This window comes from Chroicocephalus ridibundus, chromosome 2 (genome assembly GCF_963924245.1).
Source record: "Chroicocephalus ridibundus chromosome 2, bChrRid1.1, whole genome shotgun sequence".
Classification (NCBI taxonomy): Eukaryota; Metazoa; Chordata; class Aves; order Charadriiformes; family Laridae; genus Chroicocephalus; species Chroicocephalus ridibundus.
The window spans coordinates 63268278-63525782 of NC_086285.1; the positions used below are offsets into that span (position 1 = coordinate 63268278).

General features: G+C 40.5%; 2 protein-coding genes across 6 annotated transcripts; both read left to right on the plus strand.

The window, feature by feature from the left end:
• Nucleotides 1-24507: 24507 nt before the first annotated feature.
• Nucleotides 24508-177128, plus strand: COL15A1 (collagen type XV alpha 1 chain). Of its 3 annotated transcripts, XM_063325714.1 has the most exons (42): nucleotides 24508-24860; nucleotides 24985-25067; nucleotides 71616-72163; nucleotides 75454-75528; nucleotides 75972-76067; nucleotides 85441-85567; nucleotides 87330-87448; nucleotides 91368-91496; nucleotides 92123-92149; nucleotides 94776-94838; nucleotides 98532-98609; nucleotides 100679-100741; nucleotides 103928-104053; nucleotides 109655-109717; nucleotides 112752-112787; nucleotides 113318-113470; nucleotides 117090-117158; nucleotides 122536-122571; nucleotides 126666-126728; nucleotides 127532-127567; nucleotides 127661-127744; nucleotides 134530-134595; nucleotides 136460-136495; nucleotides 138050-138112; nucleotides 140147-140224; nucleotides 140344-140379; nucleotides 144209-144262; nucleotides 144343-144402; nucleotides 146429-146497; nucleotides 146869-146910; nucleotides 149265-149310; nucleotides 154634-154723; nucleotides 158549-158598; nucleotides 160389-160499; nucleotides 161915-162059; nucleotides 167137-167201; nucleotides 168919-169047; nucleotides 169215-169274; nucleotides 170626-170685; nucleotides 171644-171829; nucleotides 173019-173134; nucleotides 173460-177127. In XM_063325714.1, exons 1-42 carry the CDS (start codon nucleotides 24850-24852, stop codon nucleotides 173674-173676), a joined length of 3864 nt encoding a protein of 1287 aa, XP_063181784.1. In that variant the 5' UTR covers nucleotides 24508-24849; the 3' UTR covers nucleotides 173677-177127. The 3 variants fall into 3 exon arrangements, with proteins under 3 accessions (XP_063181784.1, XP_063181785.1, XP_063181786.1); XM_063325715.1 differs by lacking the exon at nucleotides 122536-122571 and having other exon boundaries at nucleotides 173460-177128; XM_063325716.1 differs by lacking the exons at nucleotides 122536-122571; nucleotides 126666-126728 and having other exon boundaries at nucleotides 173460-177128.
• An 18437-nt stretch (nucleotides 177129-195565) lies between these two features.
• On the plus strand, nucleotides 195566-229792 carry TGFBR1 (transforming growth factor beta receptor 1). 3 transcript variants are annotated; one of them, XM_063325718.1, is made up of 11 exons: nucleotides 195605-195735; nucleotides 196433-196545; nucleotides 197519-197629; nucleotides 202864-203115; nucleotides 203511-203753; nucleotides 209942-210172; nucleotides 214955-215122; nucleotides 215854-216010; nucleotides 222218-222342; nucleotides 222844-222974; nucleotides 225357-229792. In XM_063325718.1, the coding sequence occupies exons 3-11, from the start codon at nucleotides 197623-197625 to the stop codon at nucleotides 225480-225482; spliced, it is 1440 nt and encodes a 479-aa protein (XP_063181788.1). In that variant the 5' UTR covers nucleotides 195605-195735; nucleotides 196433-196545; nucleotides 197519-197622; the 3' UTR covers nucleotides 225483-229792. The 3 variants fall into 3 exon arrangements, with proteins under 3 accessions (XP_063181787.1, XP_063181788.1, XP_063181789.1); XM_063325719.1 differs by lacking the exon at nucleotides 197519-197629; XM_063325717.1 differs by lacking the exons at nucleotides 196433-196545; nucleotides 197519-197629 and having other exon boundaries at nucleotides 195566-195735.
• Nucleotides 229793-257505: the final 27713 nt, after the last annotated feature.

The window sequence follows — 257505 nt, forward strand, 5'->3', positions numbered from 1 at the left end:
TAGCCCACATGCCTGTGATTTTATCACTACATTTCTTGACTGAAAGACTGATTCATAGGCCTAGATTTTTCTGGTTGCAAACACCTGTATGAACGAATCACAGAATCACAGAATGGCAGGGGTTGGAAGGGACCTTCGTCAATCATCTAGTCCAACCCCTCTGCCAGAGCACGTTCACCTGAAGCAGGCTGCATAGGAGCACATCCAGGCGGGTTTTGAATATCTCCAGAGAAGGAGACTCCACAGCTTCTCTGGGCAGCCTGTTCCAGTGCTCTGGCACCCTCAAAGTAAAAAAGTTTTTCCTCATATTGAGTTTCCTCATGTGTCCTCATGAGTTTGTGTCCGTTGCCCCTTGTCCGGTCACTGGGCACCACTGAAAAGAGTCTGGCCCCATCCTCTTGACACCCGCGCTTTAGACATTTATAAGCATTGATGAGATCCCCCCTCAGTCTTCTCTTCTCCAGGCTAAACAGACCCAGGTCTCTCAGCCTTTCCTCACAAGAGAGGTGCTCCATTTCCTTGATCATCTTTGTAGACCTCAGCTGGACTCTATCCATGATTTCCCTGTCTTTCTTGAACAGGGGAGCCCAGAACTGGACACACTACTTCAGATGTGGCCTCATCGGGGCAGAGTAAAGGGACCTCCCTTGACCTGCTGGCCATGCTCTTTTTAATGCACCCCAGGAGACCATTGGCCTTCTTGGCCACAAGAACACATTGCTGGATCATGGTTGACTTGCTGTCCACCAGGACTCCCAGGTCTCTCTCTGCAGAGCTGCTCTGCAGCAGGTCAGCCCCTAACCTGTACTGGTGCATGTGGTTATTCTTCCCTAGGTGCAGGACCCTACACTTGCCCTTGTTGAACTTCATTAGGTTCTTCTCCACCCAACAATCTAGCCTGTCCAGGTCTCTCTGTATGTCAGCTCAGCCTTTGGTGTGTCAGCCACTCCTCCCAGTTTTATGACATTGTAAAAGTTGCTGAGGGTACACTCTGTCCCCTCATCCAGGTCATTGACGAATATGTTGAATAAGACTGGACCCAGTACTGACCCCTGGGGAACACCGCTAGTTACAGGCCTTCAACTAGACTTTATGCCACTGATCACAACCCTCTGAGCTCTGCCATTCAGCCAGTTCTCAATCCACCTCACCATCCACTCACCTAAACCACATTTCCTAAGCTTACCTATGAGGATGTTATGGGAGACAGTGTAAAAAGCCTTGCTGAAGTTGAGGTAGATAACATCCACTGCTCTCCCCTCATCCACCCATCCAGTCATGCCATCATAGAAAGCTATCAGATTGGTCAAGCATGATTTCCCCTTAGTGCATCCATGTTGACTACTCCTGATAACATCCTTTTCCTCTACATGCTTAGAGATGACAACCAGGATGAGCTGTTCCATTGCCTTTCCAGGGATGGAGGTGAGGCTGACTGGCCTGTAGTTTCCCAGGTCCTCCTTCTTGCCCTTTTTGAAGACTGGAGTGACATTGGCTTTCCTCCAATCCTCAGGCACCTCTCTTGTTCTCCAGGACCTTTCAAAGAGGATGGAGAGCAGCTTCACAATAATATCTGCCAGCTCCCTCAGCACTCGTGGGTGCATCCCATCAGGGCCCATGGATTTGTGGGTGTCAAGTTTGCCCAAATGATCTCTAACCCAGTCCTCCTTGATCTCAGGCTTCCCTGTTACCTCCAGGGTCTGGGATGCCTGAGGGCTGGCCTTAGCAGTAAAGACTGAGGCAAAAAGGCATTCAGTAACTCTGCCTTCTCTGCATCTTCCGTCACTAGGGCACCTACCTCATTCAGCAGTGGGCCCACATTTTCCCTAGTCTTCCTTTTACTACTGATATACTTGAAGAAGCCGTTCTTATTGTCCTTGACGTCCCATGCCATGTTTAATTCCAAGTGGGCCCTAGCCTTCCTCATTGCATCCCTGCATACTCTGACAACATTCCTATACTCTTCCCAAGTGGCCAGTCCCTTTTTCCACATTCTGTAAACTTCCTTCTTCCATCTGAGTTTTTCCAGAAGCTCCTTGCTCATCCATGCAGGTTTCCTGCCTCCTTTGCCTGATTTCTTACTCACAGGGATTAATCTGTAATTAATATGAAGTATACACAGGTGTGAGTGCAGGTGTATAATTATTTAATATGATGAGCTTATCTTAATTATTACTTACATAATATCATATAATATATTATTATTGTAATAAATTATGCATTATATTATATATAGGTATGTTGACTCTATGTAATTTATACATGGGTAAAACGTTGTACTGAGCAAGAAGATAAAAGTGCTCTACTCAGTGCACTGTTTCCATATTTAGTACAGTTGCACATGTGGTGTTTATGCAAAGGAGCCAGTACTTACATCTGCACTATGGTAAGTAAATTCCTATACTCTTAACATTCATGTCAAGGAAACGTGAGGCATTATCTCTAGTGAAAGAAACCTTCTGTTGATCTGCAGGCAAGCAACTCTCACATGCTTTGCTCCTGTGCCTTCGTATGAGCTTGGGGAGAATTGCCTTTAATAGAAGCACATCCATCTGCTGTAACCTTTTTCATTTCTTAGAGATCTCTCCTCTTTCTGTCATAGACTACACTCTGTGATAGTGAGCTGTGAAGGTGTAACCTGTCAAATTAATCTCTTTCAAAATCAGCAAAGCACGTTAGGTGGGAAAACTTGTAACTCAGACTAAAACGAAGTGGGATTTATACCACGTTTAGAAGGTAAAAAGAGCTGAGGAAAACTGACAATTTTCTTAACCATTCAGCCTGAATGGGAGCGCGCATTACCTTTTTGAGAAGAAGGCCTGTTTTCTGGGGAGGTGATGTTTGACCTTTAGAAAACTTCCTCAGGCTTCCCACGTCTTCTGTCCTCTGTGCAGATAGACACCTTCCTAGCATCAGATACAAACGTAAAAAACAAATATTCATCCAAATTTAGTATTCTGGAGAGAACAGTAAGAATTCCCCAGGTGAGAGTGAATATAGATTTTGATTCCAACAATTAATTACTTGTACATTTTCTACATTACGATTAAAATGACTAATTTGTTTGCAGGTTCAGTATTTGGAATGTGACATGATATGGGATTTGGGGAGAGCAGAGTTTTTATTTTAAATACGATAAGATATTCCAAGTTTTTCCTGTCACCCTTTGCTTTCCAATACATGGTCTCAGACACAGTAAATTTTCAAGATCTAAAATTTCACCTACAGGGATGGCTTTCTAGATGCTGTGGCACAAGAGTTTCACAAAATCTAAGGAATTGCTTAGGTATATGAATTCTTCATAAGTGCAGAAGCAAAAAAAAAGAAAGAAAGTAAGTACTGACAGTATTTCTATATGCTGGAGAGCATCATACATCCCTCTTTGGTCCTGTTAGTGTTAAAGGCCAAAGAATGTAGGAACATATAGATAGTAGAATGATAAATGAGTCTTACTCTACACAAACATTCACATTAGTTCCATACAAGATGTTTGTAGAAAATATTTTTACTAAAATGCTAAACTTCATTATGTAGGCACTTCTAAACCTGTTTAAGTCTGGTTTATATTCAACAGCGGAATGGGCTTGCAACTGAGACAGCCACAACCACTCTCAAATATTTTCCTTTGAGTGACTGCAGGCATTGCTTATATTACATTCAAACTATGTGGCGGTGGCATGAATCCTGGATCAGACATTGTCTGCAAAGAAAGCTGTATTTCTAGCATAACCATGTAATGCCATGCACTGTCAGCCTTTTGACCTTTGTCTCCTGCTCCACAGGCACTACTCTACCATATTCTGCAAAGTATTTTTCCACTCCACCTGTTTTCCTGCTTCATGCAGATATGTCAGATAGGAATTACTGTGTTGAAACAGCCTAATTTTAATAAAGTCAGTGAAAATCAGTGAGGTTTCAAATGGCAGACAGAGGAATCAGGCCTATAGGAGTGCAAAAAATAGAGGGAGCTAATTGATGCAGCAACCTATGAAGCAGTTTTCTCACTCTGCTTGTAGATGCCCTAGATCTTATGGGAACATGTGGGATCTTCAGAGAACTTCTAGGAGCTCTTCCTCTTCAGGGATGCCTGCTAAAGTCTAGAGATATTTGCTGGTAACAAACTCCCTCCATTTCTAATCACTTCTGTCAACCATTCCTTATGAAATATGCTTTGATCTGACTGCAAGATCTAGAGGGCAGCTCCCAGAAGCAGTAGTTTCTGCAGTAGTTTGTGCTGAAGAGGGCTGTCCAATGAAGACAGTGGATAACTGTTCAACAATGGTGGTGATGTGCCACAGGGCACAGTACCCAGCAACAAATGAAGCTTGTGTCCAGGTTTGAGTCCTGGTACATCAGTAGCCTCAAACCAGACAGAACTCCAGAGAAAGGATGCAAACCTGCCAGATCTGAGGCTGCAGGGCATGTGCGTGTGGCTTTTATTGGGAGCCGGGGCAGGCAGAGTCAGTGTGCTTCCCTGCAGGAAGTGTGTGTTCATTGAGAAGACATGAAACAAGTTAAGTAGTTGCAGGAGGACGTTCGCAGACTATAGAAACATACAATCACAGAATTATTTTGGTTGGAAGAGACCTTCAAGTCCAACCATTAACCTGGCACTGCACTGCCAAGTTCCCAGTAAACCATGTCCCTCAGCACTACATCTACACATCTTTTAAACACCTCCAGGGATGGTGACTCAACCACTTCCCTGGGCAGCCTGTTCCAATGCTTGGAACCCTTTCTGTGAAGACATTTTTCCTAATATCCAGTCTAAAACTCCCTTGGCGCAACTTGAGGCCATTTCCTTTTGTCCTAGCTCCTGTGACCTGGGAGAAGAGACTGACCCCCACTTTGCTACAGCCTCTTTTCAGGCAGTTGTAGAGAGTGATAAAGTCTCCCCTCAGCCTCCTTTTCTCCAGGCTAAACAACCCCAATTCCCTCATAAGACTAGTCCTCTAGATCCTTCACCAGCTTTCTTGCCTTTCTCTGAACATGCTCCAGAACTTGAATGTTGCTCCTCTAGTGAGGGGCCTAAGACTGAACACAGTACTGGAGGTGTGACCTCACAAGTGCTGAGTACAGTCATTTGTACCTCATCAAGTACAATCACTGTCCGAGTTCTGCTGGCCACACTATTTCCAATACAAGCCAGGATGCTACTGGCCTTGGCCACCTGGGCACTCTGCTGGCTCATATTCATCTGGCTTTGTGCCCAGCTGCCAACCAGATTGTGCTGCATCAGAGAAGACAAAAAGGAGATTGACTCCTTTTTGATTATGCAGTTGATTGATTGCAAAGAGTGCAGGGTGAGAGACAGAAGAGACATCTTGAGATGGACCCCCTTCCACTCTGTTTTCTTGTTCTCAAGTGTCTATACACAAATACCTGGAGTATTGCGTCCAACTCTGGGGCCCTTAGCACAAGAAGGACATGGACCTGTTGGAGCGAGTCCAGAGGATGGCCACGAAGATGATCAGAGGGCTGGAACACCTCTCCTATGAAGACAGGCTGAGAGAGTTGGAGTCGTTCAGCCTGGAGAAGAGAAGGCTCCGGGGAGACTTTATAGTGGCCTTCCAGTACCTAAAGGCGGGTAATTTAACCTCACCGACACCTGCTGGAACATGATGGGAGGTGAAGAGTGAAGATTTCTTGAGGGTGCCAGTGATAATTTCTTGACGAGGAATGAGCCAACAGGAACATCATGAAACTCAACAAGGACAAATACAAAGTCTTGCACCTGGGAAGGAAGAACCTTTTGCAATGGTGGTGACAGGCTGGCTGGGGGCAGCTCTGCTGAGAAGAACCTAGGGGTCCTGGTGGACTGCAAGGTGAACATGAGCCAGCAACGTGCCCTAGCAGCAAAGGACAGTGGTACCCCGGACTGTTCCTGTATTAACAGAAACACTGGCTACAGGCTACAAGGTCTAGGGAAGTGATTATCCCCTTTTATTCAGAACTTGTTAGACCAGATCTAGAATACTGCATCCAGTTTTGTGCCCTATGTTACAAGAAAGATACCAATAAATTGTAGTGAATTCATCACATATCCAACAGGACAGACAAGTGCTGGAGCGCTTGCCCTACAAGGAGAGGCTGAGAGAATTGGTCATCTTAAGCCTGGAGAAGAGAAAACTTCTGGGAGATCTAATAGCAGTCTCCCAATACCTAGACAGTGATCATCAAGAATATGGAGCTAGGCTCTTCATAGTGGTTGTAAAATGAGTGACAATGGGCATTAAATTGAAACAAAAGAGGTTTCCCCTGGATATAAGGAGAAACTTTTCCACCATGAGGACAGTCAAGCATTAGAACAGGTTGCACAGGGAGGCTATGCGTTCTCCATCCATGGCCGTTTCATGACCAAAATGAATAAAGCCCTGAATAATGTGGTCTAGACAATGCTTCTTTAAGCAGGAAGTTGGATTAGACGATCCCCTGAGGTCCCTTCCAACCTGAATTATCCTGTGATCCTATGACTCAGAGGGATATGGGAGTTCTTTCCCCTCAGCAGTCCAAGTTTCCTCGTAGCAATCTGTTTTCTCTGTGTCCACTACCAGTGGTTAACATCAGTGCTCTTGGTCCTGTCTCCAGGAGAGTGGTCTATTATTGCTCTTCTGGGCCACCACTCCAAGTAGCCTCAGGAACTTCTGAATTCTTTCAGAAAGCTATTGGTGACATACACGTGGAAAAAAAGCAGGATGAAATGTAAATAGCTTTTACCTGAAAAGAGCGTATGTCCCTTATCTCAAAAATATTAATGAAACTGTAGTTCCTGAGAAGTGTTACATCTGTGGTTGTTTCATCAGACTTGCTTGGCAGACTAATATTAAAATCAAGATACTTAATATCGTTATCCAACATTAAATAAGCCTTTTGAGAAAGTGATGTAGAACATTCTATTAGTTATTGGTGTTTATGTGCATTTATGATTTCATAATCTGTTTGGAAAGCAATGGCTAATAAAAATAGAGTCTGTTTACACGAAAAAAAATGACCTTTCCCTCCCTCATGAATTTTACCAGGCACTGCTAACACTAACTGTTCAGGAATTATTTCATATCCCATCATATAATTTCTGCCATCCTCTGTCGTGGTTTCTTCCTCACTAAATTTGTAGATGATGGCAAGCAAAATATCTCTTAGCAATTTTTCCATCTTTAAGCAGCATGACATTTTCAACAGAAATGTTGACAGTTTGAATTACAAATATGTCACACTTCTGCAGAGTGTTTCAGGGTTTTTACAATGGCACACTACCTGAGTCTCCTGAAATAACCAAAAAGATCCATTTCTAAGATACTTCAGTCCTCATAGGTGAGTCAACATTGATTCTTCATTTTGTTACTCATTCAAAAAAAAGGAAATTATTTGAATCAATAAATTTAAAATTCAGACACTAATTTCTTCTGCAAATCCATTTGAATAATCCAGGTATTTCAGGTGATCAACTGACAGGGACTGTTTTTTGAGAAAAGGGCTCTTCTGGTGCATTTCATAGTTTTCAAATGTTTTTTTGTGCTTGTAATAAGCATAGGTCTGGACACTTACATGTCCCATCACCCTTTAAGAAACAGCTCCAGTTACATTTTATATACTTTCAGTCAATGGCTTTTAGCTCGGTGACACATGCTGACATCAAATATGTGAAAGGTAACCAAGAAAAAAACAAAGTCTTTTGTGGAAAAATATTATGGCTCAGATCTTTTAAAGAAACAATGCATTTTATAGGCATAAAGATAAATTCTCCATATATATCTCTTAAGAAGTCTATAAAAAAACCTCCAGAATTTGCAGTATGAGTGCACCAAATATGCTAGTCACATTTGACTTCTTCGATGATCCCAGGTGAGTCGAGATATCTCTAAGTAAGGAATGTGGAGTGGAAAGGTATCTTATTCTCCAAGAACAAAGAAAACTTTCTTTTTGCAAGCTGCTGTCTAAGTCTGTGACTCTCAGACCCATGATCCCTGCATACGGGGTGAGACTTCTGTCATTGTTTGCTTTTGTGTTAGTTTGTATCGCTAACTACAATTTGCAGTTCTTGCAATCCTTACACTATTTATACATGTATTTCTTTATGTCACGGTTCCTGAAGTCATCCGATTTTTAAAATAGTAATTTACAATATTTTGTGAGAAAAGCTTTAAGAAAAAGTCTAATTTCTCATTTCAGACTCATTTGAGGAGCAAAAAAGCAGAAGAAAAATAAAAACTATTCCTAATTTAAAAAAAAATAAAAATCTCATGTGTTTAGGTTTGGGTTATGATACCACCAGTATTGGTAATTTTTTTGAAAGTTATGTGACCAATATTTAGCTGTCTGTGTTTTATCTATAGTCAGACTAGAATGTTCCAGTTCCTTTTGCCTTAGTGTTCCTGCAAAGATCCTTTCTTTCCAGAACTGAGGAGAAGAGGGAAACATCAGCACTTATGACAATGAAAGAATCCAGTCCCACAAAGGAACCAGAAACTACCTTTCATTTCCTACCCAGATGAAGCTTTTTTTTTTCTCTTTTTGCTTCTAGCCGTTATCAGGAAAATATCATCTATTCTAGCTGCTGCACATAAAATAGAATAATAACTGAGCTTCAGAATTGTCTTTATGGCTTGTTTGCATATGATCCTGAAACCTGCATGGGGATAAACTAATCCGGAGCTAACCCCTTTGACTTCTCAGAGACATAATGATAGTGCAGAGTGGAGAAAATAATTGTCACCTAAATTTTGCTCAGGATACTTCAGACTGCTGGAACTCAGCTTCTCTGTGAAGTAGGTTAGCTGGCCATGTGTCTGACACAACAGCAGACACGAAACTGGGGACAAAATGGCCTTCAAATCATTCTCTTCTGTCCAAATGCTTCAAGGAAGGAAGCTGATGCTCAGTGAGTCATGTTGGGAAGATGGAACTTGGTAAGAGGAGAACCGTCAAAAGTCAGATTTCTCATATAGATAACATATGTGGGGAAGAAATAGATTGAGATATGGTGAAAAGAGGGGGAAAATGTCACTCAAGACAGGGAGTTTAAGAATAAATGTGTGTCTTAATTATTGAAGAATCAAGGTGAAACACTGCCCAATGCCTTTACAGAGACAATGGCAACCACTCATGGAGTCATTAAAAAATTCAATGTTTCTTTTGCTTATCTCTACTTTGGTAGCTCTGGTATCAGAAGTCCCGGCAACTGTAACAGCTACTGCAGTGGCATAATCAAAACCCCTGAGAATGTGAAGACAGTCTACGAATACAGGTGTGCTGGGCCATGGTCTTGCATTTCAGATAGTCATGTTTGTTAATTATATGATACTGAGGAATGGCTAAATAAATCCTGGTTTCTCTTTCTTTCTGTTCTCCTCCTGATCTTTCAAAGACACAGAACACTCTATTCTAGCAGAGCAGCAAGGAGCCAAATGTGTTGCTGGTTGTTATTTGGTGAAATAATGTTGCAATTAAGATTTTTTTTTTTAAATTGGGATCAAATCCTTTAATACATTCCAAATATATCCCAGAACCTCCAAAGGAAATGTGGCTTATGCAATCCTCCTGCCTTTGTCTGTGTGTCGTGTTATGTGTGTCTCCACATCCGCACATTTTCTGTACTTTTTAGCTAGTTTGTTGGCTTGGTACAAGTAGGGCCTCAAGCAGATTAATTTCCTACACTTTTCCCAGACAGGCAGCGAGAGATAAAAGACCTGATTTATTTAATGGCAAGTGGCTAGGAGGGAGCAGTGTGGGTCCCCGCAGTCTTGGTTTTCCTTTACTTTTGGTCACTGTATCGCTCAGACAAATCCTTCTTACTGCTGTTCTGTCCTTGCCTGTGTCCCAGGCACTAATTCTTAGCTGCACTCACTGGACACTTACCCTGCACCCCCAGACTGATGTCTCCCTCTCAGTTTGTCAGCTGCTGGCTAATAATTCTACACACGGATCTGAAGTAGATGGATTCCTTGTGCTCTTAACCATTTCTTTCTAAAAAGATGGAGCTTATACATTGCACTTTCTCTTTGCCCAACTATCTGATTTTTCTCTTCTCCAATCCACGCCTTCCTTCTATCTTCTGATAGAAGAAATATTCCTTCTATCCACACCTTTTCTTCTATCCATGTGCCAATGAATTATTACTTAGGCAATTTCATCCAAGCTTAATGGAGGTGAGAATTGAATGTAAGAATCCCAAATTCATGTCTACATCTAGGAAAAGGCAGGGAGAACTTCCACCCTTCAGGCAATCCAACACGCAGAGATCATCTGGGCAAATAACACGTGCTGGTATATGAGCATGCCTGTAGCTCAGAACCAAGGCTAGCACAAGTGATCACCTCCACAAGAAAATGACCGGGGAAGGCAAAAGTGACCTGGGAGGTAAGCTAGAGAACTGAGTCCTGACAGGCAGAACTCCAACAACCAAGTCGGGGAACCGAGCACCTTGAACACAGCTACTCCCACGGCATCACAGGATCACACCATCGGGACATGAAGCCCATCAACATGGGCTCATGAGTGTCATTGAGACTCATTGACATGAGTCAATGAGGGAGGCTCTCCAGACTACCTGACAGACAGAGGAAGAGGTGAGACTGAATTAATAATTCCTAACTGTATCTTTCTCCAACAGAATATCATCAAAATAGACATTTTCCAAAAATATCCTAAAACAGCTGCATTTTTTTCGTAACACTGATGCATTTTCAGCTAGCACTAATGGAGAACTGTGGTGCAATAGCACAGGCTTTTCAGAATCCATGTCACCGAGCAGCTAGGACTGACTGCTCTGTAAGGGAAGTTGAGCCAGGAGCTGGAAGTGATTACAACTCAGGTGGAGACCTTGTGCAGATCAGGGCAGTGTCCCACAGCATCTGTGCTGGGCAAGCTAGAAACAAGGTCTGTTGGCAGTCCCAGACAAGGCAAAGCAATCACTCAGATCCAGGGTCTATTGAGGGAATCCAGTCAGAAACAAATGGAGTCAGGGCTGGAGATAAGGCTACAGTGCAGGTCCTGAGTCCATCCAGGAGACAAGCTAACTGCAACGTAGGTCGAAAGCCCACCCAGGAGGTGGTACCGGAGGCAGGACCGCAGACAGGCGCACGTATGACATACCTCAGAGACTGAAACCCCAGGCCTGATCTTTGATAGAGTTCCTGGCACAACGGGCAGACAGAGTGAGTGAAGGTCCCTGATGAGGCCACTTAGAGCAATTAATGTCCTGACAGTCCACTGACAGTCTGCTACTTTTTTTGCATCAAACTGAAGGGAAGGTTTTAAATTAAAAGAACTCGAATGCTAAAGAACTTGGCAGTCCTGGCTTCTCTTCCATATTCATATTACAGGAATCTGCTTCTTAGCAATAGGTCAGGCTTCAATCTTGCACAGGAGATGTAGGGATGAACAGACCCTAATCATCCTTATTTGTCTAGACATAGTCACGTTGTAAAGTAAAAATCATTTATCCGAGAGCGTAATGCATTAAGCTTTTTTAAAAAAAAAATTCTGATAAGGCACATTTGTATAAATTTATTACTAAATGTAAACCTTGTCCATGCCATTACTACTGCTCCATCTCTGTTATTTTCCTATATAACTATTCCGTTTGTTTTGACTTAATAAATAAGAGCCATTACCAATATCAGAAATGATGAAACAAAAGCAGAGATCGTTGTTTGTACTTTAATCACCCAAATACTGTTTTTACATACATTTACATGGTATTACTATTATCTTACATTTAGCTTGATTTCTCAACATTTTGGGTTTTCACTGTCACATGAAAGGAATGAGCAAGTTAAGGGCAGACTAACAAAGGGATAATAAATCCCTGAGAAAATGTTACTGAGGAGAGGAAGTTCATTTAACACAGCTGCCAAGAATGAGGCAAATGAACATCTGCATTGGATTATAATGCTGCAGGAAAGCTAAAATGAGTCTGTGCTAAAAGAACCTTCTGTTAATCTTACTTGTTTTTTCCATTTCTCCTTTGTTTACTCTTTCTTGGAGCCAAGGAAACACCAGTTTCTTTACTAGTACAACTACCATCCAGATGTGCAAACAAGTGCTTGTAAAATCCTATTTTTATATATGCGAGGATCAGGGCTAGTAAAAGCAGCAAAACAGAAGGCAAAACTTCAGGTATTTTATGTCACCTCTGCAAACACAAACATTAATGGAAACATCCCTGTGCTCTGCAGCAGCAGCTACTATAGCCAGGAATTGACGGGTGCCTTCTCTCCTGCTGTTGGTAGCACTTATAAAAAGAAAGAGAAAATTCCTGAGTAACAGAGCTGAGGCTCTGTGCTCAGCATACAGCCTTCATCTGTGGAAGGACTTCATACATCTGCATAGGCTCTCTATCAATTCCATATTGGTCACACCTTACTAAATGCACTCAGCTTTAAATTGAAAACGCAGCTTTTTTCTGCTTTTTTGCAAGTTCACCTGCGTGCCAAAAATCCAACCAAGGTTTTTTATTTTGATGCTGTATTACCAGCTATCGAAATTGTTTTAAAGTAAATCCTTAACTACTCTTGTGAGATCCCACGTCCAGTCTGGGCATCTCCCACGCTGCTACCATTGCCATTGCAGGTGTAACTAGTTGATATGTACTGCTCAATTTTTTTGGCAATACTCAAGAGAACGTAGAAGCTGGGCATGTAGGACTGAGAAGGATAAAAGTCTGGAAAAATAGCATTTGTTGTTCTAGTTAGCAAATGTGATTGTTAAGTAAGTGTTCTGAGTTTTGTTTGGTTTGTCCAAGAAGCAGAACTATTCCAGGCAGTCTGAGTCAAAAACACAGAAAGGATGAAAGGAACTACAAATAACCGCCGTGGTTTATTTTTGGAAAATCCAAAGTCTAAGAGCTGCTGCTTCTCCTTTCTCTTAAAACTAACATTCAGAAACTTAGCTTAGCTTTTCTTGAAAATATATCCTGCTGGTTTTGTTTGATTGTTACATAGAACACTTCAAATTGCTGTTTAATTTTTAAAGAGGTTGAGATTTCCTTCAGTCGTGGAAGACAGAAAGAGAAATAGCTCTTCTCTCTTGCACTATTGCTCTACAGTGCCTGTCTCTCATGCATGATCCTGACTGATGTAAAAGTAACGTGTAAAAATAGATTTTTCCCTCTTTGACTTCCTCTTTGCAAAGCATATTATTTGAACGTTTTTCCCTTTTCGTTTCGTTGGTCTTTTTGTGTAACCAGTATGTCAAAGAAGTGGGTTTTACACAATTATTGTGGAAGATCTGAGGTTTGTGGCTGCTCCAGCTGAGCAAGGCAGTTAGACGAAAACCCTGAAACCCAAGGAAAAGGTCCATATATATGCTTCAGGGGTGGTAAAAATAGAAGTGCTGTCAGCTGGTTTGACTAGGCAACAATATGAAAAGGTTAACTTTTCTTGAAATATGATATAGGTAAGGAATTGTTTGATGTCTTGAGGAGTGACTGACAGTGTTAATATAGTAGTACCCAATTTATACCACAGTAGCAGGTATCACAGAGGGTGCCACACTAGCAGGTGTAACTCTATCTTTATTTAGGCTTATTTATTTCAGGTGTTCTATTAACTCAAACCTATCATGTAAACACAAGCGGAAACTTGAAGCATGTGAATTTAAAACTGATAAAAAGAAAACACTGGAAGTGAATGACAATGGATGTTTTTTTTTTCCAGCTGAGAGATGACTGGATTTCTAGAAGGCTTTAGGGATGCGCGGTGTGTGTGCCGAAGAGAACTGCTTATTGAAGCACTCAGCATTTGCAGTATTGGCTCATGCCATTAAATAATTTATATTTTGCCAAGCTTTGACTAATTAGCTACTACAGTTTCCTACCCAGGTTGTCTGCCTTAGGTTGTGTTACATGGAAAGCTTCAAACAATTCAACAATGTCTGATAAAAAAAATCAGAAAAATCTTAGGAAGCTATGCAAGCTTTAAGCCGTTATAAACTAACATTTGCACATCCCTAGTGAAACTGAATGGCTGAAATATTGAAAGTGTCTGTCTGTTCTTGCGTCATTACTCCAAGCAGACTTCAGGATTGCCTCAGAACTGAGAGCAGAAGCACCAGACTTCTGATATGATTTACTCTCCTGAGGCCTCACTGCATAGAGAGGGAGTCATCTGTTTTCAATGATCAGAGAGCAAGAGATGAGTCTCTGAGGCAGCGGGACTGGATACATAGCGGAGGAAATAGTTGAAAGGCATGAAATGGGGCAGAAACTGGGTTTACAGTCTGTGAGAGCATGGAGAGACAGGCAGGGACTGGGAGCTGGGAAAAGCCCATGCTTGTAATCAGGTGACACGGTGATGGAGTGGGTAACAGGAGTGGGACTCAGGACCACAGGAGATTAGTACATGCTTCTCTTCACAGTTGAGCTGGTTTCTGAAGCAATGAAATATGAAGACAGAATAGAGTCTGATTAGTGTTCAGGTAATAACAAGACTGTACGTCAGGCAGGATGAAACAGATACTGAGTGAGCACTGAGTGAGTTAGCACTGCCTGATTTGTGTATTGAGTAAGGAAGAAAATAATGATGAAGAGTTTTGTAGACGAAGGATAGCATAAATAGACCTAAAAAGCCAGACGGAGGACTTTGGCATGGCATTAATTAATTTACTATTTCTAAGTAATTTTTTAGAGTGTATTTTTTAGGAAGCAAGCAATGCATCTGGCAGAAAGAATCTGTAGCATCAAAATGTAAGCTAAGCTTTTACAGGTTTTTGTTTTTAACCCGTGAACAAGGTGAAGCTCATTGCATCTCAGCAGCAAAGGGAGAAAAAAGAGAATGAACACTTAAGCTGATGTACTAACAATCACCACAGCAACTGTAGGTAGTGGGAGTCTTGATGGACAGGCAAGACAATTCAGATTCTTTCTGCTAGTGTCAACCAAAAGGGACAGAGTAGAGCTGTAAAAGATCCTATACTTCCTATCTCTATAGCTGTTCTCATGGCCTATGTAGGAACGAGATTCTCCCTCCTCCTAGGCTCCTACTGATACGAAGGCAACAGAACTGAACTCCTCGTCTGTTCTGAATGTGCATGGGTCCATCAGTGTTCGTGTATTGCTCGGAGCAGCTGCTGCGGCACAGCAGGGCAGGCAGAAGGTGTGGCGGGAAGCAGCAACGGCAAGATATGAGTGAGTTTTTCAGTTAGAGGAGGACATAGGATGGAAATCTTCAGGAAATCAGGAAAAATACTCTGCATCTATCTGAAGACAGTAAGAGAAATAGATGCACTTTTATTTATCTAAATGTGTACTCAAGGACTACATAATTTACCTGGCTAAAGCACAGAACTATTTTGGCCACTGGTGATTTCTTGTTTTCAACCAAACCTTTGGACGATGAAATTTGTTGTTTCAAAATCTAGCAGATGAAGATAACCTTTTAATTTTATGTTTGATAATGACAACTTACAGTCTGTTTTGACAGAGACCCTTAGCAGTGACCCATATGAAGCTCTGCACCTGGATGTAGTCAGGCTTCTCTGCTTCCTGTTCGCTTTCTGCTGCCCTTCCTGGCCCTGTGGTTATCAGTGCATTGCTGGTGTAGCAACACCGTAATAGAATGCAGCAACACATTCTGCACAGGGCTGTGTGGGGCAGTTACAGGGTAGATCTGATGCGGGTGAGTCAGGCTTATGCAAATGCTAGAGGGAACTATCCCTGATCACAGAATCACAGATTCACAGAATGGTAAAGGTTGGAAGGGACCTCTGGAGATCATCTAGTCCAACCCCCCTGCCAGAGCAGGGTCACATAGAGCAGGTTGCACAGGAACGCGTCCAGGTGGGTTTTGAGTGTCTCCAGAGAAGGAGACTCCACCACCTCCCTGGGCAGCCTCTTCCAGTGCTCTGACACCCTCAAAGTAAAGAAGTTCTTCCTCATGTTTACATGGAACTTCCTGTGTTCAAGTTTGTGCCTGTTACCTCTTGTCCTGTCCCCGGGCACCACTGAAAAGAGCCTGGCCCCATCCTCCTGACACCTACCCTTTAAGTATTTGTAAGTGTTGATAAGATGCCCCCTCAGCCGTCTTTTTTCCAGACTGAAGAGACCCAAAGAGGCTCCTACTGGCCAGCAGTGTGGAATGAGCATTCTGGACTTTGACATTTCAACTGAGGATGGCCTAAGGAGCATTGGTGTGGTTATTGGGGTTTGAAAAAAGAAAAAACCTTGAGCGGTCTAGGTAACTGGCAGGGTTGTAGCCATAGCAGTCCCAGGTCCAAGGCCTCATGTTCTGTAGGTAGATGTGGTACATTCCTGGAGACAGTCTAGCTGGTGATAGGGGAGATTTGGGGCATATAAATGACACGTCTACTTCTTTTTTTTTCTTCTGGAAATACAAATTCATTTAATAAGAATCACCTCTATTTTTAAGCCTTGTCTTGATCTGTGTGAATTCTTATATCGGTGTGGAACAATTCTCCCTGGTGTGTCAGAAAGCATGTATTTGTTTAAGTTGTGGAGCAGAGGGAGGGATATATTTTTTGTTTTGAACAAGTTTTTGTAAAGCATTGTTGGGTGTGTTTGTAAGCTGAACAACTCTTCCTAAAATAAAAACAATGAAAAAAAAAGTCAGACTTCCAACCTGTGAATCATGTTGTTGCTCGAAGCTTATTTTGCCCACATCTTATTTTCAAGATGCATAACCAACTGTATTTTAAATTTTGGAAAAGGAGTCAGGCACATGGGTAATGTGTTTATTTCTGTCTCATAACTGTGGGTGGTATCTATCCTGTAATAGTCACAGGCAACATAAATCTGTTTGAGAGATCTTTGTGGCACTGCTGCTCTGTGTTGGCAAATAAAGCTGCTTCCCTGTAACATGGGTTTTTGTCACTTTGGAAGTGAAGTTTGGTGTTTATCAGAAATATATTTTCTACAGCACAAATATGATTAGATCAGCCTGCCAGCAAATGTAGCCATCACACTGGCATCATCATACACAGCGGCCTTGCTTGGGTGACATTTTTCCACTGACAGCTGGGGAGAACGGTGCCTGTTAAACTTCATGAGATCAGGAACTTCTGTTCTTCGTTCTCTATTTTTTTGACATTTCAGCTTAGTATGTGATAGCTTTTTTTCTGAACAGATCTTAGTGTTATTTTATATCTTCCTTTAATTTTTTCATCCTGGATTTTATTTAAAATTTTTTAAAAGCTCTAAATTCAAAGTAAATATGTCTTAGGGGAGAGGAAGAAGTAACAATCAGCATTAATGTAGTATTCCTCCCAGTAAAGGACTCCAGATGCTGACAACTTGCTGTAAGACCTTGTCTCCATGGCCAACACCAGAGTGAAACCACCACCAACATTAGGACCCAGAGGAGCAGTGGAAGGGTGAGCATAACACCAGAAAAGGGGTAGAAGCTAAGAAATGTGTGTGTTAAATTTTTATTATTGCTATTATTGCATCTTTTGCTGTATATAAGTGCCCTAGCTACTTTATTGTTCATTCCTTTTCTACAATAATTAGATGAAGGCTAATTGTGATCCTTGAATTAGACTGTTAAAAATTACATTATACTAACAATCTCAGAGTCACAGGTGGTTGAGGTGGGAAGAGACGCCTGGAGGTCATCTGGTCCAACCGTCCTGCTCAGGCAGGAGTAGGCTGGAGTAGGCTGCCCAGGACTGTGTCTGTCTGGATGGCTTTTGAATATCTCCAAGGATGGAGTCTCAACAACCTCCTTGACCAACCTGTGACAGTGCTGAGTCACCTCACAATGTTTCCTGATGTTCAGAGTGAACCTCCTGTGTTTCAGTATATGCCCATTGCCTCTGGTCCTGTTACTGGGCGCCACTGGAAAGAGTCTTCATCCTCTTTGCACCCTCCCTTCAGGTAGTTACATACATTGATAAGATCCACCCCTGAGCCTTCTCTTTTCCAGGCTGGACATTGGAAGCCCTCTCATTGGAAGGTGCTCCAATCCCTTAATCATCTTTGTGGCTTTTCATTGGACTTTCTCCAGTATGTCCATGTGTCTGTGGGGAGCCCAGAACCTGGTACTTCAGGTGTGGCCTCACCAGTGCTGAGCAGAGGGGAAGGATCACCTCCCTCAACCTGCTGGCAACAGGAATGACCCGGAAGGCATCCCACTGTGTCTCCATAATCCCAACAAGATCATAGCCCTGCAGCTGCACACAGATCACTAACTCATCGTGTTTATTCCCCATGCTATGTACATTAGTGTACGTTCACTTCAGAGAGGCACCTCAGAATCCCGTTTCGCCGGCAAGGGTCTGGGTTTTTACACTAATGTTGCCTTGCTTACATGCAAATGCTGGAGCATTGTTTTCCTGATTTTGTATTTCCTTTCTGACACATCACCCCATGCTCTTTGCTCATCAACCCTATCCATCTCTCCCACAGAGGGCTGCTAGTAACTCTGTCCCTCCGCTGTCATTCCTAGTTTAAATTCCTTCTTCCCAGGTCAGCCATCCTGGTGGCAAAGACACCTTTGCTCTGCTGATTGTGCTGAATCCCATCTCTCCCAAAATTCTTGGGTTGATTTATTACAATTTAAGAGGTGTGCTGCCTCTTTGCCCAGAAACAAGATTCTGAGTGTAACAACAACTAGATCTGTAAAAAAAAATGTTGCTGTGTTCTTTGCTGTCATGCACATGGTATAAATACCAGGTCTCATCCTGATCATTATCTTGACCTAAGTGTATATTTAGGGCAAGTATGTTGGGTAAAATCCTCACACTGTAGGCATCTGAAAACCTTTTTCAGTGAGGCCAGATTTTTAACCTTTATCTAAGCAAAGTACTTGTATTAATTTTACCCGTGAAGGTGGATAATCAGTTCTGTCCATGTCATCATGTTGATTTACAAAGTTGAAATTTGAGACAATAATCTAATGGTGATTAAAGATTTGGCATTTGCATCCCCTTGTGATTGGCGTACAAAGCAGGATTTTACTTTTCTGAAAACCCCTACTTCATATAAACCAGTGGGACAAGAGATTCGTTCCAGTATAGGAGAGCATGCTTTTTACAAGTTTATCTCAAGGCAGTTGTCCTAGTTCCAGTGAGAGAAGTTTAATTTTCCCCATGCTGTGGCAGGGACACAGGTACTCCGTCCTGCGTGGTTCTTTGCTTCTGGCTGGAGCTAATCCAGGATAGCAGTGTAAAAAGTAGTCAGTGAGGTTACTCCTCGGGTCAAGCTCTATAAATATTTTTTAAAAGGGAAATATTTGAGTTGAGTTACCTTGCACAGAATGCGGAGAGGGATTCAGGTGAAGCTTTTTACTTTCTATACCCATGTGTGTGTAGGAGAAAATGTTCCTTCAGCTCAGCTGGACACGGAGACAGGCAGCGAAAGTGCTGCATGTAATTCCTTCTGGGTTTATTCATATAAAAGGAATGTATGACATTTAGTCTGAATGGAGCCTTTCAGTGCAATGCATGTACTTAATATAGTTAAGACTTATTTTTTAAATGTGCTTTAAAACTATGTACACTTCTGCCAATGATAAATTAAATTGATATAGCAATAGGATCAGTGTTAACATGCAAGTGAGTTTGAATTACAAGCAGAACATCTACTTATGCTTGGGTTTACAGTTGTTCCACATGCTGTATTGAATAATATCAGTTGCTTGTCAGTTTCTGAGCACCGACCGTTTTTGAATTCTGACTTTGTGTCTCATGTCAATACCATAAACTTCATCATAAGCAGTTCAGCCATTTCTGTAAACAATAATTTTTGCAACCCTTATTTGACCCTCTCTCAAATAAGTGGTCAATACTCTAATGTTTTTGCATTTTAAAACACAAACTTAAAAATTGATAGGGGCATACTGTCACTTGCATGTGCCATCAGAAGTACTGAAATATCTTGATTCGCAGCAGATACCACTTGAACTATTAAGACCATTGCACAAGACACGCTTTGCTAGTAGGTTTCGTGGATGCTTGCTTATAACAGAAGTATCAGAGCATTTTTCCTCTTCTTGTCATGCTGCCTAGCAAAAGACCGAGTCAGTTTGTAGAGGGGAAATACGCAAGTCTAAACACTTACTCGTGGTTTCCTTGCCGCCTGGTGTCAGGTAACATATCCAGACTTCCCTTTACTTCTGCTTCCTAACTGGCTTTCAGTGTTCTTCTTAGCTTTGTACTTACCTCTTCCCAACTTCCTTTCCCAGGCTTTTCGCTCAGTCTGATTCTGCTTTTTGCACACTTTTCTCTGTAGTATTCATCCATCCTCCCCACTAGTCTGATTCCCCTCATACCCATCTGTGTTCCCAACAGACCAGTCTCTTCCCTTTTAAAAATAATTTTCCAATGTAAGTATTGATGGGAGATTTCCCTTTTTACTAGGGTTTCCATTGCAAGCTTCAGGTCCCTGATTCCTCTTTGCCTTCTTTGCCATCCAGCCCTAGCTATGAGAAAGATTTGACATTTTTTTTCCAAGGATTTTTATAATACTGTGAGGGAGGGGTAGGGGGAGGCAGAAACATTCAAGTTATGTGAAATGAAGCACTAAAGAGCTAGAAAATGCCATAATTCTTTGCCTCTGTGACCTTAATTTGTACCCTACTGTAGGGTATGGTACAGACCTGTCTTCAGGGACATAAATGTACATTCTTATTCCTTCATAAGCATATATTAAAACCAGCGTTTATAGACTTTTAATTTTTTTTTTCATAGGTGCCTTGTTTAAAGGAGGAAAAAGCAGAAAAACAGAGTATTGAAACATTTTTATGTTAGTGAAAGTGTATTATCAAACCACTGTGAAAGTAGCTGTTTAACAACAGTTAGCTGATGATATTCAAGGCCAAAACGTCATTCAGGGTTTCTGGATGAACTGATCTGTCCTGGAGCAATCCGTTGCTTAAGTGATGCTCTCAGAATGATTGACAATAGCTTTTCAGGAAGGCAAAGCACAAGAAGCGAGGTCTGTGCACGAACAATTGGTTAAGAGAGAGGCAAAAAGGTGAGGAAGATACAGCCAGCCCTTGTAGGAGACAAAGGCCACTGCAGTAATTCTACAGAAATTTGCACCGCCTGCCTCATCCAGTGAGGGCAAGCAGTTACGTGACTGCTGTGTAGTTAAGTTTGCTGACGATATGAGGGTTGGGGTTTTTTTTGATAAGGACAGGGGCAGATTGTAAATAATTACAAACAGGTCTTCTAAAAGAGTGAATGACTGGAGAATAAAATGGTAGATGAAACTCATTTCTACCATTTGTTATAAATTCATTGGGAGAGGGAGGAGAATTCCTAATTACACATAAAATTACCACTTGGGTGCAAATTATTGATCTTACGAGAGTTCCATGAAAACGTCATCTTTCTGTGGCCAAGAAAGTACACCAGTTGTGTTCCTCAACAGAAAAAATACAGAGAACATTGCTATGTCACTAGAGAAATCTTGGGGTTATTTGCATCATGTGTAGTTATGATTCGCCTGACTCCAACAAATATCGGAAGTGATTACCAGAACACAGAGAAAAGTTAAAAAGATAACTGGAGGTGTGGAATGACCAAGTTCACACTTAGTATGGAAAGCAGACAAGTGGAAGTGGTATATAAAAAAGAGGCTTCGGAAGTCAGAAAGAGCACGGAGAAAACAGGATGGTCATTGAATAGGTGATCCCTATTCAGTTCACGAACTTGGAGGCATCAAAAAACATCAGCAGGTCCCAAGTCAAAAACAAAGCAGCAGAAACTTCTTTATGAAAGGCTTATCTGAGCAATGGATGTCCTTGCCAGAGGATATTGTGAATGCCAAACACTTACACAAGCTCAGGAGAAGCCTAAGCAAAAGAGAAATCTTTTATTCTTTTCTAACACGGTTCTTAACTCACTCAGGCCGTGGTGCATACTGTTTATCTAATGCTAATCTTGCTCAAGAATATTTTTACGATTCTTATATCCTATGATTATAAAGACTAGAAATGTTCAGCTAAGAAATTTGTGTTGCAGTCAGGAGGGAAAAAAATAAACTTCTTAGCACAGAGATGAGCAGAAGTACAAGAACGCCCAGCCGGACTAACTCAGTAAGTAAGAACTGCAACAGCAGAATCGTAGTCTGCCATTTCAAATCTTAAGGAATGCTATCAGTTGAAAGAGCTGAGGAAAGTAAACAAAACTGCCTGGAAAATTGTGATTTTTAACCAGCAGGAAAACTTCAGCTTAGTTGAAGACAGCTGGAGACAGAACTGAAGGAAAGCACTTAGGTCCTAATTCAAAGGAGTCCTGCTGTGTTTGAAAAGGAAGAGACAAATAGCAAGGTTAAAACTCAGTGGATGTGTACAAATGTCACTGTCTTTGGGGGAAGAAAGATAGATATATATAGATATAGCAGATATAGTGAGCCTGTTAATATTCTGTAATTCTTAGGACTACAAATGAACACTAGAAACTCAAGGCCCTACAGAAGTGGGAGTAATAAACTGTTTGTATTTAGAGATTCCTCCACTGCTGTCCATTTAAACCTAATGGAATGCAGAGGTCAAGAACGTTCTTTGCCTTGTTTCCCTTTATCCAGTAGCACTAAAAATATTCAACATTGGACAAACACGCATATTAAAATATCCAGCAGAAACTAAAGACTGTCTCAGCAACATTTCACGTAGAGCATCTGCATGAACAGTGTATTGAGGAGAGGTGTTAACTTCCTTTTTTGCTATGGATTTTCGGAGGAAAAATCCATCAAACTGTAAACAGTAGAAGAAATGTCATTTTTTAGTGAAATCTTTGTAGCTTGTACTGTAAGAAATCCTAATAAACAGTAATTTAAATTTTATAAATCTGGAGCCTGATCATGCATTTGTCTCTTAAATATGTTATTCTACTGTAAGGCATCAAAGCAGACATATGTTTTGGCCATATGTACCAGACAAAAACTATACAGGAGGCATTATGTAGGTATGTCTCTGACATTTTATGTACACAGGGATAGAAGAATTACCATTGAAAGAAGGAACTGAGTTAAAAAATAGTTTGACAGGACTAATAATGGCTCCTGGTAGCTGTTGCTAAAGATTACCTGAAAAAAATGGAAAAGTGACCCAGGCTTGTAAACACAATCATTTTACAGGAACACTTAAAAAATCAGTATTTTCTCCTGGGATAACATATGTCTAGTGTCCTAGGTAAAGGCATGAAATAAATGCTTTTGGTATATGATTTGCACAAACGTTGCGAACGCTGTTCCTATAAGCAGCACTGCTGGTGGTGATAACAATGGAGAACTTCGGGGAGAGAGAAAGGAAAGAGCTGACAGCCTCATGTAGAACAGGTGAATGATGAAATTTTTTTCAGTCCTAATACAGTACTACAGAACAGGTAAAGGGGAGTACTTGGTCCTCTGACGAAGATAAGACGGTGTGCGTTTATAATAAGAAAGTTGATTAAAAGATACTTTGATCTCTTTCTTCCTTATTATTAAGCAGAAAGTGGATAGTGAATAATGCTGGTCCGTGGCGCAGCAAAAAATATACCTGAAGAGGGCTGACCTGTTGTGGTTTCTAACCTAAAAGGGGAATCTGGGGCAGAATCAAGACTCTAGCTTTTAAAGCCCTGACCTCTGTATTTCCTTATTTAATTAAAAAAAAAAAAAAAAAAAAACAAAAAAAAAACCCAAACCAAACCAAAAACAAAACCCAAACCAAAAAAAACATCAAAACCAGAAAACAGACAACAAAACCAAACCAAACCAAACCGAAAAAAAACCCACAAAAATATCCATGGTGCAATGAAATTCTTCTTATTTCTGTTTATCGCTTGTGATTGTCATTTCATTACTGCAAAAAACTCTACTCCCGTCTGTCCCCTGCACCCCATCCTAGGTGAATCCATTTTTAGTTTTTGAAGCTCATAGGGCGATCTTCAGCACCTTCCAGCACCTTCTAGCCAAGAGGCCACTGATCTCTTTCCACATGCAATGCTTTCCAGGCTCCCTCCTGTCCCAGTCAAAAAAGTAACAATTGCAGTCTGTTAAAAATCTCGTGACTTAAAAATTGTCTAATTAATCTCAAGTTCATTCTTCCAAAAATTCTTCCTTCAGCGAGGATTGGCTTTGAAGGACTACGTGTGGAAAAAAGGCTTTTCATGAGGCTAGGAGGGAGGGGTGAAATAGCACTTTTAATGGAAACTATTAGAAATGCTTAGTTACAGGATCTCTATAGCAGACACATATATGTACAGCTACTGGGGTAGATACACACTCTTAATCTGCATGGAGGGTGTAAATCTTTGCAAACAGGAGTATTAGAGAATGTGTCAGAGGAAAGGGTGTGGTTCAAATTGTCTCTGTAGGTGACAGAAAATCTGTAAGACACTACAGCTCCTAGGTATATGTTGCAGTTTAACTGTGACTGCTCTATCCTGCTCATATCTTAAAACTTGCTTCCGTTGAAGTTTGGTTAAAATGGCCATAGAAATCTCCTATTCGTATAAGAATTCATATCATTGGCTGTATAATGATGGATGGAAGGATGTCGGAGGTCATGTTTTATTGGATAAGTAAGCGGAGGTTATGAGTGGCTGAGGCGGGGGGGGAAGCTGGAGAAGCTATGCTACTATCTGTCAGGGTACCCAGTGGTTAAAGTGGATAATGACAACATTGGGGTGATGTACAGCAGTAAGGGGTGTCCATCAATACATAGAGTAGGAAGTTTTCGGCAGTGGTCTGACAGGAAAGTCTACACGGAGTCAGATTTCAGAGCTGGAGCACTGAATTGCAGTGAGTCACACAGAGAGCCTGAGAGCTGCCTTTGTTCCACTTGCGTCTGAATGTTGGAGGAGAAACAGCAGGCTCCAGTTTTTATTAACTTCTTATTTTCTTAAGCATAAAACTCATGTGCACTGAACTTTTTCCTCACTCGAGGTCTTTCAACTGACTTTCAAAAAATGCTCTCATGGTAAGAACTCTCACTTCTAAATTTTACTTTTTCTTTTTTTTTTCACCTTGTACTTCTGTATTACACTCTTTGGTCTCATTCTTTCCTACCCCCCGACCCCCTTTTTTTGGCACACCTGCTCCAGGCATGCCTGGTGGACCTGGGACTTGCTGCTACTGCTCTTTGGCTTGTCAATCGATGCTGGTTCAGCAGCTCAGATCATAGAAGGTAAGACTTCTACAAACCATGTCTATAAATTGAAAGTAAGGGTTAATTTTAAGATATGCTTTCCTAATATGGAAAGAGACTACATTTTGGATCTCCATTTTCTCTGCTGCTTACTGTTCTTCAATTTATATAGGGAAGCTGCTGCAAGTTAAGAGCTTAAATTGTCATTCATTCTGGAAAAGGGAAAATACGTTGGTTACACAGCTGTAAGGTAGCCTGTCATGCCTCTTCTCTCAATAGTTCTTCAGAGTGTAATAACGGAAAGTAATTCACAGAAATGGAGAATACTGATTTTTTTTTTTTTTTTTTGGGGGGTGGGGTGTGTATCACATCAAAAAAAGGTAGCAGAAAGCAATTAAGGTAGATGTATGTGTCAGTCTGGAGTGACACATCAGGAACGTGCCAGGCATGGTGTGAGAGTGCAAAGACACAGATGTGAGGCTTGTTCAAGTGCATAGAGATTTCTCCTGGTAAGTGCCTGAGCAAACTGTCATTTTCAGATCTCGTGAGTTCAGTGTGTAGTTTTATGTTAGTTAAATGTTTAGTTTTATGTTAGTTAAATGTTTAGTTTTACCAGCCTAGCCTTTATGGACTTTCTGTGAAAAGCCTGTAATTGCAGATCATATATTCTTATAACAGAGCCAAATCCCTCAGCATCTCTGGAAGACATAGCCTCAAATTTAACTTAAGAGAGAGAACATTGATTTAAACGTTTACATGTAATTTTGGGAAAAGTGAAAAAGCTTCATATATTTCATACTTTTCCGTTATGGGCAATGATACTTATGTCAAAAGGAGTTTTTTTACTCTCTTATCAAAAATAGTCTGAATTTGTTATGTAAATGACCCCTAGACAACTTTTTGATAGGAGCATTAGAAATTATTGAAGGGAAGTAAGTATTGCACGTGAAGATTTTAATATTACTCAGACTGGCTTTTTTTTCCTTTTTAACTGACACTGCCATAGAATAGATGGTGCATCTGAGAGACAAAGCTCTAGGTAGTTGTTTCAGTAGGAGGAAAAGCCACAGATTAGTTACCCCTAACAAATGCTGTAAGTGCAGATGAGAAATATGTAACACTGCATTAAGGAAACAAACTGGAACCAGTTATTAGGAGGAGGAAAGTGTTAATGTGTGTCTGAATAGTAACAGAAATACAATACATTGCATATACATTGGAGATAGATCTGCTGCGTCGGGTGAAAATGTTTTTCTTGAGCTGATGAATGACAGTGCAGTGAATGAGATCCAGACAGGAGAGAACCAAATTTTGGCACATAAAAGTTAGTAAGCAGAAGCTCATTAAAACTACATGCACAGTGATAAAAAGAACCAATATTTATTTGCCACACAATTTCTTTTTTCATGGATCTATGCTAGTTTCTATTACCTGAAGCTTTGGTTCTTTAAATATCCTACTCCCTGAAAGTCAGATGAGAAATCAGAAGTCAGAAAGATAATACCCACTGATATGGGACAGTTTCTTCCTGTGCAGAATCTTATTACTGCTGCTTACCATGTATGCAAATCTCCTTAGACCACTGGAGTCTTGGAGACTTCTGGGAACGTGTTCCTGCATGATTGTCCTAGCCTAATATTCTTCCCTACTCATTTGTCTGTTAATACAGAAGTTCCCATTCCCAGATTTTACTAAATTTCTTTTACATCTTTTGAAGCACCTGACAGAATAGGGATCTCATGCTTTCTCTTCCGCAACATCAGACTGTGTTGTATGGAATATTTTCCTTATGTTTGGTTTAAATGGTTTCATCTCCTGAAATCAGGTGTTGAGTGCTAGAAATAGGAATTATCTTTCTCTATTTTTGGTGCTGCAAGTACACAAATTATAGATATAAATTCTCATTGTAGCTACTGAAGAGAGAAGAGGTATATACTACAAATCTTTTAGTCTAACTATTGCAGAAATAACCTCTTTTTCCTTTCCCACAGGTCCTTTTAGTGATAGAGTGCACAGAAATGAATTGTGTATTTAAGATGAAAATATTTGGAGTCGCAGCGAGATGAATTGAACCTCTGGTATTCAGGCCTTTTGCTGCTAAGCTCATGCTTTATCCAGTGTCCATTTTGTCACTGTCTCCCTTTAAGATTACTGCTTTCCAGGATTCTCCAGCCCATTGAATATTGCTGATCTGCTTTTCTGATGGCTGACCTTTCCTCTGTCTCCCCATACCACATATTTATATCTCTAAATAACTTTTTATGTTGGAGGAACTGGGAATGAGTAAATGTGGTTTTAGAGGAACAGTGCAGGTGCCTTCTGCTGTACCATCGTACAGGCTATATACAAAAGGGAAAAAAATACCTTGAGATGTTCTTCCGTTGGTTAAGTAATGTCAAGAATATGGCTCATGGATTTAAATTATTCACTGAGGGATGGGAAAGCAGTAACTTATTTTTTACAAATCGGCAGACAAAGCAGTGACCCTTGGAGAGTTTTGAGGGGAAAGGCTTGTCATCTTTGGCTTCACCAATCAGACAGCCTCTTCGATGAGGTCTATAGTAAATTTGCTTACCAGTATGCGATTAGTCAGCTATAGCCTTGTCTGCCCCAGGGGAGCACCGAATTATGAAGAGGGGTGGAGGGTGCAGATGAAAACAAAAGCCTCAGCAGCCCTCCAGCAGAGGGCTTGAGCTCTACCACACCTCTGTAAGAGATATTAGAAAGATTAGTTAGAAAATTTTGACCTGTTTCCTATCAGGAAAAGTGTTTTGACCAGGTCATGTTCTTCTTGAGGAAATTGTATAATTATGGGCAGTTCCTACAGAGAAGGAGGAAGCAAATGGAAAAGATGGTGGAAATGTGTAGGGGGAAAATCCAGATGGCAGTCTTTGAAATTGTTTGAGAACTTCTGGGTTTTGGTTTAACTTTTCAGGGAACTTGAGTGATGTTGGGATGTTTGTTTCAGTAGAGGTATTGGTTTCATTTCCAAGTCCTAGAATGTCTGACTACTGCTTTCATTGTAAAATGGGACAGACAATAAAAGGAAGTATTTAAAACCTATATTTAAAATCATGGGTTACTAATTAGTACATAGTACAAGCTGAAACCCTTCTTGATCACAACATCTATTTAGCATGTTAAAATTAAGTTTGATATCTGTTATGTAATTTGTAGATCAAGCTCTGTGTTGTGACAGAAAGTAAAAAAAAAATCAAAATATTCCATTCAGAATTTTAAAATTCTATTGCATGTTCTGCAAATTGATGGGATTTGATCTCTTTCACCAAAACTCTTAAGAAATACTTGGATCTTGCTTTAGAGTGAAACTGAACAGGGGTTCTGAAATCTCAGCAGTTCCTGTGAATTAGAATTCTGAATTTTTACTAACTCTGTTGGAAGATTTTAATCCCTTTCACTACAGCTAGGACTGCACATGTGCAAAAAGGTAAGGAATAATATGCTTTCTTCCTCTTCACCCAAATACTATGTCATTTGAACTATGGAGCGCTTTTGCAGTTTTTCTCCCGTGTTCATGAAAGTTGCACAAATACAGTACCCTATTCTTCTTGGGTTTGTGTGGGAGCGTTAAAGATATGTTATGTTGGTGTCTTAATAAATTACTTCATCACTTCTCCTTTGTTCAAATGACAATTAAGCATGTATCTATCCATACATAAAAGTGTAGTCTAGCCTTGTGGTATTGCCTTGTGGTACACGTATTTGGCCTTTAATTACACCTGATAATGTATCTTGATTTACATTAATTACCTTGGCTGCTTTTTCCATGTTGGTTTGCATCTTCAACCACAAATTAAGTTAGTGAATAGAAGGTGCTCAGAACACAATCCTAAACGTCCTGGTACCCAGGTTGTGGACAGAACTAGAGTTATAACATCTGAATGCTAACCCTGATGAAGTTTGAATAATAGAGTCCTCCCTATGACTTGCTGTATTCTCTTGCAGAATATTTATTCTTTCAGGCTGTCTAGGCAGTTACCAGTGTTTTTCAGTTCTTGGCATTCAAATCAATTCATGCCTTTAAAAAAAATATAGAAAAAATGTTTAAATGTATGTGGTTCTGTAATTTGTACTATGTTTATGTGCTCTAAAAGAAGCTTTACAAACTTCTCATTGACATCTGGGTTTTATTATTAGCCAAGCTGAACAGTGCTTTCTTGCCCTAAGTAACATGCTCAGCAATAGTTTACATAAAGTAAATATTTGTCTCTTTCCTTGGCTCTCTGCACACAGAATGGCTATCATTACGCTGTTGACATAAACTTTGCACTCATGACCTGCTGAGTTTAATGGAGAAATCCTGTATTATTGACTTTCATTAGCTGTTGATCAGTTGGTGTGATTCATACAAGCAGCTAGCCTGCACTTCCCTTCACAATGAACCAACATAAAGACTGTAAATAAATATGTATATACATTTAAAAACTTGTTTCTACCAAGTAATTACTGTATGCGCTTTGAGTGCTAAATGTGTACAATCACACTGACTTACATGGTGGTAGGGATGGCTCTTACCTAAGACAGAACACAATTACAGAAGTGCAGGTCTGTAAGGAGTGCAGTATTTCGTAAAGATAACTGAGATGGTACTATATCCTCTTGTACCAGGCTGAGTATTTGGACATCGTCAAACTGTACTTAAGTCTAAATTGAGCAAGCCACTGTATATCTTTCAGAGGCATCTTCAGAGGCTGTTAGCAGCTGTTGTGCATGTTTTTAATGTGGAGCTGAGCCTGATTTCATAGTTGATAAAATGCCTTTCCATGCAAAACATAGTTAATTTACTACAGAAAATCAGTTGGGTTCAGTCGGGGTTATCTGTATGAGTAGCTGGAGAGATTGATAACACCAGTAGAACAAACCTGATTTAGGAAATTTGTTCCATTTTCTCACTTTTCTAAATGGATTAGTTTTCTGTGTAATACCATCTACATGCTAATTCTCTTGGCCAATAAACTACATGTTTGCTAAGCTACTCTACTAGGCAACAGAAGATAATTTTTTTTTGGACTTTTTTGAGGCCACAGAAGGGGAAACCAGCTGGGGTGAATATAACATTATAATGTCTGTCTTCATTTCCTCTCTGAAGGCATCCTGGTCACACTGGAAGCCTGCAGTAAGCAGTTGTTTCCATGATCTGAATAGAACTTAAAATCTCAATTGTGCTTGCGTTTGCCACTAAATGGTGTTTGAAGGACCTGCTATGCTGAGAAAGGCCATACTGAAATATTTCCTTTCTGTGTTGTTCTGGCTCAGCTATAGATAATTTCTTGTAAGCACAAGAAATTTCTTGAAAGAAGTCCTAGTGGTCTCCTGAGTGTTTAATTGCATAATCATCTGTTTGGGCACTGCCATGCCTACTCACAGATTTCACACAGCATTGTACTATAGCTCTGTTATTCAACTTGTGTCCTATGCAGCAGCTGCTGTGTGAAAACTGCTAGTTCCAGGTACTCCAGGTGCTCAAGCATCAATTTAATTAACGTGTTTCAACTGCGATTTCTTTCTCATATGTTAAGGACAATGCCTGATCCTGATAATCTAGTGATAGGTACTGAACTACTGCTCCTTGTTACAGAAGTGAATGGATGACTGAAGAGAATGAGAAATACTGCTTTAAGCATCTAGAAGTAGTTAGCAGAATACAGTGATTTACACTGTGTGCATAAGAATAGCCTTGGCTTGTTTGGTTCAAGCAGATGAACACGGACACAAATATGTATTTCAGTAAATGAGCAGCAGAAAGGAAGATTTGATTGCACTATTTATGTTTGGAGTATTCAAAGGGTTCAAAGGAACTTATTTCTTATTCTGACTTGTTAATTTCCAAACCAGAGATTTGTTTTGGATGATGCCTGTCCCTTTGGCTGTGATTTCTTCCCCCTTTCCTTTGCTGTGTGAGCTGTGGATCGGTTTGTTTTTTCTCATAGTGGCGTCTCACATTTGACCAAAATTGTGCAGTATGCCTTGACTAGAAAGATAGTGAATTGTGCAGTTCAGTGAAATCTGGTTGCTTCATTCCAGATGTCACTAATGTTATCTATTTAAGAGAGGATATCTATTTACCACCACCATTTCTAGGTCACCAAACAATCTTTTCACTCTTGGCCAACCCTCACAATGACAGCAGGTTTAAAAACCAACAAAATTAGCCAGCAATTTGGACAGTGGTGAATTCTATCCATGTAATTTTCCATCTTTAGTAACTCCGGCTCCCAAACACGGGAAGTCACAGACATTGCAGAGAGTGGAGTCCAGGTAGAATTCTCCCAAAGAATGAGTAAAATGGGCAAACCCTAATTTTCATGTATTTGCATATGAGGAGTGTGAAACAACAGATGTATTCAGGATACCTTCTGGTGCGAAAGCCTCGGAAAAAACAATAGGCAGGGCTGAATGTGCCCTGCCAAAGAATTGCAGTATTTTAAATGAATATCTGTCTTAAGCCCCATCTGAGAAGAACCAGGGTCAGAATCAAGTTTTTTTCAGGGGTTCTGAGAGGAGCCAGGGTTTCTGGAGGCACTCATTTGTGTTTCGTTACAAACACCTAATTGACGAAGGTCTGAAACTCATAATAGTGATTCAGTGATGAGATTTTAATTTGAACAGCACTGTCATTCACGGTCTTTGCTTCATGTTCAGTACAGAAGATAGAATATTAACAAGAATGGGCTTTGGCCAGTTCATTCGATGCTTGGGAACCTCCAGTGTTTTATGACTCCAGGTCTACCTTCACTGCTGCCACTGAATTCACTTTTTGCTGTGATCAGTTCCTACCATGGTAAATTATAACTGCTCAGGTAGCATTAACTTCCAGTCCTATTTGTGGCGTACCTTTCTCTGAACTGTGAAATCACAGGTCCATACATAGGCAGGATGTCTGACTCTGCTTCTTTGGAAAGCTGACTATAGCTTTTGACTTTCTCTGTGCTTTTTTGGTAGTCAGTGACTAAGAAGTCACTGACTGACTATATGCACTGACTATATTGCATGGTCCTTGCTCATTGCATTTTATATCCACTTCCCTTCTTACAGCGATACACATTACCTAACTCAAGGAGAACAGAACCCACCTAGAAATAATTTTAATTTTGGGCTCCCTGCTAAAGAGTAAGTTGATGACTCTTGAGAAAAAAGAATATTGCTCCAAGACGTGCTTCAAAGTTTCCTATAAGCGCTAGCTATGTTGTGTGGATATTCTGAGTAGCCCATAACTGGGGTTTACTGCAAAACAGTTTCAGCACATAAATCAGTGGGGCATCCAAGCTCTGATTCAGCTCTGGTGATATTTCATATGACTAAACTCAAGCAGTAAAAGGAAGCATACAAGAGATGGAAACAGGCTCAGGTGACATGGCAAAAATATAGAGACACTGTCTGAGAGTACAGTAATGGCATCAGGAAAGCCAAAGCCCATGTGGAATTAAATCTAGCAAGGGATGCGAAAAGCAACAAGAAGGGCTTCTGCAAGTATACCGGCAGCAAAAAGACTAAAGAAAATGTGGACCTGCTGCTGAATGGGGCAAGAAACCTGGTGACAGGAGCATGGAGACAGCCAAGATACTTAATGCGTTCTTTCTTTGCCTTGCTTTTTACTGGTAGGATTTCCCTTCAGGAAACACAGAGCCCCTGAGCCCACTGGGAAAGTCTGGAGCAATGAAGATTTACCCTCCATTGAGGAGGACTCAGTGAGAGAACATTGAAACCAGTTGGACATACGCAAGTCCACAGGACCTGATGAGATGCATCCATGAGGGCTCATCAAGCTGGCTGATGCCACTGAGCTAGGACTGTTGATTATCTTTGGAAGATCCTGGTGATCAGGAGAGGTTCCTGAGGATGGGAAGGAAGCCGATGTCACTCCTAATATCAAGAAGGGCAAGGAGCAGAATCTGGGGAACTACAGACTGATTAACTCACCTCAGTCCACGGGAAGGTGTGGGAGCACATAATCATGGAAGCCATTTCCAGATCCAGTAAGAATAAGGTGATTAGGAGTAGTCAGCACATATTCGTGAAGGGGAAAATCATGCCTTCTGCAATGGAATGACAAGCTCAGTGGGTGAGGGAAAGACGGTTGATATTTGTGGTCTTGACTTGTGCAAGACTTTCATCGTTGCCTCCTGTAACATCCACATTGATAAACCCATGAAGTATGGACCAGATTAAGTGGACAGTGAGGTGAATTGACAACTGTCTGAACTACATGTGCTTGAAGGGGTGTAATCAGTGGTACGAAGTCCAGCTGGATGCCAGTTACTACTAGTATACCCTGTGGTGCACACTGAGACCAACACTTTTTAACAGCATCATTAACAATGCATGATGTGATAGATTGCACCCTCAGCAAATTTGCAGATGACACAAAACTGGGAGGAGCAGCTGAAACATGGGATGGTTGTGCTGCCGTTCAGAGAGACAGGCTGGAAAAGCATATTGACAGAAATCTACTGTCGCTCAGCAAAGGAAAATGCCAAGTCCTGCACCTGGTGAGAATTACCCTAGTACAAGCTGGGGTAGGACTGGCTGGAAAGTAGCCTTGCTGAAAAGGACTTGGAGGTTTTTGTGGACAAGGTGATCATGAGCCAGTAATGTATGCTACGACAAAGAAGGCCAAGAGTACCCTGGGCTATGTTTGGAAAAGCATGGGCAGCAGGATGAGGGAAGTGATCCTTCCTCTCAGTGGTGAGGCCATGTCTGGAGTACCGTGTCCAGCTCTGGGCTTCACAGTTTAGGAGAGACATGGACATACTGGGCAAGTCCAGTAAGGGGAAAATGAAATAACTAAAGGACTGGAGTGTCTGCCTTAGAGCAGCAGTGTGCTGAATCTGCTCCAGTTTATCAATGCCTTTCTTTTACTGGGTGACCAAAACCAGATGTAGTGTTCTCCACGTGGTTTAATGAGTGTCAAGTAAAGGGGAATAATCTTTTCCCTCCTGCTACTGGCTGTGCTCCTGTCATTACTGCCAACAGTGCTGTTGGCAGCCTTTGCTGCTTGGCATACTGCTGGCTTATGTTGAGTGTGCTGCCTACCAGGACCGGACCCCCATGTCCTTGTCCCCGGAGCTGTTGCTTAGCCTGTATTCTTGGCAAAGACTTCTTCCATGACTGTTGCAGAATTTTACATTTTTCCTTGTTGAATTTTCTAAGATTCCTGTTTTCCCATTGCTTCAGCCTTTCTAGATCACTCTAGATGGCAGCCCTGACCCTGAGCATTTCAATTGCCTCCTCCCCCCTTCCTCCACTTTGATGTCACCTGCAAATTTCATGAGAGTCCACTGCATTGCCTCCTCAAGTCACTGGTAAAGATGTTAAACAGGGTACATCTCAGAGTAGACACCTGTGGTCTGCTTGTAACCTCAAGGTAGAGAATGACCCATTAAGCACTGCTCTCTGAGCCCAGTCATCCAACCAGTTATTTAGCTGCGTGGCTGCCTGCCTGTTGTGAGTTACACTTCCTAACCTAGGTAGAAGAACATGGTGTCAATGCTTGCAGAAGGGTTAGAATGGCTGAGTGGTCTAAGGCATTCTGGTTTTAATGGGTTATTTATCTGGTTAATTACCAAGTTATTTATGTAAATAAGAGTTACCAAGACTGGCCCTTCTGTGCCATTCAGAACAAAGGACCAAGGTGGACTTCGGTATTTCTGTGTACATACCTATCCATATTATTGTAGGTACCTGGAGCTTACATGGTGGTGTAAAAACCTGAACTTCACCTGCATTATTTTCTTGCAAACATGGGCTTCTACAAGTTGCAACTGGTCACTACATGCATAAGACGATAGACTTTATTTTCAGAGCTTTGTTTTCTTTCTTTCTTTCAGTGACCAAATGTCACATTTCTGCAGTGACAGAGAACTGAATCTTCTAAAAGAGAGAAAACTGTAAGTGGGATCTAAGACAAAATACTCAGAGAGCTAAGATACCCAGATTTAGATCTCAACAAATGCAATCAAAACTGACAGAGCACAGACATTTCTGAGCCCAGACTGAAACGTACGTATGGGTAGTGCTCTCCTAGTGCATAAGGTAGAGCTCCCAATAACTTTATGTGTAGATCTCAGAATCAAAGTTCCTAAAAGTGCTTTGCCTGAGAAAGTTGAAGCTTAGAGTAAGCCATTTGGATTACATTATTTTGCAAGTGACCCTGGAATATGTGCAATATGGGCAGGCAGAAATAGCACTGATAGCTGAGAGAAGTCCATCAGTTCTGTAGCAAGAATCCTACAGAAGACCAGAAGACTGCCAGTCTGACAATAGGATCTTCAGTTATGTATACAAACATGTACGTATAGAACAAATAAATACATGAAAAAGAAGTGCTTACCACTTCCCCCAAGGAAAGAAGATGGTGGAGGACAATTTGCTCCAAGTATTTTACACTTGGTTTTTCAATAAGGTATCATGGAAACTTATGTGCATATCTGTTATGTTCATTCAGTTTCTGTTTAGGAAGTACTGTTTTCTCAGACTGTTATTATACAGTGTTCTACTTAGGTACGCTGTTTAGAATAGAGCAGTAGAATAGCGTTTTACTTAGGTAAGAAAACACTGCCTGATTTTTATGGGCTATGAAGCAAGAGATGTCAGTTTTGTCCTGCGGAAGAAGAGTGGAAGACGACCAACAGAAGTTCAAAATTGCCTTGGAGGAAGCCAGAATTACCTCACTAAAGCTTAACAAACCAAACTGAAAATGCCTTTTAATGGAAATAACTGCCTGACAGCAAACTTACCTGAACATCTCAGGTAGAATGTGGTCCCATAATCAAAAGTGATCCCTACAAAAATTTTTCCCCCTATGCTCATGGGAAAAAACAGGCACCTAGAAAGAGCAGATCTGTTTGGGGTGGGAGAGGAACAATGTAGCTTTTCTAGATGTATTATACTCTCTTCCCTGATGGTGCCAAAGAAGCTGAACAGATGACAGAAGACCAGTCCTTTTTTGCCCACCATTATATGTATATACTGCTTCATAATATGTTTGATGTCTTAACTTGATAACTGACCGCCATCGTACTTAAGCATACATTGCAGTGTACATTGTTTCTTGAAGTACGTTAGTTTAGAGTTGTTGCCATTTGTCCCTGTGTTTCTTTCTGTCCCACAGAAAACTTCTGGCTCTGTACTCTTATGTTTCCTTAGAGGGTATATCTTCAAGAGGCAAAGGGCTGTTGTAGACAACTAAAACAAATGTAATGGTAGCTTATTTAATTATTATGCAGCAATGTATATATGGTGGTCTGACAAGCAACATATGTAGTGGTGAAGAAAATGAGGGGAAAATTATGCATAATCTAAGGTTTTTCTAGGAATCCTCTCATATTTGGAATTCCTAACCTCAAAGTGTCCGTTGATCAGGCTCAATAATCCCCCTTGCTAGTCCATTGGCTGCATCACAGAGGTGTGTGGGAACAGTGTCTCTCTACAGTGTGGATCTTTATTTCTGGCATCCCACTTTGGTTAACTACATACTAACTCAATACACTGCATCTCTTCTGTGAATATGATGGGTTGTATTCTCAGAGGGACAAACTGTTAGCTTTTCTTAGCCTTCAGCTTTTCACAAGCTGTGCCAGTTCCAACTGTTGCAACACTTTGCCAAACCAACACAGCTCTTGACTTGGTAGGAGGAACCACTCCGCTACAATGAATGCTCCACGGTAGTTCTGCCTTTTTGGCAGTCCTTGTGGGTGTGCGTATGTATGAACCTAACCCTCCTGCTGTTCACTGTAAAAAACAAGCAAACATTTCATCCTTTTCAGACTAGCTGTGAACGTGGTTTAACACACATGGTTTGCTTTTTCTTTTTCTGTCTTTAGTTCTCTTTCAGATGCAATTACAGGAAAGGTATATGACACATGCAAGTTTTCTCAGCTGAAAATATCTGTCTGTTGATCAAAATAGGCTATCAGTTATTGCAGTGAAAGGGTATTAATGTAAAAACACCTGAAAGTTTTAGATTTTTAATTAGAGTTCTATAATATGTGATATATTAGTGAATAATACTGCTAAGGTGGCATTTTATTATAATCAAGGCCTTGATTCTATATGTATATTTCTTGCTGTTTTTTTCGTTGGTGTTTTTTTTTTCCTGATCCACTTATAGTGAAACATGTATCTATCATGAGACACAAATCTGACAAATAAGTACCACATGGCAATTTCCTGATGAATATGATGAATGGGGGGGTGGGAGGGGTGTTCAGTATAAAACTGAACATACTTAAAGTTTTAAGGATGCATTCTTAGTGGAAAAATAAACGAATCACTGATGACCTGAAGTACTGTAGCTCCTTTTTACACTTCTCTTACAGAATTTCAAAAGAGAACAGAATTGTGGCAACCCCGTAACTGCTTTGCCAACACCAGCTTTGAATTGTCCAGCAAGGAGGTTTTCATCATTTCTCTTGAAATATTACCTTTCAGAAAACTAATTTTTTCTGTGCTGATCAAAGTCACTTTTCAGTGACCCCATCGTCACTACATGGGTGGTTATAGAGATGACGAAGTCAGACTTCTCAGAGGATAAAACAAAGCAAAAGAACAAGTAACAGTCAAAAGCTGCAACAAAGGAAATTTTCATTGGACAAGGAGAAAAAAATTATTCACTATGACAGTGATTAAGTTCTGAAAGAGGTTGCTGAGAGAGATTGTGAGATCTCTATCCTTGCGAGTATCCCAAGCTTGACTAGACGAGGCTCTAAGTAACCTGCTTCTTCTGGTTAGCCTTGTATTGAGCAGCAGATTGGACTAGATGACCTTTAGAGGGCCCTTCTAAACTATTTTTTTCTGTAATTTTAAATAGGGAACATAAAGTTGGACTTTACGTACTTAATTCCTTTGTGAATACGGTTCTCCGTGACTTGCTCACGATCACAGAAAAGGGCAGTTAAAGACCAGGAGAGTGAGTATAGGTAATAATATAAGACCTGGATCATGCCTGGCTGTCTTAATACACTGCTATTCCTGAAGCTTGTTAGAACAAGTTAGAGAGCTGACAGGCTGTTAACACTAATTCAAACATCAGTTACATTGAACCCAATATTTGCACTTTACGTATTTGTCTAAAGATGGGTCAAAAAATGCGCTCCTTTCCCATTTCTCTTTTCCCTCTTCCTCCTACCTTTCCATTTCCACTTCCCTTTCTAATTTTGTTTTGTTTTGTTTTGTTTTGAAGTTCTGTAAAATCCTTCTGGCAAAAAAAAATTAGAGCAGAACACACTCTAACCCTATGACTTTTCATCTTTCCTCATGGTCCTGCTGATCATGAGGCTGAGTAAACAATGCTCTTGTCCTCCTTTCCTAGGGGGTGGAGGTGAAGGATTTTTGAAACGTTAAGTGCTTTCTTGTTCTCTGTCCATTCAGGGACTCGTGATCAAGCATACTATGCTGACCACAAACTCTGTGGTCCAATCTTCTCTGCAGCTGTTACACCCTGCCTCAGAAAGACCCTGTGGCAGTGACTATAGTAGTATTAAACGACTCACAGGAAGGGAGGCTTTTGGGCATGTGCTTATTATAGTATCTGACCAATCAGCTCAGATTTCTGACCAAGAGCAGGCTCTTTTCAAAAGAATAAGCCTCAAATTACAACTTAATTGGAAAGTGAAATCCAGCATAGGAATCATGGGGCCATGAGGGACCACAGCGTACCCCATAAGCAGTTGACATATGCGCTAGCACCCATAGAAGTCCATGAAAGTCTTCCCAGTGACTTAAATAGGCTTTGCATTACATAGGTGTTGTAGCTGAATTCCTAATCATTCAATGAAAATTCCATAAAATAACAACTTTAGCTGTTTGGGACAGAGGCTGAATGTACCTCTGCATTAATACAAGCAAACCTGTTACTACAGTGACTATAATGACATTAGCTCCTGGATTGTTGTCCTTCTACTACTGCACAACAGTCCTACATGGGCCAATCTCCTAAAATTTAATTTTTGGTGACTTTGTGAGCTAATTTATGATTTATTGTTCTGATTCTGTGTTATTCCTGCTATATACATATCCATATGTCACAGAAAATAGACAACACTCTAATTTAGGATAATCACTTAATACCATGAAAGGTTCCCATCCTGCAATATTTATGTGCATTTTAAACTTAAAGCAGGCAAGAAGTCCTTGCTGAAACTGGGACTTATTAAGCTGCTAAAAGTTAATCGCATACGTAAGTGACTGTTGGATAAGGGCTTGAATAAACAAAGAAGAGTATGTGGAAAGATTAAGAAAATAAACACATATTTCTTCCCTTAGTTTACCACAAATTCAAAAAATGCAATCAAATCTACCACAGGTGTACACTCATTGTCTGTACTACTTTCTCCTAATTTTAACTCAGAAGCCAATTCGTGTGCATTGCTCAAACTGGAAATCAATCACTGCTGGAAAAAACTTGTGCCTGTCTCAGTTGTGATATAAATCACTAATAAATTCTTATGTGTGTTCCTCATTATGTAAATATTTACAGCTATATGACCTGATAAAGAGTTTCTTGGCAGAATTCTGTCTTTGAAGACTAAGAACCACTTGCCTTACAAATTTCTTCGTGGCATTATATTAATCTGACAACGCATTTCATGTTTCTCTAGATACAAGAAAAATTTGACTTTAATAATTTTTTTTTCATCCATAGTTTTTCATCACTTAGAAGCCATTTAATTAATGTGTTCTAAGTATATATTCAGCAAGATGTTACTGTAATTCTTATTTTCTTGATAGCAGGTATAGACCGCCGGTGAGCATCAAAGGTATGCTGCTCTGTTGAGATCAGGGAGCTGGAAGCCAACCATGCTAACAAGTGACCTTGCACGGTTCCACAGTAGCAAAGCAAAATGATCAGAGTACGTTTGTTGATGGTAACCAAGTTCAGCCAAGGGTCCAAATCATTGCACGAGCCCAAGTGATGAGGCAGGTCCAATGTCAAGCCAGGAATTCAAGTCTCTGGGTAAAGGTCTGGGTCTAGATCAGAAGGATACATGGCTAGATTATGGACATTGCTGCAAGGCGAGAGCCTCAGTTTAAAGGCAACTGCGAAAAGCAGTGTAAGGAGACCCTGCTGTGGCTTCTTAGCGCTGCTTTTGCAGGGGGTGTTAAATGCATAAGACCTACAACTGGCATAGAACAATAATATCTTTGTCCCTGCTCTGGAAATTACCCTCTTTGTAACTGAGGTGTCTTCGGATTTTAATGTACAGTAAGAGAGCACTGTCTTGGTTATCTGCCTGGCTGCAGAATAGTGAGTCGCTCCTCTTGGCTTTTACTACAGCTGAAGTGGTTATATCACTGATGATGTGGTTAGCCTTTTCTCACAGAGAATCATAGTTATGTTGCATTGATCTTTCGATCCAGGCTTTCACTTCAAGGATGTAGCCTTATTATTCACCTGTGCATCTTATGTGACTTTGTGGCACAGAAGCAATGGTGCAACCACTGATGTGCCAGCAGCAGTTCTTTTCAGATATAAGATGGCAGAATGGTAGGAATCTAAGCGCTGATGGATGGCCCTGCTGTGATATCCCTGGTGCAATTGTGCCGTTTGAACTTCATCCCACCTAGGGTATAGAGGAAGGTTTGCAAGGCTTTGTGGTACAGAGCAGAGCCCCATGGTAGTGCGGGCATTGTATGATTTGGAGATGGAAAAGCTTATAGATGTCACTCTGCAAATCTCCCTCTTTTTTTCAGCTTGTATTGCAAATACACCAGAAGTTATTCTGTCACTGATGATGCTGAATTCTTTCTGGATCCTGTGATTCCCTGCTCCATCATGTTTTTATTAGTCTATTTAGTCTAGTCTACTACTAGTCTACTAGACTATCTACTAGTCTTACAGTGTGTAAGTGTATTACACACTGAGGAAAAATATGCCCATTTCCCAAAACTGAGAACCAGATATTCTCTGGATTTTCAATGCCATTTTAACTGTTGACATCAACATGAGTAATTGATGTGACAACTAATATAATGACTACCAATAAGAAAACCTAGTGAGAGTCGTGTGGGGCACATAACGATTTTGGGACTTATGCTTAGATGCCTGAGGTTTTGACCAGATAAAACCATGTTTTCTTCCTATTAGCAATAATTTGGTTTTAGATTTGCTGCCTCATGTCTGTTATTTTAATATGGCCAACAGAAGAAGTTTGAGAGATGGAATGGCAAGTGCTTCTTGAGAATCTCTTTCCTTGACACAAAAAAAAAAAAAGGAGGTTGAAGTTTTCTTTACTGTCTGACAAAACCCAGCAGCCTTGTAACTGCAAAACCTGAAGTAATTCAGATCTCAGTTTTGTCTGTGTTCGTGGTGTCTTTATTTCATGCCAAGGGGCTGACAAAGTCCATTTTAATGGCAATTTATTAAACTGTAGGTTAGGAATTGCATACAGGAATGTCCAGATTGTTCAGAGAGAAATTGTTATTTATAGCACTGCTTCCAGCCTGCCCTTTCTCTACATTAAAGCATTTTATGCTACAGACAGCTGTTCAAACATATAGTTCTGCATATGTAGAACATTGACACTTTACTTTGAAGTCCAGATCATTTCAAAAAAACCTACCCTCCACTTTCTGAACTCGGTATTGGCTTCCCCTCTCTCCCCTACCCATCCCCCACTCCCCGCCCCCCCGCTTATTTTGAATTCCAACCAGCTAAATGCAGTTTTTCATTACTTGAATGTAACTCTTCTCAGGAAAAGTTAATTGCAATGCATTGTTTAGAGACAGTAATTTATTTTCTTAGACATTTCTGTAACACCTCTGACCCCTGGATGTGAACCAGCACATTCGTGAGGGGATGTGCTTTGTGTAGGTGAAGACATGTAAGTGTGATGCAGAGAGCAGCAGTTGATCTACAGACATTAATGAAGGAAAACTGCTTTTGGATACTTGTAAACTTTTAATAATTTTTGGTTGTAGCAGATGATTTCCAGTTGCTACTATAGGAAATGAACTTTTTTGTAATGGTGGCTTAGTTCTTCCACTCTCCTACATCAACGTTCATTCAGATGAACTGAATACTAAAATGAATCCAAGAGCTAGGAAGGACTTCTTTTGAAATTCTGGAAGGAATACAGCTCTTGTCTCAAAAATAATGATAGCAATAATTTGGGTTTTTTAAAATGTAAAGTCAAACTTTGACATTTTCTCAACATTCCCTCACTTTCCTCAGTAAATTCTGAAATGTTACTGAGCCTTGGAAACCTATTCTAACATCTCCTAGTTCATCTGTGGTTCCTGAGAGTCAAACTCCCAACTCTGTGTCAGTCACAAGATGCAGAGAGCTCAGACGAGCTACCAGCCGTGATGTGAGATGCTCATAGCATTTAATTCAGGTCTTCTAGGAATGCTGGCTCAAAGGTGCGGAAGGCAGAAAGACTTCTTGAGATTTTCATGCTCCCTGCTTTGAAGTCAAGGCTAGTACGGGTTCTACTGGTCCAAGTGATGGGTCTTCCCAGCTCCCAGCTTACTTTCAGGGCTTCTTTGCTTGTTGTGGAGCTGAAAGCAGAACTCTGGAAGCCGTGAAGTCCTGTCTCTGGGGAGCTCTGTATTATGGGACTGTCATGAAGCCATGAACTCTAGACGTCCAGGTGAATTGAAAGAATCATTTATAGTTTTATATTTAGTATCCAATTTTACATAGCATGTTGGTTCTATCAAAAGGATGCTTGTGTTTTGGCAGAAGTTCATTGGCAGAAGTTCATTGACGTTAACATGCTTTCTAAAAATCTTTAATCAGTGGGGTTTTTTGAAAATTCACTTCATGAGAAATTTCCTTCTCACATCAATCTGGAAAACAAAAAATCAGAGCAATGTACCTGAGTAACAGGAGTAGCTGTATGTCGTATTTACTGCTAGAAAAGAAAATTCAGGCAAGTTGAATGCTAAAATGAATACAAAACGATGGAAAAGCGGGACCAGAGGGATTGAAATCTTTACTGTTTTCCTAAACCATGCAGTGTGGTAAGGCCATAGTAGCATCATGAAGACCCAGAACAGCCTTGCAAATGGAAACTGCACATAGAAAAGAGTAAGGGCAAATGGAATGTACTGAATCTTCTCAACATTCTTTTCAACATTAGTGGCTGGGATATGACCAAACTGTTGCAGTACATGACTAATGAGTGGTTCAGTCATTCTGGGCTTGAGTTGGAAATGTTCAGTAGACAATGGTGTGCAGTCAACACATTTAGATCAAGACACTGAAAGATGGCTTCACTGTACAAAAATTAGAGGTTGTCCAGCATAATTCTGAATGCTTCATAAAAATCGCTATGAGTTCCACAGATTAATATGGATTTCCTGGTATGCTGAACACATACAAATTTTTGAATCACCTCCCATGTGAGGACAGGCTGAGAGAATTGGGGTTGTTTAACCTGGAAAAGAACGTCTTCCCTGGGCAGCCTGTTCCAATGCTTGGTAACCCTTTCTGTGAAGAAATTTTTCTTAATATCCAATGTAAACCTCCCTTGGTGCAACTTGAGGCCATTTCCTTTTGTCCTAGCTCCTGTGACCTGGGAGAAGAGACTGACCCCCACTTTGCTACAGCCTCTTTTCAGGCAGTTGTAGAGAGTGATAAAGTCTCTCCTCAGCCTCCTTTTCTCCAGGCTAAACAACCCCAATTCCCTCAGCCACTCCTCATAAGACTTGTCCTCTAGACCCTTCACCAGCTTTCTTGCCCTTCTCTGAACATGCTCCAGAACCTGAATGTTGCTCCTCTAGTGAGGGGCCTAAGACTGAACACAGTACTGGAGGTGTGACCTCACAAGTGCTGAGTACAGTCATTTGTACCTCATCAAGTACAATCACTGTCCGAGTTCTGCTGGCCACACTATTTCCAATACAAGCCAGGATGCTACTGGCCTTGGCCACCTGGGCACTCTGCTGGCTCATATTCATCTGGCTTTGTGCCCAGCTGCCAACCAGATTGTGCTGCATTAGGGAAGACAGAAAGGAGATTGACTTCTTTTGATTATGCAGTTGATTGATTGCAAAGAGTGCAGGGTGAGAGACAGAAGAGACATCTTGAGATGGACCCCCTTCCACTCTGTTTTCTTGTTCTCAAGTGTCTATACACAAATACCTGGAGTATTGCGTCCAACTCTGGGGCCCTTAGCACAAGAAGGACATGGACCTGTTGGAGCGAGTCCAGAGGATGGCCACGAAGATGATCAGAGGGCTGGAGCACCTCTCCTATGAAGACAGGCTGAGAGAGTTGGAGTCGTTCAGCCTGGAGAAGAGAAGGCTCCAGGGAGACCTTATAGCATCCTTCCAGTACTTAGAGGGGGCCTACACGAAAGGTGGAGAAGGACTCTTTGTCAGGGAGCATAGCAATAGAATGAGGGGTAATGGTTTTAAACTGAAAAAGGGTAGATTTAGATTAGATATTAGGAATAAATTCTTCACCCGGAGGGTGGTGAGGCACTGGAACAGGTTGCCCAGAGAAGTTGTGGATGACCCATCACTTGAAGTACTGAAGGCCAGGTTGGATGGGGCTTTGAGTAACCTGGTCTAGTGGGAGGTGTCCCTGCCCATGGCAGGGGGGTTGGAACTAGGTGATCTTTAAGGTCACTTCCAACCCAAATGATTCTATGATTCTATGATATACTGCCACTGAGCAGTATAAAAATAAATAAATAAAAAGTGATACCGCAGTCAGACGTCAATCCCCATCTCACAGAGCCGCTGTCTCTCCCTTGAAATATGGTAGGTGCCATAGTAAATCCTAGTGCCTCAGGGATGTGTGCTGACATGCAGTCAGGTTTATCTCAAGAAGGTAAACTGTTGCTAAGTAGTTTTGCAGTACATTTGCTAGGCTCACTGCTTGCTTTTTAAAAACAACATACGCTTAAAATACAAAAGTAGTCTGAGTATTATAATACCAAGACTTGCTTGGGATTATACTTTGCAATGTTTTCAGCAAGATTCTGCAGGACTTCTGGGAGTTGGTAGTTTAAGGACATGTATTATAAAATTTCTTTCTGTAACATTTACTTCATTTATCTTTTTTTCTTCCTCCACATTCTCCCCATGCTGCCTTCAACACCGTTGCAAGGTCTTAAACTTTTTGAGTTCTTGGGAACCTTTTTCAAAGTATTTGCTTTGTCACGTACTCATTTTTATGTTCGCTGTTCCAGGTGACAGGGGAATATATATTCTGAGACTTTTGAGATTGTATTTCTCCAAGATTATTTCTCGTATATCTTGTATATCAGCAAAAAGACCCATATCATTTAGTAAAGTTAACATAGGAGAGTTTATTGTTAGAAATGTTGCAGATAACAAGATAAAGGAAAAATTTTACTCCACAGTCCTTCTAGAATAATGCTATTTGTGAAAGGAAGACTAACATAAATGCTATTAGTGTGTGTCATGATTTTCTTCTGCAAAGTGTTCTGGACTATATCACTTAGAGTGCTGTTAGTATTTACAGCCATATCAAGCACGTTAATTATCAACAAAACCTCCCTGCTGCATGGAAAATATTTTTCATTATATCATCCATTCCGTAGCATATATGATCAGTGATAATGTAAAAGTCTGATTTCCTACCGACCGTAGTCAGGTCAAAGAATATACGAGGACCTGATAAATCAGTTCTGTAAGAAACACAACAACAGGTAGCTCTGCTATTACCCTGTGTCACAGACCTGGACAAACCTGTCTGTGTCTAAGAAACATCTGTTTTAGTAACTCTTCACAAAAATGTGCTTTGTCCTTCCCTTTTAAATAAATCATCCTTTAGTCATTAGCTTTACTTTTGGGGGATTTAATGCTACCTATCAGTAGGACTTACGTGAGCTTTTTACTGTAATGATATTGTGTAGGATTCTTTTGCTAAAGCTATGTGAAGTTTCAATGAGATGTGAATTCAACATAAATCCAGCCAGAAAATAAAAATGTCTGCTGGCAAGAACAATGAGGATATCACCATGTAACAGAGGAAAGCTTTATCATTTTCTTAAAAGGACCAAGATGTTCAGCCTTTTAACCACACCATTTTGATTATCAGGGATGTGTTTTGGAAATTTCACATTACTTTGCTAATAACGAGATGATTATGAATAAGAAGATAGCACAGCCTCAATTCAGGAGAGTATTTCAGCATGTCCCTGCTTTTAGAAACACGAGTACTCACATCAGTGGGGTGACACATCCCAAAAGGCACATGTATAAGTGCCATTCTGAACCAGAGTCTAAAAAAACACCATCCTACAGCCTACTGATATTTTGAGAAGAGGCTTCAAAAGGTCCGGTATCTCCTGAAACTGACGGAAGCAGAACGTGGGAAGCAGTTCTTCCAAACTTCCCAGGATTGTGCCCATAAAAGTTAGTAGGATGGAAAATGCCTGGCAAGCAAAGCTGTATGAATGTTTTGGTGTTTGTAGTATTGATATTTACCATAAAATTAATGGCAGGGATTTTCATAGAAGCCCAGTACCCTGAGACGTCTTCCATATTTCTTTATTACTGTAATTTCTACTCACCCTGTTTTCCTGTAGACCTTTTTTTTTAAAGTATCTTCTTTAAAAGAAATGCTGTCTACCACTCTTCCACTCCTCCCAAGATTTTTCTAAAGGCATGTTACTTCTCTAGGAAATCCATGCTCTTGACTTGAGGTGTATGCATCAAAGTTTGCACAACATGACCTTGAAGTTCTCAGAGCAAACTTGTTACCTCATAGTGTCCTTTAAAATGCCAGTAATATTCACAGTAATGTACGAGTGAGTAATGACAGCTGCAAAAGATGATCATCCACCTGTAAAACAAAATCATGGAAATGCAGGTCAGAAGGAAAGGAACTCTGAAGATAGTCTCTACCAACTTCCCACTCAAATGGGTCGTGAGCATGACCAGATCAGCTTTTGCTTTGGTTAGCCTTGAATTTCCTAGGTGTGATGAACCTCCTTGGAGGTAAATCTTTTAACACTTCTAACTGGTTGATACACATGGCATTGCCTATAGCCTGGCAACTGAAAGCAAAGCATGATCCTTCTTGGAAAGATGATCCTGCAAACAGCGCTGGCAATGTCATTCTCTTCTGTGTACACTGTTACTCAGTTCTGCCCTGATATAACACTGGGTTCCAGTCACTGGAGTCTGTAGCTAGAAGGGCTTGTACTGTATGGCCAAGGAAGAAGCAAGAGCTGTATCTAGTTTTATGATCTTCAGTGGTTCCGATGTGAGCATTGAAGAGAAAGGATTGAAAAATAATCTTACATTTTTGACAAATAAATTAAGTAACTAGTTTAAGGGGCTACTTCTCAGTTATGCTTTAATCAGATATTCCTACATTATGTGATCACTTCACTGGCATTAGAAAACAATTTGATGTGAAACACATGTCTGGAGAGTATATTAAATAAGCATAGAATTCTGACTGCTCTCAGTTCTAAATACGGTTTGCAAAATCAATGCTTAAAAATGTGAGTTATTAAATGTGATTCTAAAATAAATAGTTTTACTCCTCACGGCCTCTCATAACCCATAGCATGCTGGGGGCAAATGAAGTGGAGCTGCACAGAAATATTGTTAAAACATAGCAGTGGCTGATTTTTTTAAAGATCTGCACCTAGAAAAACATCTTTCACAAACTGTGAATCCAGACTGCTGTAATTCAAACAGTAACTCCATTGATCAATGTATGGAATGAAAGAAATTCCTATGGAATGTAGGAAACTGTAGGAAGAGAAAGGTAGTCACTAGAGCAGTCCGTATAAAGAAAACAGTCAAGTAGTGTGTGCTTTAAAAAAAATCCTTTTATTTTGTAATCATGTTTTAGATACGATGCTCACTGATGCCGCATATAGATGATACATTTAGCAGATGGTACTTTGCTGGGCTTCATTTTGAGAGTTGAAACACATTTTGTCATAAGTGAATGTGATTCAGAAGCTAAGCAATAAATTCCAATTCTTTTTCACCCTTAAAGTGAAGGGAATTCTAAAACTTCTTTTCAGGAGCATGACTGTTATAAATATATATGATGAAATTACAAAAACATGAAGAAAAAAGTGGAGAAGGATCATGTTTAGGCATACAATTAATCTGCTTCCTCTCTCAGCTTGGGATCCTCTTAGAAATTAAGTAGAAAAATGTGACAAATATTCAAATGTAGTTTCAATTTACCTTTCCCTAGTTCTAAATTTCCAAAAGTTGAAACCAGATGTGGTCTGTAAAGCATTGTTTCTTTTCTGAAGAGAGTGAACACTGGAAATATTCCTAGCACATCAATATATAAAAGATGGAGTGATATGTGTAATGTATATATCTTCTGTGGAGTTGATGAGATTTCACAGTTTTCAACAGAAAAGATATTGAAAGAAAAGACTGAAAGTCTCTCAGCCAACTAGAATAATTTCAGCAGTCAGGGCCCAATCCTCTGAATGAGTGGAAGGATTTATAATTCCACGTAGAAGTAGGTTTGTGTGAATAAAAGGTAATTATGATATTGAAGAAACAGGGATGTGAAGTAATATCAAAATACAGTTTGGAAATAAACAAATACATATATCCGGCATTACTTTTTTTTTCACTATGCCCCTACACAGAAAACACTGATATGAAAGTCAGAAATATTGTAATACTTCTACATCCACCACAAAAAGTGACAAAGTTATATCACACATTCATACAGAAATGAGTAATTACGAGTCATGCACAGTGACTAATAAAAGAAGCAATTGTTGTTTAGACCTCTCAAATAGTATATTCCACTTCTCTTTTTCAGTGTACTCAGAAACCACCTTTTAATTACTGTATTTATTTTCCATCGTAGAAAAGAAAATGGCTAAAGTATTTGTAGACTAGGAAGTCCTCACTGATACACTTTTATGTAGAATAGAAGACTCAATCTGGAGAGTTTTCGTATGGAGTTTGTAGTAGGTAATTTTCTCTGCTTCAAACTGCTTGTAACATAGGAGAGAGACATTTGTAGATGATTTCACATGAGTGGATTAAAGGAAGGTTACCCAACTGGCTTAAAAATTGCCAAAATCTAATCTATTCAGTTACATCATTGAATAACCATTAGCATATCTAGGTTTAGATGGATGCAAGAACAGTTTTGTATTACGAAAAAAGAGAATAACGTGATAAATATCTTTTGATGTAGAATAAGTGGCTTTCCAAGTGCTATCCAATTCATGGAAGTATCCAGTTAAAACATGGCTGAGAATCAAATAAAGTTCTGAGACTGTATTTTAAGATACGTTGAACAACAGCAAAGATTTTTGAATAGATTTTTTTTTTAAACGTTTTAAGAATAAGCTATAGAAATATATTCTGCTTCAGTAATTCAAAAAATTGTGGTTCCACAATCATTAATAGCTCCTGTGTGCGTTATCCAGTCATGAAAAGTATTTATTTGATGTCAGTCAGGCAGGATGTTTCACCGGTTCGGATGAAATTTTGCTGTATGCCCGTGTCTGATCCAGACCAAAGTACTAAAACTAGTCAGTCCAGGGATACACAAATTTCAACTTAATGCTTGAGGCTCAATTCTACCTTATCAGCTTTATCAGTGAGGAGACAAACGATTCCTGGCAGACTTTGAAGTCAGTCTATACGAAGCTAAACCAGAAAATGCTGCCTTCACATTGGGTGGCAATGATATTTTTATAAAATTCCAGACACCACGAAATCTAAATTTATTGTATTGTTAAAGTACCCTGGAATTATAATCCAAAGACATTAGGCATGGCTTCATGTTTAATTTTACTATAAGATAATGTGCATTAATGCATCTTTTAAAAGAATTACTTGTGTATCCTAACAATTTTGTTGTGTTGCTTTCATGAATTAAAAAAGGCTAATTAAAAAAGGCTGTTGCAAAAAAAAACCCCACAAAATGGGTGCATGAAAATAATCAGAGTTCACAAGGCATTTGCAATCCCTGTTGAACTAACTTTCTCTGGCCTATATAAAGTCTCCTTTTCACTGGAAAAATGGCACAGTTAATTTCATTAGTGGCCATGGTAAGTAAATCTTACAGTCCCGTTAGCAGTTAATGACCCATCAGTAAAATAAATTTTCATTTCCAAAGGGAAGTATGTTATTTTTCCAGTTGTCTATGGAGGGCGTGTGCTTTTTTTCTCACTTTTCAGCATATTATTCCTCTGTCTTGTGTCCACTATTCGTTTTTCTCCAAGAGAGTAAATCACAACCATTCCTAATTGAAGCGCTCCGCATCTCCTTGGTGCTTGTTGTATTTGGGTGCAGCAAGCGTGCCGGAGAATTAAGCTTGTATTTTCATTCTGTCCCACTACTGGACTAAATACAAATACAAATGCTTATTTCAGACTTGTCTTAATGGAAATAAATGAGCAATAAATATCCAGTCTTTAGTCTGAAATATCTGTAGCTGCCACATAGGCAAAGCTGGATCAAGCAGCATAAGGTCCTGCTGTTAGCAAATACTTCACCAACTGCTTCAAAACTAGACTGAGCAGCTCTTGTTCAGAAAAAAAATCTGTTACCACATACTGTTTTAATGTTTATGGGGATTCCAGAGTGGTTACATAATTTCAATGAATTTATTATGCTTGTGCATTTCAGATCATGTAGTCCCGAAAAGAAAATTTTTGTCATTATAAAGTCACAACTGGATAAGTTAAATTTAAAAAAAAAAAAAGAAAAGTGAAAAATACAAATGTATCTCAGCAGCATTGACTGAGGGTGGAATACAGGCTTGTAGGCTTTTGTTGCATCACCCCACTATCATGGTTAACCGCCCGAGCAGTCTGTCAGTTTGCATAGCAAGAGCTATTCAGTCCTTGGGTTTTTAGACTAGCTCTCCTTAGTGGTATGTTTTGTTGAAAATAAAATGGGACTTCCAAATGGGAAGTAGATCAGTAGTTCCCTTCACTATGAAAAATGTTTTGAAATAATAAGAAAAAATGGGGAAAATAAATACTTTAGAATCTATTAATTGATACTTTTTAAAAGATACAGATATAGATAATTTTAATATATATTACTATGTGACCTATCTGGACCCCTTTTCACCTTTTTTTGTCTTTCAAGAATTTATGGTCCTCTCCTGCAAAATGTTGTGCTTGTACTCTTTCTGTTCCCTTTGTTTTTCAAGACACTTGCACAACTCTTCTACAATTGTTGTCCTGTTAGAATCAGTTCTGGGTGGAGGCAAAGGGTGAAGGAAGTGTAAAGGTAGGCTTTGACCCTCTGTTGTAATCCTGTCTCTTGGCCACAGAACCACAGAGTCACAGAAGCACAGAATGGTCTAGGTTGGAAGGGACCTCTGGAGCTTATCCAGCTCCCCTGCTCAACAGGGCCACCCGCAGCCTGTTGCCCAAGATCATGCCCAGACAACTTTTGAATATCTCCAAGGATGGAGGCTCCGCAAATTCCCTGAGTAACCTGTGCCAGCGCTCAGTCACCCTCACAGTGAAAAAGTGTTTCCTCGTGCTCGGAGGGTTTCCTGTGTTTCAATTTGTGATCGTTGCCTCTTTTCCGGTCTCTGGGCACCACTGAAAAGAGCCTAGCTCCATCCTCTTTGCAGCCTCCCTTCTAGTATTTATATACAATAATAAGAATGTAATAATAAGGTCCTGTGTGTCAGGTCCTTGATGCTCCTTTGAGAAAGTTGCCTCTAAGAGCTACAAAAATATGAGGCTTCAAAGGACCCAAGCTCTCTTTTGTCTAGACACATTTCCTGTGAAAAACACATATGTGTGTGTGTATATATATATATATATAAATACGCATGTATATAAAGAAGCTCTGTCTGGTTCCTTATGACTCATTCTTCCTTTGCTTACAAGAAAGTCTTTGCCACAATATTAAGTCTTTGCCACTATGACCGAACCAGTGGACCAAGGTACCACTTTCGCAAGTGGTTATGAAGGCAAGGAAAAGGCACGAAAGGAAGGACAACAGTGAAAACACCCACCTTTTTTTAACTACATATCGTATGTTGCCATTCAAATGCAACACTGCTTCATAAGTAGGTTGTTTGTTATCAACAGACTGCTGCCATGAACTGTATCACTAAGCAGCTATTACTGTTAGTAATTAATAGCAGTCACTATTAACCACCAAATGTTACAAAGCAAGACAGAAGTATAAAGATAGTGGCAGTATTTCTGGTATTTCTGTTGAACACTGTTTTTCCTCTGAGTCAGAATGTATTTCTTTCTATTGATTCCCTTTCAGACTGGTGCAGACCCCTCCGCTGAGACAAATCTAGATATCTATTCACTATTTTTTTTAAAAAACCCATCTTTATTTTCTTGCTTATCAGAATTTGCTAGGTCACTTCAGGTCACTGCAGATGTTCACGTACCAGATATGAGAGTGTAGCCAAATACATTAACACCTATGTGGCTTTGGCTATGTGGTCATGTAACAGAACCACAAAATTTCAGTTGCAGAAAGAGACATCCTGTCAGATCCAAGATAAATGTCTTGCCCTGTTGAGTCTGAAGTTCTGCAGTTGCATTCTATAAGCCAAAATAATTTAGTGATTATTTTCCTTACTTTAAAATAACATAAAACTCTCCTACATAGGACCTCGCAGGCTGTATCAGCTAGTTCCTTGGTGTTATTCCAAAGCAAGCGATGCAGTTGCCAGACAGACCACTGGGTATTGACCTGGATCACAAGGAAGTTAATCTTTATGGAAAAGTTCTGGGAGAGGTTGCGGGGAAAGTGATACTTTGGATCTCTGTACTGTAAATTTCAATGTTCTGGTTATACTTTCTACTCTCAGACACAATGGTCATATAAAATTGTAATTTATGTTTCATTGGAACATATTTGCATTTAAAAAAGAGGGTGATGATTAAACAAGAGGGTAATGAAATAACTGATGAGTACCAGTTTGGTTTTGCCATCAGCCATATGTTCCTACATTTGCAGAGTCTCAGTTTGTGTATTGGGAGTAGCTGCTGTATTATATAAAATTTTCACAGCTGTACTGAAAGCAGCAGAACTACTATAATTCACCCTGTCTGAAAATTAGTTACACTACTTTGTTTTTCTAGCAACTACAGAGCTTTTGAAAACCAAGAAGCCAATTTAAAAACAATCTTTCCTCCTCAATTTTCAGGACTGTTTCAGGTTTAACCTATTACAATATGGTTCTGCTGTTACTTACACGTTCTTTATTATTGCTGCATTTGGCGTATAAAGCAGCATGTGAAAGGAAGATCCAAGTTCACTGAGTGCCACCAGAAGTCCTAACATGCGGCTTTCAGGCAATGAGCCTGAACATGTTGAGTGTTTTGTCAACAGGACTTCTATGACCTGCTGGATGCCAGTGAAAAATCAGTGAAGGTACCCACTGTCAAACTGTGATGTAGGCAGCGGCACCTACTCTGTTTTCTAAGCAATCCATGTTTATATATTGAGCCGTTAATTTTGAAGGAGCACTGACTGAGACAGCTTTGGATGTTTCCACTTGTTTATCTCATGTTAATCACACTTTCTGGTACCTGCTCTTTTACATGTTTGGTCTGACATATTTTTCCAAGGGATGAGTTGTGATTTGAGAGTGCAGTTCCCAATAAATGGATTTATCAAGATGTACCACTTTAGTAAAACTACATCCAGATGCTTTAGCTTCTAGGTTTCTCACATAGAAATTAAGCTGAAAATGTGACCTTAATTGAAGCTATACCGTCCTTTCACAATCGCGTTGCATGCATGCATGTATGCATACACATGTGCAAGGAGAGTAATCTACTCGGTTATGGAATATACTTATTTGTCAAATACGTTGGCCAGCAGAACAGGTTATCTCTGTTGATTCTAGAGCAGTCATGCTAATTGGTGCATGGTTACCATTCAATTATTAGGACAGTTTGTAAAACAAAACAAAAAAAAAGTATAAGCTTAATATTCTTTTCAAAGAATGATAAGAGAGAGGGAATATCTAGATACTATTCACTGTACATTTTCTTGATAGCTATGCAAATGCAAGAAGGGAACAAGAGAGAGAGAGGTAGAGGTTTGGAAGATTGCTGTGACATTTTTGTTGACAAGAATGACAACACATTCAGAAGAGACTGAAGACTTTGATACCTGTTGATCTTATACAAGCTTACTACTGTTCACAGGTCTGGCAGTAGTTTGCGGAGCATATGCCACAGAACAAGACTAAGCTGTGGTATGTTCTCAGGGAATAGGGCTGCAGCACTACCTATAATATTTTTCAAAAAGCCTAAGGTGAAAAATGCCTTCTGAAGCTGGAGGTCAAGTGCATTGGATGGCATATCTTTGTCTGATGTTTTTGGCAAGAAGCTGATATAGAAAGTCAGAAAAAAGATGAAGTCAGATTTGACTATATATGGCACAGTGGAGGAGGAAAGTGATTCCAGCTTATGGTGGAAGAATAAGGAGACAAGAGCAGAAAAATGAAAGGACCTGGAGAACTCACTGCCCAGAACTTGGAAAGGTTAGCCTTTAGCCTGCATGATGCTCTTACTTCCACTACCTGAAGACTTCTGTTAAAGTCCTGACACATCAAAGTGCATACTTTAGTTCAGGCATAATTGAAACTTTATGCAACGTAGTTGTGTTATAACGAACACACATCTGCACTTACCACCACTTAAATTAGTGAAACCAGTGTCTTACAATACAAATGAGGGTTCAGAGAGTGAAAATTAATAGCAAAGCTATAATCAAAGACAAAAAAAGACAACAACCTTGTGGTTTGTTGTTTTTATTATTTCTCTTTTTTTTTTGACTTTCTGAATATTCAACTCAAATGAGCATTAACAAAAATGCAATAAATTCTAAGGACATTACTTTTTCTTCTTTTCGTCACAACAACAATAGCCTTGAGAAAGTAACCTTTGAAATTTAAGCCAAAAGTACAGTATTTTTTGTCAACTAACTTTTTAAAAGCAGAAAGCCAACATGACAACATATTTTAATGGACTTACAAATATTGGATACAGATGCAAATCAGCTATATTCTTCAAGTTTGGGATAGCATGCATTTGAGACTTATCTGGGAAAGACCTTCAACTGTATATCAAGCATTAAGACTTCAGAATAACTGTTGTATGTTAGATTTATCTTTTTGTCTTTTTTCAGCCCTTGGATCAAATAATATTTGAGTGAACTAAAAATTTAATATTCACCAAAAATAAGACTTCTGCTATTCTCTACATACTCTGGAGGAAATTATTTTTTTGCCATACGCATGTAAAACATAATATATCCTTCGTGTGGAAAAAAAAGAGAAAAAGTTCATTTTTTTCCCTTTGGTCATACAACTTTAAATCCTGAATAAAATCTAGCAGGCAATTCAGTTATTCTAGACATAACCTATTGATTAATCCACGTTGTACACTGGATGTGCTCTTGAGGGCAATAAATTGCAGCGACAAAAGAATTAGTTCAATAATTAAACATGATAGTAGAGCTGTTAAACTGAATGTTAGCAAGTTGGAAAATGTATTAGGATTGGTTTGATTGTCTAGAGCTTAATGGTGGGGATGACAGGATTGAGTATTTATGGGTAAGCATCAGGGGGAAGGCCAACAAGGCAGCTCTCATGGTGGGAGTCTGTTATAGATCACCCAACCAGGATAAGGAGACAAACGAAATATTCCATAAGCATCTGGGAGAAGTCTCACAATCTCTTCTCATGGGGGACTTCAACTTACCAGATGTCTGCTGGAAATAGAGTACACCAGAGAGGAAACAGCCTAGAAGGTTCCTGGAGTCTGTGGAAGATAACAACTTCCTGACACAGCTGCTGAGTGAGCCAAATAGGGAAGGTGCCCCACTGGACCTGTTGTGATGTGATAGTTGGTGGCAGGCTTGGGCATTGCGATCACAAAATGATAGAGTTTTCAATTCCTGGAGAAGTAAGGAAGGGGGTTAGCAGAACTGCAACCTTGGACTTCAGGATGGCAGTCTTTGGCCTTGACTACAAGAATGTTATGAGGTTGTGCAGGGAGCAAATTAGACAGTCCAGAGTCTAACTAGAACTTAATCTGGCTACTGCCATAAAAGACAATAAAAATATTTCTATAAATATATTAGCAACAAAAGGAGGGCTAAGGAGAATCTCTGTCCTTTATTGGATGTGGGGGGGAACATAGTGACAAAGATTGAGGAAGAGGCTGAGGTACTTAGTGCCGCCTTTGCCTCAGTCGTTCTCAGGGTAGCCAGCCCCTTGAGCTGGAAGACAGGGATAGGGAGGAGAATGAAGCCCCCACAATCCAGTTGGGAATGGTTAGTGACCTGCTACACCACATGGACACACACAATTCTATGGGGCCAGATGGGATCCACCCAAGGGAACTGAGGGAGCTGGGAGAAGTGCTCACCAAGCCACTTCGCATCATTTACCAGCAGTCCTGGCTAACCCGGGTGGTCCCAGTTGACTGGAGGTTATTAAATGTGGCATCCATCTATGAGAAGGGCCAGAAGGAGGATCCAGGGAACTACAGGCCTGTCAGTCTGACCTTGGTGCCTGGGAAGGTTATGGAGCAGATCATCTTGAGTGCCATTACATGGCATATGCAGGACAACCAGTCAGCACAGGTTCATGAAAGGCAGGTCCTGCTTGACATACCTGATCTGCTTCTACGACTAGGTGACCCACTTAGTGGATGAGGGAAAGGCTGGGGATGTTGTTTACCTGGACTTTAGTAAAGCCTTTGACACCGTTTCCTACTGCATTCTCCAGGAGAAAATGGCTGCCCATGGCTTGGACGGGCATACTCTTCACTGGGTAAAAAAGTGGCTGGATGGCTGGGCCCAAAGAGTGGTGGTGAATGGAGTTAAATCCAGTTGATGGCTGGTCACAAGTGATGTTCCCCAGGGCTCAGTATTGGGGCCGGTTCTGTTTAATACCTTTATCAATGATATGGACAAGGGTATCTATCGAGTGCACCCTCACTAAGTTTGCAGATGACACCAACTTGGGCGGGAGTGTTGATCTGCTTGAGATCTGCTTGAGGGTAGGATGGCTCTACAGAGGGATCTGGACAGGCTGGATTGATGGGCTGAGGCCAATTGTATGAGATTCAACAAGGCCAAGTGCCAAGTTCTACACTTGGGTCACAACAACCCCATGTAACCCCAAGCATTGTAACAGATTGACCAGGGAACTGGTTGAGCAACCATCCCTGGAGGTATGTCAAAGATGTCTAGATGTGGCACTTAGGGACATGGTTTAGTGGTGGACTTGGCGGTGTTAGGTTAATGGTTGGACTTGAACTTAAAAGTCTTTTCCAACCTAAAAAATTCTATGATTCTATGATTACCTACTATTTCACTTTGAGTCAGTGATCTTACTGTTAATTATGATCTACCTGACAATCTAGTCTATCTGATTTAGTCACCAGGCAGTGATCAATGTTGTCATAGCCACTCAAGCTTTGGTATACATATAAAATCTTATTTACATGCTACGGTCTGATTAAAATAGTGAACCGCATTGATAAAATATCTGATCCATGTGTCTATTCCAATGCTGTCATACTGGTCCTGTCATATTTCCTTGGAAACAGCACAAAATAAATGTAGTTTTGAATTATAGAAAAAGTTTGTCTTAGCTTTCTCAAGTTTCTCAAGCCACTGAGTGAGACTGCATTTTGGGTCATGTGATGGGGGCAGATAAGGATGAATTGAGAGGGGGGATGCGTGCTTGCAAATGCGGCTACACTAGGACGAAAGACATGTGGTCTTCATCTCTATGGAATAATACATCTCATAGCATGGCCACTTTCTGCATGGAGCTTTTTTTGGAAAAAAAATAATCAGTTTATTAGTGTTCTGTGGTATTATTTCAGTTAAAGGTGTGGGGTTAAAATAAAAAAATGATGATAAATCTTGTTTGTAGAACTTGGCATGAGTATATTGGCCTTTTTGGAGCTATCTGACAGATCTAGCAGTGAAGCCTGTATAGGTCTATATGTGAGGAGTTATTCTGAACTTGTAGTATTGAACTTGTAGTATAAAGTACAAGTTATTGAACTTGTAGTATAAAGTCCCCGAAACATGGGTAATGTAATGTCCAAGGCTGCACGCATCTGAAGCTGGGTGAAACTAAAGTCACTACACTGATTTACTCCTATATGAATGGGGTGCAAAGTCTGAAACATTTATGTCCAGCATCCATTAATAAGTTTTATGCTAAGTTCAAGTAGACTTATTTTTTTATTTCATTTTCCTTCTAAAGAAAACTTTTATGCTCTTCTTAATGAAGATAACAGTTCCCCTAATAGGTGCTTTGCAAAATATTTGTTTATGAAGTCCTGTACCTAAAATTGGATTTCCTTAGTTTACTGTTGCATAGGATAATGTGTGAGGTCCACAGTGGGAAATCTGTGGTTTGTAGGTAGTAAAAGCAGTTACTCCACTGAGATGAGGAAAGAGCCTGCTCTGTTTGCATTCAAGAGAAGAGCTGTAGGCATGTATTGAAGTGACGCATTGAGTTTAACCTGGTCTCAGAAGCAAACGAGGCATATATAATTGCAGCATGTGTCTGCGCAACAGTTTCTGAGTCTGCTTTGAGTCTGAGCTTGTATGCATCGAATCTGACAAAGACACAGAGGCCTGACAGCCATTAAGTTCTTACGGGTCTCATGGAACAGGAACACAGTAAGGGTGGGAAATGCTATTCGTGTCTCCACCGAGAGAGGTTCTGCTTGGAGAACCTTCAAATATGCACAAGGTATTTTAAATGCTGGAAAAGCTTTAGTGAGTGCTTACCCTTTCCCAACAGCAGAATTCAATCACAAGACAAAATTCTAGTTAAAATAAGGCTTCAGCAATGCTGCTGCTCACAGCGGTTTCTTATTCATGGCCAGCTAATTTTCCTTCCACTAGAGTAAAGATAAAAGTGGTCAGCCAGCTCCTTCTCCACCCAAAACAGGTTATAGTACAGGTTTTTTCCAAGTTCAGTCTAAAGTGTCAGGAGAACATTAAACTAAATTGACAAAACTCCACCTGAATTTGTAAGCAAGATGAAAGTGCTTTTGTTTCTGTCATTGGGATCTGTTGGTAGGGGACAATTACTCAAAGAAATCTGTCCTGAGGTGAAAAGTAGCCCTTGAACAGCAGTTTTGTTCCTGTCCCAGCTTTCTCAGCCTGTTAAGTTTCAACGTGAAAGCTATGGCAGGTGAAGCTGGTCAGCATTTAGAAAACGAATGTTGTCACAAATTGAGAAAAAAATATGATGTAATCAACAAGGTGGTTCAGGCTTTTTGACCGAAGTGTATCTAAAGCAGCTTTTGGTGGGTCTGGTCCCTGGCTGAATTTGGCCCAGCAGCAGAGTGTCCTTTTGCAAATCGTACTCACCTATACTGTTTCTGACTGTGAAAGCTTTGTCTGGCCCTGGGCTGCCATTGGCAGTGTGGTGCGGGATGTCATAATTTGTACTAATGAATCAGTTTAAAACAAGAAGGTTTTTTACTTAGGACTTCACCCAGGATTTTAACTTAGGACTTTTTGTACCAGAAATGACATTTTTAAGATATTTTGTTTAATCCATTCAGTGCATTCACTGGGGAAATGAAAAAACGTGGGTATAATAAAAACATATGTGATTTACACTAAGATATAAAAATAGATTAATGTAGCTCTTGGGAAATGAAATTCTTGGGAAAAGGAAGATGGAAGAAGTAGGATTACATTGGCTGGATTTTTTTTACTACATTTTTACTCGTGCATTCATGTTATAAAAGCATTTAGCTGTAAGAAGTATTAATGTCCCATAACAGACACATTTTTAGATTTTACTGTTCCCATATCATCTACATCACAATCATTTTTCAACTTCCCTGAATCCCCAATCCCCGCCCTTTATAATATCAAATCTATTAGCTACTAAATCCAATATTGTTGAGAATATATGAGAATATACTTAGAATGATAAAAAGCAATAATAAATGTCAGGTACATAAACTGAAGAACAATTATGAAAGGGATGCTCCTGGAAGACAAGAAAAGTCCTCCTAAGGACTTGAAAATAGAACTTTAGTAACAAAGTGTCGATTTCTGTTGCTTAACAGAAGAGAATGGATAGCTTCGTCATCTGAGAGAGGAATACAATCCACCAAGTCTCAAAATGCTGTGTGAGAGTCAAGGACGCATAAAAAAATCCTTTCGTTTTCATTATCTTAATAGGTCCATAGCCCTTAATGTCAACAACAGAAAAAAAAAAAAACCACAAAAACCCCAATCCCCAGTTATTGCAATATTTTTATTTTTCTGTTCTGATCTAACCTGACTGTAATTAAGTGATTCCGCTCTCAGATTAGTGGAAGGTCTCATAAAGCTTTGCCTAAAGCTCTGATGGTGTCCTATAGATGTATCAGCATCCATTACACAAAGGCCGTGCCAGACTGTAGAAGCTACACAAACACATCAGCTATTTGTTTCTCCCATGTCCCACACAAAGACTCCCTGCAGGTAGCCTTTCTTGCTGCATTTGGGATAACGCTTGCCCTTGGGTGTTCTTGGGTAGGCTTGAGGCTCTGCTTGCAAGATCACAGTCCACACAGCACACAAATTTGCCCTGAAGGCAAGCCTCACTTGACGTACAGGCTCTTAACGCTGTGGTAGAACAGATGTTGTGAAAGTAGTATGAGCGGGGAGCATGACATGTCTCCTCTTACAGCAGCACTAACTGTGCAAGTGATGGTCCAGAACAGGGTTTTCTGACAGGAGAAAGAATCCTGGGTCATTCACAGCGCCAGAGGAAAAGTGGAAAGGTGGGCTAAATTACTCATGGGAAACATAGGGAGGTGGTAGTATTTCCAATCATTTGAATGAGTTAAGAGATATGGCGTGGTAGGTGTGAAGAGGGAAAGAGCGTTTCTGGGTGAATGTTTCTGGATTTCATAGGGTGAATTGTAACCCACAGCTCCCATCTGCTCATCTCCTTCTTACGCCCTGGTCCAAGGACAGGACCTTGTAGTGGAAATGGTGGCTAGCAAAGACAGCAGGAGCAGCTGTAGGAGTTGCTGATTAACTGCTCTCTGTCCTGGCTTCCCATTAAATCTGTTTATAAAGCACAAGAATTTATATCTAGGTCAGTGTGCCAGACTTTGTCAGCGTCTTTAAATAGGCGTTCATTTTTCCACATTTGGGCAGAGACTCTCTGCTGGGATATACAAATGTTAAATCTAGGAAAGCGTCAGACATCTCTTCCAGTACTTTAAAAGAAAACTGTCTTCATCATCTTAGAAATACATATTTTGGCAATGAGGGTGTTGATCATGGCCTTGCAAGAATTTTCTCCCTTAAAATTCGAAATAAAAAGGGAGAGAGGGAAAGAGAAAACAAGGACAGCAATGTAATTTCCCCCCCCCCCCCCGAAAATAGACAGCAGGCTTAGTTTAATGTATTTTGTCTGATTTCCAAGGTCATTGGAAAGAAAAAGGGCAGGGTGATAATTCACATCTGTTTTGTTATGCACGTAATGGAAATTAGAACATATGCTAGTTTAGATTTAAAAGAGCACACAGAGCAGATGCTGACACTGGTGATTCATAAGCGATGTTCCCCGTTCCTAAACCAAAGCTCCAGTCTGGTTTATGAAGTGCTGCGTTGCTACCTAGTGGTGAAATGCAGAAGCTCCTGCTCTCCTGCTATCATTACATCTACCTGACCCTCCAGCTGGCAATGATATTGCTGATATCATAGTTTACACATTTACGCTGCACACAAATTTCATTCCATAAAGCCAGTGTCCAGCCTTGCCACGGGCACGTATTATTGGACTGTGTTTAGGAGGGTGGATGTCCTGGAAGCCTACTCTAATACACACACCTGCCCTCCCTGAACAAGGCTAGATGCAATAGCAGTTTTGCTTCGTTCTGAGTGCAAGAACTGCACAAAACCCATTTCAGTGCCGACTTTGTCACAGCAAAGCATTTGGGATATGGTTCTGTATTTCATAAGTAACAGTAAAGTTGCTCAAACTTATACTTTTGTACAAGGTTTTGTTCTACCACCCTGTGCTGAATCGCTTTTCAGATGAGCTTCTCAGATGAGCTTCTGCTTATCCCAAGCCCTGTTGCTTCTGAGCCTCCAACCACCCTTCAAGACTTCAAGTTCTCCCGCATTGGTCTCTCTAATTCCACCCAGGACTCTGTTCCCTTCTTTTCATCCTGTTTCCCTATTCTTCCTGACACGGATACCAGCATAGCACCCCATACCTTTGTGCCCCTCTTCTGGCTAAGCCTCCCTCTCTCCTTCCCTGCTGCTGTTGCTGCTGTTTGTCCAAGTACCTTAGCCAGGATAATGGCTGAATGTATGGCCTTGAGATTGTCCCGTAACTCAGAGAAAGCCAAGTCGTGCAGCCTTTATCTTGAAAATATCCCTGTCACCTTCCAGAGCTTTACCATTCCTCCCACAACCAGGTGTTCAGAGAATGAAGGCACTACTCATCTATCCCATGTTTATGGAGAACTTGGTATAATTTTCTACAGATAACCTGATCAGGTCAGATCGAGTAATTTGATTCAACATCCAGCAAAGAAGGGTCCTTATTGTGATCTATTGAGTGTCAGCGTTGGACACAAAGAAACAGGAATTACAATACACTGCAATAAGAGGAGTTAGTTTTATGTTATGTTGCTGTGACTATAAATGCTGCTTGGTATCAGAGCAGCTATGGGTCAGGCATTTGGAGTTTTTTAGTATGTTAGCTTTCAGAAGAAGATTGGGGTATCACTTTCACAAAGCTGTGCCCCACTTTAGGGTTCTGTTTCAATATTCTGCCAGCTCCTGATCTATACATTTTTAAAGAGAATAAATATTGCAGGACCAAAGCTCACATCCATTCAAATTGATGAGGACACTTGTACTGACTTTAGAATCAGTAACAGGTTTCTGAGGAAAATCTGACTTTTTAAAAAAGGGTAGTGTTTAAAGAAAGCACTGTAAATTTAAGGTTCAGGCAAACTTATGGATCAGTTCTGATTCCTTCTTGATCTTAAAGATCCACAAAATGTTTTGCTGTGCTGCCATAACACATTTGAGGTAGTACTAGGGAGACGGATGCAGTAATGTGCTACTCCTGCTTTAAGAAGTAACTTCCACTAAGAAACATTTATTTCCCTGTGATAAACGATGTATTCTAGCAGAACAGGATTAAATGCACTTTTTGAAATTTAAATGCAAAGTATTATTTAGCAAATAGATTAACAGTTAGCAACTGTGAGAAAATACACAAAACCTTAACATTAAAAGGCTTTTGTTTTATATACAAGAAGCCATGTACACAAAAATGTATATGGAAGATCTTCCAGACAAGCAGTTAACGAAAGAAAAAAAAAAATAATTAGTACAATATTAGATCAGAAAAACTGAAAAAATGACTTGCATGGAAGACAAATTTTTTTTGGTTGATTAGCTTGAAAGCATTGTAATGAAATAAAGTTTCTCAAGGAAGATAAGATGGAAAAAAAAGGAAAACTCTTTTGTGCAATATTTAATTAACTGTATTTTGGTACGTGAACTACACACATTTTTGTCCGGTAGAGGGACAAATGATAATGACGTAAAAGGGGGAGCTGGCAGTACGTGTTAGCACAAAAGAACGTCGGGCCTGATGTAGCGGGTCAGTAAGCATCGCGGCTCCTACTGACTGCCGCCTTGGCTTTGGGTGTGCGACGCCACTAAAAAGAGCTTCCGAGGTTTCCTTCGGCAACTGGAAGAAAACGCTCCAGCCTTTAATACCAATATATCCTATCCGTGTTTTCCAACAGTGTATCAATTGCAGCTAGAAATGTGCTTAAACTGGGTAAGCAGGGCAAATGCTGTTTTTCCTGAGAGCAGCAACGATGCTAGCGTCTTCTATTTCACACAGCACATCTGGGACTGTGTGAAAATATTTCCTTTATTTTTTCCCTGGGCAATACTTGATTAATTCTTATTTTGTAGATGTGGAGATCCTTCTCTGCTTCATGTTATTGCAATAAATATTTCTTCTTAACTGCAAAATAGGTACCCTTTGGCAACAGGGAAGAAGAAATTTTCCTACTGCACCTCACAACTGCATCCAGTATAAAACAATGTTCTATTACAGTTACAGCATTTCTTTGAATGCAGAGTAGAGACAACATAGGCTGTGCATTGCACCATTGAGACAGAAATGGTTTATTTACCCTGCTGGAAAGGGGACTTAAAACCTAGGTTTATGATTATTTGGACTGGAAAAGGACGGAGAAGCAAGGTCAGCTTGGCTCAAGTTTACAGACACAGAAGTGCCTGATGTTGGCTACTCTGAGCCTGATCTGGTTTTGAAAGCCTTTGTAGAATATTGCTTTTATCTCATTGCCTTAAAAGAACATGAAAAGGAGCTGCCAGCAAGACTTGTGCAGTGGTGAACAGTGGTGACAGGAGGTGTTCTTTAACAGGATGCAAAGTCAGCTACTGTGGAGCAAATGGGCTTTTGTAAAAGCACGGGACAGGATTATAGACAGCAGCTCTGATGAAGAGTGTCTGAAGAAGAACAGGAGGAAACACTAGATGAACTTAAGTTATAAATTAAAAAGAAAGGGAGAGTAACAATTTCATTCAAAAGACAGCACTCTGGAGCCATCCAAGTCCACCCTTAACTGAGATAAAAACAGCTGCCATGATTTTAGCGACAGGGTGGTTGGCTCCTTACATTTAGCAAATAGCATCTGCTTAAGCATGCTATTCTGACTCTTTTATGTATCTGTTAAGGTCCATTAAACTAGAACAGAATTGGCTAAATGTAGCAGCTGATATACCTGAATAATTGTGTTAAAAGGCATTTCTAGGTAAAAACATGGTAGATGAAATAAACGTGGCAATCTGTAAAATATCAGCTGAACAAATATTACTGCTAAAAATTAAGTGCTTAGGGCCAAATATTACAGTCTTTTATGTGCAACTTCATTCTTTGCATTCATGTAGTTGAGATGGTCCAGCTAACGCATCTGCTTACAGCAAGGAAGAGAACAGCAGTGTGTTTATTTTACAGTGGTGTGACACGGGTTGATCTCACCACACAGTGCTAATAATTTTCTTTTGCTCAAACGTCTTGACATCAATATTTCTCTTCTTTTTTTCCGACTTGGGCCTTTGGAGCTGTATGATTTAAAATGGGGCTAAGATGGGTAGTTCTGTCTATGTCAAGGACGAAAGCCTTCCCTTTGAACTCTGCTTCTGATACATCTTCTAGTGGTGAAACCAAGAACAAAAGTACACTGACAAACAGTGTCCTTATTAGTAACCCTGTAGCCTTTGACTCTGTTGTAGTAGGTTTCCTAAAGCCTGTGTGCTAGTATACTTTATAGTATACTATAAAGCTTATAGTATACTATATATAGTGTATATATTTTATAGTATACTATAAAGTTAGGTTGTGTGGGAGTGCAGTGTATTAGCCAGAAACAGGGGCTGTGGGTATTCCATGTTTCGTATGAGCTCTGTTAGACAACAGGAAATACAAATACTCCACTCCAGGTGTTCACAGTTCTCAGGTTTATAATTACTATTCGTAAGAAAGGTCCAGATTCTAATCATATTTCTGAAATAGCTTTTAATATAAACATGAAAGTTCCTGATAGCATTTAAAAAAAAAAAAAAAGAAAGGTAAATTCAGTCTTTGTGATGGAGTTGCATACACATATAACAAGGCGTGTGTCACTTCACCTGCACTTGTTAAAAATGGGTAAACAAGTACATGGATCCAGTGACAAAGACACCGTTTGTCTAATGCAGAGACATCTTTCTGTAAAGACAACTAATGCATCTGAAAGAAGGCTCCTAACCTAAAAGTTACAAATGGGTATATAACAAGCTAAATTATATGAATCTGGGCCTTTCTCTGCCTCTGCCTCCATTCCTGTTTACAAGACACAGATATTGATTTTCTTCTTTAATAATTAAAGCAAATGTAATAGACCTCCAAGCAGGCGGGTATTTTTCTTTCCCCTGTACTTTGCCCTTTGTGAGCAGCGGAAAGTATTTGGGATGACACACGTTTGCGATTCCGCCCTGCCTAGTTCATGTGGGGTGAAGGTGAGGTACGTTTCCCTTGCCCTACACCTACCTGACAGCAATCTGGAGAAAAGTAGCACCATTTGGGGTCAGACGAGCACCAAAGCTGAAGTCACGATATCTGTCACTTCACAGCTCCGGTTTCAAAATGGGTCCCGCAAATGCCATTTCTGTGCAGGTCACTCAGTTTTTAGGAACTTCTCCAACTGCTGCCCTTCTACTGTCAATGTCATATTTCTTTCTGGTCTCCTTTTCTGTCTAATGACTAAGCCCTTTTCTTCCTACCTGTTTCTAAAGAGCTTTGCCTTTTTCTCCGGTCCATTTTGAGCTTCATGGTCTTCTATTATTATCGATTGCTGTGCTAAAGACACAATAGGGAAACCAGGTATCTTTCAATGCTAAAATGGTGGTTTGCTGTTCTTACTGTTACGCTATTTTCAGCAGTGAAGCGATGAGGTAATTACATGCAAAAAATACAATTAAAAGAAGAGAAAAACCTCCACTGTTGTCACCTGCAGTCTTGAAGCAATCCATATATTGATTTACAGGATGATTTTTTACAACACACTGATACTTCTCAACTGGTCCCTGAAGCTGCTCAGTGGGAATCTCCAGCCTTCCACAAATCCTGTAGCAATTCCAACTGTAATGTACGGTAACAAATGGTAACAAATGCAAAGTAGAGCACCACTCATAACTCTAGAATTATAAAAAATACCATCCCAATTTATGGTATTCTGCTGCTTTCTTTTTTGAGACAAAATATAGCTAGTATTAAAGCTCTTTCTGCGCCACACCTTCCGGCGTCCCAGGTCTAGGAAACATGGACATTTTCTGGTCAGGAATTGTGGTTGCTCCCCAACACCCCCTGGTTTAGTAGCAATACATGTTTGAAACAACGTTACGCTAGCGAAGCAGGCTGCTCTGGTGGCTTCAAGGTACTTAAAATACCACAGTGTTTACCTTTTGATTTAAGGGAATAAAAGGCCATTTTTATTCTAACACAACTGCAGCGGGGGGGCGTGAATTTATCAGAGATAATTGAATGGGAGCAAAACTTGTGGCTGTAAGTCCATATTCTGCTTTTAACCGTAACTGTAGGTCCCAATAAATGCATTAAGATTGGGGATGAGCTCTAAGTACAGAAATTGGCTAGAAGATTCTTGTTTTGCCTTTCTGTACTGGATAGATGCAAGCTTCTGCCCCAGTCTCACTGAAGGTCAGGTATTTGCTCAGCCTTCTCACTTGTTCTACTCAAAGAAAAATCCTGATTCTTCTTTACTGCCTTTTGCTGCCACCTTTTGCAAATATGTTTCATTTGTCTCACAGCCTATGCTAAAAGAGCGGCTGTTTGGGGCTCTGTATGTTACTGTTTGGCATATGACTAGAAAACTGCAGCTAGACTGCAGCTCCACGTGCTGTGTGGGGAGAATTAACAGGATTTTTTTGCATGTGCCACATCTTCCTTTGAGAATGCAAAGTGGGAAATTACATTTCTATTCATTAGAATCACTTCTGGGATGCATCCTGCTATGCAAGACTGATAAGCTCATTGCTGGCCACCTTAGATATTCTCCGTCTGCTTTCTAGGTCACTTTTCCCATGGCTCTTTGGAAGTAGGTTTGGTATCTGCGTACAGATCCTATATTCTCCTTCAAGGTTGCTATTTTCTTTACCTTTTTGCTCTTGAGTAATGGCTTATGCATTTTATTTGTAGTTAAGGTTCCTTTATGTTTGTGTATGTGTGAATATAAAACATGACTCAATATTAGATTCACAATCAAAAACTCATTAGCTTTGTTTGGCCAGAAAAAAAAAAAAAGCGTCCACTTTTCAAACTGCCAGGAAGGGGCAAAATCTATCAGGCAAAGCATTTAAATGTGTCTAAGGGAAATAGTTTCTGGATAAGGAGCTGGTTTTACTGTTTCTAAACATACCTTCTGTACTTTCTAAGAACACGTAAGGGAAATTGTTTCTGTATGGTGCACATCAGGCTTTTTTCCATTAATGAGTTCCCTTAGCAAGTAAGCGCCAAAGCTGAAGCACAGAGAAGGTGATAGATTAGAATTTATCTCATCTGAACTGCAACATCTTTGGCATGGGGAGAACATTCTACCATTTCTTTGCAAAGCCACAAGGACGATGGAAACCACTTTGGCAACACATAGCCCTGGACGGTACTGCGTGTGAATAACGAATACCAGAAGTATATTTCGGCTGCAGAACCTCTCTCTCGCTCCTTGTCAGGACCAGCTTGCCAGGTTTCAGAGCAAAGTGCAAGATTCATTTCTTTTGCCTGATTTTAATCAGGTATTTTAAGCAAAGTTTTTCAGTTCACTTTATTTGCAGTATTCAGGTGGACTGTTATACCTTTTCCATTTCTATTCCATTTGGATTTATTCAGCCTATATAGCTATTACCATTACGGTAACTAAGCTTAAAAATTGAAAGATATTTTATGAATCCACGCTGCACAAACACATACATTATGAAGGACTTGGGAATGATTATAAATCATGGAACAAAGATTAGAAGTCATGTTATACCCAATAACTTTAAAATTATTCTCTACAGTAATTTTTAATTGTTTTGTACATTTTTGTTTCAAATTGCCAGCCTGGGGGAAGGTCACTGTCTCCCTTGAGAGATTAGATTGCAGGCGGAGAGATGGCATTGTCAGTATGGTTTTCCTCATATTAAGGGCATTTTCTCCTTTTCTCAGTTTAATTTCATCCCATGATCTTCCCTGTAAGAGAGGACTCAATGGGCACCCATCCTGTTATATTCTTGAAACCCCCAACCTCATGATGTGGGAGTGGCACACCAGTATCTTAAGGAGAAAAAGATATGGTGAGAGCTGTGAGGTTAATTATCCAATTTCTCCTTCTTAGTGGTGAATTATCATGCCTGAACTGGCCAGCTAATACAAATACACACAGCTTGGAACCATCCTTTAGCACATACTGGAGCAGTGGAGGGATGTAAGTGTGCTACAGGTATCGGAGGCAGAAACAGGTTCTATGCACATGAGGAAGAACTTGAGGTATTCCAGGTTGGTAGGATGTACTGAGCTGCAATGAAAATAATGATGCAGGACACAGATCCTAGGAAACGAGGCCTTACAAGTTCTGAAGCAACGGCTGTTTTTAATTGCATGTGTACATCCCATGGTTTTTGTATGCAACCAGAAAACTTCAGCTCATCCCATGACTGGAGTGTATGGGCTGCTGGTAAAATGCAGGTCATCTCCAGGTGAAACGCATCAGAATCTGGGGATGACTTGGTTATCAACAAGTCGGCTGAGCCAGGAGCCAGCTCCACGTGTTTCATCACTGCTTACCTTTAGGCAGACTGGGAGCTTGTTTTCAGCTTCTGTAAGTACTCGTTCACAAAACAGGTTTGGGGACTGAGTCATACCTGTTGTTCTTAATGTACTTATAAGAAGATGGGCTGGTCCCCTGTAAGTGTTCCGCAGTGTTTGACTACCATAGGTGGCACCAGTTCTCTCCGTGTTGTGTTGAAAATTAAGTGACCATTGAGCAAGCCAACTTTGCTTAATGCTGTCTGGCGACATTGCCTTAGGGAACTTTCCCGAGGCAGAGGTACCATCCCAAGGAAGGGCTTTGGGAATACGAGCAGTGGAAGCCCTAGTGGATGCAAAGGGGATGCCCTGCGTAGGTGCTGTCGTGGTTCAGCCTCCGACGGCAACAAAGAACCACGCCGTCCCTCTCTCAACCCGCTCCCCCCCAGCCCCCCACGGCCCTGGGGGGAGAATGGGAAGAAAAAGGCAAAACTCGTGGGCTGAGACAAAGGCAGTTTAGCAGCACAGCAAAGGGCAGAAGAAAACACCACCAACGCCACTGGCAGAGGAAGGTACAAACACGGTGAGGTACCACCGCTCACCGGCCGCAGCCGGGGCGCCCCCGCCCGCTCCCAGCGGCGACTTCCCGCCCCCTCCCCCGGCAGCTCCCGGCTCCAGACTGGGCATGGCTCGCACCGCATGGGATGCCTCTGTCCCTGCCGGAGCCTGGGGAGAATTAAAGTTATCTCACTGGAACCAGGACAGTGCAAAGAAGTACCACCCCACCACAGATTCTCTTCCAGACCTGTTATTTACACCTGCTGTGGTAGAAGGGGGAAAAACGAAGTATGAGACACAAATTCCAGCTGTTCTTAGTGAGATTTCAGGACTGTTTGCCTCATCTGTACTGTTCTACCACAAGATGTCTCTTCTCCATGCTGTTTTTTTTATCTGATGGAATTAATCTGAGAAGCATAGTAGACTGGTGTGTGAGGTAGATAAAGAAAGGAGCTGCAAGATAGTGGTTCCACATACATCCTTTCTTTTACCCAGGATCTGAAGGTTTTCAGCGAAGAAGAATGTAGAGAGAGACTAGGATGCATTTGATCAAGAAAACAATTGTAAAATCTCACTTTCTTGGATCATGGAGATCTTTTTTCATGTCTGCTGAGAAAGCCATCAGTTACTTAGTCATGAACTGGAGTTTATGAGTGATTACACTTTTACATGATGTAGCTACGTTAAGACATACCCTAGCACTTTGTTTGCTTCTGCATAACATAAATATCCTCAAAAGGGAGAAAATGTACACCAGTAAGAAGAATTGAAACTTTTAGATAAAATGAGACGCTAAATCTAAGGTTAGAAGAGATTGCAAAAGGAGGAAAGGCTTTAGATTGAAGTGGGGCTCTGTACATATTCAGATCTGAATCACTCATTATGATCAAAAATTGCTTTTCTTTTTGCTTGTTTTTATTTCTCTGAATGAAAAAATTGGTAGAAGTTGTGTTCCTGGTAAGCTGCTAGAGTATGCCTTCCCAAGGCTCTAGTTAAAATTGGATGTAGATACTTAGCTGTTGTCATTGCTCCTTCATTGTCAGGAAGGAGTTGCTTCTCCAGGCACATTTGGCAGAGATACTTAATTTTGTGTGTTTGACAAAGCAAAAATATTCTCCTTCAAAACTGAATTTTGATTGCTGAATAGTATTTTTTATGTACACAGTACAACTAAGGAGATAAATCTGAGAATAAGGGCATAAATAAAATCTAACATCTGTTGTAGAAGCAGGTAACTGCAAAGAATAAAGCAAATCCATTGTAATTTTTATCCTCTGTTTGTGAAGCTGTGTCACGTTGCTTGTAGAGAACTCTCTGCTGTCTTCTTAATTTGTGAGGATAAAGGATCACAGTTTATTTGAGAAAACAAAAGGTTGCTCAGTCTTCGCTGAATCCACTCTGCAAGAACATTCAGCACTTTTCTTTGTAGTTTATGGACAGCTGAAGTAAAATATAGGTTGCAGGAACTACTTGTTACCACTCAATTTTGCCAAATGTTTACGTGCACCTTTTTGTGGTATATGAGTAACCTCAAGCAGTCAAAGGACAAAGAATGACACGTGTACTTAGCTAGATGTGTTTAAGCACTAACTGAACTGGGGCCTAAAGTATTAGAAGTGTATTACTGGTTTTATAACACTGCATTACAGATTTTAAGGCCTTTCTTAAATGATTTAAATTAAAGGGGCCATGCACCTCAAGAATAAATAACATGTTTTTTCTCACACACTTTACAGAACGAGGCTCAAAAGGACATCTTGACCTCACGGAGTTAATAGGAGTTCCTCTTCCTCCTTCCGTCTACTTTGTCACTGGCTATGGAGGGTTTCCAGCTTACAGCTTCGGTCCAGATGCTAACATCGGTCGATTGACAAGTGCTATAATACCATTGCCTTTCTATAGAGATTTCTCTATCGCAGTTACAGTGAAACCAAATAGTGATCGCGGAGGAGTGCTATTTGCAATAACAGATGCCTTCCAGAAAACTATTTACCTGGGAATGAGACTTTCACCGGTTGATGACAGCACCCAGAGAATAATTATGTACTACACAGAGCCTGGGTCCCATGTCTCCCGAGAGGCTGCTTCATTTAAAGTGCCAGTGATGACTGACAGATGGAATAGGTTTACAGTGACTGTTCAGGGGAATTATGTTGCTTTGTTCATGGACTGTGAAGAATATCAAAAAGTTCAGTTTCAAAGGTCAGCTCAAGCCTTGGTATTTGAATCTGGCTCTGGGATATTTGTTGGTAATGCAGGAGCCACAGGACTGGAAAAGTTCACAGTAAGTACTGATAAACTCACATGCCTCGGTGTTTTATGCATGTACTCTCTACCCAAGAAAGTCTGCTTACAATGATTTTATCCCAAATGGGGTTGCAAATTATATAGCTTGTATTTTCCATGCCTGGCTAGGGTTCAGGCAGTGCAGATAGATACATAAACTCTGGCTTAAAATGCAAATGTTCCTGGAACCTCAGAATTTTACTAATGGTCCACATATTAAGCTCAATGCTCAGTTTGAATACTAGGAATTTCAAAGTAAATATATCACATAATTTTATATGGCCTTTTTATGATGGGAAGACTCTCCATTTCTTTAATTTGAAGCTTATCACATGCTTTAGAAAAATAGAATGGACCGAAACCACTACTACAGGACTCCCAAGCCTTCTTAGGTTGGGTGCAGGCATCCTTCCTGCTGCATCCTGACTGGAATTCTCAGCCATTGAGGTTCCAAATGGAAATGTGAAAGCTGCCAATATTCCTGAGACTGACTCAGTGGCAAACTGAAAGGGAAATGTCACTCCTCCTGTCTTGTTTTTGTACTTCCCTTGTACTTCAAAACTTGTACAGTATTTTGTGAGATTAATATCTCTTTCCCTAAATTAGTAATCCAGCAGCGCAAAACCGAGTGAATCCTTTGCTTTAGAGAAAAAATCAAATATCTTTCCAAAGTTTAGGTGTACTGGCAGATTGTGAGCTCCTTTTGGTAAACAACAAGGATAATGTGCTTTTACAAATTATCTGACTAGCCTTAGCACCTAGAATTACAGGAACATATTGATTAGCAGCAAATAAGTGGTGGAAAGGGATACGCCGGAAAACTGCCTGCTGGCACTACCTTTTCTTAAACAGATGGGATGCCTGGAGTATCGAGGATGCCTGATTAGTAAGTAGGAATCAGAAACATTCGAGGAAATTAGACCACTTTGGTATCCCACCTGGAAAACACATATGTGATGATCAGTTGCTAAGATTATCACCAATAAATGTGTAAATACGGTGACAGGAATGCATGGTGGGTTACGCTCTAAGGCATTTCCACTGAAATAGGCTGTTCTGTATGCTATATCAAGTACATGCATTTCAGCCAATATTGTGGTTGCTTCAGTACTATTAATTATGACGTATACTCTAGGTCTTGTTGCCTTTACTTCTTCACACATCATATGTCACAATTGCTTTAGGGTAGAAAAACTAAGTGGTTGATTCCTCCTGAAGCTCTGTTTGTATGATAAGAACAGTTTACTTTGATTGCCCGAAACAGAAACAATTCACTGCAAATGAGTGGATGTCGGTTGCTGGTTTGCTCTGGCTAATGGGAATTCGTGAGTCTAAGACTCTGTTTGCCAGACGCAAAAGGACATAACTGTCATCATATTTCATGGAAACAAAAGGAAATTCTAGCCCTGGTGCTTGTAAAGAAAAGTAGAAACCAGACAACAACCAAATATAGCTGAATCAGTGACGATGCCAGATTCTGCAAACGAGCTTTAACAGGAAAGGCAGCAGCAGGCACGAGACTCACAGGGGGAACTGCAATGCCTCACACCTACCGCCCCTACTATGGCAGACTTGGCCATGACTTTCCAGGTCGGAATAATTGGCTAGCAGCAACACTTGGGAAACGTTAGGCCTCTCCATTTTGCTTTCTTCACCATGCAGGGCCGCGCATTAGAGCAAGAGGAGAAAAATGTGTTCTCCAAATGTGATTCACTCATACTGTGAAAACAAAGCATCCCTTCCAAGAGACTCCTTAAGTGTCTGGTTGTGCCTCCTTTCACGTATAATTTTTCAGCAAACTGTTTGGTTTAGTTTGACGTGGTTCAATATCTGAGTTGCCCATTATTAAGTTTTGAGAGAAATAGGATGGTTCAGTTCACTGAGCTGTTTTCCCAGATTGCCTACAAACTCGGGAGATACCAACTGCATGAATTTCACGGTCTTTGAAGATACAGAAATTAGAGGATCATTAAGGACAGAATCTCAGATTTTGTTCCTTTCCGAAATATTCTAGAAGCGACCAGAAATATTGCATCAAAAGTACTTCCTAGCTCAGAACTCCCCAATGCTTCTAGGACAGGGAGAGAGGACTGCTGCAGAGAGGAAAGAGCGAGCGGGAAGTCAGACATAGCAGTCTGTACAACTGGTAGCTACTCCTCCCCTGGAGTTTGCATTTTTTGGTGGCATTAAGTACCAGCAAAGTATATGACTTGTCTCAGCAGTTGTTGCAGTTTTCCTTACTGAGACTCAGGCTTTCTACACCCGTGAGTGAGCAGATGTGCCGTGTGTGGTAGCGCTCAGCAGACAGAGCACAACCAAGATGCTGTTGGATGCGGTAAATGTTCTAGCTCCTTGAGGAGAAGTCACTGGACTGAGAAGTATTCTGTGTCTGTCTAGAGATAAAGACTAAATCTGTCAGCTTCTTCAGGCTCTTTTCTACACAAAAATACAAAAGCAGAGAAACAAAATGCAGTCAGCAAAACCGGAAGAGGCAGGTCATGTGTGTTAGGTAAGATGGCTTTTGATTTGAATACCCATCTTTTTGGCCTACATGTGCATCACGCCTAACTCTGTGAGACCTCATAACAAGGGGAACATTCCCCACGTGGTTCTTACATCACTTTGAGTCTTTGTAACCTAAGAAACAGGACTTAAATGTTTAAAATGAGATTGTTGCTGCCACTTCAGCATGTCACACTGAGAAATACCATTTGTAACCCCGAAAAAAGAAACATTTGTTGTCGTAAAATCCATCTCCTTTCTTCTGGCTTGGAAAAGTTTTAAGCTGGTTTCTCCCTGATCGACTTCGTCACTTATCGATACTTCCATCCCATCCTTTGTCTCCATTTTTAGGGGTTTTCATATGCCATTTTTGAAGCTGCGGTGCACTTCTTAACTAGAAAAAACAGACATTGCTTTACAGACTCTAGGACATAATCTTGGCTAGATCCTTCAGTTGGGGCACTAACAATACAGTGTGGCAATTGTATTGTCATTAGGAAACAATTGTCATTGTATTCTGGCAGCTTTATCTTTTTCTACATTTTGCAACAGGAAAATGGAAGAACATACTTACATTTTAAAACTGGGCTTATTGTTACAAAATTTTTGCTTCAGGTCATTTTCCAAGCAAATCAGAATAAAATCTGGATTTTTTTGTTGATTTGTTTAGTTCCCAACCCTCCATACACACACCCTCCCCTCCTACTGCGCCCCCCCCCCGCCCCTGCCTTTACACATGCTACTTAAAATATTACTTTCTTGACCTGTTTCTCTTGTTTCATGTAGGGCTCAATTCAACATCTGACAATTAAATCTGACCCAAGGGCTACTGAAGATCATTGCGAAGATGATGATCCTTATGTGAGTATCCTTATAAACAGTTCTTTATCTATCCTCAGTGCTTCAGAGATTTCAAAGTCATTTGCCTTAGACGCTTTTTATCAGACTAAATGTAGTATTTATTCTTGGGAACATACTATCATACTTAAAACTATCTTCGTGTGGGAATCTCCTTTTTTGACTACACGGCCCCTAAAACTGTGATTTTTCAAAAAGCATCATTTTCTTTTGTCTATAACACCTTTGAGAAAATGAACTATGACTTTTATTTTTGTGAAGGGTCATTTTCATAAAATGCTCTAAGTAGTGGAATAAGTTAACATCATAATGACACTGAGGCTCCAGCAACTAAAAAAAAATTTAAAAAAAGTTTTTTTCTGCATTGAAGCAGACAGTTCCTTGGAGATCATGCTCTTTTCCCCCTGACTTTTATGAACTTGCTATCATGATTGGGTTTTGCACAGGCTTCAGGGGACACCAGTGGCAACGGCAGCATTCAAGAACATGAACGTATTTCTGAGACACAAGAAGTCCTTGCACCTTCTCATCTTCCTATAAGGGTAAATTTATTTTATTTATTTGCTTTACATTTCTGGTTTGATATCACTTTTTTAGATAGCAAAGTCTGCATTTTGTCACTAGTTTTTCATATGTGGCAACTTCCAAAGGCACCTGTGAGAGCACCGTGTGCCCATCCATAAGAATGACTGCACTGTGCTGGATCAAAAATCTTGTACATTTGACAACAATCAGCAACCAGTACTTTGGGACCAGTATAATAACAGATTAGGAACATAAATATGACACTTACCAGGAATACTCTTCCACTCTGCAACAATTTCCGTATCAGGAAATGCTTCAGCCAGGAGTGTATCTGTTCGTGTTTAGTGGACCTCAGCTGACTTTTTCACCCTTTAATTTCTTGCTTTGTTTATTTTAACCTACAGGAATTTTACCATCCTCAGCTTCCTGCTGCAGAGTGACTTTGCTTATTTAATGAGATGTTTTGTGAAGGGCTTGCACCTTTTTCTTGCCCTTCTGAACGTGCTAACTGAACATGCAGCTCTCATTTGGTGGTTAGTCTACTGGAAGACAGAGTAAATTTTAACTCTTCCATGGTCAACATGAATGTAAAAAACTTTTTTTTTTCTGCTATAGCTTAAAATTCTCTGAGCACTGTTTTTACAACTTAGTTGTGCTCTTGATGTGTTTGAAAAGAAATTTATTGTTAATTTTTGTGACTTTTACATATAGCTCATCAAACTCTTTTAGGCCTGCCTTGTTTTTCACAGAACCACAGACTAGCTGTGTTTGAAAGGGAGCTCTGAAGATTATCCTGTCCAACTGCCTTCTCAAAGCAGAGTCAAGTACAAGCAGGTTGCTCTGTGAGCAGGTTGCTCAGTGCCAGTGGGTTTTGGATATCTTCCGGGATGGAGACTCTACTGCCTCTCTGTTCCAGCATAGTTTTTTTCTGACGCAGAACTGGAATTTCTTGGATTTTAATTTGTGTCCATTGTCTCTTTTCCCTTCACTGTCTACTACTGAGAAAGGTCCGTCTCTGTCTTCTTTACTCCCTCCTATCAGGATTTTGTACACATTGGTAAGATTGCTCAGAGCCTTCTCTTCATGGGTCAGTCCTTGCTCTCTTATCTTCCTTCTCTTATCCTCCTCTTATAGGTCAAAAGCCCTACTTCCTTAATGATCTACATGGTCCTTTGATGGACTTGGTCCAATATGCCTGGTGAGCCCAAACCTGGTCACGGTACTCAACATGAGGGTCTCAGCTGTATTTCTTAATACAGAAAGATCACCTCCCTCAACCTGCTGGTGATACTCTTCCTTACACAGACCAGGATGCTGCTGGCCACCTTTGCCACAAGGGCACATTGCTGTCTCTTCTTCCACTTGTCTACCAGCATCCTTTCCTGCAAAGTTGCTTTCCAGCCAGTTGGCCCCCAGCCAGCACTGCTGCATGGGGTAGTTCCTCCCCAGATGCAGGACATGCGTTTTATTTTGCTGAACTTCGGGACATTCTTGTCTGCTTATTTCTGCAGCCAGCTGGGGTTCTTCTAAATAGCAGTGGAATCACCTGGTGCCTTGATGACTCCTCTCCATTTTGCATCACACAACACAAAATTTAACCCACAAAATCTTATTATGCTTTCTCTTTTTCTCATTTGGATACAACTGCAGCTGATTCAAGAAGGATGTCTAACTTCTCTAGTCTATCCAGAAAAAAATAAATTCTTTTAGATTTTGCTTTTTCTGTTTAATAATCTTTGTAATTACTACACTGTTAAAAATTACACACAACAGTAGTAGAATTTTTTGGCTTTTATTCCTCCTTTTGCAGGATGTCATGGTTTAAGGCCAGCTGGGAACTAAGCACTACACAGCCGCTCGCTCACTTTTGCCCAGTGGGACGGGGGAAAGAAGTGGAAGGGTAAAAGTCAGAAAACTCATGGGATGAGCTTAGGTAAAGCAAAAGCCCTGCATGCAAGCAAAGCAAAATAAGGAATTCATTCACTGCTTCCCATGTTCAGCCATCTCCAGGAAAACAGGGCTCCACCACGCGTAATGGCTGCCTGGGAAGGCAAAAACTCCATGAGTCCAAATGTGTCCCCCCCTTCTTTCTTTTTCCCCCAGCTTTATATACTGACCATGATATCATATGGCATGGAACATCCCTTCAATCAGTTGGGGTCAGCTGTCCCCGCTGTGTCCCCTCTCAATTCCTTGTGCGCTCCCAGCCTACTCGCTGGTGGGGTGGTGTGAGAAGCAGAAAAGCACCGCTCAGCAATAACGAAAACTTCCCTGTATGATCAACACTGTTTTTAGCACAAATCCAAAACATAGCCTCATACTAGCTACCACGAGGAACATTAACTCTATCCCAGCCAAAACCAGCACAGAAGAATGTTATTTCTCTGGATAATACCAGCATATTATTCACTGTTGCAGAGTACAAAAGGTAGAAAATTTCTATTTTAATGAGCAAGTGTTCTTGTCACACTGCTAAAAAATTGGTAACACATCCATGATTTGCATGAACAGGAACCTAGAAGTGTAATAGCTATTGTTCATCACTATATACCACTCCCAGGGAGTAAAAATGTGACAGTTTTCTTTGATTTTCCAAACATATATCAGTCTTGGGTGCCAGCAATGTCACACCTTTTTCAGAAGACCAAGAATTTGCCTAGAGTTAATTGGAATGCCATAATTAAGCTAGAATCAATGCCCAGAAGGAAAAATGTCACAGCAAAAGTAGTATATCATATAATTTATCATTTGGTAATGATGAAGTTGTGGTTGTCATAAATGAAGAGGCAAAGTATTCCTTTCCCTGATGCACCTCTCAAAGACGCACTTGCTCTATCAATGATTATATCATTGCAAACATTTTTCCATTCAGCTCTAATACTTTCACTCACTTTATTTTAATTTCTCCACAAATTATTGTCTGTTTTGATGTTATTTTAATTTTCTTGTTAAAACATTTTTAAGATTGTCTGGGAAACTGAACCAGGCTTTAAGTACAGAAGTAATTTTCTCTGAAGCGCTACACCACAATGTTAGCAAAGCAAATACGTATATATGGCAGATTACCACCCGTAGGCAACAAGAAAGACAGAAGCCTCTTCATAGCTCTTTTTTGTTCTACAGACACCTTTTTGGTGGCAGATTGTTCATTTCTTGGACTGGTAGAAACAAGCTTCATTGTGTCTGTGTGCAGCACCGGTTACTACTACAGTAACTCTTTGTAAGAGCCATAGGCTCATACAGAGAACTTATAGGCTGAGTCATAGGTTTCTGAGTCAACTAATCATGAGCCTGAAAGGCAAGTAAATGACTATTTTTTTCAAAATGCAAGAACATAATGTGAAAGTATTTCCTTGGATCACATAGGTATTTTTTTCTAAAATGCCTGGGAACTTCAAAGGGCCGTACCAGCATGTCAGTAAATATGTAGTCTTCTGTAGCAAAATGTTTAATGCTATTGCCAAATTAGAAATGTCTAAATACAAATGACTCATGGTATTTGTATGCCTTTCAGAGTGACTGCCCATGGAGTACTAATGGGTTTATTCTTTAGAAATATCAAGCATGAGACAGAGAACATCAGTACAGTCCCTGACAGATGTTTCAGAGAAAGTTTCTATTTATCTCCTACTCTGAAAAATAGCTGAACAAACTTTCAGCACTTTGAAGTAAATTGCTATGCTGAGCTGGAATAAAACAAGTCAAAGGTCATTCTTGAAAATGCAATCTCTGAATAAAGACACTTAGCAATGTTGACGGTGCATATTCTAGTTTGTATTTTTCTGCTAAGTAGTTCAGTACTGTGCAGTAGGAATGGGTAGCATTCTTTGCATTATTTCAGCATGTTTCCACTTAATGGGCCTTGTGAATCAGCTTAAAAGACCTCAGTGAATCAGCAAAAAAGGCATGTTTAACATGTGTAGAAAGAAGAGGTGCCTCCTCATAAAGAATTTTTCTGTGGATTCCCTGCTAATTGATTATCCAACCAAAAACTATCCCTGGCACGTCTTACCTACGGGTTTCTTCAGAAAAATATAGCCTGAACCACTCTGCATGTTGGAAACACATTGCCAGAAAGGAAAAGTAGGGAACAATTTTCATTACTGGTTCATGAGTGTTCAAGCCATTTCATGTATGTTACAGCACTGGATTTGTGTGATTTTTTTTCCAGGAACAATACTATCGGTTTTGTTTCATTAACTTTGCATCTTTATGAACTAACAGTCACAAAAATACAATCAAGGATCATAGAATATTTCAGATTGCAAGGAAGGTCATCTAGTCCAACCTCCTGCTCAAAATGGGATTATCAGTCAGGTCAGATCACACCTTTCAGAGCTTTTTCCAGTCTGTTCTTGGGAACATCTGAGGATGTAGACTGCAACAACCTCACTGTACAGCCAGTTCCAATGCATGTCTTTGAATTGGTGCATTGGTGAAAATGTTTCTCCTTATATCCAATCAGAACCTCTCTTGTTTCAACTTACTGCCCATTGTCACTTTTCCTACTGCCAAGCACCACTGTGAAGGGCCTAGCTCCGTATGATTGATGAACCCTGTGCGGTTATTGGTAGGCTGCCACTAGGTCTCCCATAAGCCTTCTCTTCTCCAGGCTTGAGAAGAACAGCTCCTTCAGCCTTTCTTCCCAGGACAAGTGCTCCAGCCTTTGTCTGTCTCGTAAGCTATCTGCTGAACTCAGATCACTGATATCTGTCTTGTAACAGGGGAAAAAACCAGGCACAATGTTCTAGATGTTGTCTAACAAGTGCTGAATAAACGGGGATAATCACTTCCCTAGACCTACTAGCACGTAGCCAGAGTTAACATGGGTTTCTTTGCTGCCAGGGCATGCTTCTTGGTTCATATTCAGCTTGCTGCCCACCAAGATCCACAGGTCCTTCTCTGCAGAGCTGCTTCCCGGTTTGTCTGTGCCCAGCCAGCATCACTGCAAGGGGTTCTTTGTTCCCAGGTGAAGGACTTTGCATTTGTCCTTGCTGAGTTTCGTAAGATTCATGTTGGCATATTCCTCCAGACTGTCCAGGTCCTTCTGGATTGCAGACCTGCACTTGAGCATATTGATTGGTGCACCTCCAACTCCCACTTTGGGATTATCTGCAAACTTTATGAGCAAGCAAGCACTCTGCTGCCTTCTCAGGTCATTGGCAAAGATGTTAAACAGAACAGATCCCAGGATGGACCCTGAGTATGTCCCATTAAACACTATGCTCTGAGTTCAATCATCCAACTATTTTTTACCCATCTTGTTGCACTCCCATCCAGACTGTAGTGTCCTAGCTTGGATGCAAGAATATCACAGAAGACAGTGTTGAAACCTTGCTAAAATCAAAATGGATGACACCCACTGCTTTTTCCTCATCCACACATACAGTCGTTTTATCACATAAGGCAATCAAGTTGGTCAGGCATGATTTACCCTTGGTAGATCCATGCTGACAGTTCCTAGCTACTGTCTTCTCCTTCATATGCCCTAAAACATGTTCCAACAGGACCTGCCTCATGATTTTCCCAGAGATCAAGGTAAGGCTGGACAGCCTGTAGTGATGTGGATTGCTCTTTTGGCTTTAGAGTAAATGTAATAATCTGAGAGTAAATGTTCCAAATGAGTTTTGCCATTTTTAAACTGTTTTTTTTTATTATGCACATACTGATTGCAAGAAATGTAAAAAGTTCTAAATTCTTTTTATGGGGATTATAAAGTATGCTCTGTATTGCGTATTAGTATTCAGTATTCTGTCTTCGTCATTGTTTCTTAATTCAGAGATAAATATAAAATCTACTAACAGATTTTACCTTTCAATAACCTAGTCCCTCATTATTTAATCTGTGGTCTTTACAGAAGTGACACACACACTTTTATACATATTGACTCAAACAAGCATAGAAACAGATTTGTCTCGTGGTGACAGACAACAAAAGTTGCAAGTTGTAGCTAGGGAGGTTCAAGTTGTATTTCAGGAAAACACCCTTTAATAGGATAATAGTGCATTACTGGAACATTTCATCCAAAGAAGATATCAAATCTCCATCCTTAGAATTTTTCAAGATTTGGTTAGACAAAGTCATGGCTGAGCTGATCTACTTACATGAGTGGTCTACTTACGTGACCTCGAGAAGTTCCTCCCAACTAAAATTTCTTCCATGTGTCCATGTAACCTGTGTGACTCGTGATGCAGTGACATGGGTTGGGGGCCATTTTTTCTCTACGTCTCTTCAAGTCCCCTGTGGTTGGACATAGACTGGACAGAATACCAAAGAAAATGTATCATTAACACAAAAGAATTGAGTCTAAAGTTACAGTGAAGTTGCTCTTTCCCAAAGGAGTAATTAATTCCTAAGTCACATTTACACAAGCTTTACCTTGCTGTTGTGCCTGTGGTGGCAGAGGTTACATTCAAGAAATTCCATTCTTACATTCTGAACATCATCCTGAACACAAAAGACCGAGATCAGAGACCAGAGACCCTGGGAAGACCTGTTGGGCTCTTACAGAGGCCCAGAATGAAGGCTTGTCCTCAACAGTGTGAATCCTTCAGTGAAACCCTACCTATTTCTTAACAAACCGGGCAATGTGGTGCCCACCGTGTTCCTTGAAAATCATGGGTACAGGCTAAGCTCTTAGTTCTTAGGCTGCCTATTTGTCTCCCAGAAAATGTGGAAGCCATTGTGTTCCCAGCTAAGGAATGCTAAAACAAGTGTTGATAGAAGGCATACATAAAAAACCCCCCAAAATTTAATGAAGAAACAGAGGATGTAGATTGGACTACGGAATATCTCTTCCTGCTATCACCTCAAAGGAAGTGATTAAGATCCCAGCTCTTGCTGCATGCACATCAGACCTCTCTCCTGTTACTGAGGGTTTTCTGTGAATTCTGGACCTTTCCTGAGGGAGGAAAGTCCTCAGTGTCTGAATTGGGGTGCACCTATGGGTGCTAAGAACTGTCAAAGCAGCAGCCTAAATTACAAGGAGATGGTCTAGGTGGCACAAAAAGTCTTTTCCTTCCCACCAGTGGGCAGAAAATCTGGAGAAAATAATATCTGTGAGTTTCCCAAGAAGCATTCTCTTCTGGGGGAAAGTTTTGAGATGAATCTGGTTTTATGAACAGAGCCAGGAATAACCTTTAATAGCTCTCTTTTTAGGTAGTTCTTCTGAGTTCAATCCCCTGCAGGAGCTAGACTGTAGCTGGCTGTCCTCTCTGTCCTCTCCTCTTCTATTCATTAGGAGCTGCAGATGGGAAAGCAAGAGGACTCAGTGCTTCTCAGAGCTTCGCTGACTTCTGATCAGCTACACAAATACTGCTCCGTATATATACAAATGTACTAATATAGCTCTGTAAGGAAGACTGCTGTGGGCAGTCCACATGCAGTGACAGCCGCTTTAATTTCTATGAGGCAGGGAAAGCTGTTAAAACGCCCACCTCTAATCTCCTGACCCATTTTCCCATTGTCTCTCTGCACATGGAGTACCTGTGGACAAGTAGAGAATACCCACCCTTCCATTCTTTCGCTAGACAAGTCCTTTCAACTCCATTGGCTGATGTTGATCACTAAACTTTGTTGATCACTTCTTTATTCCACAGATATGTCTTCATGTCTAAACTAACTGGGATTATTTCAAGAGATTTTGTTGTTTTCCTTTTCCAATCCCTTTGGTAAATTACCAATGTACTTTTTTCATTATCCTATCTATTAGGCAGGTGATCATTATTATCTGTCAAGTTTACGTTCTTATGAGCGTAGTGTGAGGTTTGGGTTGTTTTTCTACTATCTTCAAGTTAGTGTCTTTATTTCTCCCATTATTTTCTACGGCAGAGAGTTAGATTTGGGACATTTACTAATACTATATGTTGGGTGTGTTTTTTTCCATTCCATAGCTTTTTAAATTATTTCTCAAAAAGGAACATTTAAATCTTTGTCCTACTATTGCTTTATTTTTCTTCCCAGTGAGAAATGAATATCAGGAATGCTTTATAGACTGTACAATTGAGCACATTGTGAATTGTGTGAATTATTTTCTGCTGCTCATCTGAAGTATTTGTTACTCTGCATCAGAAGAGGGAAGTCACCAGACATTGCATTTAAAGGGAAAAGTTGTTACTCCTTTCTCAAAGTAGCCAAGACCCAATCTTATTAAGAATTTTAAAACACAAAACCCTGTAGTACATGACTAGCTTAACATTGTAAGTTTACTACGGTTCAGATAAACAGGCTGCATACAAAGGTTTATTGGTCTTTAAGATTGACATATTCCTACACAGAATGTCAAGAACAAGGTATATAGTTGTAAGAGAAATAAGAGAGAGGAAACACGCTTTTGTTTCTTTCTCAAGTGGAGTAAATAGAACTGAAATCAAATGAAACTACCTTTGTCAGATAGAGCGGGATCAGATCTGGCCCGCTGTGGAAAATTTCCTTTCCCCTTTAAATGGAGACCTAAAGCCTATTTTCAATGTATTTCTTAATAACAAGAAGTACATTGAAGCTTTTCCTCAATTATTAGGATACAAAACCAGTGGGATAAAAATCATTCCCGTGATGTTACCTCTCTTCCTTTTGCTGACAACTCAGGTACTATTTCAGCGAGCCCTTTTGTGCCATTTTGCACATCTTAACCTGGTTCAAGACCAGGATGCTTGGCCCATTAAGTCTGCTCCAGGTTACCATGGCAACATAATAGCTTTTAAATTTTATTTAAACTGCAAATGCATGTTTGCATTGGTAATCTCCTTGCTACACTGAGACAGCACTTCTCCAGGTCTCCAATTACAGTAGGGAGTAGGCTCTTTCGATTCCTGCATGCATCTGATACCAGGTTATCGAAATGGCCACCTTTTGCCCACCGACAGCCGGAATGGAGAAGGATGGGTACCAGCCAGCTCTAGGCTTTTAAACTTGCAGTGATAACTTTACAGTCCTTGTGGTTTTCTCCCTCTTTATGGGTTTGTCACGTGTACACCACTTGGTTTGAAGGGATGGAGTTCAAAGGTATTGTGTTAGTTTTTCTCAAGAGCTAGACTAAATTAGTGTGATGTGCTGATAAGCAGAAATTAGATGTGTACTCTAAAGAGGAAAATTAAATAGAAGGCGAAATAAATTAAAAGCTTGTAAACAGAAGAGGATGTATATATTGGCCACAAATAAATGTCAGTTTTTATGACAGCAATGACAGTTAATGTTTCTAAGGGCAGCATGAGAGTAAGGACAGACACTGGCAAGATATTAAGTGGGAAAGATCTGGATTTCTGGTTTGCTTCATAAATGTGATAGTTCTGATCACTGTGCATTGAGAAAGGTAATCTACTGATTCATGCTTTAAAATATGCAATAAGTTTTTTCTCTAAACAGTTCTTTTGGTTTTTATGGGTTTTTTAGCCTGAAGATACCTTGGCTGAGCCAGTGGAAGCCCCCCCAGCTATATTGTCTTATTTGGAAGAAAATGATTTCTCTGGAAATCACAGATCAGAAGAAATCTCTGGAGCAGCTAAACTTAAAGAACAAGGCACTGCCTCTTTTTTTATTTGATTGGGGGGTGGAGGGGTGGTCATTTATGTTCCCTAGGTCTGAGCCCATCATTTCCCTGTGTATGAAAAGCCATTGTCATATTTTGAGCAGTGTCAGGAATAGAAAATCCTATGGTTTTGGACATCCTGTGTGTTAGAAAAGAATTGGTGCATCAAACATTTGGTCACTGAAACTGCAGGTCTCTGAAACTGCAGTTAGCAGTTTGCTAACAGCAGCAAAGGTAAGTGGTAGCAACGACAGCCACTGTCCAACATATCTCTCATTTTTCACTCCATATCATAGAATCAGAATCACAGAATCATCTAGGCTGGAAGGGACCTTTAAGATCATTGAGTCCAACCATTAACTGGACACTGCCAAAACCACCACTAAACCATGTCCCCAAGCACCACGTCATTTAAAAAATACCTCCAGGGATGGTGATTCCACCACTTCCCTGGGCAGCCCATTCCAATGTTTGATAAAATTTTCAGTGAAGAAATTTTTCCTAATATCCAGTCTAAACCTTCCCTGGTGCAACTTGAGGCCATTTCCTCTTGTCCTATCACTTCCTACTTGCAAGAAGAGACTGAGCCCCACCTTGCTATGACTTCTTTTCAGGTAGTTGTAGAGAACGATAAGGTGTCCCCTCAGCCTCCTTTTCCCCAGGCTAAACAATACCAGTTGCCTCAGCTGCTCCTTGTAAGACTTGTTCTCCAGACCCCTCACCAGCTTTGTTGCCCTTCTCTGGACACACTCCAGCACCTCAATGTCACCTCTAATAGGTGCTTATCTCAGTCATTGTTGTTAAACATGCAGAGAATAGATTTACCTTTCTATAGCGAGGAAGTTTCAGTTACAGAACTATGGTTTATATTTTAAAATGAAAAAGAAAAAAAATAAATTGGATAAAATGAATAAGCTGAATAAAATGAATGAGCTGCTGCTGTGGTGCTCCACAACACTGCAGTAAATTGCAAGTGTTAGGCACAGGGAATGAAAGGAGAACAATCCTGTGTCAGGTCAGGGTGAAACATGGCACTTCTTGAGAGATACCTCTACAAATAGTGCTACTGGCTCTAAAGCCATTTGGCTCCTTTAAAAGGAATTTAAGATGAGTATTTAATTTGATGACCTTCCATTATAGTGAAGCACGGCCATTCACGTAAAACTGAATATCACCACTGAACAAACAACTATATCCTACTTGCATTCCCTGCAAAGGATGTGAATCTGCCTAGGGCACCAATGGGGTGTAATGGTTGTAAGTGTAGGCAGCAAAGTGCAGGGCATGATGCACTGAGGAATCTAGTCTTCCACTAGTAAGACAATTTCAGTACAGCCCTAGAAAACAAAAAGTAAAACTAGTTATCTTAATAAGGCCAAAGACAATGTTCCTATTTAAATTTATACATACTTCAGATAGCACCTTTTATACATACCTCTTATTTTTTGTTACATAGATGAAAAACAGGCAACCACTAGACTAGAGCTTGAGGCAAAAGATCATGCAATACAGTCTTTTTCCTTAAAATAAACATTTGTTTTATAATTTTAGTCTCACTTTTTTCTTTTTTTTCCTTTCCTTTTAAAATTTTCAGAGTTATGAAAAGACTAATATTAATCTTTGGAATGTATTTTGGTCATAAGCTAAATAACTTATTTTTTCATACAACTTGCAGCATTTGCGTTCTGATAAATACCTCTGGGCAGGTTTCGTTTTGCTCGTCTCTCGTTAACAAGTGATTATTTTATTTCAGATTCAGCTGTCACGGAAAGTGGACAAGACAACAGTGAGTCTACCACTGCCACGCAGGAAATCTTAAGAGAAGAAAATGGCTCTGGTGCTAGTGTTTTGCCAGGAGTAAGCAGAGAGGAGGTCTGTACAATGGGTTTATCATATGCCTAATCTTTTTCTCCCAAGAGCAGGAAAACATATGAATTTTAGACGCTTTTCTGAATTGGTATCTTTATCTATTCCATCTTAGCAGCATGCCGAAACAGAAACGCCTACTTTTTAAATTCTTAAACGTCCTCTCATAACATCAGACTGAAAAGCACTGACACCATGCAGAAGTTTGGATCCATAACCATTTAAATGGGCTTGAGATTTTTGACTAACAAAATGAATTTATTCTTTCAGTTTTGCCTGTTTCTGTTTTGCACTTAAGAAAGTGAGAAACAAAGAAGATAACTTAAATCCTCACTATAAAAGCCCACATTTTTTATTCCCTAAAAGCAGGCATCTTGGTCTTACGGTAACTGCCTTGCAGGTGAAATTCCTGCTTCCTCCTCAGAAGTATGGTATGTAAACGGATTTAAAATTACACCCTCTGGGTGCTCACCAAATGCTTCTGTGTGAAGTACCAAGTGCAAAGAAGTACCTCATTATCACAGTGATTCATTATCAGGCGATCCAAACAGAAGACTAACACTAAATGCACTAGAGTCTGCAGGAATCCATGCCTAAAATGTGTATCGCTGGCTTTCCTTGGTTGCCCACAGACTACTCTGAAAAATTGTAGTTTCTGCAAATTATTCCTTTATAAACCAAATCTTGAATTACCACCCAAGAGGTTGATAATTCCGTTTCTTGACAAGGGAATGACTGCATGGATTGCACTGGAAAAGTGTCTGCAACTCCTACTTATTTCTTTAAGTAAGCAGTATACGCTGCCTCCGGACAGCTGCGTACGTTAACACCCAGAGATGAAAAATCCATTTAAAAAGTAGCCAGCAGGTTTCCTGGCTCTCACAATAAAGAGATGCTTTGACTAATAAAATATTAAGGCTGAACAACCTTTTGGGGTCCTTGTATTACTCATATCTGTGTCAGAGCAGTTACATGGCTGTTGACAGACATGCCTAGCTTTTCTCTAGGCTGCCAGCACATTTTTTAGAAATATTCTAGAAGAGGCAATAACTGGACATATTTCACCCGTCAGAGATGCCTTCCAAAAGTCCTGGTCAGGCTGTCTTGTTGTAGGCGTACAAGCAGGAATTCCTTTCAGGATCCTTCCTAATGGAAAAGGAGATTTTAGAAAGCGTGCGTGCTACCACCAAGTAAGTTGTCCGCTACGGAACAGAGGAAACTCTGACAAAGATGGGCCGTAATTTAATTGGCAATTCCATTCTGCCATGACCAGGAATAACTGTAAATTACATGCATATAATTGAGACTAGTCACATCTTCAATATCACTTTTTGTCAAATCACTTATAAAATCAGAAATCCCTTTTGGGTAGACTCCTGTGGGCCTGGCTCCTAGACAAGGAAATGAAGGGAAAATGCAAGGTAGCCTGTTGCTACTTCGAGGTTCACACAGTGCTAAGAAAAACGGCAGCCCTTTTAACTCCTAAATAGAGAGTACTCCAGCCTACGTGACTGCAGGCACCAGAAACCCCAAAGAGAGTGGCTATGCCATATGTAGCAAGTCACTCTCTCTGGCGCGATACTGGGCTGTGCGCGATACTGGGCGCGAAAGGTGCTGTGCCTATTGCGTTTGTAAGGTAACACATAACCTGTGTGATTCTGCAAATTGAAATGATGTACACCCCTCCTTTGGAATCTGGTGAGTGGGAGGGCTCCAGCTGCTCAAATACTTGCCCTACTTGTCGCCATATTTCAAAATAATCAGCTAGCAGTACCTTTTTCGTTAATTAACATTCCTGATCCAACAGACAACACAGATTTTTCTAAGCAGAAATTAAATAACCACCTTTCCTTCCTCTTGCTTTCGTGACTTCTGTGCCAAAAGTCCATTCTTTGTATTGCTTGAAACTCCAGTGGGTTATGACCGCTTCTGTTTGCCAGAAAACAGCCAGCGTCAAGAAACACAGAACTGAAGTTCTACCTTGTGTGTTTTGTTCAAGTGTTCAAGCTGCTCCTTACAGGATCTTCTGCTGTTTCTGTGTTTATTGTGGTAAATTATAAAAAATGGTGAACCGTTAGGTTAAGGACCATCCATTTGAGCTGACATAGAAATGGCTTTAATATTTGTTGGAGGACTTCCAAATATGATTCCTCTGCCATTTTCATGTCTGTATTCACATTTTTTAAAAGCAGCAATTTTAATGTCAGGATGAACTATTCTTCTTACAATCTCTTTTTTTTTTTTTCCAGTTTTGAGCTATTTTTCTTAAATAAAAATCCAGTCTTCGTTTAAGTAGTGTGACACAAAAAGCTTAAATCTATTGTGACAAGCAGTTTTGCTACTTAGTTATCTTTACAATTTTTTTCTTGAGTTTATTCATATTTCCTCGTCCTTTTCACCACAGAGATACCCAAGATGGCTACACATTATGCTAACGAACAACCTTTTAGAAAATAATAATAAAAAAATTGTTACTGCATTGAAAACTAGTCTTTGTGAGTACATAGTAGAGGTGGGCCTATCTTCTGTAATTTTATCATTGTACAAGTTACGCAATTTGTAATCCAATTAATATGTATTATACTGATTGGGCACGGCATTATTTTTTCAATGTTGTATAGCACTCAGACAAATGCCCCTCAGGAAAATTTGCTAAAGTCAGATAAACAGTGTTACTGTCATCAAGCACATATAACAAAGAAAATTGCGACCTGTGTGTCAGACAAAACCATGCTGATTTAGCATTCGTTACATTCACACTTTGATTTTAGAACAGAATAGAATAGAATAGAATAGAATAGAATAGAATAGAATAGAATAGAACTGAACTATTTCAGTTCGAAGGGACCTACAAGCATCATCGAATCCAACTGCCCGACCAATTCAAGGCTGACCAAGTTAAAGCATGTTGTTAAGAGCATTGTCCAAATGCCTCTCAAACACTGACAGGCTTGGGGCATCAGTCACCTCTCTAGGAAACCTGTTCTAGGGTTTGACCAGCGTCTCAGAAAAGAAATGCTTCCTCATGTCCAGCCTAAACCTTCCCGGGTGCAGCTTTGGTCTTTAAAAAATCAGCTAGCAGCTCCTTTGCTGAAAGCTGTCATCCTGCTAACTTTAAAATGCTTGAGTAGTTACTGTATTACATCCCTCCTAGTTTCATTAGCTACTAGTGGAACACAAAATATTTCATTGCTGCTATAAAATGTGAATAAGTCCTAGTGCTTTTTTCAAAATATAACACAAAATTGACTTAAATGTTCTGTCCTGTATAGTGGATTTTAATTTAAATATGCATTAGTGTCAAAGCTTCACCACTGAAAGGGCTTGTTCCTGGTGTATTTAAATTATTCTTTTTATTATTCTTACTCTCTCTTGACTAAATACTGACGCTTAGCAATTTTTTGCTCATGCTTGTTGTCTATTTTTACTCTTTGCTATCAGGTTCCTCATTTCATCTTCTGTCACTTTCCTTTTTAAATGAGCTGAATATGTAATCCTCGTGTGTTAGAGTTGTAGATCTCAGGGGATTTGGCTAAGGCATTCCTAAACATCTCTTTTTAACTTGGCAATTTTGTCCCAGACAGACTGAGTTTCTGAAACCGGTCTTTTTCAAAACTACATTATTGATTTAGACTGTGCAGATTTGTGCAGATATGAAATAAGACCGCGGCCACTGGCATCCAGGTAACCAGGTCTCATTTTTTCCAGCTCAGTAAGCAATTTATTTGTGCTTGCGTGAATGATCTCTAATATGAAGTGCCTTTGCTGAATGGAGTATATTGTCTGTATGGTGCCTAACAGGTTTCTGACTGCATTGAACAGAGCAGGGGTTCTAGGAGAGAGGGAAGAGAGCGGGGGGAAAGAGAGAGAAAAATGGGAAAAGTAATGCAACGCATTTTTCATATTTTGCATTATAATTACCCAGGGCCAGAATGGTCAGGAAGAAGAGGATGGGTCCACAGGATCTCCGGGAAGGTCAGGGCTAGAAGATGTGCAGAAAAAAGGTCATGGACCTCCTGGATCTCCAGGGAAACTTGGACAACATGGTCAGCCTGTGAGTATTTTCTGTCTGTTGAAAGAATGCATGTATTTCAGAAAGGGTAATTGTCATTCATCGCATGTGCATAAAGGGTGAAACTCCACAGCCTCACACACTGTTGTCAGTTATACTTCCACAAGACGAGTTTTAGCGCCACCAAATCAACTCAGGAGCGTCATATCTGCTTTGCGCATGTGTTAATGGCTATACAGGGGCCTGATGACAGACAATCATCCCCAAAGCACAGGGCACACAACTGCTGTGCCAACACGCTCATGTTCTTAGAGCAGTAATTCTACGAGCTCTTCAAGCAGCCTCTGCAGTGCTGCACCACCTTCCCAGCTGTTATGTTTGAACACGGTCAAAGCTGCCGGACTTCAGAACTCACATGCCTTCTTTCAGTGGCTTCTGCGTACCCTGGATGTTTCACATTTAACATCATTCTGAACCATCAGTACAAGACGTGTCCCATTAAACAGAGGTGCAAAACAGATCACACTGTGAGGCAGTGTTTGTCACAGTTCTGGTTTGTTATTTTGTCACTGCATGGCACATCAAGCGATAGTTAATCGCTTTTCTCTTTTGTTGCTTCTTGGCTACAATGTTTTATTTGCCTTTCTAACAAAGATGTTTTATTTTAGGGCATTCCTGGTAAAAACGGCTTACCCGTAAGTACTCTTTTATATGTATTTTCGTTAACTGAAGAAAAAAAACCCCAACAACATTTTTTTTATCAGAGACTCAGCTATGTTGAAGCTTAAGCAGCAAAGTTCTTTCTCCGTGTGCTCTCTTTAGAAGGCAGCTCTGGTGCTGTAGTTGACTTCCTCATGTTGCCAAGAGAGGAGGACCCTGGTTTCTATGAGAAATTTATCATTTCCCAGTTGCAAAGAAAATAAGAGGCATGGCATACCATAATCAGATGTACAAGTGTCCAGCTCTGGTGAGGCTGGCTTTTTTGCAGAGAAGAACTTCAAAGCCAGGACATACTCAGATCCAGACCTCTTTCAGAGCAAAACAAAGTGCTTCATTGACCCTCCACAGACACATGCTGCCATGTCGTCTGCTCCCAAGCTCAGCTGTTACTAACTTTCCAGATGTACCCCTCAACTCTTGTGCAGTAATTCAACTGCACCTTCTGCTTCATCGTTCCTGCTTTCCTTTCTCTGCATTCTTCTACTTTACCCTCTCCTCTGTCGCATTTGACGTATTGTTCCTTCCTCCCTTCTCCGGATCACTCTCATCCATAGGTCAGTTCACCACGAGCCACGGATAGATTGCATATGCGTCCTCCGGGGGTGAAGTATTGCACAGCAACGCATACAATAACAAATCCCTTGCTGTCATATTCCGTGAGCGTCTCAGCTGCTGTTGCGTATCTGTGCTCTTGACGCTTTACTGCCTGGCCTCTTTGTTTCCTTACTCGTTATCTGTTGCTGCCACTTTGGGCGTCTTTCCCCTCTTGAAGACCTTCCCACCCAGAGGCTGTCACCATTACCATGCCTGCTCCTCCTTTTGTATACTGCCGTGCACCGCTGCCGTGAACTTACTGTCTGTTCCTGCCCCTGCAAGTGAACCTCAAGTGAAACTGGTGTGTTTTAAGATACAAAAAAAAATAAGTCAGTGATCATCATGGGATGCATTATTCAGCTTCCGCATGAATGCTGCCTGGATACATTGCTATAGTCAGAGAAACGTTACTGATTTTGAAATTTTTAGCCTAAGCTCAGGTTAATGCGTCACTAGGGTGTGTATGGACAAGAGGTTTACATTTTCTGTATCAAGAGAAGTCTGACTACTTTCAAGCAGAACATTTTCAAAGAAAATTCTATTCAGCCAAAATATAGAAAATTCTCCAAATTTAATTCAAGTGCTTCAAAAGCATTTTTTTTTTTGTCCCTATAAACAAATCCTTGGAAAACAATCCTATTTCCAATCATAGACATTTTGTTTTATCTTGTGAAATGAACTAATGTCCTGTATTTTTGATAGATATTCTTTTGTCCATGTGTAGCTACGTTCCAGTCTTGCACATACCTATGCAACTTCACTATTGGATTTATATGGCTTCACTCAGCAATAAAATTAGTATGCACTAGATTTATATCGGCCATGTGTTTGCCACTTTTCTATGAACTTGATACCGGTTACTCTATAGGAAAAATAATAATAGGAGAAAAAAAAACTTTTAGTCTTACAGATACATTTTTTTCTCTGTAATGAGTTTATATAGCCCGTCTATACAGCCCTAAAACTTGAGCAGTAGAGTCCATATTCACAGTTGTCCGGATTCCTAAAATGCCATTAGGGAAAATAGAATTTATTTGCCTTCTGAATTTTTTCCAGCGTCATAACTGAATTTATAAATAGCACCACTTTATAACAGCACTGGCTTTAAAGCTGGTGGGAGTTATTTCTAGCCAACGATCAAGCCTCCTTAGAAAGAGCATATACGTGTTACATGTAGATGAACATATATAGAAATGTCATTTGGGATTAATTTGACTGGTGAAGTTTAGGGTGAAAAATGGGGCGAAATGCTATATGGTACCACATATTCCCTGTCAGATGCATGTTCTCAGGAAGCATCCTACTTGGTAGGAACTGAGTATATTCAGGTGGGTCAAGGCAAAAAGGATTTCAGTGGAAGGTGGGAATAGGTTAATGCCAATGGTATGATTTGGTGCACTCAGGGCAGCAGTTTGCAGTAGTGAGTTGCAAATATATCTCACTGTTCTCTGTTGACTATTACTTCTGTATGAAACTAAAAAAAGATTTCTTCCAAGTGTCCTTTTTCTGAGTTTGAAAGTTGTTAGGGAAGAGGCAGAATTCTAGCCTGGAATTTACCTGCTGTAACCATATTCAGTAACTTTGGAATAAATGAAGACTTTCTTACCTCTTAGATAAGTAAATGGCTGAGATAGATACAGAAAATTTGAAGAGGACTTTTCAGACAGCTGTCTCTGTTCTAGTGGAACATTAGAGTTTTCAAAATGTTTTTCACCAGTGCTGTGCAGTCCAGTTGGCATCCTGTCAGATCCAAACGCAGCCTGCCAAGCGTTACCATCTCTGGGTCCCAAACAGGCTTTGCTGCCACTTTGTTGTGGGCAAAGTAGATGTGGTGAGAGACACGTTTTGTGCGCTGCCAGCTGCATCGAGGTTTAAGCCCCATATTTCCTCCCACTGCACAAATTAAGGGTTAGAATCTAGCACGCTTATGTCCAGCCTCTGCTGCTAAGTGTACAGGCTGTAGCCTGCATAAGGTAATGTCTAATCAAAAAAATTATTTCCTTTTAGAGTAAAAATGGACTTCAGGAGTTGCCAGAACTGAAAGGAAAAGTAGGCCTAAAAGGTGAAAAGGTATGTGTCCTCTCAATAACCAACCAACAGATACCATTTATGCTTGAACATGTGTTAATTTAGTACAGCCTGAGAGAAAATAATAAGAGCAATAGGGAATCACAGGAAGAATTTAAACATCCTGATGTTCACCTATGAATCTGCATGAAGGGCAGCCATAACAGAATCACAAGGATTTTTCAAGAATATGAATAAATTTCAGCAGTAGAAAAAATTGGACTTTCACAGGAGAACTAAGGAAGTTATATTTAACATTTAATAAAGAAAAATTGTTATATATAACTGCTCTGTGCAACTTACTCCACTGGCTACGTGATTTAACAGAGACAGTTACCCTTATGAACTGAACGTAATTGTCCTTTCCCTGGATACCACTGGCTCAGTCTTCTTCATTCCCACCCATCACATATATATATGCACACTGACAAAATCCCCCCCCCAAGTCATCTTTTTCCCAGGCTAAATAGTTTAATCTCTCTCAGCCTCCCCTCATAAGTCAGAAGCTCCTGTATCTCCAGTCGTCTTTGTGGCCTTTAACTGGGCTCACTCCAGTATGTCCCTGTATTGTACTGGGGAGCCCAAACCTGGACCCAGTACTTCAGATGAGTGGAGCAGAAGGATAACCTCCCTCAACCTGTTGGCAATGCAGCAATTGGTGCATGGTATCATCTAAGTGTTCTGTGGTTCAGACACCGAAAGAAGTGATGGTGATGCCACCAAGAACTGCAGTGCCATTAATCTCACTTGAAGAATATTACAGCAGTTCTGGAGACATTTTAACAGTAGCATATTTGGAGCAATGTAGCATAACTTCATTGTGCTACTAGAGAACAAGATAGAGCAGGCTAAGGATTCGCTAGAAAGAGTGGCATGTACTGATTTATAGCAGTCACTTCATGAAAACTGCACAAAACCCCCATACTCAAAATATTAGCTTTGAACATATAGGGCTAAAAGAAGGCCCAGAGCTAAGTACCTAAGTACTGTGAACACAGCCAGTCTGTTCTATCTGGACTCAGGGCCAAAGAATGGTCCCCAGCCTTATTTTATTGATGAGCATAGGCAGCAGAAAGAAAACATTCTGGCAGCAGGAGAAGCAGCTTAACCATAGCGAGCTAAGGCTACATCTAGAAGTAAAAGACTCCTGTAGTCTATTCCTGATTACTTATATGGCTATCTTAGTAAAGACATTTTAAGCTTTGTTTTCCATTTTTAAAATTGGGCTAATATTTTCAAGGGATACTTCAAAGAGGCATTGTGAAGATAAGTTAGCAGAGGTGCTGAAAATCCTAGCAATAGGTTCAAAAGCACTAAGGGACACTGACAGCTTCATATGCAGAGCATTTATTTGGCAGTACTTTAACCAGGCCCTTTCCTGCAGCGGAAAGCAGAACAAACAAGAGAACACTGCTCTGATCCTCTTTTACACATGTGAATAATTTTTGAATTATTAGTCATCCAGCAAATTACTTCATTATCCCAATCAGTGTGATTTCCTCTTATGCTGGTAGGGTGAGCAAAGCTTAAAGAACTGATACGTACACACACACAAAAAAATCAAACCAATTATGCTCTCTAAAGGCAGTCAGCACTTTTTTCAGCGCAATAATGTTCAAATTTGAGGAACAGCAGCAGGATCCACCTGCCCATTTTCGGTTCTTGTAATTGAAAATGGAAAGCTGAGAATTAACAGGGTACTCCACATCGGTGGAGAGTGGGGAGCTGGCTGTCACTTTTTCACTCTGGTCCTTGTTCAGTGCAGAGATACAGTCATGAGATGCTCCTTGGCTGCCTAGACACGACTGTGATCCAAATGTGAGAGATGGGGTTTTTTTCTTCCTTGCAGTACACACAAAGTGTAAGAAATTGCATGAGAACAAGCACAAAACACTGACAGGAGCTAACGTAATAATCACTGAAAAAAAGCAAAGGGTACGTTAAAATGAATGAAGAGTATCTGTAAATACACATGCTAGCAGACAGTGAAAATAGCCCTAAATTAATTAAACACATTTCTGTGAATATTACTGAAGTATCACTATAGGAACCATTCGACAAAGCCACAGGGAACAACAAAATGAATTAATATATTTATCTAATGAATCCTCAAGCATAAAGAGCAAGTGACCAAGAAGCAGGTAAAATTCAGTGTTTCCTGCTGTGTGACTGAATATATGATTTTAGAGAAGATGATTAAAATGCCCCTAAGCCCAGGTAACAGATTGGCAGGTTAGAGGATAAAGCATAGATCAGTAGAGGCTGGCTAACAGCCAGAGTTATGTCTCTGTGACTTCTACTCCTTTAAGAAAGTTCAGTGCAACCAGTCTGGTTTCTCTCCTCCCGGTGCAAGGTGGGAAGGAGCTCACACCTTGCAGCTCTGCAATGTCAGGATGGATGTGTAGGAATCTGTGCTACAAGAAAGCGTTGGTAGAGCGGTAGCTGAGCTTTCCAGTCCCAATGGTGAGAGAAGCTCTGGGATACAAGCAGTTGCATTGCTCTTTCTTCCCCTCTAAACATACATCTGCTCTGAAACCATGGTCATCGTGGAGGAAGAATGTCCGAAACGCACATTGAGGAACTCCCCAGAGCGGAGAATTGTGGTTATTGAATGCCAAAGACAAGGAATGTGACACAGCCAGGGAGGGAGAGGAGGGCACTATATTTTCTCCCAGCATTCCCTCTGTCAGATGTATCAGGCAAAAAGCAAGTGGCATCAATCACTTTTAGAGGTATACGTGACTTCATCAAATGAAATTAAATGAGTGCCAATTATTTGATGAAAACAGCATGCGTGTTAAACAATCCAATGTTTTGGTCTGCCATTTATTTATGATCCTATTGGTGCCATTTTAGGAGATGCAGTGGCACAATCTTCCCCCAAAAAAGTTTAAAACACAAAGGCTAAATCCTGCTTAGTGAATTCTCCAGAAAAAGGCACATAGGTAGTTGAGAATGAAAAGATACATTATAAAGCACTTCCAACTTAAGATTAAAAAAGTTGAGGCAGAACACCAACTCTTGAGTGAAAAATGCTGGGGTTGAGCAGAAAATTTAATAAAAGTCACAAATATCTTAAGCAGAAGCACTTCAAACTAACCTCAGCAAAATGTCAGAGATGATGTAACAAAGCCGAAGAAGAAGAGATGGTAGTAATTACGAGAGAAGATGACATAGTTCTGAACAGGGCCTTTCATTGTGTTGGCAATAGATAAAGGTCAACACATAGAAGAATAATCATGACACGGTGGTATCAGAAAAAGCATTACAGACAGTAGCAATAAACTGAAGAAATTTACTTATTGAGTACCATGGTGTGACCACACTTTCTACTTGCTCATTTATTGGGGGGGGGGGGGCATATAATGTACCCTAATAAGGCAAGAACTACAGCAAAACATTATTCTGACAAGAAATAAATGCTGTCTAATGCTGTTAATGCCGCTTGTACATTTGCAAATCCATTGCAGAAGTTAGAAAGGGAAAAGCGCTTTCTTCCTTTGCCAGTGCAAAGATCGTGCTTCTTGGGAGCTTGTCTTAGAAATGAACAAAGTACAGCTCTGCTCATAGCATCTAAGCAGACGCTTTTGTTGTTTCTTATGACTAGAAATTCACAGATTGCAGATAATGCTGAAAAGCCCTGTTCTGCATTTATGTAATTAAATCCTTGCTGATTTATCTTCATTCCTGTTTTAGGGTGATCCTGGTGAGGGATTGCCAGGACCCCCTGGACTACCAGGACCTGCAGGACCATCTGGTCCTTCCAGAGGATTCGTGAGTATTTGGCGTTCTCTGTCAATGAGCTTGGCTTGCCATAGAGGAATCCAGAACAAAATAGGAGGTTTTCTCTGGGAAAGCAGCCCGACTGCCACAGAGATAATCATGTTGTCTAAAACACTCAGGCAGAAATGCAAATAAATGTCTGGCTAAACTGTGTGTGTACTGTAATCTACATAAACACCCAGTATTCACATTTCAAAAAGCCAGTCAATGTGTGTGTTCTCCTGTGCAAAAGCAATAATATATGGGAGATCAAGAGACAAAAATTTCCTCAAAAAGGCATTATAAACCTGAATTATTCATGTCTTCCTGCTACCGAACACAGAAATGGTTTGACAGTCACTTACGTTTGCTGTCATTAAATACTACAACACATACTAGCGTGGTGACAGTGTTCATATTTTGAATGCTCAGTACTCGGGCAATATTTCAGATTCATCTCTCTTCTGCACTTGAGCCTTTCCCACTGTTTTCATGAGGATACACGTGTACGCAACTGAAGAAGGAATCTGGCTTGAATTTTCAATTCACGGTAGGGGAGCTGATTTTAGGTGTAGACACAGCCCAGCACTGACACCAGTGGGAGTCCTGTGGTGGATTTTTAAACAAAACTCTTACTAAGTATTGTGAGTATTTAACAAGACAGTTTGCGACATATTCCAGTGACCAAAATGGATTATATTGTCCCCTGACCTAGGGTCTGCCTAATTATACCAATCTTTTTCTGTAGCATAAAAATAGCGTAACCGTGTTATGAAGGACTGCACTATTTAGCCTCCATCGATATTGGCTTCAAGACACCAGCAAGGCAGCTTCAGATGGCTAGGACAAGGTGCTCCAGCCCAACAGCATTTCTCACCCAAAGGCCACATCTCTAAATGTAGCAGTGAGCACCAGGTCCTGCACCGTGTTTACTTCCTTGTCTGTCACAGCAAGTTTCAAGGCCTTTTATTCTGGTGTGAAGTGAAAGAAGCCTCGGTGCAGCCAGGGAACGCATCCCTGATTCCTGGGCTTTTGAAACATCAGCTTTGGTACTATGATAACTGATTCAGTTACTAGTTCTCTGTGTGCTTTGGGCTGTGGTTTACAAAGCATACACAGCTATGAAACTCCTCAAGGACTTGCAGTGGGAATCTGTAGTTAATTTACTGTCGTGTGAATTGACGTTATTTCATTTTAAATGTGGTGGGACTCACACATGTAGAAAAGTCATATTTCAACTGACAAGTTTGTTAGTTGCACATCCTGGTTCATTCCTTTCGATTCTTAAAACTATGAGTTCTGTAAAACTTTCATAGCAAGTTCTATAATTTAAAAAACTGGATACCTGTACTTCATTTCACTTTGTTATATATACTATGCAGAGAAATCGTGGCAAATTTTCCATGAAAAGTACTTCTTTTTCTTAAGAGGTTTAAAAAAATTATTTGACAGTATGTATGCTGACTGTAATTTGCCCTGTAGGTTCTGTAATATAGGAAGATGAAGTTGAAGCTTGAATCTATGAAATTGTCTTATAAATGAGTGCAACTAGATTGCGATACTGAAACCAAACTGTCTTTCTAACAAAATACTGTAGAAAATACTTTAGTATATTAATTTTCCCTTCATAAAATTTGTCTTTGTATTCCAGCTGTAGGAATCTCAGAATTTGGCTTTTGAACTAAAAGGCACATTCTAGGAAACAGTGGCTAGTTGTTAACTATGCATTTTAGGATATTCTTAATGTTGACAGGTATCTTTCCAGAGTTAAGATTTGTCTGAGACACTGCTTCATCTTCTGTTCACTTAAACAGTCACATGGAGTGTTTGTCCTGCAGGACTGTTACCACTGTACTCATAGAGCATCTGCATGTAAATACAGCGCTGGGTGCCTACGAAATAGATGGTATGAAACACCAGAAATGGGACTGAAATGTTGTTGTTGTCTTATAATTTATTTCACCAGTGACAGTCTGCTGCAATGATATCGACTATAGCTGTATTTGCAGTAATCGGCAAGCGATACTTTAGTTTGACACCTTTAGAAGCAATATTTTAAAACAGAATTCTCCTAATTCCAGAACAGACTGGAAGCTGAAGAATCGGGTTCTGGAGATATTGATGGAGAGACTGAGATTTTAAGAGTAAGTATATATTGATGTTTATTTCTCATTAGCATAATAAAGGTTGTAGAAGGTCGATTTTCATTGACAGTGGTACAATTTCACAATGCAAATTTTGTACGTGTTTAATACACCACATCCAGCAATGCTTTGCAGGGAACACTGGAGGTTTCATTTCAACATCTAAAAAAGACCTACGTGAATGTGAGTGGGGAAGAAGTGTGAGAAAGAAAGAGGACAACAAAGAAATAATGGCAAGAGGACTTTTTAAAATGAGAAAATTCTTTTATTCTGATTCTGAGAAGACAATTAAGAGGAGGTGGGAATGACATTATTCTTTGGGTTTTTTTTAACTCGGAGTACCTGTTCTAAAAAACAAGTGTGTCTATATGAAATACTTTACACTGCAACTTCCACTGTTGACCCATTTTGATGGTCTTTTGACCTTCCCTGTGTCTTCACCTTTGTGAATAGTTGTAACGCTGTTACATCAAGGCTGGCTAGCAGACAGAGCTTCTTTGGCTTAGTGAAAGTTAATAATATTTTGCTGCATATGTTCCTGAGGTTCTCTGGGCTGTGTAACATGGGAGACCAGATTTCTGGCATTGGGAAGGAGTATTCATGCCAGGTAAACCTGAGTCATGGGCACACTTGGCCATTGGTTCAAATGAGACAGTCAAACCAGTTGCTGCCTTAGATGTTCACCTCATACTTCTCCTGGAGGTGTCTATCTCAGCTTCAGAAAAAGCTTATATGGCTTGTGAATCTACTAAACTACTTAATTTTGCAGACATAATATTCAGGAAAGTCAGCATCAGTTTCAGTTCATTTCTATAGGCTATGCTGTAAAACACAGCTGACTCACAAGCTCTCAGCTGTGCTCGAGATCAGCAGGCTCCAGGAACAGAGCAGAACAAGTGGGATGATAACTACTGGTTTAATATTTTAGCTTAGTCTGTCACTCTTAGCATTATGTATCAACAGCCTCAAGTAAGCTTTGTTTTAGAGACTGAATCGGTGCATAGGTCTTGTGCTTTCTCTTCACAGATACTTGACACATTTTGAGAGACAGTACTGTGCCTTTTTTGGCAAAAGTAACATCAATTAACTAGAACTTGCTGCCAGATCTGAAATTATTCTCTTTTGTTTTGTTTTGCTTTGTTCTTGAGTCACTTCTTCACCCATTAGCTCTAGATGGCCATTATGTCCCTGTTGAAAATCCAAGTACCAATCTATAAAACACGTATTGCAGTTGCAAATAATGTGGCTTTCTATTCACACAACCAGTCAGATAGATAAGGAATCAGGTGATATATTACAGTTAAGGACAAATGTTAGGAAAATGACAAATCAAGTGGCTGAACATGAAGAGACATAAATGAGAACCAGGAGGCAGCAATGTGCCCTTATGGCCAAGAAGGCCAATGGCCTCCAGGGTACATTAAAAAGAGTGTGGCCAGCAGGTCGAGGGAGGTCATTCTGCCCCTCTTCTCTGCCCTGGTGAGGCCACATCTGGAGTATTGTGTCCAGTTCTGGGCTCCCCAGTTCAAGACAGACAAGGAACTACTGGAGACAATCCAGCTGAGGGCTACAAAGATGATCAAGGGAACGGAGCACCTCTCTTATGAGGAAAGGCTGAGAGACCTGGGTCTGTTTAGCCTGGAGAAGAGAAGACTGAGGGGGGATCTCATCAATGCTTATAAATATGTAAAGGGCGGGTGTCAAGAGGATGGGGTCAGACTCATTTCAGTGGTACCCAGTGACAGGACAAGGGACAACAACACAATCTGGAACACAGGAAATTCCATCTCAACATGAAGAAAAACTTCTCTGAGGGTGGCAGAGCACTGGAACAGGCTGCCCAGAGAAGTTGTGGAGTCTCCTTCTCTAGAGATATTCAAAACCCGCCTGGATGCGTTCCTGTGCAACCTGCTTTAGGTGACCCTGCTTTGGCAGGGGGGTTGGAATAGATGTTCCCTTCCAACTCGTACCATTCTGTGATTCTATGAGAAGGCCCTTACTGGTCCATTTAGATGGAATGAGAGATAATCTTTGATGCAGTCTTTGTGATGGAGTATTTCCACCCTTCAATTAGAAGCTGTTTCATCAATAATACTGCAGCTCTCTGAGGAATTAACTCCCTGGATGCCTGTCTCCTATGAACTCCAGAGTGCTATAGCATTCTGAGACCTCTGTTTTGCAACACATCTCCTCATATTTTTCATTCTCTCAGATTGATTTCTGCCTCAAGGCTTCTTTTCTGTTTCTTCTTTCCTCCAAAGTGCTGAATACCTTATTCCCAAGGCTCTTCAGGAGGGAACTGGCTTGAGCCAAGTTAGTTATCTTGCCTAGTTTAGGAGACTAGCCTTTTTAGATGCCCTATGTTGTTAACAAGATAGGCGAGTGCTTGGAATGGCTCCCCGAGAAGGCCCTGTCGACTGTACTGAAAATCCAAGATGACCATCTTCCTAACAGAACCCTGTAGATGACCCTAAGTCAGAATTAAAGCGTTCTTGCCTTACAGTGCCGTGCTCCAAAATTTCAAACTGTCCATGTTTGCCTGCTAATGCAATCAGTAACAAGGATGAACTTGCACGAGAGAGAATTGCAAATGTACTATTTCTCATCAAGTAACATATTTCATTCATTTTATTAAATTTAAATAGCTTTGCTCATGTCCACGCAGGATAGATCTTTGGAGAAGAGGCCATTTTTACAGCACTAAACTGTAGCGCTAAGACAGTCAGGTCTTGACCATGAGTACAAGTTCTCAGTGCTCCAACAATCCCATGGAGAAACCTTTTGAAATGAGTAGAGAAAAAACTAACCGCTTCCCTCTGTTCAGTGATCCCTTGATTTCATTTTGGTTAAGTTTCTTAACATTAGGTTGGTCATTGGAATATCTCTAAGGTCTTTACTGGGTTACAGAGAGCTGACACAGAATTTTTTGGTTTTCAGTTTCCTGCTTGCTGTTGTATGCCATGAGGTGGCACAATTCAGAAAACAAAGATGGAGGAGGTCAGTGTGACCCTACGTAAGGAGTATATGTGTGAAACTAAAATTGGTTCTTAATGAAGCAGAAGGCAGATGGTAACCCAAGCTGAGAGTTTTATGAACCTGAGCAGTCTGTGTGGGCTTTTCCTGTTCCATGTGTATACAAATGTACCTGGGTAGGGCCATTTTTAACAATGCTGCTGATTTATCCAGGGTCTTCCTGGGCCACCAGGCCCTCCAGGACTGCCTGGTCTTCCGGGAAAGCCAGCACCCAATTCAGGTGTAGGACCTCCTGGGTCACCAGGTGAAGATGGAGCTTCTGGTGAACCAGGCCCTGAGGTGAGTACCAATTTGTGCACAAACTTTAATATTGTTTCTGTCCTACAACACTAAGTTCTAAGGCTTACAGTCTGTATAATTCTTAATACTATTGCAGAATATTTTTAATTGAAGAGTTTGGATTTTATGCACATTTTTTGCAAAAAAATAACAAAATAGATGTCTAGTTAACACATTACACCACAGCAGGATGTACATTTGGTGGACAGATACTGGTGAATCTGTACCAGAATAAATAAAAAGTAAGGATGCTTTTACTAACACTGAATAAGGCTAAGGGTTATTTTTCCTGTGGTGCTTTCAGGACAATAAAGTTTGCTAAATCACCTACATAATCTGCAGAGAATTTTTAGCATAAATTCAGTTTCAGGAACTGTCTTCCATCTTTTTCTACAGCTATGTAGAAACACTTATTCCTGTGGACATATGAAATACAGTTCTACTGTAAAAAAGGTTGCTAAAAGTTCAAGTGTCGCCTACTTGTTAACAAATCTTCAGTAAAGTGTTTTTTCAGTGAAGAAAACCATTTTTTTAGCATTGATCAGCTCTGTGAATCCTCTCTGGAACTATATTTACTAATATAGTTCCCTTATTCCCATCTTCCAGTAGCAATTGTTCTCAGGACTAGATTTGGTCTATACGTTCACATTACCTTCAAAGTGAGTCACCGTTGCTGTATCTGACAAGGTGGAATTAACATATATTAAAGTGTATTGGTGACACATGTTAAAGAGGAAATCCCACTGCATCTCAGCTGTGCTAGGTTTTTTTGAGGATAACCAAGTCAGTAGTTAATACAAAGTCTAAAAAGGTGGGTATGGTAAATTTTAAGTGTCTGGCCATCAAGGTGGAAGGCAGCATCCTTTGTGCAGAGAGAAATTAAGCACGTGAAAATCTTTAAAATGGGATCCAAGAAGCACGTGCGTGGGAAGTCAATGAAAATCAAGAGCTGAGGATGTATGTACCCTGAATTAACCAGGAGGGAAACACTGAGAAGAGCCTGAGCTGTACATACATTATCTCGCTTAGCTCTGCATGGAGGTACCTCCAGCCAATACTTCAGAGTTCTATCCTGAAAACTAGTCCTTTTCTGTCAGGAGACAGGTCTCATACTCTCAGGCTACAAGAAAGTGTAAGCATCACAAATTTCTGTTCAACCAAGCCCTAGGTCCTTGCAAGATGGAGTGCCCACTCAACACAGGTCAGAAATCAGGGTAATTTTTGGACTTCAAAGTCTCAGAGTGTTAACTCTTGGAATAAATTGTATCCCTATGAACCTCACTAAATAAAAGCTGTGATAAACAGAGTACAGAAGGTGTAGCTATACATGGTCTATACATTTTGCTGAGTTAAACACAGTTTCGGCATTTGCGGCACTCAAGTGCTTTGGCTGAGTTTTGAGTACTGAAGGACTGAAATGACCTTTTGTTTTACAATTTTACAGGAGATTGATAAGGCAGTTAGTGGTTCTGGCCCGTTACTGAGATGTTTCACTAAGGTGAAATAACCTGGTCCCACAAAAGTAGGCTCCAAAAGCAGTATCCATCCAGGCTTTTCACTGACATGTTTCAGAAAAGTGTATGCAAAGGAGCTTTGACAACCAGGTTGCACCATAATTAACAGCTGTAGTCCAGATCCTTAGAAATGTGTCACTGACTTAAATCTGAAAATAAATATCAAACATTTATTAAATTAGTGTATTGTAAACATTGTGCTTTCTTCTGTTATTCTTTGCTTTCTAGAAATTATCAATGGATTTTTCAATGGTTTTATGCAGTAACTGTGGTAAGATTGTGATCTGCATTCTTGATGGTTTGTTCCCAGTGCTATTTACAGAGTCAGCCTTTAACCCAGCAACAAGATGCACTCAGGACACCTTTGTCCTGCAGTTACAGTAGCATAGGGTCTTGTAGGCTCCAGGTAAGCATGGAAGTAGTCAACAGTGCTCATGCAGCAGCATGGAGCTCAGAGCCTGCCAGCCACAAAACCAACAAGGCTGGCCCGCACTCAACTTCATGCTGCTACAACAACACTGACAACCTGCACAGGTTAATTTAGTGCATTCCTGAAGTATCCTGCAAGGAAAAGCCTTAAACATGCCTGGAACTCCAGTGGTTTCTGTCTCATTAAACACGTCTAAGCTGTAGGGCCTCGGTGTGCTTCTATGTTTTGGATTGCTGGCCTTGTCATAACCTGATAGCATAAAAGCGTAGGTCTGAAATACCTTTCCACCTACATCCTTCTATAGCATGGTTTCCTTCGAAGAAAATCCCAATTATTGGAAAGGAAAGAAGTATCTTGTCTAGAGGATGTAGGGAGCAGGACAAAAGGATGTACTGAGAGCACACTTGCCCCACTAGTTGTTAGGAAACTTGCCATTAACAACTCGAGGGCTATGACAGCAGGAACACATTTTTCATTCTTTCCTATTCTTAATTACTCTAATTAAGGAATTAAGGCCTGAAGGGCCCATGGTTTAGTTGAAAAGAGCTATAGGTGGACTGTCAGCAGCTCTCCAGTGTCCTGCACAGTGGCCACACTCTTGCGTGCCTTCCCCATGCTCTGCTTATCCTGCTGTACCCGTCCTGTCAGTCCTTCCTGGATATTTTCTGCATTGATTGCAAAAGAGAAAAATTTTGACAGCCCAGTCTTTTTCAAACTCCTTTACAATACGCCAGACCCTCCCTCCCTGGCAGTGAAAGGAGATGAGGAGCTCATCCACAAACACGGACCAGACCAGCATTGGATAGACTGCTGTCTTTATCACAGTACTTGACTTCAGGACAGAGCTTTCGTACTTGCTTTATTTATTTGTTTCTTTATTGTCAGGTTATTATTTCCCTGAAATCATTAGATTGTGAAATTTAGTATTTCTGACAAACACATTTTCATGTTTGTGGGTTTGTTTGTAAACAAAAAGGCTAGAAACTTGTTATTTCAGTTAAGAGCTGAGATTCTCACCTCACTGCGGGGAGGATATCCAATGTTGCTAGACTTGCGATAATATTTCAAGACTACAGTATTTTTGGAGAGTAATAAAAAACTTGCTGAAGTGGGGTTTTTTTTAGGTGTGCCGTAAATATTTCCCACTAAGTACTGTGAATACTTCAGACTAAGAGAACGGCAACTGCTAAAGACCATGGCACTGCAATGGTCTAAGCATGTGCTTCATTGTAACTTTTGTCTTACTTTAAGCATGAAGAGAAGTCCTTCTAGAATATAACCAGGAAAAAGGCATAGCTTTATGACATAAATGCAGTGCCTGGCCAGTCTTTCATTGCTTTCAATTAATTAATTACCTTACTTTGTATTTTAATTGTTTGGAGGTAAGCTATTTCTAGTCATATCTACTCACTGAATGACTGACTTAAACCTGAAAAAAAAAAAAAATCACATCATCTGGGAGATAGGAAAGTATCAAGTGTTCTAAAAAGTCCTGCAGAGACCTGTCATGAAAATACCTATTTTGGCAGCATTTCTCAGAACCACAGTATCTTCAGGACCACAATATCCTCAGAGAATAATTGGAGGTCTTCCAGTCCTCTAATTCAGACCAGTGTTGCTTCCCAGTGCTCATATATTTAAAATCGATAATAATTTTTCAGTAAAATGGAGATGCTTATCATCTTAAGGCTTACTATTAGAAGCAGTCTGCTTTTTGTTCAGGCATATTTTCCCATAAAAGAGGATGTTCTTTATATTTAGATAAATAAAATATTTAATGATTCATCTTCTGTTTTAAAGATGAATGTGCTCCCTGTTGTGCAATCTAAGATTTCAGAGGCTACTTGTAGCCAGTCATTTTTCTGATACAACAGAAATCTTTGTTGTCCACTTTCAGGGTAATTCCTAGGAAACATATCAGTTAAAGAAGTAGAAGTTAAATGTTAACCAGACTGCCAAAGTACGTTTTCAGAAGAATCAGACAATGACAACTCTGCAGGCTGCTGAAGGCAAACTCCAGCTATTAACAGCACAGACCCATGCATTACCCCACTTTCAGGTGATCTAAGAAACTGTAGCCCTGCTCTCCAACGATGTGCACACATTTGCACACTCTGGATAAATGAAGCGAGATCTACTCACAGCAGAAGTTTTTGGATAGGAATCATCATTCAGTTACACAACACATTGAAAGAGTTGTGTAATTAAAGGTCTTCGGTTGTGAATCCTAGCCAGAAGGCTAGCCAATTGCTTCAAGTTGGGTGGAGGCTTAATTCCTTGCTCAATGAAGAACTTTGTGATGTAACATCTCTTGGAAATGTTTGGGCAAAAGCTGCCTGTTGTAACGGGAAATACTGCTTCGCTAACTGCTCCACATTGAATCTGATACTGATGTGATATTGATCTGATTAAATACATATTTTCTAAATGCTACATGAAGTTAAATTGCCTCATGGCATTGTGTAAGGATATTTTCTATGGTTCTTTTTTAAAAATAGCTCACAAATCCATGACACCCTGAAGTGAATAACAAATCTCCAAGCGTTGCTTGCTAGCTACATAAGAAAGGCTATTCAAAAGCTGTAAAGGAAATAAGCAATTTTAGAGTGATGAAACTTAAAATTGCTAAGCAGAATAAGGGAAATAGTCACTCAAATTTAGAACAATTACTGTTGTTAGCCCAACCTCTTTTCTAATCCTCTTCTGTCTACGTAATCATGGCAAAATACAATAAGAAAATGTTTGAAACATACTGAAAATATTTCTGATCTTTTTAATATTAAAAAGAATTGATTAGTTATTCTATCACACACATCCAAAGGGCAAAAATAGGGGGAAAAAGTAAGGACAGCAGGGAAAATGGGGCCTTTGTGACCATTCTGCAAACACCAGAGAAAAACAATGTTTTCTGTCTCCTTCTGCAAGCATTTATATCCTTTCCCAAAACATATGAATAAATAAACTGATAAAAGATTCTCAGAAGCCAGAATGCACACCTGTAAATTTAATTAAAGGCTTTCACAGCCCAATTTTAAAACCATAGGGTATGCAAATATGTGCGCAACTGTTCCCTCTCTTGCATGTGTAGTTGCTGTGGGCTGGATTTCAATACCTGTACTGATTGATTGGTTGACCCTCTAGCCAGTTTTTTCCAGCCTGGCTGCTCACGCAAATGCATGCTAAATCATGGATACAACACAGGAGACTGGCAAAATTGAAGTGAGGCATCACACAGAAAACCTTGGCCACTTTCTGACTTTGTCAATATCAAGGTATTCTCAGCTAGCTCTCATCTGGCACTGAGGTTGTCAAGAGTTGCATGTGGATTTCAACCCCATCACAACTGTAGTAGTGTTGTCAAAACCTGCTTGGATAGCACCATTATTTTGCAAGCTAACATTATATTTACATTACGTTGGTTTATATTATTGATAGAGTTTTCTATTAAAATGTATTTAAATACTGTTTTGTTACCAAGCCAAACTCTCAGAAGATAAGAAATACAAATGTTGGAACTTAATGGTGTTAGGTGCTACCTGGTGCTACACATTTGTCTTTCATAATTCTGTTTCATCAGTTGGTCCAAAATACTTACATGCATATGTTAGGAAGAGGGCTCTCAAGTGGCGTCTGCTTTAGATTTACTATCATCTACAGGGTCCTCAAGGTCCTCCTGGTCTTGATGGAGTGGTTGGCTCACCAGGACAGAAGGGAGAAAAGGTAAGTTATACATCTGTTTTGCTCCTACTTCAGTGGAAAATCTTTGTCAGTTTTAGGCTGTAAAAATCATTAATGGTTGTCCCTGCAACACAGTGTTGGCTGGCTTCAATATTTTTTTAATTGAATCCACGTGCTAATGGCTTAGTAGAACACATCTCAAAAGGCATATTCAGGACTGGACTCACACATCAAGTTTTGTACGCTTCTGCAGCAGTCCGTATTTGTCTTAACTGCTGGCTACTGCACTGTCCTGCCCGCAACTACAATATACCACCCCCACATTTGTGGCAATTCCACCCTTCACTCACCACTCGATGAGACATTTCAGCATCCTAACCTGGCAGCGAAGTTTTCTGTTGACTTGCTGCACTGGTTGGCTTCATGTATGATCATATGAGCACTATGTCCAGCAAAAGGGGCGGAGTTGGGAACATGTAAATGAAAGCAAGAAATCATAGCATCCAGCAGATAGATTTTCTTGTCTTGCTACAGAACCAAAAGCTACATATTGCAAAATTGCTACTCTTTTTAAGTTTCCCCAAATTACTGCACCCATTTGTTTTGCATCCCACTTCAAGAGATGGTGCAGCAGAGAGCTATGCACATGGCCAGGGGCCTCGAGTGTGTGACCGATGAGGAGAGGTTGAAGGAGCTCAAAGCATTTAATCTGTCAAAAAGGAGACAAAGGCATGGCCAACAGATCTAAAGATATAATTATAACCTTTTAATAAGGGCTAGTGAATCTGCATTAGAAATACTGAATACATTTTTTTTGCACCCCGCTTCAAGAAGGATGTGGAGAAGACAGAGACAAATACTACAGGAAAATTTCATCCTCCAGTGAGCTTCTACACAAGTTCTGCACAAGAACTTGAAAGTAGATTCCCAAGTATACATTGATGATTAGGGGACTAGAACACCTCTCTTATGAAGAAAGGCTGAGGGACTTGGGTCTTTTCAGTCTGGAAAAAAGACGACTGAGGGGGGATCTCATCAATGCTATTAAATACTTGAAGGGTGGGTGTCAGGAGGATGGGGCCAGGCTCTTTTCAGTGATGCCCAGTGAGAGGACAAGGAGTAACGGGCAGAGACTTGAGCACAGGAAGTTCCATGTAAACATGAGGAGGAAGTTCTTTACTTTGAGGGTGTCAGAGCACTGGAAGAGGCTGCCCAGGGAGGTGGTGGAGCCTCCTTGTCTGGAGATGCTCAAAACCTGCCTGGACGTGTTCCTGTGCAAGCTGCTCTAGTTGAACGTGCTTTGGCAGGGGGGTTGGACTAGCTGATCTCCAGAGGTCCCTTCCAACCCCTGCCATTCTGTGATTCTGGGATTGAAAGCTCACATACTGTAAGGGAAATTAACAGGCAAGTCCTAAATGGCCAGAATATTGATATTTAACTATTTATTTATTAGATCACAATATTATTTTTTTAAATCTCCTCCTCCTCCTCAGGATCTGAGTTGTAATTTCAAAAGCCTGAGTTTGGTAAAACTGCAGCACACGTGGGCACTAGCAGCTGTCCAGAAAATGCAGTATGTATGTTACAAAGCTGGCATCTGAAATTTGTGTCCATTGTAATCAGTGGTATGTGTTTTACATAAAGGAGTCTAAGAATAGAAAGAAGTCCAGCTGAATTAAGCTGAACCTGAATAGCATATTATAGGAAGAGATCGCTATGGAAAGGGAAGTAATAGGAAGGAAAATTACATTTTCAAAACGGGCTTAATCCTCAAAAAAAAGGACAAAACTCAAATGCTTTGTCCCACTGAGCCCGTTTCCTGCATTGTGTACATTTGACAAAAGTTTAATTAGAAATGAAACACTACATATTTGCACCTGCTGAATACAATCCCCAGCATCTTGGGATAATAGTATTTTTTTTCCGTTTCTACTCTTCATTTTTTTTTAAAACCTTGATTTAATTGCAATATCTATTTTTAATCATTGTTCCTGATTAATCCAGAGAAGATTACAGAGAGAAACTTCAGGATGCACTGAATGTAAAGTCAATTTATTCTTTGGAGTGAAATTTGATGTGTTTTTTTGCCATTACTTTGGGAAGAAAATACTGTTGTCATTTTACTCCTGGTGCTTACTCATTTTTTTCAGACCTTATTCAAGCAATATTTCTGTTGAATGACTAAGGACAGGAGCTTGCCAATATAGCAATTAATTCGGTTAGACTCAGTGCAATTTGGAAAAGAAGTATTTGCATGCTGTGACTTTCTGTCTATTCTATGAACTAGAAGTGGAAAAAATAGTATCTAAGTGAAGTGTATAAAATCAAATCAAATACCTTGATTGCTACAGAGGAGCCTTAAAATCATACTACTCATCATATCCCTTGTTTTGAACGGTGCCCTAGACAACTTGTGTGGGATCAGTTTCCACTTCTGTTATATACCATGAGAGTTTTGACATTTAAGTTCAGAATCATGAGGATGTGATAGTACATGTAGTGATAGGACGAGGGGTAATGGTTTCAAACTAGAAGGTAGATTAAGATTAGATATCAGGAAGCAATTTTTTACTATGAGGGTAGTGAGGCACTGCAACAGGCTGTCCAGAGGAGTTATTGAGGCCCCATCCCTGGAGGTGTTCAAGGCCAGGCTGGATGGGGCTTTGAGCAACCTGATCTAGTGGGAGGCGTCCCTGCCCATGGCAGGGGGGTTGGAACTGGGTGATCTTTGAGGTCCCTTCCAACTCTTCTATGATTCTAGGTGGCCTGCAATGCTTGATTCTGTATGCTCCAGACCTTTAAAATCTGCAGCAATAATTGAAATACAAGATTGCATCCTGTCTGCATACCAGACCAGAGCTATTAATTTGTTATTGTAACTCCTGAATTACAGATTGTTTGAATGTTTTCTTTTTAACTAAGAGGTCTAATGTTTCATGTAAAGGACATTATGACATCAAATTAAAAAACACAGAAATCTGTGGGGTTTTTAATTAAGCAAAAATATCATAAATGTGGTTTTGTTGCCTGTCTAATGCTCTTACTGTAAGTAATTAGGATTGGTTTTCTTTTACAGGGTGATCAAGGTCTTCCTGGTTCTGTTGGTCCAAAGGTAAAAAAAAGAAGAAAAAAGACAGTGTCTTTATAGCATAACAGTATCACGCGAATACTGTGGGCTGAGAAGTCTAAAAAAGGGCTGAGAAGTCTAAAAGATCATTATTGTGAAACCTAATGAAGTTGTCAGTCTTGGCTTCTTAGTTGTCCAAAGTACTTCTCTAAGAAGTGTAGCCAGGAGGTTGAGGGAGGTGATTCTTCCCTCTACTCAGCTCTCATGAGACCCCATCTGGACTACTGCATCCAGCTCTGGGGCCTCCAGCATAAGAAAGACTTGGGCCTGCTTGAGTGGGTCCAGAGGAGGGCCATGAAGATGATCAGAGGATGTCCCCTCCCTGGAAGTGTTCAAGGCCATGTTGGATAGGGCTTTGAGCAACATGATCTACAGGAAGATGTCCCTGCCCATGGCAGGGGGGCTGGAACTAAATGATCTTTAAGCTCCCTTCTAACCCAAGCCATTCTATGATTCTGCTTACTTGCATCTAGTATGCATGTTCAGTATACCAACAGACTGATTTTTTATTTTAGGGTGATACTGGAGTTACTGGATCAATAGGCCCCAAAGGACAAGCTGGTGCTGTTGGGTCTCCTGGGAAACCTGGACCACCAGGACCTCCTGGGCCCCCTGGGCCCCCTGGACCCCCTGGACCCCCAGGACTAAGCTACAGTTTGGGGTTTGAGGTATTTTGCTATTACGGGGTTTGTTGTAGCTATGGATCTACTTCCTTCAGAGGAGGGACAGTGTAATCACCGGTATATTTCACAGCTATTTAAGGCTGAATTGGTGACAGATAGGGTAATTTGCTCTAGACTGAAGTTTGCCTAGGAGTAGCCTACAATTCCTTTTACATTTGACCATGTAATTGGCCACACTTAGGCCACGGAAGTAATGGATTTCTTTGGGCACTTTTCATGAAACTATTCAGTACTAACAGTGTTCAGGTGGTATTTTTGATGCTTATGTCATTGCTAATATAAAGTACTCAAATACTGTACTACAAGAGAAAACTTCTTTAGCCCTTTTTTATGTAAATAATTTAGAGCAATTATTTAAATACACATAGAGACATGACAGCATTCATTAAAATCAAACTGCAGGTCCCCCTTAAGCTATGACTTTTCCCATGCTGTCATTTTTGAGGCCACGAGTTTAGTTTTGGCATGTCACTTATGTAACATGTAAATACAGTGACAGGTGTTGGACATTTCTGACCTCATGGTCTGTTCTACTCTGAAGAAAAATGTTCCGTTTTTAAAAAAATGCAGATGATTCTCTTTCTACTTCCGAAAATAACACCTTCACCACTTTAAAATATGAGATCTGGCCAGCTCAAGCTGAGTTTTACATGTTATTTGAAAAACGCTCATTTAGATGGAGCAGAAAGTGGCTTCACAGTACAGAAAACATAAGCGTTCGAGGTTCAGGTTCAGGAACTAGAGCTGCTGCGTGAAGAGAGGCGGACAAATTGCCTGCATCAATATTCACATATGAGTCTTCCCTTTTTTTCTTTTTCAATGCATTTTTCATTTCTAATTTAGCTGTTTGGCTCAGAAAAGTCTTTCCATAATTTTTGTTTTTCTCACCTGGGACATTTTGCACAGAAACTGAGGGCAGTTTCATCAGAGAAGTAAGCAAGGTTTGACCAAAACTACTGAAAATCTGTAGAACTGCGGCAGTAAAGTGGTGGTGTTTAAAAGATACCAGTTTACTCATGCATGTTTCTCCTACTGTCTAAACTACACCTTCTGTATTTTTCTTTTCTTTACTCGAGACACTTTGAGTACTCCAAGTACAGAGCTGACCACTAATGCTTGTTTAGAGACATATTGTAATTTCTGATGTCTGACTGAATAATATTGCACTACATACACTACTGGTTCATAATCTCTCTGATGTCAGTGGATTTCAACGGATGAAAAAATCTCTCCAGCAGTTCACAAGCTCTTAATTGCCAGCACTGCAATTGCTAGCAAGGAACAGCATAAAGCTTAAGCATACAAACACTCCATTGCATTAACTTCGGCTGGTACAGAGTCTCCCATGAAGAATTATGTATTTGTCTCAGAATGAGAACTATTGGCAAGCCTCATCTTCATCTTAGGCCTGGTCTGAGTTTTAGCCCAGGATGATGGCTTCTCTGACTTACATTCATATTCTGCGACCCTTGAGGATCCAGTGTTAAGAGGTCCTCCACTCTTCCCCATTCACACTATTTGAGTAGAAGCCTATGTTGCCTCATTATGCCGCAAAGAGTTGCCCTGCAGGTAGGTACTTAGGACCAAACTCTGGTATCTAAGTCTCAGAGGAGCAAAGCTAGCAGATGAGCAGCAGAGAGTGAAAACTGCAAGTCCCCATTTTTATGCACACAAACACAAGAGTATCTCAGCTCTAACTGCAGCACCAATATCTTGACTGGCTTAATTTTGAACTTCATCTAGTCCAAACAGATTTGTCATGATTGTCATTTCCCTGAGAGGAATACTACTGTTAACAGGCTTGCTCGTTGTAGCTGATCTTTTGGATGCCCACCCCTGCCATCTGTTAAAGCAGCACCATGGTCTGCCAGTTCGTTAGGGCAACACTACCTTTTGGTTGGCAGTCTGTTTATTGCTGTAAGGCTGTTTCTGCAAAACATTCCTGTTAGCACTTGTTAGCATCTGTGACCAGCTATGTGCGAAAACCAAATGGCATGGGGTTTGCTGGCACTTACGCTTGCCAAAAGAACAGTTTGAGCTGCAGAAGGTACCTGGTAAACCCACAAAAAACACGCAGATGTCAAAAGCGATGGTGTGTTATATAAAGCAGGCTTCAAGCACTCTCTTAAAGGGAAAAATATATTGGCACAGTGGAGGCAAAGGAAAGAAGGAGAAACACGGCTTGTGGTTTACCCTAAGAAGCAAGTGTTTGGTTAAGCAGGCCAAACAGAATATCAGCAGAAAATCTGCTGATATTTGATACAATGATAGCTGATGGAAGAGCAAAATGAAAGTCTGAATAACATTCAGTCTCAGGTGAAGTTATATGAAAGGACATGAACCAACCTGATGACTCAGTGACTCACACCTTTGTCCCCAAGGTGTGATCTGATTCCAGCTGCGCACTCCTTCTGCTTCTCTTGTTCTTGCTCTCGTGGAGTCACAGTTGGAATGTCGCAATCAGAACAACAAGAGCTGGAGGGACGTTGCTGCATTCTGTGTAGTCTTCTTTCAAACCCCTAGAAAATCTCCACAGGAAATACAGATGCTGCTCTCAAGGTCTTCCACTTCACAGAGATCTTTCTGAAGTCAGCAGAAGGCCATGACAGTGGTCCTCATAGGTCCTCATGTCCTGTGAGGAAAGACTCAGGGAATTGAGCTTGCTTAGACTGGAGAGGGCTTAAGCATTTTAGCAGCGTTCTGATACCTAAAAGGAGGTTATTGAGAAGACACATGGCCAGGATCTTTACAGTGGTGCACAGAATGATGACCAACAACAATCATAAATTGAAACAGGGGAGGTGTTCACTTGATATAACTAAAATATTCTTCACATTGACCACAGCCAAGTGTTGGAACAGGTGCTTGGAGTGGCTGCAGAACCTCCATCTCTGGAGGGTTCAAGGCCTGAGAGGACAAATCTCTGAGCAACCTGATTTGAATTCAGTGTTGACACTGCTTTCAACAGGAGGTTGGTCTAGGTAGCCTCTGAGATCCTTCCCAACATAATTAATTCTACAATTTTGTGATAGAACATTTTTTCTGCTCAATTTCATTTCAGTAAGCTGTATTTTAGGCGTAAGTTCAACAGTCAACTGTGAGAATTAGGAAGGATCGTTATTTTTGAATAATGATTGCTGCTCTTAACAAATTACCTCCAAGTTCTCCCTGCCTTAAATCAGTTATGTAACCCTTACCAGGTGTTACACTATTTCAGTAGCCAGGTGGCAGATAAATGCTAAACAGATAAATGCTGCTACAGCATGTTCAAATGTAGCACATACTTAAAACTGTGGTGCTGTCTTACTTCTACCTGATGTGATCCAGCCTGAAGTGCTGGAGAAATGGTGTCAAATTAGCAAGACCTTAAAGTCCAGAGTTTCTGTAAGGAAGATCAACATGCCCTTATTGCATTTGAGTGGAGGCTATCTCCAGAACATCATGCATTGGTCAAGAAAAGCTTAATGAGAAAAGATACAAATATTTGTGTTCAGTATCTTTCTGGGTTTTTTTTCCAGGACTCCAGAAAACAGAGCAGTTGGGGGGGGGGGGGGGGGAAGAGAGAGAAATTCTTAAATTCTGTAGCAATTTTCTCTTCCGTTAGGACATGGAAGGATCAGGTAGCGCTGGCCTGTTAAGTGAATTCAGAATTCCAGGATCAAGAGGGCCAAAGGTAAGTGGATGTTTTGGAGGAGGGGAATGATGGTTTTGTTGTTTTGTGGTTGTTTTTTTTTTTTCAAAAACAAGTGTGTCTTCCTCTCTGCTTTTCAGAAACACATAGCCCTAGCCACCTATAGATTTGGAGTCACTGATCTGCACTGGATTCATTTGCTCTAGAATGACATTACAATAACTGTGTTCTCCAAAGAATCTGAATGGTATTTCTCTGATACCTGGTTAGATGATGATTTTTAGATTCTGCTCTGGTATTTTTTTGAGAGATTAAAGGATGAAATAGGGGAGTTTCTATTATCTAGCTCTCTATTTCTTGTTTTACCCTAACAGATGCCCTTCTTGCATATGAAGGTGGATTCTATATAGTAATGAAACTGAAATGTTATAGTTTGACAATCAAATGTGCATAATCTGAAATACCACTTAAACTAAAAAAGTGTTCCCAGTAGTGCGGAAGCAATGTCCTAGAAGAAGTGATGTTTTTCCCTCCATCACCGTGTCTCAGGAGACTTTTGCTAATGTAGGCTGCTCTAAAACACCAAGTAGAGAATATGGGTATACAATGCATCAGTACTTACCAGATCATTTGGATTTATCTTTATTCTTAGTAATAACATCAAAACTGCAACCTACGATGCCTTCCCCAAAGCAGACAATTATCCAGTATTCCTCCATCCAGAGCTGCTTGCGTTGTTCTTATTTGGTCTTCAGAAGTCCTGCCCTTGTGCTCACTCCAAAAGAAACATTCAAACTTTCAAAGCATTGCTTTGAAAGAATGAGCCTTGTTGCCTAAGTTTGGAGAAAGTGCTCATCATGATGACCTTGGGTTACGGTAGATGCCAGATTGAACACTAGGCAACAGTGCACTATCACTGCAAATAAGTCAGACCCTGTACTGGAATACATCTGAAAGACCATTGCCAACAGATATAGAGTTGTTATCATTATAGCCCTTTATTCAAGGTAGTGAGGTTGCATTGAAACATGGAATCCATTTTTTTTGTACACCACTTCAAGAAGGATGTGGAGAAGACAGAGACAGTCCAGCAGAGAGCTGTACAGATGGCATGGGGCCTTGAATACATGGCCAGTGAGGAGAGGCTGAAGGAGCTCAAATAGTTTAGTCTGGCAAAAAGGAGACAAAGGCACAATCTAGTGGCTGCTTACAAGTCTTTGAGGGACAATTGCAAATATGATGAAGCCAAACGGTTCCTCGTAGTGCCAGATGATGCAACAAGGGACAGCGGTCACAATTTTCACCTCGAGACGTTCAGGCTAAACCTTAGGAGAAAGCTGTTCACTAGGAGGTTAGTGCAGAACTGGGGAAATTTGTCCAGGGGCTGTGGAAGCTCTGTTCTTTAAAGTTTTCAAGACTTTGCCGCACAGAGCCGTGACAGTTCTACTTCAAGGGCGTGACTGCATTAGATGGCCTCCAGAGGCCTGTACAACCCTGGTTTTATGACTCCATGAATCATCAGAAATGAACTGGAGACAGGAGTGAGTCTGAGAAGCTTTTTACTCTGCTGATTTGAAGTACTAGTAATTGTGAGTCACTGAAGTTATAGCTGACTCAGTTTAATATCTGAGAGACCTTTGCCTAGATACTAAAAAGGTGGCTCAAAAATGCAGTCACAAAAATAAGAATAGAATTCGTTCGCTGAAACAAGCTAGTGTCCAAAATGAGATGTCCAAAGCCAGTTCCAAATTGCCTATTCTGACCTGCCTAAATGACAGCCTTGCTCTCCATTTTGGTCGTATAATGGGCATTGTTTCCAAGTCACTCAGCTACAAATACTGAAAAAATGTTTTATTGTAGCTGAACAAAATCCCAAAATTTTGTTTCCTGTTACTGCTTAGTCACTCCACAAAGTTTGAGTCAGTGAAGAAGGCACATAGGAACTTTCCAGTAATCATGAAAATAATTATACATCCTTACTGGTACTGCATGAAAGCATTATGAGCCACTTACACCCTATGACACCTCCAGAGGTTCCTGATTGTGTTTAGGTGAAAATAGACTGCTTCTAAGAGGGCTGTAACTCAAAGCAGCTGCTAGGAAATAAATTATATTTATTTGCATTATATTTGTATCTGATGAATTTTTAATTAATCTTTTATGAGAAAGTAGTGGTTATGTTTTGAAGCGGAAGTATCGAATTTATTTTGTCTGTAGGCTCAGCTATCATTTTCAGGATTTCTATTCTTTTTCTTGCACAGATCAGTGTAAAGTTTCGGTGGTGTTTGGTTTATTGGTTCCTTGTCTTCATATTTTAGATGAAGACGATTCAATCGCTTTGTGAATTCTTTTTTTTCCACTCAACTTTCTAAAATGATCAATAATGAAATGTTGTTCATTTAACCATCAGAGGGTCATAATTGTACTTTATAACTGATATCACCATATGGAGACAAGAGGAATTTGCATCACCAAATCTTTGTTTCAAGCTACTTTTAAACTCAGCAAGACAATGCCACATTGCCTCTAAAATGGTTACATATCTTAATTTTAGCCAAGGGAGCAAATTCAAAACATTTTAAGCAATTGAAAGCAACCCCTTGCAACAAATGCGCCTGGACAACTTTATTTCTAATATTTTCTAAAAAAACATATAATACGCAGTGTCAAGACTAAAGTTGTCTTTGTAAGAAAAAAAATCTTTAGATCTTTGCATGATAATATAGAGCAGGGCAGTATTTATTAGAACAACAAATCTAAATCATTTTATAAATCTCTTCTGATGCTACTGATCTCCAGCATTTTTTTTGTAACAGCTGTGGTTATGAATTATGTTTTTTTCTGAGAAAAATTTGTTATGAAATGCTATGTGGATTTATCAGTAAATTCAGCGTAATATTGTAGGGTTCTGCAGGAAGACATGGACAGCATGGGCCATTAGGACCAAAGGTAGCCTATGTAACAAGAAACACATGAAAGCTAACCTATTTTGCTTTGGCATATGTTTTTTATTTCTATATTCCCAGCATTTGCCTTAACAAAACAGCTTTTGTTTAACTTTCATACGCTGACTAAGTATGGGACAAATTTTGTTCCCATTTACACTGGGTATCCACCCAGAATGTGTATTAATAGCATTATTTCACATCCACACCAGAACAGTGAGTGAATACCAGATGGGCCATTACATTCCAAGGCACTTGGTGTAACATTGCCTTTTTGTTTAGGACATTTGGCAGTTTCTCTTTGTCACTCACTTATACATCAGTCTGGTTTCGAAGAGGTTACATGTACGCTGTTGAAAGAGAAAGCATCAGGAAGAGGCCTTCTGGCACGATCCCAGAAAGTGACAGAAAAACACTTTGGAAGGTGCCGGGGGGAGGATGTCATGACTACTTTGCCTTGGTTTTGATTTGAACTCAGTAGTGACTGAATTCTTCCTCTTTGGTGCTGCTATTGGTCAGGTAACCCATGAGGATAAAACTGAGAGAGAACCAGAAGAAAAAAGGGCAGATTCTCAGAATGAGGCCTTAGACAGGAAGAAGCTTTTTCTATTCCTGTGTAAAGCTCAAGTACCACTCAGGTTAATAGTACAGCATGACAACATCCGTTCAGCACCTTAAATACGTAGTTAAAGAAATTCGAAGTCTTCATGGCCTTGGGAAATGACAGCAACATTGAGGAAGTAGGAAGTGAAAACAACAGGTGGGGTCCCCCACCCTCTTCCTAAAATTTACACCTGAACACACACAGCACAGGTCACTGGCTACCCAGAAAGCACATTGCCAGCAATAACTGCATGCATCTGTTTCTTACAACAACAGCAATCAAAGATCTGGCCAGTCACCTGTGTCTAGAGTCTGTAGAGCTCAGTTTATAGGGCTGAAAAAAGTCTCTCCGTTGGGTACTACTTCTGTTAATGCTGGAGGACAACATTACTTATGGGCGAAAAAGTCAAGTATTTGCAGTGTGTGTTAGTGAATGATACTGCAAAGGACTGGCTAGAATAAATGTGCTGTCACATGATGCTGCTCTATGGACACGAGTGGGTGCCAAGTCTCCATGCTGAAAATACATTTTTTTGTTAAAAACTCATACTCGGACCTTAACTAGAAATTTTGTTTCTAAAATATTGTAGAAAAACTGTTTCACAAAGACTTCAGAAAAAGAGACAGCACAATTCTTAGAATTTAGGAACTGGACCGGGACTGAAAAGATAGATCTTGGCCAAGAGACTTCCACACCACCTACACTAAGCTTTTAGTTGTTTAATCTTGAGTCACTCATCCCCAAGATCATGGAGACACAGAAAGGAACATACTATTGCCTGACGTGATAAAATCGGGTACGCTAAGGCAAAATTAATATAAAGTGGTTACAATGCACTATCATTCGTATGGGGATTAATTTTACACACACTTTTCATGGTTTTAAATGACTTCAGTAGGCAACAGTGGCAAAATACAACAACAACCCACTTCCAAAAAAACAAAAGCTGATGTATCATGCAGAATTTAATGTACAGCCTTAAGTTTCATACAGCCTTAGTCCTTCAAATACCCCACACTAGTAGAGCTGTCAGAGAAGGCCTGCTGTGATCTCTCTTTCCTAGTTTTCAAAACCACATTCAAAAACTCAGTTTTCTCTCTTTCCTAGGAAGTATGTATAGATCCAAATTCTGCTTTCACTTTTATTATTATGAAAAACTGTTTTCATTAAAAAACAGTCTACAGTCTTCCTGCACTCATGAATATAAGCACTCCTAAAGTCTTTTAGGGCTGTCTAATAAGAGTAAAAGTAACATTTGAGGCAATGGCTGTAGCTCCTTGCTGATTTGTTGCTGTTTATATTCTCTATCTCAAATGAAATAAACTAAATCGTGTGTTCCCTGTCTGTAATGAAATCAAGGAATCATGTCTACTCAGAGGTAGAGTACTGCAGAATCAGTCCCAAAGGTGGAGCAGTGCAGCGCTCATTACATTGTTCGTGGTATGATGCAATGGCTGGGTAGATGGGGGACTAGAGTGGGGGAGGCTGAGTTAACTGTGTTGAAGGAAGATGGTGGGTCATTTGTGGAGGCACAAGGTCATTGTGGCATTGGTAGATCCGGGGAATGTTACCATGTGCTGATTTCAGACACCAAAATGAAGGTTCAGGCATGTGGCTTGGTAGATGCTCAGCAAAAATAACGTGTGGTGATGAGAAATGCTAAGATTTGGGTGGCAACTGTGAGGTTAAGCCCCTAGACGCAATTCACAAATTTATGCTGAGCATCACTTTACCAAAAATATGCCCTATTTTTGCTAATCGTCTTAGTCCATTCAGTCCCTTTGTTTGTAAGGAAAGAAACATATGTGTTTAAAATCCTTGTAATTAGTGTTAACTTTGATATTTAAGCCCTACTGTGTCTCCATTTCAGGGAGAAAGAGGCAAGATTGGTCCACCAGGTTCAAAGGTGGGAAATTCATTTAACTTGACCTAAAACCTCAGTCGTTTCTTCCTTTTTGTTTTGTTTCTTCTCTTAATATGCTCAGGGTATAATAAACATTTCTTGCTGTCAGCGTGTTAAAACCCAGGGAGGCTTCTCTGGAAAAACAGAAGCCTTTCTCAGTTGAATTGTGATTATCAGTAGCCAGAGTAACCTGTTGCTTAAGACTTCTGTTAAAATCCTCAGGTGCGTGATGCCGTAGTGTTTGGTGAGGCAATTAACATTTTCACCAGAACAAAAATGAAAACCAGCAAAGCTTATATAAAGAAAACTTAGTTCCGCATGCTCCCCGACTCCTTAATATTATGGTGTATAGCTAGCACACCAGAGCACTGCCTCCATGACTCGCATCCATGGTACAGTGGTAGATTCATGCCACGTTGTGCAGAAGCCTCAGGAGCCGCGCACAACCCCAATCCAGCGCTCAGCACAGAGGCCACTGTCGTTACCTATTTCTGTGGTAGAACCTGCCCATCGTCCTGCAGCCAGGCCCCTCCTAACACACACCTGACCTCTCGGGAGGTACGAGATTACAGAAATGGTGGCTGGAAGGATCTAGATTGGACTAGATTGGATAGATTGGACTAGATGACCTCTGAAATCACCAACTCTAGATGACATCATCAAGGGATTTTTCTCACTGAGCTCTAAATACCTCCAGGGAGGTTCCAAAAACTCTGAAGGTATCTTGTTCCGGTGTTTCACTATCATCTTTGGAAAGACAGGCTCCCTAACATGCAGCCCGTACCTCCCATGCTGTAATTTGCCCTGGCTGTCTAACTCACCCCACGCACCACTGGGCAACCTAGACCTGCAGCTCTGGACCAGTGCAGTTTCTAGACACGAAACCTGCTAGTCTACCACTGGTTTACACGGTGTTAGTATTGAAATGAATGGAGCTGGAGGCCGTTCTTTCCTCTCCAGTGTTCCCTATCGTCATCCCTATCTGTTCCAATTTGGAGTCCTCTCGGAGCCCACCCCAAAGCTCCTGTTTGTATTTGTGCTGCTTTTTGCCAGACCCTGGCTGACTTGCGTGCCTTTTGCGGGCATAAGCCAGCAGACGGCAGTGTTGGGACTCAAATAAAATAAAAACATTTTAAAATAAAATAAAAACATTTTTAAATAAAATAAAATAAGAAAATAAATCAAAAGCTTCTCTTGCGTTCGGGACAGCACTGAAATCAAGAGTTGCTCTAGGAAACAAGATGAAAGCAATTACGTATCGACTGTTCTGCTTGCTGAATATTTACAAGAGTATTATCACAGTCTTCTAGCAGCATCTGCTTGTTTATTTTTAAAAAACAACAATGTATCAGGACACTGCTTGCCATAAATTCCATCTGCTGTACATATTTTGAGTGTTGCCATTTCACAGAGTATTTGTCAGCATGATAATTAAAGCTGATGCATTGATGCATAGGACAGTTGTTTAACTCTTCTTTTTAATCTGTTTGAGGCTATAGATTATTTTCTTAATTATTATACATATGGGTGCTTTGTTCTGTGGTCCTTGTTCTTGTAATTATTATTGTTAATGTGATAGATATATTTCAAACACATGTATGTATTGCAAGGGGAGTAACTACAGTCCTATTTAAAAATAATCAATCTATCTCTTCAGTCCTCAGATTAAAAAAGATCTTAGTCCTTTTGCATTTGAGCCATGAGCTACATTCTTAAAATATGGAGGGAGTTAGAAATAAGGAAGTCTCCGGGTACATTATTTACTGTAAAACATTTTACATATCCTGGATATTTTCTTCCAAATTAAATTTTGTAAGGGAAATCAATAGGTTAAATTTTTCAGCATTTATAGTAGCAGGAAGTTGATCTGCAGGTACGAACGTGTCTGAAACGACAGCATTCTGTGGCAGAAATGCTGTTGGTCCAAGGTTATTTCCTCTGCCCAATTACCTTTGCCGCAGATAGATACATGTAATTTTCCACGAGCACTGAAGAGACTGAAGTCCCAAGCACATTTTTACTAGTCGTGTATGTGCCCAAATCCCAGTAGTTGCTTAGGTGCCTGAATCCTATTAGCGTTCCGAGACAACTTTTACCCTGCACTTGTCCAAAAAATGAAAATTGAGAGTGTTTCAGAAATTATACTTTATCTTAAATAAACTGAATGTTTATTCCTGAGCCACGTGCTTTGCTGATCACAGACAAACAATAGAAATAACAGTGAGAATATCCCTTCTTAATGAAGTGGACACCTTAAAATATTTTATGCTGGTGATTCTGTAGAAAGGAGTAAGAAGAGAGAGAATTTGGCATCCTACGAACCGTTAATTTGAATTTCTTCTATCACACCAGAAATGCAGCAGAGAAGACCATTTGACGTCGGATGCTTTGAAACTCTGTTGTTCTTTCAGACACTCCCGTAGAGTATTAGCTAATTCTCAGTAGTTTTATTGGGTCACATCTATCCACCCCAGTATCCCGTCTCCAGCAATGTCAAAAGCATATGCAGTTTGAGCAGATGCTTAGATGCAATTTGACCTTATAAAAGAGTAAATATTACATCATAGTTCTCCTAAGCGACCTCCTAGACTCCAACAATTTGTGGCTCGGACTTTCTCAGCTAGAAATGGTGTCTGAACCACAATTAGATCTCTAGTGAACTTTATATTTCCTCTGGAACTCATGCAAACTTCTACAATTTACAAGACAAGGTTGCTCTGTCAACTTAACTACACATCCCATCAACCTCTTCCATCTATTTTCATTTGAGGTGCATTATTTCTTCTATTAGAAGTGTGAGTCCTTCACTACTCTCTACTTTTAGAAGCTTCTACAGTATTCTTCACCCACCTCCTCATTTGTCTGTTTTCCATGCTAAAGAGTCACAGCTTACACCATCATGTCTCATATAGAAGTCATTCTGTAACTTCCATTATTCCCATTGGCCTTTTCTGAAGTTTTCTAGTTCCACTAAATCCTTTTCAAGATGGAAAATGTGAACAAACCAGTGCACAGAATTCAAGTTATGGGCACACAATAAGTATTTATACAGTGGCATAGAAATGTTCTGTGCTCTTGTTTTCCTGGCCCTTTTATAATAATTTCTTGTACTCAGTTTATCTTTATGACAGCTACTGAGCTGACCTTTTAATGTAATTCTCTATCTCTACTAGATTTTCATGGTACTATCCACTGCAAAAGCCAAAAAATATTTTCTTGAAGTAGAATAAAAAGTAAGAACCAAAATAGCCTTTCCTAAAAAAAAAAAAAAAAAAAAAAACAAACCCCAAAAACCCAACCCAAAGCCAAAACACTCCTCCACCAAAAAAAACAAAAAAACCAAATCAACCAACCAAACAAAAAAGAAGCAAAAACCCCCACCAACCAACCAAGCAAATGAACAAAAAAATAGCCCCACTACTAAAACAAAACAGGGCTAATTTGTCACTCAGATGAATCATCGGGCTGTTCTGTGTCATTTCCTTTGCTCTTTCATATGACACAGAGAAAAACAGATGCAAAAAATGTAGTTCACTGTTTATCTGGTGCTTTAAGAATTCAGTCTTCTTTTATCTGCTTTTTTTTCTGGGCAAACTGCATTATCATTACCGAGCGATGCTTCTGTTTTTCCCATAGAATAGAGTAACCGACCAGATTCTTAGCAGTAATAACCAGTCCTGCATTAAACTACAGCAGGGGCTATCAAACTTTTTATCCCACATACCAACTCCCATCTACATTAAATGCCTCTTCCTCTTCCTCCAGCCTGAGAGTCACTTAACTGAAGGGTGGAAATAACCCACTAAATGTATCTTGGGGGAAAGCAACAGAAGTCACCCTTTTGCTAAGTGGAGCTGGAAGCAGTGAGGAAGAATGATTGTCGCTGCACTAAAAACTCCTGCTCTGGAGAGGGAAATAATAGCAGGAGCGGAGAGAGCAGATGACTAACGAGATGACGCTGACTCCACCGAGCCCCCCACAAACCTACTCCCTAGTCCATTCAGAAGCATACTGTGGCCCTCCCAAGAGTGGTAGCCTACTGCTTGTAGGAAACCAAATACAATTTAGAGAAAGTAACAGTATGTTTGTTGTGGCAGGGAATGCCAGGTACAGACGGAAAACCAGGCTTTCCTGGCATTGCTGGACATCCTGGAGATGTGGTGAGTAGTACTATCATAATCTGTGACAACCTAACGCACGCTGGTTCCCAAATCTATGTTTTAAGGATCAGCAGGAGCCCTAACAGTACTTGCTAGCAGTGTGTAGGGAGCTGGGCCTTGGTTCGTCCTACTTACCCTGGAGCAGTCACCCCAGAGACCAAGCACAGGAGCAGTGTGTGCCATTGCCCTCCTCAGGCAGAAGTGACACAGGCATCTCCAGGGGCTAGTTCCGGTTCTTCAATGCTCCTTTTGCTTTTAATTATTCAGAAATTAGCTCTGTTTTTAATTAGAGAGAAGCTAAGCTAACAGGCTTGTAGGCAATTTTAATATATTTCTCATGCTTAAGAGTCACGAGAATTACAGAGCTCTTCAGCTGGAAAGTCCCACAGCTCATTTCGTGACAGACAAGCTGTCTGTGTCCCCAGTACAGTGAGTTGTACCGAGGGATTGACCAAGTTTAGAACTAATCTGCTGAAAAACGACTGTTTAGCTCACCTCTGTTATGCTGCCCCCACCCACTGGGCAATCCTGGACACAACTGAGGTGGTTAATGCTGACAAAGGAAGGAACAGCCAGTGCAGTGAAGGAAATGCTTGTTGAATTAACCCCCAACTAATGAAATGTTGTGTGCCCTTTTTCTTCTGGTCATCCGTGAACTCTGTCAAACGTGCTGGGGAGTACTTTTAAATATCAAATCCTCAGAGGGCCTGAGTTGAAACCAGCTGGCCCCATCTACGTGAAAAGCACATTTTCACAATTTTTCCATTTAAATCACTTATGCTCATTTTTTTAATCACATGCAGGGTCCAAAGGGGGAGAAGGGTGACCCAGGACCTCAGGTAAGATTGAGTGGTTTTCGTTCTTTCTGAGAAACCAATGTGAAATGTAGTACTTAGTAAACGTTTTTTTCACCTGTAATGCTTTTCAAATAGGGTGAACCGGGACAGGATGGGAACAGTATTGTGGGACCACCTGGACCACCAGGACCACCAGGACCAATCATAGCAATACCTGAGGTAAGTGTGTTTGACAAGCACTAAAATCTCTGTAACTTGTCTTACAGAGAAGAGGGCACAAGCAGTTAACAAACTGGCAATTCTGCTGTTGATGTTCAGGTCGTAAGCCTACTCCTCAAAACATAAAAAATTTCAGTACGTCTCTATATCAAATGGATTTGTAACAGAATAGAATAGAAGGAAAGTAGATGAAGAGCTTACAGACAAGAACTGCGGGTTCATATTGAGAGCTTCTCACAAACTCTCCAGGTGATTCTGCAGGAGTTGTGAATGTCAAATAAGAATCAACAGAGAAATACAAAACTGAGGATGTTTAGCAAAGTAAGGCACCTGAGACGTGGCGATATGTAGGAGAGGGATGCATTGTGTTTTCCTGACTGCTGTGGAAGCAGCAGCCAAAAGTACCAACCAGTAAAATGCTAGAAGCTCATAAAAAATGTCCAATATCCTTTAGCTGCATGTATATTTTTTTGAGTCAGTTTTGCTTTGTGTACATCAGCCTTTGCAAAAACAACACTAGCTAGCTGTAAGGAAGGCTAGAATTTAGGATGAATCCCTTTTCAAGCCAACAACAAAAATCCTTGTAGTGGGCTTGGTATGATGTTAAGAACTGGAGAAGCTGTGAGTGGCTGCAGGAAATTCTTCACCTCTGAGAGCTGAAGGTGCCTAAAACAGCCAGGCTTATGCATAGGAATGCATGTCACGGCAGTAAAAAGTGATTTCTGAATGCAAGAAGGGAAAAAGCCCAGATGAGAAATCTGTATTAGAGGGAGGTGAGCACCAACACTATCATACTGCTGGACTACACATAGCATTTTTTGTTGATTGAAACAACTAGGCTTTCACTTAGGCTTCTACCACTGATAGCAAATACGGCATAAATCGGCACCACATAATCGGTCCCAAAAGAGTTGGGTTGTTTTACTGAATTTGCTGGGTATCCACCCAGAATCTTAGGTTCCAAGACCCTAACATCTTGGATGAGCAGAATTATAGATTCACAGAAATATTGGTTGGAAGGGATGTCAGAAGATAACCTAGTTCAAAGTCCTGCTCAAATAGGGACTGTCACCAGCTCTAGACTTCACCATGTTTTTGTTGGTGTTTCTGGGAAATTCCTCAATAGCTGTGACAGAAATGCTGATGTAAAATCCATTTTCTTTCTCCCAGCCCTACCACGATGTCACTGTGGGGCCTTAACTCTTAACAGTGACTAAACAGGTCTGTTTGCAGTAATAATAAACCTGAATGTGTTGCTCCTTAGCTCCTTAATACTTGAAAAAACACTGTGAAAGCCTCAGAGGGAGGGCAGCTATGTATAAGAAATACAAAAATATTATTGAAGCTGAGCTGATAGCAATCTAATGGCACTAGTTTGCTGGAGGCTGCATGGTTCCCTACACGTTGTGATAGTCACAGCCCACACATCTATCTAATGTATAGCTATGTCTGAAGAAACCTGAATCCTCTGAATTCTCCAGAACTTCCGTATGAACTACCTACACCATGCATTACAGAAATTTGTAGAGCCTCGTAGAAGCTGTATTGTGCTAGTTGTATTACAAACCCATACAGATACCCGTTTCCTTCTCTAAATACCTTGGAGTTTAAGAAGTAAGCTCTCTCACAAAGTAGGGAGCATAATACATGTGGCTTTATGTACATTTGTAGCAAACATATTCTAGGGGATACAGCAAGAGCCATCTATTCTCATACGCTTCAAATCCTCTATATTGTTAATCAGATAATTTCTCTGAGGACTTCGTATGCTGAATTTTGAGTTAATTAAATGTGTGTGTGTGTAAGTATATGTCACTACATATGACATTGAGTTCTACCTACCTCAAAAATGTTTGTGTAAGAACAGGACCTTTGCTTACTACGCATTTGCTGAGACAGAAGATTAAATCATCCAGATACATTTTGTTTACTCAGTTTCTCATCTTCTGTAGTTAGCTTCAGATATGGAAAGAACTACTGCAAGTAGACCTATCAATTGCAGTTGGAGTTACAGAACTAAAATAAATACCAGTACCAGCTGTTGTAATGTGGATATTGGCTTGATGTGGGTAGAGTAACAGAGATCAATTACGTGATCTAAGTGAACCACAGGGCAGTTAGAGAGATCACTCCCTGGGTCAGTGTCTATTAGAGTTCACTCATTTAACCATTGCGTAGCCAAAGACAATAATACTTCTTGGGCTGTAGAAGTCCAATGGACTGATCTGTCAAAGTTGGAAGAAAGTTTTTTTATGAAGGGTTCTGTGGCTGCAACTAAACAGATCTTATGCTGCTTGATCAAAATAAAACAAATTAAAGAGCTGGCACAGTTTCAGTATTGTTGCAATATTATGATCTCATGTGGACAGCTGTGGCTCAGGGCCAGGCCTCACCAGTGTCTGGCCAATAACACATTGATCGAACTGCATTGAAAAGTGGACCTTGGCTTCCTCCTCCTTTGACCTGGTTCCTATGTGGACTGAGAGGGTTTGATTCCATCAGGAGCCATTTCTAACACTGTGGAAAGACATGGTAGGATAAAACTGAGGTCTGCAGTGGAACCTAGCCGCTTCCAGGCTTCCACTGTACCTGCTAACACTGTGGATCTCAGAGGCTTGCAGTCCTTTCTGCCTTCTCTGTTGCCTCCTGCCGTCTGTCAGGAAGTCTGCTCCGAAATGTCCTGTGAAAAAAAAACAGTGTCCCTCAGTTTGCTGCCATTTGATATTGCAAAATACTAAAATCAATATTTCTCATCCTTTATTGGGTATTTCACTCTTTTGGAGCATAATCTCTGATACTCAGTGCATTTTCAGGCATGGAATCATGATAACCAGTAAACCATATTAATTGCTGCTATGATTTTATCACTCCAATTTAGTTTGATACAGTACAAAAATAATTTTGAATAGAGAAATTTTATTGGATTTAAATTGAAAACTTTTAAACAATTATCCATTGCTGCCATTATTTAGCCGTAGTTTAGGTACAAGAACTGAATGAAAAGCTTGGAGAAAGGTTAATATTGGGGGTGTAAAGTGAATATCAAAAGATTTTGTGTTTCCTGTGTTCTTTATGTAATTCTAATAAGGGCATATTCATGCCATTTGGATATAGAATCATGGAATCATGGAATTTCAGAGTTGGAAGGGACCTTTAGAGATCACCTAGTCCAATTCCCCTGCTAAAGCAGGATTGCCTAGAGCACATTACTCAGGACTGCATTCAAGCGGGTCTTGAAAGTCTTCAGAGAAGGGGACTCCACAACCTCCCTGGGCAGCCTGTTCCAGTGCTCTGTCACCCTACCAGTAAAGAAGTTTTTTCTCATATTTGATCATAACTTCCTATGTTCCAGCTTGTGCCCGTTACCCCTCGTCCTGTTCCTGGGAACCAGTGAAAAGAGTCTGCCTCCAACCTCCTTAACCCACCCTTTAGATACTTGTATGCCATAATAAGGTCTCCCCTCAGCCTTCTCTTCTCCAGGCTAAAGAGTCCCAGCTCTCTCAGCCTTTCCTCATAAGGGAGATGCTCCAGTCCCTCAATCATCTTTGTTGCCCTATGCTGGACTCTCTCCAGTAGTTCCCTGTCTCTCTTGAACTGGGGAGCCCAGAACTGGACGCAGTATTCCAGTTGTGGCCTCACCAGTGCAGAGTAGAGGGGGAGAATGACCTCCCTTGACCTGCTGGCCACACTCTTCCCTATGCAGCCCAGGATTCCATTGGCCTTTTTGGCGACAAGGGCACATTGCTTGATACAAAGCTGAAGGTTTACATAGAACCCAACCCAATCACGTGAAAAACTACTGTTTCTTCCTCTTCATAACAATGTAGAAAATATTAAAAAACAAAGTCATCCTAACTTTATAGCCAGCACTTTCTGAATTGATGTGTTGAAAAGTTACAGTGGTGGATTGCTGACATTAAAGATGCTTGCACATCCAAAAAGGAAGATAAATAACTTTACAACCTGGAGCAGGTTGTGAAGAGTGCCATCTTTTTCTCTCACCTTCATCCTTGTACCCTCTATTTTCATATCTTGTTCAGCACTGTATACAGTTTTCTGACTTTGAACCACAATTTTCATTTGCAGCTAAATTCGACTTATAAAATACACGAAGTACCCAATCCCAAGCTCAGCAAAGACTTTGGGATTCTTTCCACTGACTTCAATACAGTTTGAATTGAAAAAATAAAATGAATGAATACTGAGTAATAAAGGAATGAATACTGAGTAATTCCACAATCAAAAGACAGGCTCCTGGATTTCTGCCACCAGCTGTAGACAAAGCAGAAGAATTGCAGCAGCAAGACTCTTTTATTACTGTTGCTAAAGTAACAGCCCATGTCCTGTTGCCTTTCTGGGCTGTATGGTGCTGGGAATACAGTGGAACCCATGACATTGTGCTACCCCTGGAGCAATGGAGCAGAGAGCTCGTGCTGGCTGGGCAATGGAGTGCTGCCTGCAGGACATAAACTGTCATTTTATTTGACAATTTTCCAGTGTTTTTTGCAGAACATGAGGACATGGAGCAGGCGGCAGCACCCAGTAAAAGTAACAGGCTTTAGCTGCATGAATCATGATGGCAAGATGACCTCAAAGTAGAGAAAGTTGACTGTACACTGCCATGCTCAGATTGCATGGGATGGGATAGGATAGGATAGGATATGTGATCTTTTTTTTGTCCTCCTTCACAGCGCAGATTAGAAAAATAGTATTCAGAGGCTCATAAAATAATTTGACGTGGCCTCTGGAGGCCATATGGTCAAACATCCTATTCTAAACAGGGGTAGCTTCAAACTTAGTTCCTGTATACTGTATTCATAACAAATGTTGCACAAGAGTGTGATCTGACAGCATTGATCTGCACATGGTTACAAGCAGAAGAGGCATTCAGATTTCACAGTACTTCAGTGACAACATGCTTATTCATGTGCTAAGTGAATCCCTGTCACCTGAAGGCATGCCCTGCCCTGGCCTTGTAAAATTCAGAAGATTTTTATTACACTGAATGGGAATATACTGCTGCACACAGCGCCTTATGTTGAAACGGGTGGCATGGCTTGCCTGCTAAAAAAGTGAACTAGTTCAAGACTTTAAGGAGATTCAGCACATATTTCTGAATCCAAAACAAGGCTAAACTGTCATAAAGGGACTGTTGGAGTGAAAGAAATGAAACAAATGACAAAAACTGAGTAAGGATCTCTTTTCACCTACAACATTTATGTGGAACAAGCACTTACAGATTGTCTGTAGTGTATGTATGGCCATACGGTATAGTATTGGGAACATCTATTTAAACCAGAAAGGTAACTATCTGAAACCAAAATGAAAGCCGAATCATAACATCAGGACAAGACTCTGATTGGGAGCAGCCAACATTGATTTATTAACAGCAGTTCATTCCTGATCAAAATGATTGCTTGTCTGTGGACAAGGGATGGACACTTCATGTTGTACACCCTGACTTTAGCAAGGCTTCTGGTGCAGTCTCCCAAAGTCTTGCTATTACCACATCGATGACCTATGAAGCGGATAAGTGTATGATAAAATAGGTGGAAAACTGGCTTAACTGATGGACTCAGAGGGCTGTGATTGGCATTCGTGAGGCTGCTTCTGGAGTACTGTGTCCGGCTTTGAGTTCCTCAGTACAAGAAAGACATTGACATAATGGAGCAAGCCCTGTGCAGGGCTGCCAAGATAGTCAGGGGGCTGGAGCACTGAGAGAACTGAGTCTGCTCAGCCTGGAAGAAAGATGGCTAAGGAGACAGTATATTGCTGTCTACTACTTTGATTAACTACTTAATCAAAGGATAAAGAGAAGATGGAGGCACCCTCTTCTTGGAGGTGTATGTCAATATTGTAAGATGTAACAGACACAAGTTGGAATATGGGAATTCCAATTAGTAACAAGCAAAAACTTTTCACACGGACAATATTCAAATATTGTCCAGTTCCTGTTACCCAGAACAATTGTGGCATTTCCATCCTCAGTGGTGTTCAAGACTTAACTGGACAAGTCCCTGAGAGACCTGATCCAATTAGATCTGCATTCAGGAGGCGTTGGACCAGATTATGTCCAAAGGTCACTGCCCACCTTCATTATTCTGATTCTATGATCAAATTATGCAGAAATACCTGACCTAATGCTGACCTCAGTAATTCCAGGGTAGGAACCGCCGTAGCAACATTGGTATTATACTGCTCTGTTCTTGAGACTCAGGGCTGATTAGCTGAGGTGCTGCTCCACATCCAAGCGACTATTCTGTTTTGGAGATCCAAGCTAGTTTCATTGGTTGCAGACACAGCAGCATGATCAGAGCTGACTTAGGAATCATTGCATGGCACTGAATGGTGTAATGCAGACATGTCCAGAATATAATTATAACTTCAACTCTACAACAGGGTGAGTGTGGTCAGACAGATTTACCATCTTAGAATGCCAGTGACATATTGGAGTATAAAACCTTCATTTTGATCTTTATCTTACTGAGGAGAAATGACTTCAGGCATTATAGTTTTGAAATTATAAAATGAGGGTCAGTTAATTAAAATTTTGAAAGCATTCTGAGATCATTACTTAAGAAGTGTAAAACAAATTCTAGGTTTTGTTATTCCAGATGTATAATAAAAATTAGAAGAAGAGAGCATTTTCTGTGGCCTTATTTGTGTTTTTCTCCCAATAGTTATGAAGGGGTGCTTTAACTGTCTATACATTTCTGAAAATGTATGTAAGCCTTAGATAATCAATTTGGTATTTGAAATAACCTGTTCCTTAATCACTTTTTTAGCTACTACTCAACGATACAGATGGAATTTTTAACTTTACTGGAATTAAAGGACTGCTTGGGCCTCCAGTGAGTATATGCTGCGTTATTAAATCTTCAGGTTTGCTCTGTCTTCAGTATCTCCTTTTAAGTATCAGCTAGAGCTGAGTTTCCTGTGCTTTAGAATTGTGTTCCTGCAAACTTCATCACTAAGCTCTGTGGAAGTACTTCAGGGCAGAACTGAATTCTGTGCGAATGAATTGCTTTTACACATTTGTATGGAAGAAATAAGCTGACTTATCTCTGAACCTGAACTACGTGCTCAGAATAACAGAAATGTGGAACTGGTGCAAAAATAGGGGCCAAGATTTACATCGCATTTCTTCCATTTTTTTTTTATTCTTGTTTTTCAAGTCATAAAATGTTGGGTACAGTAGTTTGCTCGGTTCTGCTTGAGACTGCAACTAGGAATATTAGGATTCTGCATAAGAGTTCAGTCTCACAGCAATTATAGCTGTGGATGAAAAGCTGGAAATTTCATGAGAACAACAGATGTGAAATTTCAGGTTCTGTTTTGCAGCTAGGAGTATAACTGCAAAATAGTTCAGTCAAATATTTGAAATTCTGAATGCTTTCTTGGTAATATTTCAAATTCCTTGCACTGGATCCAAAGAGAAATCTACCTTTTCGAGGCTGTGGAGGCCAACTTGCCTAAAAGTCTACAATATATTGCACTTTGCAAAATTATAATCCCCCCAAATGAAGCATTTTACTTCATAGCTAGTTTCATTTGTGGAGGGTTGTTTGTGTATTTTATTTTATCTGTTTTCTTGTTTGTGAGTACATTTCTCTCCCTCACATCCAATACCCAATGAAACAAGGCAGACCAGAATGTCTGTACCTGATAGCAGAATTTCACTCTACATCACCATCATTTGAAAAATAAATAATGAAAAAAAAAGTATCTTATTAATACAACTGTCCCTAAACAAATTTTTACTACATCTGTCAGTGAACTGTGAAGAAGGGCATTAGCTCCAATAACAGATGTTAACCTTTATGTGTTAGCCTAAGGTGCCTCTTTTCCTCTTGTCACATGGTAGGATGACATCCTATTATCGTGGCTGTGTCTAGCTGTGCTTGTGCTAAAACAGCTTTCATAGAAGAGTGTTGTGGTGTGCTTCCTAAAGACGTGATTGTCCTAATCCCTGGACACAATAGGATGCCAGGATAGGATGGGCCCTCTCTTGCTGGTAGGTTGCTGCAGGTAGTTGCCATTCAAGCCTTAGGTGACAGGTTCTCAAAACAACACGGACGAGTGGGCTCATGACCCCAGCAGAAATGCTTTGGTTTGTAATAATCGTTACAGTCCCAACAGAAAGAAGTAGGTCCTGTAGCTCAAAGCACAGTTGTAATGGAGAAGGTCTTTGAACCTCAGTCTCAGAGCTCACCCTAGGCTGGAAAGACGTGCAGTCAAGTGGCTCAGGTAATACACACCCAGGTGATCTGAGCTAGAACTAAAGTGTCTCTCTCCAGGTATGACAGTGGAGCAATCTTAAATATGCCCAGTACAAACCCAAATCCATGTTTCTATCCACAGACAAACAGGAGCAAAATGGCAAAGGTGGAAGGGCTCTGTGCCGGAATCTGGAAAACATTCGAAGGAGGCTGAATTATGGTTGCATGCCTTTCATATGTAGAAAATGTCACTTTTCTTCAGCCTTTCTTCGATGTCTGTACCTTTAGAATTGGAAAGTAAATTCTAATGTCCCAGGAAAAGTTAGAAGCATAGGGTGTTGTGGAATGTGCACAACTTCACCACTGCCTGAATGAAGTCTTAATCCGGTTTCAGACCAGTTAATATTTGCAGATTACACAATAAATGGAAAATGCATACTCTGTTTTGCAAGTCTGTAATGTGTTTTTAAGGGGGTGGGTTTTTTGCATTTTGCAGGGGCCAGATGGCAAGCCAGGTCTACCAGGATTTCCTGTAAGTATTATGTTCCTTGGATTTAAGTAAGTATTTTTCAATATAGTTTAGTATTTGAAAAATTATAGCCTACGGAATTTATACAAAGGCTAATAAATTTTCATACGGGAGACTGTAGGTCTCCCATGATTCTTTATGGAATCAGTAGCTATGGTAGAAATTAAGTATGTGTGATATGGACATCTCACATTTCTGCTTATCTCAGAATCAGTTCTGTAGTTTAAATCTAAATGTAATTGGTTGTGTAATTGTAATTGTAAATGTAATTGATTTTGATGAAAAATTACTACTTCAGAAAAAGACCTACGCCATTTAAGAGAAACAAATGGAACAAGTGGACTTTTAAAAGTTTATTTTCCTATGTAAACGTAATTGTATTATTCTTTAGGCTTTTTTTGTCACCACTACGGAGTACAGTAAAGCCCTATGAGGTGTACCCTTTTTATTGTATCTTTTAGAAAACATTTATTATTTTTTATAATAACATACCAGTGCCACCATGGAAATGTTGCACGGCCATAATATCAAAAGGCACCTTATACTATGTTACCTACCTATTGTGTTCAGGCTGCCACACCGTATAAACATTATCTGGCTTGTGACTTTATATAGTAATGTTTATACTATTATATTTGTATTCTATATAATGTGATAGAATTATTTTCCCTTGTTATGATTGTTTTACAGTTCAAATGTGTACATGTGGTCTCAGGATCCTTTATCTATTGCCTGAGAATAACTAAGGAGAAAACTGGGAAAGTTGACAAATGATGGCGACAAAATGCTGGCAAATTACCCAAAATTCTACAGAAGTTTTTTTACTAAGTCCTGAGTATCATGGATTGCATAGGAAGCCAAAGGAAGGGGGGAAAAATCTTTAAAAATACTTTTCATTTGAAAAAGAGCTGATTGATAGCATTTAGAAAGTGATACAATAAATTCTTAGTCTCTGTCATTTACAGAATTTCTACAGACATGAAAATACCATTCTTGTTCTTACATCAGGTCTTTTCTTTATCTCTTCGCTAATGTAAAAAAGTCATGTAAACTTGAATTTGCTTCTTGGTGGGTAAAAAAAAATATTTCTGAATGCACTTATAATGGAAGATTGTAAAACAAAATGTGATCTGAACAGAATGTTTTCACCACAGAACAGACACAGAAAATATATAATTTTCAAATATATAAGCTCTATTTCAGGTAAAAATATTTTTTCTTTCGACTAGAGAACGGAGTAGGGAGGAAGTAGAGAATTTTAGGCTGAATTTCTACTCTTCTTAATATTTGCATATTTCCCTTTGTGACTCTGTGTATCATCTACATTGTGATAAACATCAGAGGGTTTTGGTTTTCTTCTTTTTACAGATTCTCCCTATATGATATTTGGTTTAGGGATTACTTTGATTCAGAGAGCAATTTAGTCTTGTTCTTAGATTGCAAGCAAGTGATCCAAGTTCAAGTTTTCCAGTTATTTAAAATTACATTTAGTAAAATGGCCTAGCTCCATATTCTCAGCAGATCTCACCATGGATTTATGGACTTGTTTTTGCTTAGGGCCCTCGGGGGCCGAAGGGTGATACTGGTTTGCCTGGATTACAAGGACGCAAAGGACAACAGGTAAGAGAAAATGCATACGAAAAAGTACATGCCGCAAAATTTGTTAGATAAAAATTAGTTAGTGACATCAAAAGTTTAAAGATTCCAATTTTACTACGGATTGGGATGTTAATAAGTTTATGTGAAAAATTTACAAAATGGAAATTGAATAAGTACTAAACAAAAGAACTCGATACAATACTACTGAGATCTAATATTCCTGCTCCAGTGTTGAATTTCTGCAGTGCAGTATGCCCTTACCAGAACAAGTTTACATAATCATTAAACATGAGGTGACCTCCTCTTGCAAGCCTATTGTGTGTGCTGACACCCTGGGATCCTAATTGAAAGGCCAAACAAAAAAAGATTAATCTTTTCCTCCTCCTTTGGCACAGAGGGCTTTGCCTACAGAATGAAGACTGCAGTTTTCCATTCCCAAAGAAAGACTTGGGGAGGTCTCTCCTTAGGATCTTTCCTCTCATTTCTGCACAACAGGGTTTATTTTGTGCCACAGCGGAGAGGCGACTTGGGACTGACTATGCTATTTTGTAAATATTGCAGCTGTTGTTCTGTTTTTCTACCCCTTCTTTACCACCTGCAGGAAGCAGGGGAGAGGGACATCTAAGTTATTACAATCTTGGGGATAACAAAAAGAAAAAACAAAACCACTTTCTGCTTATTCTTTGTAAGTAGCTGACCTCTCTTTCTCACAAGTAATAGGAAGGCTTGGAAACGGTTAATTATGGCTTGAAATGGGATTGTAGATGAACAGCATCTTCATTGCTTATAAGGAAACAACTCAGGCCACAAATACCAGTCCCCCTTTGTCATAAGGATTCCTGCTTTCTATCACAGAGCATAAAATTATCAAGCTCAACCTTCAAACCAGTTGGGTGGCTTTTGGTTTGGGTTATGGGTTTGGGTTTTTTTTGTTGGAGGGGGGGTGGTTTGGCTTCTGCTGTCCACACTGGAAGGAACTGAAAACTTTAATGCCATTATATTTTGTACCCACTGATGACATAGTGGTATTTCTGAGGCATGAACACCAGGTTATGCTCAAGAGTAATGAAGTTGGGAACCACAATGAAGCTGAGCAGACACGTAGGAGTATTTTGCTCTAAGGATCATGAGATGCTTCTGTGGCAACCTCAGGTCCATAAAATCACAGAAGATAAAGTCAGTGAAGCCAAGCCTCTTGGGAGACTCCAAAGTATCCTCAGGGAGACTCCAAAGACTCCAAAGATTTAAGAACCTGCAGGAGGAACTGAGTTATAGCACTTCCTGCTCAGTGGAGGTGCTATAACCCGGACTGTCATTTTAGTCAGCGATGCAACTGTTAGTTTCAGGCCAGATTTCTTCCATTAGAGATCTTGGGAAATCTGTTGTACTAAGCTGCCTGAGCTAGGAGGAGGAAAGTTACAGCTGAAATATCCACAGTGGGAACCATGTGCTGGCACTGGGGAATGATAATTCATGATTGTGGTGCCATTATTCAATAAAATTACCCCTTGAGGAAGTGGAATGCAGAGGGTCATAATTTGAATGCTGGGAATTGGCCTTTGTTAAAGATAACAAGGCTGCATCATGCATATAAAGAGAATGATTCATGCTTTCCTGATAGTAAAATCAGAACACTTGGTGTTCTATCAAGATTTTACATTTCCAGCAGAATTTCCTGACCACTATCTAAGATGATGGTACACAAGAAGACACCAATAGCCTGACAGCCTTTGGCAGAGATCTTTTGTGAACTCATCATGTTTCACACAGTTACTCTACTGAGAACAATTAAAAGTCATTTAAAAAAAATAAATCCTTATTCATCTCTGGGAGATTTATGGAAGCAGAATATTTTAGTGTACTTTATTATGTTTTAAGAAAGATCAGCCCTTTTCTCCCCCAGAATCAAGATTCACCCTACTCATATTGATATCGCTTTATGTTTGATATCTCAGCATGACTAACCTGTCATGCTTCAAACAGCAGTAATGCTGCTTTGACTTCTGATGCACTGACAGCATTGTAAACACTATAAAATAACTTTGATAATTGCAGGGTGAAAAGGGAGAACCAGGAGCTATCATTGCTGCCAATGGATCTTTAACTGAATTATTAGGAAGAAAAGGGGAGAAGGTGAGCTAATACTGTGTTGTGTTCCTCCAGCACGTTTGGTGGTCTTGTTACCGGCCATCTCTGCTAGATACTGCAGGAGTTCTCCTTGTCATTGCTCTATGTGTGTCTGTCCTCAACAGGGTGAAGCTGGAGTGGTGGGACCGATGGGACCAATGGTAAGACATTTTCAAAGAGGAGTGGATTCTTTTTTTTATTTTGCTTTGGTTTTACAGATAATAATAAATGCAAAGGTATGCACAGAAAAATATAAGTGCCAATGATCACAAGTTCCAGCAAGGGAAATTCCAATTAGGTATAAAGAGAAAAATTCACAGTAAAAGTGGTTAAACACAGAAATACGGACTCAGAGAGATGGTGGATTGTGGAACAAGGTACTGAGTGGCATGACCTAACTTGGAAGTTTGTCTTGCTTTGAGCAAGGGGTTGGACTAGATGATCTCTAAAGGTCCTTTCCATTCTAAATTATTCTCTATTTACATGATTTACATTAAATCAACTGACTATATCAGGCTCGGTGCCAATAATTTGCAACTGCCTTGGATTCTGAGGAGGCTGCAAATCATGCAGCAGAATCAGATCAGGTACCAAAAACAGGCTTTAGAGGCCTTCTTTCAGGTACTTGGCCTGATAGTTTTGACTGGACACAGAATGTTGTATGAAAGCACAATAAATTAGTTATACAATAAGAACAGTTGCCCAGGCTCAGTAGTGTTAGAGCAGGAATTAATTTCTTCTAGTCTAGTATTACAAAGATCAAGGATACCGAGTGTTTCTTTGCTTCTGCTTTTGATGTAGCCCGGTCTCTGTTGTGCCTAAGTGAATATTAGTAGCTGTTGTAATTTCTGTGCACCAAGGTGTAGAGGAGATTTTGCCATCAGTTTCTGTGGTCTTTAAAAAGGGCTAACTGGGTGTACTGAGTAATTGCTTTGTTAATTACTGTGTATCAGAATACCTCGTGAGGGGGCTATCCTACCTTACCAGAAGGGGAGTTCCTTTTCTCTTCCTTGTATGACTGCAAGATTAGTCTATCCTTTCACCTCAACATAGAATCATAGAATAATTTAGAATGGAAAACTTCAGAGACCATCTAGTCCACACCACTGCCGAAAGCAGGTCTGTTTAGCTCAGACGCTTGCCCAGTCGAATATTCACCATCTCTTAGGACAGAGATTCCACAGCCTCTCCAGATAGCACATTCCAGTATTTGACAACCTTTGGGATAAAAAAAGTTTTTCCCTATATTTGTTTGGAATTTCTCCTGTTCTAGCTTGTGTTCATTGCCTCTCATCCTATTGCTGTGCATCCTTCAGGACACGTCCTTTTTCTATTAGCCCCAAATTCTGTGTTTATATCTCCTTTTCAACTGCCACGAGACCCTTCATACAGTTCAGTGTGCAGACAAGGCCATTCAGAGGAAGCTCTTGCCAGCACTGGTGCGAATGATTACGCTGCAGGAGAACTGGGCACACAGAACCCGTCTCAAGACTTTGCTTAGTTCCTCTTCTTAGTGCAGAACTCTAGTTTTATCATCATTGCTAACGGGGATGATTCATTTTGGTGTTATCCCATAGGAAAAAAACCCATTGTAGTCAGTGCAGCAAAAATACACAGACTTAAGAGTGCTGGGCCAGAGCCTTTGTGGCATAATTTATCATCATTGTGATGATTCTGTTCCTCTTTGCACAAAGTAAGACTCTGGCACAAGCACGGCTTTGAGGTAGATGGGGGACTCTCACCATTCCTCTGTGTTAGGGCTCAATGAACTCATATGCAAGTGAAGTTCTTTCATTTCTAGCTGTGACTGCTGGCTTCTGTCTCAGGGAGTCACTAACATCTGTCAGGAGTGGGCTGGCACTTTTGAGCTGGCACTTCGACAGAGGAAACACCGAAGGTGGCTGCAACGTGTTCAGCTCTTACATTGTTGATGTTTCTTTAAAGTCCTTGTTAAAGCATCAGATCCAGACACATCTCTTTTTATTTAAACTAATAAAAAAGACTGTTTCTAATCATCTTCGTTGTTCAGTAAAGCTCAGATTTGCAAATTCTTTAAAGGCTCAAATATCGGAAAGTGAAATGGAAAAATATCCTGCAACATTTTGTATTTCTTTTTTTTCCATTATTGGATATGGTACCGCAGAAGGGTGACTTGAATAATTTCGATAGCTTGGGAACACAATATTGAAGTTCACATCTGCCAGAGTCCACCGGCAATCTATTGCCTGCTTTAGACACAGGCATTAGCTTTGAATTTTTGAATTTTTTAAAATTCTGATTACAATGGTGATGTTATGAATCAATCTGTTCACATGTTAACCATTTCTGAATTTCATCTCTAACCCAGTCTTCAGTTTTGTGTATGATAAAAATTAAAACAGTTAATCTATGAATTCCAGCTTGATGCTAAAATAAATCATATCATTATCATCAGATGATTTTTCCATGAACGTACATCACTTTTCAATGAAATGATATTACATAAAGGCAAGGACAAACACTTGCCAGTTAAAAAATATCTATCAATATGGCAATAGCTTAATTCGTAATATGGATCGGTAAGAGACTGGTATTTGAATCCAGGTGATATTCCCATGTCAATATTCTGCTGATCAGCAGTATGCAAATCATCCAAGTATAAATATCAGGCTATTTCTTGCAACCTTTCTAGCTCTTCACTTGCCTGTGCTCCCTCTACGCCTTGTGCTCCCTCTACGCCTTGAAATGAGAGATAACATGGCAACAGAACTGAACTGTAAATCAGGAGACTCAGTTCTGCCACTGGTTTGCTTCCTTCTTAGTCTCTGCTTTCCTTAATAATCAAGAGCAAGTGAGAGGCACGATGGGGATTTCCTCTTGCCTTTTGGTTGTTCGCTAGTTACCCTTTGAAGTAGCAGTCACAATGCCAACAAAAGTTTTTTACCATTAAGGTGATGTGCTGAAATTGTAGTAAGCAGAGCAATAGCCAATGTCTTTCTTCCATCAGCGTAGGTCTGTGTTTACCATCATATTGCAGGTAGCAACAGAAAGTCTGTTACAGTAATCACACTGACAGCGCTGTGATTTCTCAGGCTGAAACATGTCAATTGTCACCTATAAGTAGTATCCGCATGCGATCTGTAGACAGAGATTATTTAACCAATAACGCAAGAAGGGGTATTTCTTAACATTTCACCAGACTGAAAAAAAGGAAATGAAACCAGAAAGGTTGATACATATGTAAAGAGATTGTCTAGACCCTTGTGGTTATGTTGAGTTTCAGGAAGCTGACAGCAGATGAAAGTTTGTGGTATCCTCAGATTTACTGCTTTTAGTTGATCACGTGTGGGCTGCTGAGAAGTTGCAAGCTTGCAAATGCCCAATCGTAGACCACATGGAGCACTTTTCTCATGCAGCCTGCTTGCCCTTCCTTTTTGCTGTCACTTGTATCACTTCGTGAGGCCTGATGGGTCTGTCACTCTTGTATAAAGAAAGGTCTGTTCTGTTTCAACTATCAGCCCCATAAATCCACACACCCCGGGCTGGCAAGAGGCATGTAGATGTCTGGCATTATATGAGTTCTCAGGCTGATCCACAAACTTCATAGTGCCCAATTCAAAAATAATTAGAAAAACAAAGCAAACGAAAAGTAGACGCACAGAGCATAACTGCCTTTTTTCTTTTTTCTGCTGATTGGTACATTTAAGTTTCCTGTGATACATGGTGACTCAGTTTTGAATTGCACACCCTACAAATGACTGAGAATTCAGACTTCATTTCAGGTAACCAGTCTTTTCCAAGCCAGAGTTGACTGTTATATGCAGGCCTCAGCTTCTGAGATCACTCAGCAGAGCAAGTAGAGAAGACATTCTGTGCATTCTCGGCAGACAATTGCAGACTTATTTTTAATGCAAATATGAAACTATGCCTCTTATTCTTAATAATAAAACGTATATCAGAGATACGTGCAATATATTCTCCATAATCACTTTTTTTTTTTTTTTTGTCCAGGGACCAATAGGACCTACTGGACCTAAAGGAGAACTTGGTTTCCCAGGACGTCCAGTATGTATTATGCTCTCAAGTGGAATAAAGATAGAGAAGCTTGCTTCTGACACATCCTACACTGTTTCTATTCGTTTCAGGGCCGCCCAGGACTGAATGGAGTGAGAGGTGTGAAAGGTGATAGAGGCGAAGCATTTAATGTAAGTTCTAATGTATTGCAATTAGTTGGAAAAAAATCCTGTTAAAATATTAAGTCAAGTCTGATTTATATGGATTCCTTTAAAATGATGACAGGACTGAAAACCTGAAACGATCTAGAAATAATTATATGTTTCTGCTACTTTTCCTATCTGGTAACAATCATTGAAAAGTCAACTTCTGGGTCCATTCGGACAGTCCTTGCAGATTTAGGTAGTTGTATCAGCTCCCAGGTGTAACAGTCATATGTGTGATTCACTGTTAGCATAGCTGGTTCAAATAGCAAATGATCTGGGATTGCCAATTCTTGCTATATTCCAAAGACTTCGTGATTCAGGCTGTCGGTGTGACCCCTCACGATGTGAAGGTACTCCCATAGGCTCTTAGCTATCTCACACAGGTACAAACAGCACTACCACAGTGAAGTGGCATCTAGTCTACTAACAAGGAGATACTGGCTAATACCTACTTCCTGCTTTAGTTGCCACGTACATGTATCCAGAATAATGACCACTGCATAGATGATACCATATCCATGCCCGCCTACGAGCTGTAATTATGGAGTGACAAGTGATGAACCAAGGTCCTGTTGCTGCAAGTCTTCTTATGAAAAGACTTCATACAAGCAGTCTCATGGCAAACGTGAAGACTGGACTACGTAACACTAAACACTGCTGAGCATAAGCGATAAGTTTCACAATAGCAGAGTAAATCGTGGTGGTGTTCGGATGTCACGGGGCAACCTGTGCTAGAAAAATTGGTACCCATACCACAACATCAGCTAATAATATTTCATCTGCATCAGAGATATGATGAAAAAAAAGGACAAGGTTGTTTTACTGTGTTAGCATAGAAATCATAAGGTCAGGATCAGCTAGGCATCAGAAGAAGTGATCAATATCACTGTATTTCAGTAGAGCACGTTTTGTAAATAAATTCTGTTGTATGAGTCCGCTGGTTCTACTTTGTTAAAAGTAAAAAAAAATATTGCACACAGGCTACAAAACACAAGTATGTTGTCTATCTGGACAATAAATGTATGTGAGATGATGATATTGATTTATCCGACTAACAGGGAGACTGAGAATTGGTATGTATCTAAGTAGCCTCACAGAAAGAAAAGATCAGTTACTAAAGGTTTCTTATGCCTCCTGAGAAAGGTTTAAATAGAAATTTAGTTGCTGGAAGGTGAAACCAGACAAATTAGACAAATTCTAGTTGGAAGAAAATGAGAGAAAAGATGACTAGCCACCAGCAGAAAATATTAAAGTAGATTTTTCCATTCTTCCATATCTTCAAACAGTGTCTATGTTCATTTTCTGGGTTGTCTTCTTTAACCAAACAAAAACTATTAAAGCAAGTATAACTAGATGAAGTTCAGCAGGCTGGGAGATCAAAGCAAACAAAACAGGCTACGTGTTCTAATAGTCCTTCCTGGAGTGCTCAGGGAAGATAAAATCTAATGGATCTCTATAGTTATCGATGAAATGACATGTGCCACCTCACAGAAGCTTGCATTGATGTGGAGTGAAAGATGGTCATGGCCTGGTGCCAGGTTTTTAAATGACACACTAAAGAGTTGGCATATATTTTTTGTAAAGGGCAGGCACACCTCCAGTCTAAGAGGGTTCCTTGAAGGTGCTGATTAGCGTGTAGTTATCTGACTGGCACTTGAAAATAATGAATCTCAGCAGTCTCAAGAATCCCAGACCAGTCTCAGGTACCTAATTTTCTTTGGATGAGAGATCTATTGCCTTTAATTTAGTTTCAATTTTTAGTGCTTTGGGATTTGGGGTTTTTTTTCCCCTGGAAACATTTTGTTCTCCACAGAGTGCTTTACATTAAATATTAAAATTCGCCTGACAGATTGGTCCGTGTAAGCAAATGCTCAGCCTCCCCTCAAGCCATTTAACACAGACATTGTTGGTTAAATGGTGCCCTCTGAGTCCCTTGGCCTTCTTTCTGTAGGCTCATTTGTATTGCATATGAAAAGATCTAATATCTTCCTTCTTTCACTTTCTCTTACAGGGTCTTCCTGGCTTGCCTGGACCCCCAGGGCCTCCCGGACCTCCAGGACGTATAGTTTATATCAAAGGAGTAAGTACAACTGGGGATCAGTTGCTGGTCTACCTCTGTAGCAGAAATGTGCTGCTCTAGAAACAGGTTGCAAAGAAAACCATCAAAACTTGTTTCAGGCAGCACAGTTTAAAGTAGGCGACCTCGCTTGTGCACATAGGAGAAAATCTCTTAACCAGAACCACTGTCATGTCAGAGTTTGGCCCCACACACGCAGAGTGGGACCTGCAGACAGACCTGTGAGACATCTCAGGCATCAAGCTGGGTTCTCTGCTCGGGAGGTGCTGGTATTTGTTTCCAGGCTTTGTCTCATCATGTCTATTAGTTTGGTGTGTTATCTGATGTATTATACCTACACTCATTAAAATAACTTCCTTTCCTGTTTTCAATAGACAGTTTTCCCAGTCTCTCCCCGGCCTCATTGCAAAATGCCAGTAAGTCACCCACAGAATCTGCTCCTAGCAAAATGCATGGCCATGACAGTACATAACCAAAGTAGCTAGATACGTAACCACGATAGCTTTGCAGCTTTTCTCCCCTGCCTTCTGCTTTGCACCAGAGCGTGTTTTACCTGTTCTTCAAGATAACAGATTTTCAACTGCTTAGATACACAAAATTAGCCACGTATAAAATATATATAACAGAACTAGAAACACTAGAACCTTTTGCTTAAAGCACTTTGATTACTTGATTGTCCTACTACTAAATACAGCCTTTCAAAGCCTGTGTTTCCATAGTTTACGAGTTGCTTTGTGGAGTTGAATGCTTATACATACATATGCACACATTTTTCAGATGTTTTTATGTCTTTAGGTGTTTTTAATTTCTCTGTCCAAAATAAGACTTGTTATGTATTTCATCGCGGCATGAAAGATGCATCAGAAAAGAAAGATTGTGTGCTTTATTTGACCCTCAAATGCAGTCTATTCACATATAAACATTTATTATCTCGAGAATGGCAGCATGCGAAGCTCTGCCCTTGCTTTCAAAGGGAATGACACAGCCCCCATTACCTTCAAAGGAACTGCAATTTAACACATAGTATCAAAAGAAAGGAGATGGAGTTTATATTTTCATAATACCCTGATGCAATTTTTGTTTAATGAGTCATGGAAATTACTCTGCAAACAGAGTTCAGTCCTGGAAGTACTTTCCCTAGGGCAATATTGTACTGTTAAGCCATGGGTTAGGTACTTGGAAAGGATTCTCTCTTTGAGAGCCACAGTCCTCTCCTGAATAGTGTGGTGTGCGGTATGGCTGTTCTACTTTTCAGTTAGACAGCAGAGCTTGAAATAGCATTGTGCCCCCTCCTCCAATTTCCATTCCAGTTCTTTTTCACTTATTTTAAAGAAGCAGCTCTTGACTTACAGTGTACTAGATGCATTGATACTCTTCATCGCCCTACCCTTACTGATGAAGAAAGATGTATCGCAGTTTGTGGATCTTTCTGTTAATGACAAATAGTCATTATTCTATGGTAATTTGACATTTCTAAAGTTTTGGCCTACCACCTCCACATATCATCTTTTTTCCTCTTTGAATTCCTCCCTTAAATCTTCACATTCCCACCATATAACATTCGTGTTTGTTTGTCACATATGTCCATAATCACATATGGATTAGTCAGTCTCACTTCTGAAATCTGACTGGACGAGGCCCCGAGCAACCTGATGTAGTTGGTCCTGCTTTGGGCCAGACAATCTCCAGAGAAGCCTTCCAACCTCAACTCAACTATGATTCTCTGTGGAATGATTCAAACAATACAAGCCTATTTTAGCTGAATTTCAGACAATAATAAGAAGTCACTTTTCAAGAAGGTTACAATCAGTGAATAATAGCAGTAACTTTTACGTGCACAAGTAATAGAAACCTGTACTTATAAACACCTCTTTGTGCATCTGAGTACGTAGATAGATTTGTCCTACTTTTGTTAATAATCTCCTAAACCTATCCCAGTTTATAGATAAGAAGTTTGCTGTACATGCCTACATAAATGAATATCGATAAAGAACTACAGAGTGAACCCCACAAGTTTTCCTCATGTGAACTGAACTTCTGAAGTTAATGGAGCTATCCATGTGAGTAAGACTTCTAAGAGCTAATACTACAGGAATAGCCAGAATCAGCACTTCCAATTTTTTTCATACACTTGTGTAGATTCATATAAATAGTACTAGCTAGTACCAAGCTCTGTCCCTTTCCAAGCACTGTGCCACATTTTAATTCCTTCACTATCTCTATTTTGAAGACAGGCAGTAGAGGTAAGTAGCATGCCCACTGTTACAGATGGCTGGTGTCAGAACCGGATAGAATAGAATAGCTTCTGTCTCCCAGTTGTGGTCTCAATGCATCAGGCACACAGGTCAACATCAGACAGCAGGCATAGCCGTGGTCTGATGAAAAATTTACAAACACAGTGTGTTATCTTACAGTCGAAAATCAAATCCTGCTTTCAAATGCAGTGATGTGAATTCAGAATTGTCCTTGGAGAATAAGTTTTCTGATGTTTCACTGCCATGACTGAGAGTAAGATTTGCTGATGCCCCCAAAATGCATGTTGTTACCCTCTTGCTGAAAGCATGTTGCATGTCAAAGAGAGCACGATCCTGAAAACAACTTTATCAGCTAATACTTGGACCGTGTCAAACTGGAGATAATCCCAGAGTGCTGTTACAACACTTACTGTGATAGCATGCAAATTTTCCAGGTTTTGCAGTCACACCAAGTAATGCACTTCCATTGGGTAGTGTGTATGGGCATAATTTTTAATAGATTTCTCTGTCTGTAGGTAAGCCCTCCTTACCCTGAAAATCAAGAAGCTCTTAATGTCCATGGTGAGCAATTATTTTCTTGCATGTTGGTTTAAATATGCTTTTTTGTTGTTTATTCTTAGTTAAGCTCTTTTTGCTTTTTTTTTTTGCCCCCTTTTTTTTTTTTGCTATTGTGGTGTACAAGGTGTATTTGTGGTGTACAAGGTTGCGCTGAGCTTTCTTTCTGAATCTACTGCTGAATGACTGATTCACCTCTTACAAGTGAAAACCTAAGTCTTATGCTTGGCAAACTGTCCACATTTTTTCAGGGCTATGTCCAAAGAATTAAGTCCATGGAGCCCAGGCTGTCCAGCGTTGCTCCTAAATTCAGACTCCCAAATGCTTGTCTCCCCCTGCACACAGAGACTCAAAAAAATTTCTCTGTCCATATTTTTGTTGTTAACATAGAATCCATAATCTAACAGAATAAATGTCCACAGAGAGCCCAAAGTTCTTGGCTCAAGGCACTTTCCTTAGTTGTAAGAGTTGACTCCAAGCTGATAAAGAATATTCTGAGAATAAAGGCCATTCCTAAAGACCACCTGAGGAATCTAGGCATACATAAGTCTATTGGACCTGATGAGATGCATCCCAGAGTCCTGAGGGAACTCTCAGGCCAAGCCGTTCTCCATGATATTTGAAAAGGCATGGCAGTCAGGTGAAGTCCCTGGTGACTGGAAAAAGGGAAACGTTGCACCCATTTTTGAAAAGGGTAGAAAGGAGGACCCTGGGAACTACCGACCTGTCAGCCTCACCTCTGGGCCTGGGAAGATCATGGACAGATCCTCCTAGAACCACAAGGAGGACAGGGACATGATTCAAGACAGCCAGCATGGCTTCACCAAGGGCAAGTCCTGCTGGCCCAAGCTAGTGGCCTTCTATGATGGAGTGACTACATCAGAGGACCGGTGAAGAGCTATGGATGTCATCTATCCGGACTTCTGTAAGGCCTTTGACACAGTCTCCCAAAACATCCTTCTCTCCAAATTGGAAAGATATGGATTTGGTGGGTGGACTGTTCGCATCCAGAGGGTAGTGGTCAATGGCTCAATGTCTGAATGAATATCGGTGACAAGTGATATCCCTCAGGGGTCCGTATTGGGATCAGTACTGTTTAGTATCTTCATCAATGACATAGACAGTGGGATTGAGTGCATCCTCAGCAAATTTGCTGAAAACACCAAGCTGAGTGGTGCAGTTGACATACCTGAGGGATGGGATACCATCCAGAGGGACCTGGACAAGCTTGAGAAGAGGGCCCATGTGAATCTCATGAGGTACAACAAGGCCAAGTTTAGGGTTGGGGCAACCCCTGGCATCAATACAGGTTGGGGGATGAAGGAATCAAGATGAGCTCTGTCAAGAAGGACTTGAGGATACTGGTGAATTAAAAGTTGGACGTGAGCCAACGATGTGCACTTGCAGCCCAGAAAGCCAACCGTATCCTGGGCTGCACCAAAAGAAGCGTGACCAGCAGGTCAAGGGAGGTGATTCTGCCCCTCTACTCTGCTCTTGTGAGGCCCCACCTGGAGTACAGCATCCAGCTTTGGAGCCCTCAGCACAGGAAAGACATGGACCCGTTGGAGCAGGTCCAGAGGAGGGCCAGGAAGATGATCAGAGGTCTTGGAGCACCCCTCCTATGAAGACAGGATGAGAAAGCTGGAGTTGTTCAGCCTTGAGAAGAGAAGACTCTGGGGAGACCTTATTGCGGCCTTTTCAGTACTTAAAGGGGGCTTATAAGAAAGATGAGGACAAACTTTTTAGCAGGGCCTGTTGCGATAAGACAAGGGGTAATGGCTTTTTAGATTAGATATAAGGAAAAAAATTTGCAATAAGGGTGGTGAAACACTGGAACACATTGCCCAGAGAGGTGGTAGATGCCCCATCCCTGGAAATATTCAAGGTCAGGTTGGCTGAGGCTCTGAGCAACCTGATCTAGTTGAAGACGTCCCTGCTCATTGCAGGGGAGGCTGGACTAGATGACCTTTAAAGGTCCCTTCCAACACAAACTTTTCTGTGATTCTGTGGTTATATGATTGATTCTGCTCTTTTTAGACTTTCAGCTTAGGTAAAAGCTTGAAGGTGAGGATTTTGACTATGACAGTTCTGTTTAAAATTTGCCAGTTTTATTCAATTAATCATTATAGTTTCTTTTCTCTAAATGCATGCTAATTCTCAACCCGAACACTAAATCCTAAAGTCACTCCAGCATGCACCTCTTGTTTCTTTGGTTTAAGGAGGGAAAGTCACCATTTACATACAGTTTTCATCCCATTTTAAGATTACTGTAATGGTCTGGACATTCCATTCTTCAGTTAGTACTCCAACAGATAAGCACAAAGTGGTCACTTATTGTGCACACAAGGCATTAAAATTGATGCAAGCCTGTATCTGTGTTCAGTGCTTTTTTCCTTCCTCAATGACATCCTCCAAGGATGGATATAGTTATATGCAGAGGGAAATAGGTAGCAATTCTGCACCAAAAAAAATGGTGCATGGTGATTGAAATAGTGCTGCCTTCACCTAATTTCTTCAGTTCCAAGGGTAGCAGAAAGTTCTGTGATAGTTTTGTCCCTTCAGAGCTTCTGGGAGCTGGAAAAAAAGGTTGGGACATTAAAACAGCATCCCAGAGCATCCACAGGGAGCAGCCAGCAGTTTTCTTATGATCCAATAATACACAAGGGAAAAGGAGGTCTTATCAAGATCATAGAGGAAATAAAGTCAGTGGTCTTCCCCCTTTTATTTAACTACTTATAGTAAAAATTTATTCCTGTCTATTTATTATACTTTCAGAGTAATTTTGTGGGGGGAAAAAAGCAGTACTGCAGCCTCTAATATACAGCCTGAACCTGTTTCCCAGTTCCCATGTTCCTGAGAATTAAATCATTGTTCCCATTACTGTGCAAAGGAGTCTGGAGAGTTTACAGTTTAATCAGATAAGTCAGAGACTGCATGGCAAAAACAGTGCATGCAAAACAAGTTGAATAATGCAGCAGTAGCATTATATTGGCTCCAAATGCTGGGGCTTAGGGCTGTCTCTGGAGGGCGAGATTGCTATCTAGGGACCAGTTCTCTAGCATGGTCCAGAAAGCAGGCAGTGGGCTGGTATCACTGAACTTGAACCACTCCTCTCCCTCCGCAATGACTGAGTCACTTGCAAAAACCAAGCCACCTTCATCCAAACGGAAAAAGAAAGGAAGAGAAGGAAAAGAGTGCAAGCGATCAGGAGAAGGGGCAAGAGTGGACGTAGTGAGTGGTAAAGGAAGATATCTTGAAGAAGAGAAAGTCAGAACCTGGTTGTATAAACTCTGTATTTGCTTGAGCCGATGCAGGCAGGATGCAGGAACAACCACAAAACCATGGATGAAAGGCAAAGAACAAATTTAACCTTGATACCTCATGGATCGTGGAATCTCTGAAGCAGCACCCAGGCAGAGGCAAGCAAGCAAGGGACGCAGGCACTGCGGAGAGAGAGAGACAGCTCTTATTAGCAAGAGTGTCCTTGTTAGCAAGAGAGTGAGAGAGCAGGAGCACTCAGACCCCCTGTTCTTGCCGGTATATCAAGCTTCAAGCAGGCATAGTTTTCCCACTGTGCTTTGATCTTCTTCAATGACAGGGCAGGACTCTCAAGCAGCTAGATAAGGTGTCCCTGAGTCCATAGCAAACTTACGTTATCTAAGTGCAGATGTTCTACTTGCAAGCACATAAGACTGAACAACAATTAGTGTGATATATGTGTTTCCCAGCACCCCAGGTGCGAGTCATTCAAGCATATTTACAATCCTCCTTGCCGATCTTTCATTGCTTTCCCACAGTATTTGTCTCAATATTTTAAGATGACCTAAAATACCGATGACTGGACTGGAAATCTGCCAGGAAAACGACTCTGAGTTGAACAGTTAAGGTTCAGCTGGCAACTATGAAAAGTGTCTAACTGCATACCTGAGAGAGAGTGTGATTGGCCTCAGTGGAACATAAAATGAGGCCCCACTCTTCTGTCAATAGGCATTTGAACATGAGCTCACAGCTGGAGTCTGAGTCATCAGGCAGATCAGACAGACCATGAGGAAACCCATGGGATTATGACCAGCTTTCACCTCTCCAGAAGGGTGGAGAGGAACTGTCTGGAAACTTCCATTGTAACATGGAGCCCTGAAAGGGAAGAAGTCCTTCTCATTCTTCTGTATTTATAGTCATTCTGCACAACTAGAAGAAGGGGAAATGCTGTAACTATTTTTCAAACTAAGGTTTTCTCACCAGTAAAGTCTTTACTTATTTCTTACCAATAAAGTCTTATTTATAAGTGGCACCAAGTCATGGGGCACCGACTGGGTACCCAGGCCACAGATTTTCTGTGCTTGCCCCAGTGAAATTCACAAATGTGATCGTATCAGGTTAGAAAAGAGACAGTGTTCTTAGTGATCCACTGACTCCAGCATAGATCCCAGCTGACCATAAGGGCTGAAGATACCACAGCCAGGGAACCATTGAAAATTACTTCAAGAGCTGTGTCTTGTATCTGGTTGTCATTGTACTTCAGCAGCCTTCCTGCTCATAATTCAAAATAGGACCACTTCACCTTAAACTTGAAAAGGCATTTTTACCTGAAGAAAGTGGCTATAAGATGTTACTGTGGCAGAATGACGCTATTTTATGTGAATTTTGTAAAGATATTCGCAATTACTCAGTCAGAACAGAGAGAAATCAGACCTGTACTAATACTCAGGGGTCATTTTACCCAGATATTTTATAGGGTAAGTTTACCATGAAAGTTGAATAATATCTGGAAAAACAGAAGTTTTATCCAGATGCATTTGGGTGCGATTCTACTCTTAGTTCAACGGATGGAAAGTTAGTCTAAAAGCATTTCTGTCCTCAAAGAACATTTTCTTCATTATCAATGCTTTTATGACATGAAGAGACAATAAACAATGGTATTTCTGACATTCACAGTTGCAGATATTATCATTTATTGGTTTGTTTTGGAGTCTGGAGATAGCAGAAGATGTGGTATCAAACACAGAGCCATAACTCAAGAACTGTTTCTACACTTAAGCCAGCGAAATTCACAAATGGAGTGGGAACAGGTTTGTTTAGAGGATCTTAGGCTAGGTGGCTAGGGAAAAGAGAGTGAAAGATTGACTTGTTAAGAGAGAGATTGTCTTGCACATGCTGGGGTCGATAAGAGAGGACAATCAGGCAGCCATTCAATGTTCCTGAAGAGAATGAGACAAGCATATGGGGTCTGGAGCCGCATGCCCCACATGTACTTTCGGTGGTTTGGTTGTCACTGCTATAGTCTCTGCTGTTTGCAAGTTCTCATGAATTTGTGATGCTTTTGTGGCAGGTGCTAAAGCAAACAGAGATTCCTGGGGGCTGCACCGTTCAGCGGACTTAAAAGGAGAAAAGGGAGACAAAGGTGCTCCAGGACCACCAGGTATACTAAATCTGATGTGTCATTGACATCCTGTAAAGGAATACATGTTTAACTTAAAAAGTAATTCAACAAAGGACTTTGATACTTACCCCTGCAACCTTACTGGTCTAAAGACTTATACCTAGGTTCCTTGCTGAACTGACACAACAGAACAACAAAGGCCATAACATTATTAAAAATGTCTTCTGAAAAGAAGTATCTGTACCGCATATTTGTGAGTACTCCATTTTAACCAACTTTTTAATATCCTATGCTTTATTTGTGATAATCATGAAAAGTCTGTGTGAACTAAAAATACCAATTCACTTGTGGTAGGAGCATCGTAACAGATGTTCCTCACCAAAGATTTACTTTCCTGTATCAAAAAGTTGATAGTCTAATCTTGCTAATTCTTGCACATTCAAAAATAGTTACAGAACAAGTATTTATTTGAAAAGATTGCTATTACAACCTCTTCCTTTTCTATACATTTCTTGAAATCTCATATACTGAGATAAGGCTTTGATCAGTGCCAGAAATCATTTGAAATAGAAGAAGCAGTATATCAAATTAATGTTGCTATACCAAATTTATAATCTTTGTCCTCTAGTATGTTGATAATAAATACAAAACTACATCTATATGGATATTTCTGTCTTTGTTCCAAAGACACAGTTTTGTTGACTGAAGATGATGATTTAGTTATTTTTAAGAGGACATGTGTTTGTTCTAATACAATCTGTTTTCTTATTTTGTCCTCAGCAATTTTTATTCTGATCAATATCCAGTGCCTTAAAATAAGTGGTTAATGCTTCCTAGCCATCAATAAATTTGTAAGAAGAAGCAGCAAGAAGCATTCCTAAACAGAAATTAAGAAAATGTTCTCTTCTCTGCTGGTTTATCCATCATGAACCTGTCTGTTCCGTCCCAAGTTCTGTATTTAATGCAAATTAATGTCCTAGGTATTTTTGCCTGTACCTGTTGATTTCAGGTGCTTCAGAAGGAGAAGATTATAGAGGATTTCGTTTGTGATCTTGTTGTAAAACTGCAACTAGTGAAGGATGGTGGAAATAATACAAGAATTCTGCTTAAACTGAAAACTGAATTCACCTTTCTCCAAAAATAACAGAGAATTATTAATTTGTTTTCCAACTGAATCATATGTTAACTAAGACCAATTCTGTTGATGCTCTAAGAAATATTCCTGTTTGGTTCTTGCTCATTGATCTTGTTGCTAAAATATTATTTCATACAAACCATTTCTCTAGATCTCACAGATATCCACATAATCATTGACAGTGAAAATTCACAAGCCAGAAGTTGCAGGGTAGTGGCACATGATTAAAGTACAGGAATTTTTCCAAACCTTCTCTGAGGGACAGATGGCTGAAGCTCCTTCCACTACAATATCTGTTAAGTTCCAGCAACCAGAATAGCTTTCTTAACGGTGGTACTTGTCCATGCAGTGATTTATTTTTCTTTTCACAAAATGTCTCCTCTCCAACCTTACAAACAGGCTCTGTTAATTGATGCCATGCAAAACTATGAAGCCAACACAAAAAGTGTGTAAATGGTAGGCTGCAGTTTAGTTAGCTACTCTGTATAGAGGCAGGTATAGTAAGTATCCAGAGCAGAGGTGCTGTGTTCCAAGCACATCTGCGATGCTCCAGCTGTTTCTGGCTGGAGAAACACAGTCTGGAGCCTTGTAAGAAAACATATTTAGCAATAGAGGAGGAGACTTCACTGTATCATAGTCTCAGACCCAACTGCCTAAGGCTGAAGATCTGCTGATCGAAAATGCAGTGTTTATTGCAGTGTACTAGGCCTTGACTATAGTCAACCCCCTTCCTTCCTGCAAGTCATTCCCCAAAAGGCCAATCTGCATTCTGGAGAAGTTTTCACAGTCATCCAAATACACCCTTCAGCCTGTTCGTTTGCCCTGAGTCCTTCTTTTCTGTATGAAGAAGAAGTTTCACCCTTTTGTCTGTGAATCCTGGAAGGAATGGAGCTAATGGAAAATTAGGGAGGTTCAGCAAGATGGCTTCTTGCTAGGCAAGCTTTAATTCTGGTAATAAGTGAGTTCTGTTTCTCCAGGGGCTAAGTTAATTTCCAGATCAGAAGATCTGAAAGCAGTGTAGCTTCCCATTTTCTAAAAGAAAGGTCACCAAAGTTCTGTGACCTTATGATTGTCAGGAGGGCATGATTTTGCCATTGACTATGCGCATGCATGTTAGTCTGTTTCAGCAACATCTGAAAAAAAAATGAAATTAAAATGTCTGATCTATCAGCAGAAGCCACACAAACAAAGTACGTTTCCCTCTGAATAGTGTTAAGATTCCTAAAGGTCCTGCCAAAAATTGCCTACCAGCCCTCCTCTGAATGTCTACAGAAGAGAACTGAACTAGGATTACCTGTTGAGAAGTCATGTCAGGCAAACTTCTCTGGCTGTGTAGACTTGTAAACTAAACAGACCCAGGACACAGAGGACAATTGTCCTGCAGTTCAATTGTTCCCATGTTTCCTGGCCTGCATTTGGCCTACAACGAGTAACACTTTCCCACACTATAGGGTGGTCTGGGAGATAGCTTAAGCCAGGGATTGGTGCAATAGGCTGCATGGAGAAGTCTCTCATGCTTCAGGAGCGGGGAGGACAGTTTAGCTGAATGGATGGAAGTTGTGCCACTTTACCTCAGGGCTGAGGAACTGGTCTAATACAATTTACCTACCAGTGTAGGTAGAGCCTACTGGTTCACTACCACAAATTTTTGACTTCTACTTTGAGTGGTGATGTCTCTCTTCCTCATGTACCTTGCCCATGCCAAGTCTGCTTACTGGTCATTCTAGAAAGATCTCAGATATTGCCCAGTGTAGAGATTAATACTAAGAAACATCTGAGAAGGACATCTACCATTCCATTCCATCTGTCTGTTCCCCATGCCCTCACATGGATCAAGCAAATCACTGCAGTGAGCTGTAATTGGCAGGGATGGAACAAAATCAAAGTAGCTACCATAGTGGGAATATACTTCTGTCCCAGAGTACAGATGCATACAATGTCTACTTGACTTAATTGTATCTGCGATAGCATACTGAGATCTGTGTCCTATGGCTGGCACAGGGTTGGACACAAAGAACTCAAAAATTAATCAGAACACATTTGAAGAAAATGCATTGAGCTGTTACAGGCTGCTGTAAAACAGTCTTTTTCCAGGTATACGCGAAACAGAGAATATTTGAAGGCTTTTTACACTTTTTCTGCTGGCTTGACAGCGCTGGGTGAGCACCATTGTCAGACAACACAACACAGGTGGTATAACCATTGATACTGGCATTGGGTTTTGATGCAGAAAAATGTCAAGGAACACAAGGATCAGCGGCATGGCATTAACATAATTTCTTTCTCTTGTCAGTTATGGTACTGTCCCTGTATGAAAGCTAATGCAACTACTGACTGTCCACTCCACTGCTGGCAAAACATATGGAAAGCTTTTATTTTACCTTGGTTTCCATCAAAGGGGTTAGTTTGGATGCTTCTCTTTCCCCCTCTGTGCAGCTGCCATTTTTTCAGAAAACTGGGAATTTTTCAACTTTGAGCCTCCTTTGCTTTCAAATTTGTCTGATAGTCACAATCAGATTCACAAGTTATTAAGGTGGAGGAGTGACAGACAAGATAGGGCATGTAAGCCTTGCTTTGTTAGGAAATCAAACTAAAAATATCTGTTAGATTTAAAGGTTAATGGTATTATTGTAAATATTTTTTCTTTCAACTCCTAAACCAGTAATATCCAAAGCAGTGCTTTTAAAAAGAAAATTGCAGATAATTATTGTATTTTCTTCATGTTTCAGGTCCACCTCTGCCTCCATCGTATTTCAGCCACTTTATTAATAGCATAAAGGTAATTATATCCCATTTGTGTTTGAGTTCTGTTAAGCTTTTGTTAAAGTGTGCTTTCCTATAAATTAAGCATAAAGCAGTATAGCATGGTGAAATATACAAAACAACATCAACAACAATCAGCATCAGCAATTACAAATGATAGTCATTTCTTAAACTCCAGCTGCATAGACAAGCTTATTGCAAGTATAGAGAGAGCAAATGTCAGTAGTATATATAGATTACTTTTGAAAAAATGTTGTTACTGAGGCTTTTTACCTTCCCTGTGGTATTAAAGTGAGTCATAATTCACTGTTTCCTAACATAAGTTGGTATAAATTATCTGCCATAAATGAATGCTTTTGTTTCCATGCCAGCTCAGGTAAGAGACATCCATTACCTACAGGGCTTCTAGAAAAATTTAGCAGCAATTAACACACTGGGGAGGGGGGAATCACTTCTATGTTATACTATTTATCTTTTAAACACACTGAATAAAATAAGTTAAAGAAACGACTTTTCCTAGAATATCTTACAAGAAAATACACCCATGCCTTGATGTTCTCTCTTCCATTATTCTCCTGACTGCACCAGCTGACAATTAATACCAATGCAATACCATTTGAAATGTTTTTAAGTGAACAAGGCTCTTTATCAGTAGAAGATCTGAAAAAAAATTGAATCAAGTTATTGTTTAACGATGCCACTAAAAGCAGCGTATTGTCAGTTTTCTTGAAGGACTCATGCCATCTGATTTTCAGATTCTGTTTCTGCTTGGCTGAGTGTGCCTAAGTTATTGCTATGACGTAAAGCGCCCCATGCACGCATGGCAGAGCCGATATAGTTTCTTTGATCTTATAGAGTAGTGTCTGTAGCTTTACAGCTTTAGCTATAAAGAACTCATTTTTCATCTAGTCCTTCATCTCTGCCAAATGGCATGCCATACAGAAAGCTTCGTGGTCCTGTTTACTGGGAAACTAAAAAGAAGAAAAGTCAGAGAGGGAGCTATACATTGCCACCTCTACAGGCCTTCTGCAGCTACCTGACATTCTTGCTTTGCCCTTTGCCTGTTCACACGTTTATTTCTCAAAAAGGTAAAACAAAGTAGACCAAAAAAAGTTGAAAGAAAAAAAAAACCACACCAGACAAACAGAAGGAAATAGTGTGAGGAGGAACCTAAAATTGCTGTGACTCATTTTGCATGGAGAGATAATGACCTAGTATTTAAACACTTCTTCTTATCTACTTGTTCCCCAAACTAAGTGATAGTTAATTATGAAGCACAGGAGAAGACACGCTTTTCAAGGTGCCTGCAGTTTTGTGTGGTGTTATGTTTCTGTTGTCCAGGTACACGCCCCTGCTCTTGTCTCTCATCCTACGCACAGTAGTCTTCACTTGCCACATACTTTTAAATATCTGTCCATTCCAGGTCATTCTTGCTTTGCTTTTTTCTTGATGATGGAGAACAGTAGAAAGCCAGGCTTTTATGCTTCCTGCGACTTTCTCTTTGCCGCCAGCTACAGCACAGAACAAGGTTTTGCTGGGTAGAATAGCAGGAAACAGCAACAAAGGTATTTTCTCTGCCTCCACCTAACCCAACCTGCCCTAGCCCCTGCCATGAGTGAGCTTTGCAGCCTCAATAGAGAAAGCATTCCTTTTCATTCCATATCACTGAAGAAGGTAGTAATGTCAAAAAGATTTTAAGATGCTTTTCTTTATTAAGCTCAGATATTTCATGTAACTTTAAAAGATCAGTGCACAGAGTTCTGATCTCACTTCATCTCAGTGTTTTAAAATATATTCTCTTTAAAGGGTGAAAAAGGAGACAACGGAGTCACTGGTGTAAAAGGAGAAAAAGGAGAACCAAATGGAGGTTTTTATCTGACAGGACCTCCTGGACCACCTGGAAGACCGGGATTAGTTGTAAGTCACGCAAGTTGTAGAATAGGAATAGTTGTGGCTACCCATTGCTTTAATTTAGAAGGCACTAAAAAGAGACAAACATCAAGATGATGCTAAGAACTATATAAAACCTCATACGCTAACCATTAGGTGAATACAAGAGAGTTGCACTAGGCGTAAACACAGACACTTCACTGGTGTGCACAGAATTAATTTGCTATGAAAGACTGATATAATGTTACGCTCAGCTGTCTAATACATCAGTATGTAGATTCATGCTATTAATGACATTACAAATCAAGGCAGTACAAATAACTTGTGACACTACTACTTATATCTCCATAAAGGCCAAAATAGGCTATATAAAGTTAGACAGAAGCTGACTTGAAAATTATTGGCCATCCAAATAATGAATCTTTTATGTCCCAGTAATCCAAAACCATGAATTAAAAGTCCAGTGTGTACCCATCTAGACTATTCCTATAAAATTCAGCCACTGTCTAATCTCTACCTAGTTGTTTTATCTTCTGCCAATTGCCACCACAGCTGCTTTGGAATCAAATGCACCAATTCTTTGGAAACTAGTTTGTCCCTGGGATCTGGCAACAAACGTACGCATTGCATTTACTCTGTTATCACGTTCTGTGCCAAGGAGCATGAATGGGGTGGGTCACAGCTGAGGACAAAGTGTTAGGTTAGCAAGCCCACCTTCAAAAATCCCCCTGGAGCTATTCCACATCGCTGAGAACCATCTCTCTGTTTAGAAATTGTTCCACTGGCAAGGAGGAGTTGGATGGCACAGCTGAGATCCGTCAGAGACACAGCTCTCTGAGTCGAGGGTCCAAAAACTGTCTATGTATGCAGACCAGTTTGAGCGCAGGGAGTGCAAGCCCTCCCCATTCGGGCTGAAGACATGCTGCTAAACTGGAAATGTAGAGAGTTGAAGCCTTTTTAATCTAGAACACTGGCAGCTGGAGAGCTTAAGGGTTATGAGCTGACATTTGGTCACAGGAGGGAGAAGGTAACATTCGTCATGAGACACGCCCTGCATAGGCACACTTTATGTTAAAGCTTTCCACCTTCAGACAAACCCTTATCTTATAAACACATCAAAGCAAATAGTCTCAGCATGAGCAGAGTTGAGATCCAGGACTTTGAGAGTACTGTTGAGAGTTTTGCAGATACCAGCTACTCAGGAACAGGTGCGAGAACTTTCATAAAGTCTTCTGAAACTTAAATTCTTGAATTTAGTTTAGTATATCATCAGATTTTTAATTTTTTGTTAATATCGATGCCTCCTTGAAGAAAATTACGTACAGACACATGTCTAAACAGTGGTGTGGTGGCAGGCCTTCAGAAAACATTGCCGCCAGAGATGAAGGCCCTTGCAGCAGTGAAACCGATACATGCAAAGAAGTGCTTTTTATCACTGACAGGGACCAAAAGGGGATGCAGTTGTCGGACCCAGAGGACCTCCGGGATTACCTGGCCTACCTGGTTTACCAGGTTATGGAAAAATTGGCCCACCTGGCCCACCTGGCCCACCAGGCCCACCAGGACCCCCTGCAATTTATGGCTCAGGTGAGAGAGCGTGGTTTTGCTTTTCACGGTACATGCGAGTACACAGGCATGCGCCCACACCCCCTCACACACACTGACACTTCCTTTACATGCCTGTTCTTCCCTCTGCCCACCCGCTCCACACACCTGAACCAGGTTGCTCCCCCCTGTCCTCCTGCCCTCTACCGATTTCTCCTGGGGCGTGAGTTGGAACAGGGAGCACAAAAGGGACAATTTCTCTGCAAACAGTTCTCACTGGCTAGTGCCATGGGAGACATGAAAAACCTGGCTGTGGCTGTGGCTGGGAGGCAGTTGTCCTGGTTTGAGCAACACAGGACTAATTTCTCTTCTAATGCTAGGGAAAACTGCACTTTTAGAAGGCTCTAGTGTCTGAATTTGTGAAAATATTTACTTTATAGACAGCTCCGTTATGTGGATTTCAAGGTCTGAGTGTTTTCAAGCTCGCCGGGTGCAGGGATGAGGAGGAGAGAGACCTGGGCACTTGACCCAAGCTGGCCAACAGGATTATTTCATACCATGAGTGTCACATTCAATATAAATTAGAAACTTTGCTGAGAAGTTCTCTCTGTTCCTTGATGGCTGTGATCCTGAGAACTTTTTGCCCCGGTGCCAGACCCCTGAGCCCTTCTCTCCCTCCCAAAGTCCAACACCTGCTGTCCAATGCTGGGAGCACACAGCTTCCTGCTGGTATAACTGGCTGAGTATAATTCTTGTCTATTTTATATTGGTATCAGGTTGTTGTGAGTTCCTCAAACCATAACAGCAGTCTACATAACAGAGACAGGCTGCCTTTGAGAGCTTTGCAAAATCTATCAGTTTGAGCAGTTGGCTAAATTTAGGAAGATGTTAATGTGGCCCAAGATGCTCCATCAGCCATGTGGTGAATGGACTTAAATCCAGTTGGCAGCCAGTCACAAGTGGTGCTCCCTAAGGCTCAGTATTGGGGCCCGTCTGTTTAATATCTTTATCAATGACCTGAACAAGGAAATCAAGTGCACTGTCAGTAAATTTACAGATGACACCGAGCAGGAGTGTTGATCTGCTTGAAGGTAGGATGGGTCTACAGAGGGATCTGGACAGGCTGGACCGATGGGCTGAGGCCAATGGTATGAGGTTCAACAAGGCCAAGTGCCGGGTCCTGCACTTGAGTCACAACAACCCCAAGCAGCGCTACAGGCTGGGGGAAGAGTAGCTGGAAAGCTGCCCGGCAGAAATGGACCTGGGGGTGCTGGTCGACAGCCGGCTCAATATGAGCCAGCAGTGTGCCCAGGTGGCCAAGAAGGCCAACAGCGTCCTGGCCTGTATCAGGAACAGTGTGGCCAGCAGGAGTAGGGAAGTGATCATCCCCCTGTACTCCATGTTGGTGAGGCAGCACCTCAAATACTGTGTTCAGTTTTGGGCCCCTCACTACAAGAAAGACATTGAGATGCTGGAGCGTGTCCAGAGAAGGGCAACAAAGCTGGTGAGGGGTCTAGAGAAAAGTCTTATAAGGAGCAGCTGAGGGAACTGGGTAAGTTTAGCCTGGAGAAAACAAGGCTCAAGGGGAGACCTTATTACACTCTACAACTACCTGAAAGGAGGTTGTAGTGAGGTGGGTGTCAGTTTCTCCTCTGAAGTAACAAGTGACAGGACAAGATGAAATGGTTTAGAGGTTTAGATTGGGTATTAGGAAAAATTTCTTCACCAAAAGGGTTGATGAGCATTGGAACAGGCTGCCCAGGGAAGTGGTTGAGTCACTGTACCTGAAGGTATTTCAAAGATGTGTTGATGTGGTGCTTAGGGACATGGCTTAGTGGTGGACTTGGTAGTGCTAGGTTAACAGTTGGACCCGATAATCTTAAAGGTCTTTTCCAACCTAAAACAATTCCATGATTCTCCGATAGAAAGGCAGTATCGACAGTAGAGTTTAGGTCTAGAATGAAATTGCTGGAGAACTGCTTCTAGAAACTAGTTATTATGCAAATGCTGAAGAGAAACAAACTTTGGGAGGGTTGGTTACTGTGCCTTTAAAGATTTTCAACTTATTGGATTAGAAAAGGAGTAAAACATGCCACAGACAGACACATCAGGGGAGGAGCTTTGCAAACAAGGTGGCACTGGAGCTTCAGGTGAATTATCTCAAACTTGCATCAAAGGGAATACATGGCTATAAACCAAGTATCACACTTCAAGGCATTTGTGCTTCTGACTCTTCTTGGGTCACAGGTCTGCTAGTGAAAGGCCTCATACTGTTAATGCCCAGTCTTTAGACTAGGTTCTGGTGGATAGGGTCCTGGGCTCCTCTGATACTACTCGACAGGTCTGCCTGAGCAAATGACTCCCTCTGGGAATTGAGACCAGCATGGGAATCCAGCCAGGTAAAACCAGAGCAAAGCATTCCTTAATCTCAGCTGAAGGTGGTGTACTAACAGAAAGGGAATTGTTAACCGCATAGAGAGGCTACAATGCAGATCTGGCCCACCTAAAAATTGGGAGGTCTGGCTAATACAGATCTCCATTTCTGAGAACTAATGATCAGTCTGTTTCTCCACAAGACCTGTGTCTCCAGTATGCTAGTCTAGGGAGCAGACCTCTCTGTCTCCAATTTGTTGTTCTCTCCAGGTATTTCTCCAACCTGGTCAGACTGGTTTATACAGCTGCCCAGGGACAAGGTGAGACTCCCAATCTGTCATCCAGTAAATACTATGAATTGAGTGTCTATCGGAAGTGTTCAAAGAATATTTGAGAAAGAACAAATCCTTAATATGTTCAACGTTGGAACATAGGCCTGTACCTGAATTAGCTCCTGATCGTTATAGTATGGCAGATCCTCAGCATCCATAAAGTCCATAGAGGACTTTATTAAGCACTTCTGAATATTAGCTAAGAGACCCAGACAGACAAAACAAACTATTATTAGTACTCCATCCCTATACTTTCGCTTTTCATCTCTGCCATTAGTCTTCATCATCCTCCTACACATTTTCCTCTTTCCTCTTGCTAAAGAAGGTTCTTTAAGCAGACCACTGATAGATGTCCATTTTACTAAATGTTATGAACATAGATGTTTATTTATTTCCTATCTTCAAAGCACAGTTATACCTGTTAAAGTTCTTGCTTACTGTAATATGTGGCTTACATACTGTAATATGGGGAAAGAGGAATGGCTTATCTGCAGATAAATAGCTCCGAACACTTCTGAGAACTGAACCCCTTTTCCCTCCCATTGACATGAAGGAACTGCTCTGGAGGATCCTTGTAAATGGGTCAGAGCATGGATTCTTCAATTTGTAAAAGGTGATTTCAAGGCTCCTCCAGGTTTCACAAAAACAAACATTTTTGAACACTAGAACTTGCTTTATTGGTGCGTAACTGCAGCCTCCTAATTCAAGGGGTACGGATCAGTAAAATGCAAGCTCTAGGATGCAGCAGTGCTCTCAGGGTTAACCCTTATGGACTCTTCAATGGTTCAAACTATATTTTTAACATGTATCTTACAGTCCTTTATTTGGACTATCAAACTACTTCAGAGTAGAAAGATACAATAAAAGACAGTCAATACTTCTTCACGGAATTTATTTGTAAGGGTGGAGGGGAATTTATAGCTTCACTGTCACTGAAAATCACTGTGATCCTGATTCCTTTGAAAATTATGAAGGCAGAAGGTGCGCTCGTTTGGCTTATCTTCTGTTACTCTCCCTTAGTCTGTTTAGTTGCCGTATCCAGTAAGCTGTGGATGAGTGGGTTTGGGTTTGGGCTAACAGATGTGCTTACCAAAATTCCTCCAGAGGGTAGTTTCAGAGAATATTCCTACATTCCTCCATTTCTGCTTCACTTTTGAAGAGCAATTCTGTCCGTATTTGGGATTATATCACTTTTTGCATAGCTAAGAGCAGCTGTACACCATGTTTAAGTACCCAGCAAGGTAAGAATTGGGCAGTGGTTAGGAGCTGAACCTTGGAGTTCCTTGCGCATGTTTCATACTCCAGATTCACCAGCATGCTAGGCAGGACGTGCTAGACTTCCCTATGCTCAGGTAGTTTGACAACTATCCACCAACTATTAGATCTCTTTCTCCCATGTCCTAATATCTCTCATGCGTTTCCATTCCTAATCACATTTCTTAGTGAGGCTTTTATATTTTCTCCCAGCAGTATAGTAGTGTACTCTCCTGGATACCCCTGGACCTGTTTTCTTGCCCTCACTCTACATCTCTCTTTTCCTCTACCGAAGGAATTTCTGCTTAAGGTTAACACAAGATCTACCCAGATCTCAGCTACAGAGCCCTGCTGGGACACGCCATGGTGCTCAGCAGGGTCCATGTGTAGAAGCTCTTTCTTCTAAACAGATTCAAATTCCCATTATCATTATATGCATTTGCACAGCGTGCTTGCTTTCAGTCTTCCATATCTTTCCTTCTTTCCTTCCTTAAAAGAAATGAGTTTTTACTCCAGAAAACAGGGACTTTCAGCTTAAGATGAAGAAATCCAATTTTGGAGCCAAGACAGGTACTAGGTACTAGACGCAGTCTTAGAACTTCATATCATTGGAGAATTCTTTTTTGCTTTGAAATATAAGCTGAGTTTACACTTGTGAATTTTTTATCTAAGGAAAAGTTCATTTGAATTTTTTATCTAAGGAAAAGTTCATTTTTGTTTACTTTTAGAGCAAAAAATATATTGACTCACTCAAAGCCTATACAGGCAGGAGCTAAAAGTTCTTCGTCTTCCATATACACATTCTTCCTCTTTCATTAGCAGCTAGCAGAAGAGTATTCTGGTCAATTTAAGTGGATCTCGTTCTTCATTTGCAGAGTATCTACAACAGATTGCAATTTGTTGACCTTAACCTCCCAAGAAACAGAGAACAGACTAAGTTTCACCACTGCTTTTAAAAAAAAATCCTTAGAATGCATTTTCTGTAGTTGGCTTGAACACAGCTATTCAGAACTTGACTGTTCAAGAATTTAGGTAGTCTACAGCTATTTAAATCTCCTGCTACTCCTAAACACCACCACTAGGTCATTTCTTTATGTCACTCACCTTCTTTCTCAAAAAAGATGACCTTCAACATGTATTGTATGCTTGTTTCATTTTAGCAGCCACAATGCCTGGGCCACCAGGACCTCCTGGAGAGCCAGGGCCACCTGCAACCAGGAACCTGGTAAGACTACAAAACAAGGAAGTTTCCTGTTGAAACCTCGCTTCAAAACTTTTGGTGAACATTGGTAGCACTGAGAGAGGAGGGAGAGCTCTGTCCTGTGTTTTTATTTATTAGAATGTTTTCTGGTTTTCTGAACCTCATAATTTTTCAGCAGGGAACCCATATAGCTGAGGAAAGTGATGAGGGAAGCCTGTCCATTGCCTTGTTAGTAACAGCCTATTCAAACAAATGCAAAGATCAATGGCATGCTAAAGTAATGGAAAGGTACATATTCCACGTTCAAAGCAGTATCCCTGAAAGAGTGTGGCAACTTAGCATGCTGAGATACTAGAATAACAACTGAATGCCCAGTTTCCATGAAAAAAATGCTTTACATTACTGGATTAAAACCCAGTAATATAGATCATTTGATTCTAAGAAGAAAACTGTAGATTTCCCTATCAAATCTAAAAATTGTTGTGCTAGAAAATACAAATTTGTTTCCTTTTCTTATTGCATGAATCAAATTAGAATTATATCCCAGATATCCATGCGGTAAAAATGACAACTAAGATTTCTGTCTCGTTAATTTCTAAATTAAATATTCGTAGTTTCTGAAAAAAAAAATTATTCAAGCTAGCAGAGGGGGTTTACTGCAATTTTTTCCTTTTCCACATTCTCACGTTATAATAGAAAAGCAAATTCGCTGGATATATTTGGCAATCATTCGAGAACGGACTAATAAACAAGCAGACTTTCAGATCATCTACATCGTATCAATTGAACTAACAAGAATCTGAGTGTAAGTTTCTTAATGCCTTCCCATCATAGCGTTATGCCTCTGCTAACTGCCTTTTCTCATGAAAATTCAGGACCTGACAATGATTACAGATCAGGGGAGAAACGGATGTTCACAGACTGGTGCCCCAAGGTAGGGGGCTGTAGTTACAGGCTGAGGGCTGAGAGAACCAAAACCACTTAAGTCAAAACCAACATTAAAAAACAATATGCAAATCTATAGTAAGGTCTACATGATTCATAAAGCATTTATATGCCTTCTGACACTGAAGAAATTAAAAAGAAATGACACTCTCTTAAGAAACTTGCCCCTGATTTTACACTAACTGCAATTATCAAACAGATTGTAGGAGCAACACAGACGACTCTGTTTTTATCTTCAGGTGACAAAGACAGAGGTAATAGGTGCAATGTCCATATCTGACAAACATCATTTTAAGCCTCTTGATGGTCTATAAAAGATAAATTGAAAAATACTTGCCGTATAAGCTAGTGACATCTGGAAACATAACAAAAGGGATGGAAGAAAACACCCTTAAAGAAAAGAGATCACAGCACCACTAAGAAAAATATAACAGAAACAAATGTATCTAGAATTGTGTGTGATATTTCTAAGCCTTATCAAATCTCTTCTGAACTCTGACATTTTGATCTAACATGTTAAACTATAGAGATGCAACGATCCTCACTCTGTGCAAAATTGACTATTGGTGTAGTTCTACTACAATCCACAGAATGATGATGCTGGTACGCAAGCGTAGCAAGATATTTAGGTTACTCAAGCTCTTTGTATGAAATGACGTGAAACCAACTTTATGAGCATTTCCTGCGGGAAGAAGCCTTGACATTTATGTGTTCAAATGAGACTTCAATTTAATAATTTAACTTAAAAAATATTTTGTGTGTCTGAAGAAGCATGTTTTGTTTTCCTATTTGGCAGGTTACGACATTCCAAAACATTAAGGGTATGTTGGAAAAAGTTCATTTGGTAGCAGAAGGTACGCTAATCTATCTGAGCGAAACTAGTGAGGTTTTTATCCGTGTTCGAAATGGATGGAGAAAATTGCAGGTACTATCACACTACGTCCTAATCCTTTCCAACTCCCTTACCCAAAATGGAGGTGTTGCAGATATTTTTTACAGGGGTGGAGAAGCATGGGTGCAAAGATTCCTTCTTTTAGTTCAGAAGCTGCTGGTGATACAGTTTTGTTTGCTTTTCCTTTTGGGTTCTTTCAGCTTGGTGAGCTAATTCCTATCCCTGCTGACAGCCTTCCTCCTCCAGCTATATCAAGCCATGTAAGTACAAAATATTGGACTGTGAAAAACTGAGTCTGAATGTGCAAAAACAGGCAATACACATGGCAGGAGTTGCAGGCAGATCCCTGCACAACGTAATTTTCAACAGAGACTTGTTAGTTCAAAATAAGCATCCTACCACAACATAAGCTTGCAAATTGGTTCGCACTGGCCAGTCATCTGTTTCCATTATCTTCTGAGACTCCAAACACTACAGAGACAAAGCAGCACCTACAAAAAGCAGAACAAAGCAGGCTGCCTACAAAAAAAAAACCCAAACACAACAGTATTCTGTTTTGTAACTCTGAAGTCAGTCATATCAAGCCCTGGTCCCTTTCAAGGAAACTCAGAAAAGTGTTTCTTGAAAAGCGGGTTTTCTTTCCGAGATTATAATCCTGTATTCAGAGTACATCATCATCACCTGCATGTAGTTTATCCCACAGTATGCTGAGGGTCTATTCTAAAGCCTCAACTGTTGGTTTGTACCTGACCCCATTCTGCAAATTATTCTACCAACCTGCATGTGAACATGCGGTCTGTACCAAAAAAAATTGCACGAGGATGAAAACCAAGAAGTGACAAAGGGGATAGAGAACAGTCTCACTGATGACAGGTTCATTGATCTGACTGCTGAGATAACGAAAGGACAAGAGAGTGCTAGGAAGGAGAAGCAAGAAGGAAGATGGCCAGAAAGAAATAAAGAAAAAGTTAAGAGTAGGTCAGAGAGAAGTGTACTTAGCACACTGGGAAAATGTCTAGACATCATGTTGTAAGAAACTGTCTTGCAGCCTCCAGCTGACACCACGTGAGTTTCCCAGCTGGTACAATCAGTGGCTTGTTACTCATACTTACCGTAACTAGAGAAGAAAACTTTGCCGTTCCTGAAACAGCTCTGAAGCTCATCGACCTTCTGGTCTCTACATGCCAGTAGCTTAGGAGAGGGAATTACCGAGGCCTCGGGAAACGTTCCCACCCACTACATTTTCTCTTTCCACATCCTCCTTACACTTTCAGTTTAATTTTCCTGAACTGGTCTTCTGCTCCTGCCAAGAGCAGGCCATGCAGGACTCCAGATGCGATCCAGCGCTGATACCAGCTCTGGCAGAGCACTGTGGACTGGGTACACTCGGGTCTAGCAAAGCAGCTCTGGCCAGAACAGCTTTTCAATACATATTTATGTGGCATATCAAATCGATGATATGTAGGTGGAATATTCCGGCTTCGTGTTTTGAGGCAGGGCAGTTTCAGATTCTCCAGTGTTCTATGTTTGCTTTATTTAGAAAATGATTAAGTGTCTAAAATTCTGATCTAACGTGTTTAACGTATCTCTCTGCATGTGTTAAAATAACAGGGATTTCAGTCTCTTCCAGTGCTGAGTCCAGTATCAAATATGAACAATGGAAGACCAGCAGTAAGTATGAGATCTGTATTGTAACTGCATAGCTGTGGTTTGAAGCGTGACAGTTTGCATCTTGAGGGAGATTTGTGATTAATTCCTCTTCAAATTCACACATTTGACTTTAGAAATTTACAAATACATTTCTTTAACTGGTTTAGACATCTCAGAGACAATTTTAAATTGTTTCCTCCAGATCTGTTTTCATGATCCTAGCCCCTTTCCCATCTCAAAGAAAAAACAGCCTGATTCTGAGTTAGGAATACCTCTTCACTTAATAACTGTACCTACAACACGCAGCAGTTTTTAAGTTAACAATAGTGTTACAATTAAATCATTAAAATATTCACTAGAATATTTTCTACCTTTGTGGTGCTGCTTGTTTTAGATAGGCACTTTAGAATCTAAGCTTTCATTTAAAATACTTAAAAATATTTAGACAAAGAAAGCAAGGTAACTGGGTTATGGATAATCACCCCACTCCACCCCGCCCCCCCCCCAAAAAAAAACCCCAAACAACAAAAATGTGGGTTAGTTCTTGCATCTATACTATTGTACTTAGCATGCTGCTTCTTGTATTTGATAGCAGTGAATTTTTAAATGGTATATGCTCACTTCTTACTACCTATTTTCGTGCTTGTAGGATTTGGGATTTTGTTCGTCTGATAACTCCAAGGCTTCTGCTTAAAAATATTAGCTGTTTTTAAAAGAACTTTATTTTTTAGGACTATATAATCTTCATCATGGTTTCCTTAATGTTTGAAGATAAATAGGTATTTCTGCTATGGGTCTCATAGTTAAGAAATGTAATGTTATGGCAGCAAATAACTTTCATACCTGGTACGGAAGGTATTAGTTCTTATGCCGGCAGGAGCCAGGGGGAGGGGGTCTAGTTTGTTTCTAATATATGTCTTCCTTGTGTTATAAACTTAAAAAAAAAAAAACCAGTAGCTTTTCTTCTTCTTTTTTCCAGCTGCATCTGGTGGCTTTAAACTCGCCATTTTCTGGTGACATGCGAGCAGATTTTCAGTGTTTTCAACAGGCCCAACAAGCAGGATTGTCAGCTACCTATAGAGCCTTCCTCTCATCGCATTTGCAAGATCTGGCCACAGTTGTCAGAAAAACAGACCGATACCATTTACCAATAGTCAATCTTAAGGTAAAAATGAGTCCTTAGTACTTGTTATATAAGGATAGGCTGTAGGTGCCCCAAAATCTTGAAAAAGGACAAGAGCAGACAGTTTCAACCCAAACTGCATTTTATAAAGAAGCAGCTTTGCTGCATATTTTGGAGTCGGGTTCAAGAAATGCAATTGTAGTGATAAAGTAGAAAGTTACAGACCGTCTCACATTTCCTTTCCGTTTTCAAGGGCTGCTTTTTTCAATATCCTAAGACTAGTGGTAGAAATGAAGTTAGGAGAATACCCTACTTCAAGCAGACCGCTGACAAAGCAACAGCACGATGTTCGGCTTTCTGGATATTTTTTACATTGGCAGGGAAAGTTTTCGTAAAGACAGCTATTGTGTTCTACCTTCTAGTATGATCACAGAGTATATGGTAGGCTAAAATACCTATTTTTTTCATTTCTAAAGATAAAGGCAAATCCTGTGCTTAGGAGTGGTGCTGGATTTACCCCAATGAAACTGAGAGGAGAGTCTAGAGCATGAGTCATTTTGTGGTCTCACATAAACAGACACGCTGTAAAACTGAGGAAAACAAACCATGTAGCATTGGCTGGCGCCCAGAACAAACGGCCAAAGAAACCTACAGGAATAACATGGGATACTTGGAACATGCAGAACGGATGCTACTCTGAAGTGCATGCAAATCCAGAGCCTTGGAGACAAACTTGTAAAGACAATGTTGTTTCAACTTTGACTGGAAAAACATAACAGCAGATGGAGAGGCAGCCTGATGCAAGGCTTTCGACTTGAACATTTGCCACGCTTTTCACAAAACTGTGACCTCGACTGAAGTTCCAATACAGATTATCTCTATATTTTTTCTATAGCTATGGTAGTTCTAAGCAATTTTTCAAACAACTCCTTAGACAGTTAGGAGGAAAAGGACAGTGGGAATGGAGATGATCAAGCTGAATATCTGGAGTGACAACAGAACAGAGATGCAACTGTGAGGCAAAGGTGCGGATCAGAGAGCTATTAGCATAGAGATGATAGATGAGACAAGCTTGTTCAGGACTATCATGCAGAAACTGATGTGAAAGCTGGAATCATAAGTGTTCTCATATGCAGATAAGATTTTAGATGTATAGATAAGTCGATAAGTCTGCTATGATGTGGATTTTGGATTTGTTTTGTTTGTAAATGTGGCTTTGAAATTTTAACAGGGAGAAACACTTTTCAATAACTGGGAGTTCATATTTAATGGAAACGGTGGACAATTCAACGTTCATGTTCCAATATACTCCTTTGATGGGAGGAACGTCATGACTGACCCATCTTGGTGAGTTTACATTACCATTTATAAGTTTTACATGACATGTACTTTTACCAGATAGTACAAGTAGCAGTATCTTGGCCTACTAGAAATGTGATAAAAATTTTTCAATTATGCCATCTTTCGTTTCCATTTCTGATAACCTATGAATGAGATATCAGGTTGTGTTCTCCTTTTCTTCCTCACTTTTCTGTGTTCATCTTTCCCTACCCACTGTTTGCTTCAAGCAGAAGGAAAGCAGAAATACAGGTCACCATACACATAGATGTGCAGCTGAATAAAGCAAAAAAGAGACTTTTTCAGGAAATAACTTCTTAACATTACCTTTCAGGCCTCAAAAAGTAATATGGCATGGTTCAACTGCAAATGGGATCCGACTGGTTAGCAACTACTGTGAAGCCTGGCACACAGCTGATATGGGAGCTATGGGACAAGCATCACCGCTGAAGACGGGGAAACTTCTTGATCAGAAAGTATTTAGCTGTAATAATAAGTTTATTGTTCTCTGTATTGAAATCAGTTTCGTATCTGACCCCCAAGGAAAATAATTCACCTGTTGCACAGAGGAATATTCCATTTTCTAACAGAAAAAGCTGACACTGAAATTTCATTTGTAATGTTGTAAATAATTTATTTTTTGTAATTGCACATTTCGTGAAAAAATAGCCAAAGAAAACATACCTCAACAGAAACCACATTCTGCTTAAATGGAACATCCAGTGTACATGCGGCTGACTTAAAGCCCTTCCTTTCCCCTGAAGCCCACACGGTTCAAAGTTTGCCAACAATTAACTCACAGCCCCTTGTCTTCCTGGCTGAGATTAGGATCGCTTAAGGGCACTAGTCAAGCGTGGTCTGTGAGGAAAATCCAGTAGCCTGTCTCATAAGCAGCACGGCTCAGCAAGGCTGCTGCTTCTTCACAGCTGAGAAGATGCATGCTCTACGCTCCTCTTTTCGCTGGCATAGATTGTGACTACCCAAGGCACTACCCATATATATGTATATACACATACTGTCCCTGAGCAAATAATGGGAGGCCGTTACACCTTACGGGGATGGAATTTTCAAAAAGGCTTTAAGAACAAAGGTGCTCACCTTCTTGGAGTTTCAGTGGAAACTGAGTACCTAAGCCCTGTAAGCTTGTAGGGATCGCAGCCTGGTGCTCACACATAAATTTAGCAGCTTCCACATCTTACTGCAGCTTTTTTCTTGGCAGATTCTAGGCAATAGGGCTTTTTTGCAGGGGGAGTGAATTTCACCTAGACAAAATCTGGTCCTTATTTTGGTGCTATTGTTAACAGGAAACCTGGAGCCATGTTAATAGAAAACATCCTGTTTTACTGGTAGAACTGTGCAAAGCAAATGCAGACAAACGAACCATCTGACCTTTATTTATTTCCTTGCGTATTAGAGGAAGTCATTTCCTGTTGTGGCAGACTGCTGAATGAAAGACGCCTGTCATGGCTTCTCTAAAGTAGGTTCTAGACATTGTTATCCCACTAAGTTATATGTAAAGTGATTTTCATTTTTGTGAATTTATCCTTCTGGCATTCACGTAATTAAAGATTTGTTAATATAAAATAACAGCAACAACGATAGAAATGATCAGTAAATGCTAATATTCTTTGCAAACAGTATCACCATAATATCTGAAGCCTTTGCTTATATATTTGTCTACTGCATACTTTAAACGACATATTTACTTATATTTTATCAAGCAGTAACTATGGAGGTCAAACACCACATTATCATTTTTTAAGATTTAATCTAGAGTCTGTGTGGGAAATATATGTTTATTTGCTAACAAGTAGAGTATTAAATTACTAGATAGCTATCTTCAAAAGACAAAAGCAAATCACGCTTACTATGCTACACTGATATATAACACAATATTGTGAAATTCAGCTTTATTTTTCCAATTTACTATAAAAGCTTATTTCCCAGGGTCATCTGAATCACATCTTCTGGTTTTTTTTTTTCTCGAAAAAGCCATGACTCCATTATTACAACATGGTAATGAGGCAAAAACAGTTTATATTACATTTAAAATGTATGCACAACAATTAACTGTACTCATTTATAGTCCATTTCCCATAAAATGCTGAGCACTCTTGTGAAATGCCAAATTCCTTCAACTCACACAGTTGGAAGAGTTTTATATGTATGGCAGGGTTTCACTCTGAGTCACAGAAGGTTCTAGGGGGGAAATAAAGTGCTTTTGCGTGCCTCCAGCAGCAAACCATCTGCCTTTAATCCTTTAATTGTTGGCAGACCCTCAGCTCAAGCCAAGTCATGGCCAGCGGGGTCTATGCTTGCAGCCAGCCATCACCCAGTCATCACCCTCAGTTGTTGCTCTTCCGGAGCAACAACTGGCTGCGGAGTTGGCTCTTTCTTTGCCTAGAATTGCAGTGACAAGAGGTGGCGGGGAGACGGGATCCCACAGAAGAGCTGTGTGAAGGGGGAGGGGAGAAGACTAAAAAAAAACATGCCATTTTTAGGAGACAGTGAACTAGAGTTTAAGTTGGGCCTAGCAAAAACGCGTCTGGAATTCTGTTTGTGCCCATACTTTCACAGGGCTGGCCCCTTTCTGTATCCTAAATGGCTGATAGAGCAGGGAACTGAAATGGTTAAGTGGCAAAGAACTCTCAATGGTTGCTTCCCACCTCTAAGATTAATCTGCAGGCTACAGGAGTTTATTGCGCGCCCTTCAACTTGATACAGAGCACGAACCACGCGTCATGCTCACGCACCAGCAAGGGAGCTAGCTTACCAGAGAACGCCATGAGAGACCTAAGAAGAGGTCTCCCTTGGAAAAAAACACTTTTTGTCATTTTAACCAGAGCCACTGAGGCTCTTCATACTCCTTAGCGTAACTGAAGAGAAACTGTAATACTCATCGAGGATATGACAGAGAAAAAATTAGCCCAGTACTTAAAAATAAATTAGCTTTCCCTATCAAAGCACAATACGTTTTTCAGCATGATTCCAACACAAAGGTCAGGTGCACTTGAGGAAGAACATTTGCTAATTCAGGTAAGGAATGGTGTATAAAGCAAATGAGTCACCAAAACGAGTACCAGAGCAAGGCTGAAAAGAGTAACTGCACTAGAAACCGCTGTAGCAGCCTGAATGAATGAAATCAGTCAAACAAGATTCTTCCGTCTTTTAGAGGAAGGTTTTTGGTTGAAAACATCCACTTATGGTGAAACTTTGATGCACTTTAAGAGGAAGAAGTTAATACATTGTAAACACAGAGGAGGTGAAAGTCTTATAAACCATCTGAACCCCAGGGCTGGTCGATGAATAAAATACAGCAGATCCATTTCAGCTACTGGATTTCTAGAAATCAAGCTGATAGATTTGTCTTTATATGAATTGTAGGTGCAAGCTGTAACAACAGAAGCTTCGTTTACACCAAGAAGAATCCACAGTGGGGTTTGTGCTTCTACAAAAGAATTGGTTCTCCACTAAAAATAATTGCAATTTAACTTTAATTAAGCTGGTGCTTAACCTGAAAGAATATAATATATTAAAAATAAAAAAAAAAGAAGAAAAAACAAGCAGAAAAGCAGAAAAAAGTAGTAAGGTCTAGGGAAAGTTAGTAACTATTTGAAAAGGGAATATTGAATTGTTACTGGAGAGATTCGTTTATATATCATAGATACATTGGGGATGGGGCAAAACGCATGAACATATAGTTGAATGTTCACTACAGATTCTTTCTAAGTGAAAATAATTTTTTGTTATGAAGGTAAATTGGCACATGAGTTAAAAATTGACTTTGAATATACCACTTTAGATTGGACTTTGTTAGAATCGGACAACAGTTTTCAGTAGAAACATCACTTTTTATCACAACATTTTACTGGTTTGTGCCAAATAGGAGACATTAATAGGAGTCATTTTCAAAAGACATGCTTTAAGTCAAGACATTTTTGTTCTCATTTACCTGCTCTGTAATAATAAAAAGGAATTAAGACTCCTCAGTAACATATGAAAACATTTTTTCATTGTATGTTTTACCTCCTCAAGGACGATTCTTTCTAAAAAGCGCTAATGCTGCAGCAGATCCCCACCCCACCCCCAAAATACACAAAAAAAAACCAAACACCCGTTATCATCACTGCTTTATGCAGCCAGAATATAACTCCTGCCAACAGGGTAAATGTATGCTTACAAATTGTTAACTCTTCAGTATTTTGAAAGCAGTTCAACACAATCAATTATACATCTGTCTGAACTGACTGACTACATCCAAAGTACCTTGTGGTATTGTGCAACAATTTTTAACATCATCTTTTGACTTGAAATAGCAAGGGTTGGGATATTTTTTTCTCCTGAATTTGTCCTTCCAAATTGTTTAAAAGTTGGTGTTGGAGAATATAGCTTTCAATCTGATGAGGAAAATGGCGGGAAGTCATATTGGGAGACATGGCTGGAGTGTGCACGCATACACATATAACTGCAGGCACACTCATCTTCAAGCAACTTTTTTCATCCTTGGCACCTCATACACCATGGCTGACTTAGTCTTTAACCGACTCATCAGCTCCTTTGACCTCATGCACGCAGGTAAATGTTATATTAGGATGGAGGAACTTCTGACAACCAATTTAGAAATCTGAGACCAACAAAAATGTGCCTTCCCCTCAACTCACTTTCCTACCGTTCTGTTTTTCATGATAGCAAATATTCCTCCACAGGGTCATATTTGCACTGAATTGTGAGCATAAGCAGTAGATTGCAGGCCCCCCACAATCCTCTTCTGGCCCATCAATTTTGTTAGCGATGGGTAATCAGCAGGTCTTTTGCCATTTTCAGTTCAGGGATCTTTTCTGTGGGCAGTCGCAAAACGTGACATTTTATCGTTGATCAGTGAGATGAGCGGTTTCTCCTCCCATTGCTATTATAAGCAAGTCAAACCTGTGAGTTTCAGCAGTGCAGCATATACACCTCAAAGGACTGACAATTAACAAAACTCATCTTGGTGTAGTCCAAGACTGTCTAGCCTTACTTCTGAGCTGTGCATTCAGGTGAAAGAAAGAATGAGCTGCAGTATGTCCTGCTTCGAGGACTCCACAGTTACTCTTCTTTTGCACTGAGGTTTAGGTGTTCCTTCCGAAGTAACACTTGCCATTCTTATTTTCACTCCAGTCCTCTGCCTAGAGAAGGGAACCTCTCTTCTAGATTTTAAATGAATTAGATGCTAGAATTGCAATTTCAATTTGGTGTTCAAGTACTGGAGTTAATGGTACGCATGCATTTTAAAAAACTTCTCATCAGGGTTTGGCTGTTATTTGTTGGTCTGGCATGTAGTCAGAGCCTACGCTCTAACAGTTCCTCCCTGCTGTCTCTCCTTAATGCTTCAACAATAACTGGCCAGAGACAGAAATATTTCTAGATGAGTCAACTTAAAAAGTTCCACCTTTCACATGGATCTTCTTCATTCTGTCTTCCACAGCACTGAGATAAGCACTGAAGGCTAGCTTCCACCTACGTGTGTTTTGCTGGGAGCACCCTATACAGTGGTAGGATGGGTGGGAGTCCAGAGAGGTCCCTTTGGAACTAAGAAGAAAACACAGCTCCTCCCTCCCTTACGAAGCAGCTAACCTCCCTGCCTGCTCCTGCAAAGTACTACACTGCAGCTCTTTCAAGCTCAGTGCCCAGAATTACAGACAGCACAGGCTGTGGGAATTTCTACACGTGAAATCAATTCAGCATCACGCCCCGGCGTTGATAGGGGGTAACATTAGAACCTGCTTTCCTCAGCTGGTCTCGGGAGCACCAGTGATGCTTCAGCAGAGGGGTGACAGCCTTGTCTGACCTTACAAAAAGTATCTAAGATCACCTGCAAATTCAAATTCAAGCCAGGATGATGATGATGACAACGCCTCTGCAGGAAAGGTATGTTTTGTATGCTGCACTTCAAGTATGCTCATATGAACAGCAGCAGGGGACTGCCTAATAGCTGTGTTTCCCTGCTGGTCAGTACCAATATACCACCTCACAGTCCTTTGGTTTGGCCTTCTTTGGTTCCAGACCTATTCACCAAGATCCTAGCAACAGTAATGGCTTGCTACTGGAAAAAGCATTATCTCCCCATGGAGACTGATTGCTGTTTGATTGCTGAACTATTCCCTGGCACAGTTCTGGTCGGTGCCACCTGTAACTCTTCCAGCCACTGCCTTGGGGTACGTTTTGGGGGGACAGCATGTGTCAACAGCTACTGCTGTGGATAGTTTGAAGAAGCCACCCTATTTTGGAACAGAAAGATTTAATTGTCCTGACAGGTGCTTAACCATTGTGCCTGGTTTCAGGGCTAACTGGAGTCCTCACCCAACTGAAAGCTTGTAGAGTGACCGCAGAACCTGCGTGTCTGATACTCATGGGACACGCATCTTTATGGCTTTTTGCCAAGCTTAATATACAACCCTCCTGCAAATATCCATTCATAGAATCCATATGTCCAGAGTGCATTCATTCAGGGAACCCTCCTAAAGCCATCATTGCCCTACACAAATGGTCTCATGCTGTACAAAAATATATTTATGCCATACCGTTATCCTCACCGCATTCAACAGTAATGAGCACATTGGTTGGGGCATGGAGTGTCTGTTTCAGATCTGCTGGACAGAACAGCTGGACAGTTTCAGATCTGTGAGAAATAAAAGGCCCTGGTATGGTCATCCTGTACAACTGATTAACTAGTACCATGATATCTTACATTGGAAACAGGACAACATAAGACATTTGCCCATGTCCTTTACTCCAGCACCTGGTGGATCAGGCATCGTGTTTATGTGTGTACAGTCTACCCATTAGGAGTACTGAGCAGCTTCCAATTCTAGAGTAAGCAGCATCTTCTCAATGACTCATTTCAGAGTCTAGAGGTGTGCTGAGATTTGCCTGAGACACCAAAAGTGAGTTCCCAAAATCATCCCACTACCCTTTCAGCCAGCCTATCAGAAGTCTTCCTGATACCTTGAAATCTGAGACTGCATCCCTTGATTCTACACCATGTTAGGGTGGGATGAGTGGTGTCTTTGAGCTCACCACTAAATGCTAAATTCCCATTGCGATGTTGATCAAAAGCAAGCCCGAAAGTCATATCAGATTTCCTTTTTCAGCTGTGTTGGGAATTGTTCATGAGCTCCATCAAAACTCAGCAGCAATTTCCAACTTGTTGATCCCATTATTTTGAAGTCCATGTTTCCTTCCAAGAAGGTATGTTCCAGTGGGCTCTGAACCTCCTCAAGTCCCTAGGGCTTGGGAAGTCTCTAGGGTACGTCTGTAAACAGGTTGCCTCAGAAGCATTCACTACAGCATGTTTTCATTAATGTGTCTTTCATTGCCATTAGTTCTGCCTACAGAGTAAGAACCTGGCTTGGTCTCAGGTGCTTTTCCCACACCACTACTTTGCAAAGTTCCTCTATCATTATAGCAAAGCCATTCTTAAACCACAAACTTAATTCAGCCATCTTTTGGTCTTGATCTGAAACATCCAGGATTCAGAAGTAGCCCATATCAGGAAGACATGGCAGTCTTGATGTCATACACTCAAGCTCTTTCAAAAATATCTTGAGATTGGTTGCCTCCATTCTTGGGATATCCAAAACAAAAACCACTGTACAGAAGCTAATTGGCTAACAGGTTGTAAGATTACACTGAAGTTTGCTATAGCAGAGCTGATCTGAGTAATTAAAACATATGCTGCTGACAAAGCTTGAGCACAGAGGGCTTATTTACAAGTGTTTTCACCCATTAGGCTGCAGAATGCCCATCTTGACCCCCATTTTCATCCAGCTAAAGCTTACAGAAATTGAAAAGAGCAGATGTAAGACTGCTGTTTGTGCAAAGGGTTCAGCTACAGCCAAAGCTGATGCCATGCATTAATCCACATGAATTAGAAATGGACATACAGACTGTTACCCAAAAGTGAAAAAAATACTTATTAATAGCCAGAGTTCATTGAGATTCATGGACTGAATCTGTATTCACTCTCTCTCTCCTCGCTTTCCTGTAGTTTGATATGTCTTAGAATGGTAGAATAATTTAGATTGAAGTGATCTCAGAAGGTCATTTAATCCAACTGCCTGCTCAAAGCACAGCTAAGCTAACTTCACAGTTAGATCTTCTCGCATTGCACATGGAGACACTGAAGGTGCAGCAGTGTGCTCAGATGTCTTTGCCTCCATTTTAAGAAGGCAAGAAGCTGGTGCATGTACCATGATACTTTCCTGTTAGGGCAGGAAAGTATCTAGTTGATGGACAGAGGTAATTGTCACCAAAGTCAGAACAGATTTGTGGCCTGGGTTTCTCAAAATATATCTCCTGAAGAAAGGCTTCTGTTTCTACAAAAAAAAAAAAATGGGGGGAGAAAAGCAAGATAAGTTATTTGCATCTAACTCAGTCACCTAACATCCACATTTTTTTCCTGGAAAAAAGTAGTCAACCCTCCCAGTCTAGCTATTGATGATATATGAGAGGACACTGCAAGCCTTAGGCACAGACTAGCAAAGTCCTGTTCTCAATCGAGTGCCACATAATGACAGATAATAAGCTACTCATTCTGTCAAAGTCACTTAATCACAATATCTTTCTTACAAAAACCCAATTGCTCGTCACCAGCAGAAAAGGTCAGGAATACTGATGAATAGCCTAGACGAGGGATCACTTTCAGCTGTTATCCTCTTTTACTGCTATGCTCAGTAGGATATAAGGTGGGAAGGGAGAAGGATAAGATGAGTCAAAAGGATTGGGGAGGAGGGATAATAAAGCACTGAAGTGGTGAACTCCATGAATGAGAAGTTAAGAGGAAAGTAGCAAATTATCAGCTCTGGGTAGGATCTACAAAAGCAACTCTGAAGGCAGTAAACAAGGCAGTTGTGGTGGGCTGACACTGTCTGGACGCCAGGTGCCCACCAAAGCCGCTCTATCACTCCGCCTCCTCATCTAGACAGGGGAGAGAAAATATAACGAAAGGCTCGTGGGTCAAGATAAGGACAGGGAGATCACTCACCAATTACCATCGCAGGTGAAACAGACTTGGCTTGGGAAGAATAAATTTAATTTACTACCAATCAAATCAGAGTAGGATAAAGAGAAAATAAAAAGTAAATCTTAAAACACCCTACCCCCGCACCTCCCTTCTTCCCAGGCTTAACTTTACTCCCAAATTCTCTACCTCCTCCCCCCACAAGTGGCACAGGGGGATGGGGAATGGGGGTTGCCGTCAGTTCATCACACACTATCACTGACGCTCCTTCCTCCTCAGGGGGAGGATTCCTCACACTCTTCCCCTGCTCCGGTGTGGTGTCCCTCCCACAGAACACAGTTTTCCACAGGTTTCTCCAACATTAATCCTTCCCACAGACTACAGTTTTTCACAAACTGCTCCACTGTGGTTCCCTTCCACAGGGTGCAGTCCTTCAGGAACAGACTGCTCCAGCATGGGTCCCCCACAGGGTCACAACTCCTGCCAGCAAACCTGCTCCAGCATGTACTCCACTCTCTTCATGGGTCCACAGGTCTTGCCAGAGCCTGCTTCTGCACGGGTTTCCCACGGAGTCTCAGCCTCCTTCAGGCATCCACTTGCTCCAGTGTGGAGTCTTCCACGGGCTGCAGGGGGACAGCCTGCCTCACCACGGTCCTCAACATGGGCTGCAGGGGAATCTCTGCTCCAGCACCTGGAGTACCTCCTCGCCCTACTTCTTCACTGACCTTGGTGTCTGCAGAGTATTTTCTCTTGCATATTCTCACTCCTCTCTTCTAAATGCTGCCGTGCAATTTTATTTCCGCCTTCTTAAATATCTTATCACAGAGGCGCTACCACTGTGGCTGATTGGCTCGGCCTTGGCCAGCAGTGGGTCCATCTTGGAGCCGGTTGGCATTGGCTCTTTTGGACACAGGGAAGCTTCTAGTGGCTTCTCACTGAAGGCATCTCACTGTAGCCCCCTGCTACCAAAAAACCTGCCATGCAAACCCAATACACTAGTCTACAGGTTGGAGCTATAAAAGGGACAGTGAACTCAGAGAGATGTTTGTGAAGAGCAGCCTAGTGAAATCTAGTAGATGTCAAACACAGTGATGAAAAGGATTTATGTATGTCCAAAGGATTGAAGGATTTATTTATGTCCAAAATTCATGATCCTCTAATTTCCCTTCAGCCACTGGTAAATATCCATAGGCAGCTATGCTTCCATTGACACTTTGGGCAATTAAAGAGCAAGAATCTCTTTCTGCAGCCCATGAATAAGAATCCACAGACATTGAAACAGCTGCAACAGGAAGGACTCAGAGTAGTGCTCCAAATATCCTTAGTCTTGCAAGTAAGGTCTGTGAGCACAAACTCCTTGGGCATTAGAACTATATTTCCCACTAGGATAATGGGTTAAAAGGTAACAGCTCGCAGGTACACTTTTGCAGAGAAGCTCTGATTCTACATAGAAACTTAACTATGTGGAGCGAGTGAAGAAGTTTAGGCAACCCTTGGTGCCCTGCTCACAAGACTTTCTGTTAATTTTTAAGTGAGTATCTCTCTGCACATTATGCAGAGAGCTTAAGAACCCAAGGGTAAAAAAATACAATGATAAGACTTGAGCTGCCTAAATCTAAAATAATAAGTTACTTCTAAACTACAGAAACCTATTTTAATCAAAGGCAGATCAAGATAAGAAGTACAACAGCAACTTTTTGCCATCCAAAATTACAGCCTGCTCAAATGTTAGTTCACATGCAAGAGAATCACAGAATCCCAGAATGGTAGAGGTTAGAAGGGACCTCTGGAGATCATCTAGTCCAACCCCCCCGCCAAAGCAGGTTCACCTAGAGCAGGCTGGACAGGAACGTGTCCAGGCGGGTTTTGAGTATCTCCAGAGAAGGAAGCCCAAATAAAATACAGCGGATGAATGTGGTCACAAGCCATGTATTCCACTACTTCTGGGAAAACTAGTCAGTGTCTTTCATTATTATCAGTAGAGCCCTACAACAGCTGCGACTCTCCCATCCAAGCCAATCCAGAAGCATACAGAGAAGTAAGCACAGGACAAAGTTAGAACAGCACAGAACAGGACAGGAACCTGCTGAGACCCAATTATGCCTTTACAGGTTTTGGTAGCAATGTTCAAACACACACTGCATTTCAGACTCAAGTGGTTTAGGGCAGTTTCCTTTTCACAACACTTCTTCATTTTGCTCACAGGAAAGCAATGTGCAGAAAACAAACTAGGACTATTCATCAAGGGTAAGGCTGTCTGGAAAACTTCATATGTCACAAATGCTGCAATGACTAAAGCATGGCGTGGCCAAAGAGAAAGGATGATCTCATGGTTATGGCAACAGAACAGCACCCAAATGAACTGGATTCTGTCCCCGATTCACTCACGGAAGAAAGCTCCATAGAAACTGGTCCATTTTAGAGTAGGTTACAAACAGTGTGGTGTAGATCAACATGCAGTTCCATGAGAGTTAAAATTTACCTCAGTTAGTTCAACCAGATACAAACACCTTTGTGCTCCACATCGTGCATTCTCCCTTGTGCCCACCCTCGTTATCACAAAGCCCCACAGAGAGCACAACAGATCAAAACCAGATAATTTATGACATTTTTTGTGCACCTAAACATAGTTCCTTTTATCTCACCTCCAGGATAATCCTACAAATGTAAGAAGCTTTTCTTCTCAGCCAAGCTAACAGAAAAAACTATTTCTGGTGTGTTTGTAGGCCAATCCATTTTTGAGAGTTGATTCAATTAGAAGTTAAAACTGTATTTAAAAAATCGTCACGGCTAGTCTTCAAAATGTAATACTTACACAGTTCTTTGACCTTTAACAAAGTTCTAAGAAAAACTGTATCCTGGAAAAAGATAAAGCATTCAGCTTCTCAAGAAAATCAGTTTTTCTGAAAACTAGGAGCGTGATAGGCTGGACATCTAATGACTTCAACTATAGTTACAAAAGGAATAAACTTGTCTATAAAACTAAACTGCAACAGAATGATACTCAGAGATACCCTAACTCTAAATTTTTGCCCTAGTAAATATTGAACATTTATTGAGCTCTTCATTTTTTGTCCTGTAATACATCCATTAACTTTGACAAAATTAATCCCATGACTAGTTAGTTAAACCGAAAAGGCCTCCATGCCAGGGAAGGCTTTTCCTTTCCCATCTTCTACTCTTCATTAGATCAAATATATGTATTCTTACTACCATCATTTCTGATATTTTGTTGGCAGAATAATCCAGTGCCATGATGGACGTTTTCCTGACATTTATTTAAAATGCTCATTTTTTCCTTAATTTTATCCTGCCTTTAAGTTAGGAACTGACAAATTTATCCTGATTTTTTGGCAATGGTCACCTTTAAACACCACTGACAACAGGCAGTTTGGTTGGGCAGGTGTGATGAAAGCATTTTCAGCATTACTATTGCAGAGGTTCTGGGATATGTAGATTATCTAGAACCTTGATTTAAACAGATGCAAGACAGAGGTCTATCCAGTCCAACTGGATACTGTCCAACTGGGTAGTATCTCTTTAATTTCAGTTTTGAATAGTGACCCCTCTTGATTTCAGGAATAGGAAATACTTGTGATGACGGCAGTGGCAAGAAATTTAAACTTCTTAGTGTCAACTTCCTCTTGCATTTCCTGTTTTGTGGCTTGTGATGGTCTCTGCATAGTTAAACAGCAGCTAACACTCACTATCAGAAGTATAAAAATAAGTTAATAGATTTGATACACCCTAGCTTTTAGGTGCAGTTCTTCATGAATTGTCATAGGAAAGAATGACTACAGTACAGCAGTATTCACTGTTTCATAGTCTGTAAAAACTAGTCCTGTTTCAGAGACCATAAATGAATTCTCAGCTCTTAAAAGTCCAATACTATTATCTGCTCTTGCTAGTGGGTTGTAACATGCCACAGAAGCAAGGTGGTCCCCAGAAAGGACAGCTACTTTGTTCTGAGTACCAAAAAAGGATGGGGAGTTAGCAGTACAAATCCACTAGGGGTGTTATCTTCAGGTACAGGTATCATCTTACCAAAAAGATATCATTAAATTAAACAGCATTCAGTGAAAAGCAGCAAAACAATAGATCTACATTATCGGATGGAGATGCTAAAGGCTGGAAATCCGCAGCAGCAATCACCACTGAAACAGTGAGGCACGTTTGCCCACTAACGTTCATGTGACAGAGGTATTTTCTGCTTCAGGACATACTATTTGTGAAACTTTTTGGTATTTTCTGCTCACACCATGTGCCCTTCCTTTCAGTGTTAATAAGCTAAGTCACCAGTCCTATACTGAGGTCTAATTCAGCAGATTTGGGCTCCTCGCAAGTGTGCAGACAAGCTGTATGATGTACTAGCATGGCATTTTTTTTTATTTAATTTCTTTTTACATCCTCCTTCTTGCACAGTCACTTAAACTTGAACCTAACCTATTCAGAAACGAATGGAGGTAATTGGGCTGAAAGAGGCTGGCGATTTGTATGCCACCCTGCGAAAGATGGGAACTTTAAAATAATTGTTTCAAAGCTTGCTTAACGTTCTGCAAATGGACGGCAGGCTTGCAGGCAGATAAGAAGCTTGCTTGTATCTATTTAGCACCTTCTGCAGACTATCGCCTTGCTTGCCAGTCACCACCCAAGACAGCCATCAGCTGAAGAGGGTGCGTTGCCCCCCCAGCTGGAAAGGGTGTAGGCCTTTGGCTATCAGAGCAGCCAGACCCTGCCTACCCCCAGGCCCACCCGAGCTTGTGCGTTAACTCCAAAATTGCTGAAGCACAATAACAATGACTGTGCCAAGCGCTGCCCAAGCAGCGAGGGGCAACTGTGTAAAATGCCAATTAGCTGGGCAAAGGCCACCGTCGTGCTGATTGGTCAAGCTACAGACCGACCTGGGCTACCTGGTCTATAACTGGCACAGAGACCCACCACAATTTGGGAATTGGGACCGAGACCCCCACCACTATCAACCGCGGATCAACAGGATGCTGCTGAACTTCCGGAGGACCGCCAAGACATCCTCGGGCCAGTGGTGGTGACTATACTCTTGCTACACTCCATAATACTGCTTATCTTTTCTGCCTTTTCTCTACTTCTGCCTTTACTCTCTCACTTGTCTCGGTGACTTTTGCTGGGGAATAACAATAAACCTACAGTGAGCAGCATCTGACCTCGTTTGTGTCTTAATCTCATACTTGGAATTATTGCGAACTTCTCCCAGGCCCAATGTAGTCAGACCGGGACATAACATCACCCAAAAAAAGTAGCGCACGGTGGATTTTGCTGGAGGAATGCAGAGCTATTTGTGAAGTTGACACTTGGCGTCCAGATTCTGGCATCTATTCTAGTAGCAAAAAGGACCTGTTTACAGCAAGGACTGCTGAGTCTATCACAGAATCATGGTATGTCAGGGATTGGAAGGGACCTTTGGAGATCATCTAGTCCAACCCCCCTGCCAAAGCAGGTTCACCTAGAGCAGGCTGGACAGGAACGCATCCAGGCAGGTTTCGAGTATCTCCAGAGGAGACTCCACAACCTCTCTGGGCAGCCTGTTCCAGTTCTCTGTCACCCTCACCATAAAGAAGTTTTTTCTCATGTTGAGATGGAACTTCCTGTATTCCAGTCTGTGCCCATTACCCCTTGTCCTCTCACTGGGTACCACTGAAAAGAGCCTGGCCCCATCCTCTTGACACCCACCCTGTACATATTCATAAGCATTGATGAGATCCCCCCTCAGTCTTCTCTTCTCCAGGCTTAACAGACGCAGGTCTCAGCCTTTCCTCATAAAAGAGGTGCTCCATTCCCTTGATCACCTTTGTAGCCCTCAGCTGGATTCTCTCCAGTAGTTCCTTGTCTGTCTTGAACTGGGGAGCCCAGATGTATTCCAGTATTGCAGATGTGGCCTCACCAAGGCAAAGAAGAGGGGGAGGACGACCTCCCTCAACCTGCTGGCCATGCTCTTTTTAATGCACCCCAGGAGACCATTGGCCTTCTCGGCCACAAGGGTTCGTTGCTGGCTTGTGGACAACTTGTCCACCAGGACTCCCAAGTCCCTCTCTGCAGAGCTGCTTTCCTGTACCAGTGCATGGGGTTATTCCTCCCTAGGTGCGGGACCCTACACTTGCCCTTGTTGAACTTCCTTAGTTCCTTTCTGCCCAGCTCTCCAGCCTGTCCAGGCCTCACTGTATGGCGGGACAGCCTTCTGGTGTGTCAGCCACTCCTCCCAGTTTTGTGACACCATAAAAGCTGCTGAGGGTACACTCTGTCCCCTCATCCAGGTCATTGATGAATATGTTGAACAAGACTGGAAATATACGGATTTGGCTTCGCTAGTTGGATAGCCAGTAGACAGACGTCAGTGCTCAGGGTTCTGCTCACAGCCCAGCTCAGCATGGCACAACACAGCTTCGCTACTCTGTCGATCACCAAAGGGGATCTCCAAACTGCTCACATATATCAGTAAAAACAAGCAATGGAGGGTTAGACTAGAATCCCACGTCTCATGGCTCCTAATTTAAAAGATACATGAAAAAACCTTTTCCCTGTCAAATATATTAGAAGTTTTTTACCACATGTAGGCAAGCAAATATCTGAGTGCTAGGAAACCTGTATGACGCTTGCTAGGTCTGTGACCGTGCTGTGCTGTTGCACTGCTGAATTTTTAAAATGAAAACAGAAATGACTCAAAACTTCAGGAGAAATTTGAAGCTTTATTAGTAGGCAAAATTAGAGGTGTGAGTCAACTGTTATCTTTATGTACTAGGAAATTCTGAAAAGTTTTTAGACCATATTCCCACGAGATTAAATACTAGCCAAAAAAAAATAATTATTAATTGACAGGAAATGGATGCCAGCAGCCATCTATGAGGATCTCTCATCAAAAAGGGTTGTTTTTTTTTCTCCCCTGACTTGAGCTCATTTATTTCTGTGCTAGAAGACCCACCTGCTTTCGTGGGCATTTGGGGAGAGTGTTACCTGAGGAACCTGCCAATTGAGGTTGTCACTGTCAGGGAAAATAGATATGAAGGATGTGATAGGAAGGGTTTATTTTTTTTAGATTTTAAAAGTCAGAATCTTAAGTCCCGTTAAAAAAAAAATATGAAAAAACTTGAACTTCGTGTCAATAGAAGGTCATTCCTGATTGCACCTTCTCATTGTTTCTCACTGTATCTTACCAACTGGCACTCTTCCAAACCATTATAGTTCATACTGTTTGGAAGCAGGATAGTTAAGCTTTAGAAAGCAGTACTGCTGCAAATGTAGTAATATTTGAGATGATGTTCCAGTCAGAACTGAAGTTAAATCAGGAGGAAAGAGAAAATGGTTCAATAATTTGTTAAACAACAAAGATAAAAACCTGTTCACACATTTTTTAGAAAAATAGGGCTCACATCAAGTAACAATGATATATCACCAGACCTTCACAAGAATGCACATACATCAGTAGTCTTTTGCACCAGATACACACATAGACAATGGTATTTCCATATCCAAAGTCCCTAAGGACTAAATATTCGCATAGTCTTGGCTTGTATACAGTTATCAGGACATCAATAATAGGTGGTCAACAACCTCCTTTAGAAAACAAAGACCCAACCTGGAAAAATGCCTGAAGATAGAACAGAAGGCCAGAAAAGGAACAGTTACTGCCTACCAACAACACATTCCAGACACAGTAATAAGACCATTCGGTTTCCTGTGTGAGGATATTGCAGGTGTTACTATCGCAAAAAAAAAATAAAATCCTACTTCAAAAGTTTGTTTACTAAGGCCATGGTCTAAAAATACATCCTTCCAAGTGGTTTATGATGCAGATGAAATAATTTTTCAATGTACGAAACAGTTTTGTACATCCCCAGCCTTTCCTAAAAGAATCTGAGATTTGAGAAGCTCCACCATCTCCGTAGTCTCTCACTGCTTTTTCATCCTTACTGTATTCTTCAAGCCTTATGCATTTGGCTAGCTGTACGTTAGCACCAGCATTCTTGCTACATTCTTAAATTCTCAAGAGAGAGAGTTTCTTCAGCAATCCAGTATCCAGTCTAATAAGACTTCTTGGATAAAACGTCAACCTTTGGCATTACGCTTAAGGGATATGGCTGATGGAAAATTACAGAGAAACAGAATGAAGTTCTTATTATTTGCAACCAGCAAGTGTTGTTCAGGAGAACTCCCATACTAACTCAGAAATTAAAACAGCATGAATTATTATTTTGTATAGGTCCAGTGATGAAAGTCTTCCCTATTAACAATGTCACTTGGAAATGGAGAAATAACCAAGGACTTAAGTTATCTCAGAATTATATATTCTTGGAGAAAAGACAGAAACTTAACTGCTGAAAAACTGGTAAAGAACAATTGCCAATTTATTTCCACCATCTCGCTTCTCACTGAATAATCTGTCATCTTATTCAAATAGATCTTCAGTCTACTTTTCTTTTTTAATTTTTATTCCTGAGTAGGTACAAACTCTGTTACCTGATTTAAAGGAAAAAACACCTTTGTGGAACAAACTACAGAAAATCTCCAAATAATTTTATTGGACTGCTCAAAGTACAGCACCTTTAGAGTGAACTCTAGCTATTGTTTCACTTGTTCATCTGCAACTGTTTGCAGATGAACAAGTGAAAACTTACAGAAAACACTTCTAGAGAGACTACAGAAAACAGGACTTTGAAACAACCAGGCAGAACATGAACTGTGACAGAAAGTTTGGCATTCTCACTTCAGGTAATATACAATCACAAGCACTGAAGAATGAGAGTGGATGGGGAATAGGTAGCAAGTCTAGAAACGCTGCAGCAAAACAGGCAATTCCTACAGCGTGCTATAGAAGAAACTCTCTCTTCTCTCATTCCCAGTTTGCAAGGTTAATAAATCAGGAATTAATGATGGTGTGTTATTTTCTCTTTTTCTTTTTTCATATAATTGTGGGTTTACATTTAACTGAACAAAGTGTTATTTTAACGACAGAGTGAAAGTCTTAATTAAAAAATGATTTCTTTTTTAAGGATGGCTGATATTTAATCCAAGCTGGAATCTAGATTCCAGTTAGCAGTTTATCACCACAACACCCACTTTCTCCTCTAAGACATTCCCTGTCTGTAATAAGCCCTAATTCCATGGAAGAAGTCAAGTTTGTCAAACCTACAGGATGCCTACATGCTGATGGATACGGAGAGGTCTACAATAGGAAAACCTCACAATCTGTGCATTGCTAGAGAGATATTAACTTTTGGTGAGTTACACATGCTGCTCCTTCCCACTCAAGTCTAAACTGAGTCCAATCTCAAAACTGCTTTCAGTGTAGGAAGAAACTAACCTTTCTTGAAAAGCAGAATGGTATAAATTACTACTTGCACCGTCAACTCAGTATGAGGAGTTGTGTTCAAGGTAAAAAGCTGTGCTTCCACAGGAAAAAAGTACACTTTCTTAATCAGAGGAAAGCTACTTCAATGCATCTATCCTTCACTGTAGTCACAGGTGAGATACGCAATTTCACAGTTGCTATAGCAATATAAGGCCTTCAAATAGATAATGACGTACAGTCTGAAGTCATTTCCAGACCTTGTTGATGCCAGCCTCTTTGCTTATGGCAAACCCTCCCTGAGCTAACCAGTCGTCTCAGTCACTTTTGTGTTTAGCAACATGTCTCGGACTCTATACTTCTGCCCTGCTTGCTGCATAAATTAGATCTCTCTTTAATGAGACTTACAATCAACACCACTGTCTTTGAATACATTCATACCTGATTTCAAATGAAGTTGGATATCATATGCATAGGAAACATACGAAAACTCAGCAGATGATGGACTTTACAAGCTGGAATGAAACACTAAGTCTGATAGATTTAACAGGAGCAGCGCAAAACTGTCATTGCTGTTAACTGCAGAGTAAGAACTTACGCTATAACGTATGCGCAAAACTACTAGCTGTATAATGAGGAGTGTTAGCTGGAGGGATCAAGAAGATGCATACTGATGCGGTGTATTGCTGGGCTGCCCAATTTGCAACTCTGAGATACAGATCTGGTGTGTTTCACAGACAGTGAATTAGAAGCGAAAAGGGTTTCGTATGTCTTAAGCTTTAATTGGCCTTCTGTTAATGGAGATGATTAACTGGGTTTTGAATAATTGAGATCTCACTGTATTTAGTTTTGGAGGCACTGATGAGGCAAATCAAACAATGTTTATAAAGGTTATAAAATGAGTAATTCTGAGTATTTTAAAAAGCAATGACTTCAAAAAAGTGTTTTCTTTTACTTGCCTCTGCTTTAGCAAGATCACAGATCTTTGCTAAACTTTCTGATTTGTGTGCTTATAAAAATTGCACACTTACAAGCACTTTGATTCTTTCTGTCCTAGTTTGAGTAAAACTGCTCAGGCAGAGGATGGGGGGTGGGTTGTTTTTTTTTTTTTTTGAAAATAGCTTATTCTGTTGTTTTGGTAAATGTTACACATTAAGTATTTTTCCTCTTGCTGAGTTCCTCGGTAAACATAATTTGTAAATATCATGATGCACTGAATAGTTCTTAAAAAAAGCATATAAAATTTAGCTAATTACCATGGAGAGAAAACTGTAAAAACTGCAAATAAAGTTTTGCAACACCTTTATTTCCTCTTGTTCTGCATATTTTCTTGCTGAGAGGAAGATCCATTAGAATTCTTTATTACCCTGATACAGGATCTCTTACACTGAAAGACTAATAAGGCTTTTAGAGGTCACCATCATTAATAATACTTCCTACCACACTTCCATACATTTTCACTTTAAAAGCTAAAAAGTTTTTGTTTATTAGTGCCAGTTTTCTTAAGTAAATCAGCTTATAATGCATATCCTTGTTCTTAGTCAAAGACTAATCTACACAGCAATTCATTCTGTATAATTTTCTATCTCACCACTTGTTGCTTTTCAAAACTGGTAATATTTTTAATGACATACAGAATCCATTGTAGTTGCTGCTTCTACCCCAAGTTTACTTTGGCTTTTGAATCTACTGTGGTACACAAGATTACAGATGGGTACCCAGGGATCAGGACTGGGGATGACATAACTGTAGGTATTTCTTCAGTAGTGGTCTTTACCTGGTGCATGTTATGAAAGAAGGGTGAGGCCTGGCAAAAATATTTAATTTGTGGTGGCACTGTTCACTACTTGAAAGTGACCTAAAACGATCTTAGTTGGTGAGCTGTTACCTGCAAGTTACTGACTTAATTTATTTTTTCTGTGGCTGACAGCCAAACGTTGCTCAGGATGTTAATTCAGAATGCTCCCTGTAGGACTGAATTGGGAGCCCTGAAAGAACTCTTTCACCATGCTCTGCTTCCTGTTCCCTGCCTTCCCTCAGAGATATTGTCTGTGGCCCAAACTTAAATCCAGAAGATCTGTGATGAGGAAATGAATAGTGGATTATTTTTTTCCCAAGCACATAATTTTCTTAACTTATAGTTTGAGTACCCTACCTGAATTTAAAAGATGCCTTGGGATTTGAGCAATTTTAACAGCGCTTCAGTATTTCTTTTTATGCTAGTATATTACTTGAGGATTAGCCCTTTAAGTATTTCCATATATGGATACCTAAGAACATGTTTGCCTGGTGTTGTCAACTTCATTATGGCATGAATCTATATCAAATCCAGACATTTGGTCCAACATCTGTCACAAAGGACATCTGTCATTAAAAATATTATTTTGTAAGAGAAAATATAACTAGGGTCTATTTAAATACAATGCTGATCATTGCTCAGAGGGAAAGAGAATGAATTAATAAAAGTTTACCTCATTTTGAATATTATCAAGATTCTTATCCAGGTAAACTGTACTGTAGGAGAAATAGGACTTTTTATAAAGGCTGTGTTGGCTTAACAGCTGCAAGTAAAAATGAGACAGGAGATCAGTGTGACATGCAAGTGAACGTGGCACTGAGGAGCATGGAGGTCGCTGGCCTGAACGCTATGAACTGGGAAGTCACCAGCTGGCAGACACAGTACCTGAAGCTCGCAAGAGTGACTGCACCTAACAAGTGGAAAAGCACCTGTGACCTACGTGACTTGTCCTGTGATTGGAAGGTTACAAAGCAAGAAAAACAAGCAAGTTTTGTAGTATAAAGTAGTATATAAGCATATCCTGAACTTGAGGGACCCTGAACTGATTCAGGACCCAGATGTCTCAGCCAGGTAATGTGGCCAGAACTCCAGGTGGGATGGCGGATTCCCAGAGCAAGCAGGTAACTGCTGCAAGAGCATTTACCTGATGCCAAGAGGAAAGAAGAGAGCCTTTCCTCCTTCCCTGCCACCCAGGCAAAAGCTAATAAAGCTATGGATAGAAGTAACAAACTGTCATGGTATTTTCTTCACAAGGTGGGTCCTAGCTGCCACGTAAGATCAAGGAGAACCTCAGACAGCTATTTGGACTGGGCAAGTTCGCTTCTGGTTCCCTATTAACTCCTCCAGTGACGCACAGCAAATGCGCAGACTGTGAAGTACGATGGGAGCTGCACACGGGGACGAGCACTGCTCGTTTACCGCCCCGTACTAAAACCTGTAGGCTCTTCCCTTCGTGCTGCGGGAAGACAAGTCCCCCGGTCCCCAGTCGCGCTGCAGGGCTCGCAGCACGAAGGCCGAGCTGTGTTACAGCCGGGACAGCTGGCCCGCCAGCGGCGAAGGAGCTATCGGTTCGTGTGTCACCCCTACACCCCACCCGACAGAAGCGCCGCGGCCAGGGCTCCTCTCCCGGCCCGTCCCCCACCCGCGCAGTCTCCGCGGAGGGGTAACTCCTCGGCTGCTGGTGCTTCTCCTCCTCTCCCGAGACAACCTGAGGGCTGCCTAGCCCCTCCCGCCTCTCCCTCCAAGGGCCTCGCTGACACCGCGGCCCCGCACATGGCGGCCAGCGAGCCTAGAAGGCGAGGAGTGCTGACCAAGACTGGCCGGTTGGGTCCGCCCCTCCACAGCGCCTCAGCCTGGCTGCTTCCCCCACCGCCCGGACACGTCGGCCGTCTGGCTCGCCCCTGCTTCGGGGAGAAACGGCAGCACTTGAAGCTGCGGGCGCAAGGACGGTGCCTCCCGCCACCCACCTCACCGAGCCGCACCGCCGGGGCCACCCAGGCTCACGCCCCGCCGCCGTCCTCCTCTTTACCGGCAACGCAACGAGGCGCCGCCAGGCGACGGCCAATCACTGCCCGGCCCGGCCCGGCCCCGCCCCTCGGCCGCACCGGTCGCGCCCTCCCGACGCCTGTTGTTGTTGGGTCTCCCCGCAGCTGCCGGGGGCGGGGCGTGGGCGGGGCGGGGGAGGGGCGGGGCGGTGGCGTAGCGGGGCAGAGCAGCCAATCCGGCGGCGCCGCTGCGGCAGTTACATGAGCGGCAGGAGCGAGCCGGGGAGGCGCGGGCGGCGTGAGCGCCTCCCTGTGTCTTTCTCGGGCGGGAGGGGCGAGGAGGGAAGGGAAGAAGAGGAGGGGGGGTCGTGAGGCGGAATCCTGGCGCGCGGCTGCGCGCGCGCGCCCTGGCTCCACGGTTCCGGGACCGGACTATGGCGGTAGCGGCCGCTCGGTGGCCCTGGGCCCTGCCGTGTCTGGTGGTGGCCGCGTTGCTCTTCCCCGGGGCGGACGGTGAGTGCACGCAGGTCTGGTGGGAAGGAGGGAGCGGGCGAGGTGGTGCCTGGGGCGGGGGGAGGAGAGCGACGGGGGGCTGCGGGTCTCCGTCGGTTCCTTTCAACAACATGGCGGAGGGGCCGGCTGGGGCGGAGTCGCCTTCCCCCCCGCACCCCCCCGGTGTCTGAGCCTGGCGGAGTCCGGGGACTGCTCGTCCCTTTGTTGGCCGAGCGCGGCGGGAGGGGCCGCGGCGCGGGGCAGACGCGGCGCCGCCGGGCGAGGACGGGGGGTGGTGAGGGGTAGAGAGGGTGCCCGCAGCCCCTCCCTTTGACACCCGCCCCCGCCTTGCCCCCTCGGGTGCCGTCTGCTCGGGGTAACTTTCCCGCCCCGTGAGCCCGCTGGCCCCTGCCTCCGTGGGCCGTGGCCGGCCCCGGCCCTTCCTTGCCCACGCGGGTACGGGCGGCCGTGGCCCGCGAAGGCAACTTGGTTCTCGGTAGCGGAGCGCCCGCCCTCCCTCCCCGCGGGCAGGCTGCCCTGCCGGGGAGGGTGCCTGCCCGCGCCCCGGGTGCCTCAGCTCCGGCAGCGGACCGGGTAAAGCCGCCGTGCCTTGGGGGCTCCCCGCGGCGCGCTGGAGGGAGCGTACAAAGGGTGCCACGGGGGAGGAGAGGCAAGCGGCGTCGGCTGGCATAGATAACGTGTTGCATGTTCCACGTAGTGAAGGTAAAAGAATCCCTCAACTCCCACGTCAGATGCTTCAGCTCCGTTACATGCCACATCGTGGGTGTGCTGGCGGCGTCTGCTCTGAGAGCTAGTATCGTGGTGATTTCGGTAGGTCATCTTCCAGTTACAGTCAGACAGCTAACCTGTATGCTGTGTGAGAACCAAACCGTGGGGAAATAAAAACCTTTGGAGAATGTTGTACAGTAAAATGGTTTCTTTTGTTCCTCCAGCCTTCTGTACCTATGGCCTCTTGTAAAAGAGATGCGGTATCACAGCTGTGCTGTTGCAGAGCTAATGCATGAAACGGGAGTTCTTAATAGCATTCAGAAATGCAAGAAATAGGTATTTTTCCATTAAAGAAAAGAAAAAGCGTATTTTGTTCTTTGGTTAGCAGGCTATATGTCCTAATGGGGCCTACAAGTGTTATAGATGCCCTACTCCAGTTGGTTTAGGTTTCAGTTACATCTGTACCAAGTTAAATGATGATGACTGATACACAAAATCTGCATTTTCTATTCGATCAACTATCTAAATTTTTCTGGAGGCGGATTGTAGATTGCTTTGGGTTTTAAAGAGGAAGTGGAGAAGCGCCACAACTTTCTTCTTCAGTTACAGCTTAAAGACATCCCTCAGTCTGGATATTTTACAATGCATTTCATAATTCAATCTAAGATGGTATTTGTGCTGTAAAGAAAATACTACTTAAAGAAAGCATAACTTGCTATACCAAAATGTTGTGTTAATTGCCTATATTCTTACTGAAGAAGAAGGAGAATCTTTGATGTGGAAACAGTGAAGTAAGCTTAAGTTACCCATAGTGGTTCTTATGTTCTTGAAAATGTGTGGCAGGCTTCAGTAATTTAAAGTTTTCTTATGTAACACATCCAATTTAGATATTGAAGGAAATTCTACCTTGATTTGAGCTTTGAACTTTTCTCCTTTAATCCCTCAGATCAGTCAACAGTTTTCACTTAATCTCAGTTGTGAAATTAAGGTCTGAAAGCTTTATGTGAAAACAGGCAGTGGTCTTCCATACAAAAGCTTAGGGATGGAAGTGATGGTGTGCTACCTTTTGTCCAAGGGAATAGGCGGGGATCCAGTGTTCTTGATCCATAACTCAGGCAAGTCCTGGTACTGGTGAAGCGGTTAATTTGTCTGAACATCGTGGTCTAAGTTGACAAAGAAATGCAAGGTAAGATTTGGCTACTGTTACTTAGTATTCTTATCATGGGTGGACAAAAGTTAGGCATTTTCTGATTGCTTCTGGTGCTACCTGCTCTGCAGTGTACTAGTGTTACTGCATGAACGAATCGTCTTGTGATATGTTTTATGTGGAGACCAGGCATGTAATGAATCACAGCAGCTAGCTGAACAGTAGAACAGCCCTCATTTGTAAGACAGACTCTGAAGTTTAGCTCCTTTTCCTTTTTTTTTTTTTTTTTTTTTTTCTTTTTTAAATGTGTGAGTCATAGTGTTTGGTCTCTCCAAAATTCTGGGGAGTCATCCTTGGAAACTCTTGGATCCACTCAATTGCTCCTAATCGCAAATAAAGATGGAAATCTGATTTGTATGCTGAAATGTATTTAAAAGTACCGATGAAGGAGATCTTTATTCTTTCTGTTTTCAGAAGGTTAGTAAAATTATAACCTAGGCTTTTAATTGTAACTTTCTAACTTTCTTTTGTGTTACTAAAGTATGCTGTTTTATGAAAGATACCAGAAACAAATTGTTAATGTTATCTTGCTGTAAGAGGCATGAACATATTGTGAGTAGCTTTATGAATGACATGCAAAAAAACTGATAGTGCCATTTGGCACCTGCGCTACAGAGAATGTAATACCAGGTTTTTGAAGCTGGGATTTTTCACAAGGCTTTATCATTACTTGCAAGTTGAGGATAGTGCCTTAATAGTCTGTCTGTTTTCTTGAGTGCATCCTGTTGGTTGACAAAGCTGCTGTCTTCAGTGAAAGTTTTGCTTAACAAAGACATATGATATGTATATGAAAGTTGTCCTGAAAACTTGATATCCAGTGCTGTTACTTTAGAACAGTTAACTAGTGCCTTTGAGAATAATGAGTTAGTGAGGGTCATGAAGTATTATGGTTAAAAAGATGTACCCACGTCCCAAATAATTGGGACCTAACATTTAGGTAAGACCTAAACATTTTTGTGTCTTGAGCTAGAAGAGATCAGAGATGAGTCAGATGTGTTGTGAGGGGATAGTCTGAATAACAGAATAGGAAGCTGACAGCACCCTTCTGTATTATGCTTTTTTGCTTCCAGCAAATTTTATTGGATAGGGGAAAAAACTACCAGTAAACACGACAGCTCTCTTGCTTATCTCTCCAAAATCTATTATGGTCTCCTAGAATCATAGAATGGTTTAGGTTGGAAGGGACCTTAAAGATCGTCTAGTTCCAACCCCCCTGCCGTGAGCAGGGACACCTCCCACTAGACCAGGCTGCTCAAAGCCTCATCCACCCTGGCCTTGAACGCTCTAGCACATCATAGCTTCGCTCCTTTATCCCTTAAAACTCTTTATCTTGTGGAACCAAGAGTCCTGATTGTTCTTCTGGTGAAGTTACACTTTCTGGTGAAATTCTTGTTTCAAAGTGTCATTTGTATTTTCCATGGGAGAAGAGTTTATAATATCACAAGAGAAGGATCTGGAGTTTCTTCTTCAGCGTAGTGCTACTGTTGGGGGCCTGAGACTATTTGTTTCTTTTAAATTTGTAAAACTAAGGTGTGTGATAAAATAAATAAAAGTATTACTAATATCAAATTGTTAATTACTCATAATGAGATGTGGGTTTGGGTTTTTTTTAGAGCACTTCACAGTGCAGTTTTAACTGCTGTAATACATGAGACAGTATTTCAACAATTGATTTCTAACCAAAAATTCTTTGGCTGAAGGTGGTGTTCTATGATAAACTGTCTGAAGTAGTTCTGCAGGATGCTAGCGAATACTATGGAGTGATTCATAGGGTTTTATGCAATTCTAAAAATGAAGGCTTTGCGCAATTTTCTTACTTCAGGAAGACAACAGATACAAAAAAGACTGTTTCAATAGGTACCTAATGGTATAGGCTTCCAAAGTGGATAGGGTGTACTTAATTCTCTGTTCACATTTTGCATGTAGTATTAATATCTGAGCTTTTGTGATTCAGCTTATTTTAAGGCTTGTCAAGCTGTGTAGTTTCAGTGTCTCATTTATGTTGCCAGCTTGCCTTACCTTCACTGTGGGCTTTCCAGACTGCAACACCCATGCAAGAGAGACTTTTCAAAGGGAATAAAAAACTGTCAAACTGAGGGTCTGAGCCTGAGAGATTACCCAAGTAATTGTGTTCAACACAAGAATTAAATCAGATTGAGGTATAAGAAGTATGCTGTTGATAACTTCTGTGGCATCTGTGTCATAATGCATACACACACACTTTTATAACTGCACTGCCTCTCTGTTTTCTGTTATGGTAGGCAGTCACATAAAGCAGGAATGGTATGTTAGAAGGTCATGGCACAGTGAGGAAATGCAATGCAGAAGGCACTAAATTGCTATGTTGACATGATTTCTGTTCTTGTCTTTGTCACTGGTTGTCTATGCAACTGTCACAAGACTTGTATGACTTAAACAGAAAAGACCTTTTTAAAAGGTGGTTTCCAAATGTATTGAAATGCATTATACCTGGAAGATATTACTGGTTCTGGAAGATTTGGTTACATCAGAGTTATTCTCTCATCGCATACTGTTATCAACCCATTCTAGAAATGTATGTATTTATTTAAGTGAACTTGGAGACCTGACTGGTTTCCATCGGAGTTTTTAAAATTACTGTAATGCTTCTCTGAGAAGAAAATGGACTACTTGGAGACAGTGGGAAAATTTATATCTTCAAGAGAACAACAGTATGATATTTTTTTCTTTAAGATCAGTTACATGTGGAAACACTTCCTTATAGGAGTGAAGTGATTTAATTACTGGTGGTCATTGACATCTCATCCCACTGATGTTAAATCTTCTCTACAATGTGTTCATATAGTCATAGTCTTTGTTCTTTTACGCATGGATAACGAGAGTGAGACATGGGCAAGGATATTCCAATTCCGTTTCCTCTCCTCCTAGTATGGATTGTTGCTGAAGATACTGAATTAGTTTTCCTGATAGTAAAATATGGAAATTCTGCTGTTACCCACTTGAGTTGGAAGGCCTGAAGAATTCTAGAGTGGCCAGAGCAGGAAGGGAGCTGAAGCATTTTTAATGTGGGTGTTTGTGGTTTTTTTAAGAGTACGTCCGCTAGAGAGCAGCAAACCCCTGTATTCCTAGAAGCTTTGCCTCTTGAGCTGATTAGGCATTGTTTTCTGCTTTTAAGGGAGGGGGAGAGTATCTTCAGCAGGAAGCAGTGTTCTATTTGTGCCGACAAAGCCATTCAATTGTATGTGACAGTGTACTGTGTCTTGACGGGAAACTAGAAGATAGTGACATCAAACTGGAACAAAAGTATAAAGTGTATCAAATTGCACTCCTTGGGAATTCTGTGGCAAAGGAGAGAGAGGTGGGAACAAAATGAATGAGGAACATAAGACACCAAATTCTTTGACTAATCGTAATGGTATCAGTGTGCCTCTACAACTTCACAAGATTAGGAGGATGAATAAGTGTAAGAAGGTCAGCCCAAACCTCATTTTTCACTTCAAGTGGCTTGGCCTCTGTACAGTGACTCAATGCAAATCTGCTTTACAGAATACCTGTCTCTTACTGTAGGCATTCAGATGCGTGCACAATTATGATGAGCCAAGAATATTATTTAAATAGAAAAAAAAAAGTCATGGATGAAGCAAGAGATATAAAGACCTTCTTGTTAAGAAAGTTAAAAGAAATATCAATGTGTGAATATTTTAGGAAACTTTTAGTTGGTTAAAAAAGTAATTTGTTCAAGTGTAAATTACCAAAGGCACACGAACAGGAAAATAACTGTTAAACGTTCTCATAGTTAAACTCTGAATAATAAGACTTTCCTTTCTTCTCTGACTGGGGGGGGGTGGGTGGGAAATTGCATCTAAGAACTTTATTAGATGTTTGCTATAATAGTAGAGGATGAGTGTCAATAATTTGTTTTGATTCAAAACCTTGGGGGCAGGAGGTGTTTTCAGGGAAAGGTATACAACTCAGAATCAAGACTTAGAGATGGAATGTATATTTGAGATCAGATTGCCATTTATTTAAATCCATGCTATCCAAGGATAGAGAGGGGTGTAAAATCCAAGGCAATTCAGGTGGTTATCGTAAACTCTTGAATTTAAGTGAAACACCAAATTTCAGATTTTGGGGCAACTTTAGCTTTGCCACCTATTAATCCTCACACCTTTGGTATGAGATTTTGTATACACTGTTGAAAGAGGCTTGTTTATGGCTCAGGGCATTTTTGTGTTTTGGGCATGAATGTTTAAGATTTTTAAATTTGTCTAAATTTCTGTATTTTTATCTTTCTGCAAGCATGTACACAAGTTCTGTGCTAGCTTTTGCTCTCCACAGATGAACAAGTGGAGTCAGAGTTTATTGATATTTTTATTGTTGCTACTGCACTGTTTTCTGTCTAGCTTTGGTCCTGTAAATGCAGGAATGGAGAAAGAAATTTGTAGTAGTAGTCTTCCTTCTCCAAGAACTTTTGTAATTTAGAGAATGAAACCTGACTCTCTTAGACATGATTAGTCAATCATTCCCACTTTCCCCTCCATGCGCCCTACTTTACTAGTGCAATCGATAGCTTTAGTGAACCAGGAACTTGAGCAATGTAAGGCAATGTTTTCCTGTGGCTTCATAAATAACAAGTCTAAACTATATTCTGCTTGTGTGAAAGGGTATGTTCTCAGGTCATTTGGGATTTGTATTTTAATGAGGATTAAGCCTTTATATGCCCTTTCCTCAATGCAAAATTGAAGATAGCAAGGAACGTATAAAGTATTAATCTTGGGTAGCCAGCAGCATCCTATTTGTTACTTACTAAAGCTATACCCATGGTTATTGGGGGGGCGGGGGGGGAAGCATTATTTGTATTGGGTTTTAAAATAGCAGGATTGCATACTGTGGAGGATACAGTGTTAATAAAAATAGATCTTTAGTATGAGGAACTGTAATGGAACTTCTTTACCTGGAGGAACGTCTAGGGTGGCATCCTTTCTCTTTTAATATGTAATTATAAGGAGAGATGACTTCAGCTTTAAATTCAACTGACTTTTGTCTGCTCATCTCCTTATTTTTTTTTGTCCTACTAAGAAGCCTTCTGGTGTTCTTCTTTAGTGTTACAGTTCTGTGTTTATGTAGAAGATACAGGCCTAGTAGTGTTTTGAACTTTTATTTCTTCAGTCATTCAAGTTGTCTCAACTCAGAATGTGTACCAATGCTAACATTAATGTTTTTTCTCAATACAGCATTACAGTGTTACTGCCACCTGTGTACAAAAGACAACTTTACATGTGTGACAGATGGACTATGTTTTACCTCAGTAACACGAACTGCAGACAAAGTCATACACAATAGTATGTGTATAGCAGAAATTGATCTGATTCCCCGAGACAGGCCGTTTGTTTGTGCCTCCTCTTCCAGAGATGGAGTCATTACTGTGCCTCATTGCTGTGACAGAGACCACTGCAATAAAATCGAACTCCCAGTTCCAACGCCAGGTAAGAGGTTTTGACATTTTTGATTCTTTTTTTAAACAGGAAATCCTGTAAGAGTGGAAGTTTCAGTTTTGAGGTTGTAGGTGAATTTGAAGGCCTAAAGTACACCTTGGATTCTGCAAATAAAATTTCACGAGATCTGTAACATGAAACTTTATCTTCTGGGTAGGGATGTTAGGGCCAGTTTTGAAGACTTATATGCAAGTTAAGTGGAAACTGAATGAGAACATAGCTGCCTTTGTCCTTAGTAATACTTACTTTGATTCTTGAAAAAGTTACTGTGCAGAAGTTTTAACAAATACATCGAAATAATGTGAAGGTCACTGTGAAATACAATAAATTTAGTTGCACAAAAAGCAAGAAATAGTTTTGCTGTTTTCTTTTATTTTTTCTGTCAGGCCCTACTCCAGGAAAACCAGCTTCTAATCTAGGACCTGTGGAACTGGCTGCCGTCATTGCTGGACCTGTCTGCTTTGTCTGCATTTCACTGATGTTGATTCTATATCTTTGTCATAATCGTACTGTCATTCATCATCGTGTGCCAAGTGAAGAAGATCCCTCACTGGATCGTCCCTTTATATCAGAAGGAACTACTTTAAAGGATTTAATTTATGATATGACAACTTCAGGCTCTGGGTCAGGTAATGTCACACTTACAGTAGTAATTACTCTGTGTTTAAGAGCCTTGTAAGACATCAATTTTTTTTTAATATTGTCAAATCTACTTAAACTTATGATTAACTGGAGAAATGACTCAAAAAGCTACTTACATGTAGATCCATTCAATACCAGTAAAGATTAAATATATGGAAATAAGTGAAATGAAAGAACCATATTGAGTTGCTGCTAGTGTTACTCGTAATTCTGAGAGTACAGTATGTTAAGCAGGGAATATCACAGTCAGCTATTGTAAATGTTTAGTTTTCTCTAGTAAGGCTCAGTCATTTACCTTTTTGTTCTGCACAGCATATCTAAATTACTGTCTTCTGTGGTTTTGAGATAATGCGTGAAGTTTTTTGTTCTTTGGCTTTGAAGTGAAAATTAATTTCGCTCTGGAGTTATTGGTATATGAAGAATATTCTGAATTCTGAGTTAACGTTTTAGCCAGTTCTTTCCTTACAGAAGGTATTTTTCAGTTGTAAATAGTAATTTCTATGTGTATAGAATGGATGTAGTATGCAGATCACATCTTAATAATTTACATCCTTTGATTTCATGAGGTTTTATTTTAATTCTGACTTTAGCAGGTGTTGCTTTGGGAAGATGAGGCAGTAGTCTGTTCACTGCATGTAGTCTTTGCTATGGTAATCCTGGCATACTTGCTTATAGGACTGTGATGGTCTGCATCACAGAAATATGGTTTAGTAAGTGTTGATAGGGGATGATGTATCAGATAAACCATTGTATAAATTTATTAATCTCTGGTCCATGTTAAAGAATGAGACATCAGATTGCGTACTGCAACCTCGTACCGGCCTTCTACTGTATTAAAAGTTTAAATGATTTAATCCTACTTGCAAATGTACATGCTGAAACATCCATGCCCTTTCAGGGTATTTTCTGCAAAGAAATACTGGTGTTTAATCCTCAACTGATGAATTCTTTAATTCCCCAAAATTGGAAGAAATTACAACAACAAAACCCAAGCACCTAGGTTGTATTTCTTTCCCAAGGACAGTAACTGGTAAAACTATTTAGAGTCGATTGCTCTATCAAAACTAGCTGAACATGTTTAGAATATAGGTCAAAATAAGTTACCTTTAGTCATATCTTCATTGAAGAAGCTGAGGTTGCACTGAGCGTGTAGGCAGCTATGTTTCAATTGAGAAAGCTTTTGTGTGTCCAAATAAGACTTGATCATGATAGGGTAAGTTGCTTTCTGGTTAAAACTGGAGCTGTAGTTGTTTGTGTTTATCTCAATTTTCTCATTTACTAACGGCAATAACTAAATCAAACAATGAAAGTGATTAATAGAACTTCCAATATATTGGGCTAGAACTTGATAAATGAAAATGCTGGACTTAGTCCTCCAGTTATGTTCTTTCTAGAAGTGTACAGAAGTAGGATACTTAGTAAGAGAATATGAAGGAGTTAGAGATTCACATTTCTTGGAATCCAGGAAGCTATGATATATAATTGTTACACTATTGGGAGCATAAAACTCTTTACTTAATGTTTGCAGGTACAGACTTTTCCTAAAAAAGGCTGGAAATAAATTCTAATATTATTTTCTTTAACTAAAACGTAAAAGAGCAGATGTATGTTCCATATGTATAAGTAGTCATCTGCAGTGTACTAGCTGCTATCACTTCAGTAAACCCAGGAAAGAAAGCCTTTAAAGTTTTCCCTTGAAACCACATTTAGTCATACTTGTTTTGGAGTACTGTCTGGTTGATAGTTCCCTTCTAACTTCTGTGGATGATTACAGCACTTCTGCCACTTTCTGCGTGGTCACTTTCTCACGCTTCTTCAGATCAGAAGTCAGGCCTGTGATAATGTTAATTCAGACTTAATTTTCTGTTGGTGTTTCCATTTGCTAAGGAATACTTCATTTTCCTTCTGGCCTTTTTTCCTGGGGTGCTTCTGAGCCTCTCTTCATGTTTGAAAACTCTGGAAGTACTACTTCAAAATAAGCTCTTGAAAAGCAGGGAATCCAAGTTAGAAGAAATTTAGGATTCTTCCTGCAGGTCAAATGATTAGAAACTACTGACTCTTCCCTTGCCTATTTGCAAATTGCACTTTAAGTAAAAGCAGCATGCCAGGGAATTACTTAGTTTTCAGAGATTCAGGACACTCAAGCTGGTCTAGACTCCCAGAATGCCTGACTTACAATAGTATTTGAGCGTTGGCTACTGATGGCTGCATCAGAGGAAGGAAACCAACAAGTATGACTTACCCCTAAGGAAAGCTCTTCACTAACTTGTTTTTATGCTTGAAAGGCAAAGTCATGTTCCCTGTAAAACAAGAAGGCTGAATGCTTCCTTAGGAGTGATCTTTTAGCTTCAGCTGCAGTGAGTTCTATGTTGTTCAGCTGTTTGTAAGACAAGTATTAGCCTTTAGTGTTGTGTGTTTTCCTTTTATTATGATAATGGTATAGGAGGTGCTTTAAGTACTTATTTTCGGTAGTGTTGGCAGTGTATGTATTTGCAATGACTTGTATCACTTTGTCTCAAAATTAGTCAAGCAATGACTATATAAATTCACAGTGCCCTAGCACTTGGGCTGATAATTTTCTTGTGTCCTGAAGTATGCCTGCAGCAATTGAATCTCATTGAAATGTGTATTTTTAATCCAGACTTTGGTACAGCATATTTAAAATTGAGAAGACTGTACACGTATGGAATAAACTGGGGGTGGGCAACAGGGTCACTGAAGGGAGAAGAGTCAGAGCTGCTAGCTAGTTACAATACTGCTTAACCCTGTCAGAAACTGAACTGTGTGAAAGGGATGCTGTTCGGGTGAGGGGCTGCAAGAAACATAATGGAAATGTGCAGAACAGAAAAAATAATACAGACCCAAGAGGCACAGCTAAGGAAGTGTTTGGTCTGGTGACTTAAAGTAAATGTTCTGCTCTTAAATTCATACTAGGGGACTAAAAGAGCTAGTAGTCAAATAAAAAGGATTTTGTATTATGGTATTCTCTGAAGAGAAGCATATAAACCAGAAGTGATCAAAACTCTAAAAATGAGCTTCCTGCTCAGATCAAAAGGGAAGTAGGATTCATTTTCTGCAATGATGAACAGTAAGCTGTTATTAATTATTCAGTTTTGACTTCTGTTAGTATTGCCCTATTGTTCCATGACGAACAAGACCTGAAATTACTAGAGGCTTGATGAAAGGAATTGATGAAACATCTGAAATAGATCCTTCTGCTGAAGCTGCAGCTTTTAAGAGAAGGATTTCAAAGTCTTGGAGCTGAGAAAAAATTTCAGATCATGAGGCAAATCTCTAAATATCAACTACATGTTGTATAGACAGATTGGGATGCCCAGCTGTTACTCTCCAACTCACAAATGACAAAGTAACTTACTTGCGAGGAAATGGGAAGAATTGCCTAAAACAGCAAGGAGAAGCTTTAGTTATTATTGGTAGGTAACTTCAAGCAGGAAGTTAAAGTGTTTAGAAATCCAAATGGTCACAAAAATCAATGTAAAGATGAGTCAGTTGAAGGCAATCTAAAAATTCCTTAAACTTATCTGCATTTCATGGAAGCTTGAAGAGAATGAGATTTTTTCATAGTTCATGGGGTTAGTTTATTTTATTACTCTTCAGAGGAAGTCTTCTGGACAGAGACTTATGAACAAGAACAAAGTTCTGCTTTTCTTTGCTAACTGTCATGGTTTAGAACTGAATTCCTGAATTATCCAAATAATGTACGAACTTCTTATGCATTCAGCAGTCATTGATCCAGACTAATCAGAGTACAGTTAAGATGTGGAAAAGAAAAACAACTCGTTACTCTCAGAAGACTTGAGGATACTTTGTTATGATGTATGAAGATGATGATGAAGGCTTCAGGGATAATGTTATGAGCTGCTGTTGAATTTAACATGGGCTTGAATTTTTTCATCCTTCGTATTAGCAAACTGACTGTCATCTTTCTTCGTGCACAGTTAAAAGCAGCTGTACTCCAAGAGCTTTAAGGTACAGTTGTGCCCAATGTGTATGTCAGAGGCTATCTCCAGTGAGCTACTTTTCAGGCAGTCTGGTTTACAGTAAAGCAGTTGCTCAAGTTCATGGTGATACAGGGCTGTGTTTTCTCTGTAGCAAAAAGAGGAGACTGCTCAGTTGCACCAAGAAGTCTGTAAGGAATTCTTATGGATGTAAGATAAATATGGATTCTAGTCTTCTGGTTGTGTTCAGCAGCGGTAGTGAGAGAAAGCATAGTCACAAAAAACAGAAGAAAGTTGAATCTTGTAAATGTTGTAAAAATAAGTATAGAGGCAAGGTGGATAGATCACAGTTAGCAGGGTTTTATTGTACTGTGACATGTTAATGTGTCGATTGGGGGTTTGTAATGTGAATTTGTAATGCTTCATGTCTGGAAAGTTTAGGGCTTAGTATCTGTTTAGAGGTTTGCTGATGTCCTTGGACATAATCTTTTTTAAACAAGAAGCAATGTCTATAAGTGTTACAGCAAGTTGAGACCAGTGCATCTGAAACTGAAAATGTAAAAATGGTTTTCTGAAACAGCTATATGAAAAAGAAAATATTAGGCATATCACCTGCTTCAAGTATACAAAAACAGCTTTTATTTAGCATTTGTTAGTAGACTTTGCAGTAGTACGTAAGTGCGAAGGAGGAAGCTTTGTCTGGCTAACAAAGTCAAATTCTACATTTTCAGGGTTGAGTTTGGTCCTGTGGTTGTTCTAGTCTGGCCTTTTCTGCATTTCAAAAGTCTGTCCATAAAGAATGCTAGTTACGCTTCAGAGATGAGCCTTTACAGTTTGGGTACACAGCACAATTGACCTGAGGACAGATATTACAGCAAAAATTAACTTTCTCATTCTTGCAGCACCTGACAATGGTTAAATTGCTGGTATGATGCATGGTTTTTCCCCTTCCTTTTTTCATGTAGGTATGTTGTCAGCACAGAGCATGCGGAAAATGCCTGTAGGTCTGGAAGTCTTGAGGCACTCTCTGAACACTGCAGCGTTTTAATTTGCACTCCTCAGGCTGTGACACAAGTGTGGCAATGCTGTAGACCAGATCAGATGTTCTTCTACTGCTGTTATTAGCAAAGAGTGTCCAGAGATGGACAGGAACTTGTTATTTGAGCTATAAGTTGGGATTTATTTTCTGTAGCATAAGAAAATATAGATGTTCTTCTGTCAGGTATTAGAACAGTGATTATAGTGTAATAGATGACTTTGTAAAGGGTTTGATTTAATCCTAAACCAAAATAGCTTATTGAGAGCCGATAACCTGGCTGATTCATTCATCCTGCAGTGTAGTATCACTGCAGAATTCTGTGACAAGCCTCGGAAGTTACAACAGGAAAGATTTAAAGTAAACAAAAACCCGCCCTGGTTTGGGCAGTGCCGGTGCTTCTTGTTTGTTGTATAAACTTACTAAAGCATGTTATGAGGTGCTGTGAGTTGAAAGCATGTAGATGTTCCGAAGCTATAAAACTTTCATGAATGTGAGCATTTTTCTCAAGTAAGTGAGGTGCACAAGAATGGCCTGTAAGATGGGAAGCTTGCATTACCAGGATGTCTTCCTGTGTTAGAGTGGCTTGAGAGTACTAACAGGCAACTGGTGTACTTGGGCATGAGTGTGAACATCTGACAGTCAGTGTTGCTGATAAGTGTCGTTTAACTTCAATTTAGAAATGGACCAAGTCTAGTGATAAAATCAAGTGAATCAGTAGCAAAAGTGTTCTTGAACTGCTTTGCCAGGAGAGTCGTAGGCAGATCCTTTTCTAGGAAAAAACAAACAAAAAAACCAACCAAACAAAAAAAACCCAACTCTGTCTTCGTCCTGCTGATTGCTTCATGGCTTGTTTCTTTTTTTTTGTTAAAGTAAAACTTTATGTATCAACAACTGTTGAAATTCTAAACTGATAGAAAGTTTGTGCCTTCTCCTTAACAGCTGTAGAGGCAGTTTGCAATATATCTTTGAATAGTTGTACTGCTGCCCTCTTAGGTTGAAGGCAGCATCTTGCCTACATGCTTGTTAGCAGTTCACAACAAGCTGTTAATATCTTAAGAGAGTTCATGTGCATTTTAAGAGAAATGTCTTCATGGAATATGGATCTTATATTTCGTAGTTATGATAAGTGCTTATTTTGTTAGTGTTGTTTAAGGTTAATGTTAAATCTTCTTTTTAGGTTTACCTTTACTTGTGCAAAGAACGATTGCAAGAACTATAGTACTTCAAGAAAGCATTGGTAAAGGTCGCTTTGGAGAAGTCTGGCGAGGGAAGTGGAGAGGAGAAGAAGTTGCTGTGAAGATCTTCTCTTCAAGAGAGGAACGCTCATGGTTTCGCGAAGCAGAAATCTATCAAACAGTTATGCTACGGCATGAAAACATTCTTGGATTTATAGCTGCAGACAACAAAGGTTAGTGACACTATGAATTCATTTTGCTGATTGTGTACTCTGTCAGGGTAGACATAGAGATAACTGCATAGTTTTCACAACTGCTGGGGAACATCTGGCTGGCCACTGTAGCTGTAAAATGGGGGGGGGTGCACCTTCAGGTAAAAGGGTGCATGTATAGATTAGAAAGTGTTTACAAGCAGAGATAGATCACTTAAGTCAGTGGTGTTTGGTTCAGATGGTGTAGTCATAAAGCTTGTGACTGAACTACTGTCTTCACTCCTTGTTCTACTACTGTTTAGACATTCCACGTGCCTTAACAGCATATATTCTTCCTCCTGTACTTCCCTACAGCTGTATGGTGTTCAGAAGGCTACAGGAGCTGGTCCAATCCCAAAATTTATTGGGATATAGGTGCTGATGTTAAGCCAGCTTTAAGGCTGAGAATCAAGGAATGATTTTAACTGAAGTTGTGTTCTGTTTGGCTAGCGTGTTTACGTAGCTCGCTATTTAGCTAGGAGTGTATGCTAACTTTCAAACATTGCTCAGTCAGGGATGTTACTTTCTGGGACATGTGTTGCCTTGTTTTGAACAGCCTAAACAGATAGTTTGGGTTTGGGGTGTGGTTTTTGTTTTGTTCTTCTAACCTAGATGCTTGATTGTGAAGTGGATCAGGAACTACCCATCTGCACTGTTCTACGAGAAGAGCAGTGGCAGCAACCTCTGTTTACAGTACTAGAGGTTTCCCTGGATTAGCTGTCTGTAGCCATAACTGACTGTGGTTGTGTTACAAGTAAGATGAAGTCTTGTACTACGCACTTCCAGATAACTTCATGCATTACAATATTTTGACGTCTCCATTCCTTTCCCTTAACTGAAAGCTGCACTTCCCTAGGTGAAAGTTCTGTTCGGGGTACCTTACGTAGTAAGTAGATCCCCGAGAATGATGGTAGGCAATATACTGCACAGAAATGTGCAGAATTTCTTCCTCTTGAGAAAAGTAATATTTGAGCTGTTTATTCCTTTTGAAGCTCTGTCTTTAGCCTCAGAAGAAGGAATTTGACTGAAAGATCTTGATAATCTACACAGCTCAAATGCTTTTCATTAATTTAATCAGATGACTGTCTCAGTCTGATAGGGTCAAGCTGTTTCACTAACAAAGTATTAGTCCTCTTCCAGCCACAGACAAAAGTGTTTTCCTCAACATCTCCCTGAATATCTCATTTCTAAGAGTCTTCTAGTTGTAGATCCCATCTGTATCCGATCTTCTCATGTTTTTTTCCTCTGTTTATGTTAAGTTATCTGCATGCCAAAAAAGGCTAATCTATCCCACTCTCTTCTTTGAAACACTTTACTACATGGCACTAGAGAACACATGCAATTAGGCAGTTTCTGTAACTTCTTTTAAACATTCAGCTTGGAATATAAGTCTGCAGTTCAAAACTCTTGCAACAAACAATACTGTCACACCTTAAAACCTAGTATTTGGTTTAAAAACAGGCATGTGACAAGTCCAAATTTTTGCTTAAGTGAAAAAGCATTTTTCACTTAAGTGAATTCAATCAATTCACCTTTAATTGAAACTTGATTATATATTTGATAAAGCAATTGCTATGAATTCCTTTCCTCAAGAGGTAGCTTGTCTAAGGTGGATGTTGCTTGGACTTCACTGATGTTTTTCTCAACTGTAACCGGTCTTTCTAAGAATAAATCTTTAAGATTTGTTAAATCTTTAAGTAAAGAAAAATCTTTACTTCTGAATGATTTTGATGGTCTAAAATACTTTCAGGTTTCTTGCAAACAGATGAAATAACTATAATTAGTCTCTTAAAGGGGTTTCTAAGAACATACATAAATTTTTGTAATGTTTTGAACATTCTGAAACTGCTTGAGGTTCTTGATCAATGTGTGTATATGAACCAAATGAGGTTACCTTGTCATGGAAGGCTATGCTACTGTATGTAATTACTACTGAGTGCAATTACTTTTTCTTACCTGATAATGCAATTCCTGTGATTGAAAGCTTCATGGCAGATGCTGTTTGCTGTGCAGCCAAAAATACTCAGGGTCAGGTTAATTATTAATTAACTACTGTCAACAGTATAAGAAGACTTGAGTTCATCATAACATGTGTTCTGCTTAGGTCACTAAATGAATGTGTAGCTTGTCAAAATATAGCACGCTAAAGAAAAGGTAGTAGGTCCCATCTAATAGCTGGACATTGTAGTTAATACTGCATTTCAGTTTGTTTGTAATTAATATTATTCACGTAAGCTTGGATGCAACACCAAGATGTAAAGCCAAGCTTTATATTTTCTCCTTTAGAGGAAGGTAAAAACAGACTTAATATTAAGACTTGCAAGTGATAAATAAGATAAAACTGAAGTAGAAGGGTCTGTAATCAGCAGCATATATTCTCTTCGTAGGTGGGCACCTAGAGTTAAGAGAGGGGAAAACTTCATGCAAAGGCACTATAATCTTGATTCAAAGCAATGATAATTCTTCAGAAACTTCATGACATCTTTAAATGTTCTGTTTAAACACGACAGGTCTGGTAGACTACTTAAAATAGATTAGTAATTTCCCTACTTATTGTTGTCTAGGGTGGACACCTGCTGAGGTATCCCATTCATAAGAAACACGAGAAGAAATCAAATACAGTATCAAGCAATGAGTGCGTATAGTGTTAATACTTGTGAGAGGATTATTTCAGGCAACGTAGGGTCATGACTGGTGAAGTAGTAGAATAAAACTGAGTACAGATAATGTTCTGAACCGATTAAGTTAGTTTATTTTGAACTTCTACAGCTTTTTGGAGCTCTTTGAATATATGTGTTTGAGAGCACCTTTTATATCCCTGTGAACACGTACCTGTTTCTAATGGTTCTCTAAAACTGGTGCAGTGAAGCTAATACTGTTGGATTGACTTTTCAGAGACCATCATTCTCTCTGGTAAAAGTTACATTAAATAGTACGCTGAGTTCTAAGATTTCATGCTTGGGTATGTGAAGTAGCAAAAGAAACAGCAGTCCTAACTATAAAATAATTGCAGATTTTTTATTTTTTTAAGTCTTTAATTTCCTTTTTTAAAAAACAAAGCTTAGGAGTCACTTCTTTGGGCATATTATAAGAAGCTTCCCATTGCAACAGCAGTTTTCTAACAGTCCTTTACAGGTTAGAGCATTTGACTGCTTTATTTTTGCTTCTTTAAATTCACAACTTAGTTAAAACTATTCTGTGAATGCAGCAATGCAGAATTTTCTTTCCATTATGGTAATTGTTTGAATGTAGATTAGACTTTTATTTCCCTACTCTCAAGCATTTGGTGGCATTTTAATTAATTTTTTTTAGAATGATATTTAATGGCATCACTGGCCTCCCTGGAAACATCCAAGTAGAAGGGATGCTTGAAAGTTTTTCTGCACCGCTATAAAGGTAGTTTCTGTCAATCTGTACATCAGGCATTTTGTGCCTCTTTTCTGGGCTGTGCCTGGACTTTCCTGGGCCAAGCGTGTTTCAGTACATTTATGATAGTAACTAACTTCTGAATTCACTTCTTTCCTTCCTGTTCTTCATATTTAGTTCTTGAGTGTGCGTTCTGATAATCTGTAGGTACTACCACATAATGAGATCTATTTTTGGCTTGTGCTGAGTTTTCTCACTTGTTCTTAGGGAATAGTAGCTGTATAATTCAGGGTAGAACTCCAACTGGAATCTTTCATGGGATAACTAGTCTTTTAAAGAGATTAAAAACTCTTCTACAAAAGTAGTTAGCTATAAAAACATGTCTCAGATCTGCCACGTGAGTTGCTTTTATATCAAAACAAAAATGGAAAACCTGTTTAGTGGCAGGATTGTTCTTTTCTGGAAGTATTTCTACTTCTTAGGTCAAAAAAAACTTTACCCCATCTTGATGTGAATTCCTTTAATGGTCTCATCTCTGTGGCTTAAACTTCAAGGTATTTTTGTCCACTGGTGTAGTAATGTGAACAGTTTGATTCTTATCTGTCATTTATATACCTTGGGATATCTGCAAATGTATTAAGGCCTGTCTTGTTCTTAATAGTTCAGTGAAAAATCATACAGCAAACTCAGTGTTTTTCATTCTCCTTACCCTTGTGCCTCCTGGAAACCTAAATTTTGTCCAGCAACTTAGAGGTCGCCAGAGATGGGATTTGATTTTGATTTTGAAGTAATATGTCCAGTTGCTGCTTGCAGGCTTCTACTCCAAGAGGAAGAATCCATCAGCTTCTGGTAACTGTGGAAATTGTCTCCCAGGATAAGGCCAGGCAGGTTATGGAAAGACTGAGGGAGTTCTGGGGCAAAGCTTGTGCTCTGCTTGAAAGACTATTTTTTTTTTTTTCACTTTTTTTTTTTAACCTTTTTTTTTTTTTTTTGTGGGTAGCCTGAACAATAGTGTACTAGACCAATAGTGACAGGATCAGTTTTGCATCACGCATTCAGCACTGTTCCCCCCCAAGCAGAAAAGTAAGGGGAAGGCAGGGCCTGACTAATACCCTGAATAGTTCATCTCAGAATCATAGTGGCATCAGCTTTCTATGGTTTGTCTTTTAGCTTAAATAATAGCTTACTGAGCTGTTCACAAAGTCTTCTGTGGTAGTCCCAGCCCTTACAGAGGCATTTAAATGTTATAAGGATAAAAGTAAAGATTTAAGAGTCTAATTGGCTGAGGTTACTTGTAAAACTTAATTTGTACTTCATAGGCATTGTATAAAAGCGGCATATATGGTTTGCTTGTCTTTTGTGTGTCTGTGTGGTATTCATATCAGTGTTGTTTTGCAGACAATGGTACATGGACTCAGCTGTGGTTGGTGTCAGACTATCATGAGCATGGATCACTCTTTGATTACCTGAATAGGTATACAGTAACAGTGGAAGGAATGATAAAATTAGCTTTGTCCACTGCCAGTGGTCTTGCTCATCTTCACATGGAAATTGTTGGCACACAAGGTAATCTTACAACTATTCAGCCTGTCATGTGGATAATGCTGTTTTTTTTAAAAAATGACCCATACATAGGACTTTCTATTGTAATTGTCTTCTGAATTAGAACATTCAGTCTTTTCAGGGTGTAGTTGCTTTGCCCACAGCTACTTAATTTAAGTGATGAGAAGGCAGCTGAATTCATAACAGATACCCAAGTTAATCCCTTGTGGAGCTGAGTGAATTGAAAAATGTCTGTTTGGGACCTGTGATAATTTCTGAACTAATAGAACTTCTTAATTTGGAGGGTGTTTTACTTTCCTTTCTATGGTATATCCAGGTTTTGTGATGTAACAGTCCTTCGTACAAAACACCTATTAAAAGGCACTAAGTAATGGTGCCTGTAGTATCTTCTCAACTTGGATTTGAGACAGCACTATTGGTCTATTCCCAAAGATATTAGAAACTTTTTTGTGGCAAGTAGTACATGTATGCAATAGATAACCTTGCATAAAAGGGAAAGGGAAAGGAGCAGTAGAGTGCAGTAATACAGTAGACATTTATGGCACTTTTCTGGATAACTCCAGTCCACAATGAATGATTTCAGGAGTTATCTTAGTGCACATAAAGCAGCAGAACTGGAATGAATTCTGTAACTTCAAACAAAATCTGCACCAGGCTTAGAATAAAAGCAGTTATGTTTTTCACAGATGTGTTATTTCTGGTGTTTTGGTTTTTTTTTTTTTTTTCCCTTACAGGCAAGCCAGCAATTGCCCACAGAGATTTGAAATCAAAAAATATATTGGTAAAAAAGAATGGAACATGCTGCATTGCAGACCTAGGATTGGCAGTTAGGCACGATTCAGCTACAGACACAATTGATATTGCCCCAAACCACAGAGTGGGAACAAAAAGGTAAAACCATTAACATGATGTGTTGGGCCACTTTTATTATAAAATGTTTTGGTTTTTCTTGTTGCATAGAAGGGTTTTTGCGGGTACAAACACAAGCAGCAGGAAAATGTAAATAATGGCAGGTAGAGTTCGTGGGTACTTCCTTGCCAGCTGGTAATTTAGTTAGACCGTAGGTGCTTAAAATCTTGGCATCTATTACTAGCATGTGTTAAATAACAAAAACTTGCAGAATATCGTGGGGCACAAGCGTATATTAAAACAGCTAGGAGACTTCATGAATGACTGGTTTGGAAAATTCACTCATATCTTTGTTCTTTTTGCCTTGTGTTGCATGGAAATGTTGCTTGCAGCCCAACCTGAGGTGTAAGACAGGATATTGACAGTGAAAGTAAAAAGCTGGATTTTTTTTCAGTGAGAAGTTTTAAGTGGTAGAACATACAAGGTGCAGAGTTTTGGACGTGGGCTTTCATGGGATCACATTTTTGAGAAAAATATAAGAACTTAAAACAGCGGTCATCTTTCATCTAATACATAAATAGAATTGTCAATGGATGAGTCAGTATACTCCCTTTCTTTTAAAGGCCTTCTTCTGAATTTGGAAATACAGATTTTCTTGTCCTCAAAAGAACTCAGATCAGTTTAACTCCATCAGTGCAAGTGCAGTTAAACTTATTAGCTGTAATTTATCATTGCTGGACTTTCAGACAGTAATAACTGGAAACTGTTCTTTAATCTGTGCAGCTATGCAGCATGCAGAGATAGCAGCACCAACAGTGAACCACAGCAATAGAGTTGTGTGATGTGGTCAGTTTTTTGTCCTTTTGATGCCTGTAGGTTTAGTGGTGTATCAAACTGAAGTTTGTATGCCTGTCACGGAGAAATGTGTGGAAGCCCAGTGGTTCAGGGCTGTACGTGATTAACTTCAGCATATGCCCTAGCAGCATTAGAGAAAATTCTGTGTTTATTTTGCCCGATCTCCAATCCATACATAAAAAGTACCGGTTTTATCTCTCTCTTTAGTGAGTGATACTGCAGAGGGGTGGGGGGGTGTGATTGGGGTTTCACAATGAACTAGGAGGCCCCATTAGCTGTGGCTTTTTGGAAGAAAAAACCACTTTTTTTTAAGGCTCAGTGAACAAAAGCTTTTAGAACATGTACTGAAAAGTTATTTTAGTGACAATTATATTGCTGAGATTACTTTCTTCTAAAGCTCTGCTGTACTTGTCCTTTTCCAGCTTCAAAACACAAATGGTCAGATGAGATTTACTTTCTGAACTACTACTAGATTACAAAATACTGGGCATTATTCCTTCTCAAAATCTCCAGTAATCATTGGTAGTAAAACAGCAGACCACTTTGGTATTTGTCATTGCAAACTTAACTGTGTGCAAGGTATATACCGCATGTGGCTTGGTCTTTTGTACTACCCCTACATGCAGAGAAAAATTATGTGCAAATCAGTTACTTTTAGTCTAGTCTTTGGATTGCATGTGTAGATCCTACTTAGAAGATCTCTTCTTGCATAGGCGCTATTAAATTGCTTGTTCATCTGCCTTATGCTTCTTCATAAGGGTAAAGCTGTAGCAACTGTCTTGCTTGCTGCAGGGGGTGGCAGCAGGACTAAGTCTGTTTCCCACTTTGAACACATAAGTCACTTCTACCCCTCTGAAAAGTCTTCATGCTCATAAAAGGCTTGGTCCTCTCCTCCTCCCTCTTGTGCATTCTTTGTTAAGCAACTCTGGTTAAATTTTTCATAGTTACTGTTCAGATCTTAGCTGTTCAATAACAATTTTAACTCTCATTGCTTGCCACTGCTGGTATCTCTTCTGGACTTGGAAGCTCTGTGTGCAAGTTCAGGGAGACTTGTCTAAGCTTATATTTTTCTAATGATTGTTGAGAAAAATGTATAGTCTAGGAAGTGAGCAAGACTCATTCTTGGGTGACAATCTAGGTGCTGAATCAGACTGATCCTTCTCTCTGACTGAATGAATCTTTTTTTTCTTTTCTATTCAGAGGCTGAATTTTAGCAGATGGTGCATGCTTTCACAGCTCAACCTGCAGCATAAAGCAGGAAATGTGATCTTTAAACTGAGAAGGAAATAGAATCCCTCTCTCACTCCCTGAGGCAGGTTAAAAAAAAAAAAAAAACAAAAAAAAAAAACCACAACAAACAAACAAAAACAAACTAGTCTTTCTTTTTTATTTTTTTTCCTTTATTTGAGAAGCGTGGCCCAACTGTTATTTTGGTAGTTGAAAAAGGCTGTGTTTAAAAGAAGTTTGGCTGTGAATTGACCTTAACATGAGTGCTTTTCTGCAATTTACCTAAATGCAATATGAGCAGAATTCTAGCTATACTTGTGGAGAACACGCTTGGTGATGGGAGATGTCACGCTCAACATGTGGTGTACAGGTCCTGGTTGATGACACCAAGCTCCCTATATGCTGTACGAGAAATTTAGGCAACTAGTACAGAGCTTTTGGGCTTTTGGGCTAAAGGGGGTGGGGAAGAGGTCAGCGGGCAAGTGAAGTTTGGCAAGGCCATGCTCAACATAATTGCAAACTGCTTTGTAGACTTATCTTTTCATTCTTGGAGTGTATTGAGCTGCTGACCTTGTTCAGAAGGTCAAAGTTAGTCTATGTAGAGTAGTTCTGTCCAGAACCTAAAATACTGTTTCTGACAAGCAATGCATTTCCAATATATAAGCTGACAAGGAGACGCATGTTCCTCTCCCTTCTGTCTGATAGCCGTGAAACGGCTAATCTGCTAACTGCACTAGATGACCTACTTGCCTTTCGCCTCTCTTGTTCCAGCAATAATCTCTCAGACTTTTTGAGCAGTCAGTCACCATTCTGAGTTATGGAAGCCAAAGCCAATCTAAATGCATTGATGGAGGATCATGGTAAGAGGTCAATTTGCTGATAAATTCAATGGCAGTCACATTTGATGGGGGGGGATTTTTTTCTTTTGAGGGTATCAGTTCAGCTCCGTTGCCACACTCAGGCCTCTTATGGTCTTTCCTGTTAAAACCCTTCTCCTTAGGATGATTTACAGAAGCTGAGACAATCTCCTTTACTGCTTGTATAAGTGATTCCGGCTGACAGTCTTGCAACGTGGTTGGGGTTTTTGGTTTGTGTTTTTCCAGCTCCATCGCTCTTCATCCCCATGTGATCTTAAGATAGATCAAATATTCTTTCTAGACCCAAAGCTGATCACTATACTGTCAAGTACAGGAAGTAGCATAAGAAGATTATCCAATAATGCAAAATCCTTGGAAAGCATTAAAACACCCACCACAGTCTTGCATTCTTGATTAAAAAGCTTTTGATACGAGTGGCCCAGAATAATTTGAGCCTTGTCCATATCAAAGATTGGGACATATGTAAACTTAACTTAAGACTCTGCTTCCATTCAATAAATACTGTCGAAGTAAACTTTATGTTCCTCTTTAGATAGTTGTCCTCTGCCTGTGCTGTGTTATCACTTGTGGGGAATTTATATGCCTGTACAGTGCTTAGGAGAAATCTCATGTCAGCAACCCTTGTTGAAGTTCTGGACTACTGGTTGTGTTTTTGCTCTCTTGTTGATAGCCCTTGCTTCCTTGTATGTATGTCGTTTCCATAAAACATAGTAGTGCTGAGAGGGTTCTGAAAGGTCTGATAGTCCTGAAATTTATTTTAAGTAGCGTGTACTGTATTCTGCCTGCCATGCCTGGTACTAGGAAAAGAAAATCCTAGCATTATGTTGATTAAATAAAATTGTGCATAGGCTTCTGTGGCTATTGCAGAGGTTGAGCTATTGCATAGATTACTGGAGTGGAATACAGTGTCTGGTGTGTTTCTTTTTTACCAGTTAACAGTACGCTCGAAAGCCCTGGTGTCATTGTTTGCCTGTTTCATCTGTATGTCAGCTTGGGATTAATGGGGCAGTGATGCGGAGAAAGTCTCTGAACTCTGCTAAACATTACATATTGGATTTAGCTGCCAGAGCTATACCAGATTGAGAGCAACACTACAACTGATGTTGACTGATTCATTCTTTCCAGTAGCCAGCGGGGATGCTGCTGTCAGTAATTCTCACAACACAGTCCACACTGACATTTTGCTTGATGTTCCCACATTAGGGCTAGTCACTAAACAAGGTAACAATCACTTGGGTGCAGTGCCAGTTTTCAGTCCCTGTTTCTCAGTTGAAAGTCTGTCACAGATTTTTCTGTTGCAGGAAATGTTGATAAAGTAAACTTTACTTTTGAGCACAGTTGTTAATGTGTAACCCCAATAAGATTTACTATTAAAAAAAAATAATAATCCTGGCATGGTTTATGGTGTGATTTACAGTCTGTATGATGAAAAATCAGTTACTACCATGTTAGGGAGGCTTTGTTCCTAAGCAACCTTTAACAGTGCTGCTTTTTTAACCAGCCTTTCTTGTCTATTCCCTCTCTAGTCCTGCTAGGGAATAAGCAGCTGCTTTATCTTGGCAGATTCCAGGAGCTGGGGCTTCCTTCTGCCTGGCCGCTGGAGCCCAGCCTGATATGTGCAAAGGGCTAGTGCTCTCTCCATCTCAGGCCCAGGCTGCTGCTTTCTCACTTGGGATTCAACCAGTACTGAGGCTGGGCATACACAGACATACAATACTGACAGGGCTGAATACACAGATTGCTATACGCCATGTGCTGTCTTCAGCACCCACATAGAACACTGTCAGAACTTGTATAAAATATAAGTATAGATGGCCAAGTCTCCCTCCTTCCCTTCAGCTATCAGGATTGAATTTAATTAGTGAAAACACACACACCCTTCTGTAGCCTTACAAGCTCCATGCATATTTATGAATGCTTCAACTATTAGTACAACCCTCACTGTATCTAATGCCCTCTTCTGTGCTCCATTAGCTGGGCTGAGTTAATGCACAGTGGCACACCTACGTGCATGGATTCCCTCGAACACCAGCACAGGCTCTCTCCCTGTCAAACATCACTGCCTGGCCCACCTATTTGCTGGCTAGACCAGCTTGAAGCTTGCTAGTGAATTACACCCATGCACGCCTGCCATGCATACCAGGTTTGGGGAAAATACAAACCTTCCAGCCCACCCCAGCAGCTGGCACCCAGGCACATAGACTTTAAGACCTGTGATTCCAACTCCAGTTGCTGGTACTGAGAGGGCCTGACTCTGGTTCTCCCATCCCAGTTCTCCCCTGTAGCAGGTACCTGTGAATATGTGTCTCTGAAGCGTGGCTGAAGCAGAGACACTCATTTGATCCGGTTGCTGGCTCCAGGGGTGCCTTCATCCACTCTCTGACTGCAGTTGTTGGCCCAGAATTCATTCACAGTGGTCCCCCCACAGTGGCTCCAGATACATCCTCTGAAGACCCGTGGACATGTTCTCCTAGGATCCGCAGTTCCCCTTTCTAGCTGCTGATGCCAAGATTCCCCTTCTGTCCAGTTGCTGGCACCTCGGGCCCAAGGGCAGCTTCATCCCTGGTCTGACTCCGGTTGCCAGCCCTGAATTCACTTATGCCTGCCTGCAGTTGCTGGCGTGTAATCCTTAGATCACGCATGCACATGAGTGAGGTTGCACAGAAAGATAGTCAGGATTTAATGAGAAGGTAGGATACACTGAGGTGAGCTGGTGCAGGGCTTGGTCAGACAAACATAGTGACTGGCAAATGTTTATGGAACTGGCTCCTTTGATGTTCTTTTCTATTGCCTGCTTTTGTTCCTCCCAGTTACCTTTCTCCTAAACATTCCTTGATAAGCATTACGTAGGCCCACAGGCCTCTCTTGAATATCCACAATCCTCATGTTCCTCTTGTTTCCCACTTAGTAGCAGTTACAGTGTCCAGACTGGCCTTCTCTAAAGCTCTGCCAGGAGTTTCTTAATAGCCCGTCAATTAGCAACTGAACACTTCTGGTCTTTGTCATGTCTCTGTTATCCCGTGTCTATCAGATTTATGGCTCTATTTGTTTATCGTTTCACATTTTACTTATTCCCCCTGTTCCTTTGCTTGTTTCTCTCAGTTTACTTATTATCCTCTTTGCAATGAAAGGTCTTTGATTGGATAACCTTAATGAAAGAGATTTTCCTTTGCCTCCTTTTCCACGTAAATATTTTAAATTTGGGTTTGAGCTGATCAGTAGCACTGAACTTTCTCTACAGTAAGTATTTATGAAATCAAATGTTTCCTTTTTTTTTTATCACAAATAGGTACATGGCACCTGAAGTTCTAGATGATTCCATAAATATGAAACATTTTGAGTCTTTCAAACGAGCAGACATCTATGCAATGGGATTAGTGTTTTGGGAAATAGCTCGACGATGTTCTATCGGTGGTATGTGGCAATCTTTACAAAATTGGACATAAGTAACTTGATAAATTGATGAACCATACCTGTTGAAGAAAATAGGAACTATCCTTGTCTATATTAATTTTCCCTAAAATCTTTACATGGAGGGGAGAAAAGAGTGATGTTAAATGTCCTTGAGACCAAGGGGCATATACCACAACTGAGGGCTAGCTATAATGTGTTCGTATAACACCCATACCTTCTTTAAAATAAAAAATGCTATTATAAATCATATGCTTCCAAGAAGTGTGTCTTTAGTATAACATATAAAAAAATTGATATAGCTTGTATGGTTTCTAAATACATAAATTTCAAAAGAAAGTATTCTTCGAGGGTAATGTAAACACTCCTAAGTGTTAAGGATTCTTTTTTTAAAAATGAAAAACAAAAAAGAAAATGGTAGGGTACTGATAAGGAAAACAGTAAAAAGTGAAGAATATGTAATTTAGTGTTAACTAAAATAAAGTCATTTTCAACCCGTTACAGGAATCCACGAAGATTACCAGTTGCCATACTATGACCTCGTTCCTTCAGATCCTTCTGTTGAAGAAATGAGGAAAGTTGTGTGTGAGCAGAAGTTAAGGCCCAATATTCCAAACAGGTGGCAGAGCTGTGAGGTATTAACTAACCTTGCTAAAGCTACTTTAATGGACACTAGAGCTTTTATTCATTTCAGTGGTTTAAAAATTGTGCTTGCGGTTGAAGGAGGAAGGGTTGCTTCTAGAACTTAATTTGATTCTGATTGTTGTGGTTTTATTGAATGTTATTGATCCTTGGTTATACATTAATATTTAATGTAATTTCACAAAAACTAATAGATAACTCTGCATGGAGGATTCTAGGATCCCTTCCTGTGAAGCACAGGTGATGCTAATGTAAATTAAAAGCTAGTCTGATTTGTATTATACAGGAAGCATCATTGCGAATAAATTGCGTGACTAGGGGTTATACTGCATTTGGCTGAGATTGAGTTAACTTTATTCATAGTAGCCTGTATGCTGCTGTGTTTTGGGTTTGTAACCAAAACAGTTTGATAGCACACCGATGTTTTAGCCATTGCTGAACAGTGCTTACACAGCTTCAAGGCTTTCTCAGTTTCTTACTCTTGCCTACCCAGCCCCCCCGCCCCTTGCTGAGTAGGCTGGGGGTGGGCAAGAGGCAGAGAGGAAATGCAGCTACGACAGCTGACTCAAATGGATCAGAGGGACGTTCCCTACCATGCAATGTCAAGCTCAGCAATAAAACTGGGAGAGAGGGGAATTTTCTAGGGGCTGCTGTTGCTCAGGGACTGGCTGGGTATTGGTCAGATGATGGTAAGCAAGTGGGTTTTTGTATCACTTGTTTGTCTTTTGTTTTGGCTTGGTTTTCCCCTTTGCCTATTAAACTGTCTTTATCTCAACCCACAAACTTTCTCACTTTTGCCCTTCTGATTCTCTCCCCCATCCCACTGCAGGGGAGTGAGCAAGTGGCTGTGTGGGGCTTAGCTGCCTACTGGGATTAACCCACAACAGGGGTAGTAAAGATACGTGGGCTAACCAGGTCTATGCCGATTGGTTTGTAACTAGACTGGTTATCTCTTTCAAGGAGTGGACTTGCTAGTTTCAGCTCAGGACTCTGCCAGCACAGCAGCACCGATTGTTAGGAGGCAAATCGTATCTTCAGCAGTGCTGTGCTGCCTCATGTGAGTGTTCACTTGGAACTAACTCACTCAAGGGTCTTTGCCCTATCATTGCGTAGTAAAAGAATATCCTACAGACTTGCCAAAATAGCAAATGCCTTTAGGGATTTTCATCTAGAGCTATGGTGGCTTTAGTGCTTTGTGTGTCTCAGAACTTGTACTGTATGGCTAACTGAACGATGAACACGATTATTAAGAAGCTGAGACTTGAAGCCAAAGTCTTAGAACGGAAGTATGCGTCTAGTGACCGCTCCTGACCACACCTCTGTAGAAGTGCTTACCTCATTCTGGGGTGAGTTCATTATGATGGTAGTCACTGCAGGTGTGGTAGTACGCGCAGCAGCGAACTCTTGCCTTTCCAGCTAGCTTTGTTCATGTTGCTTGCGCTAGGAGCCCAACTAGGGCCAGAACGAATGCTTTCTGATTCCGAGCTTAGGAGAATAGCTGTGGTAGGCTACAGTAGGAGAAAGAAATTGATGAGATGTGGTGTGCTTTAGATGGAAGAGGGAACTGTGTTGTGGCATGCATTAATTGAATACATGGGTGAAAGTATGAAATAACGAGATTGGACAAGAGAATGCAGGCAGGAGAGAAAGGTGATGATACGCACCAACAGACTGCAGAGTTGCTTTTTAAATGCTGCCATTCCAATCCTACGAACTTAGCAGCTCAGTGTAATACAGCTCTGAGTGTAAAATCTTGGAATGTAGAGCTATTACTTTATTTCATCTTCAGTTTCTGTTACTTGCATTGTTCCTTGTGTAGTAACGTTCACAGATTTCAAAGAATGGCTGTTTGAAGGATAAAAAGACACCAAAAATTTTCAGAGTCATTACAGAGCTTCAATTTGAGGAAGTCAGCTTGTTAAACTTCCAAATTGCTATACATTGAACTATCTCCTTAAAAAGTAATTTATGACTGAAGGAAGTGATTGTGTTCCCAGCTACACAGTAGTTCTGTGCTAATATAAAATATCTTCTAATTTTTTACTGCTTTTCAACTGGAGGTACAACAAAAAAGTGTATTTTTGTCTAATGCAAAAATTCAGAAAACAGTTACAGACAAGCTACTAGTTTTTCATTAAAATATTTTTGCACGGGCTGAAATTCTGAAAAATACTAGTTCTGCTTTACAATATTTTAAATAATTTTATTTTTCTGTAAATAAAGTACAACTTTGAGCTCTATACAACAACTCTTCCATGCAGCTGTAGTACTAGTAATAGACTTCAGAAAGGTATGAAGAGGCTAATGCAGGACAAGAGGTTACATGGGCTACATTGGAACAGCAGTACATATAATTACTTGTCTTTCCTTTGCAGGCATTACGAGTAATGGCAAAAATTATGCGGGAATGCTGGTACGCCAACGGAGCTGCTAGGCTAACAGCTTTGCGCATTAAGAAAACATTATCGCAGCTTAGTCAACAGGAGGGGATAAAGATGTAATCCTGGATTTGCTACCGAAGAATATTGTAAAAATCCATATCTGCACCAGAGTGGCGTGTTAAGAAGGTTAATTGTTCTACCTCATTGGGGGAACAGAAGGATATTGCTGCCTTTTAGTACTTCATAGGAACATCACTTATTAGGATTTTTGCGAATGTGCTAAACAGTTGTGTTGGGTCCTTTCTGTGCACTATGAACCTCTTTCCCAGGTTACTTACAAAACATTGCGTAGTCTAGTTTTATTTTTATTAACCTGTAATTTTTTATTTGCAAAGTTGATAGCTGGTCTTAACTTCTAGTTAACTGTGCTACAAATAGGTCACTTTCAAAATGGAACTGGTTCACTATATTCTAGAGTGCATTAATGGCTCTTTAAGCAATTTATTCCTGGCTGGTACATTGACTATGCTGAACCACTGTCGCAGTTCTTTGATTCAGATTGTGAATGTACTGTTGGAGTATACTTTGCTAACTATTAAGGTAGTATATCTTTTGGACTCTTACCTTGATGTACAAATTGACCTCATTCAGTTGTGGGAACATAATTTATGCAACTATACTTTATACATGATTACTGGGGGTTTTTTTCCACTTTTCAGAACCTTACATTACCTTCAATATAGATTGTATTACACCAGTAAGTGCCGCTTTTGAGTCTTTTAATGCAAAACAATAGGAGCGTACAAAGCCTATGGTACTTTTGCTTTCAAAAATACAAGTTAAAAATCAACTGTTCCTTTGCATAGCTAAGATCTAATTCAGACTCGTTCCAGGAAGTGAGTACATAATTTGTGGAATACCTTTAATTTTACCAAAATTTGACTCTTTAAACCACTTTAGGAGTTTTAAGTAGCGTAAGCTAGTTAATTCACTGTTGTGTTTTGTAATTGCTAAGTCATGAGTCATAATTATATGTAAGATTTATCAAGTGGTACTTCTAAAATGCTTGAAGTACCTATCTACTTCAGAAAAGTAGCAAGAGGAGTAAGAAGTTCTTAAGGGAGATTTTGCTCCATTAAATCAAAAGCATATTTTCTGTGCAGTTCTGCAGAGTCTTAAGGCTCAAGGAACAATATTTGCAATTAAACAAGGATTAAGTGCACCTGTAATTAGGGGGAAATTATTTGGGCTTTTATACTAGAAAGTTCGGAGCTGCTTATAAATTTTATGTGCATATATTTTTTGTGTGCCTCATACATAGAAAGTGGTGAGCTATAGAAAGTGGTGAGCTGCAGGTGTTTGGATACAAATACTAGGGGATTCCAGCAATCCTCTTCGTAGTTACAAGAACAAAGCTTATGGTGGCTTGTGTTGTCATAAGAACACGAAGAACATGCATGGCTTTAGTCAAGATTTACCTGAGATTTTAAAGATATCACAAGGTTTTTGCAAACTTCTTTAGAAATTGAAGTGCTTCCTGCCCAAATGTACAACTTCTGGAGGGGACTGGGGGAATTAATACGGAAAAGTCTCTTTAAAAAAACTGCTGTTCCCAGGATATTTTTTTTAGTTGCAGTTTTAGGAAGAGTTGTTGACCTTTAGTTTCATTGATGCCCAAACCATTCATTAGTATTTCCTAGGTAAATGTGCCTGGTAATTAATATGCCACCTAAGCTTCTACTCTCCAGAACACCTTGGTATCCATCCTATTATGAAAGACACACGGCAGCCTTAACTCTGTTTCCTTTTCATTCTTCAGCATACAGTCCACTGAGAGTTTTTCATAACGCTAGTAGCAGCGGCAGGGTGGTTGCTAACAAGCATAGTCGAGATTGTGGTCTGTGATATATGGTGGCTAAAGCAGTAAAATGGATGGGTCCTGGTAAGAAGAGGCTATATAGGTGACATAAGACTTAGCCAAGATAAACCTTAGTACTTTGCAAACTAGTGCGTATTTCCAAATTTTTAGTGCTTGCTTGGAGAGAGGTTTAAGTGATGAGGGAATTACAGATCTTCAGAGGCTGAATTGAAGTAATGAAATGCTTTATTCAGCCACCTTTATGGATGAGTTTACTTATCCTGGAGGATGGCATCCAGAAGAAGAGATAAAAATAAGAGAAGTTCTTAGAAAATAATTTGGTTTAAACGTATGTACAGCTGTCACGCTTATGTTTGTTTGGCATTGTCTGACCAGTCAGGCCTATGTGCGTCAGTCCTCTACCAATCAAAGCTGGATCAAAAATTACTTCATGTAGGCATTTTAAGTAAACTATGCCTCTGTGTGAATGGAGAGGTGTGCACCACAGAATTCTTCAATTATGACTGTTCTAAAAAAAGCTGAATGTAACTCCCAAATCTGTCTACTTGGCATGCATCTCTAACAAGTTCTATGTATCTAGACAAATATTTAAAGAAAACAGGTCAGCGTTAAAGTAGAACTTACTATATCTCCATACTAATTTCAGTAGAATCATTAGGCTACTGGCACACTTCGGATCTTTATAGTAATCTTGGTGGTAACATGAGGGAGCTTCCAATATAATTTGTCAAATAATTTAATTAGTGGCTTTTTTAACACCTACAAAACCTTATCACCTAACGTTTAGTTTCCTAAAACACAAGGAGCAGTTCTGTTGCGTTTAAGAGAATCTACAGCAGCTGCATGGCACGCAGATTATTCCGTCGACTTGTACGGTGGTTTGGTACATCTGTCTCATCTTAACCACCTGCTAGTCCTCGTTCTCCTGAATTGGGAGCAAGTGTTCTTACATTGTCCCAGTTTTTCACTTCATAATAGAAGCTTGCAAAAACAAAGCACAGACAGGATGCTTGATACAGCGTGTGATGTTAGGGAATGTTATTTTGTGTCAACCTTGTTCATCTTGGAATGCAGAACAGGAAAATTCTGAATAGAGCTATATGTATCCTCAGTTCTGACGCCACAACTTCAAGCTTTGTTCTTCTTTTCCATTATATAAACTGAACACCTTTTACAAAGGCTGTGTCTGTATATATTATGTAACTTTAAGTGTTACCTGTGTAAGATCATATCTTATATATATGGACACAGGTACACATAAGTATTTTTTAAATTAAGATTGTAATATCACCAGATCTGCTCTTGGAAATCCAGGGGGACCAAAATATTTTAGCATTCAAAATATTAATTTTGTATCATTTCAAGTATATACCAAACAGTTTCTGATGAATACCGATGCAAATGTTTATTGTAAATATTACATAACATTATACATTCACTTAAGTTTTGTGGATTTAATCCATTTGACATTTTAGTAGCATCGAAGCCTCGGTTTGGTTTACAGACTTGTGACCAGGTGGATATGGACATGGAGAGTAAGGAGCATTGGAAATGGTCTTATAAATTTGGAATGCTGGAATTCTTCAGGGACCTTCCAACCTTAGAAGCTGGAATTCTGGGATATTTCTCAAGCTGACTTTCCAAGTATGACACACTGTCACCCTCCAATGGTTCCACTTGTAATCCTAAGAAAGACTTTGTATATAGGGTAAAGACGTTGGGATTGACTGTATGGGGACATGAAGATGTCAAATGAAATAAGAGGCTATTTTATTTTTTTCAGTAAAGATTCTGAGTGTGATTGCCATGAAATTCACCTTTTAGTTACTTCCTTGTTTATACTGTGCCATTGAAATGATTGCAAGGTGTTGATCATTTTGTGGTGGTTTTTTTTTAAAAACAAAACAAAACAAACTTCACCATATCAGTTGCTTTAAACTCAAATTACCTCTTAAAAGACCAAGGTACATTTACCTCATGTGTATATAGTGTTTAATATCTTTCAGAACATTATCCAAGTTTGCAGTTACATGTTTCTAGAAATATGGGTATTACTAAATTTACAACTTCAGCGGTACTAAGTGTATTATCTGGTGCCCCAAAACACTTTAATTTTTCTGTATTTTATTGTATTAGCAAGTTTGCTGCTTTGTCACTGTAGCACCTGCCATTAAGTAGCTGTGTGGATACTGACTTGTAAATTTTACTTTTTGGATGATTTGAGGATCCTGTACAGATGAGCGTCACTTTTTTAAACCTTACAAAATTGTGCATTTCCCTTACATTTCTGAAAATATGTATTGTATTTGTAGAGTATACATTTCAATGGATTGTAAATAGGACAGTAGAAGAGTGGATGCTTATGTTAAGTGCTAACACTACAGTAGAAAGATTAAAGCAGTGAAAATAAATAACTTTTTTCAAAATACGTGAGTTGTCTTCCAGTGTAAGAAGTTGCAGGTAGGTGTGGGTTTGGGAATGATGTTATTACCTGGCAAAATGTGGGTTTACTGTGAATTATTTTCCTCAGAATGAATTTATGATGGTATAAAAATGATAAAGGAGTTTGCTAATGCTGAGGCGATCCATCTCATTTATGCTATACAGATAATGATAAAATGCCTGATCTTCCTTGTGTCCTACAATAATGTTTGAATAAGTGTCTTTTGTTGATGTCTCTGATCTCCTGGATGAAATAACTAATGACAAAGTGTTCCTTCTCCCCATTTATATTTACATAGAAGTAACAGTGCTGCTGAGGATTTCAGGCTACTAAAATAGCTGACCTCAGTGCATCACAGAACAGCAAGTGCCATCAGCTTGTGTTGAAGTGGATTGTTTCTGTGCAAAAAACTTTTGACTAGTGTTACATTTCTGAAGGAAGGTGAAGATGTAGACAGACACACAAAAAAACTGAGGTCTTGCCCTTCCATAACTTTATGTGCATCCATTAATTTTGACTCTGAAATGACCAGACAGTATTACCAAAAAGCAGTTCTTCTACCAAACTCTCTCTTCAAAATGGGAAGCTATAAGGTGTCCAGAGAAAGCTCAAAGCTATGTGAAAATGTTGTGTTCCTGTTTAAAGTCTTACAGGAGGTATGATTATTGGCTGAGAACGTGCCTCTCGCCCATGAGTGGCTAAAGGAAGGCCTCTCCTACCACGGAAAGCAACCAAAATTCAGTAAAATCCTGAGTCTTCCTCATATATCTCCTAGCAGAGGAAGTCTATGGCCTGGAAATAGCGTAGTAATGTTGCTGTCTAAGAAGCTTAGTTTTTACTAGATAGTCTTCTGCGTTTCATGCCTTGAAGGGACTAAACCTAACGATGAAAATCTGTGAACAGCGAACAAATGCTGCAAGTAACTTAGATACGAGGATGTTTTAAGATCACTTAAGAGGAGATGCAGAATTCAGGTGGTCTGCATGTTAGCTTGGATTACAAGTCAGCATGAAGAGTGGCGGGCTTCCAGAGTTCTTATCCGATGCTCTTAGTAGCTTGCTTTATCAAGCTGTGATGTTTTGACTGGTGCTAACAGCGGGGAAGCGCAGAGGCATGGGCACGTTTTGTAGGGGTACACTGTAAATGTTGCAGGCATCTGGGTGACCATTCGTGTGGGGGGATACTCTGGGAGGGCTCCTCTGGCCAGCGATGGGCTTGGTCTGCATGTCTGCAGAGTTCCTTCAGTTAAGAGGCACGTGGAAGGTTATGTTTGTTTGCTGCACTGCTTAGGGAATGTTTTTGTCTTGGAATTTCTATAAGTGTTCATCGTTTTGTTGGGAGTCACTAAAATCTTACACTGCAAATCCTGTTACTGATGTGATGGGCTGCTGAGGTTTTACGAGTCTTGTAATTCTGGCTTGGAGTGGCTGGAGTTGTTCCCAAGTCTTCCACATTGGAAAGAAATGTTGGCACAGCGTTTCCTTCTTTAACTTAACGGTAAGTAAAGTGTCCGGAAGTCCCCGGGGAACCCATAGCCTTCAGTCTTCTTGAGAGTTTCTTGAAAATAAGGTTTAAATCCCTAGTCTCTGAGATGTAATGGTACCTGAAATCATTACTTCTCTTTTGAAAAGAAAATGGGCAGAGCAAGCCGTGCTGATAAGGTCCTGTGCAGAATTGCAATGTTTATTGGTACTAAAATAGGTATATGGAGATGAAGAGTCAACATCTATGAGATGTGTCTCAAATTAGCTCAATTATGAAACTGAAAAGAGTTATCCAATTGTCTGTAGCAGAAAGTTTGTGGAAGCTGTTGAAGAGTTGGGAACATAAGTTGATATTTGTTTTTGATTTATATAGTATCGAATATGTCTGTGTAGGTTATCAAATGATGGGAAAAGGGGTTAGAAATACACATTTCAGTCCGATGAGGATGCAGGGCTTACGGGATGTGTAAGGGAGGAATAAAGGCTGGGGAAAGGGAGAGGTTTAGGTGATCTGGAGAGGAGTGACCACGGGAAAATAGATGGATAAGGAGATAGAAAGGGCAAGTTGCATGTAAATAGTTGGCCAGTCATTATGCTGGTCTGACTGTGCCCTGCACAGCCTGTCTTGCCTACTTTGTAAATCTCTTTCTACATATTTTCCTTGGGAGGGACTGCGTTTTGGAGGGGTGGTGGTGAGGGGGATGGTGGTGCCTGAGTGCAGAAGCTAGAGCCAGACCACAGGCAGGAGGCCCTGTTTGTCCAGGGTGAGCAGACCCAAGTGCCAGCAGCTGGAGCCAGGACCGTGGGTCACGGGGGTCTGTGTGTCCGTAGTACCAGTGACTGGAGCAAGCGTGGGTCCAGGTGTCAGCAGCTGGAGCGGGACTGCAGCCCCAGGAACCAGCAACTGGGGAGACTGAGATTTTGGGGCAGCTACTGGCCATACTGTGTGTCTTGAGCCCAGCTGCTGGGGGGGTTCCACTGCATATACATTCGTGTTCCCACTAACAGACCTCCACCCTGCTCAGGCGGGCAGGGGAGGAGGACGAGGCCACTGGTTCCTGCGGGTGCTCTGTGTGGCCAGCTACGTGCACATCGCGTATGTGTTGCGTTCGCGTCCTCTGTGTGCATGTGCCTACTGGGAGTACCATGTTCAGCATCGTTACTGGCTGGACTGGGAGTGCAGAGCTCCGGCAGCCTTGCCTTTCTTGGACCTGATACGATGATGATATTTTCCCCTTAACAAGTAAGCCTTGGGAAGTCTGTTACTTTTTAATCAGTGCATGAAAACTGATGCAGTGCAAAGGTGGCAACGTGGAATTGCGTGATTCCCTGCTCCAGCAAGGCTGTAGACACTTGGTAGGGCTGTGCATGTCTGCAGTGCTGATACAGGTGGCATCCTGGATGCAGCTGCCATCCTGGGGTTTCAGGTAGACAACTAAGTGTGCTGCTGCTGAAGAAAGTTGCCCGTATGATTCCAGGTAGGTTAGAAAGGCTTACATCCTCTCGGGAGCAGCAGAGGACATGGCGCTCTCCTGCACTTTCTATGGAGATGTCCTGGGTTGAGGTAAAACAGAACCAATTTTCTGTTCAGTAATTTTACATTTTGGCTGTGCCTCTTCTAACTGACTAAACTCTGAAACGAACAGCATATTGGGCAGGAACCGTTCGCTCTCAGAGTGATAAAACCTGATTATGCCAAGGGGCGGTATGCAGAGGGGCTCCTGCTTACACTTAGTGCTATAACAACCACGCTCAGCTAACTTTATTTGCCCCGTTAGAGGGTCAGAAGTGGAAAAGCGTAGAGGGGTTGCACCTGTGGGGAGGAGCGGACAGGACAGGTGACCCAAAACTGACCAACAGGGGTATTCCATCCCATCTGCATCACGCTCAGTATAAAAGCTGAGGGATCAAAGGGTCAGCCCTCTTTCTTCAAGGCATCCAAGGAGGGCTCTGCTCGTCTGCCTTTGATCCTGATCCGAGCATTCCTGACTCCAGACCCAGAATCCAGATCCCATCCATCGCTGAGTCCAGGCTGGGACTTTCCCTGTGCCTGCTGGTGATGCAGTCATCATCCTGGGAGCCTGATACAGTTTCTTTTGATTATTATTTATTATTTCATTAATTTATTAATATTTTCATTATAGTAGTTTAGTTTTTTCCTAAATTCATAAATCTCTTTATTTCTTCCTCTCCTCTCTTTGGAGGGGGGAGGAATCTGTTATTCCATTTGGTCAATCCAGCCAAAACTACGAGAGGAGAAGATGGAGGCAAACTCTTCTGACAGATGTGCAGCAGAAAGGACAAGAGGTGGCAGTCACAGACTGAGAGAGGAAAACGCTCTTCACCAGGAGGGTGCTTAAGCACAGGAATGGGTTGCTCAGAGCAATTATGGACTGTTCTTCCTTGGGGATTTTCAAAACTTGCCCAAGATTACGAGCAATGTGGTTTAGCTAGGTTACTCATAGAGGGCATGGGGGATGGACGGAGAGGTGTCGGGCTTTGGTTGTCCACCAAAAATTGTATGGCCATCTATTGGTGGGAGCATAGGCTCTAAGTCTCCTTGAAGAACGTGGTGAAGACATAGCAGAGGACTTTGATTGTGCCTGTCCACATCTGAAAATTTTTGAGACTGTTGCCAGTTGTCCCACATCTTAAAGATCAGCCTGTTGCCACCAGCCTGAGTTCATCTAGCATACTGAGAGTTTGTGGTAGGCCAAGCAGTCACTGGGATGAGACCTAGAAAGTCATGAGACTTGTCTTTCTCAGACAAAAGAACACATAGGAGGGTCAAGAATTAGTTCATATGCCGTGTTCTTGGGTGGCTGCTGCAAGTATCAAGCCTAGTGTCCTCCCATCCTCCTCATGTTGCCCTTTGTTGGCTGGCAACCGTGCTTGGAGTTGATTGATAGATTATTCAATGGCAAACATTAAGAGCAATAAAGCTTACATGCCTGAGAAATTTCTTAAATAGGCAATGGATGTATACTGACTCCCCTGTGAGGCGGGAGAAAGGATGACGTGGCCCTTTCTAATGGCTCACTAAGGAGCTACAGTTCAGAAAGCAAGTTTGTGCTGTAGCTTTCCTTTGAATGGCGTCAAACCACACATTAAAAGTCCAAAGGGCCAGGTTCAGTATGACCTGAAGTAAAATCCTAACACGTGTGATGTAGGTATATGGTCCTTAGTATCAGCTGTTCTAATCTAGACATCTGTTCTGATTGCTCTGTGTTACCTGCTAGTATAGACATGCTCACAGTTACTCGTTTTGCATGAATATTTGTGGCCCAATGCAGTTCCTGAGATTACATGGCTGCTTCTCAAAGCTTGGGCAATAGAAGCTTGTACTTCCAGAACTGGAGGTCACGGTTTTGATTCTTAACATTGGTCATCTGCCCACAGGGACTAATATACTTAGAAAACATCTACTTTATTGTGGTTTTAAGTTAAATATCTAAAAAAACTAAAAGACAGAAGCAGTAACAGCCTTAAGAAAAGGTGAGGTAAAAAGAGAACTGGTGATAAATTCCACGTTGACTCTGAGTTGTTACAGTTTACCTAATGCTCTGGACGTTCCCACTTTAAAATTTGCATTCAGACATTTTTCCTCGAGTCAGGTATTACCTTTCCCTTTTATGCTGTGGGCCTGGGAAACTCATGAGTATATTCCCACTGGTCAACTTCTTCCTTGGTGCAGGAACAGGGTAAGGAATGGCAATATAAGAAAGTCTTTGATACCACAGTTGCTGTCTAATTCTTACATGTTTCCAAAGAGTAGAATCAGGCTGTGCTTTCTTCTGTTAATGCCCTGCTGTGGAATGGGGTCTCTGACCTACATCTCCTTCCTAAAAGAGAAGCTTTTTGGAACTTTGTTATGTTACTTCTTGGTGCCGTGAAGTCTTTTGATGCTATTACCAAAAAGAGTCAGTAAGATTCAGTTCCTGACCCTCTGTGGACGATTATTCATGAAAGCGAGCTACTTTTTTCTTACCTTTTTTCAGGAAACGGCTTTGCCCATGCTCATTTTGTAAAGTTAGTGCTTCCCACGCTAGTTGTTAGAAGGCCTTATAGTGGCCTTATAGACCACTTATAGGCCTTGTAGTGGCAGACCTGGGCCCTTACAGCCAACCTCATTTCCATCCGTGCGTGTCTGAAAGATCCATGGACTATTAGTCTCTTCGCTGCAATAATATTGTCAAACTGCTAATTGCCAGTTTTTACCAAGGCTCCTTCTGCTAAGGCTCACGCGGTCACTGAGGCTTACGGCCTCTTAAGCGCTGCTGTGCACATCCTCACTGGGGCTGTCGGTAAGCACTCCTCAGCTCTTAAAACGCTCAGAGTAGTATTGAACTTGAAGAAGGACTATCGCGAAAAAGGAAGTTTTACTACATTTCTTTTTTAACTTCTTCAGGCTGTGTTGTCAGTGCATATGGTATGCCACAGCCCTCTCCTTTAAGGTCCAGATCTTCTGGCTCTTTGAAGAGGATCCTCCAGAAGGGGAGGCGGGTGCTTTGCTCCCTTTATTCTTGCCGCAGTTGCATGTAGGAGGCCTGAAGTAACAATACTGAGGAAACTTGTATGGTAAAATGTGCCTGAGTGCTTGCTTACAGGTAATCTCAGTGTAACTGTACAAACAGATAACACATTTTGAAGAAAAGTTCCAGGTAAGCAACCTGTCTTGGTTCCCCATTCTGGTAGCCTTTGAGTTTTAATGCAAAATAAAAATGACATAGTCCAGGTTCTTAATAATTTCTTCCTTCACAACAATAAGTTGCCGCGGCCGTTTTCCCAGTTTCCTGTAGCCAGATGTATGGTTTGTTGTTTCCTTTTCCAAAGGTGTTGCATTCTGAAACTGAAAAGACTTTCAAATTGTTTTAAAAAGAAAGAATTTATGCTAAGGGCACTATATTCAATACATTTATTTTAAATTAAAAGTTTTCCTTAGGCCACTTGAAACCTGACTCGAGTAAAAGAAAGTTCTTTAATATGTAGTTCAGCTGATAAATGTTTAAGTACTCCTGTTTTTCATGTCACATTATTCTCATTTGTAGATGGTGAATGGCAGCTTGACTCTTTTTTTCATCCAGCGGATCATCTCTGCTGGGAATGACTATATTGGTATTTTTGTGTTTGCATTTTTTGTGTATTTGGTGTTATAGTATGCAGAAATACAATTCCAGCTCTCATCTGGCTGGCTTGCTTGCTTGCTTGCTTCCCCCTCCCTTTTTAGCTAATGCAAAATCCTGCATGCTGACACGCGCATCGACTCCCTCACGCTCCGCTCACTTCCCCTCTCCCCATGGAAGAGGGGTCCCCAGTTGCCTTTCCTGCCCCATGTTGAGAAATCCCCTTGGAAGGCTGAGGGGCAGTTGGTTTGTGTTAGTGCCTTTGGAAAGGTCACCTTTCCCTGCAACTGTCAGCAGCTGCCTTGCTTTCCTTCGAGCCTAGTTCCTGGAGACTTTCCTCAAAAACAACCATTCGTGAGAAACTTTATCCCAGCAGTAGGTCTCCCTCTCCCTGCAGTCTTACCTCTACTGTTGCTCAGTTTCGACTAGTGTCAGCAGTTGCATTATGAAAGGATTTTGGCCCCTTAGCATAAAAAGCAATGCTGGGGTTTTTTGGTTTTGTTTTGTTTTGTTTTTTTGTTTTTTTAAATAGAATGTAATTTTTAAAAGCAGATTCTCCTAGTCCCAGCTGTTTTTTCCCCAGGCCTTTTCAACCCAAAGGAAACATCAGGCTGCACTTTCCAGCTGCCAGGAATCTAACTGCTGCTTGTGCTGTTGGACAGTTAGTTGAGGCCAGGTAACATAGCCCATAATTGACAGTACCCTGCATCCATTTCAGGACTAAATCTGTCTTCGTGTATGGCGGCCCCCTAAAAATATGCTGTACTGCCTTGCTGATAGTGATAAAGCAATGAAGAAGAGTGCTTTTGCTTTGGCCCCTGACTGCTTGAAATTTACAGCGTGAAACCTCTGTATTGTGTCCTTGAAGTTTGCAGAATGAAATGTCTGTTGGTGTGGACTGTGTCTCCGATCTCCTTAATGTTCAAAATCTCTCCTAGATTTTTATGCATAAAGCAGTTCAAAAGTGTGTCGTAAAATAGAGCTTTATTTCTTCCGTATTAATTTTCTCGCTGAAATAAGTTGCAATTGCAAGATTTCAATGAGTGACTTACAGAAGCAGAGTTCTGTAATGCTTTATGATATCCTCCTGGGAAATATCTAAACACTACCTAGATATAATCTCTTTAATTAAATGGTTTGGGAGGAAAAGGAAGGAGAGTTACAAGACTAGAGATCATTCGGTGTTATCTTGAGTGAAAGGGTTGTTACCACGTCATCCCTGTTTTAACTGTAGAGAGATAGAAAGCTGTTCTGGTTGGAATTATTAAAATCTGTGCTTTAAAGAATGCTTTCTTTACAAGAGCTCTTAAAACCAAAAAGATAGAATCAAACCAAAAGACAAGTGATGGCACTTTGAAGTACTAGCTTGTTAGCTTCAATATATATCAACATGGGTTTCCTTCAGTGCCCGTCTGTTGGACGTGATTAAGAAGGCAGCTGTGCCCTGAAGTAAACCTAAAACCTATGAGATACTGTAATCTTTATAGATCTAAATCAGTTTGAGTTTCTCATTTAGAGGTTGGGCAACTGAGCTCCTGCAGATTCTGTATTTGACCAGAAAGCCAGGCGATTTAGAAGACATTTGGAGATTTTTATTTTTTCTGCACTCCTGAGGATTTTAGTTGCATCCACATGCCTGATATCTAAGTGGTTATCGCAAAAACTAGCTTGTCTGCCCAAGGCACAGACAGACCTGCACTTGTGAAGCAGCAGGAGCATTTAAGGAGCTTCCAAGACTAGCTCTGTGTTACTGATTCCTTTCCTAAGACATAACTCTGCTCAGGCAGTGGTCTCGTCACTAGAGTTTTTATGTGTTTTGGTGTGTTTGTTTTTCCTTTACAGTCTTAAGCACTACTGGAGGTGATTTATATAGGCCAAAGTTCAGGAAGCCGTCGTCTCTCAAGATGATCTGTTTACCGGGCCTAAGCTGGAGTACAGTAACTTTATAAATTATTGCAGATGTTTTACATATGAGTGACTGATTAGGTTATTAATTAATCCCTCAAATACAGACCTGTGTGATTTTTCTGGCTCCCTGGCAGCCCCTTTCAAACCGTCTCCTAGATGAATCCTGACTCTTGGGAAGTAGGAGATACAAGCCCTAGCAGTGTATGTGATCGTGGGCCTGAAAGAGGTGGCCAGGCTGAAGGGGCATTGGCTCATCCAGTTCACGCAAAGGAAATGCTTTGAAGAACCGATGGAAGAAATCGAAGCTGATTCTCAAGCAAAGTTGTTCATGCCAGGCCCTACTCAATGAAATGCATTTGAAAATTTCCACAGAAGCAAGGAAAGGGTATTTAAAATCAGAGGTGATCATGGAGAGGAAAGGAGGTGAGATAGCTAGCCATTACTTGGTGTTGCTTAGGCACAATTTAGTATGGACTGATGGTTTTTTACCCAGGCGAGTATCTCCAATACCTTATTCAAAACAGCACCGAGACTGTGACACGCACACACAGAAATGAAGTCGTCTTCCTTGAGGAAGGCTTGGGAGTCATCTGACAAGGCAAAAAAATAATAACAGAAAGAAAAGCATTGTAGCAAGGAACATAATGCAGGTATTTTTGTAGCTCTCAATACAGAAATGGCTGTGCAAGACCACAGCGTGATCTTATGCAATAAAAATTCAAAAGACGTGAAGTGACAAATTAAATCGAGGATGAAAAATCAAGGCTAAGAAAGTGAGAAAGAAAGAAACCAAGCTGTATCGCTAGCAGTTCTCATGCCATCTGTGCATATAAGGAGGTGCCAGACAGAATTTTGCTGATGCATCCTATTTTGAAGGTGATGTTGAAGATAACACGAGTCTTGCATTGTCTGTGCTGTTATTTTTATTCTTTCATACAGAAAATCATCCCAGAATCAAGTTTGTTTGCATACGGACTTTGAATAACAACAACAAAAAGATCCCAAAATGTGGACTGTTGTAATCTAAGTAGCTAGAACACTCAGATGCAGAGAAAGCACCACTCTCCAGTAGAGAAAAGAGGAGCGGAACGATAAACACTGAAGGAAAACACGCTCCTAATATAGGAGGAAAACCATGATTCTTTTTATATACCAGTCCTCTCCAATATAGTGAAAGGATATAAAGCAATGCGGAAAATATTGATATAGCAGATTATGTTTCTGCTGTGAATGAAGGAGATAAGTTATCCCCGATTACTGCATTCTGCATCTTGCTGATGGCTTAAGGGAGCCAGAAAAAGCAGTGAGCTTTGGCATCCTAACCGGTGAGGCTTCTTCCCTTGCTTTCACAGAAAAGCAACTGATAGCTTTATCTTGTAGCAAGTACTGCTGGGCGGCTCTAACCTTAGTGTTAGCAAACACGGTCCATGTTTTAGTCTCCCACTGCATGCCCCGATTCACCCTGCAGTCACTCAGAAAAGGACCACAGTTAATTCATGTGGTACAAATATAAAGTGCAATTGCAGCCAAGCATCAAGCAACTGATCCCTAGGTAGGACTGAGATGCGCTGCGCTCGGGAAACTCCCAGCATTGCCAATGTTTCCAGAGTGCCCACCATAACAGCTGCACATTCCTGACTGGGAAAGGTAGGTTTTCCATTCAGGTGTGTTTTTATGCCTGTGCAGTCATGTCATGTCGAAGTTAGCAAAGCTACGCTTGGATCTTTTGGGAAGGGGAAGGTTTTGCTGCCAGAAGCTCTACAACTACTGGTGTTTTCCCGAGGTTTACAGCACAGTACTCTCCCATCTTGTTCCAAGAGTCCAGGAATAATGATGCACTGAGAAACAGAAGTTCGTTTACTTTTCATAAACTGTTGTGTTTTACTCGTAATCCCCTAGGTGCAGCTGTAGGCACATCTGGTACTTCTTGCACACTTTTGCTCCTGTCTTCAAAGTCTCCATTTTGTAAATAACATGGAGACATTCAGGATATTTTAATATATTCAAGTTCATTACTGAACGATCTTCAAAAGCTAACGCCGGCGTTTCACTGTGACGGGAGAGCGTCTGGATTCTCCACCGTTTTCAGACATTAATTTTCCACTGTTTCATATAGTTTGAGTCCACTTACAGAATTTAAGTAGCTAAGCTATAGGTACTCTATACTGGAGTAGGTTCGGCTGCTTAACCAAAGGCTTCAACTGCCACGATAATGTCCTGGGGTATCTCACGCATTTACTTCAGCAGGCTGATACAACACGAAAGCGACAGAGACGCGCAGAGACACCCATCTTGCTGAGTGACAGCTGGCATGCCCCCGGGCATCTAAAATAACATTAACAGTTGTGTTTAGACTGAAACTTGTCCTTAGAGTGGGATGGTGTGAATGTGTGCATGTATGAGATTACATACATAGATATCTGAAGACCGGAAAGATAGCAACAGGCCTTTTTGTAATCGCAATAGATGTTTATCAGTTTTGCGTTCAGTTATTTTTTTGTTTGCTTCATAGGCACCTCTTTTTTTTTTATTTTCTATTTGAGCAAATGCCTAAAATGAGCCCAATGTTGTCATCATTCTGTATGCTTGCTTGGTAATGTCAATTCCTGTTCAACAAGAAATCAACCTATAGTGCTGATCTTTTCTGATCTGTATATTATCTACCTGTGATTGTATGCTGCTCTGTGGGTTTACTCCTTAAGCCAAAATAAAAATAATAGCTGTGGAAGATCTTTTTTTAACAAAGATTAACTTTGAGGGCTCTTTCAGCTTCATTTTAATAATAATTTTAAAATATTCTCTGCTCTGGAGATCAATCTTGGACAGATGTGACTGGTCAGAATCAAGGCATCAGGAAGCATCTTTGGTTTTGTTCTGTTTTCCTTTAAGAGAGCAGGAAATGCACTTCCATGGATGAACTGAAAAGAACGACCTTTTGAATTATGACTTCTGTCCAAAAGAGTAGGCACATCCTATGGGGAGAGCATATCCACAGATCAGAAAATTAACTTTCATCTTACTTGTGGTTAGATTGATGCCGTTACTTTAGGTTGCTCTTGTGCAGGGAAGAGCTGCTGATGTTGAATGTGAATACTTATATACTCAATATAAGGGCATCAAACCATGAAGAGGGTGTCCAGAGGAGGGCGACCAAGATGGTGAAAGGTCTCAAGGGCAAGACTTAGGAGTGGCTGAGGTTACTTGGTTTGTTCAGCCTGGAGAAGAGAAGGCTGAGGGGTGCCCTTATGGAAGTCTGCAACTCCCTCAAGGCGGGCAGTGGAGGGGAGGTGCTGATCTCCTCTCTCTGGCGACAGCTGGTAGGACATGGGGAATCGGAAAGAAGCTGGGTCAGGGGAAGTTCAGATTAGACATGAGGAAAAGGTTCTTCACTGAGAGCGTGGTCGATCACTGGAACAGGCTCCCCAGGGAAGCGGTCACGGCTCCAAGCCTGTCAGAGTTCAAGGAGCATCTGGACGATGCTCTTAGTCAAATGGTTTAGTTTTAGGTAGTCCTGTGATGAACAGGTAGATGATCTTTATGGGTCCATTACAACTCAAGACATTCTATGATTCGGCTTGTTGGCACCCTTTTTGAAGCATAAGCACAAAAAGAGAGCAGTGAGGAGCAAGGTTAAAGACTCTCTGTGCTCCTGTATCTCACAAGTATCTATAGTGTTTTAATTCACCTTTCATTTTATAACGCTAGTAAGGTTTTTAGTAGAATATGCAAGAGAAAACCCATTTGTAATTTAATCAGTCTGTCCAAACCCTGCTGGTATATAGGTAGGGTAGCTCCTGCTGGTACAAAGGTAGGTATTTTTGCTTATCAAATCTTCATATGCATTTTTTTCCATAGCCGAAGCTGTCAAATCCATGCTGTCTGAATGCGTTTGTGAGGTGAGTTCATGTGGTGGTCGGAATGGCTGCTTGGTTTAGCAGTATTTTGTTTCAGTGATCCTGAATGGTGATACATATGTTTTCCAGAAAAGGTGTTTTACCTTTGTGGAAGATGGAGAAATGGCATGCAGGACTGCACCCTCAGTAAGTCACATCGTTGCATGTTGTTATGGAAACCTCCATAAGTGGAAGATCAGTGAAAAGCCGCTACTTCCAAGGTACGAGTGTTATAATTTCTATTATTCTGTATTTATTATGTATTTAATGAACAGCTTAGTAAACATGAGACTACTTTTCATATGTTTGTTATGTCACTACAAATCTCTCTGGATATGGCAAGCATTTTGACACGGTTACTATATGATTTATTGCTTTCACACTGTTGAAATTTTTTTTTTGGTATTTGTATTCTGGTTTTGTTGCAACAGGCTGGGCTACTTTGATCAAAATGTGACACTTCCTTGACAAAAAACCTTATCTACAAAGGCGCAGAACTATTCTGTGCAGGGGATCACAAGCATTCAGTTCTTGTAAAGTATTTTTATCAGTCTCAGTCTAGTTCTTCATTGAACTATACAGGCTTGAAGTTTGGCATTCCCCACGCTCAGTTTTGTATGTAGCTTATTTACTGACATATTAAAAAAAAAAAGTTTATGAAAAAGGAGGACTCACTTAACTGACCGAGAAATCAGATTGTGGCTAAGAACCTTTTTCCTTTCTCTTTCATTTTTTTTTTAAAATGCCTCTATTCTCCACACTGCGATACCTGGAATTTTCTTTTCTGTCAACGTAGCTAGTAAAAAATAGGATCAATTCACATTTTCTTCTTTGACTGCCATGTTCAGAAAACATGTTATTTGTTGCCTCTCTTCTGTTTGTTCTGGTTCCTTACCTTGGCAGTCACGTAGGTAGACTGATTTGGTACCAGGAAGGAACAAGACGGGCTGCTATGTAATAATGTCTGCCCCTGGTTTATGTGGCTACTTCATGTTACGGTGCAGTTAATCAGAGGCAATTAATTTCTTTGCAATAAGTTCTAAAGCTTCTATGGACTGTAATACCTCTACGGACCTGGCAGAAAACTCCAGTTAGGTGAACTAAAAGCAGGTACGCAAACTGGTTATGTACTGTCTTTTTTTTCAGCATCTGATGCAATACCATCCACTACTGACACTTTTCTTGTTTGTCATGAGCCCTATTGTAGTGCTGCTAATTCTGTCATTTTTGGCTGTCACAGCCTGTCACTAAATTGGTCGAACGCAAATGCATCAGTTATATGCACACACTGATGCTGAACACGTGAAATAAAGTGTTTCCTTTCTAAATATTGCATTTGATACTCATTGCAAAATCTAGCTGATTTGGAAAATAATATTTTCTTACTACTAAGAGGGTAGGAGGGGGCAATTTTAAGTGATGCCAGTCAAGAATTCTGAACCTCTTTATAAAAGCTGCTCTTTATTTAGATGATTTCTTTGTTTTAACTGGAAAAAAAAAATGTCCCCCATGTTTAGGCATTGCTGGTTTATTCTTACACCTCTGGAAGTGTGTCACCACTCCTATTTTTACTGCAAAATGCTAGTAGATGTAAGTAGGTCAAGAGTTAATCATGTCTCTCCATCACCAAATCAAAACACTTTGTCAAAACTTACATTACACTTGTGAAGCCTGAATTTAAAAACTTCACAAGTCTTGTTACATAAGATTAAGCTACCTTTAAATAATTTGATACGCATTTCCTTCATTGGAAGGAAGGTTGGGTTTGATAGTTACTCAGCTGTTTTAGTGATCTGCCCATGTATGGTACCAAAACAGCCATGCTATTTCACATTTAAAGGCAATTAACCGTAAAGTTACAAAGATGGTTATTCTCAGTGAGTTCATAGTGAATGGCACAAAAAAAAAGATGGTTTGATAAGAAACAAGGATTGTGTCTGGATGTTTTTTCTTTGAAAAAAACCCCCAACACTGGATTTAATTAATAGCTCTACTGATAGATTTACTGATACACTCCCACCATATCAATTTATTTTCAAATGCAAGCATCATAACACAAGCTAATGATAAGCATTTCCTTTTTGGTTTAGGGTTCATTGCATCAGACACAACATCAAGAAATTCCAGTAGAAACTGAGCCTTGCTACCGCAAAAATGAGTCAATGCCTGCAGTGACATACAGTAGATAATTTATGGTTGTTTAAATTTTATACTTTTTGTTGCAAGTGGTCTTGTATATCTACATGTTAAAATATTTGGGTCAGAAGGTATACCAGCAACAGCACATAGGCGTTACAAAGTAAAAATATCTTCATTAAGAATTGTGACGCTGCATTGCTGATCTCAGTAAGAAATTTTCATTATTTGAAAAATAATCTCCTTTGTAACAAATTCTGGATGAAGGATAACCTATTCTCCTCGCAGTTAGTAGATCTGCTGTTTGAATGAGGAAAATGTCACATTTATTGGACAACTCTTGTTGCATACAAAACACTATACGATATTTAGTCTCAGGAATAAATATATCAATCTGATCAGAAGTCCTACTCTATTAATCCTATTACAATGGATAATGTGTGGGTCATGATTCATTCACTCGTACATAGAAAATGCTAAACAGAATGGAAACACCGCGATGAATATATATAATGTCTGTCTGGTTGCATTGTACTTCACAAAAGAATGTTATGTCTTTTAATTACCAGTGCTGACAGTTGAAGTGATTATAAAATCAATGATCTAGAAGCAAGGCGGAAATCTACCAAGGATAACTTCTCAATAAATTATAATTACTAGAAAGGATTCTTAACCTGAACTGCCTTTATTCTTAACTTTTTTTAAACCTTCCCGATTTTTGCCACTTGACATTTAAGATTAAATAATAAATGAGCAATAATTTTAACAATTAATATAAATAATTAAATAAGTATTTAATAATTTTGTAATAATTAATAGAAATATTAAATAAAATACTATTTAATTTTGCAATATGCTACATTTAAAAGTATAAGCGACTGCACATCTGTTCATAAGTGTGCAAAACTAATTCTTTTATATCTTTTGGGATCTAAGTCATTTTATTTAGCTATGTATTTTCTGCACTGTACTTTCTCAGGCAGACCTATGCTATATGTTCTTCTGAAGAAAATAGTTCTATAAACATATTTAACTCAAAGCACAGATTTTTGCCCAGGTTTACTGTTGTCAGTCATACACTCAAGCGTCTGCAGTAGCAATAGGGAAGGGAAGGTATATACAACTAATTTCCTTGGAATTAATTCTGCAGGGTTATTTCTCATTTCTTCATAGTATCTCTAAATCCTTTGGTTTTCTTTGCTAGGGCAGACTACTTTTATTAGCTTTTTTTCAAAAATCCCTTATATTATGGAGCAGAGTTGTGGTGTTAAGAGGTTGCTGCAATGGTTGACTGTGAATGCATCACTGCAGCATATAGAGTGCCTCCGCTAAGGCTAAAGGCAGTCATGAAAAACTTCCACTGACTGTTGAAGACACTTTTTACAAAATTTAAGTTGACTTAATAAGATCTAGCAATTCATTTCACAAGAGCAAATAGAACTGCTGCAATTATATGATAAGTAAAGTAAAAAAAACCCTTCATTTTCCATCTATCTCTTTTGAAGCAGTTGAGGCCATAACTCCCATGATACGTAAACACAGTTTGTTTCTGCTATATCTTAAAATACAGGAATGCGTCACACAGAAAATAGATGGAACAGATATGCAACAAGGAGCTTGAACTTCACGCTACAAAGAGATGAAATCCAGGAAGTTTTGAATGTGGGAGAGGAGTCTTGACATTTAGAAAATGTTCTCAAATGCAGAGTTTCCTAGAGATTAAACAGGTTTTTTTCTTGCAGTCTGTTGTGGTGATTAGGTCTTATGCTGAGGTTGAAAACATAACTTTTATTTTTTAATCCCCAGAAAGGTTTTCAACAAATTTCAGTGGCTTCCTTTGCTAGGTTTCTCTTCCAGAGCACACTTACAAAGGTCGAGCCAGAACAAGGGTGCTTTAAGCTGCTTCAGGTTTGTTTATGAGTGCCTTCAGATCAGCTCTTTACAGCCGAAAGCCCTTTACAGTAGTCCCCGCCCTCCTGGTGAAGGCCCTGTTCATTTCTGAGACATATCCTAGAGGTCTGTGTGAAGAAATCAGAGAAAAATAGGCCTGAAAAAGATTCCAGAAATCATCAAACCTTTCACATTCCTCCAAAGCAAGATAAACCATAACCATGTGCTTGGCAAACATTTGCCTAGACTATTTCTGAAAGATTTGCCAGACTCTTTCTGTCGGATATTCTACCACTTCCCTAGGCAATATATTTCATTACTTCACTGGCCTTATCTTTAGAAAGCTTTTTTTTTATGTCCGACCTGAATTTTCCTTGCTTCAGTTGTTGTGAAGGGAAATAAGACATGTTTGCCACAACTTGTTCGTGACAAAATGCATGTTGACTCTTGCTTGCTGTCATGGTGTTACTCAAAAATAATGCTAGATGACTCATTCCAGGGTGGTTTTTTTCCCCAAACAATCAAAACAAAATTGACTGGTATATAATTTCTTACCCCTTTGGTATATAATTTCTTATCCCTTTCCTTTGTCCTTCTTCAAAAGAATCACTGCCCACTATCCCAACCTTCTGGTACACTCACGATCCTTCAGAAGCTGTCAGAGTAACACCAAATCCCGGTGTTGCTTCAGCTTTTTCTTTAAACTCCTGTAATGAGCAAATCACCTTGAACTAATTTGAAGGCAATGTTCTACCCGTTTATACATAACCAGCCCCTTTTATCCCCTTTCCCCGCTCTTTACCCATGATTGTTCCCCCCCAAACCACCTCCATCTCTCCCTATCCCCACCTAACCCCATGTTCCTCCCCTAAACATGCCATGGCAAGTCTAGTGCAACCCCGACACACTCTTCAGCTGCATCCTATGCCATGTGTCATAGCACTGCCAGCGGCAACCTTAGCTCAGTCTGCAAGGTGGTCCAGAGAGCCTCTTGTGCAGGTTCGTCGTTTGGGTCTCACACCTGGACAGCAAGGCTGATGGCTCTCCCAGGACAGCTTTGGGACAGGCTGGGACAGGGTCTCCATTCTTCTTACTGGGCTATAGGGGTTTGCCCACCTGCCGCTGTGCCTCTGTGCTCCTTTGTGTTTGTAGGGACGAGCTGTTTATCACATAAACTAACATTGAACCAAATAATATAATCCACTTTTAGATCATCAAATCATAGAATCATAGAATGGTTTGGGTTGGAAGTGACCTTAAAGATCACCCAGTTCCAATCCCCCTGCCCTGGGCAGGGATCCCTCCCACTAGAACAGGCTGCTCAAAGCACCACCCAACCTGGCCTCGAACACCTCCAGGGATGGGGCATCCACAACTTCCCTGGACAACCTCTTCCAGTGTCCCACCACCCTCACAGCAAAGAATTTCTTCCTAATATCTAGTCTATACCTCCCCTCTTTCAGTTTAAAACCATTACCCCTATCCTATCACTACAATCCCTGACCAAGAATCCCTCCCCATCCTTCCTTTAGGCGCCCTTTAAGTACTGGAAGGTCACTATAAAGTCTCCCCAGAGCCTTCTCTTCTCCAGGCTGAACAAGCCCAACTCTCTCAGCCTGTCCTCATAGGAAAGCTGCTCCAGTCCTCGGATTGTTTTTGTGGCCCTCCTCTGGACCCATTCCAACAGGTCCATGTCCTTCCTGTGCTGAGGACTCCAGAGCTGGACCCAGTACTCCAGGTGGGGTCTCACCAGAGCAGAGGAGAGGGGCAGAATTCCCTCCCTCACCCTGCTGGCCACACTGCTTTTGATGCAGCCCAGGATGTGGCTGACTTTCTGGGCTGTGAGTGTGCATCGCCGGCTCATGGTGAGCTTCTCCTCCACCAACACACCCAAGTCCTTCTCCTCAGGTCTGCTCTCTATCCATTCCCTGCCCAGCCTGTATTTGTGCTTGGGATTGCTGTGACCCAGGTGCAGGACTTTGCACCTGGCCTGGTTGAACTTCATGGGGTTTGCATCCTTCCCTCCAGCCTGTCGACCGCACCACACAGCTTGGTGTCATCGGCAAACTTGCTGAGGGCGCACTCAATCCCCCTGTCCATGTTACCGACATGGATCTCTTAATGTGTTAAATGATCTCTTAGTGTGTTACCTGCAAGTCAAAAGAAAAACAGGACACATAATTAGCTAGCTGTCTGGATCACTTGCCTTATGCTAACCAGCCTGAGATCCTCTCCTTTGAAAAGGATGTGAAAGATTTTACAGTTTCGCTAGGAAATTAAAATGGGGAAAAAATAAATTATGATACCTATTAGAAGTCACTCAGAATATAAATTGAAGAAAATGTGCAACAATGGAAGTAATAGAAATTGTGGAAAGTACAATGAATGGAAAAAAACAACAGCTGAAAACAGATCACATGTCTAGAGCTAGGGCAGATTTGCAGGAATTGTAGTGTTCCTTGCCCTTCCTCTTGCATTCCCCAAATTTTTCCCGCAGGAGCCTATTATCATTCATGCATCCCTGTAAAGTGTGCTGCAGCTGCTGAATACCTTACATATGAGCAAAACATGCCATCTTAAACAACTGCAAGTGTGCAATTTTGAAGGTACCTTTTCTACAAAATGCCAAAAGACTCCATCTTGCTCCTAAAAAGGTGGTATGTAACAAACAGAGCAACCTCATTCTTTCTAGAAAGCATCAAGGTCTTGCTTCCAAATGCAACGCGGGTAAGGGAAAAGAGCATTCTGGCATATTGATTTTCTAGCTGGCTAGGCTAACATTTGTTATTTTTTCTGGGTTTATTGTTGCTACAGAACAGATTTTATATTAGTAGTGCAACTCTAATATCACTAATTAGTCACTAAAACACTACCTCATTGACAAGGAATCCCTAATTCTACTTATAGGTTCAGAAAAACTCAGATTTTAATTTTTCTTTTCTTTTTTGGGGGCTTACTATTACTGAACGTTCCTCGTGTTATTGCACATAGAACAAATGCCCACATGTCAATATGCTTATAGGCACCAAAGCCGTTAACCAGAATCGAGTGATCAAGAAGCTCTGGTGCCATGTGCCATTTTGTGCCAAGTCTAGGATTGTTTGCAACATCTGATCAGTTCTTTGTCCAGGAACGTGTCACTGCAAGGCCCAAAATTAAGACAAAAAATACTTCAAATGAAAAAAATACTTCAAAATGAAAGTGTAATTGATACAGGTTTGAAGTTAGCATTATCACATTTAATGAATCAGTATTATCTATTTAATACCGAATCAGGTATGTAGAAAGGCTGAAGTACTACAGCAAAGCAGAAATGCACTAACAGGAAGTGGCAGATTATTTCCTCTATGCTAATTAAACCCTGAAATTACTGGAAAAATAATCCCACTATTTTTATCATATCTTCAAAGCTAGGATCTACAGAACAGCAAAAAACACACCAGGTGACTTTCAGACCCTGTAAGTATTTTAAAGATAAAATTTGGGTTCTGTTTTTGAAAATACTCTTGCACCTCTAAACATGCATGATGTATAATAAAACGCAGCTCGATAAAAGTACACTGCCAGTTCCCCCTTCCGCAGCTTTCATCCCATTATTGTGTCCCCCTTCTTTGCTATTTAATGAGTTAAAACAGTTAGTGGTGCATGTGAGGAATACAGGTGCGCATAAAGGGCATCACTTATATAATTTATGACATGACTAAAATACTCGATTACCTATCGGGCACTAGTAAGAACATTTTTAAACCACAGCAGTTCTTCATTTTCTCCTTTTGAGACGCTATGCGTAGGACTTCACTACATTTTTGAAAGGTTATTTATTCTCAGGCTTTCCCCGAGAAGAGTGTAGGCACCCAGAAAGGTGAGGGGCTCGTACCTTTTTTCTTGGATGTAGATAGCCACATCCTGCCTCTATTCCACTGGAGGAGCAATCCATTTGGAGCAAGCAGTTGGAGGATGGCAATCCACCAGGACAGCTGAGGATTTAGGAAGGAACAAGCGCCAAAGGAATCCAGGAAACTGAAGCACAAAGTGCATACAACACTTAGATGTTTCCAATTTCAATCTTCATTTTATGGATCTTCAGTCTTGATTTAGGTCACTAAATTTTACTTGGATCTTGCTGTGTTTTGTATATATATATATTAAAATATATATATATACAATTTGGATATCAGTTATGAGAGAGATCAGGTGCTTAGTGATTTTTAAGGTCTGGTCTAGTTTTTTTACTTTTTACCCAAGAAAAGTAAATACGAGTATTTTAAAGGGAAAAGTAATTCATTTATTTTTTCAGTCTTAGTTACCAAAGACAATAAGAATTTAGCTATGAACTTTTGAATATATGGTGAGGGAGCTTTAAAATTATTGTGTAGGATCTGAATTCTGATCTACCGTATATGATTTCAAAATTAACAAGTTCTTTTTCTATAGCGCGTATTACTTAAAGTTGCCTCCTAACAGAAGAAGTTTCGTTTGATCCTCGTGTCCCTCTGTAGCGATGGTGAGGACAGGACGATTGCACAGGGAGGAGCCAGTGACCCTCACCGCCGTGTGCCTGGGGCTGTACTGGGCTGCGCTTCGCCCTTGGCTGGGGGATGAATTCAGCCAGCTCACTGCACGCGAGGAACCTGCGGGCAGCACTCGCTCTCCTCGCCGGCCCCGCTGCCTTGTCCCAGCGCACTGCTCCTTGTTCTGATCAAAAACCCTCACTTCCTCTCTCCGCTCTCAGGCACGTGTGGCTCTTCCCAGCAAAGACATCGGAGATCTCTAACAACTCCCTTCACTGTAAAACTTAACATGTAAATTATGCATATAATATTTTCACTATCAAAGTCCGCAGAAGTTAGAATAAATAAAGTACCTTTTGACATTTTTATTAAGGTGTTTTGAGACGTGTTCAGGATTAATGCATACCAGCAAAGTTCTACCCTAATTCACTCGTGTGACTCAAGCGTAGGTACAAGTGGGAATAGGCATTGATCTGTAATTCACATAATTAAAATGTCATCTTGACAGAACTTGCTAGCTAATGTATGGCATAGCAAAAATAAAACAATTTTATTTTAGCTGAAGCTGATTAGTTTTAGCTAGTTTAACTAAAACTGATTTAAATAGCGTGACACAAACTGGTTGCAAAAAATGGAATTTTATGCCTTCCCCTTTCATTTTTATTTTATCTGCCAGTCTACATTGATTTTTTTTCTATTTGAAACTAGAAGCAATTGCAAAATTGTCAATTAGCAGCATAAATGATTTCATACCGCCCACACTCATTTTTGCAAAGATTGCAGACTGCGTTCATACAGAAATGTATGTATAGCAGTGAATGAATTACACACAGTTCTTCAAAGATTACTAATTGAGAGAGTATTATAATTGCTAAAACATGGAAGAAAATATATGAAGCTCTTTGGGTGCTTTAAAATATCTCACTGTAGGTGCAGCTATGCTATAATTTTTAACACAGTTCCATAGTACAGCAAAACATAAAAATAACCTTTGGAAAATATTCCAGCAGCAATTTGGTCCTTAAACACCATACGGAGAAGTACCTAATCCTATACACGACTCAGTGATTCAGTGGGATAATCCACTGAAGAATTTCCATGTGGTATTCTCAATGTTCTTCAACACATCCTTTTCTATCTCCAACCCATGCTTGTGATATGCTGGCGGATGCACTGCGGATAGTGAAGCCTGCGTTGAAAAGCATAAATGAATATCCATTTTATCTGTATTCAAAGACATATATGTGTCATCACTTGCTAAATGCTGTTATTTGTCTTCTTGTATGGTAAGCCAAGGCCAGAAAAAAGATAGGATTTCTACTGGCATGAGCACGGCCCGTCTCTACTACCATAGAGGTGCAGCAGACTTTAGACACTTGAGTTTAGATTCAGATTTAGATCATTAGGATGGTTGAAGGATTCGACTGGACTGAACATGATTCCATTTGAAAAAACTCTCTTTCCACATTTTGAAGGGATCAATTTTCTGCTCCCCAAACCCCAGAATCTTCTGGTATAGTTTCCCTCATTTCCAATATCTCAATTTCCAATTTCTTCACGTTATTCCAGAAGTCAAATCGAAAGGATTGTCCATCCCATAAGAGAGCCTTACAAGAGAGTCTTGTAAAAGACACGAAGGTACTCCACACACGTGCTAGCAACCCTGGCCTACATATAGCAGCCTTGAAGGCAGCAAACTGATACATTTACGTTAATGCATAACTCCATTATAAAGAGTATGCAGTACAAAGACTATAGAGCATACAATGCGTTATAGAGAGTAAAAAAGCATAACTGTATCTTGGTGACATTTTTTTAGGCATTATTTTTAGCATCACCTTCTGTTACGGGAAAGGATGTGGCAATTAGGCTTTTCTGACGCAGTTTTTCTACGTCAAAGAGAATGAATGGTCTTGATGCTTCCATCAGTCCACAACCTATTTCTAAATTATCCATTCCAAAAGCTTTGTTACCAAGAAGTCTGTTTTACTTCGCTCAGCATTCTCATTTGAAGAGAAGCAGACATGTCTCTAATCCCTTAACTGATTCCAGGGGTTTAAAATTTAGACTGACAGGTGACTTTAGTTTCAGGTCATTTGCTCTTTTGAGAAAAGTTACGCAACGTAAAGCAGACCCAGATTTTTTTTATAGCACCATCAAAACTGATGTTCATCAGCGAACATGAGATCTATTTGAAATTCCTTTCCAAAACTATAGAATAGTTTAACTCATGCTCACTGATGATGCCACGATCTTATTTACTACTTTATTACCTTCAGAGCAAATTGTAATTAATTATATACTCCACATTTATTTAATCACTTGCAGTTGGCTATCCTTCCAGACTTGATGTATGCAATATTAATTATTTGCCTATAGCAAGATTTTGCGAACTCTAATATGGACCACATGTTCAACTTGCTTAAAATTAATTGTGGACATTGTATTTGCCATTAATGTACATCTTCATTGGCTTTAATTTTGCATCTGTGTTGCTTTATATACAACTCTCCTTATCAGTGTAACTGCACGCTGCTTCTGATGTGTGTAATAGCAGCCACCAAACCTCACTTTTGTATTTGTGTTTCGCCTTTTAATAAAACAGTTATGAAAAAAACCCCCACATTCTAGTTTTCTGATTTTAAATAAGTGAAGTAATTTGAAAATAAATGAATCTTTCATATTCATTATTTGGAAAGCCAGATGTAAAATGCTGCCTGAGATCTCATGGAGAAAAAATAAAGTAGCTAAGGGTTGCCTGAACAAAAAGGTTTGCCTGCTTAAGAACAAAATCTCCTTGAAAGAGGCTTCCTTGTGGAAATCCATCCTTAGCCTGAAGAAACAGGCAACGGTGTCGCTTACTAGCTAGCAGATTGTTAGGGACAGTCCCACAACTGGTCCCACAATTCCGACCAGTTGGCACACAGACACACCTGAGGTAGCTGTAAAGCCCTACCTACTTCCAACGGAGAGATGAAACAGAACAAGCCTCGGCACAGGAAAGCTATTCAACATGCACTAAAAATCTGGCACTGGCTTATCATGCAGGCATCTAGTTGTTGATACACAGATCAGACCAATTAATGCTAATTAGGGTAAGTCTACAGATGTTCTAAGTACCTTTCCAATTGCAAGGTGTAGATATCCTAAGCATTGCGGCAAAGCAAAAAAAAATAATCTTAGCTAAATTACAATGGAAATTACCAAGAAGGAAAATGCTACTGGCTTCCAGTAATGAGATAAAAATAGAAATAGAAGGTATACAAGGTGAAAACAAGCTTTTGTCTGATTAAAGTCTCGTGTTAGGAGGTGTAGCTCTGTATATTAGTTCTTGAAGTTCTTAAAAGGTTAGGAAGCCAATTTTATGGTGCACAGAGTTTATGTACATCTCAAACACATAATAGTATGTTAAATTCAAATATAGGACAGTGTATTTTCAGTCCAGAGAATACTCTGCTGAAATGTATAGAGATATGCCACATTGACAACATGATTCTCTGGATTTAAGAAAATTTTACTTTCTGAGGGGATCCTGATCAGGTCAGGTCTCTTTCAGTAAAATGTATGTTTGGACCAGTAATTCAGACCATGACTGCATCAGAATCTTCACCTATTGCTGAGGGAGACTTCAACAAAAAATATGGAGTAACGTTCAAAGCTTTTAACATTTCAGCAATTGTTAAGGAAGCAGGGTGAAACACTGCTCAGAAAAAAATATAATGAAATAACTATTCAAGCTAATACAAAAAAACATAGAATCATAGAGTCATGGAATGCTTCGGGTTGGAAGGGACCTTAAAGATCATCTAGTTCCAACCCCCCCGCCATGGGCAGGGAAACTTCCCACTAGACCAGGCTGCTCAAAGCCCCGTCCAACCTGGTCTTGATCACTTCCAGGGATGGGGCATCCACAACTTCCCTGGGCAACCTCTTCCAGTGCCTCACCACCCTCACAGCAAAGAATTTCTTCCTAATATCCAATCTAAATCTACCCTCCTTCAGTTTGAAACCGTTACCCCTCGTCCAATCATTACACTCCCTGATGAAGAGTCCCTCCCCATCCTTCCTGTAGGCCCCCTTTAGGGCCTGGAAGGCTGCTCTAAGGTCTCCCCGGAGCCTTCTCTTCTCCAGGCTGAACAGCCCCAACTCTCTCAGCCTGTCCTCACAGCAGAGGTGCTCCAGCCCTCGGATCATCTTCGTGGCCTTCCGCTGGACTCGCTCCAACAGGTCCGTGTCCTTCTTGGGCTGAGGACTCCAGAGCTGCACGCAGTACAATGTAGCTGAATGAGCAGTTCTTATATTCTAAGCAACAAGAAATACAGCATATAGAATAAAGTATTCCTCTTCCCTCAGCAGTTGACAGGAGCACAAAAAAACCAAGATATATTTGCAGGACGGTTTCTGTCTTATTGCTAGAGTTAAAAATGTTGCTGTCAGTATATTTGTAGCCAACTGCTTTACACTGAGGCATTTCATTATTTCAAGCCTCAAAATTCCACTTCTCACTGTTAAACTTGGATAAGAATCAACTTCAAGTGGGTTCTGTTTTAAAAAGACTGATATGCATGGTTTAACGGGAAAACAGCAGCCTGCAGAATCAACATCCAAACGCCTAAGGAACAAAAGTCTTTGCTTTCTAGAATAATTAGGTTAAAATTTACACTGTCCTTACTGAAAGCCAAATTTTAAAAGCTCGTATTATTTCAAAGTTCATTTTGCTTCTTTAAATGGAAGGCAATACTTTCAGTGGTCTGTTATTTCTTCTGGAACTGAAGCGGGGACTTCGAGTGACAACACACAGCCTTTAAATTACCAGACGTACTAGCACCTTTTTTCTGCCTGTTTGCTTGTGGGGTAAATTGTTGCTGATAATGACGTTGCACATAAATGGCTTTCAGGGGAAGCAGACTGCACAGCACTTCACTCTCATTCAAAATCGAGCCAAATTAAGCCATTTAGCATAAGTGGGGAAAAACGCATCTAATCTGTCCAAGTCCCTCGTATTTTCAAAGAAACAAAACCAGCCTGCAAATTTGGCCGTCTGGCTAAATTTGCTTTTGGATCTGCTGCCACCTCGTGGACCCATGATGAATTTTAAGTCCCGAGATAATAGACAGAAAATTAACCTTGGGTTTGGGGAGAAAAGCCCATCTATTTAACTGGCATGTAAGCCCACTTACACGTAAGCATCATTTCTGTGCTGGTGTGAAGAGGTTTTTTTTTATAATAAGGTCACATTTGCCACTTTTCAGCTTCTTGAAGTCACAATTACAGCAACAACTTTAATTTATTAAGTTCAAATTAAAATACAATTAGATGTACTGTTGTTTCCTATGGCTCTGTGCCATAAATAACTAGTACAATTTAATCACTCTGTATCGGTGTATAGGCAGACAGACAAGATACAAACTTTTTCCATCTCATTGGAGTGTTCTGCATTACAGAATCACAGAATGGTTTGGGTTGGATGGGACCTTAAAGATCACCCAGTTCCAACCCCCCTGCCATGGGCAGGGACACCTCCCACTAGACCAGGCTGCTCAAAGCCCCATCCAGCCTGGCCTTGAACACTTCCAGGGACGGGGCATCCACAACTTCCCTGGGCAACCTCTTCCGGTGTCTCACCACCCCCACAGTAAAGAATTTCTTCCTAATATCTAATTGTAAACCTCCCCTCTTTCAGTTTAAAACTGTTACCCCTCATCCTATCACTACACTCCCTGACCAAGAGTCCCTCCCCATCCTTCCTGTAGGCCCCCTTTAGGGACTGGAAGGCTGCTCTAAGGTCTCCCCGGAGCCTTCTCTTCTCCAGGCTGAACAACCCCAACTCTCTCAGCCTGTCCTCACAGCAGAGGTGCTCCAGCCCTCAGACCATCTTTGTGACCCTCCTCTGGACCCATTCCAACAGGTTCATGTCCTTCTTGTGCTGAGGACTCCAGAGCTGGACACAGTACTCCAGGTGGGGTCTCACCACAGCAGAGTAGAGGGGCAGAATTCCCTCCCTCGACTTGATGGCCACACTTCTTTTGATGCAGCCCAGGATACAGTTGGCTTTCTGGGCTGCAAGCACACATAACTGGAAAATCCATTGCCTTGGGTTTTTTTTTTCTGGACAATTTATGAATTTGATACTGGAATCAAAGAGCACTGGGTTCCTACAAATTCTCCAGGCTGTGGAAGACCACGGAGTCATTAATTGCTTGGTAACTTGTCAGACTGTCTTTGGGGATGACAGATTGGAAAAGGGATATAAGCAGTTTGTGGGACGCTGAATTTTCTGGATTCTTAAAAGTTTTCCTGTTTTACTATTGCCAGAAAATCTGATAATGGGATGCTAAGGTGCTCATCCAAGAAGCCTAGAGCTGTCAGAAGCTGTTCCATTCACTTTGGAATGGTCAGACTTCAAGGCAAAATAGTTACTAGCTACGAAATGAGCAGTAACTTAAGTTTGCTTTGACTTCATTGAATAGCTTACATTTAATTTCTCTGGAATTCCAAAAACAAAAGTGAGAGAATTTGTTCTCTACAGGGAAAAGAGATTGCAGTGGTGGTCCTACTGTACAGAGGTTTCTTCAGTCACAGACTCTTTTTCTAACTGTCTACACTGCAGGCTGAATCCCCACAGGTTGGATTGCCTTCCTGCTGCCAGGGATCGGAACATCTCACCTCTGACCCAAGCTGCAGCGTAGACACAGAAAACCAGCAAACACCACACACAACCCCAACGAAAGGTGAAAGGCGAGCAAAAGCGGTATCAGCCTGCCAGAGCATTCCAGGTTCCCTTCCCAAATGGAGGCCCACCATAGGCAACAGCGGAACTGCGTGGCTGCTGCACGGGGCAGCGAGGAGGTTACACTGTCACTGGGAAGCCAAGGC

Coding starts and splice junctions, on each gene's coding strand:
- TGFBR1 (XM_063325717.1), top strand. CDS start 195,657: ATGGCGGTAGCGGCCGCTCGGTGGCCCTGGGCCCTGCCGTGTCTGGTG. Junction 203,116..203,510: donor ACTCCCAGTTCCAACGCCAG/GTAAGAGGTTTT, acceptor TTTTTCTGTCAG/GCCCTACTCCAGGAAAACCA. Junction 216,011..222,217: donor CACAGAGTGGGAACAAAAAG/GTAAAACCATTA, acceptor TATCACAAATAG/GTACATGGCACCTGAAGTTC.
- COL15A1 (XM_063325714.1), top strand. Junction 149,311..154,633: donor AGAAGCTCTTAATGTCCATG/GTGAGCAATTAT, acceptor CTTTTGTGGCAG/GTGCTAAAGCAAACAGAGAT. Junction 160,500..161,914: donor CTGGAAGACCGGGATTAGTT/GTAAGTCACGCA, acceptor TATCACTGACAG/GGACCAAAAGGGGATGCAGT.